At 36.3% G+C, this 270,491-nt stretch overlaps 1 protein-coding gene across 2 annotated transcripts; it reads left to right on the top strand.

Moving 5' to 3' along the window:
* The first annotated feature begins 97,383 nt into the window (after positions 1-97,383).
* LOC150075124 (uncharacterized) lies at positions 97,384-262,068 on the top strand. 2 transcript variants are annotated; one of them, XM_090389190.1, is made up of 11 exons: positions 97,384-97,717; positions 200,640-200,792; positions 205,983-206,065; positions 211,472-211,583; positions 214,871-214,990; positions 220,516-220,518; positions 231,601-231,709; positions 241,985-242,100; positions 252,844-252,987; positions 258,369-258,494; positions 261,297-262,068. In XM_090389190.1, exons 1-11 carry the CDS (start codon positions 97,696-97,698, stop codon positions 262,064-262,066), a joined length of 1,758 nt encoding a protein of 585 aa, XP_090245316.1. In that variant the 5' UTR covers positions 97,384-97,695; the 3' UTR covers positions 262,067-262,068. The 2 variants fall into 2 exon arrangements, with proteins under 2 accessions (XP_090245316.1, XP_090245315.1); XM_090389189.1 differs by lacking the exon at positions 220,516-220,518.
* The last annotated feature ends 8,423 nt before the right edge of the window (positions 262,069-270,491 follow it).

The raw sequence follows: 270,491 nt of genomic DNA, 5'->3' as shown, positions 1-270,491 counted from the left end.
TCCGTTGATTTTGCCGGGGCATTTGACTCACTTTGGTGGCCAAGTGTCCTGGTGAGGCTGAGGAAGGCCTGAGTGCCGATAAACTTGTATAAAGTCATCGAAAGTTATCTAACCCAAAAAAGAGTGGAGATAAACGTGCAGTACCAGAAACTTACGAGAGAGGTGCACAGAGGATGTCTGCAGGGGTCGGTCTGGGGCTACTCCTGTAGAACATGGTCCTCGATGAGTTCCTAGAAATGGACCTGGGACCTGTGAGAGCGCATGCGTTTGCAGATGACCTTACCTTGACAGTGGAGGCGGACTCCAGGGCCCAACTGGAGGTGTTGGCAAACCGGGCACTACAGTGGCTACAACAATGGGCTTCCAAAAACCAATTAAGAATTTCACCAGAAAAAACCTCATCAATCCTCCTCAGAGGGAAACTACAATTGCAGCGGCCCCCGCAAATAAAAATTGAAAATGTTATCATAAAATTCGCGAGTGAGCTAAAGTACTTAGGCATAATCCTGGATAATAACTTGTCTTTCCAGCAGCACCTGAAATACATCCGGAGAAAAATCAGGGAGATGGTAGCCAGGATCACAAAGAAAGACTGGGGTCTCAAAAAGAGAACCCTGTCAATATACTACAAAACAACTTTCCTACCAGCAATCACCTATGCAGCAGCGGTATGGTTTCCCAAAGCGGCACTGGTTGTGAACAGAAGAACACTTGAAACAATCCAAAGGACCATATTACTCACAACAACACGAGCTTGCAGCACAGTAAGCACCCCAGCACTGCAGGTGCTTGCCGGAGTGCTCCCCATGGATCTGGAGATTATCCAGGCAGGGTTGCTGTTCCTGCTGCCAGGAGAGTGGCTGCCACCCACCAGGGCTACACGATTGATCCGGCGAACAGCCTAAAGAATGAAAAAGTCAGGTTACAGACCCACCTCCTAAACCTTTGGCAGAGAAGGTGGACTGAGACCACCAAGGGAGAAGTGACAAAAAAATTCCTACTGGACATCTGCAGGATATATCCAAAACAATCGGTGTGGTACTTCCCAGGGTATCACACTACTGACAACGCTGTTAACAGGACATGGCCCCTACAATGAAAAGCTTTTCGGGCTGGGTCTCATCGACGATCCCAGCTGTACATGCGGGGAGAGCGAAAGCTGGAGCCACATAGCTTATGAATGTCCACAATATGAGGACCTCAGAGGGATTCTCATAACAAGAATCAGATACCTTCCGAAGGGATTGGAGTCCCACTTCCTGGACTCAGAGGAAGAATACAGTTCGCTCTCCCTCTTCGCGCAGGATCTATTCCCCAGCAAGAAAATGCTAATTGCAATCTACAGTAATCAACACAGAGACTGACAAGAAAAGCTACCAGATGAAACAGAAAATCGAAATTCGCGGGATACCAGACTCGACCAAATGGAACGCTGACAACTGGAAAAGACGTTAGGACAGAGATTACCCCATGAGTGACATTGAAAACAGAGAAGTGACAAAAAGCAGCATAACTGCCAACAGACTGATGGCTACCTGAAGAGGGCACTCTAGCCCCCTTCACCTTTTATTCCCACATCCTTGGGGAGGGGGGCGACCTTCATTCCCTCCCCTTCTCACCACCCTACATCTTCTACTCTGGTGGGGCATGGGCATGTTTCACTGAAAACTGGGGGCTACCTACTCTATTGGTCCCATATTTCTCTCTCTCTCTCACCCCCCAGTCTTCTGTCTCCCCCACTTCTATCTTTACGCTAACGAAAGCCCCACACAACAAAATTTTAACATGCCAAAAATCCTTTGAGCCCAATTCGGCATAACAACCTTAGCGATCATACCCCCACACCAATGTATACATTGGTGTGGGGGTATGTATACATACACGCATATGTGTATGTATACATAATTGTACATGTGTATATATATATATATATATATATATGTGTGTGTGTGCATTGTCACTACCCTAATGGATTTTTTTTTTTTTTTTTTTTTATAGGTCCTAGCCGCTGAAATCTCAGGAAAGTAAGCGGCAGGACCTGCCAGAGTAAAACTGAGTCTACTGGGTTCCTGGTCTGCCTCCACGGGGCGTAAGTGGGGCAACGTTGGGCCTCAGCAGGGGTCTAGCGGCTAACTGACCAGATGAACAATGGTACACGACACTACACATGAACAAGCCCTCACACTTTTAAATCTCTGGCATTTCCCAGCGAACTGGTTCACCCACAATGAAAGTAACACAAAGATGGGGGAAACCCCTGGTGCTGTATGACAATAACACACTTTACACTTTATTACTTTCTATATTACATAAGGAAAACTCTTCCAGTTAATTTGAGAGGTTTCACTGTTAATTTTGTCATGCAGGAAAAGGATGATATTAAAAGAATTAGGTCGGAGTTCTCCAGGGAGTGGCAAAATGATTGGGTGCATTCTGGACTAGGAAGAACAGCTTATAAATTTTTACCTGAAATCTCTGCCTATAAGAAACAAAATGCTTGGTTTATTCCTGGACTGTTCCCTACCTTTCTGATACTCCTTTGTCAGTGTGGTGCTCCTGAATCCGTTGAACATCTCATTTTCGATTGCCCATATTATGTAGATATAAGAAATGAATTGCAGCTGTTGACTCTGTGTTTATGTTGATACTGAATTGCCGGACTTTCTCATGAATAAGGAGAATTTCAATGCTTTCTCCTTGTTTGCTGAAAAATTATTCAAGCATAGGAAGAGTATTGTTAATGTTCAAGTTATATAATCCTGTTATGGTTCTAAGGTTAACACTATGAGTTGACTGTTTACTTGGATTTCCAGTTTCCTCAATCAATTTGTTAAGTTGTAACTGTGATTGAGATTTTTGAATTATTTTGTTTTGTATATAGAAATATCTAATGAAAGCAGTAAACTTGGTTGTTTCATTAAGGGTCAGATTTAGGATGTTTACTGTGTAAAATTGCAAGTTGAAGTATCATTATAAAATGTCTTGTGGAGACAGTAAATTAGTCTGTTTCTCTCAAGGCTTGATTATGGATGTATATATTTTGTAAGATATAAATGTTGCCTTTCTTTTAGTTTACTTTTGATCTTCTCTCTTCGTCTTCCAGGGAATGGGGGGGTTTTCTGAAATCCCCCCCAACGTGTCGCCTCCTATATTGTAGTCCCTGGTGAGCCTCCTCATGGCAGAATTTTCTGAAATCCTTCCCCTACACGTCATCTCCTAGATTGTAGTCCCTGGCATGCCTCCTTGCGGCAGAATTTTCTGAAATTCCCCTTACTTGTCACCTCCTGGACTATAGTCCTTGGCTGTGAAGCTGGCACTCAACATAACAACACACATACATACGCTTGCTGGCCTTGGATTTGCCTTTCAGATGCTACTGCAGCTTATAGGGGAAACCCTGGAGACCGCAATCAAAACAAACACACCTTGATCTTGTATGCTCCTTGTGGCATGCATGCCCTTGATTCACCAATTAGAGTTCCACATCACTGGAAGGGTACTCCTTTCAAAAAAGCACCTTGGGATTTTAAGAATGGTAAGTTAATATGGAGCTCAATTTAAAGTCACCAGCAGCACTAGCACTACAAATAATAGTTATTCTGTCTTTAGTTGCTTTAAAGCCTTCTTATCAAATTAAGAATTACTATGACTGCACATTATTTTCTCAAACAAGGGATAATGCAAAAATCCAAAAAAAAAAAAAAAAAATGGAAGCATAACAAGTGCTGCACTGTAATGGCATTGAACTACATACCTACTGTAATCAAAACTGGAAATGATAGGCAAGTTGGGCTGGATTGCTGTGGAAAATTGTCTTTTGTTGTTGACAGTCAGCAATTGCACTTTATATAGTTTCATTCGTAATCACTTACCAAAAAAGTAATTCATTACTGGCACATCTCTTTGAACTAGTGAAAAATGCCACCCAAATGTGTTCCACATTGGCCTCTGATGTTTTTGGATTACTGCCTCCTTGATTGGGATGATTACCATACACTCTGCATCCATGAACTTTTTTTACTATAAGTAAAAGAAGTTCATGGACTTAATTTTTGGAAAACAACAATTATAGACTTCATTTCATGAACCAAAATTATGATTGCTTTCTTGTGAAATGCAACATTTGGCCTGCATTGCCACCTTATAAGAAATTCAAGAGGTGCTGGTTCCCCTAAAATTTGAAGTGTTTTCTTAAGTGATTTCCTGTAGCTTCATAATATTTCATTAAAGTTGTCAATTAGTTTTGGTTCACGCTGCATTTTTTCACCTTGTATCAGAGTTCAAATAATGAAATATACTCGAGCAGAAAGAATTGTTGTTCTGAAGAAGGAATTGTATTCTGAACTGCGTTGACAAAGAGGCACTGACAATGAAATAGCTTCATCCTTATGTTTGTGAATGATAGCTAAGTAGTTTCATGTTTTTGAAACTTTTATTACAGAGAATCCTTGTTATGAGATGGGATAACCTATTTCCAACAATTTGCATATCTGAAAATTCGTAATTTGAGATCCAGAGATCCAGTTATACTGACTCACTTATAAGGTGCCAGATTCAATTATCTGACACTCTGACAATTTATACAGTATGGTACTATGTTATTGGAATTGAAATAGGTCATCTGATGATTTTTTAGCATAATGCCACATCAACATATTACTGCAGCATAGTAAAATCAAGATTTATGTGTTGGTATTTAGTGTGCTACAGTACTGTAATTTTTATTATTTTTTTTTTTTTTTTATTATTTTTTTTTTGTGGGCACCCTGATATAAATGTTTCTTGATATCAATTACAGTACATTTTAGTACATACCACATGAATTAAAAATTTAAATTCTTCCTCTGCTTAACTGCACAGAGGTGATTTATAGAATGGGAATGTGAAATTATTTATTTGATGTTTCAAATATTAATGTGAAAATGGCATCATTTTGATGTTATCATTGCTGCTTACAGAATAGATAGCGTTGTTCTCATGTGATCTGAACTTATGCAGTTGTAGCTTTTTGAAAGCATTGAAATAATCAGTGTTTCCTTATCAAGATGGAAAGGTACTGTTTATTTGAATGTGAAACACTCTCCACCTTCACAACATGGGTAACTGTTACGATAGGGAAGGGTGATTTGAAATAGTACAACACCAAGAAAACTCATTGTGCATGTGCAATAATCCATATGAGAGATATAAGCATGTCATAAACCAGGGTTTGTTTTCTAATACAAACTTTTTTGTTTTGTTCACTGAAATAACACAATACCAAGGAAAACTTGTATTTCCTTTGTAGATAATACTCTACAAGAGAGATTTGTGTTATTTAAAAAAAAAAAAAAAAACAACAACTTTATTTAACAGATATTTATTTAAAGTATACCCAGTAAAATAAAATAAAATAAAATATTTCCAGAAGCTTTCGGAACTCGTGTCCCTTTCTCAACTGACAGAATTTTTAAAAAAAAAAAAAAATCTTTTTTTTTTTTTTTTTTTTAAAATTCTGTCAGTTGAGAAAGGGACACGAGTTCCGAAAGCTTCTGGAAATATTTTATTTTATTTTATTTTACTGGGTATACTTTAAATAAATATCTGTTAAACTATGGACCCCAGTACTCCAGGCCCATTTGTCAACAACTTTATTATGTCCTAATATGAAAATAGAAAAAGGACATGTCTATATAACCATAATACTGTCAATAGCTTGACAACCATTAGGATCAAGTGGTAAAGAGGCAATATTCCCTGAAAGTGATTATTTGTTTACTTCTTCTTCCCATAATAACAGATAATTAATGATTTGTTGTATAGATGTACATATATACAAAAATCAAACTGCACCATGAAAAATCATATTGGGACACACTCACCTTTTAAAATCTGTGACTATTACACAAAATGCATGTTCAAAATAAGATGGCTATTAATAACTCGAAATTGCATGGTTTTCAATGTTTGTAAACTAATACCCATTTTTAACTGAGTTTTTTATGCTGATTTCAGAAAGGTTATTCATTTTTTTCTATCACGTACCTTTTTCCACAAATCACTTAAGTTGATGTCATGAGCTATATTATTGAATGTATTAAGTTAGGAGTAAATGCTGGGAATTTGTAAACTAAATCTTCACATGCTAGCAACACTGCTTTCAGTCATTTGTTTCTTGATTTTGAGAGCTCCATGCAGGAGTGTTTATCTGTGTGAGCTCAGTTTATTTTTGACGTTACCATGTCAAACTTGTGCTGAAAAGTGAGTAAAATGTCTTCACACAAGTGTTTGAAAAATTCAAACTTATTTTGTTATATTTGTGAAAGTTATGTTGTCCTCAAGCAAAGACAAAATATTAGAGAATTTGTAAAAAATGTGTACTGTGCTTATTTTGGAGTGTAACTTGGTGACCATGATAAATATTGGGCTCCACATAAAGTTTACCGAACCTCTGCTGAAGCACTGAGATTGTAGAAAAATGGTAAAAAGAAGGCTTTGCCATTTGCAATTCCCATGATTTGGCAGGAGCCAACAAACCACTGTGGTGATTGTTACTTTTGTTTAGGTAATATAAAGGGATATAATACAAAGAATAAGAAGAGCATTGTGTATCCCGTGGCGCCTCCATAGCCAGGTGGGCAGGAGCAGCAGTGCGTAGCACACGCTTCTTGATTAGACCGGGGTTTGAGCCCGTGACCACCAAATACGGAGGATGCGGAAAGGTCAGGTAATGACCACCACATATCCCTGGAGCAATATGGCCTTAGTTGCTAATGCTCCTAAAAACCAAATAACAACAACATTGTGTATCCTAATATTCCATCTGCCATCAGACCAGTCCCACATGGAGATAAACTGCTGATTTCATGCCCTCCACTTATACTGGAGAAAGTAGCATTGAAAGTGAAGCTTCTGAAGATGAAACTGAATCCTACATGCCTCACTGAGCCCAGCCCTCAACTGTTGTGGTCTGGTAAAATATTTAAAGAAATTTGCAGAACTCCTTGGTTCCAGACTTAAATCAAAAAAAATCTTCTAGCACATGGGATGTTTTTCTCATGGTACAAACACAGAGAATGAAAACTAGTCCTTACTGTTCTGAGGATGATTATGGACGTCAAGGATAATTCGATAAATAACTTAATGAACTATTTAGGAATTGGTTACAATCCTACAAAGTTGAAACTTTTTATTGACTCGTCAAAGAGGAGTCTCAAAGGTGTGTTGCTCCACAATGGAAATAAATACGGGTCAATTCCAGTAGCTTACTCTGTGCATTTGAAAGAAACATATGAGAACTTGAAGAAGTTGTTGACAATATTAAGCACAAAGGACATGCTTGGTTGGTCTGTGCTGACTTTAAAGTGATAGGCATGTTTACTTGGAGGGGCAATCTGGCTACACAAAAATGCCTTGTTTTTTGTTTGAATGGGACAGTCAGGCAAGGAGTAAGCACTGGGATGGCAAGGTATGGCAAAGAAGGGTAGTTTGTTGCCTGGATCAAAGAACATAATTCATAAACCACTGGTAGACCCCAAAGCTGCCCTCCTTCCACCCTTGCACAACAGGGTTTGATGAAACAGTTTGTGAAAGTTTTACCTCAGGAAGGTCCCTGCTTCAACTACCTTTGTACGAAATTCCCATTGATCACCCAAGAGAAGCTAAAACAAGGTATTTTTGTTGAACCTCAAATTCAAAAAACAGGCATGGATCAGCATCATGTTGAGAATGTCTTAGGAAACAACAAGAATCCAAAAAACAAGAATATAGTTTAGAATTAGCATTAGTAAAGGCACATGATGCAAGAAAGCAAGCTTATATAGCATCAGCCAAAAACAAACAAAAAAAAAACCCTTCTCATTTCACCCATCCACTTGCTTCAAATGTTTGTCTAGTTCTGCCTTGAATCTATTTTAAGCTATCAACTTCTATAACGACAGATGGAAGTTTGTTCCAGCAATCAACCACGCTGGCTAAAGGCAAATGTCTGCACATCTGTCCTACAACTGTCTTTCCTCAATTTGAAGTCATGCCTTCTCAGGTGATTATTCTGAGCAAGAGGAAGAATCCCATCAGCATTCAGCATGCTCAAACCATTCAAGGCTTTATACACCTCAATCAGATCACCTCGCAGGTGCTTAGTTTCCAAACACTGTAATTTGCAAAACTTAAGCCTTTCTTCGTAAGAGCAACCCTTTGTTCCATTCACTAATCTTGTTACCCTACTCTGTATTTGTTCCAGCAGCTCTACATCCTTCTTAAAATGAGAAGTGTACTTCTTGAGTACTGTATACAGTACTCAAGGTGTAGCCTGACCATTGCCTTATACAAGGGGATAATCACCTCCTTATCCCTGCTATAAAAATTCCTGTATATCATTGACAAGACACCATGAGCTACTCTTGCAGACTGTCTGCACTGCTCAGAAAACTTCATATCTGCCTGCACAATTACCCCAGGTCCTTTTTATTCTCTACCACTGTCAGTGTAGTACCATTGTAACATATGGAGCATCAGTGTGGTATCATAGAGTAATTATCGTGAAGATTAAACAGAAATTGTGGTAAGTTCAGAGGTCTATGCTTTATGCTATAATGAATGTACAGGCATACCTCGGTTAACGTTACCTCTGATAACGAAGCCTCGATATAACGAAGTCCGCAATTTCAAGCCCCATTTAACATAAAAAAATATTCTAATTTAAGGCCAACGCCCGACAATCATCCGATTGGTGACTGACGGCAACTCGTTACGTATTCCCGAGTGCTCCCGAGCTGCGGGCATGTCTGTTATAACAGTTTTGCGCGTCAATCGCGTAATTTAGTTGTTGTTTACATGATTGACGTTGTTTCAGTGTGGCGCATTGCAATAATCGACGTAGGTTCTTTATAGCATTACATAACGTAGATTTTGTAAATTTTAATAGAAATATTTTTGTTTTAGTTAATTAAAATGTCAGAATCAAAGAAAAGAAAAGCAATTTCTTTGGAAACTAAACTAAATATCGTATGACGTGTTAAAAGCGGCGAAAGAAAATCCGATGTGGCACATTCTTTAGGATTAGCGCAATCAACTTTAACAACCATACTAAGTCAATCAGAAAAAATAAAACAGTCTGCTCAGAATTGTACAGATGTTACAGCGGCAAAATTAACTCGCTTAAGGAATCCAATTTTAGAAAAAATGGAGAAAATGTTAAGTTTGTGGATAGATGATATGTCACAACGTCATATGCCTTTAAGTCAAATGGTGATTCAAGAAAAAGCATTATTTTTGTTTAATCATCTGAAATCTAAACAAACTGAAGAAATTACGGAAACCTTTGGGGCTTCTCGTGGTTGGTTCGAGAAATTTAAAAAACGGGCCAGGATTCATAGTGTAAAATTAACAGGAGAAGCTGCAAGTGCAGATGTTGAAGCTGCAAATAAGTTTCCAGAAAAACTAAAGGAAATAATTGAACGTGAAAATTTTCCACCAAATTTGGTGTTCAATGTTGACGAAAGCGGTTTGTTCTGGAAACGACTACCAACAAAAAGCTTCATTTCTATTGAAGAAAAATCAGCTGCTGGGTTTAAAGCAGCCAAAGACCGTTTAACGTTACTCTTTGGATCAAATGCCTCTGGTGATTATAAATTAAAATTGCTATTAGTTTACCATTCAGAAAATCCGAGGGCGTTAAAAGGTAACATAAAAATGAATTTACCTGTAATATGGAAAGCAAATAGAAAAGCGTGGGTTACCAAGGAGTTATTTACTGATTGGTTTGTTAACCACTTTTGTCCTGGAGTAAAACGGTATTGTCAAAAAAACAACTTTGAAGAAAAAGCTCTTTTGTTGTTAGACAATGCTCCGGGACATCCTACTGATCTTAACACGTTGGACGCATGCATTCCTGTCAAAGTTGTGTTTCTTCCAGCAAACACAACTTCCCTGATTCAACCATTGGATCAGGGAGTAATAGCATCATTTAAAGCTTATTATCTGCGTCGAACTTTAAGCAATTTAACTGAACTAGAGGATAAAGTGGAAATGACAGTTAAAACTTTTTGGAAAAACTACACCATTAAAAACGCAATTGAAAACATTGATAGTTCTTGGAAAGAAGTCACTAAGAAATGCTTAAATGGAGTTTGGTGCAAAATATGGCCAGAAGTTGTACTAGAAGAAGAAAATAACATCCAAGAAATTAGAAATGAAGTTATCCAGATGGCTCAATCAATAGGTTTCGAAAATGTCGATGAAGAGGATGTTAGAAATTTATTGAATGCAGAAGATGATGGTTTTTCAGTGCAAGATTTAGAAAACCTTGTTAGCAACGAAGACAAAGATAATGAAGGCGAAGTTAAAGAAGTTCCTGCCGAAAAAGTGTTAACAACCAAAGATTTAAAAAGGTGCTTAAATGACATTGAAAACGTTTTAAATTTTTTTAGTGAAAATGATCCCGATTTAGGAAGAAGTGTTATAGTTAAGCGATCAGTGTTAAATGCAATAACTCCGTATAGGCAATTGTTAAATGAAAGAGAAAAAAAGCATAAACAATCAACTTTAACCTCATATTTTAAAATGTGATTTCACTTTGTATGTAAGTTGACTGTTTATTTAATAAAACTTTTCTTTGTTCGAAAAAAAGCTTTTCATTTTCTTTACGTAGGAACGTATCCCTATTCTGGCCATAGTATTTTTACCTCTGAAAACGAAGTTTCGCTTAACGAAGTAATTTCGTGGAATGCATCCTATTCGTTAATCGAGGTATGCCTGTATATAGAACAGTTTCAACCAATGTTATGCAGGTGCTTGCTAGCCATTTGTATATAGTTTATTGACTTTGTATGAATTTGTATTTAGTTTATCAGGCTTATTGTTATTTTATTAAGAAAGGTGTGACTGTCTTGTTCATGAACATTACTTGTGATCTAACTAGTGATTTGGCCACGGCCAGGAAGGATATGTTACAGTAGTTGATACGTAAATGGCAAGAAAGGTGGCATTCTAGTGACACTGGGGAGGTAATTAGGTTATTTGTCCCCAGTATCACTTTTACTTTTTCTAACAAAATTAATAAATGGTTTTTTCCAGCAATGGAAACATCGTATGTCCTTACTGGCCATGGATCACCAAACTTTTAAGTTGTATTATTTTAATTTGGTAAGTTCTCCATTGTATATTTGTTGTTGTTGTTGTTATTTGTTTTTTGTATGTAAGTTGACTGTTTATTTAATAAAACTTTTCTTTGTTCGAAAAAAAGCTTTTCATTTTCTTTACGTAGGAACGTATCCCTATTCTGGCCATAGTATTTTTACCTCTGAAAACGAAGTTTCGCTTAACGAAGTAATTTCGTGGAATGCATCCTATTCGTTAATCGAGGTATGCCTGTATATAGAACAGTTTCAACCAATGTTATGCAGGTGCTTGCTAGCCATTTGTATATAGTTTATTGACTTTGTATGAATTTGTATTTAGTTTATCAGGCTTATTGTTATTTTATTAAGAAAGGTGTGACTGTCTTGTTCATGAACATTACTTGTGATCTAACTAGTGATTTGGCCACGGCCAGGAAGGATATGTTACAGTAGTTGATACGTAAATGGCAAGAAAGGTGGCATTCTAGTGACACTGGGGAGGTAATTAGGTTATTTGTCCCCAGTATCACTTTTACTTTTTCTAACAAAATTAATAAATGGTTTTTTCCAGCAATGGAAACATCGTATGTCCTTACTGGCCATGGATCACCAAACTTTTAAGTTGTATTATTTTAATTTGGTAAGTTCTCCATTGTATATTTGTTGTTGTTGTTGTTATTTGTTTTTTTAGGAGCATTAGCAACTAAGGCCATATTGCTCCGGGATATGCGGTGGTCATTCCCTGACCTTTCCACATCCTCCGTATTTGGTTGTGACGGGCTCGAACTCCGGTCTAATCAAGAAGCATGTGCTACGCACTGCTGCTCCTTCCCACCTGGCTACGGAGGCGCCTGTATATTTGTGGATTGCCTGAAACTTGGAGCCATGTTCTTTATGACTGTAATTTATATACTGTGCAAAGAGAAAGTTTGATGTCTCAAATTGAGAATTTTAACAATGGTAATGAAAGTAATTACTTGGCTAGTAAATTTAGATTCAAAGCATTACAACAATATTGTGTTGTCGTGTTCAAGAGGAGAAGACACTTGATTAACCTTGCAATTACACATTAAGGGTTAATACTGAAAGTTATTGTTTCTTACTATAGTTATGTTGATGGGGGGGGGGGGGTAAAAGTTTTTTTTTTCTTTTTGTTTTTTTTTGTTGCATTGTTTTGGTTGGGGTTGATTACTATATATATACATGAATATATATTTCTTTCTCTTTTTTTTGTTATATTGTAAGTGTATGCCTATCGTGTTTTTTTTTTTTTGCTATGTTTTTTCTTTTTTTGCTATGTTTGTTTTTTCTTTTTTTTCTGTTATGTTTGTATGTGTGTTTTTTTTTGTTTGAGGACGCCTGGGAGCAGGGGTACTGACACCCACCAGTCTTGCACTTCACTGGTGGGTGCGAGACCTCTCTACCCTGGTGGTAGAGAGGCCTAATATCCTTACAGACCAGGCCAATATGGTTGAGAATATTCTTTTGTTTTTGTATATAGTGAACACAAGTGGAGAGAGGCGTAAGCCTGGGTGCCACCAATGACAAGATTATACATATACACATATATATATGTCAATGTAGTACCACACAGCTGATGTTTCTCTGGAGTTACTGCTTCCCATATGCAGTACTTTGCATTTGTCAATATTAAACTTTAGTTGCCACATCTCAGCCCATCTGCTCAACTTTTCTAGATCCTGTTGCAGCAGTGTACTGTCATTAGTGTCATCAGGGGCATTCCTAGGGTAGTGGCACCCCCCCCCCTTTAAAATTTTCTTCATATGTATTATGTAAGTTTCAGGTTTTCAGGCGCCCCTTGAATGTTGGCGCCCTGGTGCAGTGCACCTCTTGCACCCTCGACACAGCTCGCCCCTGAGTGTCATTAACAACCCTGCCAACCTTCGTATTGTCTGCAAACCTGGACATTAAGTCTGATATACCATCATCAATATCATTAATAAATACAGAAAACAACAATGGACCAAACGCTAAACCCTGGAGGACTCCACTAATAACATTAGTCCATGAAGAGCACTGTCCATTGATTACCACTCTCTGTCTTAGTTGAAAGTTTGCCAACATATTTTTAACTATGTTGAAAATATGTTGGCAAACTTCAAGAACTGGGCAGCAACATGAGTGTTAAGGTACATTTTTTATATTCCCACATCGACTACTTCCCAGAAAATCTAGTAAGTGTTAGTGAAGAACAGGGTGAAAGGTTTCACCAGGAGGACATTAAAGACATGGAGATGAGGTACCAGTGAAGGTAGAATGTTAACATGATGACTGACAATTGCTGGATGCTGAAGAGGGACTGGAGTAAAAGAATCTGCAAGAAACTCAGAAACAAAACTCTGACCCATCATAGATCGGTTTTTAAAATGAGAAGTGACTGTTTAGTGGACTTTTTACCACACTGCCCTTTTTAATCATGTTTTAAACATATATTTAAATATAAAAGTCTGGTAAGAGTAGCATTTTGTTATAATTTCAGCGCACAAATTCTTCCAAAATTAATAAAAATTTGTGAAAAATCAAATTTTCTTTTCTGATTTTTGAAGAAACCTGATGTGATGAAAACAAATGGAAGTCATTATTGAAATCAGCATTAGAAAATGATTCAGAAACACCCTTTTCTGGGAAAACATCAGTGATTTTTTTGCAAAATGCAAAGTAGCATAATATAAATCCAGGCGGTGCAAAGTAGTGTAATATAAACCCAGGATGCTAATCAGGTTAATAGGAAATGAAAAGGAATAGTAGTACAATTTCATCTCCAAAACATCTGTAACCATACATTTTAAACAGCCATTAGTGAGGATTACATATCGATATCAGTAGTGGAAAATGATGCAAAAAAGTAAGCTTATACAATATCAGCAGCACAAAAAAAGAAAAAAAAAAAATACACCATCACTTTTCATATCATCAGTCCATCCCCTCAAATATTGTTCTTCCTTGAATTTATTCAAACTACCCACTTCCACAACACAACATGTAAGTTTCTCCAACAATCAACTACCTCCTGGCTGAAGGCAAATTTCAGGCACATCTTTCCTCCAACCATCCTTCTTCAATTTGAATTTATGCCCCCTCATTTGTGCATTGGCTGAAAAAAAAAAAAAAAAAAAAAAAAAGCATGTGAACCCTGTTCGCACAGAAGATGTTTTATTTTATGTGAAAACATCTATGGCGGCACTAGAGTAAAACCGCTTAAATTTTTGAGTGGTTTGTTCAAAACTAACTTACGCTACTTAGAAGGCCAATGTTCATCAAAATCTTGAGAAGCAGATTTTATTAAAGTCTGCGCATTTTTTTTGTTCTCTATGTTTTTGCAAAATGAATTCATTCCTTTTCGACATGAGAGGCTTCTTCAGTGGCTTTGAAGCTTCTATTCTCGCATAATATTACTACCTGTTGTTTACTCTACCCAATCAACATTAGTGACTGAGTTGGAATCACTTAGGAAGTGACGTCATTTCAATATCTTAGTATGAACTTACTCTACTGAATCAACTACAGTAAAAAGTCTGAAAATCCAGAAGCCAGAAATCTGGACCACCCGAGAATCCGGACTTTTCGAAAACTCATAAACTTTTTAAATTTAACAGTCTTTTGTGTGTATGCACGCATGTGTGAGTGCCACAGATGCCCAGTGACAACAAGCAAGCTCGCAGTCGGCATTTTGAAATGAGCAGTCAAATTGTGGCAACGCTATAATTTTTGTCCTACTCTTTCCATTTACCATATATAGCATATGTATTAACAAGCCCATAATAATGGCTCCTAAAGATAAACTTCATGGTGTGAAGCAAAATAACACATTGAAATTGAGTGACAAACTTGAAATAATTAAGAAACTAGAAAGTGGTGTGAGCAATACTGTTTTAATGGAAACATACAACATCGGAAAGTCTACAATTTACAATATAAAAAAGGCAAAGAATAAAATTCTAGAATTCACAGCCTCGTCTGAGCCTTACAATAAAATTGCTGAGAGAAAAAGTTTACATTGGCCAAAATTAGAGATTCTCGATAAAGTGTATGAATGTTTTTTGCCAAAACGATTGGAAGGTATGGCAATTTCTGGGCCAATGCTTATTGCCAAAGCAAGGTCTTTTAAGGAGCAAATGAACATTGAATCAGAGTGCACATTTAGTGATGGATGGGCTTAGAAATTTCAAGACTGTCATGGTATTAGACAGTTAGATATTTCTGGAGAAAGACAGTCAGCCAATACACAAGCAGCAACAGAATATAGTGCAACATTTGAAAAAATTGTATCTGACTATGACTTTACAGCCGATCAAATTTATAATGCTGATGAAACAGTGGTTTACTTGAAGTGTTTCCCCCACAAAAACTTTGGCTGGAAACAAAGAACGATATGCAACAGGGTTTAAGCTTAATAAGGAAAGAGTAACTGTTCTTATAAATGCTAATGCTCCAGGTCAGCATAAAATTAAGCTTTACGTGATTTGTAAATTTCAGCGCCCACGGGCCTTTAAAAGAATTGAGCACTTACCTGTGACCTATAAAGTCCAAAAGAATGCTTGGGCATTCTTTTGGACTTTATGAAATATAAGATATATTTCACAATTGGTTTGTTCGTGGTTTTGTTCCATCAGTTCGTCAGACCTTGAGAAAATTGGGAAAGCCTGCAAATATAAAGTGCCTGCTACTTCTCGACAACTGTAGGGCCCACCCGTATGAATCAAAATTAGTGTCTGACTGCGGAAATATTTTTGCATGTTACTTGCCACCAAACGTAACACCATTAATTCAACCCATGGATCAAGGAATCATTAGGAACTTTAAATTTCACTATAAAAATGATTTTATGATGAAAATGATGCATAAGAATGTCGACCCTTCAGGATTTCAATGCAGTTTTACAATTAAAGATGCAACATTTTCACTCGCGCCTGCATTCTATGCAGGCGCGAGTGAAAACATCAAACATCAAACTGCAAACATCATGAAACATGATGTTTGCAGATCTACAATCTGATCGAAGAAAAGATTTGAAGGATTTCATATAAAGCTGAAGGCATCTGAATTGAAAAAAACTGATGGAAACTGTTAAATTATGTACGGAAGACAATCCTCTGCGCAAACTTAATGCTGATGACATAGAAGAGTGGATATGCATTGGAGATGATGTTGAAGTTGCAGCAACTTTCACTGATCAAGAAATTATTCAAAGCATTATAACTCCTGATAAGATAGAAGAGAATTATTCAGAAGAATCTGGTGAAGAAAACGACAAAGTTGAAGAAGAAAAGATATCTTGGGCTACTGCAGAAAAGATATCTTGGGCTACTGCAGAAAAGTCCATTGAAAAAAGAATAGAAGCCGCAAGTGTTCCATCCACAAGCAGTGAAGCAGATAGAGCAGAAGCTGCAAGTGTTCCATCCACAAGCAGTGCAGCAGATAGAGTAGGAACTGCAAGTGTTCCATCCACAAGGAGTGCAACAGACACAACAGAAATCATGGAAAAGAACGAATAAATATTTGTTTGTTTTTCAAACTTTGTATTTTATATGAAAATGTTTCGTTAATGAACTAAAACAAATAATTAATTTATAAAAAATATGTATCTTCTGCTTTCATTTATATACTGTATTTTTCTTTTACATTGTTCATTTTTAAACACGATTTCAAGCATTACACGCTGTTTTTTTTTTTTTTTTTGTGGTGAAAATTTTTGTTTACATCTTTGTCAGGTGTTGACTTTATTTTTCTTCAAAACTGCTCGTTTCAATAAATGAAGCATGCTTTATTTGCTAACGAGTAAACTGTCAAAATTTACCCGGTCATCTCTTCTTTATTCCATCTTAAATTTGAATTTTAAAAGTACTGCCTGAGAATCCGAAAAAATCCGAAACTCCGGATCGACCCAGTCCCGAGCAGTCCGGATTTTCAGACTTTTACTGTACTTACTCTACCAAATCAATGTTAGTGACTGAGTTAGCCTCATTGGTACCATTTAGGAAGTGACATCATTTGCATCATTTAAAATCTAAGTCACCTAACAGGAAGTGAGGTCAATTGCACCATTTCTGTAAAAAATTTAATTACCAATCAACTGCATCATTTCTGTAAAACATTTTGTTAACAATCAATTGCATCATTTTCGTAAGGAAATTTTGTTACCAATAGGTTTTACTCCAGTGCCACCATAGATGTTTTCATATCAAGAAGGAAGGATGCCATCAGCACTGAGCTAATTTAATTCATTCAAAGCCATAAACACCTCAATCAGATCTCGGTAGGTGCCTGGCCTCCAAGCATTGTAGCTTTTAATAAGCATTCTTCTCTTCTCTGCACCCGTTCCAACAGATCCACATCCTAAAATGAAGTTATTGTTGTTGTTGTTATTTGGTTTTTAGGAGCATCAACAACCAAGGCCATATTGCTCCGGGATATGCGGTGGTCATTCCTTGACCCTTCTGCATCCTCCGTATTTGGTGGTGATGGGCTCGAACCCCGGTCTAATCAAGAAGCGTGTGCTATGCACTGCTGCTCCTTCCCACCTGGCTACGGAGGCACCTCTAAAATGAAGTCTTCAGATCTGTATGCATGCCCTTATACAATGAGATAATCACCTCATCCCTCCTGGCAAACACAGCTTTCAGTGAACAAAGGTTTGTTTTCTAAATTCTTGTATATCATTGATGAAACCCATTAGCTACCCTAACAGATTGTCTGCACTGCTCATTGAACTTCATATCTGCTGCACAATTATCCACAAATCCTTTTCATCCCATTTTATGGGATTACTGCTACCCATAAGCATACCATGATTACCATCATTAACCATCCTGCCAACCTTTGTATCATCTGCAAACCTAGACACTTATGCCTGATATGCCTTCATCAATATTATTAATAAATATAGAAAACATCACTGGGCCCAGCACTGAACCCTGGGGAACTCCACTAATAACATTAGCCCACAAAGAGTAGTGCCCATTGATACCTCTCTGTCTTCTTCCACTCGGCCATCCCTTTATCCATAGCAATAACTTGCCCTTAATGCCACACTGCTCCAATTTGTACAGCAGTCTTTTATGTGCAACAGTATCAAAAACCTTTGTGAAATTCAAGTAGAGTAAGCCCCCGAGTTACATAAATTTGGACTTATGTAATTTTATTTTTATTTTTTTATTTTAGGACTGTAAAATTTAAAACAGTAGAAAAAATAAGCAAGCAATAACAATGAACACGACATGCACAAATTGCACAAGTGAGTATGGAGTAACAAGTTTATGAAGCTTAAAAAATAGGGATGAAGAGATGATTCTGAAAATTCATATTTTTTATATAACTAAATATTTCAGTGAAGGGACACACATTTCATCATAATAACATAAAAAACCCACAGAATCCCAGCTACCAGTATTATTGCAAATGCAATAATATCGAGTTTACTTAACATTTATAATAGATTGCACTAACAGAAAGCCTAATAAACCGGAAACTGCAAATTGTTTTTATTCTTTTATGGCAGTGATGTCCAGAAATGTGCTTTAGTAAAATGTGAGCTCACGTGAGATGATAATAGTGTGTTTCTGACTTAATCCTGTGAAGCTCTTTACAGAAAATTTCATTTTGACCGTTATCATGGTGCTGCCTAAGAGAATAAGTGATAGCGGTACTAGTAAATCTACCAAGAAAAGGAAAGCGATAGATTTGTATCAGAAAATTAAAATAATAAGAATGTATGAAAATGGTCAAACATTAACAAGTACTGTGCAAAATTTAGATTTGTCAGTGTCAACAGTGAACACAATAATAAAAGGACAGAGACAGAATATGAGAAGCAGTGAAGGGATCGGCACCAGTACCAGCACCAATGAAATCAACTAATAATAACCAAGGCTATGAAATACATATCAGTTTTTACAGTACAATAACATGCATTCTTTCTTCCTTTTATGTTTTCTTTTCTTATATGTCACTCTGGCTACTTCACCACTGTTCCCAGATAGTTTTTAATTGAACTAATTAAAAATATATAACTAATATATAAAAAATATATAATTAATTAATTGAAAAATATAAAACTATTTTTCTTCATTCTTCTGAGTATATTACGTGGTTTTTATAATTTTGGCATATCAGGGATATAGTAGCAATATTTTATTAGTCATTCCCGAGTTACGTAAAACTCGGCTTACGCAACAAGTCCTGGAACGTATCTCTTATTGTTATGTCGGGGACTTACTGTATATGATATCAAAATTATTTTTTGCATCCGGTTCCTTCATTACATCGTACTGTCCACTTAGATTTGTCAGTTAAGATCGTCTGTTAACAAATCCACATTGTGACTACAGTATAATTGCATTTCTGTCCAGATGGGCCCGCACTACACCTTTAACTAGAGACTCTGTTATGTTCTCTGGAACAGCAGTCCAGCTAACAGCTCTGTCATTACTCTTATCACCCATCAATCCCATTTGATTGGAGATACAATCACACAATTCTAGTTCATAGGGACTTTCCCTGAATCCAAGGATAAAAGTTCGCTTATTCTTTTGCTGCCTCCCTTAATATAAGTGGAAAGATTCCATCCACCTCAGGTTCCTTTTTTTACATTTAGCTTCAACAATTTTTCTTCCACTTTCCTATAAATTATCACAAAATCATTTAGCTCCATTTTAGAATTTTAGACTTCTTTGAGATGCCAAAGACTTCTTGTAACCTGCCTTAGCTTGTCTAACCTCCTTTGCGACTTGATTGCAGACTAGTTTATATCTACCATAGGCTTCTATATCACCTGATCATTTATATGTATCCCATGCATTTTTCTTCTCTGCCACAAGTCTCATCAGTTCATGTGACATTTATTACTTCTAAGCCTTGCACAGTGTTTCTTAGTTGGTATGTAGTAGCTAGTAGAAGTAATTGTAGTAGCTAGTAGCTACTACAATTACTTCCCTGAATGCTTCATATTTAGAATTCACTGTTGGTAACATAATCAGTTAGTCCCACTGAATAAATTTTTAAAACCCTTTAAGATCAATGTAGCCACCGTTATAAAATCAAAAGCCTTTTCCTTTGACAATAGTTATATGTTTAAGTAACTCCCACATCAATAAACTGTGATCACTGCTACTTAGTGGTTCTTTATCTGCAGATTCCTAACGAATGAAGAGTCGCTGCTGATAATCAGATCAAGAGTACTGCTTCCTTTCATTGAATCTCTGATGTGCTGGTGTAGAAAACAGTCATCCAATAAATCTACAAAATTCCTGCTACTGTGTGATTGACCAATCCCCCAAGTTCCAGTTAATATCGGGTAAGTTAAAATACGTTATAAAGCATTGTGATTTACTGGCTCACTCTGTCTTTTTCAGTTGTTTGTTATACTCATCACAGTCATTAGGCCCATAAAACACTCCTACTCTCGTTTTTGTTTTCCAAGTACTTATTGTCACACCAAATGCTCAACAATGCACTGGCCATCCACGTCAAATGGATGCACTACCTCAGATTTTATGTTTCTTAATTAAGAGCAACCCCACCCCCCCACTGCCCCTCTCTCTATACACATTGTACTCTCCATATTCAAATTCTACATCACTTATGTCTAAGTGACACCATGTCTGTGATATCCCTACAATATGTATTTGATGACTTAACCAGCACTTGAAATTCATTAAATTTATTTACTATTCTCCTACATTAATGCGTATACATTAGTGTACACACAGGCATATATATGCACCTGTTTTTACTCTTAGTAGTAATCTTAACACAGCCCCCCATGTATTTGCTTGGTACATGAGGACCACCAGCAGGCCTTGAAATCCTTAACACCTTATTTTCCAATAAAAACAGTACAATCACTTATACCTCTGCCTGTGGCTGCTGTTAATCTATTAGTCCGTGACCCCCACCACCACAAGCTAGCAGTTTCTAATCTGCTTAACATGACCTTGTTAGCATCAGCAAATATTCTTGCACCCCTTTTATTTAAGTGTATCCCATCCCTGTAAAAATAGTCTCTCCTGTATTATGAAAAAAAAATCAAAAATCAATTTCATTCTTTTTTCATTTGATGTATTTTCTTTCCCTTTCCTCTTATGAAGGGTTACAGGATAGTATTTTCATAATGAGCACATTAAATATTCCATGATGACTTGATCTAAAATTTTTATACATACAAACACAAAATTTATTTAATAAAACTCAGATATGCACTTGAAGGTTGTGGCTCTCAAGCCTATGAAGATTATTTTGTGTAGCTCTCATACCTTCGAAGATTATACTGTGAAGCTCCCAGAGTTACTAAGCATGGCCATCCCTGCTATAATGTAAATAAAACTGAAAATTATTAGTATACTAAAAACCTTTTTTTGATTGCATTTAATTAAGATATAATATTTAAATTGAATTCAAAACCTGGATAGTGATAGCAGTAAGATTAATTACAATAAATGGTGCTAAATAAAGTGCTAAAAAAATAAATTTTTGGTCATTATTTTCATAAATTTATTACATACATGTATCAAGATTTCTCTCTAAATTAAAAATAAATTCTAAAAGAAGCTTACAGTAGTGCAGAACACATTTTAATTTCTATTTAAATTATTTATTATCATAATAAAATCCATTCTTTATATTTTTAAAGAACAACGTGATTTTAACAGAATGGAACTCAATAAACATCCATGCTGAGTTTTGAATTCACATCTTGTATATTAACGAATGTTCTTATGTTTTAAATTTCAATAAAAACAGAAAACAATTAAAACAATTAAAAATCAAATTAACGCAATTAAAAGAATCTAACAAAAATATTCAAAACGATTTTCCTTCCTGAAGCTGACAACGCTTTTCAACGGTATGTCGTGATTACAGGAATGAAAATTACCGAATCAGGTTAAACCTGATACTTAAATAGAGATAATTTGTCTTCGTGCATGCACGTAAAGGTCCACACATCGGAGATCAAATATGGCCGCCAAACATTAACAGAATTCTCATGTAATTTAATTTCACCAGTTTCTGCAATTAATAGTCGCGTATAATTATGTTGAACGTTAAGTATTTTGGCCTCGTTAAATAAAAAAGTATGTTTTTCGTTAATGGCATGAAAGGCTAATTCTGACGCTGCTGAACGAGAAGCACGAACTGAGGCTTCGTGTTGATTTACACGAATATTAAGAGAAAATCGGGTCGAACCTTGGTAAGATGAGTCGCAATCACCGCAAGAAATGTTGTATACCAGATCATTTATTTGTGTTGCGAACGTTGAAAGAACTGAGCGATTGTTCAGTATAGTGTGTAACTTTCGTATTAGCCTAGCTACAATTTTAAATTTGGTATCTTTAAAGAATCTGTTAAGCTGTTTGTGCCACTGTTCAACATATGGGACAGAAATAAAGTATTTTTTGATATTACTATTGTTGATTGGTGTAGTATTTTGTATCCTATCCTTAGCTTGTACCCTAATTTGGTTTATTGTGGTAATGGAATAACCCCTGTTTAAGAATCTGCTAGTTAATATTTGTATTTCTGAGTCCAAAGCAGATTCCGTCGTTGAATATTTATAGGCATTAAGAAATTGATTAAAGATAATCGATCTTTTGTAGGTGAACGGGTGATAGCTATTATAATGTAGAAGCATACCGGTCTTTGTAGGTTTTCAATAGATGCTAAATTGTATTTTATTCAAGTCCCGGGTAAGCGTGAAATTTAGAAAGTTTAATGACTTTGTATCCGTATCCTCCCTTTCTAATGTAAATTTGAGTCTGATTCATACTATTTAAAAATATAGCATACCAATTATGTAACACCATCAAAAATGAAATCATCATTATCACTGTTCATTTGCTTTTCAGCAAATTAAAGTAGGAAAATTAAAAAATTAAAGTAGGTATTAAAGTAGGAACTTCAGTAGGTTCCTGAAGTTCCTACTTTAATACCACTTTCGTACACATCTGATGTGTGATTTTCTGTAAAACATTCGCAGGCAACTCATAATTTGTGATGACATTTTCCATGTCATCACAACCCACATTTGATGCCCAAAACTGAGTTCAAAGGTTTGACTTTATTATTATTGTTGTTGTTGCTCTTCTATTATTTCTCCCTGATTGGGGGATTCCACTCCGTGACGAGTACTACTACTAAGTACACAGGGTGGTTGTAATGTCTGGTGTTACTGACAGTCGAGGAAATCTCTGACTATCCTACAGGCGTTCAGGATTGCGACTTTCTGGAGTTCCTTGTAGGTGTTCTCTGGGAAACCTATTGCTGCTAGGCTGCTATGTAGAGTCTTTGGTACCAAACCGGTTGTTGACACGATGATTGGGATGGTTGATACTTCTTGCATATGCCACATCTCCTTGATCTCATGTCTCAGGTTCGTGTACTTCCTAATTTTTTCCTCATGGGTTTTCTGGACATTGCTAGTGTTCGGCACCGCTATGTCAATCAGGTAGGTAGCCTTTTCCATCTTGTCTACAAGGGTTATGTTCGGTCTGTTGTGTGGGATGGTCTTATCCGTTATAATGGCATGGTCTCAGTACAGCTTGTGGGTTCGGGTCTCTAGTACTGCTTGGGGTTCGTACTTATAGCATGGTACACTTTCTTTGGTCAACTTGTATTTCGTTGCTAGCTTCTGATGTATTATCCTGGCTACCTGGTCATGTCTATGAGTGTACTCAGTGTGGGTGATCACCTTGCACCCCGCGGTGATGTGTTGAATCGTTTCTGAGGCCAGGTGGCATCATCGACATGTGTCATCTGACATTCAGAGCTCCTTTGCGATGTATTTTCTATAGTTTCTGGTGTTGATTACCTTGGATGGCCAGCATGAATCCTTCAGTCTCGGGGAAGAGCATCCCACTTGTGAGCCATGCATTGGAAGCAGTGTTATCGATGTGATCTTGATGGAGGTAATTGTAGTGTCTTCTTTGCCCATCTTTCTATCTTCGTTTCTTGTACCATTTGGGCGGGGGGGTTTCCTCACTTAGGTTGAGTGGGGTATCTATCTTCCTTATGGCCTGGTGGAGTGGTGCTGTGTTGCTCTCCAAGTAATCCTTCAGGTTAATTATTGCTGTTTTCTGTTGTTCTGTCCGGTCTATCAGGCCCCTTCCTCCCTCTTTCCAAGGTATTGTTATTCTCTCTACTGCTGACTTCAGGTGGTGCTGGAGACTCTTGGTCATCATTATCCTTGTCTTTCACATGATATCTTCTAGCTTGGTGTTAGTCCAATCTATGACCTCGAATATATATGTTATTACTGGAGCTGCATAGGTGTTTATGTCTTTAACTATGTTCCCTCCATTCAATTTTGCTTTCAGCAGGCTTCTGAGTCTCTGATGATATTTTTCGGTCAGGCACTTCTTGATTTCCTTGTATTCCAACTGCTCAGCCTGCATTATCCCTAGGTATTTGTAGGTCTCTCCTTCTGCCATAGCTTCGATCTCTTTACGGGTCAGCAGCTGGTAGTTTCGGCCAACTAATTTTCCCTGGTGCAGTGTGTGGATCTTGCATTTTTCTAGACCAAATTCTATCCTGATGTCCTTGCTGAATTCTTCAGTGATCCGGAGTAGTTGCTGGAGTTGCTTCTCAGTTGCCACGTAGAGCTTGATGTCATCCATGTACATCAGGTGGGTGAGGGTGTACAGGTTCTTCCTTCCTTTTTTGAGGTTATATCCATACTTGCTGCCTTTGAGCATGGCAGATAGTGGGTTGAGTGCTAGACAGAACATAGTGGGCTCAGAGCACATCTCCCTGAAAGATTCCTCTTGTAATGGGGATTGGCCTGGTTATAATGTTCTCGACCTTAATGGTGGTACTCCATTTCGCCATTGTTGCTCCTAGGAAGTTTGTCACTATCGGATTGACCTTGTAGATCTTCTCTGTTAGCCAGCTATGAGGTATGGAGTTGAAGGCCTTGCGGTAATCGATGTAGGCTGTGTATAGGTTGCGGTGCTTCTTGAAGGCTTGCTCCATAACTGCGGCATCTATGGTTAATTGCTGTTTGCATCCTTTGCTCCTCCGCTTGCATCCTTCCTGCTGTTTGGCCATTATGTTCTGACTCTCTAAGTGATCTGATATCTTCTTAGTTATGCAGCTGGTCAGGATCTTGTACATCATTGGGAGGCATGTGATTGGCCTGTATTTTGCCGGGTTTCTTGTATCTTCATCTTTAGGCTTCAGATGTGTGCCTCCTTCAGTGAGAAACTTCGGGATTGTCTCTGGGTGCCTTATCATTCGAGTGAACTGCTCTGCTAGGTGCTTGTGTGTGCAGGTGAACTTCTTGTACCAGTAGTTGTGGATGTTATCAATTCCCGGGGTTCGCCAGTTGTGGGTATTCCTGATCGACTGTTTTACTTCTCGAATCTCCCACTCTCTCATCTCTTGTATGTCCTTTGTTTTCTTCCATTCTACTTCTATCCAGGGTGCTTTGCTGTTGTCTTACTTCACTGCTCCAGATATTTCCCCAGAACTCTTCGATCATCTTCTTCTCAGGTGGTCCATTTCCTGCTTTCTCATCTTCACCTAGTTTCCTGTAGAAGGCTCTCTGGTCCTCATTGAAGATTCAGTTGTTTATTTTCCTCCGGGAGCTCTCTTTGTATCAGTGTAGTCTCTTGCTGAGTGCAAGGAGGTTCTGCTTCAGTGTGTCTAAGTATTCTCCTATTCTCTGATTTCCAGTCTCATGTTTGCTGTGGGTGCTGTTTCTCTTCAGGATGCTCTTCACCTTTCCAATCAATTTCTTACTTCTATTACCCTGTTGGTACTGGGTCAACTGACCTATCTTGGAGACCGGCAGAATTACTTAACAAGTACAGGTCACTGTTGAACAAAAGCCGAGAATTAGGGTTGAATTTGAAAGTGTCTGCAATTCTGCCCAGACACGATAGGAGGGAGTATATGATGAGAGCCTTGTCGATCAATTCGGCCCTGGAAAGATTGTGCAAGGCTCAAGGGGTAGAATTTTTTTCAGCCTGGACTGTACTTGTTAACAGGAGAGATTGCTTCTACAGGGATGGGATACACTTAAATAGAAAGGGTGCAAGAATATTTGCTGATGCTATCGAGGCAGTGTTAGGTGGGTCGGAAAACTGCTAGCTTGGGGGGAGACAAAGACCAATAGATTGACAGTAGCCACTGGCAGAGGTGAAAGAGATTCTTGCACTGCTTCTATTAGAATGAGCAGAAGCCTGAAAAACAAGATGCATGGTATTTCAGAGACTGCTTGGAGCCATTGCGGTACAAGTAAACACATGGGTTGTGTTAGGGTAGCTAAGAATAGAAACAGGTGCAGGTATACTTGCGTGTACACCAATGCTAGGAGTTTAGTAAATAAATTTGATGAATTTGAGGTATTGCTCAAAACATCAAAGGCAGATATTGTTGGGATATCAGAGACGTGGTGTCACACAGATATAAGGGATGCAGAACTGCAATTTGGGGAGTACAACGTCTACAGAAAGGATAGACAGGATAGGAAGGGGGGAGGGGTTATGCTATTAGTTAAGAAACACATAAAAACCAAGGAAGTGAAGCCAGTCGACATCGCTGGACAGTGCAGTGTTGAGTCAGTTTGGTGTGATATAAGCATTGGGAGATCAAAATTGAGAGTAGGAGTGTGCTATAGGCCTAATGACTCTGATGAGTATAATAAGGAACTGTACAGGGAAATAGAGTGGGCCAGTAAATCAGAGAGTCTTATAATGGGAGATTTTAATTTCCCAGATATTGACTGGAATTTGGGGGCTGGTTACTCACGCACTAGCAGAGCTTTTGTGGATTTATTGGATGATTGTTTTCTACATCAGCATGTTCGGGAGGCAACTAGAGGGAGTAATACTCTTGATTTGATTATCAGTAGTGATTCTTCATGCATTAAGAATCTGCAGATACAGGAACCACTAGGTGGCAGTGATCACAGTGTGCTGAAGTGGGATTTACTCAAAGAGGTAACTACCATTAGGGGTAAAGGGAAGGGTTATTGCTTCCGTAAAGGCGACTACGATGGACTGAGACAGTATTTAAATTCTATACAGTGGGACCAACTGATGATGTTACCAACAGCAAATTCCAAATGGGAAGCATTCAAAGAACTTATCTTGGAAGCTACTAGGCTTTACATACCAACTAAGAAATATTGTTCAAGGTTTAGGACAAAATGGATGTCAGATGAACTAATGAGGCATATGGCAGAGAAGAAAAATGCATGGGATACTTACAAATTAACACATGACACAGAAGCCTATGATAGATACAAGTTGATATGCAACCAAGTTACAAAGGAGGTTAGGCAGGCGAAGGCAGATTACGAGAAATCCTTGGCAAGGGATGCAAAGAAAAACAGCAAAGAGTTCTTTACTTATGTAAACTCTAGAAGGAAGGGGATGAATCAGATTGGTCCACTTGATATTGATGGGTCAACTGTTGATGATCCTGCTCAGGTAGCTAACAAACTAAATGAATATTTTCCATCGACATTCACACATGAGGAGTTATTCAGCAAAGGGAATGCCAGAGGTGTATTCAACTCTAGCAGTAAGCTACAGAATCTTGAAATAACTGGGAGTAAAGTGGAGGAGAAACTGTTGAAGATAAACACAAGAAAGGCACCCGGGGTGGATGGGATCTATCCAGTTATATTAAAGGAGGCAGCAAAGGAAGTAAGCAAACCCTTAGCCATAATTATGAGAGCTTCCTTGGACTCAGGGGAGGTACCCATAGACTGGAAATGTGCAAATGTGACCCCAATTCACAAAGGAGGATCAAAGGCTGACACAAGTAATTATAGACCTGTGAGCTTAACTTCTGTTCCAGGAAAATTAATGGAGGCGCTGGTTAAAGAAGCACTACAGGATCATTTAGACAAGACTTCAGTTATAGCTCAGACACAGCATGGTTTTGTTAAGGGGAAGTCTTGCCTGACCAACTTGATTGGATACTATGATGCAGTCACAAAAGAACTGGATGCAGGGAATAACTTTGATATTATATACTTGGATCTTAGAAAGGCTTTTGATACTGTTGCACATGGAAGACTGCTACACAAATTGGAGCAGTGTGACATTGGAGGCAAATTGCTGCTATGGATAAAGGGGTGGTTGAGGGGGAGAAGACAGAGAGTGGTAATCAATGGACACTGCTCATCGTGGACTAATGTTATTAGTGGAGTCCCTCAGGGCTCAGTGTTGGGTCCATTGTTGTTTTCTGTATTTATAAATGATATTGATGATGGTATATCAAGCTTAATGTCCAAGTTTGCAGATGATACAAAGGTTGGCAGGGTTGTCAAGGACACTGCTGACACTATGCTGCTGCAACAGGATCTGGAAAGGTTGAGCAGATGGGCTGAGAGGTGGCAAATGAAGTTTAACATTGACAAATGTAAAGTACTACACATGGGAAACAGCAACCCCAGAGCAACGTATCAACTCTGTGGTACTACACTGACAGTGGTAGAGAATGAAAGGGACTTGGGGGTGATTGTGCAGGCAGATATGAAGTTCTCTGAGCAGTGCAGACGGGCTGCAAGAGTAGCTCATGGAGTATTGTCAATGATATACAGGAATTTTTCCAGCAGGGATAAGGAGGTGATTATTCCATTGTATAAGGCAATGGTCAGGCCACACCTAGAGTACTGTATACAGGTCTGGAGGCCTCATTTCAAGAAGGATGTAGAGCTGCTGGAACGAGTACAGAGTAGGGCAACAAGATTAGTGAATGGAACAAAGGGGTGCTCTTACGAAGAAAGGCTTAAGTTTTGCAAATTACAGTGTCTGGAGACTAGGCACCAGCGAGGTGATCTGATAGAGGTGTATAAAGCCTTGAATGGTTTAAGCAAGCTCAATGCTGATGGGATTCTTCCTCTAGCTCAGAAAAATCACCTGAGAGGGCATAAATTCAAATTGAGGAAAGACAGATGTAGGATAGACGTGCGGAAATTTGCTTTTAGCCAGCGGGTGGTTGGTTGGTGGAACAGACTGCCATCCCTTGTGGTGGAGGTTGATAGCCTAAATAAGTTTAAGGCTCAGCTGGACAGGTATTTTGAATGAACAGAGGGGTGAAGTGGAAGTGGGTTTTTTTTTTTTTTTGGCTGATGCTGCATAAGCTTGCTTTCTTGCATCAAATGCCTCTACTAATGCTAATGCTAATGCTAATGCTATTCTCTGATTTCCAGTCTCATGTTTGCTGTGGGTGCTGTTTCTCTTCAGGATGCTCTTCACCTTTCCAATCAATTTCTTACTTCTATTACCCTGTTGGTACTGGGTCAACTGACCTATCTTGACTCTTAATTCTTCTATCTTCTGCTGAAGTCTTCTTTCCCAAGCTGGCGGTTCATTCTGTTTTTGGTTCTTCTGCTGCTGGTCTCTCGTTTCTTTTCCATTAACCCCAGTGGCTGCTATGGCAGGCCAGTATATGGCTGTGTGGATAGCCTCCAGCGTTTCACCATCGTTGTCAAGGTAATGTAGCATTATTTGCCGATTGAGGTAGTCTGTCAAACCAGAGGTCCATTCCTTCAAATTCTGTTAGGGCCTTCTTCCACTAGTCTTCTATTGTGGATAGCATGACTTCGTCTCTTTCCACTTCAGCTACTCTGGGTTGTATTTCTTCTTGCTGTTCCTTCTCCGGTTTCATGGTATGCTGTTCCTCCTCTGGTTCCATATTGACCATATTCTTTGTGCTTTGTAGCAGATTGCTGACATCCTGCTTGATTTTTTCCAAGATGGCAGGAGCTATTAGGTTTTTCGTGACGATGGTCCTTCTCTGGTCTGCTAATCACTGTTCGGTGACCTGAATATCCGGATATCGTTCTAACCACTTGGTATGTAGTCGTGATCTGTATATTACCATATCAGTCTCTAGCCTGGTTATTTCATAGTATGCTCGCATGATGTATGTATTCATTTCAATGCACCACTTCATGCGTTGGCGTTTTCTTAATTCCTAGGTGGTCACTAGTGCAGTTGCGCAGGAAACACTTCCAGTTGGTGAGGCTGGATGGTCTTGCCCTTCTCTTGTGGTAGCCTTACGGGGGACAGCACCACTTGCTTCACTATCTTTCTCAGGAGACTGTCTTCAACTTTTCGAACCGACCCCTCTGCCTAAGGCCTGAACGCGAGTGACCTTATTCTACGCCACACTCGATGCAGTTTGAATAATATTTATCTGCGACATCATCCATCTATGGAGGTGGACTTGTTTAGCTTTGGCTTATGTTGTTTATTTATTTAGTTAGTTAGTTCTCGCGAGTGACACCAGATAGTGCCACTATCTATTTCAGCCATCACTCGGACCTTGGGGAAGGTAAGTCCAATGGGGTAACTTTCGCAATGTTTTTTTCTTTTCTTTTTTTTATCATTTAATATTATATCAGTTAGTAGCAGCAGCTGCTGCTATATTATGCAAGGAAGGCAAATCGAACAAGATCTTCAAATGGGTATTCACCTATAGCAGCTCTGTAATTTGTGATTTATGACCAAAGCCATGTTTCAGTGGCTTCAATCCATTTAACATCATGCAATTTTCTCCACTGAAAATCAGTTCATATAAGCTTTTCCACATTACCGAAGAGAACATTTTTGCTAGGACCAGAATATCTTGCTTTACAGGATGTAGGCATCCACGTGCACTTAAACACAACATAGACTGTAAGACAATAAGATTTTCTGGCAAATGTTGGCAAAGTTGTTTTATGAATTCAACCAGGAACTTCACACAACTAGTGTGAATATTTTTTTAATCTTCATCTGAAAGTTTGCAATCACATATTACCTTTTCAAATTCATAGACCAAGTATTTGTTGTTATTTGTTGTTATTTGGTTTTTAGGAGCATTAGCAACTAAGGCCATATTGCTCCGGGATATGCGGTGGTCATTCCCTGACCTTTCCGCATCCTCCGTATTTGGTGGTGACGGGCTCGAACCACGGTCTAATCAAGAAGCGTGTGCTACGCACTGCTGCTCCTTCCCACCTGGCTACGGAGGCGCCATAGTATATACATAGACCAAGTAGATAAACTTCTTAGATAAATTATTTTCAATTACAGTATCAGTGGATTTTTGTGCCTGGAATAACAACTTTTGAGCACATAGAATCAATTAAATGTATCAAGTCAGTAAGCAACTTTGAAGGATCATTTACTTCAGCTTAAAATTTCTCATTGGCTATTTACACTTCCTCAAGAATTGGTTTCAAAAATAAAAAAATAATAATAAATTTCTCTTATCGCTAAACATTAAATATAATATTAGCATTAGCAGTGGCATATGATGCAAGAGAGCAAACTTACAGAACATCAGCCAAAAAAAAAAAAAAAAAAAAACATTTCACCCATCCATTCACTCTAAATGTTTGTCTAGTTCTGCCTTGAACTTATTTTAGTTGTTGGCCTCCAATACAACAGATGGAAGTTTGTTCCAACTATCAACCACTCTCTACTAAAGACAAATTTCTGCAATTGTCTTTCCTCAATTTGAATTTATGTGAGCTTTCTCAAACCATTCAAGGCCTTATACACCTCAATTAGATAACCCCGCAAGTGCCTAGTTTCCAGATGCTGTAATTTGCAAAACTTTAGCTTTCTTGGTAACAACAACCCATTGTTCCACTCACCAATCTTGTTGCCCTTCTCTGTATTCATTCCAGTGGCATATGATGCCTGTAGACCTGTACACAGTACTCAAGGTGTGGACTGACCATTGCCTTATACAAGGGAGCAATCACCTCCTTATCTCTGCTAGCAAAATTCCTGTATATTCTTGACAAGACACCATAAGCTACTCTTGCAGTCTGTCTGCACTGCTCAGAAAACTTCATATCTGACTGCATAAATACGCCCAGGTCCTTTTCATTCTTAACCACCCTGAGTGAAGTACCACACAGTTAATACATTACTCTGGGGTTACTGCTACCCATATACACTACTTTACATTTGTTAATGTTAAACTTCAGTTACCACCTCTCAGCACATCTGCTCAACTTTTCCAGATTCTGTTTCAGTAGTATACTATCATTACTGTCATTAACAACCCTGCCAACCTTTGTATCATCTGCAAACTTAAACATTAACCGTGATATACCTTCATCAATATTATTTATGAAGGTATATCAGGGTTAATGTCTAACTCTCTGTCTTCTTCCACTCAACCATCCTTTTATCCATTGTAGCAACTTGCCCTTAATGCCATACTGCTACAGTTTGTGTTCCTTTCCTTTGTGACCACATCATAGTATTCAATCAAATTTTTCAGATAAGACTTTTCCTTAACAAACCCGTACTGTGTCTGAACTATAACAGCAGTTTTGTCTAGATGATCCTGCATTGCTTCTTTAACCAGTGACCCCATTATTTTCCTGGGAACAGAAGTTAAACTAACAGATCTGTAATTACTCGTGTCATCACATACTATATGGGTTTTCTATATACACTCGTTTTTACTCTGGGGCCATCTCTATAAACCAACACATCAAGGAAAGGGAGGGTACCATCCATTTCCACCACCAAGGTAAACTGAATAAAAGGGGAGAATCTATTAAGAAAACTGAGAACCTCATCCTCTCTCTCTCTCTCTCTCCACCCCTTGGTACAATGGCAAATGTATCGTCGACGTATCGTTTCCATACATGCATGGGGGAAACAGACCCATCAAAAATCTTAGACTCGAGTTTCTCTGTGGCTAGGTTGGAGAAGCTCGAGTCTAAGATTTTTGACAGGTCTGGTTCCCCCATGCGTGCATGGAAATGATATGTCGGCGATACATTTGCCATTGTATGGAGGATGAGAGAGGATGAAGTTCTCAGTTTTCTTAAAAGCTTCTCCCCTTTTATCCGGTTTACCTCGGAGGTGGAAATGGATGGCCCCAGAGTAAAAACGAGTGTATATAGAAAACCCATATGCCGGGAAAAATATAGCATTATAACATGGCCAACAAACACAAGAATAGTGTTATTAGGGCCTTATTGGATAGGGCTGGGTCCCACCGTAGCGGTTCTGAGGATAGAAAGGAGGAGATTAAATGCTTCACAGCAATTCTCAGGAAATGCAGGTACCCAAAGAAAATCTTGGATAAATATGTTCAGGAAGTGGAACACGGACGAAGAGAGCTGTTCACACCCATTGCCACCGCATATATTCCCTACCATCCAGGCTTAACTGAGCAAATCACTAGAGTATTATGTGCTTGCCACACACACTGTGTGAAACTGCCAGGGGGCGAAGATTGCACACAGTCGTGTCAAAGGTTAAAGGTCCCGTACCAATGGAAGGTACAAGTGGGGTAATATAAGAGATTAAATGCCCGGATTGTGGGGAATGCCATGTTGGTGAGACAAAACGCCGTTTCAAAGATCGTATGGGGGAGCATATTAACATGATAAAGGCCACAGATTATGGGAAATCTCTGCTGTGGCCAAACATTTTTGGGAGGAGAACGACCAAATTTCACCTGGTGATGCCGTTATAGTCGATGGTTCGCATGGATTTTGAAACCACAAATGGCTCGAGAGTTTGCAGATTTGTCCTTCTGAGCATAACACTATTAATAGAGACAGGGGAATTCGTATTCATCCCCTCTTTGAAACAGTAATTCTTGGATGGGATGAACAGTTCCACCTGGCACACCCCAACCATTTCTGGTTTCAGTGCACGTGTGGAGGATACTGCCCATGCTCCTATGGTAACACGTGCTGCGAGCCGTGATCCTGCAGTTATTTAAAGATGTGCCATAATAAGTTAAGTTTTACTGTTGATAAAAGAGGGGGGTCGCCTCTGAAAGCTGTGATTGTTTTTATCGCTTTTATTCCGTATAGTGTAATTGCTATTCTTTATATTTTATTTTATTGTATAATCAGTGTATTTTATTTATTTTATTTTATAGTTTTAATTTGATCCAGTCTTATACTATATTATTCTAATAAAGTTCAGTTATACAGTTGGTGTATTACATTGCAGTTATTATGAATCAGAACATTCCCAACCTCAGAGGCCTATTTGAAGAACAAGAATATTACTCCCTCTGGTTACCTCTTGAACATGCTGCTGTAGAAAACAATCATCCAATAAATCCACAAAAGTCTTGCTAGTGTGTAAGTGACGAACCCACAATCTCCAGTCTACATCTGGGAAATATTTCAGTTATATAACAGCATTCATTTCTTCTGACAGTTTCAAAATGGTTCTTAAGTTCACACCATTGCTGCAGAACTCTCACTATTCTGATTCATTTCAATTCAATTTCAATTTCAATTGAAATCCCTCTTTAGCATTAGCATTAGCATTAGCATTAGTAGAGGCATATGATGCAAGAAAGCAAGCGTATTCAGCATCAGCCAAAAAAAAAAAAAAAACACACACCACTCCCATTTCACCCCTCCGTTCGTTCGAAATACCTGTCCAGTTGAACCTTAAATTTGTTTAGGCTATCAACTTCAACAACAAATGATGGAAGTCAGTTCCACCAACCAACCACCCGCTGGCCAAAGGCAAATTTCCGCACATCTATCCGACATCCGTCCTTCCTCAATTTGAATTTATGCCCTCTGAGGTGATTATTCTGAGCAAGAGGAAGAATCCCATTGGCATTGAGCACGCTCAAACCATTCAAAGCCTTATACACCTCTATCAGATCACCTCCCCGGTGCCTAGTCTCCAGACTCTGTAATTTGCAAAACTTAAGCCTTTCTTCGTAAGAGCAACCCTTTGTTCCATTCACTAATCTTGTTGCCCTTCTCTGTACCCGTTCCAGCACATCCTTCTTGAAATGAGGCTTCCAGACTTGTATACAGTACTTAAGATGTGGCCTAACCATTGCCTTATACAAGGGAATAATCACCTCCTTATCCCTGCTGGAAAAATTCCTGTATATCATTGACAAGACACCATGAGCTACTCTTGCAGCTTGTCTGCACTGCTCAGAGAACTTCATATCTGCCTGCACAATTACCCCCAGGTCCTTTTCATTCTCCACCACTGTCAGTGTAGTACCACAGAGTTGATACGTTGCTCTGGGGTTACTGTTTCCCATATGTAGTACTTTACATTTGTCAATGTTAAACTTCATTTGCCATCTCTCAGCCCATCTGTTCAACCTTTCCAGATCCTGTTGCAGCAGCATAGCGTCAGTAGTGTCCTTAACAACCCTGCCAACCTTTGTATCATCTGCAAACTTGGACATTAAACTTGATATACCATCATCAATATCATTCATAAACACCGAAAACAACAACGGACCCAACACTGAACCCTGAGGAACTCCACTAATAACATTAGTCCACGTTGAGCAGTGTCCATTGATTACCACTCTCTGTCTTCTGCCACTCAATCATCCCCTTATCCATAGCAGCAATTTGCCTCCAATGCCACACTGCTCCAATTTGTGCAGCAGTCTTCCATGTGCAACAGTATCAAAAGCCTTTCTAAGATCCAAATATATAATATCAAAGTTATTCCCTGCATCCAGTTCTTTTGTGACTACATCATAGTATGCAATCAAATTGGTCAGGCAAGACCTGCCCTTAACAAAACCATGCTGAGTCTGAGCTATAACTGAATTCTTGTCTAGATGATCCTGCAGTGCTTCTTTAACCAGTGCCTCCATTAATTTTCCTGGAACAGAAGTTAAACTAACAGGTCTATAATTACTTGTGTCAGCCTTTGATCCTCCTTTGTGAATTGGGGTTATATTTGCACATCTCCAGTCTATGGGTAGCCCTCCGAGTCCAAAGAAGCTCTCATAATTATGGCTAGGGGTTTGCTTACTTCCTTTGCTGCCTACTTTAATATAACTGGATAGATCCCATCCACCCCAGGTGCCTTTTTTATGTTTATCCTCAACAATCTCTCCTCCACTTTCCTCTCAGTTATTACAAAATCATCTAGCTCACTGCCAATGTCTACTTTACCTACGTCATTCTCCTTCCTGAATAACTCCTCATGCGTGAATGTAGATGCAAAATACTCGTTTAGATTGTTAGCCACCTGAGCAGGATCCTCAACTGTTGAACCATCAATATCCAGTGGACCAATCTGATTCATCCCTTTCCTTCTTGAGTTTAAATAGGTAAAGAACTCTTTTCTGTTTTTCTTTGCATCCTTTGCCAAGGATTTTTCGTAGTCTGCCTTTGCCTGCCTAATCTCCTTTGTGACTTGGTTACAGACCAACTTATATCTATCATAGGCTTCCATGTCGCCCATTAATTTGTATGTATTCCATGCATTTTTCTTCTCTGCCACATGTCTCATTAGTTCATCTGACAACCATTTAGGCCTAAACCTTGAACAATATTTCTTAGTTGGTATGTAAAGCCTGGTAGCTTCCAAGATTAGCTCCTTGAATGCTTCCCATTTTGAGTTTGCTGTTGGTAACATCATCAGTTGGTCCCACTGTATAGAATTTAAATACTGTCTCAGACCATCATAGTCGCCTTTACGAAAACAAAAACCCTTCCCTTTACCTCTGATGGTAGTTACCTCCTTGAGTAAATCCCACTTCAACACACTGTGATCACTGCCACCTAGTGGTTCATTTATCTTGTTTGACTATACTGAATTAACTTCAAAGGAAGAACTTCATCATTCGTTAAACTATAAAAAAAAACACTGCTACTTGGAATGAATGACATACACACTTGATAGGAAGCAGATGAAGAAACCTCAGCCTTTAATTTCTTATACACACTATTGTTAATAACAACCATCATGAATGCATTATTAACACCAAGTGAAATAAGTCTGTACAATTTCACAGAGGAGTAAAATTACACACTGTTGTTTAATATTAAAATTCAGAAGCAAATAAAAAATAGCTACATACTCAAAGTAACTGAATAGTCACAAACGATTCAGTTACTTTGAGTACATGACTATTTTAAACTTATACAGAGCAATGGATGGCATGCAGAAATGATTTCAGTTACCACATCTATGTCTTGGGTAGGATACTCCAGTAATTTGAAACGTGAAACCTGCATTAAGCCTCTATTAAGCACCACCTTCTGCTAGTTTACCTTTTTTATCATAACAAATAATGATACCATCAAACAACAAATAAATGGTAATACTGTATACACAAAAAATAAATCCCTGAATTTCAAAAGAAATTTACAGAAGAGGAATGAACATGCAACACCATTTCAGTTGAGGCACTGTTTACAAAACAAATTTACAGTGCAATGCCATTATACTATTTGGGAATACGAAATGTCTGTATATGCCATAAATTAGAACATGGTTACTCGGTTTTCTGTAAAGTTTTAATTTTGTTATGTTTCTTAATTAAATTACTGTAATTACATGATGCTTGGCAGTTTAGTACTTGGCAGTGTTAAAAACTGTTGCAGCAGAAAGTTTCAGATTAAAAAAGGGCATTTTAAACTTAAAGCAGAGCAAAGAATGAGAAAAAGGAATTTTTCACGTATGTGAATACAATGAAGAAGAAAGCTAATCACATCAGGCCCTTTTGCACTGGGTGTGGGAAAGCCTTGGATAACCCAGCTGATGTTGCAGATGAATTGAATAGATACTTTGCATTGGTCTTTACTGACGAAAGATCCTTAATCCTGAGAAGGGGCTTTGCGAGTGAGGCTGAGCCATATGAAATTAGTGATTTCATAATTACAGATGACTATTTATTAGAAAAACTTTTGAGCATAAAGGCAAGTAAGGAGTCCAGAGTTGATGTCACATACCAGGTAATTTAGAGGGAGACTGTCAGGGAGTGTATTGAAACATTGAGGTTAATTATGAGGGCATCTTTGGATGGGGGGGGGGAATTCCTTTGGATTGTAAAAGTGCCAACATATTGCCAATACATAAAGGTGAATTCTAAGACTGAAGTTGGTAACTACTGACCTGTTAGTCTGACTTCAGTGGTAAGGAAAATCTTAGAGGCAATGATTAAGAGTGCAGTCCAGGGATATTTAGATAGAAATGGCATTTTGAAGGACACACAACATGGTTTTGTTAAGGAAAAATCATGTTTAGTAGGCTATTTTGACACAGTTACTCCATGAGCTGGATGTAGGAAACAATTTTGACACAGTTTATTTGGATTTTAGCAAAGCATTTGATTTGGTACCTCATGAGAGGTTACTGTATAAGCTGGAACATGTTGGGATTACTGGAAAGATTTTAATATGGATTGCTGGGTGGCTGTAGAACAGAAGGCAGAGGGTTGTGATTCATGGATATTCTTCAGATTGGTGTAAAGTTGGGCATGGAGTCACCCAAGGATTGGTTCTTGGACCACCTCTGTTTTTCATTTTCATAACTGTTTTTCATTTTCATAGGTGTGATGTCAAAACTTGCAGATGACATAAAAAGATTGGTGGAGTCATTAATGATTAGTGCCAAGCAGCACTCCTTCAGGATGACTTGAACAGACTTCAGAGATGGTTAGAGAAGAGGCAATTATGTTCTAATGCAGCTAAATGCAAGGTCTTACACTTGGGAAATAGCAATCCCAAAATAAATTATATACTTGGTGGAGCTGAATTAATAACATATGAGGAAGAAAGGGATCTTTCTTCCTCCAATGAATACAAGGTCTTACACTTAGGGAATAGCAACCCATAAATAAATTATACACTTGGTGGGGTTGAATTAAAAACAGTGGAGGAGGGAAAGGATCTGGGAGTTATGATATGGGCAGATATGAAGTTTTCTGAACAGTGTAAATAGGCAGCCAGGAAAGCCCATTTTGTCTTATTGATAATTTATTGAGCACCATCCTGTAGAAACAGGGAGATCATAATCCCACTGTATAAGACAATTGTAAAACCACATTGCAATACTGTGTTCAAGATTGGAGACCTCACCTGAAAAAAGACAGAGCTTCTTGAAAGGGTCCAAAGACAGGCAACTCAAATGGTGAGATTAGCAAAAGGAAGACTGATGAGGAAAGACTCCGATTATGTGGGCTACAGAGCTTGGCTACCAGGCACCTCGGAGGTGACTTGATTGAAGTTTATAAGGCTCTGAGAGGAATTAGCAAGAATGAAGGTGGAATTTTCACTGTTATTAGGAATTCCAAAACTAGGAGCCATAAATTCAAATTACAGGGATTTGAATTATATTGTAGGAAGTTTTCTTTTAGCCAGAGTGTCATTGATTGCTGGAACAAGTTGCCTTTTCAAGTAGGCAACTTATTCCAGGCTAACAGTTTGAATAAATTCAAAGGCAACTGGATAGTTACCTATATGAGGAGGGAACCATATAATTTGTATTTTCATATCTACTTGGTGTTTTTTTTTTTTTTTTTTTGCCAGTGCATCAAAAACCTGTAGCTTCCTTGCACTATATGGCGAATACTATTACTTATTTATTTTTCGAGAAAAATAAAGATGTGATCAAATATGGCACTAGAAATTCTGAAAAGGTGACAAAATAGCACATAATACAATGAGGAGACACTATATAAACAAAAAAAAGTGGCAAATCTAGCACAAAAAGCACAAATTGCTGCTATAGATAAAGGGATGGTTGAGTAGGAGGGGGAGACAGAGAGGGGGAGGGGGAGATATGCTTGGCCCATTGTTGTTTTCTGTATTTATTAATGAAGTTATATTAGGCTTAATGTCTAAGTTTGCAGATGATTAAAAAAAAAAAAAAAAGGCTGGCAGGGTGGTTAATGACAGTAATCAGGGTGATTTCTCAGCCCATCTCAGACAGATGGGCTGAGAAATGGCAGTTGAAGTTTAACATTGACAAATGCAAGGTACTGCATATGGGTAGTATTAATCCCAGATCAACATAGCAACTGTGAGGTACTATAGTCAGGGTAATGTGAAATGAAAAAAGACCTTGGGGTAATTGTATAGTCAGATATGAAGTTCTCTGAGCAGTGCAGACAGGCTGCCCAGGACAGCTCAAGGGGCTTTGTCAATGATATACAGAAACTTTGCTAGCAGAGATAAGGATGTGATTATCCCTTTATACAAGGCCATGGTAAGGCCGCATCTTGAGTACTATATACAAGAGGCCTCACTTTAGGAAAGATGCAGATCTACTGAAATGGGTGCAGAGAAGAGCAACTAGATTGGTAAAGAAAACAAAAGGGTGTCCTTACCAAAAAGACTTCAGTTCTGCAAATTGCAGTGTCTGGAGACTAAGCACCTGCGGGGAGATTTGATTGAGGTGTTTAAGGTTTTGAATGGATTGACTAAGCTAAATGTTGATGACATTCTTCTCCTTGCTGAGACTACACACATGAGGGAGCATAAATTGAAGTTGAGGAAGGATGGTTGCAGAATAGATGTGCAGAAGTTTGCCTTCAGCCAGAGGGTGGTTGATTGTTGGAACAAACTTCCATCTGTTATTGTGGAAGTGGATGGTTTGAATAAATTTAAGGAAGAACTCAACAAATTCTTGGAAGGTATGGATGAGTGAAGTGTGTAGGGTTTTTTTTTTTTTTTTTGGCCAATGCTTTATAAGCTTGCTTTCCTGCATCATTTGTCACTACTAATACTAAAATAAAATTGTGCTAAAAAGTTATTGATCTTAATGGTGTGAGAAGGGAGGACAGGATGTTCTCAAAGAAATTGGCAAGGGGAAAAAAAACTTGGAGAACCTCTGAAACAGACTATAAAATGGAAATTTAATGGGAGGTTAAGAAGAAAATGTAACTTAACAATAAAAATAACAATATTTAGTGCTCAATATAATCATGTTTCTACCTTTTCCAAAAGGTTCTGGAGTACGAGAAGATGCTTTCATGTCTTTGTTTCTTTTTAAGTTTTCCATTTCTTGTTTGGAAAGAGCTTTCTTAACTTCCATCTTTTTCTCTTTTAGTAAATGATGCCTTTTTACTAAACAAAAAATAAAACATTAAAACAACAAAATGTAACAGAAAACTATAAACTTGAATTTTTTCTATAAGAGTATTTGATGATAAAGGAATTACTGTAATTTTTGTGTATATTTTATTCCAATAAGCAAGGGTAAGCTAACAGTTCTGTTTATCCTTAACATATATTTAACCCACCAACATGCAAGCAGAAGTGCACTGGTTAAATTGTATCCAAAATTAGAAACAAATTCATAACAGCCACACTTACAGTGTGGCTGTTATGAATAAAGTCAAACCTGTTTATAATATACCATTTATAATGGGGGGAGGGAGTGAATGAAAATTTCATTATATATCTATAAATCTGTTAAAGAAGTAACTTCAACAAAACATACAAAATGCAGTGCAGTAATATATACAAAAAAAAAAAAAAAAACTAAAACCTGTTAAACAATGTTTTACAGTTCTAATGAGGATGCTGTTACCCGACTGGCAGTATGCACGAATCGAAATGAAAAATTTTATGAAAATGGAATGCTCATTAATAAAATATTTTTAATAATTAATTACATACATAAGATTACTAATGGATGACATGAACGAGAACAGCATTCCAAGACACTAGCAGTATGAGACACTTAAGAACTTCTGCAATATAAAAGTTTTTAAGAACACACTTGGGAAACAGCAATCCCAAAATAACTTATACACTTGGTAGGGGTGAATTAAAAACAGTAGAGGAAGAAAAGGATCTGGAACTTATGATACAGGTAGACATGAAATTCTCTGAGCAGCATAAACAGGCAGCCAAGTGTGTCCAATTATGGAAGCCTCATCTGAAAAAAGACATCAAGCTTCTTGAAAGGGTCCTAAGATGAGCAACTCACATAGTAAGATTGGCAAAAGGGGCAACTGTACAAGGAAAGACTCATTATGTGGGCTGCAGAGTTTAGTAACCAGGCACCTTAGAGGAGGCCTGACTGAGGTTTATAAGTCTCTCAGAGGGGTTAGTAAAATGAATAAAGGTGGAATTTATACTGTTATAAAGAATTCCAGAACTAGGAGCCATATATTCAAATTAAAGGGCAAAAGGTTTAATTTAGTCTAGAATGTAGGAAGTTCTGTTTTACCCAGCTAGATGTTGATTACTAGAACTAGTTGCCTCCTCAGATAGTTGAGGCTGACAGTTTGGAGAAATTCAAGGTCAACTAGAGATTCTATGTGAGGAAGGAAGCACATAATTTGTATTTTCTTATCTGTTTTTTACTTTTTTTTTTTTTTTTTTTTTTTTGGTTGGTGCAGCAAAAGCATGTAGATTCCTTGCACTATATGGCTAATACTAATCTAACTAACACACTGATCTCTGACAGGTTAAAACATCATTTTTCTGTAGTGTGATATAAGGATCATTTCTAGTCCAGTAAACACAGTTACGTTGATTGAAATGACCATTTAATTTGCACATTACTTTGTCTGGCCATATAATTACCTCCTGAAAATCACCAGCTTCACTATGCTTCTGACAGTAACACTTAAAAGTAATTCTGCTCACCAATCAGGATCGCCTTTCTGAATTGCATACAATAGCTGAGGTATGAAAGGTTTGAACTTTATAACCTTTAAGATTGTCATAAAACTTACTGATATAGTCCTTAGGGATACTGCCTTGCTAACTGATCATGGACACTTCAAACGGCTTGAATGTTTTCAGCAATTCAAACAGCTTGCATGTTTTCAGCACTTCAAATGGCTTGCATATTTTCAGCACTTCAAATGCACTGGATGTTTTTGGCACTTCTTGATGTTCTTTTCCTCACACAGCTTTTCTTATGCTGTGAAATTTTCCATGTCCTTCAAACTTATTATGCAGGAGGATAATTGTTAGATGTGCTGACAGTTTTCTCCAATATAGACTTTCCATACACTTTGAAACTCTAACATTGTCATACACTGAAATGTGTTAAGGGCTTTAGCCGCAGGCTGCAAGAGATTTAGACAACGTACAAGTTAGTGCAAACACATCATATTAGTATGCAGCTAAACTCTGAATTAGCACAAATATACAAAGGCGGCATTGTTTAAGTTATATCTCATATTGTGAATGCCTTCACAATGAGTTGCCATGATGTTGCACTACTTCGAATAAGTAACGCTTCACCAAAGGAGAAGACTGTTGTTACTTATTCTCAGCGGATACCACCACCCAGACGGCACCGTTTCAGGGCTATTTGGCCCTTCTTCGGTGGGTAGGTACTCTAGTGATGCAATGATGACAAAACTGTTATGAAGTATAACTCCACAATATGAGAGATGCCTGATGGTGTATAATATAAATTAAGACTGAAATATGTTAAAGGCTTTAGCCTCAGGCTGCGAGAGATTTAGACAACTTACAAGTTAGTGCAAACGCATCATATTAGTATGCAGCTAAACTCTGAATTAGCACAAATATGCAAAGGCGGCATCGTTTAAGATTGATAATTAGCAATAGCATTTATACTTCATAACAGTTTTGTCATCATTGAATCACTAAGGTAAACCCACCAAAGAAGGGCCAAATAGTCCTGAAACTTGGGTACCTACCCACCCACCAAAGAAGGGCCAAATAGCCCTGAAACGACACCGGGGGAGCCTGATGATGTCCGGAGTTTCCAAGAATAGGTAACAACAGTCCTTCTCCACTGGGGAAGCGCTGTCTATTCGAGGAGTTTGAGTTTTTGAGTGGTGTGAGTTGAAGGAGTTACCGTCCCTTTCATTCTTCTACACCGTTTCTTTTCCTCTTCCACTCCTACTATTACTTTCCCTCTACTTTTTTGCTTTTCTAAGTCTAATAGGGATAAGTGGATAGTCGAGCTATTATCTCACACATATACAAAATAGCCCTGAAACGGTGCCATCTGGGTGGTGGTATCCATTGAGAATAAGTAATAACAGTCTTCTCCTTTGGTGAAGCGTTGCTTATTCGAAGTAGTGCAATATCATGGCAACTCGTTGTGAAGGTATTCACAATATGAGGTATAACTTAAACGATGCTGCCTTTGCGTATTTGTGCTAATTCAGAGTTTAGCTGAGTACTAATATGAGGCGTTTGCACTAACTCGTATGTTGTTGTTTTCATACAGTATAACAGGATGCATACTATCCACTTGTTGCAATTTGTGTGCAAAATCAGTAACTGACTGATAATTAGCAATGGCAAACTCACAACAATTTCTCAGTCCTGTGTTTCTTATGTGAAACATTACACTGGCATGACGCATTTTATTTGTGTTTATAAACTCCACTGCTACCGTAACCTTTGATCATTGTATTTAATTAGGGAAAAAATAAATATAATTGCCTTAATTGAAGATTAAGTATCCATGACAGCATTATACTACATATACTTAGAGCTTCATTCACAGGTAGGATGTTTGCAGACAGGTGCAGATCGGCTGGGGTGGTGAGTGCTAAAGCTGTTATTTTTGCATTTCTTTGGGTTTCCTGAAATCTCCCTAAATTGCTGAGTATCAGTTTTGATGTTGGACTTAACTGATAATTTTAAACACAATTAAGAACAAGAAAGCTTAAAATCTGAATTTCTATTAATAGATAATTGCAACTAATCACCATACACCCTTTACAAACCTCCCTTAAAAATGTTTACCCATTCTTCTTTGAAAGTTTGAAATGCTCCTGTAACTTGCCATCTATTTTATTTTTTTTTTTATTTTTTTTGTTTTTTCAATTTTGATATGCCAGAAATTATTTACTTATCATTAATTTAGTATATAGAATCAAAAATTAATCACGTGAAAAAATTTAAAAGCTCTAATTTTCACAATTTAACAACAGACCCCAATTAAATCTTATCTTGGTGTGGGTTTCCTTGGCATCGGAAAAGATGCTGCTTTGGGAAAGTTCACCAAAGTTTCAATGGGGCTAAAGTTCTGTATAAAATTTCCAAAAATCAATGTTATGATAAATCAATTTAATACTAGCTCTTCCACTACACAGAGCAAAAAAATAACAATTAAAACAGCTGAAAGCTGTTTTATTCTTAATTTTGCCTCCATATTTTACAGTTATGTATTTTCATTATATTACTGGTTGGTGTGGTGCATGAAGGCAACTAAGGCCATGAGGAACCATAAACATCTATTCTGCAACCACCCTTCCTCAATTTGAATTTATGTCCCCTCATGTGTAGTCTGAGCAAAAGCAAAAATTTCATCAGCACTGAGCTTGCTCAATCCATTCAAAAATCTAAACACATTAATCAGCTCATCTTGCAGGTGTCTAGTCTCCAGACATTGCACTAGTGCTTCAGTTCTGCAAATTGCAATTTGCAGAACTGAAGCGCACTGGTGTTCTGCTCACCAATCTCACTGCTCCTCTCTGCATCCATTCCTGCAAATATACATCCTTCCTAAAATGAGGCATCCAGATATTCAGTACTCAAGATGTGGCCTAACCATTGTCTTATACAGTGGAATAACTACCTCTTTATCCTTGTTAGCAAAATTTCTGTATATAATATTGATAAAACCCCATGGACTGTCCTAGCATCCTGCTATACTCTCATAAAACTTCATATCTGACTGCACAAATTAACCCAGGTCTTTTTCATTGTCCATCACCCTAAATGTAGTATCACACAGTTAGTACTTGCATTTGTCAATGTTAAACTTCAGTTACCATTTCTCTGCCCATCTGCCCAATTGTTCTAGATCTCGTTGCCATAGCATACCTTGATTATTGTCATTAACCACACTACCAACTTTTGTTCCATCTGAAAACTTAGACATTAAGCCTGATATATCCTCATCAATAGTATAGAAAGCAACAATGGTCCCAGTACTGAATGCTAATGGCCTTGGGCCCATGCAAAGGTACTTGTGGGCCCAGATGCAAAACGGGTTAAGGGGCCTCATTCATTTATGTTGAAACAAAAAATGCTTCCTCGACTGGGAGACCTGGTGCAGCACATCCACTGCACCCCCCCCCCATTTGCATGGCTCTGGGTGGACTCCACTAATAACATTAGACCACAAAGAGCAATGTCCATTGATAACTGCTCTCTGTCTTCTGAACCATCCACTGAACCATCTCTTCATCCATAGCAGCAAATTGCCCTTAATGCCACACTGCCAGGGCCGAATTAAGGATTAAATAGGTCCCCGGCCATATTTAAATTTGAGGCCCCTTTTATATACAAGGGCTGTTCCAAAAATACGCAGACTGAGATCATTGCTCTTGAGTTTGAGTCACTTGGGAGGTTGGTATGGGTCTCCTTTTTGAAATAGCATCCTTCACATTCTATACAGCTTTTACGGTGGTTCACTAGCTTCTGAAACACGTGCTGTAGCCAATTTTCTGAAAAGCATTGCAGGATAGATGTGGCAGATTTACTTCTTCATTTGTGTTAAATTTTTTTCCTGTCAACTCTTTTTTGAAGCTCAGGAAAGCCCAGAAATCCCATGGTGCACAGTTTGGGCTGTATGGAGGGTGGTCCAGTGGTTGACCACCAATTTTAGCTAAAGCTTGCATTGCTGGTTGTGCGACATGTGGCCTAGCATTATCTTGAAGAAGAAACCATTCTTGATTAAGCAGTTCTGGTCTTTTTTTTGCGAAATGCTCCTCTGAGGTGAACTCACAACATATTCTCATAATATTCTCTATTTACAGTTTGTTTCTCTGGAATCCAGTGCTGCAGTATTATTCCACGGGCATCAAAAAACAAAATCAACATCAATTTGTTTGATGAACCAAAAACTCTAAATTTTTTTTGAGGTGGTGAATCGTGGTGTTTCCATATGCTTGACTACTGTTCAGACTCGGGATCAGAATGTTTAATCCAGGACTCGTCACGTGATTATTTTATTCAAAAAGTCAGGCTCTTCTTCCACCTTGTCAATAAAGCCTTGACAAAGTTAAACGCGGCATTCTTTTTGTTCTGCAGTAAGATCGCACAGTACCCATCTTGCGCAAACACGTGATATATTAAGATGCGTCTTTACAATTTCAATATTTCTTGATACACCAACTTCCAACTGAACTGCCAGATCACACATTGATAAAGGTCTATTTTCTTTCAATGACGTTGCGGCTTCCTCGATGTTTTCATTGTTCACTGAGATTGACGGATGCCCACTTCTTTGTTCATCTCATACGCTTTATTTTTTTTTGTCCTTAAAATGCTTTCATCATCTCAAATGTATTTTTAGACAAAATTTTATCGGAATTCTGTCTAATAATTAACAAAATATCTTTCTCATCCCTCATCATAAAACATACTTCACAAAAAAAACTGTTATAATGAACACAAAAATGAATACTACATGATATGCTTGCATAAACTAACTAAGAAAAGGTAGGGGAACATTCCTAGACCAAACACTCATCACTCGTTTCCATAACAGTGAAGCAGTATTGCCAGTCCGCATATTTTCGGAACAGCCCTTGTGTGTATATATATACACACACACAAAGGGTTTCCAAAAAGTAAGGTAACACATTTTTTCTCTCTATGCTGTTTAATAATACAAAGTTGAAATTACACACCAAGAAACAAGTGAACATGCACTACTTTTCCATAAAGTCTCCAGTTTTATTGATACACTTGTCCCAATGACAGATCAGTTTGTCAATACCAGTACTGAAGAAGTCCATGCCCACACGCAGCAACCAACATCACACCGCCTAATGAACTTCCTCATCTGTGATAAAATGGTTTCCTGAAAGGTCTTTTTTCAGAGGGACGAACAAAGGGAATTCTGAAGGCACTAAGTCTGGGCTGTAGGGGGATGTGACAGAGTTTCTCAACGATTACAGCGCAACCACTCATGAGTGGTGTGGGCAGTGTGTGGAGTTGCGTTGTCATGCAACAAAATCATGCCATGTGTCAGGAGTCCTGGTCATTTGCGTTGAATGTTGGCTTTCAGTTTTTCCAACGTTGCACAGTATAGCTGTGGATTGATTGTTCCTCCCTTCAGCAAGAAATCTACCAAGAGTGCCTTAACGATCCCAGAACATTGTGGCCATGACTTTTCGGACACTGGGAACAGTTTCGAATTTTTTGAGCACAGGAGATTGTGGATGTTTCCGGGTCATGGAGTCTTGTTTGCTCTCCCGGGTAAAATGATGAACCCACGTTTTGTCTGCTGTGACTATGCAAGCAAGAAAATCCTCTCTCCTTCATCGCTGTATCGCAATAGGTTCTCCAGACACATCCCCATGCATTTTGCTTTGTCCTCCTCTGACAATTGTCGGAGCACCCAGCAGCGGCACACCTTTCGAAAGCCAAGGACATTGTGAACAGTCAAAAGTTTATATTAAAATTGTTTTTATTATTACTTTATTTTTCAAATCAAAAACACAAAACACAAGTCGACTTACTCACATTCACTATTTGTGCAATTTCACTCGCCTGTTTTCAAGAACGATGCCCTTAATGCACGAAATGTCTTCTGTTTTGCTCGATGAAGGCCTGCCCGCCCGATGTTGATCTTCAATGTCAACACGGCCCACTTTAAATTCATTGCACCAAAAACACACCTACTTCTTTGTCATCACCTTTTCACCATACACAGCAACCAGTTCACGGTGAATGTCACCTGATGAAGACCCTTTTGCTTGCAAAAAGCGAATAACTTCACGAACACCTGTTTTGGACATGGTAACCGCCATTTTACAACTTGAATCTGCTGTGAGATGCAACACTGCATTGGCAGTCTTTTGGAACACTATTAACAGGTTGATCTGTCCACCGCGTTTCATCTCATTCCGTTTCACCATTATTAAGAAAAGAAATGTGTTACCTTACTTTTGACAGTGTCCGCCAGTCACATTATGTTTGAATGTCATATTTATTTTGCTCTGTGTATTATTCTGTGCCTTGATTGTGCACAAACAAGGCATAAAATGGTGCCCCTCTGTCACAAATGGTGCTCCTCCTGTCATTTGTTTTCTGGATCCGCCACTGCTTACCAGTGTTCAACAAGGCAGGCGAATAATTCATTTGAAATAAATACATTACATGAAACTGCAGACACGTTAATTCACTTATCTGTATCTGTGTTTCATATTTATATTTTGCAGTTACAAAATCTTCTTTTTCTTCAAGCTTATTTATATTTATATTAGTATTTATATTAGTTATAAACAAAACTAATGGTTTTGTTTATATTTTATGTTCATAATATATATATATATAGGCCGACCGGGCTAGCCGAGTGGGTAAAGTACCTGCCCGGCAACCCAAAGGTCGCGGGTTCGATTCCCGCCTCGGGCTTGGATCAAAGTACTGCAAAAACCTTGGGAGGTGCAATATGGCCACAGAAGCCGATGCGCCAACAACTACCAAATCAAAAAAAATATATATATATATATATTTTTGTTTTCGACAGAATTAAAAAAAGTTTTGTTTCATTGAAAAAATAAGTTATAAACAATATACAGGGTGTTTCAAAAGTGATGGTCAATAATTTAAAGGTGAACTGTACAGACTACAATATGCAAAAAAAAGCCCAGTAAACATGGGTCCTTAAGTGAATTGTTTTCGAGATATTGCACATTTCTAGTTGGGATCCACCCCTGACAAGGTGAACTGTACAGAGTTGGGATCCGCCACTGTCTTGTTTGTTTAGATTAGGTTATGTTCATTTTCTCCCTTTCCCCCTCTCTCAATGCTCTGAGGCGAGGCAGGCATACTAGTACTTGTCAAAGGATAGTCAACATGGAAAGAGGTTACAGCAATGAAGAGTATGTGGACATGCACTTCATGTATGGTAAAGCCAACGGCAGTGCACTCAAGACTGCACGTTTGTACCAAGAAGCATTTCCCTGCTGAAGGCAGCCCAACAAGTCAGGTTGCCCCCTCCACTTCGGGAGGGTTTCAATCTCCCATGGGATTCAATTTCTACTCCTGACCGATAACACCCACCGTCTGTTTACCAAGCGAGCAACAATACAAATGCTGTTATGGCAAAGTACTTTTACCAGTAAATTTCATCGAACTTTTGCGTGCTTCTCGTGCAGGCTTTCTTTACCTTCGTCGTATTATCTTATGTTTAATAAAACCACCCTTAGCAAAGGATGGATTCACAGCTTTTTGCTAAACCAGTGCTCCCATAGTCAGTGGCGGATCTTAACAGAAAATGTGCATTATCTCAAAAACGGTTCATTTGCGGCCTGATGGTCGCTGGGACTTTTTTGCTTATTTTAGTTTGTACTTTTCACCTTTAAATTATTGACCATCATTTTTCATCATTTTGAAAACAGTTCATTTGCGGCACAATGGTCACTGGGACTTTTTTGCTTATTTTAGTATGTACTTTTCACCTTTAAATTATTGACCATCATTTTTGAAACACCCTATATATTTTTAAATTTCCAGATATTTCATTAAAAAAATAAAAATTACATTTTATAAATATCACAATCATTTAGTAAAAGGTCAAGCATTGGTATCCTGGAATATTTGTGCAATATCTGACAAGTGTGAGGTATTGCAAGACTATTCCAGTATACCAGTGTTGGAATAGTCTATATTGTGAGACTACTTTTGCTATGATTGTGGGGAATGTGACTACTGCTGGATTACCAGATTAATGATTTTATTAGTAAGCTGCTACTTTATCTACTAATTTTTCCACATCTATCCATTATATAACAGTTCTGATAACAAAACAATTAAAAATTACTTACATACAATTTTATCTACAGGATCATAGTCATCAAATTCAATAAAAGCAAATCCTCTTTTCTTTCCTGTATCTTTATCAGTGATAATGTTGACATTTACTATATTTCCAAAATGACCAAAATAGTTCCTCAAATCTTCCTCTTCGATGCTATCCTTTAACCCGCCTATAAAAACTTTTTTTACTGTAGCTTGTGCTTCAGGATTTCCTGAATCCTACCAGAGAGTTAATAATAAATTGTAAACAATACTAAGGCCTCACTCACATTATTAAAAAAAGCAATATAGTAAAAATGCTTTTCCACAACAACTTTTTCAAAATTTCCTAATTTTCAAATGATTGCTAGGGAATTATCATGACATTATTTAGGGATTAAGTTAGGGAATTTTCATGACATTATCAAAAGAATATTTTTATTGCAAATTTACACCTTTATTATCACTGAATCATATGCTTTTATATTTTAAATGAAGGAAACTTATATTCTTCCTGATTGACTGGCAAGCATTTCAACAAATAAGTGTATCAAACAATGGAATTATATACATGAAAGTGATTAACAGGTTAGTTAGTCCAGTAAATGCACAGCAGAAAAGCTATCAATGAAAGTGTTTTCATGTTTAAAATGGAACTTCGCCAAATCCACTAGCTCCCCATTATTTTATATATGCCATTCACTCTTTCAATGCCTACTTTGAATCAGAGCTAGCCTGAGACCCCTCAATACCTACTGCAGCTATGTTTCAGAGGTCCTACAACTCAATGTCCCTTGCTAATTGCCACTCGGTAAGGGGCATAAATGCACTACAGTCTGTAACATCTGGAAGCAGTAATGATAAAGGGCAAATAACTTTCAAGGTGATCACTTACAATATTATATACTTGGATCTTAGAAAGTCTTTTGATACTGTTGCACATTGAAGACTGCTGCACAAATTGGAGCAGTGTGGCATTGGAGGCAAATTGCTGCTATGGATAAAGGGGTGGTTGAGGGGGAGAAGACAGAGAGTGGTAATCAATGGACACTGCTCATCGTGGACTAATGTTATTAGTGGAGTCCCTCAGGGTTCAGTGTTGGGTCCATTATTGTTTTCTGTATTTATAAATAATACTGATGATGGTATATCAAGCTAAAGCTAAATGCCCAAGTTTGCAGACGATACAAAGGTTGGCAGGGTTGTTAAGGACACTACTGACGCTATGCTGCTGCAACAGGATCTGGAAAGGTTGAGCAGATGGGCTGAGAGGTGGCAAATGAAGTTTAACATTGACAAATGTAAAGTACTACATATGGGAAACAGCAACCCCAGAGCAACGTATCAACTCTGTGGTACTACACTGACAGTGGTAGAGAATGAAAAGGACCTGGGGGTAATTGTGCAGGCAGATATGAAGTTCTCTGACAGTGCAGACGGGCTGCAAGAGTAGCTCATGGTGTCTTGTCAATGATATACAGGAATTTTTCTAGCAGGGATAAGGAGGTGATTATTCCCTGGTATAAGGCAGCAATGGTCAGGTCTGGAGGGCTCATTTCAAGAAGGATGTAGAGCTGCTGGAACTAGTACAGAGAAGGGCAACAAGATTAGTGAATGAAACAAAGGGTTGCTTTTACGAAGAAAGGCTTAAGTTTTGCAAATTACAGTGTCTGGAGACTAGGCACCAGTGAGGTGATATGATAGAGGTGTATAAAGCCTTGAATGGTTTGAGCATGCTCAATGCCGATGGGATTCTTCCTCTTGCTCAGAATAATCACCTGAGACGGCATAAATTCAAATTGAGGAAAGACAGATGTAGGATAGATGTTCGGAAATTTGCCTTTAGCCAGCGGGTAGTTGGTTGGTGAAATAGACTTCCAACCCTTGTTGTGGAAGTTGATAGCCTAAATAAATTTAAGGCTCAGCTGGACAGGTATTTCAAACGAACATGAAGTGGAAGTTTTTTTTTTTGGCTGTGCTGCATAAGCTTGCTTTCTTGCATCATATGCTTCTCTACTAATGCTAATGCTAATATACAGTGTATAGTTACAATATGCAGTTGTAATTGATGTGTAGATATCAAATACAATACTTATATAAGAGTATATACAAAAATACACAGAAAGTTGCTGGTCCTGATCATTTTATTTATTTATTAAAAATTGAATACTGTAATCTATATGAACCTGTATCTATTTCTATAATCCACATGAATTGTGAATTTCTATTATTTCTTTCCCCCCCCCCAGTGTGCTATGCTGTAAAATAGAAAAATCTTGTATTTTTTGCTGCTTGCTCAGCAGAATAAAACACAAGATTTTTCTGACAGCATTAGCATTACTAGAGGCATACAATGCAAGAAAGCAAGCTTGTGTAGCATCAGCAAAAAAAACCCTCCCATTTCACTCCTCCATTCATTCTAAATGCCTGTCCAGTCAGCCTTAAATTTATTTAGGCTATCAACTTCCACAACAAAAGATGGAAGTCTCTTCCACCAATCAACCACGTGCTGGCTAAAGCAAACTTCTGCACATCCATTCTACAACTGTCTTTCCTCAATTTGAATCTATGTCCACTCAGGTTCTTAATCTGAGCAAAAGGAAGAATCCCATCAGCATTCAGCTTGCTCAACCATTCAAGGCCTTATACATCTCAATCAGATCACCTGGCAGGTGCCTAATCTCCAGGCACTGCAATTTGCAGAACTTAAGACTTTCTTGGTAAGAGCACCCCTTTGTTCCCCCTCTCCAATCTTGTTGCCGTTCTTTGTACTCATTCTAGCAACTTGACATCCTTCCTAAAATGAGGCCTTCAGACCTGTACACAGTACTCTAGGTATGGCCTGATCATTGCCTTGTACAACGGGATAATCACCTCATTGTCCCTGCTAGCAAAATTATTATATATCATTGACAAGACTCCATGACCTGCCCTGGCAGTCTGTCTGCACTGCTCAGCAAACTTCATATTTGACTGCACAATTACCCCCAGGTCTTTTTCACTTTCCGCTTCCATGAATGTAGTACCACACACAGTTGGTACATTCCTCTTGGGTTATTACTACCCATAACACACACTAGCATAACACACTAGGGAGGAGAAAGGTATTAAACTGATTCTTTAACAGCGTCATTCCTTTATCAGTGCATACAAAACTACAAAAACAAATTTGTTTTTTGTTCGTTAAATGTTTGTGCATCATATATACATAAGTGAGTTGTGTTTTTGGCTTTTTAAAATAAATGTGGGATCCATCAGAAACAGTTGACATATTTCAATATTGTTTTTTTCCTACACTTGCACAGAAAGGATTTCTGTGCAACAGGATAGGGAGATCGTTCATTAAGGAGCATTCAGTATCATGTTTCATGTATACAGAAATTTTTTTTGAAAGCACATCTATTGTTAGAAGGCAGCATAATTTTCAGCAACATTTTTATGTTCATAATATGTCCTCCATCAATAATCAAATCTTGGGAAGCCAATTTTAACCCTCTGAGAGAAGCACCCTGGGATAAAGCATGCTAGAGCTGTTTTTTCCAATTTAACACAAAATCTGTAGGCGTCTCCGTAGCCAGGTGGGAAGGAGCAGCAGTGCATAGCACACGCTTCTTGATTGGACCAGGTTTTGAGCCCGTCACCACCAAATACGGAGGATGCGGAGAGGTCAGGGAATGACCACCACATATCCCGGAGCAATATAGCCTTAGTTGCTAATGCTCCTGGCGCCTCCGTAGCCAGGTGGGAAGGAGCAGCAGTGCGTAGCACACGCTTCTTGATTAGACCGGGGTTCTAGCCCGTCACCACCAAATACGGAGGATGCGGAAAGGTCAGGGAATGACCACCGCATATCCCGGAGCAATATGGCCTTAGTTGCTAATGCTCCTAAAAACCAAATAACAAACAATATCAATTATTGTGTTTTCGATTTATCTACATAATTAATTGTTTTATTACTGAAGAAGTTTGGTCATAAAAAAAATAAAAACCAAGTGTTTTTCCTTAAGCCTATTCATGCATATGAATTATCTCATGTTGAAAAACAAGAATTTAAAATTAGTTGCACCTTCCCTTGCATTACCATCACATTTGATCCATGCATCTCCCAGTGGAAGCTAGCTTGCTTCAGATGTTACCATCTCTTGGTGGCAGATTATTCATTGCAGCATGTTAGATATTCAATTTTAGTTTTTTTCAAGTTTCCCTTGCCAACAGTAAAGATAATGCTTAAACGTGACTGTTTTTTAACATGTGTGAAAAACATACTTAAAGTGTGGTGTGAAGGGGGATTATTTAAAAAAATAATTAAAATATATGCTTTTAATATAAAAAATGGATTATTCATTAACATGTGTGAAAAACATACTTAAAGTGTGGTGTGAAGGGGGATTATTTAAAAAAATAATTAAAATATATGCTTTTAATATAAAAAATGGATTATTCACAATTGCATTCATAATAGATTGAAAATAAAAGGTGGCATCAAAAAGTGAACAATTTTATATATTTTTTTTATGCCAACTGTAAGATTATAAAATGGCATACCTGATCACAAGGTGCATCTGTCATTTAGAAGGAAATTTGCAATTCCATCAAAGGGTTAAAACCACCAGTAGCTATAACATATAAAGCTACTAGGAACTGTAAACACAGCTGAGGATGCAAAGTGAGTTCACTTGTCTGTTGAACAGACTCTGAGATGATCCATTTCATCTCACAGCCAATATGGCACTTTCATCGGAGACTACCATAAGTCATATTCCTCATGCAGAAAAGTTTCACCATACAAAATGGCTGTTTTTCAATGATGCAATACAATGAAAAATGAATTAACTAAATTTCTGTATGTGTTTCATGAAGTTAAAACAGACACCTGAATTTGAAAATAAAAATAAACTGTTTATGGATGAACATATTTCCATTTCATGGCATTGTCAATAAACAGAATAATCTCCTCTGAATATAAGATTATTGATCCTTTCTTTTCAAAGCTTGTAATGGACAAGAATGCACTGGAATACCGTTCCAATTCTTCATATGCATTGGTAATGCTATTGAATGCTTCTGTAACAGAACAGAACATATACCACATGAGCGTTGCATTTCATAAAATTTTCCATTTTGAGCCATTTCTTTTTCGGAAACGAAAATAATCAAGTAGTTTCAGTCAATGCAGAATGCTATTGTGACACGATTTGAGAATTCCAATCGCAGTATAAAGAAACTGACAGCAGAGACGAGATGTGGCATCAATGTTGATGGTGCTATGTTTCATTTGGCAAGAGCAAATATGAATTCTTTAGGTGAAATCTTTCCAGACCGGAAATTTCTGGTCTGGAAAAAACACTGGAGACAAATAAGTTGAACTAAGCTGAATCAAGCAGTCAAAGTGTATTCATGAAGAAACTGCTGGGATAAAAGCAAAACTGCTATATAAAGTTATATCAAATTTCACTCGCTGCATTCAGGAGTATATGACACTAGAATGAAAACATTTATTGCATTCAATATTTTCACGATAAAATTCCCAAATGAGTAAAACATGCATAAATGAATTTGTTCTGCACTTTTTAAATAAAAATTGTTTACTATTAAAATATGTCAGTTGCTTCTGATGGGAATTAAAATATGTACAAGAAAATCCTGTTACAACAGATACCATGTTAAATACGATTTTACTGTAATGAAAATATTTCTAAGATCTGGATGACCATCCTAATTATTAATTCTTTGTAAGTCCCATTTGAACAAAATAATTTTTATGAAAATTCAGTAACACAAATTATTTTCAAGGTCCATCTATATTTAAAATGTACCAATTTGAAATGAACAAAAAACTTTGTGCAATCTATGTTGTAAGTATGACTGTGGAAGGTGTTACTTGAACAAAGGTAAGTTTTAAAATAGCATTTAGCATAAGCATTAGAATTAGTAGAGGCATATGATGCAAGAAAGAAAGCTTATACATCATCAGCCAAAAAAAACCTTCCCATTTACCATCCATTCACTCCAAAAGTTTGTCTAGATGGGCTGAGAAGTGGCAACTGAAGTTTAACATACACAAATGTAAAGTACTGCATATGGGTAGCAGTAATATACCAACTGTGCAGTACTACACTCAGGATAGTGAAAAAATAAAAAGACCTGTGCAGTCAGATATCAATTTTTCGAGCAGTGCAGAGAGAGGCCTTGAATTTATTTAAGCTGTCTACTACCACAACAACAGATGGAAGTTTGTTCCAGAAATCAACCACCCGCTGCTGGCTAAAAGCAAATTTACACACGTCTATTCTACAACTGCCTTTCCTCGATTTGTATTTATGTTCTCTCAGTTGCATAATCTGAACAAGAGGAAGAATCCCATCAGCATTAAGCTTGCTAAACCCATTCAAGTCCTTATACACCTCAATCAGATCACTTCACAGGTGCCTAGTCACCAGACACTGTAATTTGCAAATCTTAAGCCTTTCTTTGTAAGACCAACCCTTCATTCCATTCACTAATCTTGTTGCCCTTCTCTGTACTCGTTCCAGCAGCTCTGCATCTTTCCTAAAATGAGGCTTCCAGACCTGTATACGGTACTCAAGGTGTGACCTGACCATTACCTTATACAACAGGATAATCACCTCCTTATCCCTGCTAGCAAAATTCTTGTATATTGGTGACAAGTCTCTATGAGCTACTCTTGCAGCCTCTTTTTCATTCTCCACTACTCTGAATATAGTACTGCACAGTTGGTACATTACTCTGGGATTACTGCTACCCATATGCAGTACTTTACACTTGTCGTTAAACTTCAGTTGCCACTTCTCAGCCCATCTGCTCAACTTTTCTAGATCCTGTTGCAGTAGCATACTGCCATTACTGTCATTAACAACCCTGCCAACCTTTGTATCATCTGCAAACCTGGACATTAAGACTGATATACCTTCATCAATATCATTAATAAATGCAGAAAACAACAATGGGCCCAACACCAAACCCTGGGGGGGGACTCCACTAATAACATTAGTCCATGAAGCACAGTGTCCACAAATTACCACTCTCTGTCTTCTCCCACTCAGCCATCCCTTTGGCCATAGCAGTGCCTTGTCCTTAATGCCATACTGCTCCAATTTGTACAGTTTTCCATGTGCAATAGTATCAAAATCTTTCCAAAAATCCAAGTATATGATATCAAAATTATTTTTTGAATCCGTTTCCTTTGTGATTACATCACAGTATCCAATAAAATTAGTCAGACAACACTTCCCCTTAATAAACCCAAGCTGTGTCTGAACTATAACTGTGGTCATCTCTAGATGATCCTGCAGTGCTTCTTTAACCAGTGACTCCATTATTTATCTTGGAATGGAAGTTAAAATAACAGGTCTGTAATTACTCATTACCATTAGCATTAGCTGAGGCATATGATGCAAGAAAGCAAGCTTATATAGCATCCACCAAAAAAACCTTTCCATTTCACCTATCCGGTCACTCCAAACGTTTGTCTAGTTCAGCCTCAAATTTATTTAAGCTATCAACTTCTATAACAATAGATGGAAGTCTGTTCCAGCAATCAACTACCCGCTGGCTAAACGAAAATTTCTGCACATCTATTCTACAACTGTCTTTTCTCAATCTGAATCTATGCCCCCTCAAGTTCTTAATCTGAGCCAGTGGAAGTATCCCATCAGCATTGAGCCTGCTCAAACCATTCAACGCCTTATACCTGTCAATCAGATCACCTCGCAGGTGATCTGATTGAGATGCTGCCTAGTCTCCAGATGCTGCCAACTTACAGAACTTAAGCCTCTTTTGGTAAGAGCATCCCTTTGTTCCTCTCACCAATCTTGTTGCCCTTCTCTGTACTCGTTCTAGCAACTCTACATCCTTCCTAAAATTAGGCCTCCAGAGCTGTACGCAGTACTCAAGGTGTGGCCTGACCAGTGCCTTATACAAGGGGATAATCACCTCCTTGTCTCTTCTAACAAAGTTCCTATATATCATTGACAAAACTGCATGACCTGCTCTGGCATCCCATCTGCACTACTCAGAGCACTTCGTATCTGCACAACTCAGAGAACTTCATATCTGACTACACAATTACTGCCAGGTCTTTTTCATTCTCCACCTCTCTGAGTGTAATACCACACAGTGGGTATATTTCTCTTGGGTTACTGCTACCCATATACAGTACTTTGCATTTGTCAATGTTAAACGTTAGTTGTCACTTCTCAGCCCATCTGCCTAACTTTGTTAGATCCTGTTACAGTAACATACTGTCTTTACTGTCATTAACAACACTGCCAACGTTTATATCATCTGCAAACTTGGGCATTAAGCCTGATATACCTTCATCAATATCATTGATAAATATACAAAACAACAATAGGCCTAGCACCGAACCCTGAGGGACTCCACTAATAACATCAGTCCACGTAGAGCAGCGTCCATTTATTACCACTCTCTGCCATCTCCCATTCAACCATCTCTTTATCCATTGCATGTCAACTAACATCAATTTGGCCCTGGAGAGATTGTGCAAGGCTCAAGGGGTAGAATTTTTTTCAGCCTGATCTGTGCTTGTTGTCAGGAGAGACTGCTTCTACAGGGATGGGGTACACTTAAATAGAAAAGGTGCAGAAATATTTGCTAATGCTATCGAGGCAGTGTTAGGTGGGTCAGAAAACTGCTAGCTTGGGGGGGGGGATACACAGACTAAAAGGTTAATAATGGCCGCAGGTAAAGGCAAAAGTGATTATTGCACTGCTTCTATTAGAATGAGCAGCAGCCTGGAAAGCAAGGTAATGGATATTTCCAGGACTGCTGGGAGTCACAGTGGAACAAGTAAATACATGGGCTGTGTTAGGGTAACTAAGAGTAGGAACAGGTGCATGTATACTTGCATGTACATCAATGCTAGGAGTATAATAAATAAATTTGATAGCTTAAAGTGCTAGTCAAGACATCAAAGGCAGATATTGTTGGGAAATCAGAGACGTGGTGTCATAAGCAGTGCAGAATTGGAATTTGGGGAGTACAATGTGTACAGAAAGGATAGACAGAACAAGAAGGGAGGAGGAGTTATGCTGTTAATTAAGAAACACATAAAATCTAAGGAAGTGCATCCAATTGATGTTGGTGGACAATGCAATGTTGAGTCTGTTTGGTGTTACATAAGCACTGGGTAAGAAACTTAGAGAGTAGGTGTGTTTATAGGTCTAATGAATCTGATGAGTATAATGAGCAATTGTGCAGAGAAATAGAGTGGGCCGGTAAATCAGAATGTCATACGATTGGAGATTTTAACTTTCCAGATTCGACTGGAACTTGTGGGTTGGTCACTCGCACACTAGCAAGACTTTTGTGGATTCATTGGATGACTGTTTTCTACAGCAACATGTTTGAGAGGCAACCAAAGGGAGTAATAATCTTGATCTGATTATCAGCAGTGATTATTCATACATTAAGAATTTGCAGATAAAGGAACTACTGGGTGACAGTGATCACAATGTACTGAATTTGGAATTTTAATTTTAATTTTGGAATTTGGGGAGTACAATGTGTACAGAAAGGATAGACAGAACAAGAAGGGAGGAGGGGTTATTCACACATGAGGAGTTATTTAAAGATGTAACTACCATCGAGGCTAAACTGAAGGGCTTTTGCTTTCGTAAATGTGACTACAGGGGGGTCTCAGACAGTTTTTAAATTCTGTACAGTGGGATCAACTGATGATGTTACCAATGTTGAATTCTAAATGGGAAGCCTTCAGGAATTTAATTTTGGAGGTTACTAGGCTTTTCATTCCAACTAAGTTCACGGTTTAGGCCTAAATGGATGTCAGATGAATTAATGAGGCTCATAGCAGAGAAGAAAATGTATGTGAGGCATATAAAGTATCAGGTGACACAGAAGCCTATGGCAGATATGAACTAGTCTGTAATAAAGTCACAAAGGAGGTTAGGTAGGCAAAGGCAGATTACGAGAAATCTTTGGCAAAGGATGCAAAGAAAAACAGCAAAGAGTTCTTTACTTATGTAAACTCTAGAAGGAAAGGGATAAATCAGATGGGTCCACTTAACATAGATGGGTTGACTATTGATAATCATGCTCAGGTAGCTGATAAACTGAATGAGTATTTTGCATCTACATTCACACATGAGGAGTTATTCAATGAGGGGAGTGCCAGAGGTTTATCAAACTCTAACAGGGAGCTAAGTGATTTTATAATAACTGAGAGCAATGTGGAGGAGAAATTCCAGAAGTTAAACATAAAAAAGGCACCTGGGGGTGGATGGGATCTATCCAGTTATATTAAAGGAGGCAGCAAAGGAAGTAAGCAAACCTTTAGCCATAATTATGAGAGCTTCCTTGTACTCAGAGAAGGTAGCCATGGACTGAAGGTGTGCAAATGTATCAACAAAATTTACAAAGGAGGTTCAAAAGGTGACACAAGTAACTATAGACCTGTTAGTTTAACTTGTGTACCAGGGAAAATAATGGAGTCACTGGTTAAAGAACCATTGCAGGATCATCTAGACAAAACTGCATTAATAGTTAAGACACACACTATGGGTTTGTTAAAGGGAGGTCTCGTCTGACCAATTTGATTGGATACTATAATGTGGTCACAAAGGAACTGAATGCCAAAAATAATTGTGATATCATATACTTGGATTTCAGGAAAGCTTTTGATGCTGTTGCACATGCAATACTGCTGTACAAATTGGAGAGGTATGGCATTAAGGGTAAGTTTCTACTATGGATAAAGGGATGGTTGAATGGGAGACGACAGAGAGTGGCAATCAATGGACACTGCTCTTCGTAGACAAATGTTATTAGTGGAGTTCCCCAGGGTTCGGTGTTGGGCCCATTGTTCTTTTGTATATTTATCAATGATATTGATGAAGGTTTATCAGGTTTAATGTCCAAGTTTGCAGATGATATTTCGGGGTTGTTAACGACAGTAAACACAGTAAGCTACTCCAACTGGATCTAGATAAGTTGGGCAAATGGGCTGAGAGGCAACTGAAGTTTAACATTGACAAATGCAAAGTACCGCATATGGGTAGCAATAACCAAAGAGAAACATACTAACCGTGTGGTGCTACGCTCAGGGAAATGCAAAGTGAAAAACACCTGAGGGTAATTGTGCAGTCAAATATGAAGTTTGCTGAGCAGCAGACGGAATGTCAGGGCAGGTCATGGAGTCTTGTCAATGATATATAGCAATTTTGCTAGCAGGAACAGGGAGGTGATTATCCCATTATACAAGGCAATGGTTAGGCCACACCTAGAGTACTGTGTACTGGTCTGGAGGCCTCATTTTAGGAAGGATGTAGAGTTGCTAGGAGTACAAAGAAGGGCAACAAGATTGGTGAGGGAAACAAAGGGGCACTCTTACCAAGAAAGGCTTAAGTTCTGCAAATTGCAGTGCCTGGAGATTAGGCACCTGCAAGGTGATCTGATTGAGGTATAAGGCCTTGAATGGATTGAGCAGCTGAATGCTGATGGGATTCTTCCTCTTACTCGGATTAAGAACCTGAGGGGGGGCATAGATTCAAACTGAGGAAAGACAGTTGTAGGATGGATGTGCAGAAGTTTGCCTTTAGCTAGCGGGTGGTTGATTGGTGGAAGAGACTTCCATCTTTTGTTGTGGAAGTGATAGCCTAGATAAATTTAAGGCTGACTGGACAAGCATTTAGAATGAATGATGGGGTGAAATGGGAGGGGTTTTTTGTTTTTTTTTTTTTTTTGCTGATGCTGCATAAGCTTGCTTTCTTGCATCTTATGCCTCTACTAATTCTAATGCTAATACTAACATTGCATTATCCATCTCATGTCAACCTTCGATTTCCTTTTGTGAATTGGGGATACATTTGCATATCTCCAGTCCGTGGGGACCTCCCCAGAGTCCAAGGATGCTCTCATAATCGTGGCTAAGAGTTTGCTTACTTCCTTTGCTGCCTCCTTTATTATAACTGGATAGATTCCATCCTCCCTGGTGCCTTTCTTATGTTTAATTTCAACAATTTCTCCTCCATTTTGCTCTCAGTCGTTACAAAATCATTTGGCTCCCTGTTAGTTTGATAAGCTTCTGGCCTGCACGTCCCTAAAGAATTCCTTATGTGTGAACGTAGATGCAAAATTCTCATTCAGTTTGTCAGCTACCTGAGCAGAATCGTCGACAGTCAAACCATTAATATCAAGTGGACCAAGCTGATTCATCCCCTTCCTTCTAGAGTTTACATAAGTAAAGAAGGCTTTGCTGTTTTTCGTTGCATCCTTTGCCAAAGATTTCTCATAATCTGCCTTCACTTGCCTAACCTCCTTTGTAACCTGGTTACAGACTAGCTTACATAAGGAAAACAAGCATACTCTATATTAGGGTTTCCACATCTTTGATTTTAGTGCTCAAATCCAGTTCTCCCCACTGCAATATGCAATGGTATAGCACCTATAAAAAAAAAAATTAAAAAAAAAAAAGTATGTGATTTAGTAATCTAATTCAACTTGTGAACCCTGAATCCACATATTTATTATTAATATATGAAAAGTAAAAATAAGTTGCATTTACTGTCCCATATTTCTGGATATGTGATTTATTATAATATTATATGATTCTGTTTTTTCATAAATAAAATATGCTTTAAAATTGATAATATCTGAACATGTGCCTTTTATTTATTTATTATTAATTTTAAAGTGGATATTTAAGTAAAAGAAAGTGGAAATTGCTATCTCGATATATCAAAAAAGTGCAGCAGAATTTATCTGAACAAATAATTGCCTTATAAAATAATATTCAATGCTATTCATTAGAGCATAATTTTGGTACAACAAAATATTATGTGATGCCCCACCCTCAGAATTTCACTCTAACAAGATTTAGGGTATTAGTATTGATATTAATAAGGCCAAATGATGCAAAGAAATGGATGTTTTCTTCCCCCACCCACAAAAAAAAAAACAGAATATACATACTATTCCCATTTCCACAACTATCCAATTCTGTTTTGAATTTAGCTAAACTCATTGCATCTGTCACATTAGGAAGCAACTTATTCCAGCCTTCAAAAATCTGCTACTCATAAGTGGATTACATGAGATCCAGTCTTCTGTTATTCCCTAAGATTTTATGCATGTGTCTCCATGTGTGGTTTGTTTGTTTGTTAATTGGTTTTCAGGAGCATTAGCAACTGAGGCCATATTGCTCCGGGGATATGCGGTGGTCATTCCTTGACCTTTCCGCATCCTCCATATTTGGTGGTCACGGGCTCGAACCCCGGTCTAATCAAGAAGCATGTGCTATGCACTGCTGCTCCTGCCCACCTAGCTACGGAGGTGCCCCCCCCCATGTGTGGTTCTTGTCTAACCTATGAGAGAGAACAACCCTACCTCATTCATTTTACTCAGTGATTTTTAAACCTCAATCAGATCATGTCTAGTTGTCAAGCTTTGCAGTCTACACCTTCTAAACCATTCTTCATATATGCATGGATGCACTCATCACTAATTTGATCACCATTCTCTGAAACATCTCCAAAAATTCTGTCTTTTATTTTAGGTGCTTTCTCTAGACCCGAATGCAATACTCCAAATTCGGTCTAGCTAAATGTCTTATATAGAAGAATGGTGATATCCTTCTCCCTACTAGCAAAGGCCCTATAAGTCACACACAGAATACCATATGCCTTCCTGGCTACCTGTTAGCATTACATGGAAATTTTGTGAGAGTGAATCGTAATACCCAAGTCTTTTTATCCTGAATCACTTTCAGCCCCCCAATGACTCCATGATTTCTGTTCCCCAAATGCTTAATCTCACATTCAGAAGTGTTTCTCAATCTTTTTTTGATTATCGTTCCCTAAAGGGCTTTTTTAGAATTTTTTTTTTTCCTAATAGCCCCCCATGAAATTTTAAACAAGAAAATACTTTATACTTACTCTTTTTATTCAATGGGATCCCTGAGCCTGATGCTTCTTAGCTAAAAGTTCAATGTTTGGTATGATGTTAGTAAGTTTAATTCTAGTGTTTCCTCTTGAATATATATGTCAATTCTGTTTCTTTCCTTTGTTAATATTTTATTTACTGAACTAAAACCACTTTCAACCATATGACATTGGAAAACAAAAAAGTACTTTGACCATTTCAGACCACACTGTTGGATAAAAAAGTTTAGTTGTTTTTTATCCCTACAACTCAGCCATTCCAACTTTTTTAAATTTACATTTGCATCCTTTGTTACATTTTAATTCAATGAGTTCTTCTTGAATTTCTTCACTAGCAGACTCGGCATCACATCCAATTGGATCTAACATCCATGGCTTCACTTCAAAAGAAAATAAATCTGAAAACCTATTTTTCATTTCGCCTTTTAAAGAACACGTGATCTGAATAATTCTTAAGATCATTCTCAGTGTGAGATTCATTGATTTCAGCTAACTCTTGCATACAATGAAATTGTTTTCTCATTAAATTGCTTTCAAATATTTCCTTTTAATACACGTTTTAATACGGCTTTTAATACACGTTTGTCTATTACCGTAATTAATTTCCCTTGAAGTTGAAGTGATACTTCATTAAGTTTTAGAAAAATCCAAGTCGTATAATATATGTTGTTTTTGTGTTTGCTGATCTTCTTTGCTAAATCTGTGTCTCGTTTGTTTTCTAAAAAACTAATTATCGTATCAAAAAGGTGTACAAATCTTGTTAGACAGTAGTTTCCTTTAGAAAGACATCTGACTTCTGTACGTAAAAGAAGCCTTGCATACTGCTCTTCATTATCAACACAAAATTTTCTAAAAAAAGCAATCATATTTGCTATGTGACTTTATTTTATTCATTATTTTAATAACTATACTGAGCAATTAATGAAGAATTAGACTAATACTTTCTGCAACCAGATGATGTTCGTGCACAATGCAGTGTATTGCAAGAACTTCAGGGCATACTTCCTTTAGATGGGCTATAAAACCTTTATGTCTTTCTGACCATGGAGGTAGCACCATCAGCGGCACAGAATACCAAATTTTCCAATGGTACTTGTTTTTCATTAAACCATGTTTTTACAGCAACAAAAATGGATGCTCCAGTACAGTCAGTTTCTATAGATTTTCAATATCAATGCTTTTAAAATACTGGATGGATTTTGATGCATCACTGTTGAAATTACAGTCTCTAATTGCAGGTTGTATAACAGTCTCAGCAACTGTATGAGCACTACCAGTTTTTGCAATGATTTCTGCAAAAGGAAGTAATAAGGAAGTAACAGTGTTATGTTGCTCAAAATTCTGTTTTAAATTTTTAAAATATTTGATATGTTTACCAACTTTATCAGGATGTTTTCTTTTTAAGTGATCTAAAATTCTTGATGGTTTCATAGTCTCATTTGAAAAAGAACTATTACACATAAGACATAGGCTGTCTTGAGTCGAATGGGCTTTCGATAAAACCATAATTAGATATTCATACAGAAACTGCCAACACTTTTTCTTTTCAGTACTTGACATGATTGATGATGGGATGAATAACTACAAAGAATTAAATAATAAAATATAAACTATTTTTATTTAACTCTCACAACCCCTCACAAAAACACTGTGGATCAAAAATAAACAACTTCCACAAGGAAACAATAAATCAATACTAATTGTTGCTTAGAAAGTATAAACAATAGACTGAAACAAAAGAATAAATAATTAAGCCACACCCACTATGCTCCCACCAAGGTTGCAGCAATGTGGAGGCATTACCTCTAAAAACACCTAGGCATTTAATGCCTATGAAAAGCAAAGGTGACTGAATTAAATCATGTCCACTATCTTCCTTTTATCAAAATTTCTCACTCACTCCTTATATAATTGGTAACCATACTTGGACCCAGCATGGGTCCAGGTATGGTTACCTGGCCAGTGTGGTAAAGTACTACGATGACTACATCATCACAGTAATTTACCAGACTGGTCAGGCATGACATCCCCTTAATAAGCCATACTGGGATCTATTCAGAATACCATTCTTGTTGAGATGGTTCTCAATTGCACAACTACATCCTTAATCAAAGACTGCATGATCTTCCCTGCCACAGAAGTCAAGCTCACTGCATTATACTTACCCAACTTCTCTTTGGATTGGAGAGACATTAGCACTTTACCAGTCCAAGGGAATCTTTCCAGAGTCTAAACTTTCTTATTAACATTTCCAATGGTTTTATATGCTCACACAAAGCCCTTTAAATTACTAAATGTATATCATCCTCTCACCCAGAGCCTTTCCCTCTTTTAGTTTCAGTAAGTCATCTAACAAACACTTCTCTGAGATCATTATATCACTTATTTTATAGCAATCTTAACATTCTCCAGAGAATTGAGTTTGCTTTCAACTACAAGTATCATTAAGAAATATCTGTTCCACTCGCCATTTCTGCTAGGCTTTCCATGGACCCTTCATTACAGCCCATTAAGGGACTTGCTTGATTTACTCTCTTCTTATTTATTTTATTATTTTATTTTTTTTGTACTTATATGTGAGAAAATTCCTTGACCTCATTCTTAGCTCTTTGTTATTTCTTTCTCATAATCAGCTTTTGGCTTTTGCCCATCTTATCCAATCAGTGGTTTTGTTACATATCCTCTTATAATGCTCATATAAATTGGAATCACATGATTGTTTGTAACTGTCCCATGCTTGTTTCTTTTTCTCAATTAAGCTCACATGTCAATCTAAATGGGAGAAGCCACGATGATCAAGAATGTGATTCAGAACCATCTCCACATGAATGGGATTCTAAATAGATTCCAGCATGGGTCCATTAATTTTGCATTGTACATTTATGGAACTTGGCCACTGGTAGAATATTATTGTGCCTTTGAGGATAAATTCCCTGGAATATTCTCCATAGTCTCTCCAATTAACTGAGCCCAAGAAATAATCATTCCATTATAGTTCCCTCTCTTGCAACTGATGCTCTTACCTTTACTTTTGATCATGAGGGTTTCTTTAGATACAACTCATTTTATAGTATTGTGTATTACCTGCTATTGGTTTTCCCCACTTTCAAATTTTTGATGCAGTTAGGCCTCTTAGTAAGCACCAGATCTAGGATATCTGAGCTCATTATAATCTCTTGGATATGCTTGGGTAAGTAGGAATTATCCAGTTTGTTCAAAAAATTCTTACTATATAGGGTATTTCCCATCCATGTATTCTAGTCTTTTAGAGGTAGGTTGAAGTTGCCCATAATGAAACAATTATATTTGCTAGTATATTCAATCTGTCTCAAGAGATTTTTATAATACACCACAAAGTCGTTTAGCCTGTACCATACCTCCACTATCATCTTTTTACTGAAAGTCATTTCACACCATACTTACTCAACATCCACATTACTATATATACGATACAAAGGTAGGCAGGGTTGTCAAGGATACTACTGACACTATGCTGCTGCAACAGGATCTGGAAAGGTTGAGCAGATGGGCTGAGAGGTGGCAAATGAAGTTTAACATTGACAAATGTAAAGTACTACACATGGGAAACAGCAACCCCAGAGCAACGTATCAAATCTGTGGTACTACACTGACAGTGGTAGAGAATGAAAGGGACCTGGGGGTGGTTGTGCAGGCAGATATGAAGTTCTCTGGGCAGTGCAGACGGGCTGCAAGAGTAGCTCATGGTGTATTGTCAATGATATATAGGAATTTTTCTAGCAGGGATAAGGAGGTGATTATTCCCTTGTATAAGGCAATGGTCAGGCCACACCTAGAGTACTGTATACAGGTCTGGAGGCCTCATTTCAAGAAGGATGTAGAGCTGCTGGAACGAGTACAGAGAAGGGCAACAAGATTAGTGAATGGAACAAAGGGGTGCTCTTACGAAGAAAGGCTTAAATTTTGCAAATTACAGAGTCTGGAGACTAGGCACCAGCGAGGTGATCTGATAGAGGTGTATAAGGCCTTGAATGGTTTGAGCATGCTCAATGCTGATGGGATTCTTCCTCTCGCTCAGAATAATCACCTGAGAGGGCATAAATTCAAATTGAGGAAAGACAGATGTAGGATAGACGTGCGGAAATTTGCCTTTAGCCAGCGGGTGGTTGGTTGGTGGAACAGACTTCCATCCCTTTGTCGTGGAAGTTGATAGCCTAAATAAGTTTAAGGCTCAGCTGGACAGGTATTTGGAACGAACAAAGGGGTGAAGTGGAAGTGGGTTTTTTTTTTTTTTTTTGGCTGATGCTGCATAAGCTTGCTTTCTTGTATCAAATGCCTCTACTAATGCTAATGCTAATGATCTGACACAGGGAACTTCCTTGCTTCTGGCATATATCTTTATATCTTCTGGCAATTTTTGATCAGAAGCATCACCTTTCTCAGTCCTCCCTCTATATCTCTGCTGAATACAATATTCACTGAAATTAAATTCTTTATCTTGCATTTCTGAGTGGCATCATGTCTCAACAAGCCCAACTACATCAGCATTAATTAACTTATAAAATGCTCAAATTCATTTAATTTGTTTATAATACCCCCAGCATTACTGTATAGAAAAATTAAATTTTGTGCTTTATTTCATTTGGCATTGCTGATACACCACGTATAGTTGCTTAAAAGTATTTTTTCATGTGATCTTAGATTGCTGGTGGATTTTAGTATTAGTATTAATAATGGCAAATAATATAAGAAAGCAAGCTTATACAGCATCAGCAAAAAAAAACACCTCCCATTTCACCGACTCATTCCCTCCAATAGTTTGTCTAGTTCTTCCTTGAATCTATTTAAACTAAACTACTTCCACAATAACATCTGTTGTTGCAGAATATCACAACCTACAGCTGGTTTGGTTGTAAGCTGTGGTATCGCAACCATGATAAATACAAGTTGTGCCTTCTGAAATCCCTCTTTCGCTACCACTATTGTATTGGATTGTTATTTGACTGACTGCATCCTTACCCTGCACAAATCTTATCAGCATCCTTTGGCCTCTTTTGCATCAACAAGTTGTTGCCAACCACAGGATTACCAATGACTAAAATATTATTAGGTTATTGGACCAATCTCGATATCCCCCAGGACTTAATCATATATGAAAACTTCAGCAGAGTCGCAGTTTCTAAGATGCTTATACTGGTGTGCTGGTACAGATTACCATGCCACATTCAAAGTCACTTACATATTTTGTTTTGCTTATTCTTGTACTAAATTGCACATATACAGCATCCCTATGTATCTGCCCACCTACTTTATATCATATGGTACGGGGTTCGAGCCCGTCACCACCAAATACGGAGGATGCGGAAAGGTCAGGGAATGACCACCACATATCCTGGAGCAATATGGCCTTAGTTGCTAATGCTCCTAAAAACCAAATAATAAACATATCATATGGTACAAACGTGTTGCTATTACTGAAGGAGTGCTCCATTTTGTGAAAAGGGTAAGTGTACCTAAAAGAGTGGCCACTCAGTTTATTTAATCTTTTTTTTTATTGCCAAATATCAGTGTTCTGGTGGTAAATATTTTTCAATTTAATCACTTATCTGCAAGACTGGATTTACTGAGCTTCAGTGGAATAGTTGCTCCAGTCTCCAAATGGTGGGGACCTAAATCAGATTTACTGTTGCTCTAAGGGGCCCCCTGCAACCGTATTTAGTGTCTTCGTAAATATATGACTATGCTGCCAGACTACCTGAATCTGGCACTGCTCATCTTTTACATATCGAATATGTTTTATCTGAAGCTTTTCGATGGTTGCCATAACTTTACTACTTCTTGAAAACTATACTAAAATATGTTTTTGTCTGAAGCTATAATTGGACTTTATAGCATTTATCTGAATATAGTACATACTGCAGTATAATTTTTTTTGAGCAGAACTAATAAATAAAATACTTACTTCCCTTGGTACTGCTCGTTTAGTTTCCACTTCTCTCCCATCAACTTTATGAGGCCTTGCACCTTGTGTAGCATCTACCATAGCAGAATATTGATATGTCACAAAACCAAAACCTCTTGATCTTTTAGTAAATGGGTCTCTCATAACTACACAATCTATAATTTCACCCCACTGTTGAAAATGGCTCTTTAAAGATTCTTCAGTTGTTTTATAATCGAGACCACCAATAAAAAGTTTGCGATTCTGCTCTGATTCAGCGTCATGCTATGAAATTTCAAATATTATCTTAATTAATTCAATATTATATAACTTGAAATTACTTAAATAAAACTGAATTAAAGATCATACCAAGATATGCAACACAATAATAATTACCATTGATGAAATGGTATTCTTTGACACTAACTGTGGCTCCCAGAGAAAAATAGACTTGGAAAAATTCATGAAAATCAACATTTTGATTAACAGTAATGAAAAAAAAAAATTTTTAATTTGCAAATAGCAACAAAATATCTAGTTGTTTTAATACCAGTTAGCATTTTTCAAAAAACTGGTGCACTGTTCCTAAATTTTCTTTCATTAGAAATATACATACAAACAGCTAGGTCCTACCTTAGGAAAATACCAGAAATAATTAGTGCCACTATTCATGTCATTTTATTATTGGAAAAGCATAGTTTCTGCCTCAAAACATCTGTTATCCTATTTTTCAAACAGACTCAAAGTTTAAACAGCCTTTAAAGAGAATTATTTGGTTATTTCATCCAAATACAGAGCCAAAACTAGGTATTCCTGCTTCTTGTGCAAAATAAATTTCTTTTATTTTGCACAAATAAATAAATAAATCATCATAAATAAACATTAAATACAAAAATAATGAAATATTGCAAAATGCATAATGCACTCACCCATTATGCTACATTTCAAAGTTAAAAAAGTAACAACAAATACATAAATAAGAATGTGTATGTATATATATTTATTGTTACTTTATTATACATACACACATGCATTACTTTTATCTTATGTTTTTTCTTCCCCTGTTTTGATGCACCAGGGACAAGTGCCCTGCTTGTCCCACCCACATTACAGTACTACATATATATATATATGAAAATGACCACAAAAATGCAACAGCATTTTTTTTTTCATTTATATTATTATCCCCTATAATTTTACAATAGGTTATATGATAATATTTTCATATTATGATATCCTATTTATTAATGAGCATATCAAATATTAAAAAGAAACTGTTAATTGTGATTTATTTGAAATGACTTGATATGTTGATTATATTAATATATTAATAAAATTCACTTATGCACTTTATAGGCTATTGGCTCTCAAGCCTAGGCTGTACTTTAGTGTGCCTGTGTGCCTTGGAAGGGGGGGGGGGGAAATGGATTGAAATATTTTGCCTCATTTGCCATTTTTAATTTATCTGGTAACTCTATCTGGGCCTTAACATATTTTTAAAGGTCCTAAGAAGGTCCTAACATCAAAGGCAGATATTGTTGGGATATCAGAGACGTGGTGTCACACAGATATAAGTAATGCGGAACTGGAATTTGGGGAATACAATGTGTATAGAAAGGATAGACAGGACAGGAGGGGAGGAGGGGTTATGCTATTAATTAAGAAACACATAAAGTCCAAGGAAGTGAAGCCAGTCGACATCGATGGACAGGGCAGTGCCGAATCAGTTTGGTGTGACATAAGCATAGGGAAATCAAAATTGAGAGTAGGAGTGTGCTATAGGCCTAATGACTCTGATGAGTATAATAAGATATTGTACAGGGAAATAGAGTGGGCCAGTAAATCAGAGAGTCTTATAATGGGGGATTTTAATTTCCCAGATATTGACTGGAATTTGTGGGTTGGTCACTCGCACACTAGCAAGGCTTTTGTGGATTTATTGGATGATTGTTTTCTACACCAGCATGTTCGTGAGGCAACAAGAGGGAGCAATACTCTTGATCTGATTATCAGTAGTGACTCTTCATGCATTAAGAACCTGCAGATAAATGAACCACTAGGTGGCAGTGATCACAGTGTGTTGAAGTGGGATTTACTCAAGGAGGTAACTACCATCAGAGGTAAAGGGAAGGGTTTTTGTTTTCGTAAAGGCGACTATGATGGTCTGAGACAGTATTTAAATTCTATACAGTGGGACCAACTGATGATGTTACCAACAGCAAACTCAAAATGGGAAGCATTCAAGGAACTAATCTTGGAGGCTACCAGGCTTTACATACCAACTAAGAAATATTGTTCAAGGTTTAGGCCTAAATGGTTGTCAGATGAACTAATGAGACATGTGGCAGAGAAGAAAAATGCATGGGATACATATAAATTAATGGGTGACATGGAAGCCTATGATAGATATAAGTTGGTCTGTAACCAAGTCACAAAGGAGATTAGGCAGGCAAAGGCAGACTACGAAAAATCCTTGGCAAAGGATGCAAAGAAAAACAGAAAAGAGTTCTTTACATACTTGAACTCGAGAAGGAAAGGGATGAATCAGATTGGTCCACTGGATATTGATGGTTCAACAGTTGAGGATCCTGCTCAGGTGGCTAACAATCTAAACGAGTATTTTGCATCTACATTCACGCATGAGGAGTTATTCAGGAAGGAGAATGATGTAGGTAAAGTAAACATTGGCAGTGAGCTGGATGATTTTGTAATAACTGAGAGGAAAGTGGAGGAGAGATTGTTGAGGATAAACATAAAAAAGGCACCTGGGGTGGATGGGATCTATCCAGTTATATTAAAGGAGGCAGCAAAGGAAGTATGCAAACCCCTAGCCATAATTATGAGAGCTTCTTTGGACTCAGGGGAGGTACCCATAGACTGGAGATGTGCAAATGTAACCCCAATTCACAAAGGAGGATCAAAGGCTGACACAAGTAATTATAGACCTGTTAGTTTAACTTCTGTTCCAGGTAAATTAATGGAGGCACTGGTTAAAGAAGCACTGCAGGATCATCTAGACAAGAATTCAGTTATAGCTCAGACGCAGCATGGTTTTGTTAAGGGCAGGTCTTGCCTGACCAATTTGATTGGATACTATGATGTAGTCACAAAAGAACTGGATGCAGGGAATAACTTTGATATTATATATTTGGATCTTAGAAAGGCTTTTGATACTGTTGCACATGGAAGACTGCTGCACAAATTGGAGCAGTGTGGCATTGGAGGCAAATTGCTGCTATGGATAAGGGGATGGTTGAGTGGCAGAAGACAGAGAGTGGTAATCAATGGACACTGCTCAACGTGGACTAATGTTATTAGTGGAGTTCCTCAAGGTTCAGTATTGGGTCCGTTGTTGTTTTCGGTGTTTATGAATGATATTGATGATGGGATATCAAGTTTAATGTCCAAGTTTGCAGATGATACAAAGGTTGGCAGGGTCGTCAAGGACACTACTGACGCTATGCTGCTGCAACAGGATCTGGAAAGGTTGAACAGATGGGCTGAGAGGTGGCAAATGAAGTTTAACATTGACAAATGTAAAGTACTGCATATGGGAAACAGTAACCCCAGAGCAACGTATCAACTCTGCGGTACCACACTGACAGTGGTGGAGAATGAAAAGGACCTGGGGGTAATTGTGCAAGCAGATATGAAGTTCTCTGAGCAGTGCAGACGAGCTGCAAGAGTAGCTCATGGTGTCTTGTCAATGATAAACAGGAATTTTTCTAGCAGGGATAAGGAGGTGATTATTCCCTTGTATAAGGCAATGGTTAGGCCACATCTTGAGTACTGTATACAGGTCTGGAGGCCTCATTTCAAGAAGGATGTAGAGCTGCTGGAACGGGTACAGAGAAGGGCAACAAGATTAGTAAATGGAACAAAGGGTTGCTCTTACGAAGAAAGGCTTAAGTTTTGCAAATTACAGAGTCTGGAGACTAGGCACCGGCGAGGTGATCTGATAGAGGTGTATAAGGCCTTGAATGGTTTGAGCATGCTCAATGCCAATGGGATTCTTCATCTTTCTCAGAATAATCACCTCAGAGGGCATAAATTCAAATTGAGGAAGGACGGATGTCGGATAGATGTGCGGAAATTTGCCTTTGGCCAGCGGGTGGTTGGTTGGTGGAACCGACTTCCATCACTTGTTGTTGAAGTTGATAGCCTAAACAAATTTAAAGCTCAACTGGACAGGTATTTCGAACGAACGGAGGGGTGAAATGGGAGAGGGTTTTTTTTTTTTTTTTTTTGGGCTGATGCTGAATAAGCTTGCTTTCTTGCATCGTATGCCTCTACTAATGCTAATGCTAATGCTAATGCTAAGAAGGAGAAGCAACTCCTTCTTAGTAACAATGATGCTTATATCAAGATGGTAACAAGAAATGGGCTGTTATTACCTACTAGTTATTGTCATTAGCTGCTCTTTTGTCATTTGTGTAATTTATTGGTAGTTCCCAAACTACTGCATACAGGCAGTCCACAAATTATATTGTTTCAAATTATGTAAATTTTAATTTTACAGTTTTAAATTCTATATATGAAATTTTTACTTTTTCCCCTTTGTTAAAAAATATGGTAAGGAACAAAATTTCAACAACAGGGTCTTGTTTGTTTTTGATAATGTGCTTAGCCATCCTGTCAACGCTGAAGATATGGATGATAATATGCAAGTCATTTTCATGACAACAAACATAGCCTCTTTGTTGCAGTTGATAGACCAAGGAACAGTTAGTGCCTGTTATGTCCAGTGGACAATGCAACAACTGATCATGACAGATGATAAGGACTAGCCATCAGTTCAGGAGGGGATGCAATATTAAGAAATCTAAGACAAAACTGTAACATCATTGGAGAAAGTCACTCAGGTTATGATGAATAGTGTGCAGTGGAATATATGGCCAGATTGTGCTCAAGGTATCCAGGAACTTTCAATATCCCCAAAATCCAATTACAGATCATGGAATTGGCATATTACTTGGTCTTCGATGAAGTGTTAAGATGCTAAAAATCACATGATATTCAACTGACAAATGAGAATCTGAATGAACTGGAGCAATGAAGGGTAAGAGAAAGCAGGAGGAAGGGGAGAAATGCAGCCAACACTACAAGTAAAATGGCTCACAACAAAAAGGATGTCTGAAACCTTCGGTTTATTCAAGAAAGGGATGGTGGTCATTCTTGTTAAAGATGATTCGAACATAGACCAGAACACAAGTTCAGTTGAGAACTGAGAGAAGATGAAGCAGCAGAAAATTTCTGTTCTGAATTCTCTCCTTGGCATTGTAAACATGAATAATTTGGTATGACTAATACAGTAATAAATAATAAATGGATGAAATACTTTGTGTCACTTAGCACCTATTAAAGATTGTGAAACAATGCAGCAACTCTCTCTCTCTCTCTCTCTCTCTGTGAGTGAGTGCATGCGTGCGCACGCGCACTGGGTGAGCTACCACAGAAAACACAGACTCATAAGTTAATGTTGCTGAAACACAAGGATTTTAAACTCTCTGTTAAGAGTGGTTCTAGAATTCGGGGGGCCCCCATGTGTGAATATTATGTCAGAGAAAAGGACGGCAAGAAGTTCTAATTCATCTGGATTGAGCCCCCCCCCCCTTTTTGTTGAGATATGGGGTATTTTTCAATTCAGGTCATGGATGCATCTACCCCCCCCCAAAGAGCCAGTTTCAAACTCAGGTCTTTTTCACCAAAGTACAGTTGATATAATCATCAACTTCACTACTTCATGTGAAAAAGACTAGAATTCAAATCCTGACAAATCACATGATAATTTTTGTAGGCCTTTTTCACAATATAGCTGAATTAGTCAGTTTTAGGTGAGAGCTGCATGGTTCCCCTGTTTCAGAAAATTGGGTTTTTCATCCAGCAAACGGATAAACTGTCCACAGAATACATGCAATCTACAGACAGAATATACTCATGCTTCACAGCCATAGTGCTTTGGCACCTAACACATGCTATATACATTAAGATCTGGAAAATATGCTTGGGAAAATTTAGATCAATTGGTGAAACTGCTAGAAATTCAACAAGCATGGACACAGCAGTGTATCATTAAGGGCTTGGGCCCTGATGCACTGTTTCTTTATTTATATTCAAGGTAATTTTCTTACCAGCTCCAGGTTCTGGGTGCAAGAGTTAATGATTTGGAGCCCACATCAATTTGGGGTGATGATGCATTGCACCAACTGCACTTCTTAGGATTGGTCCTGACTTGCACCTATAGCACAATGTACCACCGCACTGAAATACAGTTGAAGCAAAATGAGCTATCCATTTACTGCAGAGTATGTGCATATTCAGTTTCCTTTTGAATTTTTGGAGCATCATTTTATTCAAAATTAACCACATGCAGAAATGCTCACAGGATTCTAGGATGAACTTGAGAGAAGCTGCTGTTGATCTGGATTCTCTGCAATTAAATCTTACATAAAAGCAACAGCAACCTTGTGATGCAGATAAATGGAACGTGAAACACGGAATTTGGAAATTGAAAGAAGAATTACATGATGAAAACAGAAGCCAAAAGAGAAAAACTACATTGCTTTTATGGCTGAGGAACAACTGTCACATTCAGCACTTCAAAGATGTATATTTAGCAATTATCAAGGTAAAAACAAAAATAAACTGCATCAGAAGATTCTGTCTGAGTAACAGCAGGGTTGAGACTTTAAAGAGCAGATACAAATATTTGTATCTGGTATCCAGTTGTACCCCCCCCCACCATAAGAAAAGGCCCCAGTAACATTGCATTAATTTCATCCTACCCCAATTATATAAAACGATCCCATCAGTGGCATATCATCCTGCAGTGCAGCTTTACCAGTGCCCTGAGCATGGGGGGGAATGAAACGTTATATTTAAAAATAACTAAATTACATTGCACCAGGGTTCAAGCTCATGATGATAAGACACTGTATCGCAGTTTTTGCATTCCTGAGAACTGACATCTCGGCCTTCCACAACAGTCTGGTAGTTTTTCTTGTCAAATTTGGAGAAATCTGAGTTCGAATCTCATCAATAACTGAATAAATTCAATTATACACAGTTCGAATTAATTGAATATTGATTCAATTAATTCAAACTGCAAACTAACATGACACTATGCACTAACTTGTTCGATTAGTGAATTTTCCATAGTTTGAGGCTTTCAGCCCTAAAACCTTTTTAAGTCTAAAGAAATTTCTAAAGTTCTCTTCAACAGCGGCTCTAGTTAGCCAATCTCAAGCAGAAGTAGGTCCCCCCCCCATGATTCCATGAGTTATTCCTGGTTTTTCAGCCCATACAACATTCAATTTGGCCTGTGAGCACACATCTGCACACAATGGAACAATGTCTCCACTGCTGATGCCCTAAAAACCAATAACAACAACTGATGCCTGGATGTAATTATTTATTGCAATCAGATCGCAATAAATATTATAAAAATTATATTAGTATCAAACGCCTCCTTTGACAAGTTTTTTATTATTTGTTTATGTATACTAAATACGATTAGTTTATTTGTGTTGCTGTTACGTCAAATACAATTCATAAAACTATCATAACTGTTCATCATTATATGCTATTCTTCAAATAATACTCCCCAGTTATAAAGTACAAAAAAACATTAAACAAATTTTAAATTATAAGCTGTAGTTATGTACTTCACAGAGTGAGTGGTGCATGTATTTTGTTATTTATTTTCCCCCACTTAAAAAATAATATTAAGATATGCTTTTATTACAAGGTGAAAAAACAAAGGAACTATTACCAAATTACATAAAACAAGGAGTGGAGAAGAATATTTACAGCAAATGTTATCTAATTAATAGGTTTTTACATTAAAAAAATGGTTAAATAATGTGATTTAAACTAAATATTTCTTAATCTGGGTGGGTGGGTAAAGCTGTTGTTAAGGAGGGAGGTGTTCAAAAGGTAAAAAAAAAAGTGTGTTATATAATACATGAGTAGCACCCCCCCCCCCCAAATATAACATTTAAGACAAGTTTGTGACACTCAAAATGAAAGTCTGCCAAAAAGTAAGGCAAGGGAAACTTGCAGGCCCAGACCAAGGTATTTCCATGCCTTGGGCAGAAAGCTTTTTCGGCACCCCTTTACTAAAGATGTATATATATTTTTTCATGATTTGTAAAATATGGCACCCCTTAAAGAATGGTGCCCCAGACAAGGGCCCTGCTAGCTTGTGCCTTACTCCGGCACTGCGGGGAAGGGTTGTAGAAATTAGCTCCTTCCACTAAGTCTGCAATAGTACTTGTACATTATCTTTGAAGATAATGTGGAGAGTATTCCCTGAAACCTCCAATCAAAACCAGAACGCCAAAGCCACAACCAAGAAAATATTGTCACTAAATAAATGTCAGTTTATACTCTGGATGGCCGAGGCCAGAAGAGTTTGCAACTATTTTTATTACAGCCGACACAATACCACAGCAGCTAAAAATGGACTGCACCCTTTTTGTAGCAGCGTAGAGGCTCGTTCTCTCAACGTGTGAATTTGTGTCCGTGCACATTACCACAGCCATTCCCCACATAGAAGATTAGCTATATTTATTTAATATCACCATCAGTTGTGCACCCAGGAGGGAAAGGATTGTTGCTGAGCTTGAACTGCTCTCATTGAGTCTCAGTTAAAATGAAAAAACAAAACAAAATAATGGGTCTCTAGGTCAAGGCAGCACCTTTGATCCTCTGTCCCCACCAGTGGCAGCTTGTGACTCAGATGTATGGGGTGCTGCTTCTTAAAGTTACATTAAATTGCATTGGTTATAAGACATGTAGACATAGATGGTAATAATAAACAAGTTAAAAATACTATAAAACATTAACTGGACACTTACCATTAACAGGTGTGGGTAATCTCAAAATTTTATTTAAAAATAAAATCCATTCTTTGGATTTTATATAAAACAGATTAATAACTTTTTCATTCAAGTTTGGTGCACTGTTCAAATTGGCACTGCTCACTCTGCAGGTCCTTTGACTCGTTTATCACCTCTGAAAAATGCGTATTGGCAGCCTGCCAACTAGGCATTGACTCAACCACTAGGGCCAAAATGTGAAACTATGTAGTGCACAGTTCCACCTATGGTTAAACTTCAAAGTTGAAAACGATTTTGTGTTTCGTGTTTTTATTCGTTTATTATTGAAATGATTAGTGGAAATAGAGGATGAGTATACTACAGTGGTTTTCGACCTTTTTTTAATAACGGCACCCCTAAGTAATTTATTTTATTTTGTGGCACCTCTACTCAATTTTCTGCCTGTTAGATCCGATTCTCTCTCTGAACATATATATATGCAGAAAAATATGCATATATATATATATATATATATATATATATATATATATATATATATATATATATGCATATTTTATATGTATATATATATACATACATATAAAAAATGTTATATGATAGTTTTCCCCCCACCAAAAGAAAAGTCCAGGGAATGGCTACTGATCGCTATATTTATATTTATATATATATATATATATATATATATATATGCATATTTTATATGTATATATATATATATACATACATATAAAAAATGTTATATGATAGTTATTACAATAATATAACTATAAACAAAATTGCAATTCGTAATACAAATTATATATACATATAATAATTTTATTCTTTATATAAAGGTACTAAATAAACATCAATAACATTATAATTAATACAATATTCAAAAACTTCTTAATATATAAAAATTGGTCATGAACCAAAGATCAAATTACACTTCTGTGGTAGTAAATACACGCACAGGAATTAACAAAAATTTTAGTGACAAGTTTTTACAAATTTTAGTAAAAAGATACCATACACCTTTTTATAATGAAATAAATACATAAATTTTTAGAAAATAACAAGTTTAAGTAACGTAAAACCAAATTACGTGGCACCCCTGGAATGTTGTTGCAGCACCCTGGTTGCAAACCCCTGGTGTACTATGTGCGGGACCTGTTAATAAAAATATTCATTGTGTTGCATTGTTGTTCACAAAATTTCATATAACTCCGTTGACTGTATATTTAGATTTAAAAAGCTGGGGTGCTGCAGTTCCGCAGTGCCTACCAATGAGCCGTTCCTGGTTCCCCCCACCAAAAGAAAAGTCCAGGGAATGGCTACTGATCGCTATATTTATATTTAGAAACTAATGACACCCGTTTTGGGGATTACTCGTAAGCTGTTTAGTTCGTAACAATAACGACGAAAAATTTCTTCAACCTCTGAGCAGATTAAACGTTTAAAATATAGTACAACTGCTATAAAGCATAATCCCAAGCAATGGCATGCACAGAAATTTTGTGTGTAAGGGAGAAGGAAAGCCTCCTACGTACCACGTTGGTAGTTATTACATGCGCCAACACAAGAGTACAATTATATAAAACAAAAAAAAAAAAAAAAGTCATTGGGGGATTTATCTTCTGGCCCTATGTGGCCGCTCTGGAGTATAAAACAAAATTCACTCATTTGTTAATCATCTTTTGGTTCCCTTCCGCTCTTCTATTTCAGTATATCATCACAATAATTTCAAATAAACTTTCTTCCCCCCCCCCCAAAAAAACTGTAAGTCTTTAACTTTAACGATTATTTTAAATTCTAACACTTTTGCTTTCTTTTTGTAACTTTTGCTGTAATTATGTTCCTTATTATACATATTTTGTGCGCGCTCTTCTCTTCTATCTCATCTGAAAGTTTCAGAAGAAACTAGGATTACTAACAAATGCTCAAAAACAGTGGCGTAGCTACCATGTAGGCAGGCAAGGCAATTGCCTCCGGGCCCTTTAGGAGCCCGGCGTCTTTGGCTGTCTCCTGTTTTTGCAATTTTCATTAAGTAGGGGCCCGATATGTTCTTTGCCTCCGGGCCCGAAAAAGGGTAGCTACGCTCGTGCTCAAAAACATAGGCACCCGCTTTATTTTATCTTATATATATATATATTTTTTTTTTTTTTTTTTTTTTCTAGAAATATGTGTACAGTCTGAAAAATGTTTTTAAAAACAGCAGTGAGGAAGAAATAATACAACTCCCCTCCCTTATTAGGCAGTAAAGACGACTATCTCCGCGCAGTCAGCCCCTGTTCTCAGAAGCATCTTTATAAAGTGTAAATCTAGTGCGAAGAAAATCGCTTCACCAATAATAATTATGCTGAATAGATTCATCACCGAATAACGAACATAACATTATAATTAATACAATATTCAAAAACTTCTTAATATATAAAAATTGGTCATGAACCAAAGATCAAATTACACTTCTGTGGTAGTAAATACACGCACAGGAATTAACAAAAATTTTAGTGACAAGTATTGAATAAGAAAGTAACATGCAATACTAATACTCATTTTAACGGATATATCTATATACTTAGAGGGAATAAACTTACATCTCTTGCCCCCATTATTCTGTACTTTAATAGCCTTAAATTAATAAAATAAATCAATATTTCACAACAAAACGTCTATTCCAAATAACCGCAAAAAATTTAGAATTACAGCAGAGAAACTCTCGAAACCCATCTGTCCAAAAATTATACACGGGTATAAAGAGAACATTCCCTATTTTCATAGGCTAACTGTTTGTGAAATTATTATTAATTTAAAAAATAAATAAAAAGAAATAAACCATCACAAGTAAAGGTTTTGATGGTAAAGTAATTTTTATAAAGAATTGAGGGAATCAAAATACAAGTGACTTTTTTTTTTGCTCGATAATCATTAATTACAGTGATTACTCCAGAATATCTGAGTTGCTATATTTGAAAATATAGAGTGGTAATAACAACAACAACAAAAAAAAAAAAAAGAAAAAAGAAAACAGTTATCCAAATTACGTTATCTCAGGTTGATTAATCACCTTTATGCAGAAAGGCCAAGTGGATTCCTGTCTGTTGTCAACAAAAATTATATAATTGGTCCAAGGACTATAAAGGAGAATGGGGACCATTTGGCAGTCCTAAAACAGTTTTTCATATATTTTTTATCATAGTATTTAGTAAATTTGCACAGAAAAAGGGTAGAAAAACTTTTCTATAACTTTTCTATATATATATATATATATATATACTGTATATCATTTTATATCTCACTTCTTTGTGCCCTATTTTGTTTCCATTTCCCCACCTTTAGTATGACTAAGAACCTCAAAAGTTGGAAGTGGTTGGTGTCATCACTGGACCTATGCGGGTGTCTGAATGGACCCTTATCCTAACACAACTAAACATATTAGGGGCCATTCTTAAATCAAGTAGCAGAATGAGGAGAACGACGGTAGATAAAATTTTATGATGCGTTATGGAGGGAGGACGAGTGGGTGCACAAATGCCACATAACGATTTTTTTCATTAAAAAATAATGGTGGGGGATTCGAAGCTGTTATTATTAAATATTATGGCATGTTCAAAATGTTAAAATATTCCCGTAACGCAATTTGTGAATCACCTATTACCGACTAGCCATCGGAGCTGATGCACTGTAAAACCTCTGGGAAAAACAAACAACCCTTCTGTCAGAGAATTCCTGCTAAGGGATGGAGGGATTACTGTTTTTCCAAAAATAAATCTCTCACCAACCTTACTTATCAATATAATAATAATAATAATTTATTATTATTATTATTATTATATTTACCTTGACGAACTGTCCCGAATTTTTCGGGACGATTGATTCCGAAAAATTCCGATTCAAGAAAATTGTCCGTTGTCGATGAAAACCATTGAAATGTTGAAAAGTTCCACTATTTTGGTCAATAATAACTGAATAAAATAAAACTTTTATGTCTCTAAGATGAAATGAAAAAAAAAATGACCTGCGCATAATTTGTTGTCCTTTAAGTTATAAATTGATTTCTGGATGCAGGACTCGTAATAATGACACAGCCATTTAAGAAGTATGAAAAACTTTTACAAAAATATGTTGTTACCCTTATTACAACTCTTAACTGCGCTGTAGTAAAATAATATAATAATAAAAATAATAATTTAAGAATAATGGCTCTTTCTATTCATCATTCCGACACTTTGGTCCACTTCCTCCCTCCTCCTTGGCACTGCCCCGTTGAATGTATCTATAACCAAAGATATGGTTTATTTCACCTTAATATAAATATTCTTAATATTTCATTACATTACAAACATTAATAGTCTTAATATTTCATTACATTAATATTCTTAATATTTCAAATATACAGAAAATTGTTATTATTATTATTATTAGCCATATGGTACAAGGAAGCCAGAGTTATCCTGAGAGAGAGAGAGAGAGAGAGAGAGAGAGAGAGAGAGAGAGAGAGAGAGAGAGAGAGAGAGAGAGAGAGAGAGAGAGAGAGAGAGAGAGAGGAATCACCAAGAAAGAGAAGAATGATGATATACAGCTCAGGATCCTGTATGTGCTGAGCCCATACTCACCAGATGTGAGCCCCTGGAATGTGCGAATTCATCCTCTCTCTCGCGTAAGAACGCTGCAATTGAGAGAAAATTTTCATTTATTAGCAGTTTTTGTGAATCTGGAAAATCATCAGTTACTATTGAAATAAAATCTCTATTGAAAATACAAATGAATTACTCTGAATTTTTCAAGAGATGTTTAAAAAACATGAAGATGAACAAAGAATCATTACGCAATCTGAGCTCCTCCAACAAATTACAAATGGAAAAACTCGCTTCATCTTCATCACTAGGTGATTGACGAAAATAAAAATGTAAATATTGTATTAATTGATAATAAATTAAATTTTTGAGAGGTTTTTTTGCCACATTTTGGTATTTTTTTAGGTAGGTTTTTTTATTATTTTAAATCAAAATTATTCGTTAGATGTGATTTCTCGTTTGTATACTTTTCTGGAACTTTTCAATTATAAAATAATGAAAATATGATCGTGGTAATCATATCTATATAATATATATATCATATATATCATAACAAACGTATATATCATTTCCATTTATCAAACAAGAAGCGTCTACCACGGGGCTCGGTCTGTCTTGCTTAAATCTATTATTAGATTTGGGAAGGTAATTTGTTATGTACGATAAACAGTTAGCCTCAGTTAGCAAGGGTTATTAACATCCTTTATACAACCCAATGTAGCGAGAACACTATTGATTAATTGTCAGCATGCCGCTGTATCAAAGGGACAAATATTGGAATATCGGAAATAAAAATTTGTGGGATTATTAAATATCCGATAGGGGATTTATCACTCTTGGCCAACTGGTATGAAAATAATACACACGATTATATTTCATAATCGCAAGAACTTGAATTGGAACATATATTTTATATTTAAAATTTTATATAAGCTACAAATTCTACCCCCCCACCCCACAGTCAAGATTTTCGAACGAGCCTTCCTGCGCTTTTAAAAACTCTCAAGAGTCAAGGGAGACGCAGCTCTTCCTTCTTATCTCTTTCCACCCCCATGGAGGTGGCGCTAACTACAGTAGTTTCGCCGCTGTTAACCATAACGAACTATTTTTTTTTTTAATGAATTAACTTTAAAGTATGTTGCAAGCAGTGGTGAAAGCAGTGGTGAAATTCTTCACCACCCCTTGTTCTTAACTAAAGTTAAGAACAAGGGGTGGTGAAGAATTTATAGTTTTAGAAGAATTTAGAAGTAAGTTAGAAGAATTTAACTTTAGTTAAGAAACAGGCCCTCGTATCCCTTAACAACACCGTGCCACATCAGCTTTTGGGCCTTTCACATTTGTTAATATTGATATGAGAGTTTCTCCATAAATTGCAAGCGAATGCCTCAATGTCATGAATCCTTGACATCAGTGGCGGATTTAGCACTTGAGAGGCCCCAGGCGCAATTCAATTTTGAGGCCCCCTCTCTAAATATTTTCGGTACCACTACAGTGTGCATTCTACGCGCACGTTTTTACTATAGCACGCGCTCTAGATTTAGTGTTACGGTTTTAATCATTTTGGTTGTGCAAATCTTTCATACATATTTTAACTAATGTTTAAATGAAAAATGGCATAACTATGCATTAATGATAATACGTATTCTACTTCAGATTCACTTAGTTCGCATAGATATTTCATATAATATGTAGGGATATTCGCATAAGAGTTTACTAACTTCTCATATTAAATTATAATTTTATTCAGTAATGGTAATAATGATGAGTGTAAAAATTAAAGATGAAACAATTTTTTTTTTTTTTTTGAGACCTGAGATTTGAGGCCCCCTCTATTTAAGAGGCCCCAGGCGCTCGCCTCGTGCGCCTGTGCGGAAATTCGCCACTGCTTGACATTATGTCACAGTCTCACAGATATAGTAATTTAATCCATTACATGAGATACCACTGAAATTTATCCTGCATCAGTGGCGCGTTTACTTATATGCATATATATGCATTAGGCGCGAATATAAGCCCTCGATATTTAGGGTTCCCAAAAGTTGAAAAGTGCATTCAAATACAAATAAATAAATATTGCAGCAGTAGGGGGCCCAACTGATTTAAACCTGCTGCTGTCCAGGGTTCTATCGGTCGCGTAGCTACCATGTAGGCAGGCAAGGAAATTGCCTCCGGGCCCGGGACATTTAGGGGCCGGGCGTCTTTGGCTGTCTCCTGTTTTTGCAATTTTCATTAATTAAGTAGGGGCCCGAACATATTCTTTGCCTCCGGGCCCGAAAAAGGGTAGCTACGCTAGGTTCTATAAATTTAAGATCAGCATATATGGGGCACGTAACTTACGAAGGCGAATTCAGTCATCCTGCTAAACTTATGGTTACCTTCAGGGTTCGGAATGAACCGAAGAGCATCGTAAAGTCGTTTTGATTCACCCACATTGATACTGTCATTTTCATACTTGATAAATAAAAATAATTTGTTTTGTTAAAGAGCGTTAAGTTTCGTAAAATTTTGGTTCAGGTCAATCCCAGATTCCTGGCTAGTTGCTTAAAACTATCTCAGCAAAAGTCTCAGATTTTATTATACAATTTTATTATGATGCTTCATTGAGTGGAGGAACTAACGTTTTCCTCCCATTTCTTAAGGTTAAACTCTAATATCCTGCAATGGTAATAAACTGGCGCTGCAGTTCCGCGAATTAAATGATCAGCACCTGTAGCTGAGAGTCGTGTCAATGTTTACAAACTCGACAGTCTATAAGTTGCTTGAAGCGCTCACTGAGAAACTGAGTTTGCTTTGTAATCAGTGAGTTGTTCACCAAGATTAGAAACTCACTTACCTCTCTTCAGGGGTATGCTGTAAGGAATCGGGGGCCTCGCGCGAGCCCCTTGTTAAAGTTTTGGCGACTGTCCGAGCACCTTCTTAAAAAAAAACAAAAAAAACTTGATAAAATTTAACAGGCTGTTTTAACAATGAATAACCCGTAGCTGAAATTCTTCTCGGGCGAGTCCTTGTCAACAAATTGGCAGCACAATCCTGTTCCCCCTCGTGTTATAAATCGATAAAAACAGCAAAAAAAATGTATCCGTATCTCTACTCCGAGTAACCAGTAAAGAGTAAATTGAGTAAATATTCTTTTTTTTTTTCTTCTTTTTTTTTGTAGTAATAGCATAGTTCTAAATGGGAGGATATAGCTAAAGTGATATGCGAAGTTGAGGACAGAGAAAGGATGGCTGCTATTTGCCATCAATTTCTTTTGGTCAGATCAGTGAAAAAACAGGTAGAAATTTACTTCACCGAAGACAATGCGATGCAAGAACAGATAACTGATTCCTTTGTATAAATAATTATTGTGAGTTATAGGATTTTTTTTATATAAAATTTAATTTTTATAATAAAGTTTCTGTTTGTCGCATAGTCGCAAAATTTGTATTTTTCCTTCTGTAGATTATGATAATTCTCACATTGTTTGTTTGGGAAAATACGTTCGCAACTCGATGTAATTTTATATCTGCACAATTTAAGAAAATGTCCTCTGGGTTTACAACCTCATTTAAAAGGTCAATAAGTTACAAAGTATGGGGAGAAAGAAAAAAAAGCAGGAAAACAGCATTTATTTTTCAACATATATCAAAAAATTGTATACACTTTCCTGTCGCTTTTATCAAATTCTGGAAACCCGCAAAAAGTTATTGATTGATATCGTCTCTAATGATGTATATCAATTTCGACCACCACATCTTCAAAAAAACGTTATTGCTGTTTAAGTAGACCAAACAAATAGAAATCACTAGAGGCAGTATTAGGTCGTAGGAAAGACGATCAAGAAGTTCCCACCAGGAGCATTAATAGTCTCTTCGATTACATATACTGTATCAGAAATCAAAATGGAAACTTTTACGAAACGGAATGGTCATTAATAAAATGTTTTATTTTTAATAATCATGTATGTAACATTATCGATCTGTTTGATGAACCGGAACGGCGTTCAGTTGCACTCGGTCGATTCCGAGCGATATAAAATTGTCATGCAGTTGTTTTTGTTGTCATGCAATAGTAGTACTTCACGTCTCGATAGCCGAAGTCATTTAGAATTAATTTTCTGAGTTTCTTTCAAAAATATGCTACATGGGGCAACGTTCACAGTATCTGCAGGCTTCTATAGAAAATGAACAAGCAGAACGCCATGACAGTTCCAGAAAACAATTTTACCTTAACCATTACCAGAAAAAAAGTCATCAAGACTAACCAACCATAAAATTACGCGAGAAAAAAAAAATACTTTACACTACTGTAGAATTTTCTCTAATTATCAGAATCGTTCATTTAATATTTAATGCAGCTTGTTTGTTTGTAACCTAATTACTGACTTACCTTCGTAGATACTAAATTAAGTGAATCCTTACCTCAAAAGTAATGAAACCCCAGGGGCTCACGTCTGGTGAGTATGGGATTGGCACACCCAGGGTCCTGAGCTGTATATCATCATTCTTCTCTTTCTTGGTGGTTCTCTCTCTCTCTCTCAGGGTAACTCGGGAATTTTTTTTTTTTTTTTTTTTTCGGCTTGTGCAGCATAAGCCTCAGGCTTCCTTGCTCCATATGGCCAATAATAATAATAATAATAATAATAATAATAATAATCTCCCTCACTCCAAAAATCTAACTGATGAGCTTCTACCTACAAGGAAATCCTTAATCCTCAGTAGGACAGTATCAATCAATCCATAATGTCTGGATTTCCCAGTTGTTGTTGTTATTGGGTTTTATGAGCATCTGCGTCTATGGGCATGTTGCTCCGTGTATATTGTCTGTAAATTGCGCACGTGTGTGTGTGTGTGTGTCTGTATGTGACGAAAAACCCGAATTTCCAGGAGAGAAAACCATGCTACCATCGCCTGAGACCGACTAACTGAGCCACGTTTGTGAAAAAGACCCAAAAAAAATTCCTTCCGTCATCGACGGAATTCGAATTCGGGTCTTTTCCATCCGGTGTGGAGAGGACGGCGATCCTACCAGCTATGCTACGCAAGAGGACAGCTTTCCCTGTAATATATATATATATATATATATATACACTAGAACTGAATCAAATGCCTTAAAGATGCTAAAATACCATACTAAGCACTTACCACTCAGCCTGAACCGCATCCAACAGTTTAGGGCTGGCCAAACGAATAGTATCAATAGAACTTTTCATGTAGTGGGGCGGCGACAAAAGGAATACAGTATAATATAATTGGGACTTTTTCAGGAGTGTGGAGGGGCACAATTTTCTCGTTTGCATCTGGGTGCCTAGAAAACTAGACTTAGAAGATTACAGTTAATCTGCCACTTTTATATACATGTATACCCATGACAGCATCATTTAAAGATACACTAGAAATAAATTTTTAATTGCATACTAACTGTATACTGTATACAATTTCTCACCAAATGTCTGCCAAGAACGGTATAGCGGTTTCCTCCCCTGCCACTCGTTTGGAGAGGTCTGGATTCGATTCCGTCGGCGAATGGAGGAATTTCTAAGTCCTAAATCGGGGATATACTTAGCCGGACTCAGGCGGAGATTTGTTTTGTTTTGTTATTTGGTTTTTAGGAGCATTAGCAACTAAGGCCATATTGCTCCGGGATATGCGGTGGTCATTCCCTGACCTTTCCGCATCCTCCGTATTTGGTGGTGACGGGCTCGAACCCCGGTCTAATCAAGAAGCGTGTGCTATGCACTGCTGCTCCTTCCCGCCTGGCTACGGAGGTGCCTCAGGCGGAGAGAATAGGGTTTACTTCAGTGAGTTATTCCTAGATTTTTAACCCACACAACATGCAAATCGATCCTTGAACGCTTTTAAGAATTCTTGCATTCTCCAACCGGATTTGAATCCAGGCTTTTCTAAACAAGCAACAAGTGAAGTAATCGTTATACTTAACAGAGGACTGGTACGTCATTTTCTGTCACCAGGGACGTACGCAAAAAGTTGATTTGGGGAGGATAATATCAGTGGCGTAGCTACCATGTAGGCAGGCAGGCAGGCAAGGCAATTGCCTCCGGGCCCTTTAGGGGGCCAGCGTCTTTGGCTTCTCCTGTTTTTGCAATTTTCGTTAATTAAGTAGGGGCCCGAACATGTTCTTTGCCTCCGGGCCCGAAAAAGGGTAGCTACGCCAGTGGATAATATATATGAATACATACACTGAGCAAATCGTGCGAGAAGAAATGTGTCATCTATGAATATTAGTAATCGATGTATCAACATTTCCCCACCAACAACGTGAAAATTTTCTCTTAAAATTGTAAGTACTTTTTATGAGTAAAGTTAAAAGTACCAAAAATTGGACGAGATTTAACCTCCTGATTTTCTCCTATCTCCATACCTTGGTTTCGTCATTAATAGATTTGTTTTTGTAACAACCTGAGGTTCTTTATCCAGTCTATTTAAAAATAATTTTGGTGCACCTTAACGCATCCTGTTAGGACCTCTATTATTTATATCGTAGATCAATAATGTTTTAATGTTTGATACTTCTGCAAAATATTCCAAAATATTCCTATTCAATTGACGATAAGAGAGATGAAAGAACTTTGACACTTGTACTAAAGGTGGCGCCAGAGACGCGTCCCAAATGGCATTAAAAGTCGATAATACTTAATCATCCCAACAAGACAGACAAGCATGTTAATATTCGAATTTAATTTCAAAGCGAAATGCCCTAAATGAATTTCAAAAATCGCCACTCATGTGCACCTATTTTTGCAAATTAATAACAGGATGATCAGGATTGTACACAAAACTGTCATATTAGGGCCACCCAAGAACTACCGGCAACTTATATGCCCATATGTATTATGTCCACAAATTGCGTATGTTTTCTCTGGTCGATTTTCCTGTTTTGGTGGACGAAAAACTCGAGGTTCTTGTGGGGGGAGATACTTGCTATTCACGCCTGAGACTAACGAACTGAGCCACGGAGTGAATAAAGCCCATAAAAGTTCCTTGGGATATTGATGGAATTCGAACTGGGCTACCGCGCAGACAACACAGGATCGTGCACAAATCAAATTATTATATTAGGATCACCCGTAAATGATTACATATACCCATATATGTATTTTGTCTGTAAATTGCGTGTGTTCTCTGGTTGATTTGCCTGTTTTTCTGAACGAAAAAACCTTCTTATCTACACCTGAGACCGACTAACTCAGCCACGGAGTGAAAAAAGTTCCTCGCGATGGGATTCAAACCCGTGTCTTTTCCAGCCGGTGACACTACTGTGCTACTGCACAGACTCAGGATCGTACACAGACGTTCTAATTTTAAAGTTCACTACTAGCACTGTAGACTCTGGATCGTAGTGAATCTATTATCAGTGACGAAACTGCCATACCGCCAGTTCTGCAACCGCGTGAGGCCCGAGGATTCAGGGATCCCAACGAATGGTTTGGTATGTTCCTTAAGTTCAGGTGAGGGCCATTCGAATTCTCGCGGAGGAGCCAACAATTTATAGTTTCGTCTCTGTCTGTCACCCATGTCCTATTTGCACATAAAAATTAACCCAGAGCAGCACTCCTGAAAGGTTGCCGACCCGTGAATGATAGATGCTTGTTATAAATATCGTTAATGTTTGGTACTCGTCAATGTTAGAGTGAAGGAAAGCCTACCCGTTTATAAATTGGGACACTTTTTTGATACTTTTATCTTTGCTCATAAAAAGCCTACAGTTCTAAGGGGAAATTTTCCTCTTTTTTTTTTTTTAATTCAGTTTTTCCTCATTGTACTACAACAAAATTTTGTTATATATACAGGATAGGTGTTAAGAACTGAATATTTTATTTTGGTTTCATTGTTCGTTTCATTATTATTTTCACTATAAGTGATACCATTTATAAAGCGCTCAGGTAAGATCAAATGGTTCATTTGACCATACATTACAAAAATCTTTATTTAGATTTAGGACAGAGCTAATCCCTAGGATTCAGGAGACCCAATTGCAAACAATGGTCCTGGGGACACCCCACTGTAATTTTGACGAAATTATATACCTTTCTATATACTCTCCCCCTTAAATAGTGGACTCGAGGGCCTCATATCAAATGCAACCCCACCAAGGATTTTCACCACGCCCATCTAAATGTCGCCTTCAACAATCATAGGTGAAACAAATGGTCATTATAGCCTATGATGATAAAAGCTTTATTGGTGCTGATCATGTGCCACTTGGAATATAAGTAAAGTGACAAGACGTCCCGGATTATGCGGAACAATCCTGGATTTCAGTCATTTGCCCCCCATGGCAAACTGTCCCGGATTGGACACGTAGGCTCCATACTTAATGGAAAGCCTAATGCAAATCGTTTGCATTATGTTTGCCGGGAACAAATGGTACAACGGAAAGAGTTTTTTCGGTATTAAATAAGTTGTGGCATCAACAAAAACACAACTGACCATAGAAATGCTGAAAGCAATACTAAGTTAAGTGCAATTTTGCTAATTCTTGTTAAGAAATTTACGACGAAATAGCAAATAATGAAGAATTATTAAGAAAAATTCACTCAGCGGAAAAATATATTTAATTTCTCTTGTTTTTATTGTTAAAAGAAGTATGTATTTTTATTATTATTTCACAGAAAAAACCTAACCTTTTTTCACTAAACAAAAATGAAAGTCCATTAAAAACACGATCCCTTTAATTACAACTATTTTTCTGAGTTCATGTCCTTCACGCAATCTTCTGTTCGTCACGTAGCGTAACACGAGGGGTACCGTATGCTGAATTATAGCCTTTCTGTAAAAAAAAATAATAATAATAAAATAAAATAAATATAGGCTTTATTTGTTTTTTTTTTATAAGTTTAGTTCAAAGAAGTGCATGTATCAATATTCACATACAAAATATTTAATTTATATTTTAGCATTAGCATTAGCATTAGCATTAGTAGAGGCATATGATGCAAGAAAGCAAGCTTATTCAGCATCAGCCAAAAAAAAAAAAAAAAAAAAACCCTTTCCCATTTCACCCCTCCGTTCGTTCGAAATACCTGTCCAGTTGAGCTTTAAATTTGTTTAGGCTATCAACTTCAACAACAAGTGATGGAAGTCGGTTCCACCAACCAACCATCCGCTGGCCAAAGGCAAATTTCCGCACATCTATCCGACATCCGTCCTTCCTCAATTTGAATTTATGCCCTCTGAGGTGATTATTCTGAGAAAGATGAAGAATCCCATTGGCATTGAGCATGCTCAAACCATTCAAAGCCTTATACACCTCTATCAGATCACTATCAGATCGCCGGTGCCTAGTCTCCAGACTCTGTAATTTGCAAAACTTAAGCCTTTCTTCGTAAGAGCAACCCTTTGTTCCATTTACTAATCTTGTTGCCCTTCTCTGTACCCGTTCCAGCAGCTCTACATCCTTCTTGAAATGAGGCCTCCAGACCTGTATACAGTACTCAAGATGTGGCCTAACCATTGCCTTATACAAGGGAATAATCACCTCCTTATCCCTGCTAGAAAAATTCCTGTTTATCATTGACAAGACACCATGAGCTACTCTTGCAGCTCGTCTGCACTGCTCAGAGAACTTCATATCTGCTTGCACAATTACCCCCAGGTCCTTTTCATTCTCCACCACTGTCAGTGTAGTACCGCAGAGTTGATACATTGCTCTGGGGTTACTGTTACCCATATGTAGTACTTTACATTTGTCAATGTTAAACTTCATTTGCCACCTCTCAGCCCATCTGTTCAACCTTTCCAGATCCTGTTGCAGCAGCATAGCGTCAGTAGTGTCCTTAACGACCCTGCCAACCTTTGTATCATCTGCAAACTTAGACATTAAACTTGATATCCCATCATCAATATCATTCATAAACACCGAAAACAACAATGGACCCAACACTGAACCTTGAGGAACTCCACTAATAACATTAGTCCACGTTGAGCAGTGTCCATTGATTACCACTCTCTGTCTTCTGCCACTCAACCATCCCCTTATCCATAGCAGCAATTTGCCTCCAATGCCACACTGCTCCAATTTGTGCAGCAGTCTTCCATGTGCAACAGTATCAAAAGCCTTTCTAAGATCCAAATATATAATATCAAAGTTATTCCCTGCATCCAGTTCTTTTGTGACTACATCATAGTATCCAATCAAATTGGTCAGGCAAGACCTGCCCTTAACAAAACCATGCTGCGTCTGAGCTATAACTGAATTCTTGTCTAGATGATCCTGCAGTGCTTCTTTAACCAGTGCCTCCATTAATTTACCTGGAACAGAAGTTAAACTAACAGGTCTATAATTACTTGTATAATTTTGTATGTGAATATTATTTTTATAAATAAAAAATTGAATTTAAAAAATACGTATATGTGTATATTGTTTCTAGGGGGTTGTAAAATCTCCCCCCCCCCCCAGATTTCCGGCATTGGATTACTAAGCATCTGGTCACTTCAAATACAGTATAAGTGGAGATTACTATGCAACATTTCTTCTTCGGAAATTAAGACCGAAAATTCGTCAGAAACGCCACAGATGTTGAAAGCTGTTGTGCTCATAATCTATGACAATAATCCTCGTAATATAGTGAACATTATGTGGCCGAGTAAGTGCAATATCAAAGTTCTCTGTCCAATGCGCGATTTAAATAGTCCGATTTGGGATTTCTTGTTTGTACAAGGGCAAGGGTGGTTCTCCATCCTCAGCTGCCAGAACGAAGCTGCGTAACAGTCCATGTTAAGGTTCCCTGACATAAATATTAACAACCAAAAATATTTTACTCCTTAGAGCAGTGTTTCCCAAACTGGGGTCCGCAAACCCCTGGGAGTCCGTAGACCAGTTCCAAGGGGTTCGCGAAACGCTGGTCGACTATATATACAGGGTGATTCACTACCAGTGCGACAAACTTGCAGGAGGTATAGGGGGCACAAAGACGAATCGGAATCACATAGCATTGCAGGGTCCGAAATGCCTTCGTCATGCGGCAGAGGACGTTGAACGGGAGGTCGCGTGAACAGCGATCCCGCTGGAAGTCAGCATTTGTGAACCGGTTCCCGAGGCAGTAGGATGGACAAGTATTCAAACGTTGAACTGGCCGACATGCACCTCGCGTATGGAGCTGCGGACTGTAACGGGCGCGCCGCTCTGCGCTTGTACCAGGAACGTTTCCCGCACAGGCGTGTTCCTCATCATACGATTTTCGCACTTGTGCACAGAAGGTTACGTGAGACTGGTTGTTTCACGAGAGGTACCATGAATCGAGAGCGAACGACGAGGACGCCAGACAATGAGGAGAATGTCCTACGTCTTGCAGAAGGCAATCCGAGTACGAGTACTCGAGCGATAGGCCAACGATTGGGTATTTCCCAATCCACTGTATGGAGGATACTGTCAACAAACCAAACGAGTTTATACCATCTGCAACGCGTCCAATCATTGAAGCCTGCGGATTATCCACTCCGGAGGACTTTTGCTACTTGGTTTCTTCAACAGAAACGGTTCGCAAATGCTGACTTCCAGAGGGATCGCTGTTCACGCGACCTCCCGTTTAACGTCCTCTACCGCATGACGAAGGCATTTCGGACCCTGCAATGCTATGTGATTCCGATTCGTCTTTGTGTCCCTTACACCTCCTGCACGTTTGTCGCACTGGTAGTGAATCATCCTGTATATATTTAAAATTTTATATATATATTGCTAATACGTTAAAAACAGTGGAAATACAGGGAAAATAAAAAGACTAAATATGTCAAATGTTTCCGTGTAACTCATACTTACATCTTTATATTTATTATAATATGTATATATATATTTATAGGGGTCCGCAAACTGTTTTTGATATTTGAAGGGGTCCGTGATCTTGCTTTGATTTTTGAAAGGGTCCGTAGATCTCAGTAGTTTGGGAACCACTGCCTTAGAGTAATTCATTGGTTTGAGGCTCCTCGCGACCTTGAAGCAGATCGATAGAATCACTGTGCCCTAGTAAATTCCCCCCTTTTTTCTGTTCCTCTCATTATTATTTAAATTTTTTTCATTGTACTGTTATTTCATATATGCAGTGTTCGAATTGGAAAATACTCTTTTAACAACAGAACGCTAATAATCATGCAAACATTACATACCAGTTGTCATGATTAATTACAGGTATGTTCGAATCCGAGTTCAGTGGGAAGGATACAGTAGCACACCCGTTTGAGTTGACCATGGTTCGAGCTCATATGCCAGCTAGATAAAATAATGATTATATTCTCGGCAAATATTAGTTATAAACTCCTCTGACGTATGCAGTCGTGCCAGAGTTATAAATAACATTTTAGGAAACTTTTTTTTTGGAAGTTTGGTTTTAATTCAACTGGAACACTTTGATCGTAATTCAACAATGTGAACTTTGAACAGGACAACGTTGGGCCCAATCTGAGCACTGCATAGAATTTAATTTGCTTTAATTTATTAATGGATTTAATTTAATTTACTTTTCAGTATTCCTAGTTTTCCAGCCCGCATACCATGCAAAGCACACACACACACACACACACACACACACACACACACACACACACACACACACACACACACACACACACACACACACACACACACACGTCTACAGACATACGGTTATAAGTTCTTAGGATCTGTTAATGATAAAATAATATTTATTATATTTTTTCTTGTAGAATGATTTTGGTCATAGTTTGCATTTGTTGCGATCTGAAAAACCGCAGAATAACTCAAGAGGAAAACACTCCCTCCTTCCTCTAACTGAGATCAACTAACTACAACTTCGATTGCAAAGGCGTTTAAGAATTCCTCCATCTCCTACGGAATTTGAACCAGACCTCTCCAAAATTGTCCTCCCGTCACAGTATAGCAAGCCTGCTATACTGCCCTCACCAATTTGTAGTCCTCATTATATTGAATCTTCCAAAGTTAACGGTGAAGTCCGTTAAAATGCTCTCCCATAGCACAAACATCAGATATTGTTAGTTCCAAAAAGTCCTTACTTGGATTTATTCGTTCCATATACTTTTTCTGTGATATAAAATATACACGTAATTAACTTTTCCAAGTTTATTCCTTTGTATTTTGTATATATAATAACAAATAAAAACCTTTGCATGTGTGTTTATAATAAATAAAGTTACTTTATTTATTAGAGAATTGGATTAGTACGTTTAGAGTCAAAATTGTCCAGAGTAGAAATTGAAACATAGTATATTTGATCGGGTATAATAATACAATTTTAATACGATGACATACTTTATTACAATTTACATTTTTAATTAATGCCATTTGCGCACGACTCAGGTGATGTCATAGTTTAAATAAACTGACCCAAATAACATGGCAAGAATAATTAGCTTAATTTTTGCATCAACTTTATATATAAATATTATGCTTTAATCTCGCCACCCACTCTTGCTAGACCTGGAACAAGCCTCTTTTACAGCCTGTGAGCATACCTTTATTTTATGCCTGTTCATTGAAGAGCGCCGGCGGTCAGGTAAAGGAAACGTCACTTGTAGCGGAAGTGATGTAACCAGTCGTTCCTCATATGGTAAAAGATGGTCGGCGTGGCGTGTACAGATTAGAGTTACATCATGGTAGTTTCGTAGTTTACCGTCAGTCGTTGGGAGAAGTGGTTGAGCGTTAGTGCCTCTATTGCAAGTGATCGTGGTAGATCCATGTTTTATCTCCAATTGAAATTTGTGATATATAAAGGAAAGATTTCTTCATAGTATCGAAGCCATCTACTGTTGAATTTAACGTGTTCTTCCTGAACGGGAAGATTCGTTGTTCCTCAGTTTGAAATCGGCGGCGGTTGAGGTTGAGGACACCCGGTTTCGAGGAGAGACGGACGCGTGCGAAGATTAATCTACTGGATAGTTTACAGTACTATTGGCTTAAAAAGTTTCACAATAATGGATTCTGTTACTGGTGAAGGTAAGTTTTCACTTTGATTTTATGTTCTGTGTTAATTTTAGGAGATTTAATCAGTTTTTATGGAAGTGAGTTTGTATTTGTGAGTAGCACTTTCTTTTCTTTAACTAATCCGTGCTAAACGCATTTAGTTCTTCGCAAGTTTTCGTAGCGCTTGTAACTTGAAATATAGAACGTTCCTCTGAAAGTTTGACCACCACTTTTATCTTCGTTATTTGGTGGAAATAAGTTTGAATAAAACTTCTCCGTGTTAAAATATTAACATTAGACGTTTTTAGCATGGAAGTAAAAAGTAAAAGCACGTGCGTAAATTGTAAAGGCAAACAGTAAGCTGTAGAATTTTATTTACATGTACAGTGCAATATAGTTTTATTTGATAAGTAGAATTATATATATGTTATTTATATATCTTAATTTCCAAGTTATTTCAGTTTTGTATACAGGTAAAAAGTGGAGATGAATTGGGAAAAATATTGGTGCATATAGGGTAATTTTTGTTGCGTATTGATTTTAAATTGATTATTAATAATCAGGACGCTCCTCTGCTGCCCATTAAGGTTATTTTATTAAGTTTTGATACAGATAGTTGTTTAGTTCAATGGTAAATACGTAATTATTTTTTACGAGCCAGAATGTGAATCCATTGAATTTTTTTATATATTCCATATATAACCAGGGCACTGCCAAGAATTTTTCTGAGAGGTGAGCTAGAAAGTCTAAATAGCAAAACTAATTATATTTGAGATAATAACAGTAACAATTTACCGGAAGTCTGTTGGCGCTCCACTCCTGAGATACCTATGCATGTAAACAGGGTCGGATGAAGGATGAAATACATCCCCGGACATATTTAAATTTGAGGTCCTTAGAAAATTTTATCACTACTTCAGAAAGTATTTAAACTGAAAATGAGGCCCTCGGCTATGGCCAGTTTGGTCGTAGTGTTAACGTGGCCCTCCAGTACTGTAAACATAAACTCCAATTGAAATGGAACAGCCTTAGGATGTTTTTGTCGGCTCGTCTTATTATTTTTTTGTTTTGTTTGTAATATTATTATTGTTATTTTATTTTTTTTTATAATTTTAGCTTGGAAAAATACTTAAATTTTAGATGACAGATCCCCTGATAATCGCGAATGCATTGTGTATGTAAATTCTCTTGAACTTGATAAAATGCTGTCAATAGAGACTACAGAAAGTTTCCCAATTTTTTATAGTAAAATGGTACAAAAATTACTCTTATTATTCTTATGCAATTACTGATTAATTATACAAAAATTAAATAAATCAATGAAAAATAGCGCTGTTGGTTGGACAGTCACTGTTTTCCCAACTAGCATTACATCACAAGAAATGAATAAGAAAATGTAGCCATCAGTTAATAAGTCCCTTTTATTTTTAATATATGCTGAACGTGTAATTGATTGATATCCTTTATTTATATTATGTACATGCCATTAAATCCTTGTGGAAAATTAAATGTTGCTTATCAGAATCAGAGTCATTCTTTAGGGGGATGGTGTAGCGGGTGCAACGCATCTGGGTCCATCAGCGAAAAGGGCCCTAAATTTCAACGAAGGCCTCCCTTGCCGTGGCAAGGAAGACCAGATGGAACAAACTCGGGAACCGGCTCTGATCAGAAGTCGTTGTTTTAGAAACATTTGGATTCCTGAATTTATTCAAATCAGTTGAAATAAATGCGACTGTGCAAGCCAGAATACTGTATAAGCTAATTATTTTTACATTTAAGGGAATACGTGTAGTAACTGTAAGTATCTTTCGGTTTTTGTTTTAAACAAAATTTGCAGTATTATATTATAAAGTTTCGAGATATACATAAAAAAGTGATTCATAAATTTGTTTCTTTTGAAAAAAGTTGAGAATACGAGTATTTGTTGTTGAAAGCAAATCATGCCTGTTTAATATAATTTTCCGAAGTATATTCATGAGGTTTTTATTTTATGTATTTATTATTTATTTATTTATTTTTGCCGATTATTTAAAACCAGCAAATGAGAGGAAGAGAAAAAAAAAAAAAAAAAACTTTTCCAAATTTAGTTATCTCATTACAAAGTCGTTAACCCTGCTCTGCAGTTGGACTATCTCTTCCGCAATACCATCGGAATGACTAGGTGTTTGACCTTCCTAAAAACATTTTCCCCCCCTTAAATTTTTATTTTTTTTTACACCGCGTGCAATCAGTTTGGATAATCTCGAATCACCTGCTTGTGTGGGCGTCTAATTGCTGAAGAAAAAGATTATACTTGCGTTCTTTCCACTATTTAATTTTAGTTTCTTATACTCAAATATATGTTAGAATACTGTATATTCTATTTTTCCATTTTTGTAATTAATTAATCGAAATTGTGAATGATACTCTAATTTGGAGTGTAGTTACATCCTGTATTTTCATTATTTCATGCATTTTTTTCCCCAAGGGGTAGGGTTCGTTTTATTATTATTATTACTAGCCATATAGTGCAAGGAAGCTTGAGGCTTATGATGCACCAGCTAAAAAAAATTTCCGTGTTGCCCCGAGAGAGAGAAGTAAAAGGGAATCACCAAAAAAGAGAATGATGATATCCAGCTCAGGACCTTGGGTATGTCAAGCCCATACTCACCAGATGTGAGCCCCCTCCTCCCAAGAAAAAGTTAAAAGAATTTTGGAAAAGGTCATTCAGATAAACTTTAACCAGTAATGTTACCATTTTTAATTGTTCAGCTTTTTCTTTATTTAATTTTATATAATTTTTGACAGATTTCTTTCTGGATATCGACTTTCCTTTTATCATTATAGTCTGTGTCTAAAATGGAAATATCGATGGTTTTTATTCTTCGATCTGTTGTAAAATTCTGGATACCGAATATCATGCTTATTAACAAACGTTTTTTGGGTCAGTGAATTGGCCGTGTTATCAGTGCCACGTGCCAATCGTCTCTGGAACATTTTTGCCTTTCCGAGAATTTAATTATGGAACAAAATGCCTGTCGCAGTTCTCCCGTCTTGTTAATACGAAAGTCTCCTTACGCTAAAGCTTTTTGACTAATGTAGTTATGTGGTGAGTTACTACAATTGCAACTGGAAACGTAACTAGAGCTTTTGTATATCGGGGAAATAGTCTTCCTTCATGATCGGAAAAATGGCCAAACTTCTTAATGTACAATACTCCTAAAAATTAAGGAACGGTATTCCTTTCGAATGTATGCAACTCAACACAACAAAATTATCAGCTTATTGCTTGTGTATCCGCACACTTTGCAAAACTTATTTTTAATTAATGGAGGCATCGTTGCCGTTACATGTGCCCTCGTGGGTAGCACAGTTGGTAGGATCATCGTCCTCCCCACACACGGTGGAAGAGATCAGAGGTCGACAACAGGAAATGGGCCTTTTTCACAGCGTGACTGAGTTAGTCGGTCTCAGGCGAGGTAGCATGGTTTTTTCGTCCAGCAAAGAAAAAATCGACCTCAGAACACACGCAATTTACAGACAATATACACGGACAATATGGCCTTAGTTGCTGATGCTCCTAAAACCCTACAACTACAGCGTCAGCATTTACACCCTACTGGCCCACTAGCTGTACAGGGGGCGAACTTTGTGTTAATAAACTGATGATATTGATATAAAAAAGCACTTACGTACGAAGCAATTTTAAAGTTTTTATTACATTTTAATATGTTAGATACAATTATTTAATTTTAATTTAACAATTAAATTAAATGTCTATTAAACAAAATACAGTACAATACTGTGTCAAATGTATGTACTACACATTAATATTTAGTCTTGTTTATGGAGCCCGAAAATCCCACAATTCCCCGGCGACCAAACTGATTATTATTATTATTAGCCATATGGTGCAAGGAAGCCTGAGGCTTATGCTGCACCAGCCAAAAAAAAATTTGAGTACCCAGAGAGAGAGAAAGAAGTAGGAGGGAATCATGATCTGAACAGAACAGCGTGTCTCATCATTAGACATATATACACAATTATTGTACTTTTATTATATCGAAAATATATATTAACAGGTCTGTTACGAAGGAATATTAATTTCCTTTAAAAAATTATTCCATCGTTAGTAAGAGTAATATATGCGAGAATCTCCGCAATTAATGGTTTCCGACATATAATTTATTTTTTATATTTCTCTTAAACAATAATTTGATATGTGATGTAATTTTGCAAATTTAAATATTTAATTACACCTAAATTATATTTAAATAACTATATTTCAATAAATTATATTTCAATTAAACTTAAAATCATATTTATTTAAATAAATTGAATTATATTTAAATTAGTGGTTTTTAATTTAAATTTGTAACGTTTTTGATGTTTATAATAAGTAATTATACATCTGTTGTATCAAATTTATTTTTACGCTCACATACGTATTTTATAACTTAGTTGTCATCTTAAATCATATGCGTTAACAAGTGTTTTTATTTTATTTTTGTTATTCTTCTCTTATTAGATATTTACGAAAATTAATGAAGAGATAATGGTGTAAAATCAGCTGCTTATACATAACGTTAGTTTCGGAGAAACGATATTCGTTTGTTTTATTTCTTAGATTTTTATTTTTCCTAATTTAAAACTGCGAGAGAATTCACAATAATTTAACATCTTAATACATTTCCTTCTCTTATTAAATAAATCGTCATAATATGGAATAAATTTGTAAAGATTAGGTTCCGACTTATAAAGTTCGTAACGTTTTATTTTGAGTTTTATTTTGACTCAGATTTTGAGAAGAATTTTCATCTGTCATGTCCATTTGCAGTCTGGTTGAATTCGTAGACCAGTTATAGGGAATGTACGTGAATAACAAATACCATCAGTCTCAGGCCGGTCTTCCCTCATGCTGTTCGTGAGGTTCGCTCCTGAAATAATTGAATATATTTTCAACTCCCTGTGGAGCTGGGGATTTTGTAAGTCTCCACCTTCCGGAGTAGCAGGACCACTGGGGATCCATCTGCAAGAAGAATGTTAATGGGCCTTTTTTCCTTAGTGGGAAATTTCTGGGAGGCTTAGCGTACAGAATTCACGCTTCCTTGTAAAAGAGACCCTCACTCACACATACTCCCGGTCTTACGCACTGGGGGTGGCAGAGGTACGTCGATTTATTTGTATCGTGTTTACTTTTTCATGTTTGCTACATGCGTTCAAAACTTAAAAGTTACTATTTTCTAATAGTCATGTGAACTTCACAAAAAAAAAGTATTTATTTGAAAATTGTCTGCCCGTTTATATATATATATATATATTTATTATTATTATTATTTTGTTTCATTTATACGTGATTAATTTATTTGTTGGTTCGTTTGAATTAGCGCCAAGGTAACTGAGGCCATGATGCGTTGGAATATAGTGTCTGTAAATTGCATGTATTCTTAGTTTGGGCTATGGTACTTGGAGTGCAAAAGCATGTCCCTCGTGGATAAAAGAATGGTTACGATCACTGTTCTTCTGCAACAGAGGCCAGCAAATGGTCGATCACAGAGCATATTTTGGATGATTGCCCTGCATAGATATATAATTTTTCTAAAGAACACTGATTCCAGAATTTTTATTAATTACTTGCCTAATTTAGTTTTTAAGTTTATTTTAATTTTTTATATATCTAATTATGTGTTTTAATTATTAATAAATTAATTTAATCCATTATAATTAAACAGTAACGTTTCAAAGAGGCACTATTTACAGGCACTCCCGTAGCTTTGGTTCTGCCCAAATTCCAAAAACAACCAGCCAAAAAAAAAAAAAAAAAAAAAGCATAATTTTTAGTACGTAGATGAGAGGTAAACTGGGGTTTGTTTACTTTCTGATGAAGGGACAAAAATCTTTGAAGTGGCCGTCTGGGTAGTGACACTCATAAATAAATAGGAATAAGTGTCGTAGGAAGTGCTGTTTATTTGGAGTACGTGACCCAGGCAATTTGTGGTAATTTTTATTCACATTATGAGATTTCGTGCATTTATAGCAAACTTAGACTGCTCTTCAAGTACATGTATAAAACGCTGCTTTTGCACTACAAGTGAATAAATCTTGTATTGCAATCTGAAAATTATTATATTTTTTATTTTTGTACACGCTTTTATCAGTATCAAATTGCCAAATAGTGTGCTACATATAAAATTTTATGTAGCTTATTATGGGTAATAAACATTTTTCCCCTTTCCCTCTAGTTTTCCTATTATAACAAATAGGAAACTTTTTTATAGCCAATTATAAAGAAGAAGAGCTGTCATTATTAATGAGTTAGTCTTTCGCTCAGTGTTACCTCTGAGAGACGGTTATATACGAGGATCTGTTCTCTACTATTGGTGTCCCAAGGCAGTCAGATGAGATTGGCCATCATTATGAACGTCATTATCGAGATACAGCAACGTAGAATAATTTGAACCCCCCCAGTCCCCTCCAGTGAGAAGAGAATCAGTCTTTGGATATTTTCCTCTTGGCTAGATTTATGGCCTTGCTACTTTTCAAGCCTTCCTTTCCAAGGCTGGCCTTTCTCGGATCGACTTTATTTGATGAGAAATAGTGAGTGGTTCTCGAACTATAATTGCGGATAAACAAATCTTTATGTTAGCTAAAACATTTCTGCAAATAATTCAATGTAGCAATGCTGTTTTACGAAGCAATTTTTCATTGCTTTTCTTGAAGCACTTTTAAAAGTTAGTTTATCAGATTTTTTTCTTCTATCAGGTTGAAACTTATATATTCAGAAATCTTCCAATAATATTGTAGTTTCTTTCCCTTATTGGCTTTAATTTAAAATAGTTCTTATTTATTAACACAGATTTTTTTAGTAAATTTATGCAGTCTTGGAAAAATAACATTACAAATTTCGTTTTATCTTGTTTTTCATATTTATTTATTAAAGTAGTGAATAAGTGAAATCGATTTTTAAATAAATTCCTGAAATTGTTGAAATAAAAATAATAAACCTAATTAATAGGTTTAATGTGATTATACAGAGGAACGTGTTTCGTATTTCTTAATTACACTCGACATCCACCCGAACGTGGTTGATGTCGAGTAGGAGTTATTGTTGTAATATTAAAAATACAGTACAGATAAAATATATTTGTATTTAATTATTAAAATAAACTAATACAAATAAATTTATGTCGCTATAACTTATTCATTTACGAGGATTGTTTAAAAAGATTTGTTTATAAGTATTTGACGTTACTTTCCCTAATCTCTGGCACCCCATTACAACTCGATCCAAAGTGTGGGAGGTGTCTGATGTCGTGTCCTTTGTTGTTCGCGTTGACCTCTGAGTAGCTCCTTTAATAAGATAAAGGAACAAATTGAAGTCACCAGGATAGATGCCCAAAGGATGGGAAGGGTCCAGGAATTTTTCCATTGTCAGCGCTGTAGCAAATGCAGTCTTCCCAGCATGTAACTAATTCCGAGGAAATGGAGGCGCTTTTCTCGTATTTCTGGGCATAAATGCCAGGAACGAATGATGGTACGTCGCATAAGTACATTTTCAAAACTCCTGCTGTACAACTGACGTTACCTTTTATGAGTAGCCTATGCACCTAATTCCCACCCGCGAGCACCTACAGACCGCAAGTTTGCCACTACTTTTTGAACAGCCCTCGTATTACATGAAGCACTATTGAACCAAAATTCTTACATTCCGAAAATTCTGTCATAATAAGAATTTTTCGCTGCACATTCTATCACATTGTCCGTACAGCAATTGAAAATAATACTTCTTCAGATTTTTTTATTTCACAAATAGACACAACGATTGGCAATCTCTTTCTCTCAGCTGGTTACCCAACCCGGTTAGGATGGTGCATTCTTTGTTCGAACAAAAAACTTTCCTTTTGACAATCAGTAACCATAATAATTTATTTTCAATGCGTTGAATTATCCTCTTTATTTTTTAGTTCACTTATTTACAAACCGTCTCTTTTCTGCTTTTTATGTAGAGTAGTTTTCCTTGAGCCTAATGACTTTAGGGAAATTTTGTCTGTAGAAGGAAGAACGGCTTAAGAAATATAATTATACATATTGTTTTCATCCAGCATTTCAGCACCACTGAAAGAGAATTAAAGTGCTTATCGAGCATTCTGATAAATGAATAAGATGTCGTGGGATGCCAAAAGGTAAGGGAGGAAAAAAGTTGAAAGGGTAAACTACAGTCCTTCCGACCTTTACTTAAGCTTTGCCAAGGTCATGAAGGAAAACCGGATCATCTGGACCATGTGTTTGACAATGAAGGCGACCTTCAGTGAAAAGCTGTAAACACTGTGACAGTAGTTATGGCCCACAAAGACGACAGGAAATTTATTATTTCATATTTGTTTTGCTTTCGACTGCACATCATAAATGAGAGAATTTAACATTCTTTAGTGATGGATTTTGTGGTACAAAGAGAATCATCAAACGAATTTTGCTGGATATGAACAACTCTATTACCAGTTGTTCTACTTCCGCTTTCGTGCGGTACTAGCAGTTAAATTCATGCTTTTGTGCAATATACTCCCCCCCCCCCTCCTTATTTCTTCTTTTTTTTTTTTGTTTCGATGTCACGCCGACATTGTGAAATATTACAAATAAAATAGTGCAGAAATATCTACCATACGTGGTACAAGCTAGTTGGTGTTGCTCACGTCCTTGTAACTTGAGAAACGCGAGGTAGTTTGGATTTTATTTCTATCAAATTGTACACGTTTTAGTTATTGGCAGAAGCGAAATATCAGAAATACGTTCATAAAGTATAACATTTAAAATAATTAATGTTAATTGTTTTTCATAATATAGTATTTTTATATAAACGCGACAAGCTTTTATAATAACTGATTTAGATAAACAATTTTCACTTTTTGAAAAAATAAATTATAAATTCCGTTATTCTAAAGACTAATTTCATTCAGCGCCTACAATGAATGTGGCTGGGGCAACATTCACCATATGCTTCTGCTTGCCAGCAACCAGAGTTGCTGATAAGCAGAAGCATGAATTCGAAACTTTTTCAAACTGAAACATCCAGCGAATAAATCACATTTCTAATAATAAACTAGATTTTTTCTACTCATGAAGTCTTTTTAAGCTTGTAGGGATTGTTTAAATATAGCAGGACGTATCATGCTATTTTTAAATATCCTGCTATTAATAATAGGACCATACGTCCTTTTGCTATAGGCTTGAATACCATAGTGTGCGTTAGAGAGAGGGGCGGTCAGGTTCTTCCGTAATAGCATTGACTTATAAGACATGAATACTATGATATACATTGACAAGTAAAAATGTTAGAAACCCTACCCTATGTGCACTGACATGATTGATAATTTTTGGTTTATCGACTCCTTTGGTTAGAGTGCGCCAGTTCACGTGATCCTGTTGCTGACATGATTCTTTTAAACGATTACTTCCCCTACAGCAGAGTGCATTACCCAACGCAGTGACCGGTTGAAGAAATTATAACACGTGGCACGATGTCCTCAATATCGTCAACATAGTTATCAACCAAAAGTACATCAGGATGGGCTTCCAAGACTTCCAAGAGAACTTGTTGTTAGTTCGCGAGAATTTGAAGATACAGTAAAAAGAACTACGGATATAACAGGACTTTCTGGGCCTCAATATCCAGAATTTAATTCAACATACATAATTCAGAAGCAAACATAATTAATTATAAACAGAAACTCAACATAATTCAGAAGCAAATTGTTTAGGGTATTGCTATGAAAGACCAAACCAAGAAAAAAAGTGTTTTTAAGCATTTTATTTATTCATAAAAAAAACTTCTTTACTCCAATTTGATTTCAACCCCTCTCACCTCGCCTCATATTAATTTAGTACTGATACATACGGAAGTTCTTCCTCCAGTTTAGTAATTAGTGCTGTAATAAATTGATAAGCAGCTTTTCTCTGTTATTGCATTAGCTTTGGGAGACATAGGGTATGAAATTTTGATGTGCTTGGGTTAATAGGACTTTCAGTTTTTATTATCAGACCTGAAGAGATTCAGGAGAGATTACCCAACGTGATTAGGAGAGCGTTGAGAATAGATTTAGACGCCATCCCTTAGTATGCTCGAAATAGAAGAGGGTGGGTCTGCATGAGATGTATAATTGTTACAACACAGCTGCAACCATAGGTTTGTGGATTTGGTGTAATTCTGTCCTTGACCTTCTTTCAAGAAAAACTATCAAATCTTATTAGAAAGCAGTAACCTTTTACGTACCAAAATTGCTCTATCCATTGTTCTAATAATAATTATTATTACTTTAATGGTTAATACTGAAAGGCTATTGAAATATGTCCCTCTCCACAATGGTGGAGAATTGCTGGTGATATTCATTGATGAGCAGCATTTGTGAATCGATAATTGTACCATGCATGGAAAAACGTCGTGATTTATCGGATTTCGAAGAGGATTGGTTACCTGTGGTAGAGTTAAGCAAGCGTCCCTATGGATCCTGAAATTATTATATCTAAAACACCATAAATTGATGATATACGAGGGTGTTCCGAAAAGTAAGGTAACACATTTTTTTCCTTAATAATGGTGAAAGGGAATGAGATGAAACGCAGTGGACAGATAGATCCGTTAATAACGTTCAAAAAAAACCGCCAGTGCAATGATGCGGTACTGTCGCCTCACAGCAGATTCCAGTTACAAAATGACGGCTACCGTTCGAGTGTGGTCCAAAACAGGTGTTCGTGAAGTTATTCGCTTTTTGCAGGCAAAAGGGTTTTTTCCGAGTGACATTCACCGTGAATTGGTTGCTGTGTATGGCGAAAAGGTGATGGCAAAGAAGCAGGTGTGTTTTTGGTGTAATGTATTTAAAGCGGGCCGTGTTGACATTGAAGATCGACATCGGACAGGCAGGCCTATATCGAGCAAGACAGAAGACAACATTTCGCGCATTAAGGGCATCGTTCTCGAAAACAGGCGAGTGAAATTGCACAAATAGTGAACGTGAGTAAGTTGACTGTTCACGATGTCCTTGGCTTTCGAAAGGTGTGTTGCCGCTGGCTGCCCCGAAAATTGTCAGAGGAGGACAAAGCAAAACGTATAGGGATGTGTCTGGAGAGCCTGTTGCGATACAGCGACGAAGGAGAGGATTTTCTCGCTCGCATAGTCACAGCAGACGAAACGTGGGTTCATCACTTTACCCCGGAGAGCAAACAAGACTCCATGACCTGTAAACATCCACAGTCTCCTGCGTGCAAAAAATTCAAAACTGTTCCCAGTGTCTGAAAAGTCATGGCCATGGTGTTTTGGGATCGCCAAGGCACTCTTGGTGGATTTCTTGCCAAAGGGAGGAACAATCAACGTTGGACTTCCATCTGTTTGGCCCCCTGAAAAAACACCTTTCAGGAAAGCATTTAACCACGGATGAGGAAGTTCATCAGGCGATGCGATGTTGGTTACTGCGTGTGGGCACGGACTTCTTCGGTACTGGTGTTGATAAACTGATCTATCGTTGGGACAGGTGCATCAATAAAACTGGAGACTTTGTGGAGAAGTAGTGCATGTTCACTTATTTCTTGGTGTGTAATTTCAACTTCGTATTATTAAACATCATCGGGAGAAAAAATGTGTTACCTTACTTTTCGGAACCCCTTGTAATAGGACGATGTGACACATTTAATTTTCTTTTCAGATTTGTAAACATTTTGCTTATTTAAATTCTTAAAGTATTTTATTTATGGGATTATCATGATAGCCGAGTGGTCAAGCGAGCTGGTGCATAAGTACACGTGCCTTGAGTGACCCGGGTTCAACCCCATGACTGAAGTGCCATCTACTTCGGGTATTGCAGTGAAATCTCGATGGTTTTACTGCATCACCCGAAGATAGTCCATAACATGTAGAAGAGGATGGAACCGAGAAAAAAATAGTGCAAAATTATCACTGGAACAAAAGTGGTGCTGTTTGGTGAGAAATCCAGAAATTATTCAATAGGAATTCCACTGTTCAGTACGCTATACCCAACTATATTAAATAGTCTTTTTCACCAAATTTGATGTTCTTCACATAGTATGTGATGCTCTCTTTCAAGTCTAAGGGTAGTAAGCTCTCCCATCAAATATATTATCTTTTAGATAACCTCAGAGCCAAAAGTCACTGGGGTGATACCAGGAGAATGGTGACCATCCTGCTGGATAAGAGCGATTGCTTACCGTAATTTGTATTCAGTAAAACGTTAGTAGCAATAGTTCTTGCACTAGGCGTTCGATGTGTATAGACACGACACCATGCATGAGAATTGTCATATAAGGCGTCTTCTTGTCGAAGCTGTGGAATGATTTTGCTGTCCAGCATGTCCCAATTCCTCCGAACAGGTTTTTATTTATTTACTCTGAAGTATACAACTTCATGCTGGTACGGCAGTATATGCTAGTGAGGCAGATAAAAATAAGTAATAATATGTGAATAAAAACTACACAGCGGAGTGGAATATGTACAATAAATTAAATATAGTACAATATATGCAAAAAATGTCCATCCCATCTACCAAATTTGGCAGTTGTGGGTGTTGACATTTCCATTCAGGTGGAAATGGGCCACATCTCTCCAAGGATGTTTCGTGGCCAGTGGTCATCTACCTGTATTCACGTTCATTCTCATTTCCTGATAGTGAACGTCAGTCTAGCTAGTGGCAATTTCTTTAATCTGCGTTTATTGGATAGATTTCTGCCTTCTTCTTGACTTAATAGAGATAACCGTAGCTAGTGTGCCGTTCTAGAGTTGTTATTGTGAAGTTATTTATGGGCCAAAAAATTGAGGGGAGGCCAATCAGCCATTATCGCAGGTCTGAGCCATTTTCCGTTGGCCCACTAACTTCCCAGATCTTAATTAACTCATGTTAATGTAGTTGAATAGGCTGTATGATCTTTCACCAGCTACTTTAGTGCAAACATTGCATCACATAATCGTTACCACGGCGCAGAACTTCTTCAAGACTTTTCAGTGCCCGGATGCAAACAAGAAAATATCGCCCATCTACACGAAAAGGTTCCAGTATCCGTGTATTCATTTTTCCTTCCCCATCATCAAAAGTGGGGTTGGCAAAATTGATTATTGAATTATTAATTTTGCTGCTTTTAGATTTGGCGTCTAGATGCTGTCTCTGCCATATTAACACTGCCCTGTTAGGGCATGTTAGCCCCTTATCTTCGCATGAGGAGACTCATCATGCTATTAGATAGGTGGTCACCGAGACTGATTATTAGCAGTGAGTACTTTTTAATTATACTCATTATTATTTCAAAGTAGAAAGCTCTGTCACTCTGTAATATTTTTCATACCGGTGACAAGGGTGGTAGGGTGTTTTCCATTCTGCAAACCGACCACAAAATGCACACAGTTTATTAATACAGTATAATACATCGCATGGCCTTCAGATGCATTGATCCTAACACCAGGTTAACGACGTTTAAGAGCATTAAATTTAATGACGTTTAAGAGCATTAAATTGGTATTTTGTTATTCTGATGAATTCGTTTACAATGGGCTCTTTTGACTTATAAGGACAGCTATAGATTCACATGAATGTTTCTTTTGTGGGAAAGTCAAACGACTAGTCTCTTGTTGTGCAAACTACTTTAGTATAAAGTACTTGCGCCTTGAAAAAGACGAAAGAAGTATGCTTTTTGACATTTCTTGGCTATAAAAGTAAGGTTACTGACTTACATTGAGGCAAATTTCTAAATAAAACAAAAAAAAAAAAAAAAAAACAGAGACCTACGTAGAAAGAAAAGTATTAAAATGAAACTGAAGAATAAGTGAGTGTTCTTGAGGCGCCTGTCAATCGTCTGTGTTTTACCAATTTTAACCGGCTTAGTAGAGGGAGGAAAATTGATAAAATTTCGCTCTAAATCTAGGATTTTTTGTTATCCTAATATAGAGAGTGCCTTTTGCACGGCCAATGCAGTGCAGCCAATACATTTGGATTTACTTTCCGTTTCTCTCAAGACTGTGGTTTCAGAATTTTTACCATCGGTTTCTACCTTTAGAAGGGGGTCTTAATCTAGTGTGGAAAGTTGCCCTATAAGTGAAGAAAAATTTGCTACATCAGCAATCATAGAGAGAGAGAGTGTGTGTTGGGTAGAGAGATGGGGAAGAATTCCTTGGGCTCTACGCCTAAAGGTGTAGAGCCCGAGGAATTCTACAATGAAAATACCTAATTAAATAAATGGGAAGGAGAAATTCCACCTGCACTTCTATGCAGGGTCCTGGTGAACATCTATCTTTTCAAGTCAGAAACGCCTGGCGAATAAGAAGGGTGTGAAAACAACAGTTTGTTTATGTGCGAGAGCCTGTCATTCATAGCTACCAAGAATTCCTGCCTGAAGATTGAAAATGCAGAAATCAAAGATGAATTCTTACTTAAAGATCTCGCTTATGTTACGACGAATTTATTCAATCTGAATGAGCTCCCAGACATCCGTACGATATTTTGAGCTCAGAAGTCGTGATCAAGATATACAAGGAAAAATGTAACGTACAGAGGAGAAACCAGTGAGGATTTAAGCCGGGGGAGCGTGTGTGGGGAGAGTTTTTCTTATGTAACGCTATATCTGGCAAGGCATGTTTATCTCATGATAAACACCAGACGGACACAGGAAATAAATAACAAGACATTTATTATGCTATTTAAACATATATACCAAATTAGTAATCATTACAATTAAAATTTCAATGATGTCTTCACTTTTTCCTTCACAAAAAAAAAAAAAAAAAACCACCTTAATTCGACTACAGGTCTACTCAGTTATCACTCAATTACTAATCTAAATCAATCATAATTCATCCTCAAGGCCATCAATTACCCATCTAAATTCTCTAATGAACATCTATTATTCCCAACAAATTAATATTTTTTTCACAGACTACAAATAAGTTCCAATTTAACTTCGTGACCCAAACTTCTTATAAACTTTCTAATCATTCTATCCAAGTACAATTATTTCTTGTCCCTTTTAATTCCTTGTATTACTACACTACTTCGTTGTTATTGCTCAGTGTTACTCTTGTTTTATTTCACTTAATTTCGACATCCATTATTCACTCTTCAGTACATGTACTTTTAAATTAAATATAAATTAGCCAGTTTTATTTTATTTATTTATTTTTTAGTGCTCGAACTAACCTTTTAGATTAGTTCTAGCACAATAATGTTTTTAAAATGCCCGATCTGGACGCTTACATTTCGGAATCTTCCATCCGCGGATCCCTTTTTCCTTCTGGTACAAGAAATCTTTATATCGGGATCTTCTAATTACGGAAATGGTTCGCCGGAGCAGAGTTGCCTTCGCTCAAAAGACAATTTTCTCCTCAATCCTGAAATCTTAGCAGACACTCTGTCATTCCCGGATGCAACTTAGCCCTGAAGGAACCTGATCAGTGCACTTGATTTGGAACCCGGAATTGACACCTCTACTACCTGGACAGGACTTGACCAACAGTGACAAACCACCGGACTTAACATTTATCAACACCGGACTTCACTGACTTGACTGAACTAGAGGACCTGGTCCCATGAGTGATATCCCAAATGGGAACACCAATACGACTGAAGATCAACTGCAGCTTGCTGCTGGCCATCTTGGCTCTCAAACCACGCTCCCTTGCCTGGTCCTATCTTTTCCCCTCCCCCCGGCGGGGGACGGTCTTTTCCGTTCCCTCCCCGCTGATCCTCTCTTCGCCTGGTGGGGCATGAGCCTGCCCCACTGATTATCTGGGGTCGCCTTCTCTATCATCCTTATATTTCTATCTTTTCCCCCCAGACTTCCGTCTCCCCCACTCTACCTAATACGCTAGCGTACACCCCACATAAGTTGCAAAATTTAATAACGACTAAATTAATAACGACTAAATTTAATTGCGTTCACACTAACCCCATTTGGCTTTTCTACTTCAATTGTCTTAACCCCCCACCGAGCGAGATTTTTTTTTAAGTCATAACCACTGAAATCTCAGGAAATTTGGTGGCAGGACCTGCTAGAGTAAAACTGATGGGTCTGCCTCCACGGGGCTAAGTGTGGGCAACATTGGACCCCAGCAGAGTCCAACGTTGCCCACTCTGTTGGACCCAGCAGGGGTCCAACAGCTAAATGGCCAGATAAACAACGATACACAACACTACACATATACAATATCCATACACTTTTAAACCTCTGGCCTTTGCAGTGAACTGTACTACACCCACAATGAAAGCAACACGGAGATGGGGAAACCCCTAGTGCCGTTTGATACGAACACACTTTACACTTTACTGAACTAAGAGTGTCACAGACTATTCTCAGACCTGCAATTGAACTAACATCAAAGACAGGAATTCTGTACTTTCTTTCATTTATTACAATAGCATGGATGGCTAAAAAAGGGTTAGTATCTTAAATTATACTATTTTCATACTTATCAACTACTCTTTTCTATCAAGACTGCGCTTATCAGATACATCTTCCAGACTCCTAACCACATTTCACTCTGTCCTCCCGCACCTCCCTACACTACTCTTCAACTTCACCGCACTCCTCCCACTCACGCTTTTCCCGCGCGAAAATTTACTTATATATTTTCCTTCTCATTTTGCCTTATTCACTCAAATCAGCCTCTCTTTCTCTGCTACAATGTGTTCCGTTTTGAATATTTTATCAAAACTGTTTCAGAGAAGAAGTAAAGATTAATATCGAAGTAATTACAAAAACCTCCCCCTCAGCTTCCTTCGCTGCTAGCTAAGGTGTCAGTGGGACGGACTCAGGTAATAAAATATATTTTAAAAAATTACTAAAATTGCAATTAGATAATTTCTTACGTGTATGATTATATCGTTCTTTAAAAAAAATTATAACTGTTGCACAGACAAAATTACATAATTGCAATTATTCTAGTGTACCCGTTGCGAATATTTCGCCAAAACTCTAACGGAAAATTTGAAAATCGGCCGAAAAATTTTACTGCAAATTCCCCCCTCCCCACCCTTTCAATTTTACTGTTAAATAAAATCTGTTGCAAAAGGAATTAGGTCAAAATCTTGTTTAGTCTTTGAGTTATTCAAGCTCAAAGAGCGTTCCGGACAGAGGGACATAAGAAAATAATTGTACAGATTGTATACCCTTCACTCACTGACACCACAGCCTTTCTTCAACCCTGGAAACTGTTTCATAAAGTGCTCCATAGAGCATAAACTGTTAGATCTGGTGACTCGCTCCACTTGACCACGGAGAGCTCTGGATCTTGATGCTGATATCCCCCTTGGCCATCCTTCGTTTTCTTATGAAGTGAGTGGATAGATTCATTCTTTTAGCTGTTCTCTTCCTACTGTATTCATACACAGCGTGTTAATTTTAACCCGTTCTTCATTTAAACGTTATATCGATGGTAACCTTACTTTTTAAAGATTTATTGTTTAGTCTATGATTTATTCTTTTCTTCAGAATAACCTGTGTAATCCCTATTTATAATCCCGTGGCAACAATCAGTTTGTAACTATCAATATGGCCCCTTAATGTTCATTGAGATACAATAATGCACATTCAATATATTGCAGTTCCTGCGCAGATGATTTCAAGGTGATACAGTTTGTTCATTTGGTCCATTAACGAGATTCATCGCTCTGATGAACACTCCAAAAAGCACTGTAGCGTGTTCTGTTTTACTTTCGATCTTTCCGCCCGCCCAAGTGCAAAGCAAGTCGGGTGAAAAGTGATGTAATCACAACGCGCGCACACATCAATTCTGTAGGTGGCACATTGCAGTTGGACTTCGCTGTTCTTGTATTACAAAATATGCTTCCATACTCTTATTATTTTATGCATATTGACTAGTATTCACTAATATTCACACATCAATTCTGTAGGTGGCACATTGCAGTTGGACTTCGCTGTTCTTGTATTACAAAATATGCTTCCATACTCTTATTATTTTATGCATATTGACTAGTATTCACTAATATTCTCACATATACACCGAATAGAAATATACAGGTCATCTAGAGCTGGTTTGGATATCCTTAAGAGTATTTTAATTACATTATATTTTATGTGTTATTAGGATATCGATTTGTATCTTTGAGAATGGTTATTTATATTATTGTGTAATTTTCAATAACCTTCAACGAAAGGCGCTTGCATACGTACTCTTTATTGAACAAAAGGAAGACTACAACCGTCCAAACGACTCTAATCTCACAGATTTGGATGGTTGCAGTGTCATTTTCAAATAGGGGCAAGCATGCAACAATTTCTAAACTACCAGTTGCGTATCTATTCTTCAGAGGCGATTTCCATAACATTATGGTGTGCGTGATCGGTATATATCAATTAATTTCTGCTTGTTCAATTTTTGGTGCTCCGAATCTTTGATCATAGTGGGTCTGATTGTTCACCGGCCGATTTACATACTGGTGGAAGAAACATGAAATATTCCTACTCCCTCCGCCTGAGATTTGCTTAGTACGAACCCGATTGAAGGGTCCCAAAAGAAAGGATTCCAGTTTTGATGGGATTTGAATCCTGAATTCTCTAAACAAGTAACAAGTGCCGAATCCATGTCCTCGAGCTTGGAGGAAAGCAAGGTTAGTTTCGGCGATGACTCAACTCCTGACCCGCAGAGGTTAAGGTATGTAGTTCCAAAAATTTCAGAATATTCATAAACCGTTTATGAATATTTCTCATTATTTATACCCAACTATTAGTATTAGCTAGTAAACTGTTTAAATTGGGAGTCTTCTACTGCACGTTGCGTGGGACTGAAGAGAACATGGATCATATCGTACTGATTGGCACTATTTGGACTATAGACAAGAACTTCAGCTTATTGCAGGACTCTTTACTAGTGAAAATAAATCCTTGTTCAATCTCAGGTTGCATTTAATGCTCTTAATACATTTGCTACACGTGTCTTCAAAAGGAGAGATAAACTTTGATCAGTTAACTCAAGATAGACTGCTGTTCCTGTGACTCTTTGTACTTCAGGGATGGTGTACTGAAAAGTTACTTCTAACTACGACTTCTCACAGTGACTACTTCTGTTAGATGGTAACAATGCTTTGTTATATATTAGAACTACTTTCGGTTTTCTAGTGCCTCTGAAGTTTCTTCTATTTGATCCTTGGGAAATCTACTCCAGTGGATTTTCCTTTTGGATTTGTATTGTATGGTGAACTGTTGAAGCCAACTGGGACTTGCTATTGGTTGTACATAGTGTATATATTTGTTAATACTCAATCTTTCTCTATTAATGGAGTGTGTGGGGTGAAATTTGGCCCATGATCTCTGGACTCTTTCCTCAAAGAAGACAGGAATGTCCTTGACGAGCTTTCTTTGTTTGCTGACCTTGATACCAGGATAGAATTTTTGGTAAGATGCCTGGCGTCTGTCACACAAAATAACAACAGAACAGAGCGCAACATTTATATTCAAAACACTACACGCACATGACCGGATTTGGTGCAAGCTTCACCACAAGAAGTATAAAAGCGGCTAATAGGGGGGAACCGTGGGGCAACAACTACACCTAAATACTTAATTAGTATTAGCCATATAGTGCAAGGAAGCCACAGGCATTTTCTGCACCGCTCCAATACGCGGCGATGTTCAGGTGATCTGGCATTCACGATATCCTCCAGTGGGATCAAGAATATGCCACGAAAACATGTTCCGCACCTTTATATCTCCTTCAGTAGCCTTCACATGTTTTCTTCACATGTACACCCTTTCCTCGATGTTGAAAAGCATAAATTGGGACTCACCGGACCACATGATTTTCCTCTAATCCTCTTTCATCCATCCTTTGCGTTCATTCCACCAACGGATCCGTATTTTCCGGTTGCTGTTCGAGATTTGTGGCTTCTGTGAAGCCTTAGTGCATTCTTTATAGTGTTATTCACATGGAATGAGTACTGATGCCTTGTCTTTTCCGGCATTAAATACAGAGGTTAATTTTTCCTTCTCTTGGTGACGATTACTTTTGATAATCCGCTCCGAACATCGCTCCATGACCTTACGTTTTCGGCAGCAGTTACCTGCTCACAGATGTTTACCGGGTTTTCCATTTGTTAAAAACTTGAATGACACTAGGGTTTGAACACTAGACAAGTGCAGTCGTCTTCTCTGCTGCACCAACGTTCATACCTCCTTGGAAGTCCCTGAAAGGTCCATCCTGTCTGTGTTCCATTGCCGACGAACTGATTTGAACACTCATCTCATCTCACTGCTTTTTGGTGCTTTCCTGCGCATTAAACACCATGTGACTTCTTTGATTTACATATTTTTGTATAGATTGTTGCATCTAGTCCAGACCTCCATGGTCTTAACAAAGTGGCCAAGCAGTGATAGGTTTTTTGGGAAACGAATTATGAGCAGTAAGTTTCGCTGATAAAAATTGAAGTCTGTGTTTAACAAATTTTATCAGTTTAAATTATTATTATTATTTTTCATTGAAGATGATAATGTGATGTTATTTCTCTTCAGATTTATTTTTACAGGAACTTCTTAATGGGAAGAGAAACATTTCAATGGCTTCGTTGAGAATGTTGTCACGTCATGTAGGACAAAAATGTTTTCTGTTATTTGATGTTGCTGTGACATTCGTGCAAACCATTGGCATTTTCTAATTATATTAAACAAAATGTGCCTGTTTCAATTATTAATACACGCAAAAACCGCCAACGCACACTATTTTTCATTGTCTAACGGTGTCGTGTTCGTCTGACATATATTCATCAGTCGGTCAAATTCATGAGGTCGTCTGCTCTCTTCTTTTTATGTGTATACTTTACAACCGATGTGTTGCAACGTGGTTTAGTGCGGTGTTACGTATTTCTGGGGTCGCGTGTATTTTTGTTATTAATATGAATACAATTTAGAAGTCAAACCAAGTTAATGGGAACATATAACAATGTGGGTAATTATCTACCAAAGATTATTCAAGAAGCACGTTCTTGCATATTTTGTTTTTGTGTTATTTGGATACAGCACAATTTTTGGCAAAACTGATCTACGGTACTCCAGCAGCGTCATGGAAAACTTTCTAAAGCAGCATGTTTGTCGATGGCAATCAAACACGCTTTCACATGATTGGACAATGGTATGTCCCTCTCATTGGTTGCTGCTAATCGCAATTAACTGCTGTTGTCGATCAAAATAGCCAAATACATTTTTATAGGATGAAAAACAGTGAAAAAGATAGATATATATATATATTTTTTTCAATTTTTAAAGACTTGAGCAAGAACTGTTCTTCCTCAAGAGGAGTGTTTCCATTTACAATGGGTTTCCTCAGCCTACAAGTTATTTTGTGGTAGGTATTTTTTCCCAAGGTGTATTGGTCAGTTAAAACCTCGGGCCGTCATGCACTCCCGTACTCCATCCATCCATGTCCTCCTAGGACTTCCTCTCCTTCTTCCTGGAGATATTCATTCCAGAATAGCCTTTGGATATCTGGTTTCTTGCATCCGTTTTACATGTCCATAACGTGGTAAACGCTTTTCTTCGATAGTAGCGATAATATTTCTCCCTTATGTCTTCATTCCGTTTTCTGAGAACTATTACAATTGCAAATTATAAAAATGAAACTTCAAATAATTTAGTACAAGTTAACGTACCCGGCGTAGGCTTTCTATGATGGAGGGCTGAGGCTTGTGATGATTTAATTTGGTATTGATCTATTGACCCATTGATCTATCCCAATAAAGGGATCAATGGGTCAATAGATCAATACCAAATTAAATCATCACAAGCCTCAGCCCTCTATCTCCATTGATCTATCCCAATAAAGGGATAGATCAATGGGACAACCAATTGATCTATCTCAAGAAATGAAATTTTGGTGTAACAGGATCTGTGGAAATCTATTTTCCTTTTGAAATCACTTCTTACTTGTCATCACAGTGACTATTTTTATTCTGTATTATGTGCGCTTTATAATGCCCCCATTGTACTTGATCCACTTCGGTCTCATTAAGCCAATTCTGTTTACTAGCTTCCACGAATAGCTTACAAGAATAAATGATTCATTTGTTTGTAATGTGAATCAACTGCATACTTTGGGAATTAAATTGTCAATGTAAAGTTTAGCCGGATTTCCAAGTATGGCATTCTTTACCTTCATAAAGGCATTTATTGAAACCATGAATATAAGTAGTGTCACTTATCCCTCCCCTCTTATGTTCTCATCCTTGTTTTTAATGCTGGCTGGTCAGAGCACGGAAGTAACCTCTTGACAGGAGACTTTATGTCGAGATTAAAGAACATGTGAAATAGTTCAGTAACGTTTTTTGACCGGACCGGATTGCAACGCTTAATTTACTGCAAATGAACGCTATAAGAAATGAGGGTGGGGGATGGGGAAAACACCAGCTGGATTTATGAACACGACACCTAAATTTCTCGTTCAAATTATCTTTTGAGAAGCCTTCTGTTTCGAGTAAGCCTTTTATAGATACAGAGGGTAGTCATAAGGACATCGCGCAGGTCAAGATGTGGCTTGCAATCATTTTACAAACGGCTAGTTAAATTAGATGCTGAAAGAATTCAAATTAGGGAACTGTACAACGGATATATATACAGTATATATTTCCCTTTTCTACTCCTGAATTTGGAGGCAGAAGCAGATAATTAATATTTATACTTCCTATCTGCATTTTTATCAAGTGTCATACGTCAGTTCCTACATTCTAGGCTCCATCTGTTTTTTGCCAACTGTTCTTCATTGGTCACTCAAATTCCTCAGCCCTTCTAGATCATTGACAAAATGACATACATAAGCAGTTTCTTTCTGTGTCACCATTTTAAAATTACTATAAATCAAATTATCTGAGAGGAGAGAAGTGGATCAATAAGACCACAATCGGTGTTTACTTATATCTGTAACTGTGTGTGTTTAAGGGTCGGTTTGTTTGTTGTGCGGACTTTGAGTAGCTGTGGTTCAAACTCGTGTGACTTTTAAATATGATATCTTGTGAACTCCTCTGACTGTGTGGATCGCCCCGGGATATAAACAAAATTTATTCTTATTTTAAATCACTGGGTGAGGGAAGGTCTTTTTCCATCTCCTGAGATCGCCTATGTACGGTCCTGATTGAAGAAGCATTTAAGAATTTCTACAATTTACGACAGGATTCGAACCTAGATCTCTCTTCAAAAGAGAAACCACAACTGACGTTGTGAAACCACTATACTATCGCGGAGAACCAGACCCTTTCAAAAGGTAGGTTAATACGGGTATGATGTATATCTCAGATCTGATCATTTGCCAATATTAATTGGGTATTTCGCGTAAGGTTGCCGAACCCCTGCATAACTATTTTAAAAGAAAACCGAAATTTTTATTCGGGATAAAAAAAATTCCACAATGGCGTAGAATGTAGTTTAATTGCGAGGAATTGCCTCGGTATTGTATTACAAATAAACAGTATCTCCTCCTTACAGAAAACGATCATCATCAAAGAAAGCCTTTTTTCCTCAAATATGGCTTGCTTATTCTCACGATATTATTTCCGAAACTTCGATGTTTGTTTACCATTCCTCGAAAACAGACGCATTTTCTATATTCTCAGTTTTACTTGTGGTATCGATTTATTAACGTTTCGTCCACCCAAGCTTGAGATCCATTTCCCACTATCAAATTTGAGCATTTGCGAGTTTCTTAAAAAATGTTCTGACTTTTTTTTACTTGGGCTTACCAAATGGGAAAGATATTTGGCACATTTCCTGATCCCTTTCTCTCCCCAAGCTAACGCCGCTATAACCTTCCATGCAGGACTTTTGTATCGATGACTTTATTAACTTTACCTCGAAATAACCTCGTGTGTCATTGGCTTTACATGTTTCTGGAAAAGAGCGTGCCAGTAATGGAAACATTTACGATTTGTTATGATTATTTTGTGATTACTGTCTGCATAAGAGATGCATTAGCATAACTGTTGTTGGTGGTCTTATGATTCTGAACTTAATGTGGTTCTTCGAAAAATCTCGCTGACGATAACCGATTATTTTATCGGTAATGCCACGTTCCAGCACATCGCTAATGGTATTCCCGTAGTCCACGTGAAGTGCTTTTTATGACACTGCTGTGCACTCTTCGTGATTCACCTACTTTCGTATGCACCTCGGATCAGTGAGATATTGATAATCATAAAGAATTACGTCATCGTTGATGTATTAAATTGCTCTCTTTCAGTTAGCTCCATGGCCAATACTGCTTGCTTACCTCAAGGGTATGAATTCTCAGTAAAAGAAACTACTTCAGAGACGTATGAGGTTAGAGCTAGCTACATCTAATAAAATGCTTAACACCTACCTTTCTTGTTCCTCTCTCATTCATATATGAAATCGTTTTGATTTGTTTTTTCTTAGAATTTGTGCCTGATCTCGTGCTTGCTTTTGTTTATTTATTTACTTATCCATCTTTGGCGATTGGTTCCGAAATTTCTGAAGAAAAATCCTACATCATGCGTAATTTATAAAGGCAAACGCTAAGACCATAACGCGTGGACCTTAGTCCCTTTTTTTACGCAAACTAATATTACAAGTGTCCTTTCCAAATTGTATTCATTTTTTGTAGTATCATATCTTACTGGTTCTGTTTTTTTCCCGTCTTCTTTTTTTGTTTTGTCGCCAATTCAACAAAAACCATAATGCGCCATTGTATTCTGTAGTTGGTTTGCCTGTTTTGCTGGATGAAAAACGAGTTTCCGCATACAAGATTTAATCTGCTTGTAACGCAATGAACTGAGATCTTCTGAGCAGTTCAAAAAGATCACAAAATGATATTTACGCTCCTCTATTAGCCTTAAAAATTTCAAAGCCCATTCGAAGAATGTTTGTGGATTATTTTGTGACCATTTATTTCGTTAAAAATTCAGGTCGTTATTTGATAAGCCTAAGGAAGCAGAATCAAGAGAACCCTTAAAAAAAACTTCACAGGAGATCGCGGGACCTCGTGCCCTGCTCCTGTTAATAACACGTAGGAAGCAAGCACTCCCTTAATTTTATTTTACTGCTTGAATTTTCATGCTTCATGAAACGCCCCCACAGCTGTTGAAAGTGTTTCGTCAAAGATCTGAGACTTGGCCTATTAAACCACCCACAGCAGTGAGTGCTTAGTAGGCCAAGTTGAATTGATCTTATCTTCTCGTTGAGTCACGTGCAGTAATATTCTACATTTGAATAAGCTAGCACAGCACAATGTGTGTATGTGTGTGTGTGTTCAGGGTTAATTATAAGAACAATTTCTGGCATAAAAACCGGTTTTCGCATTATTGTTTCTCAAAGATAAATAATAGTTTCGTGGGGACACCTACACAATGGGTAGTTTATCATTTCTTTTGAATATGTATTTTCAGTTTGTTAATGGAAAATGCGTAAAAAGTCTTGAATAACACAAATTTGGTTGGAATAACACAAATGTGGAAACTTAAGCGAGTCAGTTTAGGTAGCCGAGGATTTACCACAAAGAACTTTTATAACAAAAGAAAAAAAAAAAAAAAATGTAGAATACATCTTCCAGAAATTATGCATTAAAATATATACTCTAAAGTTCTTAGAATTTGTGCCTGATCTCATGCTCGCTTTTGTTTATTTATTTACTTTTCCATATTTGGCGATTGGTCTGATAAAAATCAATGATAAAAATATTGAACTTATATGCACATCAAGAAAAACTTGCACTGAGAATAACTGAAGGCAAATATTACTCCAAGAAACAATGGTCCAGAACCGTGGGGGACTCCACTAATAACATTGGTTCACAAAGAACAGTGTACGGTACCATTTTCTGTCTTCTGCCCCTCAACCATCCCTTTATCCATAGCGATAACTTGCCCTTAATGCCATACTGCTACAATTTGTACAAGCAGTCTTTTATGTGCAACGTTATTAATAGCTTTCCTGAAATCCAAGTTATGATATCAAAATTATTTTTTTGCATCCAGCTCCTTTGTTACTGCATCATAGTATCCAATAAGACTGATCAGGCAAGATCGCCCATTAACAAATATATGCTGTAACTGCAATATAATTGCGTTCCTGTCTAGATGGTCCTACAATACCCCTTTAGCCAGTGATTCCATTATGTTTCCTGGAACTGAATTTAAGCTAATAGGTTTGCAATTACTTACGCCACCTTTTGATCTCCTTTGTGAATTGGGGGATGCATTTGCGCATTTCCAGTCCGTAGGAACTTCCCCTGAATCCAGAGTTGCTCTATAATTATGTCTGAGGGTTTGCTTACCTCCTTTGCTGCCTCCCATAATAGAATTGGATAGATCCCATCCATACCAGGTGTTTTTTATTTTAAGTTTCGCTTCAACAATTTCCCTTTCGCTTTTCTCTTGGTTGTCACAAAATCATTTGGCTCCCTGTTAGAGTTTGATAAACTTCTGACATCCCCTTCCCTAAAGAATTCCTCATGTGTAAATGTAAATGCAAAATAGCTATTCATTTTGTCAGAAACATGGGCAGAATCATCAACAGTTAAACCATCAACATCACGTGGACCGATGATTCATCCTCTTCCTTCTCGTGTTTACACGTGTTAAGAAGTCTTTGCTATTCTTCTTTGCATCCTTTGCCAAGCACTTTTCATAATCTTCCTTAGCTTGCCTAACCTCCTTTGTGACTTTATTGCAGACTACTTTATTTATCTTAGGCTTCTGTGTCACCTGATAACTTATATGCATCCCGTGCACTCTTTTCTTCTCTGCCACGAGTCGTATTAGTTTATCCATTTAGGCCCAAAGCCTTGAACAATATTTCTTAGCTGTTATGAAAAACTCAGTAGCTTCTGTGATTATTTTCCTGAAGTCTTCCCAGTTAGAATTTGCTGTTGGTAACATTACCAGTTGATGCGACTGTATAGAACTTAAAAATGGTGGTACAGTTATCTGACTCGTATCTAAATACGTCAAATGATTTTATATATATACTCACAACTTTAAGAAAAATATGTTTGTTACATGAATAATGACGCTTTTGTTCTTTATTCTTGTACCGTTTGACGATGTCTGGATGAAAAATATCCTGGAGAGTGGATGGGCTGTGGAAGTCATGAAATGGCAGTTGAGGCCGTAGGTTTAATCCACATAGATTTTTTTCTGTGAGATTATCTGAAAGGTTACCTAAATGAGAAAGTAGCTTGTATGTGTAGAGATGCCTAGGAGATTCATTGACGCTTAACACGAGTTAATGGATCACAAGCCAATCAACAAGGCTTGTCGAATGGTTCCAGGGGACAATAAATTTATATTTTGTATTTTAATTTCTCTGAGTTGGCTCAATTTGAGAGGGCTACTACGTTTCAGATAAAATGAAATTTACCGTATTTCCCCATGTATAAGACACTCCCATGTATAAGACGCACCTTAATTTTGTGGCCCGAAATTTGAAAAAAAAAAAAAAAAAAAAATGTATTACATAAAGTTATTGAACTCAAGTTTTATTCATCATAAAATCCATACAACTCATCACTGTCAAAACTCCCATCCATTAGCTTGCCCTCGTCTGTGTCTGATGACGAATCACTGTCTTCATATATTGCCTCGTCCTCAGTTCCATCTATGGCATTTGAAATGCCACACTTCTTAAATGACTTGACAACGATCTCAATCTTGATATTATCCCAGGATCTTTTCACCCAGGTACAAACTTCTCCTATAGTTGGTTTCTTCACTCTTCCTGCTGGTATCAAATTGTCCCCAGAAGACTTCATCCATTGGTTCCATTCGTCTCTCATGGCAGCTTTGAAGGGTTTGTTAATCAAGGGGTTTGTTAATCAAGCTGACATCAAGTGGTTGGAGCTGGGATGTCAAGCCTCCAGGTATGACGGCAAGTTTTGTTTTTTGCTCTGCAGCAATCTTCTTTGTATTTTTTGTTATGTGTGCCCTAAACTGATCAAGCACCAATAGGGCAGGTTTACGTAAGAGCCCACCTGGTCTCCTGCTACAAACTTTCTCAAACCAGATCTTCATCCCATCCTGATCCATCCAACCCTTGTCATGAACGTGGACAATCACTCCTCGAGGAATGTCTTCTTTTGGCATTGTTTTGCGTTTGAAAATCAGCATAAGAGGCAGCTTGGTTCCGTCGGCACAACAAGCTAGAACTACTGTATAATGGCTCTTTTCATGTCCACTTGTCTTCACAGTTACAGTTTTCACCCCCTTCTTATCAACAGTTCTGTTACTTGGGACATCAAATTGAAGGGGAACTTTGTCCATATTTGCAATCTGTCCCAACTGAAACTGATGTGTCGTCCGACATTCAATGACTAAACAATGAAATTCAAGACCTTCTGCTCATAGCTTTCAAGCATCTTTTGGGCAAGTCTGGTGCGCTTAGTCCATTCCGTTTCATGAACCTGAAGCACCAGTTGTGTCCTCCTTTGAAATCAGTAACTTCTTTTTCATCAGCAATTCTTCTTGCCTCATGCTGAACCACCTTTGTGGACACAGGAATTCCAATTGCCCTTTGCTCTTCAATCCATATCTTCAATTCCCTCTCTAAATCAGGCCATTTTGCTGACTTGCCTCTAATGGCCTTCTGCCTTGGCGTTTTCAGTAGGGTTTCTTCTTACCGTAGCCAGTCTCGGATTGGTTTCTCAGTTGGAGGAGGACCAAACTTACGTTCAGCAGCACGATTTCCATTCACTTTTGCAAACTGGATCACTTTTAACTTGAATTCAGGGCTGTACGAAAATCTTTTCTGAGCCATTTCTGGGCAGAACGTTGCAAAACGTAACCTAATATACCGGTAACAAGTGCGAAACAATGAACGCAAAGACAACAAGCACGAAATGCAAGTAAAAAAATCTACAACCACTGTATAAGACGCACCCAGTTTTTAGACCCCGAATTTTTCGAAATAAGGTTCGTCTTATACATGGGGAAATACGGTAGGTTTCAGCAAATGATGTTCTGAATTTTACAAGACTTTCGATCCAACATGAGTACGTTACTAATAGCAACAAAATATCGCGTATCGACTACAGCCCTGCTTTCTATGGTGTGTCATGGTCGACAGTCTTATCTTTTAGATAAAGTTCACCTCTACCTTAACGGTGTCATAAGACCAGCTGGTGGAAATGTAGGAAAACACATGTGAAGAAATATTGTCTCCTAAATTATGGCGTCTCTCTGGTTTTAGGTGGCTGATAACAAAGGGTATTTTAGTTCATATCAGTTCGCAATTTGAAGTCGTCAAACTTCCATGAATAACTTGTTCGAGAGGTTATCACACGAATATAGAGGTTATCGTATAGGCGTAGCTGAATAACCAGTAAAACTGCTGATAACATTATTATAAAATTTGTTAAGGGCAAATACAATCTGAATTTTAAGTCTGGCTATTTAGTAAATCATCTGCCAGAGTATGTCGTTTGGTTTTTGAAGCCTATTGTTCGAACAATCACTTCCTGTCTTTTGCTGACCTCTGCCAGTTAGTCGTCTGATGTCTCCTTAATTATCGGAAATAATGGAAGATCCTTTGTAACATATACGGAAATAAATTTTGGTGAATTGTTCCTCCTCTGCAGCCCCTTATAGCTGGGTTCTGGGGCTGCAGGGACCGTAGCTGCACTTGGCTAAAAATACTACACATTTGTAATGAAAAATACTAAAAATCAATATTGGAATTATCAAAACAAAGTTAAAATGAAAAACGATTTGCGCCATTATATTCAAATTCTCTAATATTTTGGCAAGGCAGTGCATTATAGAGAAGAAAGTTACAAATATCGGCCCTTAAGTACAACAAAACTGGGAATGTCAGCAATTTTAGAGTTGGTATTGTAAAGTGTGCAGTAGTCTATGTCCTTTTAATAAATTTTTCGTAATTATCAGGATATAAGAAGGAAGGGAGGAAGCAAAAAGGCCTTGGGTATCGTTGGTGGCTGCCTCAACTCTGTTCCAAGACAATGGGAGTCAGTTGGCTATTAAACAATGGGCATTTGTTAGCAGTAAAAGAATGGTCAAATTATAAGAGAATTATTATTACTGTGTGTGGAAGAGCTGTGCGATTTATGTTTTTTCTTTTTTCTTTTCTTCTTTTTTTTTTTTTGTCGATTTAGGTTGCTAGTGACTTAAAATAAAACCAGACTGCTATTCAACTGCAGCCTTAAAAGTAAAATGTTTTCTATTTTTGTCCAAACGAAAGGTAAATGGTGAAGATTTTTAAAGAAAACGCATCAGAAGACCGTATTTGAATGTTCTGGTGACTACAATTGAGAATATTACTATATTATGTAAAATAATGCTGTCCATCTTTAAGCATTCTTCTTTTGATGTCTTGAAACGACTTTTAACTTTTTTCTTTGTCGTGATATTTTCATCTTGATGTATGGTGTTTTATTTCTCGATGAGACAGAGAAATAAAACATGAATACATACACCAGCGTGTCATTTAAGTAACCGTATAATGTAAATTATCATTGCTTGAAATTTTTTGAAAAAAAAAATATTTATCTTAATTTTAATGTTTTTCTTCTGCTAAAAATGTTAAGACAGTTATATAAGCTTTTATTTACATATATAAAAAAGGGAGGGGGAAGGGATACCCAGGAACGTTGGCCAGGGATTCCTGTAATTCATTTTGTCAGTCCTTTTAATTTTGTATCTGCAATGACGAGGAGTGACTTCGAAGAGAATAAATGAGAGAATAATTCGCCAAAATACTGTGCAGTGGTCATGGCATGCGTTCCATTTGAGTTCCTGGTACTGACAGGATAAAATAGCACGTGAAATTTTGAGTCAGCGAGAACAGGATACAGGAATGAAAAGAGTTTGGTCTGATTATCATTTTACTAGAATATTACTTAAATATTTTAAATTAAAATCTTAACTGATAACTACAATAGTCAAAGACAGTGTTGGATCTAAAATTCTGGCAATATGTGAATAGCCTACAAAGGTAGGATATTGATTTTCTCATGGCACCCCAGCTTGTTAAACATAAAATATATAAATATAAAATTACAAATAAACAATAATCACAGAAAAGAATTTTAAAAATATTTTTAACGATATACTAGGGGATTCGCCCCCTGCTTTTGATAAAGTAAAATAATACAGAAGCTTTCGACACTGTGTGTGTCTCTTCCTCTGTTATGAATACATAAATACGTTACATATGGAAACCAAGAATGGACCGCGTGGTCATGTTAGATAAACATAGCGCGTGACCACGCTTAAACAGAAGCTTGTTTTACCACAGTAAAACAAACTTCTGTTTAATGTGTTTCGCTGCTTTTGATAAAGTAAAATAATACAGAAGCTTTCGACACCGTGTGTGTCTCTTCCTCTTCTATGAAAACATAAATACGTTACATATGGAAATCAAGAATGGACCGCTTGGTCATGTTAGATAAACGTAGCGCGTGACCACGCTTAAACAGAAGCTTGTTTTACCACAGTAAAACAAGCTTCTGTTTAATGTGTTTTCTGTTTTAATACGTGTTACGTATTACCACGTAACACGCATCTCTCTTCTCCCATCGGCTGAATAAATATCACCAGGAGTAAAATTATTTTAAATAGGATTACTTCGTGTTACAATGCTACTACCACATCGAATTTCTTTAGCCTAAATACTTTTATTTTTGTTGCCTTTCTCTGGCTGACCATCTTTTCTGTGCAGCTGTTTCGTCTTGTACGATTTAATGAATCGCGTCAGTAATGCGTTGCTTACATACGTAAACAGTGGGTAGATCTATAAATGCCACAGACAGCCGGTCGTGTACATCAACATAAACAGCTTATTGTTTGGTAAACAGATTAGAAAACCAACAATAATTACGTCACATATACAGCTGCAAATTATATAATGTGTATAGATTATTCAATAGCAGTGCCTTCTCTATTATGCAGACTTCTGTTTTAGATCCCACGTCTGATTACAGCCACCAATTTCCTGTTGTGAAAAAACTGAGATGTATGTGAACCATATGTTTGAGCCTTTAGAAAAAAATATATCCTGTTTCTTCCATTCATAAATCTTTTCTTTGTAAACTGCGCCTTCCTGTTTAAAATTCGCAATAAATACACTTCGTGGCCAAAATTTTAGAAACTGAATCTCATTAGCTTGTACTACCCCGAAGCGTATAAATTTCAGCTTGAGTGGCATGGAGTTAGCTTTATCTGGGGAAGGTGGCATAACTAGGGATGCCGAATGTGGCCCAGCCATGTCCTTCTGACCGGGGGGAAACTGCTTATACGTCTTAGCAACGCGATCAGCCATTATTCAGTTTTAAACCTTTTAAAATTGAATAATGGGCTCACATAACAGAGACTGAGCCCTTGGCCGCACATCCGGGTTTGGTCTTCAGTTGCCAGATATTTTAACAGAATGTACGAGTATATTTTGTTTATTCTCGTATATTTTTAGAATTTCCATAATTCTGCTAAATATTGCTCATTAAGCGCCTCTGTGGTTGAGCTAATTTGTTATTTGCTATCTATCTGGAAATGTATGGACTGACATCCCGAAGAAAGGAAGAACTTAGTATAGGATTTTTCAAGTGGAATGAGTTGTTTAAGCCTGCTTATTTGCAGTGTTATTAAAACCAGTTGCTAGTTATTGACACCGCCATTTTTTTTTATATTCACATCTATCATTTTGCGCTTAACGCGTAGGAACTGTGACTAGATGTCGTTTGTGTCCGATTTAAAACAGATTTGTCATCTTGTCTTTATGGACAAGGATTTTTGCGAAATTTATCTTCAGCTGTGATTTTGTTGACTTCACATCTGCGTGTGAAATATGATCTCCCTCTCTCCTTTTTTCACTTTTTCTTTCTTTTTTGCGCGTGCCACTGACTAAATTTAGCTCATGCGACATGCGATAGCACATTTCGAAGCGATACTTCTTCGAGACTACTCAAGTGACACAGTGACCAGTGAATTGAAGGGAGTTACTCAATGTTAAGAGAGCAAGCAAAGACGGATGTGCTGTATCATATCAAGAGGATATAAAACGTCCTTTTCATTGCAAAATAAATGACTGCATTATTTATTTAGTTAGTCATATATATATGGGCAATAATATAAAACACACCTTTAGAATATAAACAATTTTTAATTAATAAATAAATGGCTTTTTGTATCAAGCGAAAATCAATGTAATTGTTATATTACGTTTAAATTGCTCAATTCAGTAAATAAGACCTTTCCTGTTTGTTCTTATTCTATTTATCTACGAAGTTTTCAGCTAAGGTCATGTGGTACAAATACTCTATGCCCACAGGCAATGAAAGTAGACAGAGTGGCTGCATTTCCAAGTGACATGATAACAGCCATACGTCATGCACACCATATGGGCTAAAAATTTGATAACACGATTTTCTTTTTTAATGCATTCAGGAAATTGAGATTGGTTTTAGTTTCTACATACTGTTTTTACTTAAACAATTTAACATCTCGACTTCCCTAAATTGATAAATGAATTTGTGCTGCTTCCTCATAAATAAAACTAATGATTTAATTTGGATTACAGTTAGACGAGAACAATATTTATCACTTATTTTTGATAATTAAATTTTAATCTCTATATTAAGTAAAACAATGATTGAACTTTACAACTTAATAAAATAAAACCATGCATTTGGAAATAAAAAAAAAAAAAATTACATTTTAACCAGAGGGAAAGTTTAAATACAGTTTATGATCCCTCAGGGTTTTTATGGTCAGTAGGATGTTTGGTTAGAATGCTTCTCAAAGTTTTATGATAATATAATGCTAATATATAAAGTTTAATCACTTTTCTTTAAAGCAGCGTGCAGTTATTTGGATACATTACCATAAAATCCCAGTCATATTTCTTGCTTTGTGTTAATATTTTATTATAAGTCACTACAGGCATTAGCGAAAAGAGTGAGATTGATCGTTGGAATAAACTCCTGCTACTTATGTGGATGATTATATTTAAAGAAGGATTGGACAAGTTCTAAAAATATATAAGAAAACGAAATTGAGGAGAGGTGGCTCTTTTTTTTTCTCTGCTGCTGCAAAGCGTGCTTCTTTGCATCATTTTGCCAATACTATAAAAAGCCTTTAATTTTTTAACCATTTTAATTTTTATAATGTTTTTATTTAATTTTTTTATCATTTACTTACTCTATAAGAATTTATTCCGACCTGGCTGAAACATTTATTTGTAGGAACGAAAGTTTCGAATTTCTTTCTATTTAATAATAAGGAAAATGCCGATACGTATATAATTAGGGGTTGCAACCTTTCAAAATTTGAATATGATTAAACCACAAGCTTGTTTGTTTATTAAGATTCACGTACCAATATCTTTATCAGGATAATTATATGATATAATCTCTTATGCAAACTTTGGCATTTCCTGTTATAGGTTTTTGACCTTTTAAGCGACAGGGTTGAAAACGTATAATTTCCAGTTTGACAGAATAACGCTAGGAGGACAATTCTTCCCCCAGCCGCTTTGATATTCTACCTAGATTTTCACATTTTAAAAAGAAAAGAAGATTTGACTCGAGAAAAGAAATAAAGTCGTCGTACGTAAATAGTCCCTAAAACCTTTCGAATTGCGATATCGATTAAGCGTCATATTGAGCTGAGAACACCGGTTCTAATCCGAGCAGTGAGACTAAGCAGCTTTTGGCCGGCTTAGTGTACGATAGGGAGGACCATCTTGAATTGAGCTTTGGATGCATTTTTTTTTTTACAATTCTGATTTCAATTTTATTTCTCTCTCCGATTTTGTTTTTTTATTACTCGTGGGCCAACGTAGTAAAATTCATCGAAGTTAAAGTTGGCTAATATATGAATAAAATTATAAGAGTGAATTTATAAGTCTGATTTCGAGATAAATACGTCTTGCTTAACTGTAAAATTACCACCAAAGACCTGTTTTCAACTTTCATTTGTCTGCAGGCATAGAGGACTGTAACGTGGAAATTTTTCTTAAAAAAATATAAAAAGTAAGATGCGTATCCAGGCCATTTTATTAAACTGTTGAAAGATGAATAAGTAGTGGAAAAATGAGATTAAGCGGGCCACAGTTGATTAACCAAACTGGCTATTTGATTTCTACAACAGTCAAAAAAGCAGTTCCGAACTTCATAAAAGATTATAGGAGGGGGAGGGGAAATGGAAGTCATTGTTCAACGGATGGATAAATTCAGGAAAGATAAAACAGAAAGAAAGAAAATCGTAAACTGAAACGAAGAGGAAAGAAAGGCGTGTACAATCCAAGCAAACAAAGTCATCTAAAAAAAAATGAGTATTTCTTTTAAAATGAACTCATCTAATGCCCTTATATCTTTCCTCTTTGAGTTCTACATCCTCCATTAGTGTGAATGAACTGAATGTCCGTTCTTGTTTCGCTCATGACAATGACAATTGTTTGGTTTATTTAGATTATGGCAGTAGATGGCTCATTGTTTTCGTCTTTCTTCACCATCCCTTCCCCCTTGTAAGCTTACGTTCAACGAAGCTATTTTAATCCGGACTTTCAATTTAAAAAGTGATCAGCGTGGGACTGATCTCAAATAGCCTGAAAAGGCACGTTAAAGATTATTATTATTTTACTATTCGAAATCCTTTTTTTTTTATTATGAGAACGAATTGAAAGAATATTTAAGAAACGTTGCACTATTTCTGTCTTTGCTACCAGGGCAAAACTAGGCCAGCGATATCATTTAAAATAGGCCAGCGATAGGACACTTGAGTTTTAAATTTCAAAATCAAAGCAACTGGACTATCTGCTGCCTCTTTCAAATACAGTAGGTTACAAAACCTTTTATGAAATAGGAACCATTTTTGATATTTGGAAACACGCCAAAAAGGAACTTAAGACTCTGTATCGATGTTTTCCATGTTACAAAAGAAACATTTGTTGGAATAGAAATTCTCGTAAAAGCTGAGAATACTGAATTGGTACGTAATCCCATTCTTGCATAATATGATCGAAACCATTCGGAATTAATACCTCTTATTATTTCACCGAATTATATGCTTTCTGATTCGGGCGTAATTGCTTTTTGTAGACTATGGGTCTGAAACCGAGGATTTACGATAAGAAACAAGCAGTTTGTGAGCTTTGCAACTCAATTTCCAGCTCTTCTTTCTTTGTTCCATCTCTTTTCCGCCTTTATTTTACTACTCTCTTCTGCCCTAATCTTTTTCTGCATCTGCTGCTTTTTTCTTCTATTCCCCCTCTTCGAAGAAGACAGAAAGAAAGCAAAAATCGATATACTTTAGGATTGCGCGAGATACTTTGCTGGCCGTTGTCATTCATCGTGATTTTGCAATATCACAAGTCTTTTACCGTTCGTATATACATTTTTCTTTTCTAGAATCGAAATGGAAGTTTACTGTGTTTCGTTTCATTTTATTTCGCTGTGCCAGCGGTTTTTTTATTTATTTATTTTTTTTTTATACCCGCTTCTCAGTTCAGGTATTCACTTTAAGTCTACTTACTCCCAGCCTTCTCCTCGCAAAGCAGTTTATTTTTGGGAGCAGTCGAAGGAAGTTTTATCTTCATCTTTTTCCTTTAAATATATATTACATTAGAGTAAATGAATGTTGTACTTCATAGCTGTAGAACTGCTTTAACTAATGAGGTTTTCTGCGGTTTTACATTAATGATATCTGCCACAAATTTCGTCGATGACGCAGTGAGAGCAACTGAATAAAACATGCAATACTGAAATATTCGAGTCTTTATAGTACGAGTGGTGTTTACATAATTAAGTGGGTTTCAATATGACTGACTTACTGAAAAAACTGGTAGGAGTACTGAGGTTGTAATTACATTATCTCGATTCCTGTATTTTATTAGGCAAATGGAAGCCCGTGAAGTGTCAGGTCACTTGGCACGACGGACTTATAAGAAGAGCTGGAGCTGCTTGTTTGAGCTATTAAGGGAATACCATTGGAAAGGCAGGCGACAGTGTCCTCAAGACAGGGATTATTATGAGTGTTCATACAGTGTTCGTACAGTCGGTAGCACAGTTTTGCCATCTATTAACGCAATGGCTTTCAAGCCATGGTTGCGGTGGGACAAAACCAGCAACATGAAGAATTCTTGGTCTGCAAATGTCTGCTTCGGAATGTACAAACATTGGAAGATAATTACAGATAATTACCAAAACCTTTAGTACCAAAGGCAAGAACTAATTTCCACTAGCCCATCATGCAAAGTACTTAGGACAATGAGTAGCACGGCAATCGGCAAGCATCTCGTGTACAAAGTGACCAGTTGTTTTTTTCTACAGCGTATGACCATCTTAGGCCATACAGAAAACTCCGAAATAACTCATAGGGGAACCCTACTTAATTCACCTAAGATTAGCTGACTACAAACCCGATCGAAAAGGTCTTTAAGAATTCCTCCAGTCTCCGTTGCGATTCGAACTCAAACCCTTCCAAACCAGCCCTGAATTGAACAGACGAGTCTAGTGGCAATGGTCGTTGGAACGTTAGAAGCATGCTCTGTGGTCAGAATAATTGCATTTCATGTTGTTTATCCTTGCCTTCTGGATGGTTGGACACATTCGGGATCTGAAAGGGTTATTCTGGAGAGTACTGCCACTTGCAGGATGTACCCGAACATGTTGGCTGATTAGGTTTATCCTTTAATGCTGGCGATGATGAACTGTTCCAGCACAAAGATGCCACAAACCATAGGGCAAAAATTGTTCAGCAAAGGTATTCGGAGCATACCACTGGCATGCTCTGAATACCTGTGCAGTGCTATGATCCGCACAGCCGTCGGATATGAAGTCCACTGCTATTGGACTTCAACAGCGAGCCTAACAGATTTAAGCGTCATTCTGCAACAGGAATCTAATATCACTAGGCACGCGTAGCTAGATCCATTGCATATAGGAGAGTTCTGCTTTAATCTCCGCTAATGGTGAACACACGTGTTAAGTACATTCTTTAATATTTTAGCAGAGCAATGCAGGGCTGTGGCAAAGAATGCAAGGAAGCAAGCTTATACAGCATCCCCTCCACAAAAACATCTCTCATCTGTACATTCCCTTTAACAATTTGTCTAGATATAGACTAGAAATAGTTTAGTCTTTTTTAAAGCATTTTAATTAGTAGCAAACTCTAGGGGCTAAGAATTGGACTGATTTAGGGTGTCACGCGGAAATTTTAGTTCTTTTTAAAATTGTGTGGACAATGTGGTATATCAAGTTCGATCGCTTTACTGAACAGCTTTCTTCAAATGATTTCTTCAAACTTCTTTCATTGTACAGTAGGCCAACACTTTCCAAACTTCTTGATGTTGGTGGAACAACACTTTTCTTGGCCATCGAGAATTGATCCGGTTGTCATCAACTTCGTATCAGTTCGTAATTGGTTTTGGATCAAGGTTCATTCTTTTTCCTTTCTTTCCTTTTCTACCGTCTTTGCGCCGTAATAACTTATCCCCAAATTTCGCACTTCGTCGTAGTTTTTTCTTTCACTTATACCAAGTTTGTATCGGTTGTTTTAGCCTTAAACAAATAATAAAAAAAGAAGAAAATCTCCTTGAAATATACACTGCCCTACCATTAATATCCGGACACCCCTCTATGGATGGGGAAACAGGTTCTATGCATGAAACACGTCACAGAACCTGCTATGAATATGCACATTGGGCTTCGAACAGACAATTGCAAAAGTGGGCATGCAAGATGACACGTTCAACAGAATTAACAGATTTTCAACGTGGAATGATAGTGGGATGCCACATAAGCAAGCGTTCTGTACGAGACATCGCAGCCACTCTGGGATCCCTAGGGCAACGGTTAGTGACGTCATATGCAAATGGGAGAGGAATGGTACTGAATATGCCAAAAAAAAAAAAAAAAAAACTGCCTGGTAAACTTCGAAAACTAACAGAACGGGACAAGAGAATTCTGCGAAGAACTGTGCGCGAAAATCGTAATTTGCAATTGTCTCAAGTCACACAAACCCTCTGTGAGAGTATTGGGACTAATGTCAGCACTAGTACAATGCGAAGGGCACTCCATGATATGGGTTACAATGGTCGTGCAGCTGTTCACAAGCCATTGATGACCTCAACAAATGCCAGACGCCGATGGTGTAAGAAGCGCGAATTGTGGGCTGTAGAGCAGTGGAAAACAGTCTTGTGGACAGACGAGTCGAGGTTCGCACTCTACCAGTATGATGTCCGTTCCTGGGTGTGGCGAATGCCAGGTGAACAGTTCCGTCCTGATTGTATTCTTCCAACAATGAAGTTTGGTGGAGGAAGTGTCATGGTATGGGCTGCTTTTCATGGTTTGGCTTGGGCCCATTAGTCGTTATCGACAAAACCATGAATGCTGTGCAATACCAGGACAATTATGCACTTCCAACATTATGGCAATACTTCGGGGACGGCCCATACATGGATAAAGAAGACAATGCGCCATGCCATACTACTCGGGTCGTAACAGAGTGGTTTGAGGACATGGGTGGGTGTGGAAAAGTTGGATTGGCCAGCCCAGAGTGGTGTTGTGGCTGCATTAAAGGCCGAGTGGAGGAACATATCACGTGACATTTATAAAAAAGCTGGTTGAGAGTATGCCGTGATAATTGAAGGCCGTCATAAAAGCAAAAGGTTTTAGCGCAGAACACTAAATAACACAATAAAAGCTCTTCTTTTTTTTTTTTTTTTTCTGTTCGGATATTAATGGTAGGGTAGTGCATATAACTTATCAGAATAAAGCGAATGGTCAAACACGAAGATATAGTAGTGCATGCGTTGGGTCGACCCTGGTTCTGGTACACGTGACTATTAAAAACGTTTATGTTCTTGTATTGTTCCTATCTTTAAAAAATTCTTCTGATCCTATGTAGCCATTCCGGAGTATAAACAGAAAAACTTGTGTATTTAAAGTTAATATATTTTAAAAGCGCTACTAAATGTCCTCCAAAATGAAGTTGCACAGAACCAATTCTCTTACGCTACGTATTTTGCAGTTGAGAGTTAAAATAGGTCAGTCTAGCTGTCTAATGGAAATAAACAGAGAACGGGGCACCCTGTTGAGAACACAACTGGTGACTACACATCGATAATTTTTACAGTAGGTGAGAGAATGTTTTTAACCCTTTGGATATTTAGAGAAGATGTATCAGTTTTGTGTCATCTTTTGAAGGAAAAAAATCATATTTTATAAACTCCAGTGTAAACAGATTTTAACCTCAGACATGTTTATGGGATTAAACATACATAGGTGGTGAAGCGAACTGCATCCTGAGTGCGTAAGCTTTACCATTTTTTCTTATTTGGTTGTAAACATGTCTGAGATTAGTCACTGCTGTCATTGTGCAACGAGTTGCCTTAGAATTTACGCAGCAATCCTAAAGGAAAGTGCGAAAACAATTTATAACGTATTGTATACTCTGCACGAGGTGTTATTACGACACGCATTGATTGTGGTGATAGTTCTTGGTACACCTGTACTTCCCGGGCACGTGTTGGTATGTCTGGTGTTTTCTCGATCCTAATTAGGCTTTAGAAAAAGGTAGTGAAAAGACTAGTAATGAAAAGACTTTCTTCCAGGCTTAGAATAGTAAAAAAGGAACGGAATAGTTTCGTTATTTAGGAATTTGTATCCTAATTAGGCTGTTTTGTTAGCTAGAAATTCCATGTTTATTTTCTCTTCGGAATATCTTTAAATTGGTCTATTTTATTTAATTTTAATATGTTGTACTGTATTAATTTGAAATGCATTTAATAATTTCAAAGGGTAGCGTAATTTAAGATGAAAACTCGTTGTGGGGAACAGATAAATCTGTTTTTATTTGTTTATTATTATTATTTTTTTTAGATTCCTTCTTTTGATAAATTGTTTGATAATATAACCAGTCCGCTAGGCGTCTCTGAAAACCATCATGTTTTTAAGGGAGGCTATTATGTATGCACTCACTCCCTTTCTCACGCTCTTTTCCAGAATTTCGTGTTACGTTCTGGCTCATTTAGCTCCGCTTTTTGTTGAACACCCTCATCTTATTCCTCTAAAAGGGAAGGGGAGGTGAATGGATGAAGACATGGAAAGCTGAGAAAATAAATGGTAGATGTCACTATTGATCTAGATACCGATAGATAGAAACAGAAAGATGTAGTGGGACGTTATGTGAAACGCCTTTGTTTTCCTTGTTCTTTCAGTGACGAATTTTGCATTCCTTGTCAGGCTATCGTCAGTATTTTGAAGTTAAACAGTACTAATTTGAGAGGATAATTTCTCCTCAGCTTCCCTGTTACCATTCTAAACAAGTTTCAAGTGTTCAAGTCTGATTACATTTCTCATTTCAAGTGTCTCAGAAATGCAGATATTATGCAGGCTCTATTGCCCCTTTCTCCTCCTAAATATTCTTCGAAGAAAATAAATAGTCATTCGAGCGTCAAGCTGATCAGAATAAATTGAAAAGTTTAAAGCTTTCAATAAACCACTTTCACGTTTTGCTGATTGAGAAAAGTTTATTGGAGAAAACAAACAATGCAGCTCTTTCCGGAAACCGATTAACTTGGCCATATTGTGAAATAAAACTCTTAAAAATTTCTGTCGTTCCAACGGAATTTCAACCCAATCCTTTTTCCACGTGGTGTGGAAATAAGACCCGTGAACTTGGACCTGAACAAAGCAGATGTCCTGAAAATATTTATCAAAAAATGTCCGAAATGAATTTAGTATAGCTCACCCATTAGGCACTCTTAAGGCAAATGTATGTACCTTTTTACCGATTGTGGAAAGATTATCTTCGACGTGATAATGGGCTGTGCGAATAGAACGACAAATTGAGCCTTAAGTAAAAGTACACTACTAAAAATGCCATTTCCTAAACTACAAAAATAATAATAAAAGAAACTGCTTATGGCACCACTTCAAGTTGCCGTGTTTTCGTTAATATTTTATTTTTTGCTCCATTCTCATACTTTTATGAGAACATTCATACACGCACATTGCAATAGTAATGGACTCTTAAAACATCTTTTGTTCGGAAACTTGTTTAATGTTATTTTTTTTTATCTCTTTTTAATGGTGCACCTCTATAACAAAATCAGCTGCCTTAAATGCATTTCTTTACTCTGAAGGAGGAGGAAAAGTGTTTAAATAGATTGATTCCTTTAGTGAATGGTCGAAACCCTTTTTTGGAGGGTGTTTTGTCATTTTTCACCAATATTTAAACTTGTGCATTTAATGTATTATTACGCTTCCTTTTTTTTTGGCACCTTCGACACCTTCGAAAAGACCTGAGTTCGAATTACATCAATGACGCGAGGAATTTTTATGGGCCATTTTCACAATGTGACGTTCAGGCGAGGTTAGCATGGTTTCAATCCTGGAAACTCGGGTTCGCAATATGGCCTACTGATGTGCCTAAAGCCCTACAACGACCAACTAACCAACCGTGTCATTATTATTATTAAAACTTTTTCTCCTCTATGGGATTTTTTTTCTGTTTCGTGACTGGTACCAAGTGCACGGGGTGGTTGGTTGTGTCCGGTTACTATTATTATAGTTATTGCTGTTAGTCAGGGAACTCTCTTACTGTCCTACAAATGTTCATGATCGCGGCTCTCTGGAGTTCCATGTAAGTGTTCTCTGGGATCCTATTGTTACTAGGTTCTTATGGAAGCTTTTTGGCACCATGCCGGTGGTTGACACGATGATTGGGATAGCCAGTAAATGTTCCATATGGCACATATCTTTGATTTCCTGTGTCAGGTCTGAATACTTCCTGATGCTTGCTGGAGTCTTGCTGTAGTATAAATACACACACTGACCAAAAAAAAAAAAAAAACAAAAAAAAACGGACCTTTATTCAGTATCGAATCGGGCCGCCTTTGTTTCGAATAACAGCAAGTGTCCAGCTCGGCGTAAATTCTATGAGGTGCTTTAGTGAGTTTTGGTCTAATTGTAACCATTCTTCAGGAAAATATCGCGTAGCTGCGACAAAGTTGAAAGAAGAGAACTTCGTTGCCGAATAGCTCTCTCTCCAGCATATCCCACATATTCTCAATAGGCTAGATGGATAGACCAGGGAAGATGGTGGAAATCCTTGTCATGTTCTCTGAACTATTCTTGCACTATTCTAGCGTGACGCGCTGTTGAATTGTCATTCATAAAATGGCCATCGCCTTCGGGATAAAATTGTAACATTGCAAGGTGCAGTAGATCTGATGTAAAATTCACGCACTCCCTTCCGCGGTATCAATGAATCCAGTCAGTGCCAAAACATTCCCCATATCATGATACCACCTCCAGATGCTTTGGTTGCCTTAACAAGGCGAGCAGGTTGAGGTTATGGCTTCGTGAGGTTCTCGCCACATTCTTTGTCTACGTCAGTGCAAAACAAAGTATCATGATTCGTCTGACCACACGACGTTCTCGGCACCACTGCAAGCTGATTTTTCTATTTTTCTCTGAAACAAGTGGCTTCCGAATAGGCAGGTGACTGCCATTGCCCAATTTCTTCAATTCCCTGCGCATGGTACGGAAATGAAATAGGCTTGTTCTGGACTTGGTTCAATTCAGATGTTATTAGATGCACACCGGATGTCCTATTTTTCCGCACAATCCTCCTTTGAGTAAAACAGCTTCCCTCTTGAAGTGTTGTTTTTCTGCCACATTAACGCCTTTGAGATGTGGAAGAACCACTTGCTTTCCGGTCATTAAGAAGTTTTGAGATGGATGCCTGAGAGAAACCAGTTATGTCTTTCGTTTCTTGAATCGTGACTCCTGCTAAACGTGCAACCACAAAAGAACTTTTTCAAAGTTGATAGATCACGCGTTTCCTCATTCTGGCTTCAGATTACCACTGTCGAACAACCTGCGTAGTCTTTCAGTGCCTTATTATCTCAACGAGGCAAAACGTCATCAACCCACGTCACAGTTTTCTTTGCATCTATTCGCGTTTATTTGCATTTTTTCTGTCTATGATTGTCTTAATACAAAGGTTCGTTTTTTTGGGGGGGGGGAGGGAGGGGGCTTTAGTCCCTTAGCCTCGTGGAATGAAAGAACTATAGAAACAGCCAGAAAATCCCATCATGTCTGAAATCGAAAATGTCTTCAAGATGGGCAATGTACTCGAGGAAAAGTGTTTTGTTCGAAGATATTAAAGCACGCAAACGTACGTTGGCATAATTATGTTTATCTCCGAATTGGAAATGTGTACATAACATAAATAAAAATATTACAAAAAGGCCTTGAGCGTCGGGAATAAGCATAAACAAACATAATTATACCAACGTAGGTTTCAGTGCTATATTATCTTTAAACAACACAGTTTACTCACGCACCATGCTGCTCAAGGAATACCTTAGAAAAGCGTTTTGATTGTCCTGCATCACGAAGATGTGGAGACATCCTTTTTCCATCTTTTCAGAGATGTCAATATGGAAACGTTCAACAAAAATGATCTCTACCTCCTTCAACATTACAAAAATTAGGAAGGACGTGGTGTTAAGCCCAGACATGTCAATCAATTTAAATTATCGAGGTCTGTGTGTTCATGTACCATTTCCTCCTGTTATCAAGCTTAGGAAGCTGTTTCTTAGAATTATAACGAATGTTTATTTCTGATGCAGAACGTACCAAAAAATGTATCAATTAAGAGCCCTTGACTGATACATTTTGGTTTGTTGAAGGAACTGTTGATTACATAGCATAACTCAGAATTTTTCAGTTTGTTCTACAATTTTGAGAACTATGGTAATCTCTTTCAGTATGCTGGTCATTTATAGTATATTGAATCAGCAGTTCAACTGACAGATGGGGGTGAAGAGCCGATCGATTGGCGTCTCCCGACAGTGTGATAATTTCCTTTGGGGAACAAGAATTATTGTAGGCCAGTCGTCACGAATCCTCTTCTTGTTTTCCTCTAAAAACTCCAAGCACATCCATCTTTCCTTTCCAGTTTGTACGCTCTAAATGGACTTTCACGTACTAGTATTGGGATTTGTCCCACCCTCTCCGACACTGGGAGTTGCCTGCTACTTTTGTGATGATACACTCATCACATGGGAATTTAATATACCACTGAGGGAGCTCGAGTTCTCCGAGATTTTCCCCTCTACGACAGCAACTGACTTCAGCGAAATGCTAACAAAGTGTGTCTGATTTGATGTGTAGGCGGGGAAGATTCTAGAACTACTACACGGGAATCCATTCAGATCAGACACACACATACGTATTAATTACTTTCCATTGAATTAATGGAAAGAGAAGTCAAGGAGAGTATTGTCAAGTAGTTTACGCAGTTCTTCTTTTAAAAAAGGTCCGCACCGTTGAAGAATATTTGGTTTCCATTATGTTTAATTCATCTTATATTGAACGAAATTCTTTAAATCACATTTAAATTAGAAATAAGCGCCAGGCTGTTCGCTTTCTATTGGATTCTGATTTAAAGTGTTTTCATATTTCATTTAATAAAGAACAAAAAATTGTGTATCATTACGATTTTGAGAGTTCGTATTATTGAATCCTGTTTTACAGGATTCAGTAGCAATATCGCAATGTGTACGTGGTGGTTTGTGGCTTAAAGTCTCGCCGGATCTCTGTCATAATGGATTATTTCATTTGTTGTTTAGGGGTCTGATTTTCCATTTGACAAACTTGTTGTGTTAAGGTAATACGTATTGTAGCCACGAGTAGTAATCGTTGTAAGACGAGCGTATAATGAAAAGGACCAGCTAAGAGGGAATACACAGTGAAGTCCCGAGCTATTGTTAGCTAGAAACGAACCGTGTCCAGTTTGGAGGGCAGTGATCGTTAAAGTACCGTCTTCATAGCTAATGACTAAAATTTAAAGTCTCTGAACAAATTCGTGGCAGGTGCATAATAGGTATTCGTGAGTTTACACTGGTAACCTCGTACATCTTCACTTGGCACAATGACCTTGGAGTTACCGCTCAGAGTTGTCCAACATCGCTTTTTCGTGGAGTTTGTAAGTATGGGGAAGCGAAATACATTTTGTTTGCTTCTTCAATGACAGTCCTTATCCGTCAGCATTTTTATAATTACAGGAAGCGCAATTTCATTCAAATTTAACCTTGAATGGAATTTAATGATAGTTCTTGCGTACAATCATACAACAACACTGTAGTTATTCCTTGATGTAACCACTCAGAAATGTGAGAATTGTGTTTACCTCTGTTAAAATGTCTAGGACCGAGGTAGTAAGAGGAAGCCAGCAAGGAGGGAAGGGATATTTTCGTTTCCTTTATTCAGGTTTTGCCTCCGTTAAACCTTAACTACCGATCGGAAGGAAGTTGGCCAACCTAGTTAGAAATAATCGCTATTTTCCATTCTTATCGGCAGAGCTAAGAATTGGTGAAGAGCCGCAGACCACAAAATGCCGGTATTGTGTCGCGAGATGTGAAGGTCTATGGAAACCATTACCCAGGCTTGTCTTGGCAATCGAAATAGATGGTTTGATCAGCCACTCGTATCCATATTATAATATGGATACCGGCTGAAAGCGCGGCCAGCGTGTTTTGAAGAGTAATATAGGCAGAAATCAAGGTCCCAAAAACTATTCTCGCATTCTGACTACTAGCGTGTTGGGAGATCAATAATAAAGAAAAGATTTCTTAATGAACATGGATCTGAAAATGTCTTTCTGCTGAGCTCAAGCTTTTTGAACTTTTGCTAAATAAGAAACACTCGGTTGTTGGGGCAGATTTTGAATCAATACTACTTGACTAAAATCCACCATTAAATTTCGTTACTTGGCGATTTGCTACTTTGCCTGTCAGTCAAATCTTGACAGTTTGGTATCATTAGTTGCGGGATGCCACATGCGATGTGTAGATAGCCAAATGGAGGAGTCGTGGGTAGGTGAACCAAATAGGTGGTGCTAAGGGTTTCAATAGCAGAATAACTATAAATATACCAGTAGAAACAAGGGTATTTGAAAATTACGATTGAATAAAAGATCTCTTAGTAAAATAAGAATGTTCTCAAAAAGATATGCAAAAACAAAAGTGTAATAAATTATTTCAGGACATCATAAGGCTGGACTCCAGAGTATATTGTTTTTTCTGCCATGTACCATATAAATTAGTCTAATCGTCTTATCATCTATAAAAAAATCCTCTATCGGGATAATGCCCGACCGAGAGGTTGAAACATAATAATAATGAAATTAAATATTTGTTTATTAATTTTAAAATTAATTAAATTTTATTAATTAATTTAAATTTTTTAATTAAATAATAAAATTAAAATGAAACATAATAATAATAATAGAATAAAATAGTAATAATAAATAAATACATTTAATAAAATTTATTTTATTAAATCACAGAAAATCAGTGAGTACATTGCATTAATTTTTTTAAATCTAAAAGGAACAAAGTAAAGTACATTACAAAAAGTTTAGCAAATATTATGTTGACGTGTGTGCAGTAAAGTTTGTGTGTTAAGTGGTACAGCAACTAAGGCCACGAGGCGTTAGTAGTTTATTTCTGTTAGTTGCGTGTTTTCTGTGGTCAGTTTGCCTATTTACTGGATGAAAAACCATGCAGGAGTAGCCGACCAACTAGCCACTTCGCGAAAAAGCCCACAAAAATTTCTTTTGTAAATGATGAGATCCGAACCCAGGTCCCCTCTATCCAATGTGGAGAGGACGGCGATCACAACCATGGTGCCACCCAAAAGTGCAGCGGAGTGGAAGAAACAATTACTGTATATTATTAGTTAATTAGTGACTAATTAGCACAAGTTAATTATGTATTTGTTTTTCATAGAAAATGAAAATTCAGTTTAAAAAAATTGAACGCTCCTGAAATGCAGCGTACTGCTAACATTACTTAACTTGTTTTCTTTATATAAGTTTATTTATTCGTTTCATTTGTAAAGTGGTGTTGCTCAGATTAGATGTAGAGGAAGTTGGAGCAAGGTGGATCATGGGACAAAGTGAATAATCCAGCATGTGCAAAAATTATATAGACAGCAGATTTATTTTTGTGGCAATAACCTTATTGCCACAAACGGACACAGTACATTAATATTATTACAGATATTTTCTAACCTAATCATAAAATATCACATAAAGCCATTTCTTAACCACTGTGTTCGTTTTGTCCCCAGCACCTAAGGTAGAGTTTAATATTGTACCAGTCACCATCTCACAACCAACAAAATCATTTCCAGAGTTTGATTGACAGACAAGGTAACCAACCAACTAGAAACAAAGGACTGGGCCCACTGCTATTATATTTTTTTATACAAAAAATGTACTTCCTGGAAATGTCTGTCTTCAGTACTATGCCAAACACCTTAGTCTATTTTGAGTTGACACTATAGTCATATGTATTAGTTTTAGGTGTCTTTACAAGAAAATGTCTAACAAATTTAGGTCAATAGAGCAGAAAGGCCACGGGACTAAGTATTAACTGGTATTTTGTTAAAATAGCAAACTTTCAAGAGACGTAACGGCTGCAAGAAGGCATTTCGCACCCATGTTCGTAAGTTCTTTATCATTGATTCCCAACATACTTCGGCTGGAAGAACTCTTAAAGTATCCGACATCTGAAAAATTGGTGTGATTTCTATATGTGTACAGGTGAAAATGCATCAGCGAATGCATATTCAGGTGAAGGTTTTTGGAACCCATTGTTATCAGCTATAACATGTACACTGCATTACAATGTCACTGATCTTTGGCACAAATTTGAACTCTGTTACAACAGACTACGAAACGTTTCATACAGCACGGTATCAATAAGATGGCTGCAGGAGGTAAAAGAATAAAACACGTTACACAATGCGCAAATTTAGAACAGTTCCTAATCTGTTTGCTCATTTTCCGGGTTCTTATGCAGTCGTAGGCGAAAGTGACGCATTGACTTGACGTGGAAGTTTCGTTCTACCTGTTCGACTGGAACGGAGGCGGTTTCGCACTGATAGTCGATTCGTCCGACGTTCTTTGGCCGGTGTACTCAATTTAGATTTTAAATAAAATAATAATAAAATTCTGTTTATACACCGGGACGACTACATAGGAGATTGCAAGATAGAGAAAATGCAAGAACAACACAGTCACGTGGGCTGGAACCACGGTCAGCTCAACACCTGGACTGCTGTAACCTCGCGTTTGTTTATTATAGTTTTTACTAATGATTTCTAAATACAAATTACTTCTCAATGCATAAAGCCCGAACGAGACAAGTACTGTAAAAACTAGAAATGATATCTGAACGTTGTGATTGGACAGAATCGGTTGTGTCTCATGCAAAAATGATCGATTGTATTGATATGAACTATGACACTTTTTAGTCAGGGCTCAATGTATAATTTTGAGAGGACCAGATGGGAAATATTAAATATTGCTACTCGTAGCTAATTTGAATCAGTTTAAGAGACATATCAGCACATTTACAGACAGATAATGGGTTAAATAAAATAATAGAAAAGATAAACACGCTGTTCGAAAAATAAATAAATTCCAGGTTGTTGAACACTTATTTTTTTAACCGTGCAAAATAAAAAAAAAACATTACTTTTTTTTGTCTTTAACGATAATTCCTTAGAGTAAATGGGGGGATCTAATGACAATTAAATGAAGAGATACTGTTGTTCGTATTCATCCTACCATGTCAGGGCTATTCAGTACTGGTGTTTCGGTCGTTATCTTTTTGGATAATGAGATCGTGTTTAAGCATCAGCGAACAGCGATCGTAGCATACTGTATTTTGACTAGCAATGCGTGATGCTACATTAAAAAAAAACCTAAACTAAATGATCTGTTTTCAGAAAACAGGTTGACTTATTGTGGCTCATTTGGTTGTCCGTTCTCACTATTAATACCCGCGACTTCCTGATTTATTTATTAGAATGGAGTCCATTAGAAAGTGAGGCCATATTTCTCCGTGTATTTTGTCTGTAAATTGAGTGCGTTCTGAGGTCGATTTCTGTTGCTGAATGAAAAACCCGAATTTACAGAAGGAAAAACCATGCTACCTTCTCCTGAGACCGACTAACTCGGCCACACTTGGAAAAAAGGCCCATAAAAATTCATTCCATCATCGACGGGACTCGAACTCAGGTATTTTCCGTCTGGTGTTGGGAGGACGGCGATCCTACCAACTGTGCTACCCACGAGGGAATGTGGCCCCCAGGAAGTGCAGTAGGAAAACATTTCTAACAAAAACAGCATAGCTACAATATGCTGTATAGTGCACATAAGCGTAGATGTTAATAAAAAGTACGATTAGTTAAAAAAAAATAAATACATTTATGGCATTTTTCTAAATTGTTCATATAATTATTTGGTGACTAAAAATATCTACTATACATTTAACTAGTTAACAAATCTTAAGGAGTTCTATTAGTGGATTATGATCGGATGGTATACGCATGGATGTCTTGGGTTTCGCATGTTATATGAGAATACATGTGGTGTGTTTGAAGTATTGTGCATCTATTTTTGGCGTGGAAGCCAGAGTACCTGGAAAAAAATTTCCCTTGGGTTGAAATTCTGAAATGGATTAATTTGATATTGCCGGGTACAAAAATTCCGGAAATATTTTCCCAAGGTTCTTTGCTGGTTTAGGAAAATATTTCTTGCTCTTTCGTCCTCCGACCATACACCAAGGTCCATGTGACCGTTCAGCATTTTACATCCTCCATTGCATGTGCCTAATAGAATATGCAGGTGAATGGATGTAAGCATGATGTAAATTAAGTTGAGTTGGAAGCGCCTGCAGAAAGACAGATAAATATCTCATACAAAGACCATTGGAAGAAATATTATCTTTTGTAAAGTCAATTTTATCTTGGAGTACAGAGTAAGTTAAAATTTAAGAAAATATCTTTGTTACATTTTTTGTTAAAGGTATTTCATGAAAGTCAAATAGAATAATTTAAAATCAGGGACTGTACTGTACGATTTCGATAAAATTTTTCTATTTTAATTAGATCTGTTTTCTAAAAAAAGGGTGATGGGAACGGCGACGCCAAGTGCAAGATTGCATGATCCCACTGCTACTGGCAGACTACTTCAGGACGATCTTACACATGAAGGAAAGATGAACAAATGCCCTAGTGAAGAAGAATTGGGTTACCCCGAACATTTGATTCACAATCGCTTTCAATAAAGCAACCATGTGAAGCCAAGTGACCAGTGATCTCAACACTTCGGAATCCATATTCAATGATTCCAGTTTATCATAATGCCTAAGATTTGATGAAAAAGTCATTCGAACCAACAGGAGGGAAACAGACAAGTTGACTGCAATTAGTGATGTATGGAATTCTTTCATTGACAACTGCAAAACATTTATAGTCCGGATGAGTACTGCACCATTGATGAACAGTTAGTTGGTTTTCGTGGTGAACGTTAGCTCATCATCCGTGAGCTTATAGATGGTATATAGTGGTTTGTATAGTGGTTTGGCCACTTAGTCACTCGTTTTGAGAGGCATGGGTTCAATTCTCGTCAAAGACTGGAGGAATTTCTGAAGTTCTCTTCAATAGATACTTTTTTTTCCTTTTTATTTATTAAACTTCCAACCAGCCTTACGGCAACCCGCTACCTATTTACAACACCGTACAATACAGTAAAGTCACGTTAGCTGTACTTGTCTTCCATGAACCTGGACTGCACATTTCCTCCACAATTTACCACAGAACAGCTCGAAAAACTCCAATCAGTCACATGTGTAACTACAACTTGAAGTCACATGTAATACTATACATGTGACTTCAAGTTGTAGTAATACTCGTCTCCTATGAAAGACCCGTATTTTATTAGAGTTTCCTCACAACCACCCACTAATTCCAAGTTCATTCAGTTTTGTGAAAAAATGATATGACCTATAATAAGAAAAAGTTATTCGTAGGTTTGGATTGAATCAATTGGTTGTCTTCTGCCCTTGTGGTCTACTGTTGGAAAGAATTTTTTTTATCTTTCCTTTAGTACTGCAGTTCCATTTTCCATGCCAATAGCTCACCAACTAACACCAGATGCGTTTCTTTTCTTCCTTATAACTTGCATCCACCTGTGTTATTATATTCATCTTTTCATACTGCACTCCCCTCCGCACATAGTAGCACACCACTTTGGAAATTAAGAATAAATCTAGCGGTAGACGTCCCGCTATCACCTGTAGAGCATCTTTAGACACTGTTCTAAAAACCATTTCCGTTTTAACACTGAACGTTGAATTGCAAACAACTTTCTCGTATTTCCTTTTTGTAGCGCATAGTCAGTCCACAGATGAACTCCATAACTCACTATTCGGCAAAAACACACAATCATAAACTAGGTCTAACACTATTTTATGATTGTGTGTACGCCATCACTGGGTTTCGATTACCGATAAGTATCCCTTCAAAAGGATAATTTTGTTTTTTTTTTTGCGGGATACAGTTAGTCTATGTATACATGACCACCGACTTAGCTCTGCTAGCAACTGATTCGATGTATCCTTTAGTTGCAATAGAGAATTTCCCTTGCACCAGCAAGGCTAGATCATCCACATAGGCAATCATTGACATATCTTCAAATTCTCGCAACAACCAATAATTTAATGCCAAAGTCAATATAAGTGGACCAAAGACTGATCCTATGGATACTCACGTACAACTTCAATAGAGTCTGCAGGAAGCCGATCTCTGGCAGAGGAAATAAGGCCCCCCTTGAGTTAATGCAGGTTTTTAACCCCACAAGATGCAAATCAGCCTATGAACACACACACACACACATTTACAGACATAATGTACGATGGTGCAATATGCTCTCATCTCCGATGCATCTAAAACCCAACAACAATAACAGAATCTGTTGAAAGTGTGCATGCCACAAAACCCTATAAATATGGTATTAAAATTGTAATGGTGTATGATGCTAAGGCATTTTATATGTTGAATGCAGAAGTCTACACTGGAATTGTTCCTAAAGACAAAGATGGACCAATTCCAAAATACTACATAAGAAAATTGTTAAAACCAATGCATGGAACTAGTAGAAACTTGACAGTGGATAAATTGTTCACTTCCATGCGAATTTCAGATCGAATGTTGACTTAATTTATACTTAACTATCCTGGACATCTTCGGAGAAATAAAAGGGAGGTAACTACCCAGCTCAAAAAAAAAAAAAAAAAAAAAACAGGGACATCAACTTTTGCATTTAATTGAAGCAAGAATTCGGTTTCATACACAATCAGAAAGAATAAAGTTGTACTCCTGCTCTGCCATGCACAGAGATGATGATGATATTACACGTGTAGGAGAGGAATAGTACGGTAGTGGACTAAGCAGGAATAAACGCAATGATCTTGTTCATCCTGACCATTTGTCACTGGAAAGAAAACGCATTCAGCGCCTGTTTCTGCCGATCTTTTTAATATGCTGTGTAAACCACTCATGGAGAAGCGGTTTAAGTATCCCTGGTTTCCGCCCTCCAACCATACAGAAACGTAACCTGAAAAGTCGAATCTGCGATACCCTTGGGAAAGCTTTATCGCGTCAATAGCCTTTTCAATCCTTTACAGACTTACAAACGAAATGATTCTCCCGTTATTCTTATTCAAGAGACCGTAAGACATTTTTTCTGTGCAGTCAGTGTAAGCTGTGCTATCTGAAGATGGTGGAAATAACAGGGGCACAGTTCTATGGAAAAAAATCATATGTAACTCAGTGTGACATCTTCTGTTGCGTGTGTTTTGAAATTCTGAATTGAATTTTATAAGTATTATCGCAGTGCTTGGTAAATTGCTATCAGTATTTAGGTATGTATTTCCAGCATTGTCTAATATTTCCATAGAAATAAAACAAAAAAGAAAATCCTTGTGAAGAATACAAAGGAAGCGTCTGTGGTGTATACAAAGGAAGAGTTGAAGGACAATGGGTCACATTAGGTCGCTCGGCATTTTGCAAGCGGGCATTAAGAAGATAAAAATGAAATAAGGGAAATGGTAGTGATAAATGAACAGGTAAATAACCCATTTATCTTTAATGTTTCTAATTTCCACTAGTGACGTTGTTCTTGAGAAGAGCCACCAGTTTTTTTCTTCTTAGAAAGCATTGGAAACAGCCTTTCTGTTGGTGGAGAAGCAAAGGTATAATGGCAAGCGACGACCATGGCAGGACTATTTTCCATTAGGCACTTTAGTCACTGCGCTTAGAGCCTACGGAAAAACAAGAATCCCAAAAAATATAATTCAAATTTAATCCAACAATAAAATTCTACAAACTAATTTCTAAACACAGATTTCTGAGATAAATTCTTTCTTCGGCTTTTTCTGTTATCAGAATCATTAACAACGTCTAAGTTCGTATTGGGAGTGTTGTGGAAATAACTTCAAAACAAAATTTATAGAAACTCTTTCGAATCTCTTTAAAAACCAAAAAAATTAGATTTAATGCAAGGGCATTTTAATATATTTGATATTATATAGTGAAACCTCGAAGTGAAGAGTGTCATGAGTCTACGAACATCAAAAGATGGCCTGGACCATGGGTATATTTGTACGTGGCAATCGGGGCTTTCTCTGTTGAATTAGGGGAAGCCATGCACAGTTTTGTGATATACAAATAAATATTGCGCCGTTTATTTAGAGTCCTATTGTTCTAATAGAATGAAATTGCAATTTGGGCAGATTGATTGCCTGGGGGAAAAAAAAAACATGCATAGTGCAGCTTTGGGCTTTCTTTTTAGGTGAAGCATTAAATATTTTTCATGTTTCTTTTGGGGCATTTCACATGAACTCATTCATCGCTTTGAATCTCGGGACATCTTCAATCTAATAATATGAGAGTCCTGTAATTCGCATCGCTTAGGTCTTGAAGCTCCTACTCTCCTGTATGATTTTACCACAAACACAGCAGCTTCAACTTCCCTTTCTCCAGTTTTTGTCTGCAATATTTTCCATATTTCACTTATATTTGCAATATTTCACTGCGTGTGTTCATTCCAGTGTTTGTATTGCAATATTTCAGTGCGTTATGTAGTACTTCCAAAAAACTTGAACCAGGAAATTCCTCAATAACTCTGTTTTCAAAGAAATATTTATATTCATATTGTTTCGGGACATGTAATAAAGCACACATGGCTACATCACTTGGTGCAAGATGTTCAGTTTTAATTGCGCAAACTAGACAAAAAAATTGAGTATCTCGTCCCGGTTGTAAATCACAGTTCATATTCGACTGATCATAACTGATTTCAAAACCTTTGGTAAGGATAACGTATTTATAGTCATAAAAATAAATATGTTGTCAAATGAGTAGCGAAAGACTATATTCCTAGAAAAAATGTTATTGTTCGCTCGCTAAATTCAAAGAATTCACAAAGCAAGATGATTTATTCATTGAGTCATTATCTTTTATTGATTAGTATGTTTTTAATAAAGAATCCAGCCGTTTAGCAGTAACGGGTGAATGGCATTCTGTTCTCCTAATCACTTGCACAATAAGACTTCCTGGATTACAGGATCAATATCACATTAATCTTCGAAGCTTTAATAAAATTTATACCCTGAGTTTAGTTACCCATCCGGGAACATGAGAAAAACAATAGCACATAACAAAAATGCTAGCAATCAGAACCGTAGTCATCCGGTTAAGTCATTAATTTATTTGTTAGTGGCGACTTCTAGTCTTAGCTGTCTTTCTCAGACTTTCTTTACTGCGCCCGTTTATGAAACATAGAGCAACTTTCAAGAACGCGGAACTTGAGTAAGTAGATATTTGATGAGTCTGGTAACAGGTAACACGAGGCTACTGACAGTGCAATTGACGTCATAGATGAATTCGAGATGTAGTTATTTACATAGGTATTTGGTTAGGAAGTTATACAAGGGTTATAGAGATAACCATTACGTCATGTTTAATGAGATTCTAATGGGCACTAGGAAACTTTCTTGTAGTAGGTTGTAAATTTAATGTAGACTAATTTTTTAGTAGTTGGAAAGCCAACCAAGTAAAAAAAATTACAATTTTTTTAAAAACTGTGAACGTGAACATATTTGGACTACAGTCAAACAGCAAAATGAAATCCTGGACATTTAAAGCATGAAAAATCCAAAATTAATGAATTAAAGAAGAAACTTTTCCAGGTTAATATTAAAAGACCAAAATTCCTGGTTTTATTTCTACCTTCTGAAAGGATCTTCCCATTATTACGATACAGTACCACCAGAGTGAATTAGTGCTGCCATTCTCTTTTCTGTTTATGTGTCACAAAGGGGAAATCCATTTTTTTCTTCTCTCCCTTTATGACTCGTATATCCAGACCACCACACCCAAAGGTTCCGCCAACCAGTGAAATATACGTTAATCGATGTCCCCTAAGATACAGTCACTTCAGATGCTTTATTGATGCGCTGGATTTAGTTTGAAGTGAATAATAGCAAAGCAGATATTCTGCCATGGTTTTGCTTCTCGGTGTTTTTCTTTGTCTGTTTTTTTACTCTTTAAAGAGTATTTTAAATTATTCTTTAAATTACTTTCGCACATTGCTTTATAGACTTTATGATGCTATACAAGTTTGCTTTCTTGCATCATTAATTGCCATTACTATTACTACTTCTATAAATGGATATTAATCAGTTGAGGTTCGTGTTCGAACTGATTTAGGAGAGAAAGGTGGAATTACAGATTATAATTCGGAAAAACACTGCCTGTGGTGGGAATATGACATGCAGCAGAAATGGAACGTCTATGTGATAGAGAGTGGAGAGAGTTTGTAAGAAACTGGTCATTAATTAATTTGATTGTCCTCTTTTGGATAAAATCTAGGAGAGGACACAGTCCCAGATGTGGGAACCATATTTCGTGGTAGGGCGGATTTGAGATTTGTGTAGAGTGAGTAATTGATTTGGAGAAAAGTAACCCGTGAGCGAAAAAGAAAAACAATTTATTTGATGCAGAGGAAGCAGTATTTGTTGGTGGCAAGACAGAGTAAACGTCAGGGTAATCCCTAATAATGATCTTGTCTGGAAATCCGAGTTATCGAAGATGAGCATGGGAACAACAGACTTTTTGCGAGAAATAAGACAGATTGAGTTTTCATTGGATTGAAATAACTGAGGTTCCCCCCCCCCACTGAAGAATAACCTGGTGCACAACAGACTATATGAAAAATTTGCAAACCTCCTTCAGCGACGAGCTACAGATTTTAATGGTTGCCAGCCATGGATCTGAGGTAATGAATGGTATACTTCTGTGACTTCCAGATGGTTATAAAGAGATGGAATGTGACAGTCAGTGACGAAGCTGTGTTTCTCACTTACAGCGAAGATCCACAGAAAAATCAAATGCTGTGCATGTTAAACATGTCAGGGCCACTGAAAGATAAAGGCTATATGTGCTATTTTTGTTGAACAGTCACGGATGGACGTTTCTGATGTGCATCCAATAAGCAAGAGAGCAATCGTGCTACAATCCAGAGGATGTGGCATTTCTTTGATCAAAGATTGGAGAAATGAATTGAAATAAAAGGACAGTTACCTTGTGGAAATGAAAATTTCCACAAGGTAATTCTCCAATTTTGCTTTGAACTTAGCCAGATTTGCCGCCTCCATCCTTCAGGGTAGCAAGGCAAGTAATTCCAGTGATCGATAATCCGCTGTCCTTAAGTGAACCTTAACGAGATTCAGTCTTCTGTTATTCACTGATTTTATATTTGTGATGTAACTAGGAGTAGAAGGGTTTGTAACAAATTTAACCTCCCCTCCCCCAATCAATGAAGTTAAATTCCAGGGCTTCGGGATTTCTTGACATTTTGTTACCTTTTATGCCATTGATCAGCAATGAAACTATTCCGGTTGTTGATCATATTGTAGCACAGTTTTGTAGTTAAATATGAAAGTCACTCTGGATATTGTTTCTGTGAAAAACTTTTCATCCACCCTGCTCTCTGTCGTTTTTTTTTTTTTTTTTTTGATTTGGTAGTTGTTGGCGCATCGGCTTCTATGGCCATATTGCACCTCCCAAGGTTTTTGCAGTACTTTGATCCAAGCCCGAGGCGGGAATCGAACCCGCGACCTTGGGTTGCCGGGCAGGTACTTTACCCACTCTCTGTCGTGTTTTGCTATCTGTTTATGAACCATTATATGTTTTTTTTTTTTTAACTCCTGTCAGTTGTCGGAAGCCCACGAATTACAAACCGTTTTGTCAATAGGAAGTGAAGCATCTGTCTTGTTGAAAGTTTCTGTATTTATTTAGATAAAATTTCTTATCCAAGTTAAGTACCAATTCTGCTGACGTTTAGTGAAATTTCAGTCGAGTAACCAAATTTAGACGCTTTTCCCCTCCATACCAGACCTTTTACTGAAAGAAACCTTAAGTGCAGATCTTTGGTTTCAGAGAGATGGAACGAGAGGTTGAAAGTTTCAATCGCTCCAATTTTCGGTGCGTGTATAAATAGGTAAATGACTTCTGGGCCTTCCCCCCACGTTCGCCTACATTCCTCCAGGCAAGTCATGACAACACGCCATTCTGCTAAGACGACAGATGTTCGCTTGCCGCTGGAGGTCATCCACTGACGGACAGTAGTTCGAGGCAGGGGAGTAAAAGACCGGAGTGAGGGGGGATGGAGTCGGGGGTTTTAGGATAGAGAGCGAGGTTTGGGGAGACATTTCAAGCACTTTGAGCAGGAAGTCACTAGGGTCTACTCGAAGAGAGCGTATAACTACATCTAGACAGTCGGGTCCATTGCCAGATGATAGGGGTGATAAGTGAGGGAGGAGGATATCTGTAGTAATTGTAGGGGTGATTCACATCAAGATCATTAACTGAGACAAACGCATTTGTTCCCGGAAGTCGGTGAAAAAGATAATGAAACACTCTTACTTAAACAAAGGGGTTAAATGTTAATTAAATGAAGGTTCATGGTATGTTGTGTAATTCAGTAAAAAAAATGGAGAAAGAGCGGAGATAATGCTGGTCATTACAAACTAGATAACGGAGAGAGATGCAGGAAGTCTTAGAAAGGTCATTGTAACTGTAGCAGAGATTCTGTTTCGGCACTCGAGACTGGATTTTGTTTTAGTAAACAAAGCCTGGTTCCCTACTATGTTTTCTTTTATCGTAAAAGCATGGGTTGTAACTGCTCCACACGCTTTTATTTTTTCCACATTTTAAAATCAATTTTAAAGCGACACATGTTTCTTGTATGGCGACAGTGAGCTTTGTGAACTACTAATTTCATAGCCGGTACTGATTCATAGAAGCTTAAGCAAGGCTTTGACCTCCAGTACGTTTTATAAGAGGACACTTATGATTCACTTTTTCGATGAATGTGGTGATTGGAGGAAGATAAGCGTAAATTGCGAGTTATTGGATAATAATTACCTAAAATAGCTGGAATGACGTCATTGCTTCCTATCTTGTCCTAATGGGCGGAAGGAGCGCCTATGATTATGGTGGGCTTTTCTATAGCCGGCCCTTCTCCTTTATTTGCATGTAACAATGGGAGGTCAAGCATGATGAATTCATCATCATCCCCCGCTGATATTTGGGTTTAGAGGTGAATTCTTTGAACAGCCTGACATGCAGTATTAAGATTTGTTTTTGGGGATTGGGGGTCTCTTAAGTACTGTCCTTATCCCTACTCGAAGATAAATACACATCGACACGCACGATTCCCAGTTGTATAACGAGATTGAAGGGGAAATTTTTTTTTGTTTGTGTTTAAGGTTAAATGCTATAAACTTTTCAGATACAAAAATCTGTCATAGAAAGCGCAGGGCCATTGAGCCTAAAATTGAGTAACTGGAAAAGAAATGAAAATGCATCATCTAGGTCACGCTAAACAAATATGGAGAAAGCTTCTGCAATCTGCTTTGCAGCGGATTAAGATGAAAGTTGTTTGATTTTTCAAATGGCTTTTGTTCCATTGTCACAATTTTGTTTTTGCCTGTTTTCCTTTCTCCATTTCTTAAACGCTCATGTCTTTAGTGGAAACCGTTTCAGCCCAAATAAAAAACCTTTTTATGAAATGCGTTTAAATTTATATATATCGCTATACTCCAAACGGTGACCTTTTGGAGTATAGCGATTGTAACCGTACAGATGAAAATGAAATGGAAGTTCATATACAGTACTATATATTGCACTCTCTCTCTGTGTCTGTAGCACAGAGTAGTCTCGGTAGAACCATAGTAATTTTCATCCAGGCAAGCTGTTAACAAAGTCCGGATTTAACCGGGCGCAGTGGTTTCAAAAGAATGCAATTACTGTTGGTCCAGGAGCTCTTGCAACTTTTTCTCTGGTCTCTGAAATGTATACGCAAGGTTCCCAGACTACTTAAATCCGACATTGTTATAAACCATAATAACACTTTATTCCTTCTTTCTTGTTTGATTCTTGGGCGATTGAGCTCATTGGAATTGTGCCTAAAATAAATGTGGAATTGTAAACAACTGAATGTGAATTGTGTTATGACACGTGGACTTTAACTACTATGTAAAGTAACTAGTTTTTGATTGTTGTTACTTTTTCCCTAACGTAGTAGGTTATTATTTATTTATTTTTTTATTTACAAAAACACTTGCAGTATGGAGCAGTAGTTGTTAAGCTGAGGTCCCTGGATCCCTTATGGTCCACAAAATTTATTATTTTCGAAGTTGTTTTTTAGTGATTAAGGTAGAAAATACAGTATATGTATTTTACTTCCAGGAACTACTATATTTACGACCTCTGCCCGATAATCGTGGCTTGTACAGGCAGCTCTCGACTTACGTCGTTCACGATGTAAGTCGAGAGCGTGTATAATAATACCCAGTCAATGTGATTTCTCAAAATAATGCAGCAGTAATTGCACTATTTTGAGAGTCAGTGACAAGCTCAACTGCTAAGCGCGTGGATATTTTTGGACTTTTTTTTGTTTCATCCTTAAAAATGGCTGTTAAAAGAAAGGTTACTACGTAAGCGATAGTGTTGTGAAGAAACGTAGTAGAAAGGCAATTATATTAGAAGGGAAGAGAAAAGTGATAAGACATAATGAGAGTGGATTGTCCAAATATGCAGCTGAGAGGCAATTGGATCTGTAATGTATATATTTAAAGCCTTTAATATCCATATCCATAAAAAGTTACAAATCAGATCCTTGGTCAGTAGTGCAACCTGCTATTATATCATTGTTTCTGTTGGAAAACCGGTTTCGACTTGTATCACTTTTTCTAGGAATGTAACCTGCTTCAGTCTAAGGACAGCACTTATATTATATAATAGAAGTGTGTGTCAGTCAATGCCATGGCTCCAAGACCATGAAACCTGTAATTGAAACCTATAGATTTCTGAAACTTGCAGGCGTAAGGAAACCTTAGGGCAACGTATATAATAAATGCACTTTAATTTGCTAAGAAAATGTTACAGTATGGGCAAAAATAATATGCACCTGTGTGTTTTAACGCATTAATTAAGATATAAATTATATATGAGGTAATTAATGAGTGATTATTAATTACAATTAATCAATAATCATTTTAAAAGTTTCTCATGCGAAGCCTGGTACCTTAACTAGTAAAGAAACAAAATAACAACCAAATTAATTTTCAATTTTATTAAGTGTTTCTTGTTGCTTATCTTTAAAAATAAAGATAGCTTTAAAGAAGAAGCTAGTGAATTGCTCGTAATGCAGTGGTAAATCTTAGCTCGCAATATCTGGAATGCTATAAATACCATAAAATATAATCCAAGATCCTTTGAGAGCTTTTGTTGTGGTTCAAATTAATTATGCTTTTTACCGTAATGTGATTTTAAAATAATACTTTTTAATTAATGTGCTAGTCATCCCACATGGGAGATCTCCGTTCTCAAGTAATCCGAACCCCTTGCGCAACTTGTGTTCATTCCATGGTTCGTTCGTTATAATCGTACCATGGTTGGCATCATTAATCTATTCTAATTCCCTTATTACCGCGTCACACGTTGATTAAAGAGACTTTCTCCAGTAGCTTCAGGGTATTTAGTTGTTGCCGCATTTCCGACAGAGGTTGAAATAATCATGTCTCTGAATAATAACTCTGTGACCTTCACTCGCCCCTGACTTACACGCGTGGTACCTCGTTCTGTCCAATTGAATAAATTGGCTTCCGGAAGTGTTCCTCTAATAATTTAGCCGTCGTGCGTGTGCCCGTTCTCTTGAAATTGGAGAATAAATAACTCGACCAGGCGCCCTCTGCATAATGCGTTTCTATGTTTAATAATTCATTTTAAAGATCACTGAGCGATGCAACAACACGGGAGTATCGTCTCTTTGAGGATCTTAAAAGTGCTTGGCTGCAGCTTATAACCTGTCAAGAATGCGCAACTGTTACGCACCTTCCAGTTCGCCATAAATCACACGTAATCAAGCCATATGATTAACATTTTGCAATTAATTGGCATTAACTCGTCGACGAAGGGCATGAAAGAGATAGGAAAGATAATGCAGTTCAGCAAAGAGTAATTTACTCTACTGCTGTTACTTGGGAATTCTTGAGAATGCAGCGCAACGTGCACGTGTGGATTGGGTGGTGTATGTGAGAGGGGGATTTTGTATCGTTGCTGGAATTTAACTGCTCGTTTTTTTATTTCTTTCAAAATTTCAAACACTGCCTATGTTGTCTTGTCCTTCAAATTTCTCTAGATACAAGAAAAGGTTCATATCTTTTGTGAAGCAAAGGTGAACTACTTGAGGAAATTCTTTATTTCTCTATTCCTTATCGAGGAAGTTCTTTGCGACTATCAGAAAAGTTCTGATATTCGCAAAAGAATTAGGTATTGATTCAATAATAGATAGAATCTACAAATACAGAGGGAAATGGATTAATCATTTGGACAGGATGCACCCAGCAATATTACCAAAGAAGATTATGAAAGATCGGCCAGTTGGAAGAAGAGACTGAGATCGGAACAGGCCTCTGGCCTAAGTAAAGTCTCACACACACAAAAAAAAGCAATCCAATGGCACAAAGACAAAAAAAAAAAAAATAATAATAATAAAATAAAATAAATAAAAATAGAAATTAAAAAAATTATAAAATAAAAAATAATCGATCATTGGTAGTTTCATCTCATCAGGAAGCCTCATCAGACTTAATGACCGATGAAATATGGCATTTCGATAACCAGACAGTTTTACACCACGTGTAACGAAATTGAGTAGCTGTAGCTTCCATGCAATGCAATCTAAGGACAGCATGAATAACCCTATCTTTCTCTGTAACAGATAAATTGTGGCCCCCTTGGATTTCAACAAAAATATGGTTTCTGCAAATCTTTGCGAATTCATCTGGGCAGGCTTTTTGTTAACCATCTCAAAAATCTGCAGAGATGACATTTATTGTTCAAATCCACAGTGCCAAGATGAAAGTCTAATTTCCATAAGGTATAACGGCCTGTTTAAAACCAGAGGAGAAAATCTTCGTGGCGAGGTTTAGCCTCGAATTTCAGTGATACTGACGAATTACAAGTTGCTGCAACGCTGAAGTCTGACGCAAAATGACTTCCTGGACTATTGGAGGAGGGCATGCACATTCAGTCGTTTCCAAAAAAGAAAAAGAAAAAAATCATTCCAGGAATTTGTTTTAATGTATAAAGTAATTGGACCTTGGCAACATAGTTGCCTCGTCGCTTTTTGGCTCGTGCTGAGCGTCTTGGGTTCCAGACCCTGTGTTCGAATCCAATCGAAGACCAAAAAAATTCCTAAAGGCATTCTTTGAATGGAGTCTATAGTTAGCCAACCTCAGACGGAGGATGCAGGATTTTGTTCCGTGAATTATTCCGGATATTTTCAGCAAATGCATCATATTTAAATGCCCAATGAACACTCTTGTACAGACATAATGTATATCATAAAGTGCAAGTCTATTACTTGGAAGAGAAGAGAAAGAGATGGCGCTTGATGCTCTTGCGTTTTAGACATTGCCCTTTTAAAAGCTCCCTTCCTTTACGAGACTCTTGAACGCGCTAGACAGATATTTTATATCTATTTTCCAAAGATGGTTAAGATGATAAAATATGGATTATTGACATTGCCTATTTCATAAGACATTAAATTTAGTTCCTGTCGTTTTTTGCAAAGTTAGACAAAAGAAGATGAGGCTATTAAACAATTGAGATTTAATTAAAACCATAAGTGCTTTTTTATTATTTTTTTACAGATTACGTATCTTTCATCGCTATTTAACTAGTGGCATGCATACAGGCAATAGTGCGTTGTTTTAAATTTACAGCTTCCTTTGTATACTCACTCCCTAGAAACGAATAAGCACAACCACACCCTTAATAAGGACTGATAGCAGCGTATTAGATATGTGAGCGACTAGAGGAAAGGAGGGTGGAAGGGAACGATCAATGCAATGAACCATGGGACACGTTCCTACTTTTGCTGCCTTAGATCCAGTAAATCTTAGCACTTGTCACGGAGAATAAAAGAAGCATATTTCACTCTCGGCTTCCATAAATTCGAAGAAGGTTTTGTGTCAGAGAACAGTAGCCGAATCTCGTATAAGAAGTGGTGCGAGCTTTCTTTCTTTTGAAATTGCGGATTTTAATGTGATGTTTTATGTGCCAATGTTTTTTTTTTTAAAGAGGATGCTTTTGTTGGTAGAGAGCTCTTAAAACATATAATGGAACTTTCTCTTTTTAGAGCGGAAGATACGGGTTAAATTGCATTACAGCAATTTCTTAAATAAAGCACTAAATTCCAAGACCAGATAAGAAGATATAAAACATATACACATATGAAATCTAATAGAAAATATAATGAGAAGTTTATTGTGTTCCATCACAATTCGTTAATTTTTGAAGTTCTTGGGCACGGATGAATCTTTGTGGTTATTGTGTATTTTCAACAGCTCAATATCCTGCCACGAGCTGATTTGGTTTAAAGTTCATCTCTTACTCAAAAAAAAAAAAGAAAACAAAAGAAGAAGAAGATCGTATCATTTGTTTGTCTCCTATTTATTCAATGCTTGAAACTCCTACACAAAGTGCGAACTAACCGTCATCCAGGTTCAATTGGTTGCAGAACTGGTTCGATTTGGGTTGCGAGACAAGTATTTCTCTATCTATTTGGATGATCAAGTGGTAGATGTCTGACCCACACTTATTTTTTTGTGTTAGCTTTAGTATCGTGACAATGCGTTGATAAATTAAGTTGAAACAGAATTTAATGAACTGAACAGTGTCATTATCATCACCTGGCTTGACTGCCAAAGCTTCATATTTGTCCATTTAAAATTTATCTTACGTTGTGGTGGTTCGCGGCAGGTCAAAGCTTAGAAAATGCTAAAATCAGTCTCGAGCAATGTTGAATTCAAATTTGCTTCACTAGAGGGATTTATAATTTTTTTTTTTTTGGCCGGGGGATGGGAGAGTAGAAAGGCACGCCATTTTTTTTGACTAATATGTAGAATTCCTTCATAAGACATTAAATTTAGTTGAAAACCGTAATTGCTCTCGTGGTTGGGGGTAATATTAACTACATGGTAACACGCCCCTGATGCTTCTAGATTCAACATGAGTCCCAAACAATACGAATGGTCCGGCATGTTGGAGGAAAAGGGGAATGATGGATCTTTTCTTTCGTGTTAGGGGGTCGAGGACATTGGCTGAGCAAGAAAAATAGCAGTTTAATTTTAGAAAATGAAGAAGGTTATATGATCCCGTGGGTGGTGGATGGTGGGGGGAAGACTGCTGCTGATATCGTTGTGTCATCTGCAGTACAAACAGTCACTGTGTAGTTGTTTTGACTTCCGTTGCTTCTGGGTTAGAAAAAATGTGTGCACGTGTGTGTAGTTCTAGTAGGACTAGATCTGCCTCGTGTTATTCTGGTATTTTTTTTTTTTAATGAGATTTAAAAAATCAGACCGAATAACAAAAATCTAAAGCACAAGTTACATTAACTGTTTATTTTCTAACGTTTTTCTGAACTTAAAATGTTAGCAAACATGTAATGTATAGTACGATTAAATTGTATGCATTGAGATATGAATTTCCATCCTAAAAAAAAAAAAAAAAGATTGCGTCATGTTTTAGACTTGGAGGTGGTGGAGATAAATTCTGTTGGATTTGTGTTATGGTTCTGCTGAGGGAAATAAGACACGATGTAACTTAATAACACTTATGCAACGTTCTGTGAACTTTAGAGGTTACAGAGGTTATTAACATGGGTGCAGCCCAATTTTAAAAAGTGCCACGTTATTCTGTACTTCAAAATAGAAGCTCTTAGGAATCTCTCTGGTCCGACTGCAACTGTGACTAAATTTTTAGACTGCATCTCCATCTAACTAAAGCATACGTTACATTAACTTTTTTTTTAAAATTCTGCTTTGCCTTAATTTATATTGTGTATGGTATATTGGTTCCCTGTGTTATCTCTTGACGATCATACTTTTTATTTCAGTTCTCTATATTACAAGGTATTCGTAGTGACATACAAAACTACGGAGTTGTCTCATTCTATATTCTGTTACACTGATATGTAGTTGATTTTGTTTGTGTCACAGGTGCTGTAAAAAGTATTAGGATTCAAAAGAAAATCCTAAAAGTATTAAGATTTCCTTTTGAAAAAAAAATAACAAAAACCCCTCGCAAAATTGATTAAATTGCATAGACCAAGAAGAGCAGCGTGTTGGCTGTACTCTGATTTGGTGTTCCATTTCATCCCAAAGATGTTTCACAAGATTTCACACTGTGAGTTCATGTTAGCCAGGCCAGTTCTGCAACGTTATATTCTTCTAAGCAGGGTGTCTTCTAGATGGGTTTTGTGGTACATGTAAAGTCCGTTTACTTTACATTTGCGACGAACAACGAATTACCTCAGAGAATACATTGAGGTATGTTGGATTTCTCAACTTCAACTGTGCTATGGAAACCAAGATGTATAATGTTCTATCGATATCGGAAACCAAGATGTATAATGTTCTATCGATTCTTTTTCATATTTAGGTTTATATCTTCGCTTTTTACAGAGACGATTGTCTCTGTAAAAGACAAAGATAAGAGATGATTGATAGTGAATTACAAATAGTCGTGTCTGTAATCATATTGAATAATCTTCTTTGTATTTATAGTTACAAATTTTACAGATTTGAAACAGTTTTAAGTTAAAATGATGTATATGAGTTGTATATCCTGGAAATATCATTGCGAAAGGGTTTAAGAATGCATGAATGTCTCTGTAATCATCTTCAGCAACAACAACAAACATTCCATTGCAATCTTCCTAAAGAAGGCTTGAACGGATCACAGCAGTATCCAGAGACAAAACACCAGCATCTGATGATAAAATATTTTCAGAACTCCTTAAGCTTCATATTACAACCCATATTGGCTGCTGACAGTATTGTAATAAAAGAAACTAAAACAAGTATAAAAGTGTCCCTGACACTTTTATGACTACTTCTAGTTTCCTTATGGCCGACCAGATCCGCTTGACTAGTTTCGAAGGGGGTGGAACAGTCGGAATACTTCTTAGAGGAGAAATATAGTGTATATTTTAGCAGATTGTTTATTAGTATTGCGATTATTAGATTTTCCTTGATGTATTGTATGTGGAATAATAAATAAAGGATTAAGTGGTTTCTAGTAAGGTGAAACTGCACACAAACAATTCATAACTGTTATCAGGTGAAAAGAACGCGAAATAGTGAAAAGAGATGTTGAGTCTGTGTATAGTCAAGAACTGTTTATTCGTGTAATCAGTTAAAAACTGAAATGAGAGGAATTGAAATACTGTAATCTGAGACACCAACCCATTAGGCATCATCCAGGAACAGCCTCTTGCGATCCGGAGGTCATTGTGTGTGTGGTGGTGGGGGGGGGGGTTAGGTTACACAAGTGACCTTTAACAGGTCCATATTTGGTGCAGCTCTGGCAGCAGAGTCGTTCTCTGCTGCTGCTATAGCTGGTATTGACACCGTTGATAATATTACTTACATAACAGGAGAGTGACACTGGATTAGACTACTTATGACTGATGTTCCTCTGGAAATCCGGAAGCAGATGCAACCATTCTTCTTCAGAAGTTCGGAGAACTATTATCACCAAGCCTTTTCCACAGTAACGGTCAGCCAATTACTTGAAGTTAATCCTGGACTATTGATTATGGGATTACCTGAAGTCCCAGGTTTTCCACAAGTATCCAGTGACCTGCTTCATATGAATAACATCAAAACTGGCAGCATTTCTGTGTACTGTGTACTTATAATGTTGGAGTTGTACGGGTGGTTAGATTCTTTTTGAACTACCTTTGCTGTTTAACAAATTGACACTCACCATGGACGTGGCCAGAAAATTTTTCTGCGGTGGAAAAATGCGAATTTAAAATGTTAGTGTTTTTTAGGGGACTGTAACTGCTCTATGAAAGCGAATCTCTATCTTCGATAGTTTAGTTTAAAAAAGTGCTTTTATATGAAGCAGCATGTCTAATGCAGGGGGGAGAAAATTTCTCCATCCTGCCTCTGCCTTCTGTCGTGTAAAGACCTTAGTGATTTAAGGATTCTTTTTTTATATCGTTGTCTTGTTTTTGCTAGCATCCCCCCACCCACCAAATTGTACTTGCTGAAACTTAACATTTGTTATTGACCAAATATTCCATCTCCGGAAGTTACTTCTCTTTAAAAGCACAAATTACTTTTTGAGAAGCCATTACATAAATTATCATTCTAGCAATAAGCAAGGTGGGAGTATCAGGACCATCTAGGAGAAACATTCCACTTAGACTGTTTAATTTTAGCATTTATTTTGGAGTATGCTAAAAGAGCCAAGAAAGCGAATCAAGGATTGACGAAGACAGTTAATTCGCCTTGCTAATTTTTAAACTGCAGTTCCAAAAAGTAATGGATGACAAGGTGAATGTATGAGTAATTTCCGTTTTATTTCGATGGCTTCGAGTAATGTTTAGTCCAAAATATATCCACAAAGACTTAATTATATCGTAAATGTGCTACGTGGACTTCAAGTTCCTTAGTAAGCACCACTTTGGCAAGAGCTTTTACTAATTGTGCTGACTTCGCTTTCAGCAAATGTGATTTTTCCTCTGTTGGTAGTATTTATAATGTTTGCTTTAAACATCCGTTCGGGAAATAATTTGAGCTCTTTTCGGAATTTACGACATTATTTGCTGTGTTCTTAACGCAGATGGCACTTTTCTATTACCTTCCCTAACTCACACATTTGGCTCGCTGCCCTGAGAGATTCTCCAGTACCTCGTTGTTAACATAACCATAAAGACTGATATAAACCTTTTGTTCCGAAGTGGAGGAACTTTTTTTGCTGACTAGCTCTTCTGAGAATTTACGAAACAAAGAATCTTGTTAAGGCGATTTTATGTTTGTTTCCTTTCGTCTTATAACCAGTAAAGGTGGCTTGAGTGTTGTTTTACGTTTATTATAGAAAAAATTGCGTTTGGCAGCAGGATCTAAGGTTATATATATACAGTCTACATGTTTACCTTAAACTTTTAACGATGACATTCTTCCTAGAACTTGACTTATCGATTTCCGATGTGATCAGTGTACACCAGCATAATTTCGCTTTCTTTCTTTAAACTTGGTTCAAGTTTCTTAATGGTTTATTAAATAAGCTGAGTAAAGTATGCAGTGTGTTTTGCTTTTTTGATATCTTACGGTTGTGATACCTGTTTCCGAGAAAGAAAAATACACATTTAGAGGAAAATTTTAGAAAAAAATACACACTGATTTAGAAAGAAAACTAAACACTGGTGTTTTCATTTCCAGTCCTTTATCTGTCAGAGTACCACTCCGGATTTGGGTTCCCTTCAGAACCGTTTTGTTTGTAATATAAGCCGCCTTTCGTATTGCTCCTTATTTGTGAATGTTTGGTCCAAAGAAATCTCTGTAAAAGAGCACGAATGCCTTTGGAATATGGAATAATTCAATTGAGTAGGAGTCCCTTGAATTTTTCCCATAGCATACTTGTATCCGACAGCGTACAGTAGTCCTTCGGTTAAGGGGGCTAGGAAATATCTTATTCCATTATAGTTTCATCTGTTGAAGTGCTCGCCTTTACCTTCGACTACATTGGTTTCTTTACATAAAACAGCCCATTTATGGTGTTGTGGTCACTGCGTGCCTCCACTGTCAAGTTTTTGATACAGTTAGGCTGCCTATTAAGGTTGAATAACTAGCAATCATCCTGTTTATCAAAAGAAAAAGAGTTATCATATAGTGTATTTTCTGTTCGCGTATTTCAGTCTATAAGACGTAGGCTGAAGTCGCCCATAAGACAATCATGCTTACTACCCCATTGTCTTAAAGAGACTTTGTCATACTCCTCCGAGTCATTTGGCCTGTAACGTACTCCAACTGTCAACTTCCTCAGGGAAAATTCTTGTCACTCTCAGAGAGTTATTGATCAGAAGCATCATTCCCGTAACCCTCCGTCCCTCCTCAGCTCTCCTGAACATAATATGCGCCAAAATGAAATTCTTGATCTCATATCTTTGAGTGGCTCCATGTCTCAGTAATCCCGATTCATTCATTTACAGTCCTGGCATTACTGCATAAACAAATTAAGTTTTGTACTTTATTACGTTTGACAACCCCGATGCACCACTTGTAGTTACTTAAGTATTTTTCCTTGTGGTATTTGATTGCGAATGGGTTTGCTTCTATTGCGCTTTCCATTTCTGTGCTTAACGTAATTAATGGTTGCACTAAAGCGGCCTCACAGAGAGGGTGCAAGTATAATTTTGTCACATGCCATTGACATAAGTTGATCACATGCCGACTTCACCAATCTCCCTTCTACCTCCAAACTGCACTGCTCGATAAAATTAACAGACCACGTAGAAGACGTGGTTTAACTCTTGCAGCTTGCGATTACGCTGGTCAAATTTTGGTATGGTGGTGCACCATAGAATAACGATGAAATCAGGAGACAGCAAGAAACTTCGGGCAGGTATAAGGGACATTTATATGGGTTGTATAAGAATTACCAAAAAGGTCACATTACAGAAGACGAGATGATATGCTCAAAAATATGGTCACATGACATCAGTACGGCGTATGATCCCCTCCAACGGCTAACAATGCTCGATATAAGGGTGTCTATAAGATTTTGTGGAAACAAATCCCATTTTTCCACCAGCGCAGACCTTAGCCCACCAAGTGACCGAGAAGTTCGCTGTCGGCGTGCTGTGCAACGCCCAAGGGCGTCCCACACATGTTCGATCGGATTCAAGTCTGATGATTGTGCTGGTCACGACAGTCGGATATCTTCAGTTTCAAGCTATTCCTCCACCACTTGAGCTCTATGTGCAGTGGCGTTGTCGTGCATGAAAAGAAAATCTGGACCAACCGCACTCATAAAAAGTCGCACATAGGGTTCGAAGATCCGTTCTCGGTACCTCTGCGCAGTTATTGTACTCCTGTCAAAAACGTGAAGAGGGGTGCGGCCGTTGATCATTATTCAGCCCACACGAGACGACCACCTCCACCTTAAGTTTTCCTTTCTCTGATATTGGAGGAATTGTTCCGCATTTCTCGTTGTCTCGTTGTTTCCAGACTCGTTGTCTTAAGCCAACGTGCCGCCTTCTCCGGCGACTGCCCAGCTTCAAGTCGTCCAATGGTCCACTATCTCAAAGAATCATCTAAACGACGATGACTTGCATCTCGAGTACTACAGATGTGGCTATCCCACTGAGCAAGCCAAAACCTGGAATGAAGTGATGTGGTCGCAACCTGTTTTTTTATAGACATAAATAATTTGCATAATGTGCGGCTCTGCAAGGTGGTATATCGAATTCTATTGGTTGCTCGGAATTTGCATGACAGGATGTCCATCAAGATCAAATATTCGCCTTTTGGGATAACTATTCACAATAAAATATTCATGAAAAGCATTTTGTTCTGTTAATTTTGTCGAGCAGTGTAGAAATTTCCTTGAATTATTCTTCTTCAGTGGCATTAGCAAAACCTCCTGTATTTAAATGAATATAGCCTTTGCAAAATAAATACAGTCTACCAAACAAGGCCAGCCATGCTGAGAAAATTTCTATCCCATAAGTCTTTGCCGAGTCCCTCAGGCCTGGAGTTAATTTACAAGGCTTTCACATGTCATGTATTCCTCCTGTCATGTCAGAACAGAATTGCAGACACAAGAACATTTTGTCATACCTCTCGACACTCTTTAAACATACTTTACATTTCATAACCAATTCATTATGATTATTGCATGTTCTATGAGAGTACTGCAGTTCAAATATTCCAGCAGTATCTTCGGTGTTTTTATTAGTATTATCTGGATTGGAGGTGACGAGACATTGAGTTATACATTATTGCTTTACTTTGAATACCTCCAAATTAAAATTTTCTATTTTTTCTTTTTTGTAAACTCAAACTGGGATATTTTATATGTAAGAAAGTGTAAATCTTTAGACTTAAGTTTTCGCAAGTTGTTACAATGTAGAAGACATTAAGTTTATTCCGGTTTCAGTGAAAAACTTGTGTTGATAACTTGACAAACCTGTTTGCTGAACGTCTCTTGGACTAATTAAGAAGCTGTCTGTAATTTTTTGAAGCTGTTTTTTTGAAAAAGATCTTAACGAAAAGGGAACACAACCTGACCCACCAGACACCATACGTTATCTCGGTTTGCTGAAGATGTAACTGACCTGTTGTATGCACTGCCAAAGGAACGTTTATGATGCGATGGCTAACTTTTTCAGGTATACGAGCAACGCATGAGAAGATGCCGAGGAAGTAAAATGTTGAACCTCAGATGATGACTTTCAGAAACTCAGCTAGAGAACATGGAGAATGGAAGAGAATTCTCGAGTAAATACTCTATTTTTTTGAGCCCACGAACTGTTTCGATCTTCGAAAAAGATTTGTCCCTCTCCAATATTTTGTAACAAAAGTTACAAAATAAGCTCTGTCAAGTTGCTTTTTGCAAAAAAAGTTGCAAAAAGCCCTTTGTTGGTACTTGAATTTAATTAAAAATAATTTACCGGAAGTATAGTAGGATACATGTTTCTGTTGACCTTTGTTAGAATCTCCTTGATAGAAAATACGGTTGACGATAATATTTTTTCAAAATGACTCTTTGTAAACTCTGATCTGTGTGTTTGTGCCGAAATATAAGGATCAATCCTTTTGGGCAACAGATTTTTTTTTGCAATTGAGTTAGCATCATAAATTTTTATACATTCCTAGTCTAGATATTGACATAAGAAAGACCGGAACTTAAAAGACACTGATTTAAAAAACAAAACACTTATGCAGTGATGCAAGCATTAAGGTTTTCAAAGAGAAGTGCATTAACAATTTTAGATACATTGAATTGATCATGAGAAATTATGCTGCAAAGCTCAAGCTAACAAGAGAAATGAAATTCTCCTGGCAGGAGATCTACCAAGACTTGTTACAAGAATGCAGTAAATGCTTTTAAAGGCCTGATAACAGAGAATGAGACCTGGATCTTCCATTACGACCCATATTATAAATTATTTTGGGTCTATAGACACATCCAGTTATCTCCCGTGAAGAAAAAACCTCTAATTATCAGATCATCATAAAAAAATGATGGCCACGATATTTTGGGACAGAGAATGTCCAAATTTGTTTGATTTTTTAGAGAAAGGTAATACTATAAAGGAAACATTGCCAGACACTTGACAAGTTTATTTAGGACTGTAAAAAAAAAGGTGAGGGGAGAAATAAAAAGAAAAAAGAAGGCACAGGACACTAAACCCGGCTAATGCCAGTCCATACACTGCCCTCATGACTCTGATGAATATTGCAAACTTAGGGTGGACAGTTTTTCGTGCGTGTAGGCCGGACTTGACCCCATCTGAATTTTTTCTATATGGACATATGAAGAAATATCTTCGTAGAAAACATTTTTGAGTGATGCCCAACTGCAAAAGTCAATTACAGGCTGGCTTCAATAGCCTGTTATTGAATACATAGATCTATTCACGTATATATGAGAAGCATGTATACGTAGAAAAATGCATACATGCTTCTCAGTATTTGTTTAATAAATGATACCAATTTCAACTCTATGTTTGTTGTCTTTTGTTCTTTTATGGCCCACAGAGGCATTTACTTATGGACCAACCCTTATACAAACAGAAACTTTATTTTCTCTTTAATATGTATTTGGTGTAGCCTGTGAAGTCCAGGATGAACAAATTTCATCTGGCTTCTCGACCGTCTAACCATTTTCGGTACTACTAAAACAGCCTTTCGCGTTCGGAGTTCACCACAAAAGAAAAAAAAAAAAAGGCTGGTGATTGATGTGAGCAAACAAAGGCAATGTCTGCGAACATTTTAAGCTATTAAATTCATTAGCCGCTTGTTAGCTTGTTGCATCCATTTCCTGAGCTTTGTTCTTTACACACTGACAAGAGTGGTTCGCTTAGATCTTCCATGGCAACACTAATTTCAAAAACGTCACGTGATTCGAATTGGGACAACCTTTAGTGTTACCTTTACAAAACGCGGAAACGTTAGTTTTCGCATGCGCTGCGAAACGCTGTAATAATCGCTGGGAAAGATTAATGATGTCTAAGCATTCAGAATTTATTATGAATAATGGCCACGCAGTGAACCGCATGAGATGTAGGAAAGGAACAACAACAACAGAGACATGTGGTTTTTGCTAACGAAGTGTAACCACATCAATTTATGACATGTCTTAACAATGGGGTATTAATACTGTTCTTCACCCGTTTGGAATGCAAAACTACCCCACTTAACCTTTCGATCGCAACTCATCATTAGTTAGAGTACTATTACATCCGGGAAATAAGTATGTCCTTGGGAGTGGAGAAGAAGATGTCTTGGTCCAGAAAGCAGACTGGATCTTTCTATGCATATATGTACAGAAGGAAGTCAAAGTTTTCAATTATCTCTTGGGATTTGGGGAAGAGGGGAGGGAGAGGAATTTAAAAACCCTTTTACTTAGAGAAGAGGTCGGCATCTGCCATCAGCTTGGCTATATGCCGAAAAAAAAAAAGATTAATTACAAATTACATTTAAAAAAATAATAAATACCAGACTACTCAGAATTTCCAGTTATGAGTGTTATTTTATTGGTACCAGAGCTTATTGATAATTGATTGTATTTTCAATGCTCCGTTAATCTTAAAATAGCTAAGGCCAAGAGGCATTCGTATTGATTTTTGTAAATTACATGTTTTTTATGATCTGTTATGATGAAAAACTCGAGTTTCCATGAGGAAATGCCATGTAATTTTAGGCCTTGAGGCCTTCTAACTTGACTACGGTCTGTCTGTCTGTATAGACTGACAGCTCCCCGGATGCCAAGTGTTTTCGTGGCCAAGTGATTTCTGAGGGTTCTCCAAAGCGATCTTATTCCACTGACCGGAAATCCTATGATAGCACAACACAATCCACCCTACAGTTTGAGAAATATTGCAGAAACAGCTTGGAATATCCACTACCAATTCCTCAATTGCCAACTCCAGCTAGTTCTCCATTAGGTGAGTTAATCTTAGCGAGGGTTATTATTAATGGTCACTCTTCAGATTGATTTAACGTTAGAAGTGGCGTCTTTCAAGGATCGGCTTTAGAACCACTGTTGTTTCTGATTTTCAGAAACGACATCGACGAAGGGATAGAGGGGGGGGGGGTCTCAAAATTTGAAAGAGTAAAATGACTGGCTGAAAAAGGATACCCGTAAGAGAAAAAACTTCAAATATGTGGGCTACGGAGTTCGGCAACCATGCACCTTAGTGGGTGACCTAACCGTAGTCTATAAGGCTCTGATAGGGGATAGTGAGAAGAATGAAAGCGAAATTTTCATTGTTATAAATCATTCCAGGACTAGAGGCCGTAAATTCAAATTAAAAGGAAAAAGATTTAGACTGGATTGTAGGAAGTTTTCTTTTATCCAACGAGTTGCTGATTACTGGAATAAGTTTCCTCTGTGGGTAGCTGGAACTAAGTTCTAACTAATAAGCAAGTATAACGTGTTTCCATTCTCGCCTACCTGAGGATAGAAACACTCTATACTTGCATATTAAATACTCAAAGCCGGATTTACTGGGGCGTATTAGGGCAGTTACTCCGGGACCCCAAGGTCTTGGGAAGCCAACACAATTATCTTGAAGAGTAAAGTTTTTAGCCTTTCATATTTATATGTGCACTAGGGCCCCAGACTACCCGAATTCGGCATGTCAGAAAAGCTCCTTTACGGACATCAAGTGTACTGCACACTAACCAGAAGATTTTAAGGCCAAAGTAATGATACAAATGGAAAAGAAAAGCCGTGCAGTGAAATTTAAAGCTTTTAGGATTATAGGTTTAGTACCGCGTGCATCAAAGAGGAGGAAAGGGGAACAAGAAATGCAATAGGTATGATAAGAATGTTGATAGAAGGACATTTGAAAGTGAACAACGATGTATGTATATATTGTATACACTCACTGGCCGAAAAAGTAGAAACCTTTTGTAATTGACGTCAACAGATAAACGTACGTTGTGCAAATATAAGTTTACACATGGTATGATTACGAGTACAAGTTCCTTGGTATCAGATAAATATTGTACACTTTTATGAGGCTTCTTAGTCGATGTTATTGCATTTTTTTGAGGCTAACAACTAATAGGTTGTAGCCCCTAGGTTTATTTTTCAATTTGAAATACCTGTGAATATTTTTCCTGAATTTAGAGCTCTGTGACTTTATGGTATTTTTGTCACACACTTTGGAAAGGCTTGGTTTCAAATCCCAAGCCTTTCCAAATGAGTCAATGTTTGGAGGAATTTATTAAAGGGCTTCACTGGAGGCTCCAGGTAGTTTGTTTCAACCCGAGACACAGGGTTTTTAATCCCGCAAAACGTGCAAACCATCCCATTAGCCAACGTACTACGTTTTTGTGTAATATGCACCGACCTGCATACAGGAACTTATACCGCCCTGTTTGGGTCTCTAATAATATGAAATTTCTGTTCCCTATATACTGTATATAAACACTGTTTTGTTACCACAATATTCATCTGGTTCCATGAATCAGCGGTACTGTAATATGAAGCTCCACGATGAGAATCTGGTAGCGTTCAGACTGAGTACACTTTCTACAATTCTGAACTAACAGCGCCACCTGTTGTAAGAAACTGATGGGAATATCTTTCCTTCTTCGAAATTTATGTGCAATTTATTATCATGAGAAATACATAAAAATAAATGTGCATACAATTATTAGATCTTAACCTCAAGTACACATTATTTATTGACTGCGGTTGATAGCTTTCAGTCTGAGAGACCTTCCAGATAATGCGAAATGCCCTCCAGGTTTTTTACTGTTGTAATTCGCAGTCGTCACAGAAGGAAGGAACCCATGTGAGCAAGACTGCGGCAACGGCAGTGATTGCGTCTTACTCTCTTTGTTTTTCTTTTCTTTCTTTTTTTGTTGTTGCTGTGTAAAATGATGCTCACTATCATAAGTTATCGTTGAAATCAGTGCCCCTGGGGTTTCTTTTCTCTTAGTCAGTCCACTTAAGGGAGCAATTCCATCTCCTTTTCTTGTTATAGCATGCAAGCAACCGAAACATAGCTGAACTAAGAATACACTATCCAGAACGACATGCTCCTGAAATAGCGAATCTTGTGAATTGCAAAACATATGTACTATACAGTACTTCACCTTTTAGACGTACAGAAGTTTCAGCGTCTCTTTCCGTGAAGAATATAGCTAATTTTATTGATTTTAATTATTAACTCGGGGAAAGGGGAAGTTAACCCATGGTTCGGGTTAAACCGAAGGTTAATAAATAAACCCTTACATTTTTAGGCATTTACCTCAAGTCAAATTCAAATTGCTGAAGGATGGTTGCAGAGGTTTCCCTTTAGCCAGCAGGTGATTGATTGTTGAAACAAACTTCCATGTGTTGTTGTAGAAGTGGGCAGTGAAGACCTAAACGAATTTTTGCAGGGGATGGACAGATGATGTGGGAGATTTTTTTTTTTTTTTTTTCTGATGCTTTATAAGCTTGCTTCCTCTCTTGTTAATTTAATTCCATATGAGCTACAGGCAGCAGGTCAATTAGTCCTGGGTTACATATAACCTTAATTCAGCTCTGGTTAAATTTCCCACATTGAAGGAAGTTCGATGGCCTACATTAGCACATGGTAGAAGAGTAATAATAATATTTAAATCACGGTTATTTTCTGCAACACCATCTGTTGCGTTGCAGAAAATAACCAGAATGAACTGTTCCGTTATTCGTTGTATGTTTCTTTTATACATTTAATGCATTATAAAGACCACAGAACCTCAAGGAAACAAGCCTCACAACTGAACTTGAAAGCCTAACATAGGACTCAGCAGAGTAATTTGGCCGTAGCCACTTGTTTAATGCCGCCTACGGTGGTGCTAAATTCTTGAATTTTAGACTTTTAAAAACTTTGAGCTTCCAGCAATGTACACTGATATGGAGAAATTGCAGTGCATGCGACCAGAGCAGGCCGCCACGCTAGCTCAATGGGATTAGTCCTTCTTCACTACAGCACATTTATTTTTATTTTTATTTTTATTTTATTAATAGCAAGATACACAACAGGTAACCATTAACAGTGTATCTGAGATCAGATCAATAAACATAATAACAATAATATGAAATCCAACAGGACGATAAACATTGATATTGATTCAAACAATAAAAGCATATGTACAAAAGAGGATTGTATTAAGTTAAGGTACCGGTAAAACAAGTAATAATTAATCCGTTAGAGAATAGAAAAATAATATAACAAATAATAACCTACAATAATTAGATGTGAGCTAGTCACTTTGCAGTTTAAGAGAAGAGGCAAACTTGTGGATGGAGTTCATCAGTGATTGGGAGTTGTCAAAGAAGTCAAATGAGAGAGTCATTTGCTGATTCTGTTTAGTAGACTGAACTTCATAAAGTCCGTGTTGGCAGAGTCAAGGCGAAACGGTGTAAGGTTCCTGACTTGTCTACAGGGAGCATTGAAGTTTATTTTACTCAGGATATCAGATGCTTCATAAATTGCAGTGATTACTTTGGCTAGAAGGGCGATGTCAGCAGTAACTCTTCTAGTGCACAGAGGCCTCAGATGAAAGTAATCACACAGCGATTCATAATACACTGAGTGATAGAATAGAGGATTGCGGTACGGTAAGGTAACGGACAAAATTTTTTTGGACTGCTTCAATTTTGTTAGTTAAAGTCTTTGTGTGAGGATTCCAGATGGGTGAACTGAATTCAAGGATTGGCAAAACAATAGTTTTATAAAGGATAACTGCATATCTGTAGTTTTTGAACTTGTATGTGTTCCGTTTGATGAATCCCAGTGTTTTGAATGCTTTGCTGGTGATTTTAAGGACATGGGTATCGAATTTAGCACTGCTGGAAAAGAGAATCCCCAAGTCGTTAACTTGGTCACACCTTTCGATGATCACAGAGTTAACAGTGTACTCCGTATTCATTAGTTGTGGAGAGCTGCAAGATGAGAAAGAGATTACTTTGCACTTCGAGGGGTTAGCAGACAAGCCATTCAGAGATAGCCACAGAGAGAATTTATTGAGAGCACATTGAAGCTGTTGAGAATCGGTAATCTCCTTCACTGCTGAGTAGATCTTAAGATCATCTGCATAGAGAGCAACTTGAACATTGGAGGTGTAGATGAAAGAAGGAAGATCATTTACGAAATACATGATCACGTATATAACAAATTCAGTTAAGACTGTAATGTGGAATTTGATAAGAGGTGTTGGGGCATCTCCTTGACTGACCTGACACACACCACCCTGCGATTTCCACGTCTTCTAACTTCTAAACAAAATTCTTGGTGGTTTTCCGATTCTGATTGTACACTGAAATGCAGCAGGCTGTCTATAGTTACTCTCATTTAGCCGCCAAATGTATTTTTTGAGGAACGTATTCAGTTCTTGGTGAAACAATGGGATGCCTATTTTTTAATGCTGAGGGTGATTTTGTGTGATTGGCTTGGCAGATCACAGGCAAATGCTGTCGAAGGGACTTCCATTGAACCTGTTTTATAGAATTCCCTGCCTTAGTGATGCATACATTTGCAAAAGGCAAAGATCTTTTTACCTGACCTGTTTCGTGAATTGAATTGAATTGAATTGAATGTTTTGGTAGAAACTATTAAGTTCTTGCTCTACAAATAACTCCAACCCCATTTTTTATGATCAAAAGAAAAACACGCACCATTTTTCACTCCCAGTAGCTTGCAGTACATTAATCTAATTCTTGCATGAATATTGCTAGTACACGAGGAGGAAATAAGCTAGAATATGTCTCGACAAGAAACATACCCACCTCATTGCAGAAGCTGCATTTTAAAATTAAATATACATTTTGCTTTTAACTCTCAGATTTCAGCATTTCTTCGCAATGCGAACACTTTTCTGGGAAATGCAAATACGAGTATATCTCTCAAAAACTTCGATTCTCTCCTTTTTCAGAATTTCTGCGATTGAATAAATATTTAATGAGAATTAGATGCTTGTATCCGTCCCCTTTTTGAAGTGTTTTCTGCAATGGAGAACACGTAGACTGGAGTATTTACACATGCGTCGCAGTTAAATGTTTACCTTTTCTTTCTCTCGATTGTCCACCTATCACTGTTGATAATCTTTTTTTTTGTTTTTTTGAGCTATCGTTCACTCTAAGCGGTCGGTCACCCAGCTGTTTGCAACTTCATTTTTATAGATGAAGGATGGTTTCATCAGTAGTTTGGCAGGTGCACCAGTCTTCATTAAAATTCGTGCGGCAACCACCATTATCCTGATAAAATTTTGTGCTATCCGCATTATGAAACTTAAGAATTTACGATAATTGGGTTTATTAACTTGTAGCATAAGGTGGTTACGTCACGCCATATTAATGCTTTATAATAATTATACGCTAATGATAACTGACACAGTTTTCGTAATTATCTAATGCGACAGCTTGCTTATTCTGGCCAGTCTATTTATTTTAATAAAGCCAACAAATTTTGTTGTAAATAGGTGGCGCTAATTTCCTCTGATCTGATCGTTTGCTTTCGTCTTAACACGTGTTAGGAAAAATAAAGAGATTAAAAATACTAAAAAATAAAAATATACTGTATTATCTATTAAAAGAGATTAAACGCATTCGTATTGACAGGGGTGTGTTCGAGCCAGTTAGGCCGGTTTTTGTTAACGCTCTTCCTTTTTAACACGATTAAATAGTTTTCTGATGACGTACGTGTATGTGTTTTGTAAAGAAAATGCATGAGAATTATTTTATTTTGGTGATTTAGCGAGGATAGCTGTTCGGATATGTGGTTTCCGATATTTATTTAAGAAGTAATTTCTTTGATTTTTAAAAACCAAAACTTGGCATTTGTTTCCATGGTTATCTGAGCGAAAAGAAATGCTGAAGCAAGGAGAAAGTCATTTTACATGGGATGGGTTTTGGATCTCAAACCACAGCGGGGTCTTTATTTATTCATTGGTTTCAGGTTTCAAACCATAGCTGTATATTTTTATTTATTCAGTAATAACATCCATTACAATAATTAAGTCACTCAGCCGAACACGAAGAACTCAGCCGAATTTTTTCGGCTGAGTTCGTCGTGTCAAGCGAGGACAGCATGGTTTTTTCTCCCGGAAACTCTGGTGTTTCGTCCAGCGAACAGAAAAGCGACCACACAAACACAAACACAAGCAGTTTACAGACTATACACCAGTGCTTCTCAAAGCGGGTGATATCTCCCCCTGAAGGGCGTTTTAATTATCCATGAGGGCGTTAGGCATGAAAGGGTGCGAATGGAGCACCATCAATGATTGGCCATTACAAAGGTTTTATAGCTTATTTAAAAAATGCTGTGCCAAATATTATTACTGTTCATTGTCATTCACCGTCAGCATTTAGTTGCGAAAAAACTTGGTGATCAACTGCACAATTCTCTACAAACTGTTATTACTGCTATAAACAAAATTAAAGCACATTTTTTAAATGATCGTATATTTCGAAAGCTTTGTGATCAAAACAGTGAAGATTTTGAACGATTGCTACTTCACTCCGAGGTTCGGTGGCTGTCAAAAGGCAACTGTCTCAACAGATTTTATGAACTCTTTGATACTGTTGTCGAGTTTTTTGAAGATAGGAACAACGACCTTAGTAATGACCTCAAGAAAATGAAAACTGATATTGCTTATCTTGCAGATTTATTTACTAGATTCAACTCAATGAACTTACATTTACAAGGACAAGATGTAACTCTTATTAAGGCGAAACCTCAAATTTCAGCATTTATTTCAAAATTAAAGCTTTCTATGCGCAACGTAGAACGACGTGAATTGTATCAATTTCCAAATCTATTGGAAATAGAGAAAAAAGGAAAAATAGCTGATGAAACTCTACTAACTTTTTGTAATCATCTAGAAATGTTGTACAGAGATATGCAGGAAAGGTTCGAAGATCTCCTTAATTTGAAAATTCCAGATTGGGTTATAAATCCTTTTTAAATAATGACGATGGTGAACGTTCTGTAGAAGAAGAATTGATTGAGTTACAAAATGAAGTTGAACTGAAGCCAAAATTTCAAAATTCATATCAGGAATTTTGATTACAAAAGAAAATCCCTGACCATTATCCTGCATTGTGGGGAATTGTAAAAAAATTACTTATTTCTTTCCAACATCATATCTAGTCGAAACCGGTTTCAGTGCTGTATCTCAATTGCTGACAAAACAAAGAAATTGTCTGGAGGTTGTTAAACGTGGCGATTTACGACTTCTACTTACAGATATTAAACCTACTTACAAAACTAATATAAATGCAGTGGGTCTTGTGTGATCACCAAGTTAAGCAGCGTGACTATTTGGGAGGTTGACCACCTGCGAATACAAGGTATAGTTGCGTTTTTTTTCTTTTGTTAACCTGTGAAAAATATTCTTCCGATTTTCACGTATCATTTAATTTTGTTAATTGTAAGGTAATAAAGTGTAAAGATAGCCAGTGGCGCTTACTGCATATCATATAGTGAACGGTATTATGAAGTAAAACTTCTTTGGCAGTTTTCAGATGGGTGTAATTTGCGTTCGTGGATTGACAAAAAACGCAACAAAAATGCGACACAGCAAACTAAGCCATAAGTAAACGCATTAGAGGCGCTCTGAACAGCCAACTATCGTAGTAAGTAGGCTGTAGGCTGAATGCACCATTTAGTAGGATTATTACGATGCCAAATGAGAATAATGTTTGGCAAATTGAAATTTCAATGTACTGTTGAAAAATATTTACAAAAAAAAAAAAAAAAAAAACACAACAACAAACAGATTAAAACACAAATATGATAAAGAGAAAAATAACTAAAATAAGGTGATATTTAAAGTGTAAAACAAGAATAACCTGTGCAGGACTATAACAATAAACAAAGGTAATTGCTGTCTGTATGTTCCAGAAAAGTTATTATATACGAGCAAAACAAAGGAAAGGACTGTAGCTAATCAGGAAAATTGAATACTCAAAAAAATAAAAATAAATAAAAAAATAAAATAAAATAAATAATAAAATAATAATTAAATAAAATAAATAAATTCAAACCACCATTATAAAACATCCCAAGAGAAGAAAAAGCATGCAAGATAAGACAGTAAAAACTATGTAAGGAAGTTGTATGAAACTAATATTAATAGTGAAAATGAAAATAAGAAAACCTAAATGTAAAATGATTAATGTATGATTTGTAAATACTCAGTAATAAAATAAGATTATGTTAACTGTAAATACGTGTATCTAGAAATAAATAAAATAGTACTAGGCTGAGTGCATCGTTTTAAGCAGCTTTAGGCCTGGTTAGTAATTGGCCGCGTGACCACCAGGGAATACTGGTGTAGTTGTCGTCTTCCTTTCTTTTTAATTGGTAAAGTGTAAATCTGCGCTTTATATCTTTACTTTTATAGCCTGTGGATTCCTCCTATTTTCACTGATTACAATCGCCGTTAATAGAATTAAAATTCAATTCGCAAACGTGATCACAATGACCGGCGATATATCGTATAGTGAAAACTATTTTGTTATGGAGTGTCCATCGTAAAGTGATTTGATCGTACAGTGAACCAATCATAAAGCGTGGGGGTTCACTTTTTTTTCTATCGTATGATGTGAGCAATACACGAAGGAACCAGTTTTTTCCTGCTTCCTTCGTGTATCGTGGCCGTGAGATCCAACCGGATAGTGCAGCACCATCGTGATATCCAAGCCCGAGGCGGGATTCGAACCCGCGATCTTTGGGTTGCCGGGCAGGCACTTTACCCACCCGGCTAGCCCGGTCAACGCTCACTACAGTGAGCGTTGTAAAGCGTATAGAGCACGTGCAATGCAACCACTGAAACCACCTCCATTGAGTATAAAAGAGATATCTAAGCTGTTTCGACAGCGGAAGAAATTACAGCGTGCGATGGAGTTTAATTAAGAAGCTGGAGAAGGTCCATCCGCATCTTCAGAGCCTTACATCTTCCCAGAAATGTTAGAAGTGAATTTGGAAGTTGATACTGAAAATGAAAACGATTAAGTGTCATCGAAAACGAAAAGCGAAGAAGCCAAAACTGATTGCCAGACTCCATCAAATCGTTCAACATGTAATACGCAGCAGGAGCAGCAACAGGATTTTCAGAAACACCAAAGCATCCACCTACATTTTAAATGTACATTCCTGGATAATGATTTCGGTTCAATCTGTTTCGTGTTTGATCGGCTTCGGTTCAAGAACGAGGTGGAGATCGTTGTAACAGATCAAGATCACGCTCTTCTTCAAACAGCATTTCCAAATGAGGATGTAAGTCAAATGTCGGCCTGTAACAGCTGTCGTGGCTCTCTCAAGAACAAAGTTATTCCGGTTCTATCGAAGTCAAATGGTTTTAAATATCGTCCGATGCCACAGCACTTGCCGAAATTAGATTTGGTAACGGAACGTCTCATACCTCCGAAGCTCCCATTCATACAGATTCGTCGCTTGCGGCATCCATACAGTCGATATGGGACCATCGATCAAATGATAAATGTTCGCCTAAAGAAGTTTCATTTAACTTTCGCTATTCGTTAAATTTATTTATTGTATTAGGTGGTCCCCGCCAAAGTTTGGCAACATCTGTGTCTAATATGCGGATAAGTTACATAATTATATTCTAATATCCCCTTCCCCGTTTTTTTTTTTTTCCAATTATAGGGCAGAAAAAACGTTCTAAGACGACAGAAAAGTAGAGATATATATAGAAAAACATGCCCAAAGTCCAGGATAGAAATAATTGTTAGCCCATTTCTTATCTGATGTATTTGAGTCTGCCATTTCTTTGGCAGACTGAAATACAGCAGATAAGTCATTGAGGTAAATAATGAATAACAGAAGTCCCGATGGAGAACCATGAGGGACACGACAGTAAATGTAAAGGACGAGATGTACCTTTAATGACTGCTTTGGCAGACCGATCGGATAGATTTACAATGCAATTTAACAAAGGTGGAGACGCTCCAGTAAGTAAAAGTTTATTATTTAAAATCGCTGGTGGACATAAACAAAAGCATGAGCAATATCTAAAAATATAGAGTCAATCTGAGGACCCAACTCAACATTTATACGAATAAAATGTGAGAACAGAGCTAACTTTGAGCCTATAGAGATATCAAGGCATGAAATTCTTGGATAAAAGGCAGTAAAAATAAAGTTAACATTTTCGAAATAGCAGACTTGAAATTTCGGTCCATAATATTAATATAAGAGTCAGATTTTATGATTCAGATTATTACACCTTTCTTAAAAATCGAGACGATATTGGTGCTCTTAAAAGCAGAAAGATTAAAACCACAATGACAGGAGTGGTTAAGACGGTAGGTAAGTATCGGAACCAAGGATGTTCGACACTTTTAAGAGTTGGTAGAAGAATTCTCTAACTATCCTACAGGTGTTCAGGATTGCTACTTTCTGAATTTCCTTGAAGATGTTCTCTGGGAGGTCTATTGTTGCTAGGCTCTTGTGTAGGGTATTTGGAATTGTACTGGTGGTTGACACGGTGATCCAGATGGTCGTAACTTTTTACATATTATTTTTATTATTTATTTTTTAGAAATCTAGCCATTATTGTTATTTTCACGCATAGTGCATAGGCTGTCCATATACCGATCCATCCCATATTTCGGAAAAATAAGAATCCAGCAATTATTTCTTTGTTTCACACATAAGCTATCCATGTACCATAGATTGTAGTTGAAGCAATGGATATTATGTTTGTTACCGTGCGCTGATTGAAGGAATGAATGGGCAATATGGCTAATGCTCAGAAACGAAATGTTCTCGGTTCACGCATAAAAGTAGTTCGGTTTGAGAAAGTAATGTTTTTGTAATCAGTCTACTAAATAAATAAATCATGAATCTATTTGCTTATTACATTAATCACAGCAGAAAATTAAATACGTGTTATATTTCAATTCTTATCAAAACTAAAGAACTAAAATGGTCTTGGGCAGGACACATAGCTCGAAGACATGATGACAGATGGACAAAGAAAATAACAGAATGGTACCCAAGAGGAGCTAGAAGAAAACCTGGAAGACAAAGGCGGAGATGGATAGATGAAATTCACGAGTTTTTGGGTAGTAAATGGATGGCCAGTGCTCAAAACAGAAGGAACTGGAAAGTTGCTGGAGAGGCCTTCATCCTGCAGTGGATCGAAAATGGCTGATTATGATGATTATGATGATGATGATATTTCAATTGTTATTAAAATCCAAGAAGAAATAAATAAATTGCATTACGAAAGCATGCTCAGTGTACTACGATTGCTTAATTTATTAAATTGCAGCTAGGATATCTACAATATTACAATGTTCTCAATGAATAATGGTTGACGTTTTCTCACTCCGACTGCGACAGATTATTGATAAACACGAAGAACACATTGAACATGTTGTTACATGAATTTCCCAACACTGATAAATATAGTTGAAGTGATTTTAAACAATATTTTATCTTCTTCAGATTAATAAAATGATATGGTACATAAAAAATCGTCCTGTATATGTTTGTGTACGTGGTCTTCTACCCCAATGAAAATACTTTGGCATCAGGATAATGGTGTTTGTATTAATGGTTTTCATTTGCTTGATCAACTTAGTGGGAAAGGTGGCTTTAAGTACGAACGAAGAAACTAATCTCGTGCTTTCCCTCTTGCTCTAGAACAGAGTAGTTTGAATTGACATGGAATATCAGTGGTGTAACAAAATTGCACTGAAAATCACCACAGTGGACGAAATTAAATAATTGGGAGACCCTTTTCGATTTTTGTGGGAAGTCCTAAAAAAAATGAATTTAATGCAGAGCTTCGAAAATGACAATTTCATATTTTGACCATTTGTGTTATATTGTCCCAATTGAACATTACGCTATTATACTCTACCGATGGTTCTTCTTTCCCTCTCTGATTTGTAAGAAAGAAACCAGACAATTCCCCACCCCCACCCCCGGTATATTGCTTTGCTTGAACGGTAAAGGTCACCTCATTGTGATTTTCTCATTCCTTGTGCCCTGTTATGAAAGCAACCGGATAGGAACTCGCCAGCATTAGTTATTACTCTGCCAAGGATGGCTTTAGCATGTGGGAAAGGGGTGAGCTTATCAGCGTGCAGTTCGAAAAAACAGAGCAGATAAGAACAAATCACAATAGTGAGAACGGACACTTTGGTGGAGTTACTCCGGGTTAGAGATAAGATAGGAATCACCATCGTTTTTCGATGTTTTCTTTTCGAATGTGGAAGCAACTGTGGCCTACTTGCTCTGAAATTTTTATCTCTGTTTTGACCTGGAACGAGCAACCGTGACTTCCCACTATTGCTCTCTTCGTGTCTGATATAAGCACGAATGTATGTAGGGAGAAGTGATTATGGAGACACGCATTATGTATGTTAGCCCCTCTCTCCTTCCGTTTTAGGATAGAGAATCACTTGCGGATTTCTTTTTCGGTGCGCACTTTATCGGAGTATCTCGAAAAACTTTGTAAACGTGGCTCCACTGTTAAAAAAAAGAATCGATTTTTTATTTTGAATTCCACTGCAATGTTTTCACTTTCAGACAGACACAATATCGATTTTTCGCGCAGCCCAGCATAAATATAAAAGGGCCCATTTGAGAACCGTTTTAAGAGGCATCAATTCAGGGGAACATCATACTAAGCTATTACACTGCTATCAGTCTGCGGTGATATATACAGAATGATTAAAACTTCGGGAAGAAAACTTTCCCAAAAACATCTTGCTGTGGTAAAGCGTCATGAAGATTTGCCAGTCAAATAAGCACTCAACCTTTCATTTTTTTATTTATTTCTTTTGCATAAAAAAATTTACAAAAATGATCGAAATGTTTATCTTTAGCGTACCTCACATGAGTGAAAATAGCGCAGTGCCATAGCAAGAGTTGGTTTGGGTTGTTAAGATTCACCTTCGAAGCAGCTAAGGCCATGAGGCTTCAGTGCACTATATATGTAAATTGCTAGTATTCTGTGGTCAGTTTGACTGTTTGGCAGACTATAAACTTGAGTTATCGGGGGAAGAAACCATATGATCCTCGCTTAAGACCAAAATCAGCCTTGATATAAAAATATGCCAATGAAATTTTCTCCTGCCCAGACGAAAACTGTCACAGCAACGTATCTCCTTTTCTTCGCTGCCCATTCCCCTGCTTTGCTACTCTGCTCTTGTTGTTGTTGTAGTAAGATTTTAGGAGCATCAGCAACTAAGGCCATATTGCCCCTTATATACTGACTGTAAATTGCGTGTATTCTGCGGTCGATTTTCTGTTTGCTGGACAAAAAACCAAAGTTTCCGGGAGAAAAAACCCATGCTACCGACTAACCAGCCACTTTGTGAAAAAGGCCCATAAAAATTCCTCACTCATCGACGGGACTCGAACTCGGGTGTCTTATCCACCTAATGTATGCAGAACGGCGATTCTACCAACTGTGCTACCTCTGTTCTTGAAAGTGATTTTGCGTACAATCCTGTGGGACCTGAAGAATGCAAATGGGACTGACAACCTGTGGAACTTGACTTTTCAGCAGCATGCCAAACACACTAAAATTGTTTCCCAAAGTGTGATCTAAAATAACTTATTTTGAGTCTTCATCTCAATTCTGTATGACGATTTCTTTAGGTGTGTATCTGTAATGTAATAAATGCAAATTGTTCTTTAATATTAATCTTTCACACGTTGCCGAAGTTTGGTAAAAGAATTCGATATCCTGTGTATTACAACTACGAAAAGGACAGAGGTTGTTCAGAGTGGGTTGTAGAGTGAATTTAAGACGCTCGCCTTTTCTCAGTTGTCACAAAGCAAGACAGTTAAATCTGAACTTAAAAAGTTCAGATTTAACTGTCTTGCTTTATGACAACTGAAAGGAATGCAGATTCAAAGAATATACTTGCACACATCGTGGAAGAATTCAAAGAATAGAATGTGTGTGGTCAGTGCAAATTTATAGAGGGAGGGGAGGGTCTGAGTAACAGTGTTGACTTGTTTACTTAACCGGATCACTGCGCTAAAAATAGAAAATGATACACTGAACAAATATTAAAACATCCCTAGCCAAAACTATCACTTCATTACCTTTCAAGGAAAGAGGAAAGCCTCTCTGCATGGAATTATACTGAAATTCCACACCGAGTGGCCATTTTATTGGGTACATTTTCGCCTTTCATGAAGTGGAGTGCATCTTCACTGGCGTATTCGTACCATGTGATATAAAGCAGGTGGACAAATACGTAGAATGCTGCATGTTTGCAGTTCAGTGCGAGAATACTCAAAATGAGAATGACTTTGAATGCGGCATGTAGTCGGCACTAAACGCTCCTGTATAAAGTACCTCGGAAATTGCAACCTTGCTAGGGTTTTCACGCCCGACTGTCTCTAAGGTATCGAGATTGGTCCAATAACCAAATAGTAATCCCACTCACGGCTTTATACACTATAATAAAATTTTCCAGATCCACTAAGATGGCTAATGCTAAGCTCAGTACACCGCACCTTCTAAACCGATCCTCATAGGGATGTGGTCGCCCTTTTTTTTTTACCTTCTATAGAAGTTATATAAGGTGTCGCTGTTTCCGAGCATTCAAACGAGAGAGTACTTTAGTGCACGAATTTGAGCTTACCGTGGTTCAAGCTCTCTTGACCGCTAAATACGGCGATGTTCTTGTAGTCTATCTCGTGTATTTCTCTGACCCTATGCAGCGGTACCGGAGTATTTATTTAAATTTATTTATAACATCCAGCCAGTGGCGATCCTGTGATTGGAAATAGCTCATTGTCTTTGCTAGAGGCAAACAGAGTCTGCCAAGACTTGTGAAGGATAGCAGAAAGGCTAGAGTCATTTATTATTATTATTATTATTATTATTATTTATTAGATGGTCCCAGCCAGCTTTCCTGGCAACCCCGTCATCTATTTCAATACTGTACATGTAATATCTAGCATAACTTATACTACCACTAGTTGGTTAGAATTCCATTCATGGAGACGGCCAGGAATTGTCTGCCAGCGTACGGATTATATCAAATACAGCATCAGTCGTCTACCAGCATAGTGATAACATTATATGCAGCATCAAATATAATACAGTACCTCCAATTTGGAGGTATGTCGGTTCGTTAGTTCATATTTCAATGAAACAGCTATTTCGCACTAAAGCTGATCAGGAGAGTCTGCTAGTCTTGATTAGAGGATAAGTCTTTTTCACGAAAAAATATTTAACTGTTTCACCTTTACACAGAAAGTCGACGTTGTAACCACAACAACGTATGCAGCTGATGCACCCATCAAAGCAATTTTGAAGCTGTAATCAAGAATAGCACTGCTTAGGAAATGGAACGCAATTCATATACAAGTCCATAAAGGCTGCAGTCAGTAAAATCGTAACTCAGTACAACAGAAGAGGCAATTCAGAGCGCACAACTCATCGTACTTTGTCATCACGGATAGGGATATCGCAGCTGACTACCAGGTTGGCTTCCAATCCTGTCAGCAAAAAAAAAAAAAAGAAAAGAAAAAGAAAAAAAGAAGATATGGTTATAGTGGGCTCAGAAACACCAACACTGGACAGTGAAGAATTGGAAAAACATTAGCTGATCTGACAAATCCCAGTTCCTGCTGTTTCTTGATGATGGGAGGACCAGAATATTCGTATGGCAAAAATAGCTCGAGTCGAGGAACTCACCTGCCAGGTGTCAATGATGTAGAGTGATGGCGGTGGCAGTTTAATGGTATTGGGATTATTTTTTATGATGCACATTGGCCCCCTTGATACCGTGCAACATTTGATGTTACAGGTTGTCTGGAAATTGTTTCTGATCAGACACACGCATTTTAACATATAGGATTAAGTAGAGAACAAACAGGAATTTCTAGAGGCACTTAAATAGCTATTAACGCAGCAAAGGACGTCCCTAATGTATAGCTGGGGCAGCTTAGTTTCAGGCGATCAAGCAGGTTTGGCGTGGAAGATCAGATCATTTAGAGTGGAAAGACACCAAAAATGTGGACATGAAAAAAAACCAAACCTATTTCTTACATATGCCCATGATGTGCATTTATTGTGTTTGTAAATTGCGTGTGTCCTCTGGTCGATTTGCCTGTTTTTTCTGGACGAAAAAAACTCCAATTTCTGGGGAAAAAACCTTGCTATCTCGCCTGAGACCGACTAACTCAGCCACGGAGTGAAAGAAGGCCATTAAAGTTCCTTGCGTCGTCGACGGAATTCGAACCACGGTCTTTTCCACCCGGTGTGGGGAGGACGATGACGATACCACTGTGCTACCGCGCAGACTGTGGACATGAAAAGAGACGTTCAATAAACAAAAGGCGCAGTAAACAAAACATTTGAATACTGTACTTATAAAATTGAACGTTTAGAGTTAGACGAATAGGAAAAAGGAGCCACTCAGTTGTAAGTTTTCATTAGACCATGTAAGGAGAAGTTATTAAATTCGAGAAATATATGCAAATTCTCTCGTTGAAATAGATGTGTGAAACCAGTTGGTGAGTGGAATAGAGTTCGCAGTGTGATTTTGAAGAATGAAGATGTAGTTTTTATATCTTGCTTAGGAAAAGCTCGTTCGGTTTTGCTTTAAGTAAAAATAGAACAATTTCAAAGTCAGAGATGCAGTGTTAAGGTGTGCTCGTCCTGCTTCGGGGCCGCGCTGGAACTGAAGTTATTAGTAAAGAGAATAGCTAACATTGAATTACTGTTGAACAGTGAATCATCGCGTTTGATGTATGGGACAAGAAAGATGGAGGGGAAAATGCAGCTGAGAAAAAAATGGCAAGAGGCAATCGATGGCAAGAATCGAATATAGGCAGCCTGCGGCCTAATGATAATTATATTCATTAAGAATTTAAGCATCGTGAGCTGGCAGGCTATGAAAGCTTGAGAGATAGGCATTAATGTTATAGGTTTGGTTGAATTCAGCATCTTTTACTAAGAAGTAGAGATATATTTTGAGGTTAGTTTTGAGTAGTTGAAGTTGCATTGTTAGTATCGATTAAGCGAATTTTAACTGAATGAATGAAAGTGAAAATATATCAGATTAGAAATTAAAAGACGAAGAAGGAAGTGATCATTTGTTAGGAATGGCTTCTCTTTGTATGCATATATACTGTATGTCTGCGTGTAAATAGCCTTATATATTAAATGTTTTGTTATTCAGGTTTGTTTGTCAGCCTCAATTGCTCATTCCTGATGCTCTTTTTGCTTCTCTATAAAATATGATAAAAATTAACGAGGGAGAACGAAAATGGATACTGTTAAAAGTTTGTTAAGCTCAATGCTCTGTTCTTGGGTTTATCGATATTCCAAATTTCAACTCATAATCCTAGAGTGATTAAGAGGTGTCTTTCTGAATTCGCTACTGGGATATCTGTACAACCACTGTTTGTTACAGAGAGGGGTAAATTAAGACGAAATTATTGTTGCGCGATCGACCCGTTGGCCACCCCTGGACTATTAGAACACTGAATGAACGTAAAATACAAGGTCGCGGAAGGAAAGGCTGCACACCACGGAATTACATGCAAATCTGTAATTTCGAGGCAGCTGTACACGAATTACAACTTGTGCATAATTTATGACGCGGATCATATTAAGTTGCGCCGTGCACGATTTGATAAAATTGAGACTAGTTATACCTGTGAACAGCCACGTGTAGGGCGACTCCGCTACGCCCACACAAGTTTCTTGATCTTTTCCTTATGGATGGCCACCATTCTTTGTCAGACGTGACACCTGCTGACCTTTGATTATGAGGATAGGGCTATTCAAAAGTGCCTTGAAGAGAAGCACCTGGATCCCTGACACAGAACGAAGCCCTAAGCATTTCTTAAATGATTACAATATAATTATAACAAAACGTTCGGTGGGGAAAGGTGTCCCAGAATCAACTATTTGCACTCAGGTCCAGAGATACCGTTGCACGGTTCTGTATGGAGATAACCCGAGAAGTCATGGGTATATCATGGGTGCCTGGTGAAACACCTGGATCTGAAGTTGACTATCATTCCAGAGATAGCAGATATCCTAGCTAAGATGCAGGCAGCTGCTGTTTTGAAAACCAACGGCCGTTTATTGTAGAGGACATTGGCAGTTTTTACACTGCTATCCAAATGTGTTGGGACATAAGAGACCAACAATGAAACGAGTATTATTATTTTTTGGAATAATTTTCGTATTCCATGAAGATGACAACACGCCAGAATTTATTTTGCTAATTTTAAAATTTAGTTTTTCTTCTTGAATTTTTTTTTGTCTTGTTTTGACATAGTTACCATGTAAAGGTTGCTTACGGGAAATATCATGAAATAGCAGATAATGAAAGCATTAATGAATGTATGCACACACAGGTAAAAACTTTATTACTTTATTAGAAAAGAGGTTAGTTGATTAGTTTTCTGTTTAATGGCATATTGGCATTAGAAAGAAGGTAACCGAATTTATCTGAGCGCTTCTTATGCTTCCGAATTTATCTGAGTGCTTCTTATGGCAGATCAATTCCGGAAACCCCCTCGAGTTGTATTTTGTCATCCTGACCAGAAAGAGGCATCCAATCGGTGGAAATAGCCATTTCACAAGCGAGAGGCTACTCTTTGTAGTTCGCAATGCGAGATTGAACGTTTTTGTGAATATTGCTGGCTCAAACCAATAATGTGAACATCGTTCCACGCTTATTGACAGTGAGACCAGTACATTAGTCTCGTAGGTAAACCTGTTTCATATTTGGAGGTGTGGGATAATTTTCACCGTTGTCAAAACTGATATAAGGTATCAACAGTGTTTAACATTTCTTGATCAGATGTTGCGTAACATATTACTACCCACAGCCATGTATAGTCATGACATTAATCAATTTCCCACGCACACAGGAAAATTCTGCAGTGTACAGGTTCTATTCACAAACGTGGTCTGATAAAGGCGTACGCTGCTGCATGCGATCTCATAGTGAAGTATGGTGTTTTCATTGCTGGCAGGAAGTTGAGAATTCGATTTTATTTCAAAGGCACGAAATATAAGCACTTTTCCACACGCACACTTTTAAATGAGGATAAGCAGATATAAAGTGTTTCGTATTATATGGAATTTTTTTGGTTGTTAGAAAAAGAAATTTGTGCTTATTTGACAGAATCAGCCTTAAGCTTCATAGAGCGTGGTTTATCTTGGACCACTTTTTCAAAACGTAAGATGCAAATATCGTCTTTATAAATGTCTTCGCTCAGCAGTTCGCAAGTAGAGATGTTAGAGTTGTGCTTCCCACAGGGTGTGCCCCAAGCGGTTTGAAAGTGTGTCGCCATAAACGAAAGCTTTTCTCCTCCTTTCTCGTGGTTTTTCTTTTATAAGATGTGATAGTTCTGGCAGATATCACTATCGTAGTTAATTATAGATTGAATAGTTCGCTTATTTTTGTTATGATTATTTTGCATTCTTGTTGTATCTTAAAGAACCACTTTTCCTTCAGGAAAAATCCTACTAATAAGCTTTGTATCCCTACCAGATTGCAAGTGTGAACGTTTCAATTGAAACGTCCATACAACCCCAGGGGCTCACATCTGTGTGAGTATGGGCTTGGCACACCCAGGGTCCTGAGCTGGATATCATTATTCTTCTCTTTCTTGGTGATTTCCTTCTACTTATCTCTGTCTCTCTCTCTCTCTCTCTCTCAGGGTAACTCGGGAATTTTTTATTTGCTGGTGCAGCATAAGCCACAGACTTCCTTGCATCATATAGCTAATAATAATACTTGTAAATTGACGTTTACTGAAATGTTAGTAAATACAGTAATCAAAATTAAAGAGAGCAATATGACACTATGGTAAAATGCCTTTTTGTTCGATCGATGTGCTCTATTCTGATAGGTGTTTATTTATTATTATTAATTAATTATTTATTTATATAATAACTTGTAAAATGTAGCTGGGCGAAAATCCTCTGCCTTATTTTCTGAAAGTAAACTGGCTCGTTTATTTAAAACTAAAGTTGTGATTCTCGGCCAATTTGTTTTTGAGAAAACGTTTACTTATTATACAGGGTGTCCCAAAAAGGTGTAACCAATTTTAAATGTTTGTAACAAATGTAATTTTAATGATAGAAACACAAAACCTGCGCTAAATGTGAGAAAAACAGTTGAAGTTTTTACTGACATTCAACATGTGCACCACTTGTCACACGAACAATTCTAATCGGTAATAAAGTTCATCCCATGTTTTTTCAAGGATATCACGCTTAATCATGGTATTTGCATTTGTTACAGAATAGTTATGCTGCTATTCTCATTGAGCTTTAAACGTCATGTAGAATTTAAAAAAAAAAAACTTTCTTTTTGTCATGGAGGTGGGGGATTATAGGTTCTTTAGAACACGTTATGAAAGTCTTGTCACAGGATGAGCAATATAGTGTGGTGTGCGCCCTTCTTACATGAAGACAGTTGCGTGCAGACATCTTCATTCTTGAAGAGCAAGAATAAAAGAGTCGGTGAACAGTTGAGAATATAACATGCACACAAGACCATCATGATATATGAAACAATGATTCCGGTCTGCTGCTTACAGATTTTATCTCTATTGATCTTACCTTTCTGACCGGAAGTAATGTCTTCTACTTTGGATTGTGACTATAATTTGTCATAAAAATTGTTTTTCTTGTTGATGTGTATGTGTGGTTCAAGATTACTGTGCTGTTTTCTTTCTTTCTTTTTTTTTTTTTTTTTTTACACACACAAAAGTGTCTTTTGTGTGTGTGTGTGGGTGCAGAATTGTTAATTGTCTATTGCAAAGTCATAAACCAGGAGCAGTCAGAATTTTCCGAGCTTCTTGTTGGGTTTTTTTCTCTCCCAGAACTAGTTTCTGGGGGAGAAAAAACCATGCTACTCTCGCCTGAGACCAACTAATTCAGCCATGTTGTGAAAAAGACCCATCGAATCTCGCGTTATTGACGGGATTCGAAATCAGGTCTTTTCCATTCGGGGTAGGGGGTACAGTGATTATACTAACTGTGCTACACGCGAGGATGTTTTGCGTAGTAAAAGCTGCTTTCATTTTTTTCAGAACTCCGCAGTTGAATTATTTAATTCAGGTGGAGATTAGGTTGTAGCTCTCGGCAGACTTTTTAAAAATTTGGTGTTCCTCCGAAATTTAGTATTTGTATTGTGTTGCCGAGTGTACATTATGATTAGTAGTCTTTAATAGCTAGTAAAATTCAATGACGCAGTGATAGCACTCATAGGACTTGCACTTTTACCTATAGGTGCAGAGTTTAGTCCACTAAAGACAATACGAGTGTAGTTGTAGCCCACTTCCTTTTGGCGTGGACGGGTACCTAATTAAGAAGCCGCGTTCCTAGTAGTAAAGTGGCAGGAGCAACGAAACCACATAGCGACACACACAAACGTATCCCTATACACATTTCTGTCATTTTACAGAGTTCTGTACCATCACAGTATATTCCGAGGAGTGTAAGTAACATTCAGGGGCAGCTTTACATAAGACAGAATACATGTCCACAATAGCCGTAATGATTACTTTTTACCCGTTTCTAGAACCTAATGACATACCTAATCCTCCCCCTCCTCATTCCTTGGACCTCCTCTGTGGAGAACCTGACTGTATGGTAGTTTAGCCACTGTGCAAATCGCACCTTCTATGAAAAATACATTCTTATTCATTTGTTCTTACAGCGTACTATTAATGTGTTGCCCAGATACACTCCCACCTAAAACTTTGGAATCAGCGTATGAAAACAGTTTCGTTCATTTTTTTTTGAAATTAGCTATGACAATTACAACATTTAATATCAAAAACAACACACTACAAAGTATTTTAAGATTTTTTCTATTAAGCATTGAAAAATTTACAGTAAAAAATATTGATATGATTAATATTAACAACTATATTGATTTTTCATCAAAATATCCTTCACAAGATTTTATTACTGCCTTACACAGACGTAGCATTCTGGCGATTAATTTATAATAGTGTCTTGACTAACGTTATTCCAAGCGATATACAAGGTTTCCCATAAAATTTGTTAAGATGGGCAGACTTCACTGAGTTGAAGGTCTAGGACTCTAGATGATCCCATAAAAGCTCTATTGGATTTAATTCAGGCGATTGGGGTGGTCAGACCATAATTTGCAATATCCCTCCTGTTGTTTAGTTGCTAGAAAGTTCCTACACAGCTTAGAGCTGTGCTCCGGGTCATTGTCTTGTTGTACTATAAAATTTATTCCACAAAGTCGAAGTCTACAGGATTTTGCATTATGTTCAAGAATGTTTTTATAGTTTTATTTTCTTAAAATTCCTTTAATTCTGGCCGACTCCAGAAAAACAGAAGCAACCCGAGATCACGATGGAACCACCACTGCGCTTTACTGTACGCACCAAACACTGTGACAGTGGTTAGTTTTTTCTTCAGTTGAACTTCTCACATAAACTCTACTTTTGGATCCAAAAATTTCAAATTTGGATTCATCTGTCCACAGTACGTTTTTCCACTCTTCAATTGCCCAACATTGATGGCTCTTAGCCAAAACCAACAGTTTCTTTCGATTTTCCGGATTAAGGGTTTTCGGACAGCTTCACGACCATGAAGTCCTGCTTCTTTAGGACTAAGTTTCACATCGGATGTAGACACGGGAATTTCTCCTAATGGACTCAGCTTGGATTTTAGGTGCAGCAAGTCATCGATTGCGTTTAGAAATCAGTGTTATGGGCTTATCTTGTGCTTCCGTTGTTACGCTCGGTCATCTTGATCGTGGTTTGTTCGTTAAACTGCCGATCTCCTTGAATTATCGAATGGTAGTAGTTTGTACTCCTTTAAGGGAAACACCTAGTTTATGCCAGTATTTCTCATGGAATAACTTCCTTTATACATAGTTATAATAGCACTTCTTTTTTCAACACACAGAGTTCCTTATTTCTTGCGATGTTCATGTTTATTACGAAACACAGAAAACTCTATTACATTCATGAAACTTCTACACCTTTCTGGAAAAGTCTGGAATATTCTAGAAATTTCTTAAATACTTAAATGTCTTTTGATTTTTATACATAATACAAAATATTTTAATAAAAATTAGTAAACAAGTTAGGCTTATTTTAATAAAAACTTTGAAAATTAAGGAAAATGAAACGTGATTCCAAACTTTTAGGAGGGAGTGTACGTATTGCAGTAACATTCAGTAGACTTTTTATTTAATAATGTCTTCTAAATGATTCAAGAATTTTGAGAATGTCTAGGACTAATGCAGCAATACATGTTACGTTTAGTGTCTCCTTCATTACCTTCCTTATCATGCTGATAGTACTATAATTGCTTCCTAACTTTTTTGTATATACTGTACATATATAAAAAAAAGAAGGAAAAAAAAAAAAGAAAAATTGTATTTTCGATAGAATGGATTGGTGCCAATCCTCCGATTAAACGACATTTTAGAGAATCGCTTTTTGAATGATTCATTTGTTATACCTTTCTCCTTGGCAGAGACCCAGTTTACATATTCTTGAGATGTTCACTTTTATTACTTTATGAAGATTATTAATTGAAAGAGTTCTGTAACGTTTGCCCTTGAAAAAAAAAAAAAAATTCAAGGTAGAGTTAATATTCTTAAATTTGAAATGGTGTTCTTAGGCGTAAACTTTGAAAGTAATAATTCTTCAAAAGATGTTACTTAAATTGTCTAGAAAGTTAGTCGTATCAGGAAGTATGTAATAGCTTTTCTTGTTGGCAGAGGAAAGGTAAGGAAAAAAAGTTCCCTTTAAGGTCAACGAGAAATCGGTATTTGAATTAGGTCAGAAGAGTAATTCTTATATCTTTCACAAGGCGTGTACCTAAGGGGTAGATGCTTAAGAAGAGCCGTCGAAGGGACCTCCCATATTCATTCAAGAGATTCTCATTAGGCCAAAGTCCACATGAACATGGTATAATCAATTATTGTTCTCGGTAATAAGTATACAAGACGAATAATAATACGAACATTCGCAATGCGTCTGTTGATATGGCATTTAATGAATGTTGAATTACAATTTATAGTGCTTTCGGTGAGTGAGGGTTATGCTCGAAAGAATATCGCGCTTAACACAATAAAACAGTACGCGTTCTCATTCCCCAGTAATGATTTTAAATAATGACGTCAGTAGCCTTTGATAATTCTGATTAAAAAAATCACGTGGGCTAGCATTTGAACTTCTTGGTGGTTACATTCCTTTTGAAATAAGCTTTCCATGAAACACAGACCCCAAATAAGTAAGCAAAGGAGGTGAGATAGGTGCACGCATTTTATTTTTATTATTATATAAGTAGAAGGAAATCACCAAGAAAGAGAAGAATGACGATATCCAGCTCAGGACCCTGGGTGTGCGAAGCCCATACTCACCAGATGTGAGCCCCTGGGGATATTTTATGTTGTCTTGTTGAAACTAGTGATGGGCATAATCTAGAGGTTATAATCGATTATGGATTTTTGATAATCGAATGGAATGGTATAAATATATACCGGACTTTTTTTTTTTTTTTTTTTGTAAAATATAAACTTCTGGAATACTGTGGAAGGCCCCTAGGACAGAGTGAGGGTCGCCAGGTTTTTTTTTTTCACAAAGTGCAAACACTTTGACATTTCAGATTACAAAAGTATGGCATATTGGACAAAAGTAAAAGTAATTAATAAAACTAATTTAACAGTATTATTCAAAACATTTTTATAAAGATTTTCACAGTAAAAGCACATTATATTATCATCATATTCTTATTACGATTTATTTTTTATGTCTATGGCTGCATGATGGCCTGAATCGTTGAATAGCAGTAGGTACTCCTAATGAAATACTATACCTAGTTTTTTTGCCAATACTTGTAAAAGCCATGTTTTTACGTATTCACTTGCAATAAAAAGTCTTAGAGGAGGCCCTACCATTTTTATAAACAATAATGGCGACAAATTTTAAATTTTTATTTCTTTTTAACTTCTGTAACATCGTTTCGGTAAAAACAAAAGCTCTAATTCTATGTATATATTTGTATATTTTAAAAATCTGTCTACATATGTATGTGTCTATAAATATACATATTCGTGGTACGGTTTTTTATCTTCATCGTCGGGTATTTTTACCATGTGAAAATTCCACGCGGCCATTTTTATTTTGTTTCTTAGTTTCTGTCATTATTTCCGTGTACGTGAAATGACAGCAACCAGGATGGTGTGTTATGAGGGTGGAGATATAATTAATCCCACTGTGTGTTGCGGGAGTGGCTACGTTGGACATGATAATAAAGAGCACGACTAGAAGGCGTTTATTTAGAGAGTTTGAGTGGACTGTTCTTATTCGTGCAAACTGTAATTTTATTTTTTTAGTTTGTAACTTGGGGTCATTGAATTTATTCTTTGCCACTTTTAAAATAATGTAGCATCATAAAGATTATTCTATATAGGAAAAACAGATATAAAATAAATTCAGTTTACACTACCTGAGGATTGCATAGGATTAGAGGAGTGTTAGTGCGTTAATAAATTGCTAGTTGATGTTAATTTTTTTGTTGTTACAAACTTGATGTACTGTATATTAGTAATATAATTATAGAAAAAAGTAATCGCTTGGGTGAAGAAATCTAATTTAATAATTAAAATTCATTTAAAACACTAACTATTAGAACATTTAATGTTCTAATATTTATAACATTCTAATTTTAAAGTGTCAATAAATTATACAGATGGATATTAAGCATAGATTAAGACCACTCATTGTTCATCAGAAAATCACTGCTGATTGCAGTGGTGGGCCTAAGAGATAGGAGATTACAAAATGGCATTTTCCCTGTTGAGTAGGGATATATCCAGGAAGAAAAAAAAATATATGCATCTCTTCCTCAATACTGATTGACTTGATCATGCAAATTATTTTATTGCATCAGGTCAGGTGTTTAGCACCCAGTGCTGTATCAAGTTGGCTTTCCTTCCGAGGCAATTACTTGGAAATGTGTTTCCCCTTCTCTCAAAACTATAGTACAGAAAACGATGCATGTGTAATATCAAAAAATTCAACCAGAATCAATGAAAAACTTAAAAGTTATTATTTGTATTATTGTCTAGTACAGTGGTTCTCAAAGTACTGAGATGGACTCTTTGGACTCTTTCAAAAGTCAAAAAAAGTTTGTGGATTCCTATAAACATATTATTATTAGTCATATGGTGCAAGGAAGCCTGAGGCTTATGCTGAGGCCGGAGAGAGAGAGAGAGAACAAGTGGACAAGGCTCCCGCTGAGTATCAGTTTCAGCATTCAGCAACCTCAAAGGCCTGAGACACATGTTCCCATGAAACATGGCTGATTTGATAAACAGTCTAACCATCGACCTCGATAAATTCTGCCGGCTGCACACTTACAGATGCCAGAAGCTAATGGAATCATAAATAAATCTACCATTATGATTCACGGGACACCACCAGAAGGAAAATATTGACTGCTTTAACCAAGGAAATACCTTCTTGTACATATGCTTCACATTTTATCCACCACTTTTGATCAAATATTATCTTACTTAGTTTGGGATACTACGGTATTCCACAATTTTAAAGTATGTAATTAAATAATTCTGTAAATAGTGTTCCTTTCAGGTTAAGCACACATGTGGCTCCGTGTAACTCTCTACACATGTCTCTGCCTTAACCTGTGAATGTAATAATCACTTCCTTAGTTTACTGCTGGCTAGGGGATGGCTCTAGAGCAGAACAATAAACAGATATTAATAATAATAAATTTGAAAAAGGATGGTAATAGAATAGATGGACAAAAATCTTCCTTCACCCAGAGAATAATTAATTGTTGGAATAAACTTCCATCTAGTGTGATGGAAGTGGCAATTTGAATGCATTTAAAGCACTAGATGTGAAGAATGAATGCATTTAAAGAACTAGATATGTAAAAACATTTTTTTTTTTTTTTAGTTGTTTCTGTATAGACTTTGCTTTGTTGCCTCATTTTTCCAGAGATGACATATATCCCAGAGATGATATATAGCTTATACTGAGCTATATATAGCTCAGTATAAGCTATATATCATCTCGTTTCCTTGCTTTTAATTCTCCTTTTCTCTTACAAATACCAAACAGTTATACATATGAAATTGTAGTGCTTTACTTCAGTTTGCCCTTTAAAATTATTATGTATCTTATAGGCCAAAAAGTGTAGTATACTATTTTTTTATTGTACTTTTTGCATCTGTGCTGTGCATATTAAGCTGAATTTTGTTTCAAAAAGAGTTAAAATTGATTTTCTTTCAAAGTAGGACAGGCTTTAAATTTTATCCCTGGGACAAAATTTATTGTGAAATTTTTCTCCCTTGGATTTCTGAATTATCAAAAAATAGAATCGAATAATATAAAATTTCATAGGATTGATATATGTTGGCATTTAATTTTTACTTTTAGATTAGATATCTGTTAACTAGCCAATGTGTGTACATTTGTCTTTGTTTTTAATTTAAATTTATTTATTTTTTTTTTTTCAGAGCAAATTGTGATGACACCCACCAAGAAAGGGCATGGTCATACAACAATTAGAATGGAGCGATTAAGGAAAAGGGAAATGGATAGTAGCAGTATAATGCATGTAGCTGGTGGTGATCACAAAGGAATTATCATTAATAAAGAAGCTAGTAAAGGTAATACTTCTTTGTATATCATTAATTCCAAAATTTATGTATTATTATTAATATATTAAACTGTTTTGGTAGTTTATTGTTTAGTGACATGTGCAACTATTAGTAATTATTAGAAAAAGGTATTTTAAATTTAGTCAGTAAAATAAGAACAAGTGAACGAACAAATAAGAACAAGTGAACAACAGTTATGTCTTTTATGTTGCTTTGCAAAAAAAATTAGAGAACAGGTATTCCTTGATTTATGTCACTAATTGGTCCTGTGGAGGCTAGCTGTTAAGCAAAAAGATGTGTATCAAGAGTTATTTTTGCATACACACAATGCAATAAATAGGTAATTTGTTCCTGAGCATCAACAATTAGAAAAAAATCTGATTATTTAAGAATTTCTACCATAAATACAATACTATCTATACTCTTCTCAAACCCTTTAAAATACATTTAGATCGGTAGAAGAATATTAAAAATATTCATCAAGACAATTAAAATTCAAGGCTGAGGTTTGTGCTTTGTTTGTATGCTTTAAAAATTATTCAAACGAACTCTTATCTCCATCTATTCAGTCTTCTGGAGGATTCACTTGTGGAGTTTTCTGTCTTTACAGGGCTCCTTCATTTTTTTGAAGGTGAAAAATTTGTTCAATGGTAGTTAAGTGGAATCATTTGTTTTTTCAGCTTAAGGCTTCCTGTATTAACTTATAGAATTTTTCAAACTTCTACTTGCTTTACCCACTTGTCTTGAAAACCACTTAAAACTGATTCAAGGTCCTTTGCTTTAAGTGATCACAGTATTAATAATGTCAAAATGGTGTAGCATCAGCCAAAAAAACCTACCCATTTAATTTGTATATCACTTCTAATAATTTCTTTAATTCTTGTTCAGATTTATTCAAACTATCCACTTTCATAACACCAGATGGAAGTCTGTTCCAGTAATCAGTTATTAACTAGCTGAAAACATTTGCACATGTATCCTGCAACTGTCATTACCATATTAAATGATGTCCTCCTTTGTGCAAAGGGATCGTTGCCTCTTTGTCCTTGCTGGTAAAATTTTGGTATATCATTGACTAAATCCCCTGCACTGCTCAGACAACTTCATGTTGAATGTACAATTACCCTTAGTCTTTTCATTCTCCCCTACCTTCAGTATGGCTCACCCAATTGGTATGTTTTTCTGGGATTACTACTACCCAAATGCAATACCTTGCATTTATCAATTTTAAATCTCAATTCCTACTTTTCTATCCATCTGCCTAATTTAAGCAGGTCTTTGTGGAATAGTACACCCCAATTATTTTCATTAAATCCACTGTAAACCTTTGTATCATAATCAAACTTAGAAGGAAAATCAATATTGTTAATGAATATTGAAAGAATAAAGAGCCCAGCACTTGAGACCTGAGGAACTCCACTAATAACATTAGGCGATGAAGATTAGTAGTCATTAAAAACCACTCTCTGTCTCCTGCCGACCGGACTAGCCAGGTGGGTTAGTTAGTTAGTTATTTATTTGGAGCATTAGCAACTAAGGCCATATTGCTGCGGGATATGCGGTGGTCATTCCCTGACCTTTCCGTATTTGGTGGTGACGGGCTCGAACCCCGGTCTAATCAAGAAGCATGTGCTATAGCCACTGCTGCTCCTTCCCACCTGGGTAAAGTGCCTGCCTGGCAACCCAGAGGTCGTGGATTTGAATCCTGCCTCTGGCTTGGATCAGAGTACTGCAAAAACCTTGGGAGGTGCATTATGGCCACAGAAACCAATGCGCCAACAACTACAAAAAAAAAAAAAAAAACAACCTCTGTCTCCTGCCACAACATTTTTTTATCAATAGCAGTAACTTGTCCCTAATGCCCCACTACTTCAGTTTCTACAGCAGTCATTCATGTGGAACAGTATCAAAAGTTTTGCTGAAATCTAAAAATATGATAATATTAGTAAAATAATAATATTATTATTATTATTACTAGCCATATAGTGCAAGGAAGCCTCGGGCTTATGCTGCACCAGCTAAAAAAAAATTCCGAGTTACCCTGAGAGAGAGAGAGAGAGAGAGAGAGAGAGAGAGAGAGAGAGAGAGAAACAGAAGGGAATCACCAAGAAAGAGAAGAATGATGATATCCAGCTCAAGGACCCTGGGTGTGCCAAGCCCATACTCACCAGATGTGAGCCCCTGGGGTGAAATAAGAGGAGTTTACCTCAACATAGTGTGGTAAATCGACAAATCGAAAAAAAATCGACAACTTACCGGTACATTGTACCGGTAAGTTGTTGATTTTTTTCGTTTTTTCCGTTTTAATTTCTGGAGGGTATCATACGGAAGTGTTCTGCGCACTATGTTGAGGTAAACTCCTCTTATTATTTTACTAATATTATTATCAACGTAGAACATATTGAATAGTACAGCTCTGATTCATACTATCTAAAAATATGATAAATATATGTAAAAATAATTTTTTGCTACAGTTCCTTTGTTAATGCATTATAGTAGATAATCAGATTGGTCTGATCAGATCCCTTAACAAATCTGTGCTGTGATAACCATAACTCATTTCTGTCATGATGATCCTGACTTACTTTTTAAGGAGAGACATCACTTTCAATTGGAAAGATATTTGCACATATCCAGTCTGTAGGGACCTCTCCTAATTCTAAGAATGCTCTCATAATTATAGCTAAAGGTTTGCTTATCTCTTTTGCTGCTGCTTTTAATATAGTTGGATAGATTTATTGAGCTACAAGTGCCTTATTTACTTTTAGCTCTAACAATTTCTTTTCCGTTTTCCTCTGAGTTTTCTAAAATCATTCAGCTCCTTGTATCATCATATAGAATTCTGAAAACCTTTATTCATTTTACTGTTTTTTCTAGGACTATTATTTGTTTGAATAATTTCTCTTATTGCTTCTAAATTCTTAAACTGATCCAACACTCCTTGCTTTAAGAAACATTAACAAAGGAGTTTTCACTTCATCTACATCCCCATTCTTTTGGCCCCAATTTATCCAACCTATTGAACTCTACATTTATAAATGTAGATTTGAAAAATTGACTTCATCTTGTGAGGGAGTCAATTCTTCAACATCTTTCTTCATTTTCCAAAAGCTTAACTGTTTGCCTAGTTACCCAGTCATAGCTTGGGTCTGCCCTGAAGTTTCTTCAAATCTGCTGAAGTTAATACAGTACAGTCCAGGCTTCATCAGTGATATTTATGAGTTTAGGGATGTTGAATTCCTTCCAACTTTTTTTTTTTTTTTTTTTTTTTAAGAGTTGAAGCCTCTTCACTCTTAGTTTCACCAGTTGCTTTAGAAAATGTTTGTTTATGGTAACAGTGCTTGAAATTTGTGGTGGCATCCTGATTTATAGATTGTAACAGTGCACTTGTATTTGGTTGTATTAAACAAATGTAACTTTGCTTTGCCTTCAGACAAATTTTTGAAACTTGCAAATGCTCTAGGACATTATCCAAGAAAATTTCCTTCCAGGCTAGCAACACTTTTTTTCCCGCAAGGTTATTTTCAATGCAATCTTTACCAACAGCTGGACAAAAATTATCCATACTCCATTTTGAAAAACTGTCCGTGTAAACCAGGTTTTCTCATTTACTTTCCAAAGAGCCAGCAGTTTTAACCTAAGGTTTCCCTTTAATTTGGAGTGGTAAACTACCATAGTAAGTTTAAAATCTCTTGGCAGCATTAACTCCTAGGAAACAATTTAAGTAATTTTTAGCTTTCTGAAATCCTGAAATAGAGTTTTCCCTCCTTGCCAGTGATCGTTTCCCCCCCCCCTTTCCCTTTCTTTTCTTCCTTTTTTTTGAAAATAAATCTCATCCAAAGTTAAAAATTTGTTTTACACTATACATCTTATTTACTTTTTCAGGTGACCACAGTACAATAAAATCAGCATGTTTTTTTTTTTTGTGATGTATAAGCAAAATAAAGCATAAGTGAAGTGAGGGGAGGGGGAGGTTATAATTATTTATGGATGTATAAGTGAAAAGATGGAAATTGGGGCAATATAAATTAAGAAATGCATGCATTTTAAATAATTATAAATTATAATAATGAAATTTGCAGATTGTCTAAAGGCTGAGAGGGTGGTTGATGATGAAAGTCAGGCTTTGTGGCCAGAGAAATGCAGTTGCATTTTAATACTGCAGTGTGAAAGGTCCACATTTAATTGTTAACAACCCAGAATAATTATGCATTATTAGGGGATGAGTAGAGTTGAAGGCATAAATGAGAAGTGGAAGAGAGAGACTTTTTGTGTTACATGGTGTCTTTTTGTATCTAGGGAGAAGGGCACTATACTTCCATTATACAAGTCAATGGTGAAAGTTCATTGAACTGTGGTGCAATTTTCCTATTGAAATGACACAGAAAAACCAGGGGACATGAATGCAAACTGTTGTGGGGGAACTATTAGACTGGAACTCAGCAGGGGCAGTCCCAGGATTTTTGGGTGGGGTGGGCTAAAGCATTGTTCTGAGGAATCATTAAACTTTAATTATCATGTAGCAATAAAATAATTACATTATTTTGATCATGAGGAGCTATAATTTCCTTAGCCTGTACCTAAGACCATCCCTGTACTTCAGGAAGTTTATATTTAGTAGCATGACATCAACCATTGGAATAAGCTGTCTCTCTGGATTGTCAAGGTTGACATTTTGGTGAATAAGAGGAAGTTCGATTGGTACTTTTTGTTGATTGAAGAATATGGCAAATGGATATAAATTGTATTAACAGAATTTAAATTTATCTTTCTTCCTTTCTTTTTGTCAATGCAGTAAAACCATGTTTCTTCCCATCTTTTGGCCTATACTAAGATTAATTATGGTATAATCTTTCTAATTATAATTCAAGTAGTGTAACTTAATCTAATATGTAGGCTTGGTAAAGTTATTATAAGTTAGGTTTTGTTTATAATTTACATAAATAATATATTAATTTTTTTTTTTTTTTATGAAAACCCCAAACACAAAAGGTATCAAAACCTATAGTACTTAGTACCGTGCATGGGTTGAAGGAGAAGTATGGGGGGAGGGGGATGCCGATGAAGTTATTTTGTCATGAACATGGCCATTAACTCTGCTAAATGTTATTTGAAAATACAGTTTTATCTTGGGCAATAATAATATTAATCTAAAATATTTTTCTGATCACTATTTAATATTCTTATGATACTTTTCAGATGACGATGGTATGCTTCCCCCTCAGTTGTCTTTGGAATTTAAAGTATTCTTGACTAATGCATCCAATAATGTTCATACACAAGTAAGTATAAGGTGTAGTACTATATTAATTTTATGAAGCCTCTACTGATTTTAAGTATATGAATCTAATGGAGTTTTTCACTTATAATTTACAAGTTTTCAATATGTATAGCTGTTTTTATTAGTACGAACAGCAGAAAATCATTATTTTTGGTATTTTTTATCATAACTCTGAAAGAAGTCTGCTAAAATGTTTTGATGCTTATTCAGCTATTTTTGGGAAAATTTTGGCTTAGCAGCAATAAAGGAAAAATTTCGTAAAGGTAAATATTTTTTTATTTAGTGGTTTACTTTTACTATTAGAAGAGATAATACTTAGTTCTTTAAATTAATTTGAAATCTTATGGGATCTTCATTTAGTCAAGATCCCATATTTATCTACATGTTTTTCCTCATTTAATAATATTCCCACTTAACTTCTAGTGGCACGCCAAAGAAAATCACACGAGCATGCTACTACATTGCTGTCAGCACTTAGTGTTTTAGAGAAAATAGGCAAGAAATAGTGCATTTTATGATCTGTTCTTTAGTAATGGCAGTCTAAAAATTTTAAACATTTTAAACTCTTTTGCCATTTGAAACATATGGTGAGAGACATTGAAGCTAAAACCAAAACAGTATGGAAAAATAATACACGAGTGAGCATGCAGGGTATTTTGCACACTAACATCTGATAATTAAATTTTTAATGACTGTACTAATTTTGTAATGGCTGTACTTCTCCAATTAAAACATAATTAGTGATGCAGATTGAAATTGAAGACAATGCTGGAAACGTTAAAATTTATACTGACATAATTCTAATAGATATTTCAATATTAAATTTAATTTTTTGTTGCATAGGATTAACCAGCACGCCAACTAATGAGTCAATGTCTTCCCCATTGTTAAGGAGAAAATTAAGTTAAAATGTATAGTATTTTTTTGATGTTGTTTGTCTTATTGCATAATTATCCCATAAGCATGTATATAGAGGCAATATAAAAAATGCAGAAAATGAGCAAAGAAACAAATAAATAACAAAGACGGAAGGAGAGTGGAAGGAATATGTATCTAAAAATTTTGTAAAATATTAAGTATGGGACAAATACAGCCAAAGTTATAAGCCAATAAATAATAAATTCAGACTGATGCCACCTGACCATGCTGAGGTCACTTGACCATGTGTGTGTGTGTCTACATGAATGTGTAAACACACACACACACACACACACACACACACACACACACACACACATATATATATATATATATATATATTAAACTCTGAACCCTTTCATGAACCCTTTTCTATTTTTTTATATCATTCCTAGACATATAACTAATATTATAAGTTGTTTTATAAATGTAATATAATACACATAAATCACTATAATAAATGTGCATAATGTGGTATTATTGTTACACTTAAATATGACATGGTATTTTTATAGTGTTGAGGTATACTGCTGTAGTTTTGATTTATTTTTTAAAACAAAATTATACCTTAACTAGAGCAGCAAAGTTTATGGCTCAGAGCAGGGAGTTAGTGGCACTAATGACCTAAAAGGAATTAAATTAGGGGCTTACCAAGCACTCAGCTTTCCAACTCACTAACTGGCACCTACCTTCATGCATATAGCTACAGTGGAATCACCAAGAACTGAAGATGTTGGTCCCACAGGAGGTAGTTATCCTTGGTGACTGTTTTCAGGGAATTGAGGGTGTCCAAATGCTTCCTTTACAAAAGTAAAATTATATTGGCAATAGAGAATATCATGAAGTTTTTATTTGCCAACTGTAAAATGTGCACACTGCAGTAGATGGCAATATAATTATAATTGTAATCATAGTGAAATTTACCAACCAAGAAGGTGCACTTTGGTTCGATGAGCTGCAGTATACCATTGCTGTTATGCGTAAATTTGAACATGGTTTAAAAAGAAGCTGCTGAGTAGGCCTACAGTTCTGTAATGGTATGGAAAATTCATAAAGGATCCCTGTTTGTACAATTATCTCATCTGAGGTGGTAGCTAAACAGAATTCAGTGAGGCCACATTGACACCTGTTCAAGGAAGTTTTACATGAAGCCCAGGGAAATCCATACAGTATGCCAGCAGTAAGCTTAACATGTCAAGGTCAACAGTGTATAATGCTGTCAGAGGACGAAACCATACAGCTCACAGCTAGTTTTTGTACCGAAGCTGTTGATTGATGACAGAACCAAGAGGATGAAATGTTATTGGTAAATTCTTCTGTGATTACAGTTTTGCAATTATGTTGCCAATCTTCTGTAGTACACACATTTTTCATCTGGGAATAAAAACTGGAAGATATCCTCTATCACCTGGAAGTGGTTTCAGATTTGTATCATGTATCCTATTCACGTAATATTCTGTTTTTGTAAAGGAAGTTTGTGGAAACACTGTGTTATGAGTATGAATAGGGCATAATATATTGTTATACTTGTAAGTACTAATGATATTAAGCATAGCAAAGCTGAGGCTCCACTTTATAGCTATGAGGTGATGAGAAAAAGCCATGAGTCAGGAATTTGCAAATGTCTGGAAGACTGCACAACTCATGAAGTAGGATATCTTTCAGCATGGCTTGCACTTGCTACCAAAAGAGACTGTTTTTATAGAAATGGCATACACATAAACTAAACAGGTGCAAAATTATTTGCTGATTCTTTCAATGTAGTATTATGAGTGTCTATATATCCCCAGGACTGCTAGTTTGGGGGATGTATATCATTAGCATTAGTAGATGCATATGATGCAAGAAAGCAAGCTCATATAGCATCAGCCAAAAAAAACCCTTCCCATTTCACCCCCTCCATTCCCTCCAAAGGTTTGTCTAGTTCAGCCTTGAATTATTTAAGCTGTCAGCTTCCACAATGACAGATAGAAGTTTGTTCCAGCAGTCAACCACCCAACCACAAGACAACTGCAAGCAGAGGTGGAATTGATTAATGATATCCATAACAGGTGGAATGGATTAATGGTAGCCAACAGTGATGGAATTGATTTTTCATTGCTTCTATTGGGATATGCAGTAACCTGGAAAGCAGAAGTGGAGAGAAATACCAAGTCTGTCAGAGGGGTTCCACGAGCCATTCATTTATATTGGACAGACATAACAGGAGGTGAGGTGGAGTTATGGATTTTGGTTAAGAAGTACACCTAGTAGATATGAGTTGTCAGTCAACATTGAGTCAGTCTAGTTCCATGTGTGACATAAACACTGGGAAAACAGAAATGAGTAGGAGTGTGTTTATACAGAGATGGAACTACTAAATTGACCTTTTCAGGTAAAGAGTAGAATGATGGACACACACACACACACACACACACACACACACACACACACACACACACACACACACACACACACACACACACACACACACACACACACACACACACACACTATATATATATATATATATATATATATAAATTTAGATTTAAAAAGAAAATGTTGTGTGGATATTTTGCCTTCAGCCAAAGTGCATGAATAATGCACTTTTGCTGAAGGCAAAATTTCAATTTTGATAGCATTAAAATTATTTAATGCCCTCTATTCTCATCGTCAAATTATTTCCATACTGCCCATGAGTAAATTTTATAAATTGAAGTATACCATTACTTCCTAAAATTTTATATTTCTATCTTCAGGTTCTTGTTTCACTTACGAATGGGAATTTTCCTCTTGTTTGTTTTATTAATCCTCTTGCAGAGCCTTATACACCTCAATGAAATCTTCCACATCTTTTTAGTTACTTCTCATAGGGACAATGCTTGATGTTCTTTACCAGTCTAGTCACCTTCTTTGCACTTTCTACTTTCTCCAGAAGTTCTGCATCTTTCTTTAGATGCGGCCTCTAAAACTGGATACAATATTCTCTCTCTACTTTCAGAATTCCAATAAATCATAGACAGAAAACACATGTCCTTTTTTTTGCCATCTGCTTTTACTGAATGTTGAATTTCATGTCTTTCTCATCGTGAACATCCTTTAATTCTCTCCTGGGATTCTGTTCCCCAAATGCTGTAATTTGCATTTACTAGCATATAAACTGTAGCTGCCATTTTTCAGATCATATTGCAGTCAGTCCAAATCCTTTTGAACAGGGCCAGCTTTAGGGTAAGGCAGAGTAAGCACTGGTAGGGGCACCAACGCCACCCCCTCCTCCCAAAAACAAAGCTCACAATAAAGCTTTTGTGTATTTCATGTGTTAACATGTTAAAAACAAACAGTATTAAATTCATAATTTACTAATTTATAATTACTAATTTACATAATTATATTGCATGTAATTTACTTTTTTGTAAGTAAATAAAATGTAAAATTAACCATTCTAAAAAATGAAAACCTTCACATTGGTGGGAGAGGGGCTACCATATATCCTTGAGCTGTCTCTGCTTTTGAAGCATAATGTCTTGGTTCTCATTGTTAACTGCCCTCCTAACTTTGACAGCTTTTTCTGTATTCTTTCATCGTCGGTATTATTTAGAAAGATAAGAAACAAAAGAGGCCTGAGCACTGATTGTTGAGGGACACCACTTGCTATTTCAGTCCACTCTGTAGAATACTCATTTATAACCACTCTCTGTCTCCTGCCTTACAACCAACTTCAAATCCACTGGTTGGGCTTCCCTGTTATCACAACTTGCTTTAATTCATACAATAATCTCTTGAGGAATCATGTTAGAAACCTTATTAATGTCAAAGTTGTGTTTTGTATCCCAACTGCTTTAACCTCATCGTAGTAATTAATCAGATTTTTCCAGCAAGATCCCCCTTCATTAAACCATGCTGAGAGCCATTTAGGATTCTGTTCTTGTTGAGATGGTCCTGAATTGTGTATTTAACCATAGATTCCATAATCTTACCAATCATAGAAGTCAAACTCTCCAGTCTATAATAGGTACCTCTTCTGCTTAGAGCTCTTCACATTATGATGGTTCAGTGCATCTTCAGTTGGCACTAATGTGGTTCAGTAGTAAAGACAGCTGCAAAGTACTTGGTCAACTCAGCTGCATCTTTGGCTGGAATGTTGATTATACCACTACTTTGATCTTGAGAACCCCTGTCGAATTTATTTTTTGCTTCTTTGCATTCACAGAAGAGTAGACCTTTTCCCCATTTGAATTGTCTCCACTAGCAGTTTTTCATAGTCAATTTTTGCAAATCTTATCCCATTGTTTGTTTTATTATATCTTTATTTAAAGTTACATCCATATAAAGCAGTGTCACATTATAGTTTTATGTATCCTATGCTTTTTTCCCTTTGTTTAGTTAGATCTGTTTAAATTTGTTTAGTTTAGTTAAATCTCTAACAATATCATTTAAATTGTGTGGATTATCTCTGATAATAATTGAAATACAAGTAATATCAATCTGATGCCATGAATTATTGTAGGAAAGTAGAGAGTTGAGGTTTTGGTTTAGAGATGACGTGGATGAAAGAATGAAGATGCATAGCGCTCAAGATTTCTTTAAAGAGCTAATTAGTCCATGTGAATTTCCAAGAGGTGAGGAAAATTTGATTCTAGCATTTTGAATGTAAATTACAGTGTAGGGAACAATATGAATAAGCAGAAATAAAGTTAGCGTTTGTGGAATTCCTTTTTAAGTTTGCACATTTAGTTAATTATTGTTTGCTTACCTTTAACATGCTGAATTAATGTTAAAGGTAAATAAGCTCTTTTTAATATTCACAGTGAATATATAATGATGAAATTATGGAATTATTTAATAAAATTAGGGCTGAAATTATAGAATTATATGATTATTCAATCTTTTTAATACTCATTCACATTGACTGTATTAAACAGCTCTATTCCTTTCAGAATATTCTTGAATTGTAACTGCAATATGTGGTGGTCATACTTTTTTTTTTTTTTTTTCACTGGACATATTGAACAAATCATGTTTTCCAATCTGGAGTGCTCAAGATAGGCTAAGGCTGTTCAGTATTCAAATTTTCTACTGTGGCTGTCTAGAAATAACTATTGGCTTATCATCTGGAGTTTGGTCCATGATGCATCTGATTTTTTATGTAATATTCTGTTTATCAAATAAGTGCACCTGGTTGCAAAAAAATAAACTTTTTTATTTTGGAAATTGCTTATATCTAGTTCACATCATATATGGTATACCAAATATTATCCAAATCACATAACTGCTTTCTTCTCTGCATGTGTTTGAATATGGAAAATTTAAATTGAGCCAATGCAGAGCATTAAAAAAAATTAATACTGTGTGCAGAAAGGAGTAAAAATTTGTATAAACCAAGAGGTGGGGTTGGGGGGGGGGGGCTCAGTTGTAACCCAGTTGAAAAAAAAAATGAAGGAATAAGTGGTGTGATGAATTACACCATACTATAGATATTATTTATTATCTTAGTTTTGCATATTGTGCATTATATGTATTCCATTAATATTTTTATTAAAGGAATACACATAATACTATTATTACATTTTGTGAAAGTATTAGTATAGGCAAGTGGCACAAGAAAGCAAGCTTATACAGCATCAGCCAAAAATAAAAAAATTAAATATAATAATAATAAAAAAATAAATCAAATAAATAAAAAAAGTAAACAAAAAACACTCACATCCACTCTAATATCACTTCTAATAATTTGTGTAATTCCTCCTTAAATTTATTCAAACTACTGTAGAGTCTTGATTATCCAAGGTAATGTGGACTGAGGGAACCTCAGATAATCAAAAACTCAAATAACACAGAAGGTTTGGTAAATTATTATTGAAATAAACTGGATTTGAATACATTAACACGATGATGTATACTCTATTTTCAGGTTAGACCTACTTATGAACATAATGGCTTTTAAATTATACAATAAAACACTTTTAATTTTATTTACAACTGTTTTATTACAAAAATTACAAAAAAAATAGTACATGTATAAAAATTACAAGTTATAGACAAGAAAAATGTACCCTTACAGTTGTTAACACTACACCTTCATATCATATAAAAAATTCCTTAATGGGTTTCTGTTTCATAGAAGCTCCTCACTTTTTAGCTGCTATATTTTGTAGGCACCTAAGTAACAAAACATTGGCAGGCGTGGTATCCTCCTGCTGTACAATATAACATAAAGCTGGCTCAATAGCATTCAGACCTTCCGTGTGTGTCATTTTTTTGTAGTTTCTGTGCACTCTTCATCTTCACTTTCATCTTTTTGTTCTTCAACAAGCTTTACGATCATGTCATCAGTCATTTTCAGCTGTTCATCAGAATTCATATACTCTTTAATATCCTCTGTAGTAAGAATATTCGAAACAGGAAAGTCATTGGCTAGTTCTAAAAGGGTTTCCTCACCTCTTTCATCTTCATTTGCTGTCTGCAAATGATCCATCTACATATGCCAAGAGATTAGAAGATTAACACTGCTAGAGCATGGGCAAGTGTTCTCTCACCCATTTTAGTTAAGTGAATCTCATCCCTGTGTATTTTAGGTTAACTCTGGTGATATGTTATTTATAAGTGTTCATTTTCCTGATAAGGGAGGAAGTCATAGAAACATTCATCTAAAAATGCAAGACTTTAAAAATATGAAAACATTCTTGAAATTGTTAGTCCAAGTTAATATGGTTAGTATTCCTGTATTAAATATTATTATAATAGCATTAATAACATTTTAAAAAATATTGATTCATGACAAAACATTTAATCCAGTTTAGCTATTAAGCCTCATAGCAACATTTAGGGCAGTTAAATCTGATGTTTAATAGCTCTAAATCTTGTTTGTTTTTTGGTTTTTAGGAGCATTAGCAACTAAGGCCATATTGCTCCGGGGATATGCAGTTGCCATTCCCTGACCTTTCGGCATCCTCCTTATTTGGTAGTCATGGGCTCAAACCCAGGTCTAATCAAGAAGCGTGTGCTACACACTGCTGCTCCTGCCCACCTTGCTGTGGAGGCGCCTTCTAAATCTTATACAGATTGTAAATTCCCACACTTTATAACATCTTTCATGTGCAGATTAAGTCACACTTGATTGTCAGCTCTTGGACTTATGGTACCCAGACACATACTCGTGAGGAGACAGAAATCTCCTGAACAACAGTGCCTGGCTGATGGCAATCTACTGAGAATAGGTAGCAAAATACTTTTTAGAGGAAGCATTACTTACTTGAGATTTAAGAGTAAGGCGATTCATAAACACTGAATATTGTGAATCACTTCACAGAGCACACAATTCTCTGGCACACAATTTTAAGGGCTCTAAAATAAGGCTGTGGGGTCTTTCTGGATCTAGTAATTGCATTTGTCTGAGACCTACCATGACCTTATAGCCCTGGAGCAAGTGTACCACCACACCTCAGTAAATCCAGCCCTGGATGTGATATATATGATGATATATTTCTATGATGATGCCTTTTGTGCAAAATTTGGTTTAACTCTGTTTTGACTTTGGTCTGGCTCTGTTTACATAGCTATATATGTCAATAATATTACTACTTGTATAATCCAGAATAGCTTAACTTTGTGCACCACTTGATAAAAAAATTAAACTGTAATTTTTTTAAACAGAATTTTATATAATTATTAACTTTATAAATTGTAGGTAGAATGATTAAAATAAAACTAGTTTGGGTTTCAGCTTATGTTTTTTATTTATTTATTTTTTTAAATTTCTTTGACAGACGAGATTTGTAATATTTTTTGTTGAAATGTTATTGTGAATATTATCATGTAATATTTTGTTTTGTTTTTGTTGAAATGTTATTGTGGTGTTATCATGTAATATTTTTTAATAATAATGAGGATGCATTTTTATTTATAGACTATGTGGGATTCATCAAGAAGATAATGAAACTGATGCAGCAAAGCTATTCTAATATAAAGAGAATAGAAGTTGAGATGAAACAGTTAGAAGACATTACAGAGCCACCTGCAGCACCAAGTAAGTTACTTTTTGTGGACATTTGATATATGCAACCTGGAAATTGTTAGTATTAATATTAATAGTGGTAAATGATGCAGGAAAGCAAGCTTGTGTAGCATCAGCCAAAAGAAAAAAAAAAACAAAAAAAAACTTACCCACATCATCTGTCCAACCTCTCAAATAGTTTGCCTGGTTCTTCCTTGAATTTATTTAGACTATCCACATCCATAACACCAGATGGGAGCCTGTTCCAGCAATCAGTTATTCACTAGCTGAAGATACATTTCCATGCATCTATCCTGCAACCTTTCTTCCTCAATTTAAATTTATGCCCTGTCATTGTGTTGGCTGAGAAAGAGGAAGAATACCATCAACATTGTGCTCACTGTTATTACATTGAGTTATTATTATTATTATTATTTTTTTTTTTATGAAATCTCTAATCACAAAAGGTATTAGAACCTATAGTACTTAGTGCTGAGCATGGGTTGAAGGTGTATACATAAGATACTTGTTAACATTAGACTTTAATTAATTTAGATTGTAATTTTTGGGAAATACATGTAAAGGAAGGTAATTCCAGAAGACAGCAGGAGGAGGAAAAGTTGGGTCTATGAATTTTGAGTTGGACAGTGAATAGATTGCAGACTGGTTGCAACATGTATTTGGGCTGGTTTGGAAGAGAGTGGGGGAATTCTAGATGCGAATTCAGAGGAGCAGGTCCTGTGGAAGTATTTATAGATAAGGCATGGCGCAGAAACTGAATATCTTTGAGACAGCATGGAGAGACTGTGTAAGAGATGGGTCATTAATTAGCCTGTATCCCCTCTTTGAATAGTGTAGAACAGAGGTTCTGTACTATTCAGAAATTTTTGATATTTAAGAAATTAGCGATGGATATTCAAGAAGTTGAAATTTTTTTGGTGCAAGGCAAAGTTTCTTAAACTGGAAAGTGGAATGCACTGTGTTATGATCAGAAAAACTATACAGTTTTTCTGATGATAACACAATGTTATTAATTTCTTAGGCGCCTCCATAGCCAGGTGGGAAGGAGCAGCAGTGCGTAGCACACACTTCTTGATTAGACCGGGGTTCGAGCCCGTCACCACCAAATACAGAGGATGTGGAAAGGTTAGAGAATGACCACCGCATATCTCGGAGAAATATGGCCTTAGTTGCTAATGCTCCTAAAAACCAAATAACTAACTAACTAACTGTTAATTTCTTTCATTTTTCTGCATTGTTTGATTGAATATTGATTGTTTTTGCTCTCTGTAGTAGAAAGTAATTTAATAACCACTAAGATAATAAGAACAGCCCATGAATTCTCTTTGGAGATGAGATCTTGTGACTGTGGAGACTTGCTAAACCTTGCTGTCATGCTCATTTAACCATGCTGATGACTTAGAAATACCAGTATCCTTTCCTTCATACATAACTTATAGAGAAGTTGAAAGTTGTCAGCAGACTTGCTAACCATCACAGGTTTGTTGTATCTCCCAGACTAGGTCTCCTTGTTCCCAGACTAAGTTACTTTTCTCCTGCTTTTGGTTTAACTCTCAAAGCAATAAAAATAAATACATGCCTATGTAAACAAATTCATACAAAAATTATAACTGAAGAATGTTAACAAACATTAATATATTAGTTTCTTTTCCATCAGTGCATAAGGTTGACAATTAAACATATTTCACTGAACACATTTTGTCCACTATGTGTTTAGCAAGTATTTCTTTACATTGTCTCTGCCTTTATTAAGTTTTTTAACCTTGGTTTCTCAGAGAAAGAGGAGTGGAGAGGTGTGTGATTTAGAAAAGTATAAAATATCTCTGAGAGAAAGTGAAGTTACTACATGAATTTGTAGATGGCTAAAGTGTAGTGTCAGTAGACAGGCCTTTCAGTATGAATGAATTGAGTAAGCATATGCTACAAAAAAAAAAAAAAGGTGAAAGTAGACTAAGAGAGAGAGCAAGTCTTTAATGCTGATGAAATTGGCATGTTCCAGATGGGGAGCTAACTATAATCAACACCTGGTTTTCAAGCACCTAAGGATTTTGTAACTCTTTTGTCTTAGTGCTCAGGGCACAATTTCTGGTCAAGCCTACTCCTTTTATCCTTGTGCACTGAAAATAAAAAATAAGCAATATTTGCAAAGTGTTTGGAGAGCTAACAAAATTTGTTGGGCCCTTTCTCAACTGTTTATGGACCAGTTCAGTAACATGCTTTATACTTACAGTAGAGATGTATGCAAAGAGAGAAATATGGATTTCAAGATCCTCCTCCTAATGTTCATTAATATACCATGACATTCAATCACTTCAAACTTTTGACTTTCATATGTCTAAAGTTGGCAGCTATGTAAGTATATAAACATAGCTAGTGATACTATTCAGTTTTAATATTTAACAATTATAACACTAACCCCTGCAGCCTCTTTTTTTTTTTTTTTTTTTTTTGATAAGAAGTACAGGAGCTACCTTCAGAATAGCTTGTACAAATTGCACATTTTTGGCTATACCATTGATGATAATGTATAATGCTGCATCGCATTAGCTATACATCATTAGTACTGTCATGTTTCCTATTTACCTTCCATATTATATGTATGTTTGTATTCTGCATTGTAAAACGTTTGTCAGATGTAAAGTGTCAAATTTATAGCCTATATTGGCTCTTAACAGCATTGTATTCTTGTTTATCAATACAATAAAATAAATATGTGAAGTGGTGAAAATTATGGAATCAAGCAAAGTGCTTGCATTCAAATGAATAATATAAATATTCATTATATAGGCATGTTCATTATTATATAAAAATAATATATAGGTAAATTTTTCAGACTATGTAAAATGCATTTCATAACAAATGTTAAATGTGCCTTTTGCCTATACATTCAGATATGCTAGCTGTAAAGACATATAAAATCTTGTTTTTAAAAGAGTTTCATTAGGCATATTTCTGAACATATTCCCCTCAGTTTCTCCATAAGAAAGTTTGGAAGAGTTAAATCCAGTGATCTTGTCAGTTAAAGTTGTTTGCAGGTTTTATCAAGAATATGGTGCATTGTGCCCAGGTATGTCTGGATATTGATGGAGGATACTTTCAGATCTCTTATGAGTTGTATCTATTTCATATAGTCAGAGGTAGGGATGAGTAACTTTCTGGTGTTGTGTGCTAGAATTCACTCAGTATGTGTGTGTATTTGTGTGCTGGATTCATTCTGGTCTGGGGTTTCTAGAGCCAGTGGCACCATCACTATCCACGAAAGCAGGAACCTTGCTTCAAAGTTAAATCAGAAGATTGACATGATTGCCTGTGTGTAGATTTTTATGGAATGCCTTGCCTTGTACTGATTAAATGGAATCATCTTAGGATGCCATTTTTACCAGTCTCAGGTATCACCTCCTGGTCAAAGGATCTTCAGGTTCCTATGAATCTGAAGATCCTTTATAAAGAGGAAGGAATTTTTTTATATGGACTTACTGTTATTTCTCTGCATTCAAATTGTACATGTATTTCAAAAGTTAGTGTTAGCCACAAGATGGCAGCACTTTTCCACACTTCAGAAACGTGTAAATTTTAAAACTATACCCTTTAAGCTAATTGTTAGAAGATTAAGGCAACTATTTTGCATATATTGTGAGAACATTTTTCTAGCATTCTTTGGTATCTCTTATTATTATGCGTATAGCTAGATAAAAGCAGATCTTAGTGCCCAGTTTAATTAAATTTTTATTTGTTGCTTGGATGGAAGTTATATGTGAATATACACAATCTTGTGTATTATCAAGTTGTGAGCTAAAACAATTGCAAGTACATATTTTTAAATATTTACTGCAGCTACTACTGTTTTATTAAAGTTCACAGTAATTTGTAAATTTATATATTTATTTATTTATTTGTAAATTTGATGGGAAGAATCCCATCTGCATTGAGTTTGCTCAAGCCATTCAAAGCCTTAAACACCTCAGTCAGATCACGTTGCAGGTGCCTAGTCTCCAGATGCTGCAATTTACAGAAATAAAGCCATTCTTTGTAAGTGCACTCCTTTGTTCCACTCACCAATCACGTTGCCTTTCTGTACTCATTCTAGCAGCTATACATACGACCTTCCTAAAATGAGACCTCCAGAACTGTATGCAGTTTTTAAGATGTGTGGCCTGACCATTGCCTTATACAATGGGATAATTACTTCCTTACCCCTGCTAGAAAAATTCTTGTATATCATTGACAAAACCTCATGAGCTGTTCTGGCAGTCTGTCTGCACTGCTCAGAGAAGTTCATATCAGTGCACAATTAACCCCAGATTCTTTACATTTTCCTACCCTATGTGTACCACACGTTTGATATATTATTCTGGGATTACTGCTACCCATATGTAGTACCTTGTATTTGTCAATCCATTTCTCAGCCTACCTGCCTAATATTTCTAGATCTTATTGCAGCAGCGTACTTTCATTACTGTCATTAACCACCTTGCTAACCTTTGTATTGTCTGCAAACTTAGACATTAAGCCTTATATACCCTCATTAATAAATATGGAAAACAACAATAAGTCAAACACCAAACCAAGTGGGACTCCACTAATAACATTAGTCCACAAAGAGCAGTGTTCATTGATAACCACTCTGTTTTCTCCCTCTCAACCATCCCTTTAGCTGTAGCCATAACTTTCTCTTAATGCCACATTGCTCCAATTTGTGCAGCAGGCTTTATATGCAACAGTATCAAAAGCTTTCCTGAAATACAAGTATATGATATCAAAATTTTTTGCATCTAGTTGCTTTATGACTGCATCATAGTATCCCATCAAATTTGTCAAACAAGATCTTCCCTTAACAAATTCATGACAGAATTATAACTGCTCTCCTATCTTTTTAGCTCTGCATTACTTCTTTAACCAGTGATTCCATTATTTTCCTTGGAACAGAAGTTAAGCTAACAGGTCTGTAATTACTCATGTTACTCTCTTATCCCCGTTTATGAATTGGGGATACACGCACACATCTCCAGTCCACAGGAACCTTTCCTGAATCAAAAGATGCTCTCTTCATTATGGCTAGGAGTTTTCTCTGCTGCCTGCCTTAATATAATTGGATAGATCCCATCTATCCTAGGTAATTTTTTATGTTTAGCTTCAAAAATTTCTCTTCCACTTTCCTCTCAGTTATCACAAAATTATTTACTTTCCTGTTAGAGTTTGATTAAACTTCTGGCATTCCCCTCCCTAAAGAATTCCTCATTTGTGAATGTAGATGCAAAATACATACCTATTCAGCCTGTCAGCAACTTGAGCAGGATCATGAACAGTTAAACCACAACATCAAGTGGACCAATGTGATTCAACCCCTTCCTTCTACTGTTAATGTAAGTAAAAAAAGTCCTTGCTGCTTTTTTTTTGGTATTCTTTTCCCGAGACTTCTCGTAATCAGCCTTGGCTTGCTTCCTTTGTGACTTGATTGCAGGCTACTTTATATCTACTATAGGCTGATGATTCACCTGATACTTCATATGTGTCCCATGTATTCTTCTTCTTTGCAGTGAGTCTCCTTAGTTCACCTGACACCCAATTAGGTTTAAGCCTTGAACTGTATTTCTTAGTATGAAAAGCCTAGTAACTTCTATGATTATTTCCCATTTATAATTTGTTGTTGGTAACAATGTTAGTTGGTCCTACTGTATAAAATTTAAAAACTGTCTGAGATCACTGTAGTATCCTTTACGAAAACAAAAACCCAACCCTTTACTCTTAATGGTAGTTACCCCCAGAAACATCTTTAAATAATCTCACAGCAATACACTTTAAGTAATCTCACTTAAAACATCTTTAAGTAATCTCACATCAGTACACTCTGATCACTGCCACCTGGTGTTTCTTTTATCTGCAGATTTTTAATGTATGAAAAATCACTGCTGATTATCAGATCATTACTTTAAACAAAGTAATGAACCATTTTCTACAACATGCTATTGTAGAAAATGGTCATCCAATAAATTCACAAAAGTCATGCTAGTGTCAGTGACCAGCTCACAAGTACCAGTCAATATCTGTCAAGTTAAACTCCCCCATTATAAGACATTCTGATTACTGGCCCACTCTATTTCTCTGTACAGGGGTTCATTGTACTCATCACATTCATTTAGCTTATAACACACTCTGACTCTCATTTTTGTTTTCCCAGTGCTTATGTCACACCAAGCTGACTCAACATTGCACTGGCCACCCATGTCAAGTGAATGCACTTCCTTAGATTTTATTTGCTTTTTAACTAAGAGCATAACTCCTCTCCCCCTTCTGTCCTGTCTGACCTTTCTGTATGCATTGTATTCCCCATATTCAAATTCTGCATCCCTTATATCTTAGTGACACCACATCTCTGATATCCCTACAGTGTTTGCATTTGATGACTTGACTAGCACTTGAAATTCATTATATTTATTTACTATGCTCATAGTACTGGTATATATGGAAGTATACACAGCATCTTCATGGACTAATGTTATTAGTGGAGTTCCACAGGATTCAGTGTTGGGCCCAGTTTTGTTTTGTATATTTATCAATGATATTGATAAAGGTATATCAGGCTTAGTCGAAGTTTGCAGATGATACAAAGGTTGGCAGGGTTGTTAATGACAGTAATGGCAGTGTGCTACTGCAACAGGATTTAGAAAATTTGGGCAGATGGGCTGAGAAGTGGCAACTGAAGTTTAACATTGACAAATGCAAAGTACTACATATAGGTAGAAGTAACCCCAGAGGAATGTACCAACTGTGTGGTACTACACTTAGGGTGGTAGAAAATGAAAAAGACCTAGGAGTAATTGTGCAGTCATATATGAAGTTTTCTGAGCAATGCAGACAGGCTGCAAGAGTAGGTCATGGGGTTTTGTCAATGATATACAGGAATTTTGCTAGCAGGGAAAAGGAGGTGATTATCCCTGTGTATAAAGCAATGGTCAGGCCACGCCTTGAGTACTGCATACAGGTCTGGAGGCCTAATTTTAGGAAGGATGTAGATTTGCTTGAGCGTATACAGAGAAGGGCAACAAGATTGGTGAGGGGGATGAAGGGATCCTCTTACCAAGAGAGGCTTAAGTTCCGCAAATTGCAGCGGCTGGAGACTAGGCACCTGCGAGGTGATCTGATTGAGGTGCATAAGGCCTTGAATGGGTTGAGCACACTGAATTCTGATGGGATTCTTCCATTTGCTCAGGTTATGAACCTAAGGGGGCATAAATTCAAATTGAGGAAAGACAGTTGTAGAATAATTGTGCAGAAATTTACCTTTTGCCAACAGGTGGTTAATTGCTGGAACAAACTCCCATCTGTCATGGAAGTTGATAGCTTAAATAAATTCAAGGAGGAACTGGACAAACACTTAGAGGGAAATGGTTGTGAATTTTTTTTTTTTTTTGGCTGATGCAACATAAGCTCATATGCTTGCTTTCTTGCATCACATGCCTCTAATGCTATCTGTTCTTACTCTTAGTTACCCTGACACAGCCAATGTATTTCCTTGATCCATGATAACCCCCAGCAGGTTTCGAAATCTCTGCTACCTTGCTTTCCATGCTGCTGCATGTTCCAGTAGAAGCAGGGAAGAATTACTTTCGTTTCTGCCTGCAGCTGTTGTTAATCTGTTAGTCTGTACATTCCCCCCAAGCTGGCATTTATTTTTAACCCACCTAGCATTGCCCTGATAGCATCAGCAAATATTCGTGCACCCTTTCTATTTAAGTGTATCCCATTCCTGTAGAAGCCGTCTCTCCTTTTAAAAAGCACAAAAGTAAGTCCTTAAATCTCCTACTCTTAATGTCATTAGTGCCAATGTGTACAACAGTATCACCTTTTGTGCCCTTAAAAGATGATTAACTTTTGTCCCCGGCATACATAGCCTGGTCCTATTCCACCTATCCTTTTTGCACAATATATTTCCCATTTCTCCAATAATAGAATCACTGATAATAGTTATCTCCTGTGGGACCAGCACATTCTGCCTTGGTGGTTGCCACTGTGTTGCCTGATGTGCAAGTATATACTCTGATGTTGAGGTAGGCAGCTGAGAGTTTGCTGAGCCCCAACTTAATTCCTTTGAGGGCATTCACCCTGTTCTTCTAGCTCTCATAAACACCCATCAGAACACTTAGCTGATTCCTAATATCCTCACACTCCTTATATGAAACACACACAAAGACATCTCCCTCAGCTGTATCATGTCCTGTTCTACATAGATACACAAACATCAAACAAGTAGTACATTTTGTGAGGCTGTGATTTGGAGAACACCCATCAAGTCTCCTCTGAACTGCAGCACTCCTGCTACTTTGAGTCCTTTACTCTGCTTCTCTGGACTGAGGCATGATTTTCATTCAAATTCATTTTAATTGAGAATACTACATTAAAGTAGCATACTTTAATAATGCCATGCACCGGTTATGCAGAAATAATATGTATTACATTGTCAAGTTTACGTTATTAAATATATATTATGATATCGAGTTTATATTATATGTGTTACGTTTTCGATCTTATGTTGTATAAGTTACATTATCGAGTTTACATTATGTTATCCTTGTAAAGTTATAAGTTAATTATAATAGCTAAAAAAATTATCTATTAATGCAAACTTGCTTGATTTGAGCTTTCAAGATACCTATTTCCCACAATTAAGACACTAGAATTCTTCTACTATGCACTACACTGCAAAGTTATGAGATGTGATATTCGTGTCAAATCACTGATACAAAGGTTCTGTATGTATTAAGTAGCAACTTATAAAATCTCTAGCTAAATTTAAAAATAAACTAATAAATGCGACTAGAACTGTAGAGCTTTTATAGAATATGATTTAATATGCTAATTACGTCAATAAAACAGCAGAATTTTTCAAAAACTTATCATTCCCAGCAGCTCAAATTTCTTTGACTAATACATAGATACTTTCAAACCAGCCGTTAGCCAACTGAGTAATTTGTTGCAATAAATTTCCACCTACTGTTGTGGAAGTGAGTAGATTGAATAAATTTAAAGAAAGTTTAGACAAATTATTGGCAGGAATGGGCAAATGAAGCATTGTATTAGCTTTTCTCCCGCATATCATATTGCTGATAGTAAAAGTTAAAACCACATTGAAGGAATACTAAAATTCAAACTGATGTAATTTTAATTGATATTTTAATTTTTTTTTTTTTTATTGTATTGAAATCAATGGTACACCTATTTCTGGATTAATTAAAAGGTTATTAGTAGACTTTTTAAAAGATTTCATTCATAATGTAGGAAAATACTAATACATTGTAATCTTTAAGAATAATTTTGTACTATATTTAATTTAAACAAAATATTAACAAAAATTTAAGAAAGTTCATTGAAATAACTTGGCTTAACTTATTTAAAAAAAAGATTCTTGAATATTTTTTTTTGTTTGAAACTAGCTGCTAAAGTCATAATTCAGATAATGATAATGCCTTTTGATGACCACCCATGGCCAAAATTAATTATTCTTATCTTAATTATAATTCAGGTAAGAAATAAGTTACTAGTAGAGTGTTTTAGCCATTTCTTAGTACCTTAGCACTAACATATTATTTCCTATATCAGATGAGCTCATTTAGATTGCATCATAATTAATGAATCATGTGCTTTTGTTATTGCCTGGTGTACTGTATTCTTCTTTCTGAGGTTTGTTACTCCCACTTTTAGTATATGTATACTGTGTAATTTGAATAAATATGAAATTTTAATGATTATGAAATTTTAATAAATATATTCCTTAGATAATTGAAAATATAAACAACTCTTAGCATAGCATTTAACATATGAGGATCTTTTTATGTAATGTAAATTTAAATTAGATTTATTGCAATAATTTTTCTACAGCTATGCCAAATGGAATCTTGATAAATATACAAATTCCTCCACCTGAAGTCTCCACTGAAGTGCAGCTAAACTTTCAAGGAAATAAAAGAGTTTTCTGGGCAGCAGAACATGAAGGTTACAGTTTAAGTCTTTGACTGAGAAAACTAACCTTCATATAAATCTTTTGTAATGTGGCATCTTGATTGCATGGCATTTAACATATTTTATTTATTTTTTAATTCCCTTACTAATGCATCAGTTTTCCGCCTTTAGACTTAATATACATTATATAGAATATTTATAAGATGCACAACAGCCAGAATTTGAAGATCTCTGAGATAACTGTTGTTAAAGATAGATTCCCATTCTAACTACTTGCATGAAGCTCTCTTTGACTTTTATGAGAGAGTAAGCTTTATGGAAATGATTTTTCATGGTGAATGTGCCTTTATGAGTGAAGTGAAGTGTATAGATAAAGTAATATGTAATCTATAAAAATCTGTTGCAGGTTGTTTCTTTACACATTACATGAAATATTATTAATTAGAAAAGATCTGCTTTCAGAAGCCAGGCATATAGTAATAATTGCTATTATCAAATTAATTAAATTCTGATAATTACAAAGGTAAAGAAAATATATACAGTGATATAACTTAAAAATATGAATACAGAAGTACCGTACCCTTAAGTGTGCAGAAATAATGATGTCAAGATATTTGCACATGTTGGATACATTCTATCTTATTTATTATTACTTAAATCTCTTGGTTGTAGAAATGTTGCTTATTTGATGACCCCAGTGCTAATTGTTACTCTGTTGTCTAGTTTAGCTTGTCTCCTTTTCTTCTTTCTTTTTTTTTTTAATTGTCATCAGGACAAGAATTCTATAATAGAACTTGCATATTGCATTGTATGGTGGCAAAATCAAATGGATTTTGCCACTATACGATTTCTCTCTTTACTGTACGGTATTTGAATGAAGTAATGTACACTCTTTATTAAATATTAACTGTTTTAATACAGTTTGGATTCTTATTTTATTACTTACTCATCTATATTTTTACAACAGTAAATGCTAATAAAAAGTGAAAAGTTGTAGTTTGAATGTCAGATTGTGGTTTAAATGAAAGTAACAAATGATTACTTATTTTTTGAGGTGAAGAGCTGTATGTCTTTATTTGATTAGAATCAGTTTCAGTCATGAAAGTTCAACCCCGATTATCACTAAAATTTATAAACAATACCATGTTGCTACAGTAACAGATACTGTTAGACAAGGTTGCAGTTTCATTGCTCTTTGTGAATTTCAAAGCCAGCTAAAGGAAAAATAAAATAAAATAAATACTTAAAAGAACTCAACTTCATAGTACAAGAAAGCTACATTTTTTATGAATGCAGTATTATTTTTTATTTGAAATTAAACAAATTACAAGTATTAATTAAATTAAATCATTATTAAAATTACATGGTTAGAAGAAATCAGTTAATATATAGTGTGATTAATAAGTTATTAAATGTGGCCTACAACTAGTTTTAGAAGGTCTGTGATATACTGTGTTTTTCCTATTATCCCTGGTACAGTATAATTTTAACTGAAGTTAAGTGAAATAAGTTTTTTCATCATTATCAGTTAGCAGCCCATCTCAAGGCCAGATTAAGGGGCTGTAGTGCATACAGAATATTTTACAGCCCCACTCCCATCTTGTCTGCTTTTTAATTTTTTAATGTCATTCTTATTTGGTTCTCTTCACCACAAAAAAAAAAATAAATAAATAAAAATAACACACACACACACACACACACACACACACACACACACTACATGTGTATTTGTTATACTGATTCAAGCTTATTTCACTTGCAGATGATTTTGGCAAAAGAGGCTGCATTACATTTTGTAGTCAGAGCCATCAAGAACTGATGCCTAATGAGTGGCATTTAGCATGTGCAACAGGTGCAGCTCACTGGACCCCATGCTTAAATGAAGGGGCCTTTCAAAATCAAATTTATCTCCGACAATATTGTTACAAATGACTTCATAAAATACTATTTTATTACAGTACTGCTTTTGATTTTTTACTGGTCAAATGCAAATGGATGAAAGCTGTATCAATGTTTACAAACATGACAATAAAATATGTGCATTGAACTTCAGGGCTGAGAAACTTTTCATTGCTAATTATTGATAACTCACTAATTTTACTTACCAATGAACAATGCCATGCCTGAAAACCTTTTTCCTGTGCTGTATTATCAATTTATAAATTCTAAAATAACATTATTGCACTTTATACTCTCTTCAAAATCGTTGGAACATGCTAAATAATTTTATGGCTCCGAGGTGAAAATTTCCACAACTAGTAAAGGGTAACACAGCAGAATATTCTTTGTTATCTTAATGTGGAAATTTAAGGTGACATGTAAAATTGGGAAGAGAAAAAAAGAATGTTGCTGTTTATGATGATTTTTGTTTAATCTCTTCAGAGGTCCATACAGTTTTGGAAAATAGATGCAGACCTCACTGGGAGGATATGATCCAAATAACAGGAGATTACCGATTTCCCTGATTGAATAATCAGTGTAAATTGTAATGTTCATTTTGTTTCTATGAAAAAATGTGTCCCAAGTTTTGAAGAGCTGATTTATGAACAAACTTTGGGAACAACCCCTTTGTAAGTTGGACTTCTGTTATATGATAGGACCTTGGTTATCCCAGGTCTTGTTTAACTGAGCCAGCTGGAAAGAGCAAAAAGAAAAGGCTGGTACAGTACAAAGTTTTGAATTGTTCATGTGATGAACCATTGCTTTTTAACTGGAAACTAGGAACTCTGACATTCACTTACCGTGATTATAGATAATTTATCTGAGACTATGTATCTCTGTATCAATGTATCTCACTCAGACTTGCTCAGACTATGATGAACCGTTGCTTTTTAACCGGAAACTAGGAACTCTGACATTCAATTACCATGATTATAGATGACAATGTATCTTGCTCAGCCTCACAATTCACTTAGCCTTAGATGCTAATGTGCTATTTAAATAATAACAATGGCAGCATTATTTAAAAATAAGTTATTTTAATAAATTCTTTTCAGGCTTTAAATACCATAAGAGTAAATAAAATTACCAAATTTATTTATTTAGTGCATAACATATCAAATACACATTTTACACCCTACTGTACTGTATTTTGTTTAAAACTTTTTGAGACTACTTTGTAGATTTTTTATTGCAATTTATGTATGTAATAAATACTGTATAAATGGATTACAAATACCTATAAAAAATATATAGGCATTTGTTAGATTTATTTAGTTTTTTATTATTATTTTTTTATTTTCTTTCCAAAGCAACTGAGGTTATGGGGTGTCAATGTATTCTTCTTTTAGTAGATTACATATATTCTGTGGTTAATTTGCTGGTTTTTTTTTTTTTTTTTTTTTTTTTGAAAACCAAGTTTCCAAGGATCAAACTATGCAATACTTACCTGAGACTGATTGACTTGGCTGTGGTAAGGAAAAAACCCATAATAATTCTTTCTGGCTTGACAGTATTTGAACCCAGGTCTTTTCCGGTGTGAAAAGACAGTAGTCGTAATCATTGCGCTGCTCACAAGAGTTTAGTCATACAAGCTGAAACCTTAAAAATGATCATATATAATAAATGGCTAATGGAGAGACAATAATGACTATATACCAAGTGGATAGTTTATTAGGCATTCCTCATCATTCAAGGAATCAACTGCACAATTAGAAACAGTATCACATGTCCATACTAAGTTATATCAAGTCGATAGTCACATTAACACTGTCAAGGGATAGTGTTAATGTGTGCAGTTCAGCAAGAGAATGAGCCAACAGCACAACCTAAGTGACTTCAAGCATAGTATGATAATACTATGCTTGAGGTCACTTATTGATAATACTATATTTGAAGTCATCTTGTTCACCAGATGTGCCAATGCAAGTACCACAGACATTGACAACAGTGTGTAGACTGTACCATGAATGGTCCAACAACCAGCAGACATTCAGCCAGTGGTTGTCTTGTGTCCAGAGACAGCCCATTGATATTAGCATTAGCATTAGCATTAGTAGAGGCATTTGATGCAAGAAAGCAAGCTTATGCAGCATCAGCCAAAAAAAAAAAAAAAAAAACCCACTTCCACTTCACCCCTCTGTTCGTTCAAAATACCTGTCCAGCTGAGCCTTAAACTTATTTAGGCTATCAACCTCCACCACAAAGGATGGCAGTCTGTTCCACCAACCAACCACCCGCTGGCTAAAGGCAAATTTCCGCACGTCTATCCTACATCTGTCTTTCCTCAATTTGAATTTATGCCCTCTCAGGTGATTTTTCTGAGCTAGAGGAAGAATCCCATCAGCATTGAGCATGCTTAAACCATTCAAGGCTTTATACACCTCTATCAGATCACCTCGCTGGTGCCTAGTCTCCAGACACTGTAATTTGCAAAACCTAAGCCTTTCCTCGTAAGAGCACCCCCCTGTTCCACTCACTAATCTTGTTGCCCTTCTCTGTACTCGTTCCAGCAGCTCTACATCCTTCTTGAAATGAGGCCTCCAGACCTGTATACAGTACTCTAGGTGTGGCCTGACCATTGCCTTATACAATGGAATAATCACCTCCTTATCCCTGCTGGAAAAAGTCCTGTATATCATTGACAATACTCCATGAGCTACTCTTGCAGCCCGTCTGCACTGCTCAGAGAACTTCATATCTGCCTGCACAATCACCCCCAAGTCCCTTTCATTCTCTACCACTGTCAGTGTAGTACCACAGAGTTGATACGTTGCCCTGGGGTTGCTGTTTCCCATGTGTAGTACTTTACATTTGTCAATGTTAAACTTCATTTGCCACCTCTCAGCCCATCTGCTCAACCTTTCCAGATCCTGTTGCAGCAGTGTAGTGTCAGTAGTGTCCTTGACAACCCTGCCAACCCTTGTATCATCTGCAAACTTGGACATTAAGCTTGATATACCATCATCAATATCATTTATAAATACAGAGAACAATAATGGACCCAACACTGAGCCCTGAGGGACTCCACTAATAACATTAGTCCACGATGAGCAGTGTCCATTGATTACCACTCTCTGTCTTCTCCCACTCAACCACCCCTTTATCCATAGCAGCAATTTGCCTCCAATGTCACACTGCTCCAATTTGTGTAGCAGTCTTCCATGTGCAACAGTATCAAAAGCCTTTCTAAGATCCAAGTATATAATATCAAAGTTATTCCCTGCATCCAGTTCTTTTGTGACTGCATCATAGTATCCAATCAAGTTGGTCAGGCAAGACTTCCCCTTAACAAAACCATGCTGTGTCAGAGCTATAACTGAAGTCTTGTCTAAATGATCCTGCAGTGCTTCTTTAACCAGTGCCTCCATTAATTTTCCTGGAACAGAAGTTAAGCTCACAAGTCTATAGTTACTTGTGTCAGGGGCAATATGAGAGGCAAGAGAGTGAAAAGAATTTGTAGTCTATCAAATGGGCCACCATTCAAGTGATACAATATAACATTGGTGTGCAAAGGATATCTCAGAATGCATGCATTGCGCCATGTCACAGATGAGATATAGCAGAAATAGCATCAGATGATTTCACTTTTTTGCACTCTTGTAAGCTAAAAACATATATGCAGTGGTGTGCTGGAGTCAGCTTGCAAGAGACGATTGTTACATTTTCAAGAATCGTGTGAGCTGGTTGTTAAACTGGCAATGGCTATAATCTGTATAGTGCCATGCACCTCAATCCACAATGGCTAGTGGCATTTGGGTGATAAGTTTGTATATGGTGACATGGAAAATCCAGCTGAGGCATGCTTGTTTCGGCACCTTCTGTGCTTCCTTTCTCCTGCCTCCCTTCCCTACACAGAAGCCTGTGTAGGGATTATCTCAGCTAGCAGTTTTACAGGAATATTATTTTTGATAAAAATCTGCTTAATTTTGCCTGGGCTGCTTCATTCCTATGCTCAACGTTTGTCAATGATTTCTCGTTTCTATAACTGTTGTGATATCATTAGCATTAGTAGAGGTATATGACACAAGAAAGCAAGCTTATACAGCATCAGCCAAAAAAAAAAAAAAAAAGACTTCCCATTTCACCCATCAATCCGCTCCAGAAGTTTATCGTCACATGTCGGATTTAATGACAATAAATTTATTGGGAAAAGAGTTAGCAGGTTAGGATTCAACTCCATTTGTCAAATCATGGTTGAAGCACAACCATAGATTAGCTACGGATACAAGAGCTTTGCAAAAATCAACAAAAACATTTTGTGACAATTAGTTGGCTATATGGAAATTATAATAAAAAAAAATTATTATTTTATTATTGTTTGAAATTTTTGTATTCCAAATTGTTGTAAATCAGTAAAACTTACAACAAATAACAACACATGCATTCTGGCTTTTTTTTTTTTTTTTTTTTTTAGCAAATCGGTTGTTAAAAATTTGCCAGCACACCACTGCATATATGCATTGTGTATTTACCTATATACATTATAATTATTATTGCTATTGTTATTATTAATACTTTGTCCTACATTCATTTACTCTGTAAAATTGTACATGCTGTACTTCTTCAATTTAATCACTGATCACAGACTGAATAATTTCATGTGAAAGTAATACCTGCATAGATAACGTGTGCCCAGTACATAGCATTGAGTAAGTTTTTTTGTAAATGTGAGGTAATTTCTATATTGATAAATGAGTTCTCAGCAATTAATTATTTGTTCCTAGGCTTGGATGATACCTTATTAGGAGCTAAAGTGGAACTTACCAAGGAGAAACTTTTGGAGTTAATAGAATCATCTTATCCCAATCCTTTATCTGTTGATGATATGGCAGCGTAAGATATTTTTAAATAATTAATGATTATAATAACTCATAACTATTGCATGCATAATTAGAAGTCCAATTAAAATCACAGAAACCATAATTGTAATGTAGTGAAAACTCCATTATCTGTTTGTGAGTTAACTATTTTGAAGATTGCCCATGCTTTTTCAAAATTATCAACATTAATCATCTACTTTTAACTTTATTTATTACGAAACATTTTTTTGATGTATTACACATAAACTTTTGATATTTTATGTCTAATTATCATATCAGTCCAAATAATTGCAATAAGAGCATATGTGTAAAGTATTTTTGGGTCAAACGGTGCCAGGGATTCCCCCATCTCTGCATAGTATACATTGTGGTGTGATACAGTACACTGTAAAGGCCAGAGATTTAAAAGTGTATGGATATTGAGGTCTGTAATGTTTTGTACAATGTTCATCTGGCCTCTTAGCCATTGAGTTCCTAATGGGACCTACCGTTGCCCACACTAAGCCCCATGGAGGCAGACCAACTTTACTTTGGCAGGTCCTGCCACCACCTAATTTCCCGAGATTTCAGTGGCTAAGACAAAAAAAACAAAAACAAAAAGTTACAATAATTTATGCTGAAAGGGGGTAGGCCAAATGGTAATAGGGTTGTTGCTGCATAGTTGACTTAAGTTTTTGAGTGTGGGTTTGGAATAATTTTGGTTTCATTTGACGTGGTCTCCCAGAAGTGAGGCATGCCCATGCCCCATCAGGAAGTAGGACGAAAGTATCAAAGTACCATGCAAGAATGCGCTGGTATGGAGAGACTAATGGCCTTGGCAGCAAGCTGCAGCAATAGTCATGTCCGGTGTGTTTGTCTGTCTCAGAGGTCATAGCCGCTGGTGTCAAGCTCAAGAGAAGAAGGTCCTAAGTGTGGTTAACTCAATTGTTCCATTTGAATGTTTCTGTCCAGTTCGGTTGAGTGTTTCATTCAGTTACTGGCTTTAGTTTTGATGAATAGCAATAAGTGTCCTCTGCCTAGAAAACAACAAATAATGCTTGCACAAACTTGGTGAAAGCCAGGAACTCCTCCCTTGAGTCTAGAAGATGATGCTCCAGTCCTGGTGGTAAACATGTGAGTTTCGTCATAAGTCAATAGCAGAGATCCTCATAATGGTCGCAGCTGTACATAATGTGGTACCATGATAAAAGCATAGTGATACTTTTCTAAAATTTTGAAGGGTGACACTTTATCTATGTTAAATAAATTTTTAGTTTGTTGATAGTTACATGCGAGGTGCATATACTACTGCTCTATATTTTCAGTTACCAAAACTTTTAGGTTGTGTTTCAAGTTCTCTGTAGGACGCTTTAAAAAAAAATAATAATAATAAATATAGTTTATAAATGACAAAATATAATAAAATTATTTACATACATCTCATGCTTTACATCCATATTTACATTATTAGTTATAAGTTTTTGATTATTATTTCATTATTATATTATTGATTATTTCCAGTTATTTGTTATTAACTGGAAATATACCTGAGTACTTTGAGCAGAATTCAATATGCATGACTTAGAGCAAATCCCTAACAAAGTGCATGCACCCACTAATGTATCGTACATTGGGTTGTCAGGGGAGGGGGGGATCAGTTTGCCCAGGCCTGGAATTGCCATAAGTTATAGCAAAGAGGAATTGGAGAGAAAGGTGGGCCAAGTTAGATTGTTTATGCCGAGGTGTGTGTGTGCTGGCTTCTGATGTTCCTGATCACACTGAACTGAGCGGGAGTGCTATATGGCTGATTTTAGAGCTAATCTGAAAGAGATCATGACTGCCCTCAAGAGGGAAAGTTCAAAGTTGTTAATCTTAAACAGCTTATTTATATTAAGCAGAAAAATTAAAATATGTGAAATTACATACTGTGATACAGCAGACCCTCGTTATAACATGGTTCGATTTAGGCTGATTCGCTGTAACGCTGTTCTTATATTATTAGCATTGGCATTAGCATTAGTAGAGGCATTTGATGCAAGAAAGCAAGCTTATGCAGCATCAGCCAAAAAAAATAAATAAATAAATAAAAAAATAATAAAAAAATAAAAAAAAAATAATAATAATAAATAAAAAATAACCACTTCCACTTCACCCCTCTGTTCGTTTAACTCGTATCTCACTATAATGCTGTCATAGCTCACTATAATGCTCTTTTACCAGCATACAAATTGAATTTTTGGCATGCTTAACGAAAACATTTCATCTGATGTAGTCGATAGCTTGATAACATTAAAATGTTATCATTAAAATGTTAACATTAAAATGTAAGTCGATAGCATTAAAATGTTTCCCATGCCACTCGAGAAATTTTCCCACGCTCAGTGAAATTTTTTCCCACACTAATTTAATTGCAGTAAGGTGACTTGTTATGTAGTGCTGAGATCAACATTTTAAAAAATGATCAAGTATATTGCTTGTAATATTTGACCTATAGGTATTTATCTGGAGTCTAGTCATCATTCAGTACAGTGTTAGTAAAGGACAGTGTTAGACATCATCTGTAATGGACAGTTTACTCAAACATTGTATCATAATTAATGCAATGCAGTTACATTTTCGGAGAGTTAATAATGGCAGATAAGAATGAAAAAGCAACAACGTCTGGATGCGGTATGAAGACTACAAAGGGAAGAAAAAGACTGAATTTGAAAATTAAATTAGACGTTTTGAAGCAAATCGATTCCGGTCGATGACAAGTGGGTGTGTGCAATAATTTAGGACTGGCAGGTTTAACTGTAAGAACAATCATAAAAAATAAAGAATTAATTTTAGCAATGGGAAAGACAGCTATAAACTGGCTATTATGATTGAAATGGAGAGACCTAAATAATTTTATTGAAGATAAGATCCAACACAGAATTCTGTTAAATTAAATATTAAAAAAGAAAAAGCGATTAGCCTATCTGAAGAAAGCTCACCTCAAAAAAAAAAAACACAATGGAACCATTTAAAGCTAGTAATGGCAGGTTTGAAAGATTTAAATCCAGTGATAAGCTAAACAAGTGCAGATCAAGAAGGAGCGGAAACTTTCAAAAAAGAACTTGTTAAAATTATTGAAAAGGGTGTTATACTTCTCAAATTTTTAACATGGATGAAACAGGACTTTTTTGGAAACTAATGCTTAAAAGCAGTTTTATATTGAAAGAATAAAAAAAAACATGCCAGGCTTCAAAGCAGCGAAAGATCGGTTGACTTTAATGTTTGGTGGTAACACTGTGCTGGGGGGGGGGTTAATTAAAACTCCTTTTAGTTTATCAGGAAGAGAGCCAAACTACAACCCAAAATCGACCAAAGATAGAAAACTTGACAGTCCAGGGCCATTGGATTAATAAATTTATGATTTTAATTTGCATTTTAAGTTTAATTTTGATACGTAATGTAGTTACTTACCACATAATTATATATGTATGTAATGCAGAATATTTTATATGTACAAATTTTTGAATATTAAATATTTTGACCGACATTTGTGCGTCTTTTCACTACCATTTATTATTGATTAGGAAATATCCTATGGCATAGACTGCAACTCACAAATGCAGTACATATGTTACCTTATAGGAATATGGCACTCGCTTAGGGCTGATTCACTTAGCACTCTGTTTTTCCGGAATGAATTATCAGCATTAAGTGGGAGTCACCTGTATTACTTTATGTATAAAGAATGATATAGCTAACTGTTATGTTTAAGAGAAATTTACTTTAATGCAATTTATATGCAAGGTTGGTTTGGAAAGTTCCAATAATGGATTTATTGTAGGCACAGGCAGGGAAATTGGGAACTTGTGATGGTTTTTTCTTGTTACCAAGAAAAGGAAAGCAATCGATTTGGATCAGAAAATTAAAATAATAAGGATGTATGAAAATGGTCAAACATTAACAAGTATCACGCTGAATTCAGATTTGTCAATAATTATATAGTAGCAATATTTTATTGGTACTATATAATTATTAGTAGTCATATTAGTCATTCCCGAGTTACTTAAAACTCGACTTACGTAAGAAGTCCTGGGACATATCTTTTACATATGTCAGGGACTTCTGTATTTTTGGATTAACCGAAAAATCAATTATCCGGGATTTTTTTTACCCTCTATCCCGGAAAATCGAGAGTCTACTGTATTTGGAAATCTAGCTTTAGCTCTCTATCCAACTTGCAGTAACCATTAACTGCTTATCACAGATTCTTGGCAATGATGCAAATTTTGAAGAACTGTTTCAATATTTAAAATGCAAAAATTTATATAATCATCTCTGAATAATCAAAATATGGCAGTACATATTTAGCATACAGTTTTTTCCTTGAAATCATGAACAGACTTGATATGGAGGCCCTTGTGCCAAAAATTCCCCAAACAACAACAATAGATACTTGTGGACATTAGACTTGAATTCCTGCTGTAGTTTGTAATTTTCGGGCAGTACATGTGTAGGAAGACTGCTCTTCAGAGAACAGAAGTAAAAGGAATAAATGTGATAGAGGAAAACTTAGTTCAGTGAGTCCAGAATTAAACTGTGGATGGATTAGCATTAGCATTAGTAGAGGCATTTGATGCAAGAAAGCAAGCTTATGTAGCATCAGCCAAAAAAAAAAAAAAAAAAAAACCACTTCCACTTCACCCCCCTGTTCGTTCAAAATACCTGTCCAGCTGAGCCTTAAACTTATTTAGGCTATCAACCTCCACCACAAGGGATGGAAGTCTGTTCCACCAACCAACCACCCGCTGGCTAAAGGCAAATTTCCGCACGTCTATCCTACATCTGTCTTTCCTCAATTTTAATTTATGCCCTCTCAGGTGATTTTTCTGAGCTAGAGGAAGAATCCCATCAGCATTGAGCATGCTTAAACCATTCAAGGCTTTATACACCTCTATCAGATCACCTCGCTGGTGCCTAGTCTCCAGACACTGTAATTTGCAAAACTTAAGCCTTTCTTCGTAAGAGCACCCCTTTGTTCCATTCACTAATCTTGTTGCCCTTCTCTGTACTCGTTCCAGCAGCTCTACATCCTTCTTGAAATGAGGCCTCCAGACCTGTATACAGTACTCAAGGTGTGGCCTGACCATCGCCTTATACAATGGAATAATCACCTCCTTATCCCTGCTGGAAAAATTCCTGTATATCATTGACAATACTCCATGAGCTACTCTTGCAGCCCGTCTGCACTGCTCAGAGAACTTCATATCTGCCTGCATAACCACCCCCAAGTCCCTTTCATTCTCTACCACTGTCAGGATGTCAACTAGTTGAGGAACATGTTTCAACTAGTTTGGAAATAAGAAGTGGCATTACAGATTCTAATTTAAAACAAGTGTTTGTGGAAATATCTATAGAAAAGGCATGCAGCAGAAACTGAATAGATGGTGAAGTGAGTACCTAGTTTTTTTTAGTGCAGTATTTGTGATATGCTCATGGCAGGAAGGGTTTGAAATGAGAGCTATCCCCAGTAAATATGTAATTCTGAATAAGGCAGAATAAGATAGGCTAGGTATAGACTAAAGTCAGTTTATCTTTTTACACTGGGGAATTATCTGGAGATCATTTAAGGAACTGGTGATGGATATTTGAGAAGTTATTGTGAAATAGCTAGCTGTTAGTTGCAGAGCAGGGTTTATTAAACTGGAAGGCCAAATGTAGTGTGCTTCAGAACTGTCATCTTCAGAACTGTAGACAAGATTTCTAGTCAATTGAATAAGGGCATTAATATACAACTGGAAAAGTGTTGGTGAAAGGAAAGAATCTTGGGGAAGCCTGACATTAGGTGAGAAGTTAGAAAACAGAGAGCTATCTATCATCATATGTAAGTGAATGGTCAGTGATAAAAAAAAAAAAAAAATAAAATAATAATAAAATACAAACAGAAGGCAAACCATAAGATGGAAACATATTTAGAATCTCATACATATATAAGCGATCAGTTATGAGTGTGTTAAGCCAGAAAATTGGAAAGTTATATTAAAGTAGCATATAGTTATAATTTGTAATTATGATTTAGTTATAGTTATATAATTGTAAATAACAAATATGGTTTATATTTGTTAGTTACAGTTTCAGTTTACAGGGTTTTGGTGGGAGATAGATGGGTTCAGTAAAGAGACTGCACCAGCATCACTGTAAAGAACCATGGAATAATTATTGGAAATTATTCAATTTTGCAAATTGAAAAATTCCATAATTATTGCAAAAGCCTTGGTGGGTGTCAGATTTTCATTGGAGAATGCCAAAATTAATTGCAAATGTAAGCCATAGTAAATTTTGGAAGGAAAGTAAATGGCTAAAAAAAGTGTTCTGACCAGTTCTGATAATGCTCTGACAATCATTAAGCAGCAATAGTTGAGAGGGGTATGGATGTATGTGCCTGTAATTATCCATTTATATATAGACTAAAATAAACTAAAATGAAATAAACATAAAACGAACATAAACCATACTGTCTCAAGCAATCACAGCATGGCAATGGTTTGTGGAAGCACAAAATATTTTGATGGAAGAAAATTCATCATGTTAGCTGAAATAGTTTTGTGTTAGTTAATTAATTAATTAATTATGGTGGCTGATTTTATTTTTCTCTTCTGCCATTTGATACTTTCTATGTAATTGATATTTGATACTGTCTATGCAATTGCCATTCACCTCAGTTGCACAGAAAATATCAAACATGGGCAAAATAGAAAAGTAAAATCAGTCACCATGATTAACAAATTAATACAAAATCAGAATTTGGCTAATGTACTGAATTGTGTGACCATCAAAACACTTTTTGCTTCTATGAACCTTTATCATGCTATGGATTCTTGAAAAGATACTATGTGCAGTAGTGGTTTATGTTCTTTTTGTTTTAGTTTATCTTAATCTGTATAAATGGATATCATATCCACTTAAGCTTTATTTAAGGTGCTGTATTAAAGGTTGCAATAGATTGTAAAGGAATAAAATATGAAATGCATTGCTGACATTGAATTGTTTTGTGTGCAAGCAATAGAGACAAATATTGCTAGAGTATAAATATATCATAAGGCAAGGAATAATAGTGGAAAAGGTAGAAATCACATGAAAATGGAACAGCACAGGCAATGGGAAAGTATAAATATTTGGAAATATACTGTATTTACTAGCCCAAAGCTGCCCAAATTATTATAAAACTTAAATAGATAAAATTTAGAAGCCACTGAAGAGACTGGCTAAAATATCAAAAAGAGAGCAAAATATCACAGTATTTGATGAGAAGCCAAGCTATATAATATTAAGAAAGAATTCAAGGAAATGTGGGAAATAATACAAATGTTATACCAGAACAAAAATGGGGAGGAGAGGGAAAGAAGAAAATGAAGACGCATCAGTATAAATTGACATAGAATGTAGATGAGACCATGGATATTAAAATTGAGAAATTTAAAATGGATAAAACATAAAATAAAGGGTCCACTGTAACCACAGATAAAAATGCAAATGAAATTATAAATTTTGTTGGTTACTGAAGCTACTAGCCATAACCTAAACTGTGAAATATCACTTAAAACAAATCACAGATTTATTTTGAATTTCTAATGTGGTTTGTACCACATCAGAAATCCAAAATAAAGTATAGAACAAAAAATAAAAAAGAGGAAGATGTTGATTATTATTATAGAAATAGAAAACTGCTTGTATGTTCAAGCAGTTCCTATTCCAAAGTATCTGGGCCTTTACTTTTCTAACATCCCCTCCACAGGGTTTAGGTTTCCTCTTTTAAAAAGAAATTATGAATGAACCTAGAAATTAAAAGAAATCATATAGAATGCTATAGTTGGAAAGGGTGGTGTTGCAGTGGCTGTGCATTATACTTTTTTTGTGGGACTGCCATTTATAATAAATGTGATTTACATATTACAAGAGATATCTAGAAAAGAAAGGCAACATATAAAAGTGAAGTATTAGCATTAGTAGAGGCATATTGATGCAAGAAAGCAAGCTTATGCAGCATCAACCAAAAGAAGGGGGGGAAAATCCGCTCCCATTTCATCCCTCCATTCGTCCCAGATACCTGTCCAGCTCAGCCTTTGTTTAATTTATTTATTTATTAATTTATTAATTTATTTTTTTAGTAGTTGTTGTTTTGGTTTTTAGGAGCATTAGCAACTAAGGCCATATTGCTCCGGGGATATGCAGTGGTCATTCCCTGACCTTTCCGCATCCTCCGTATTTGGTGGTCACAGGTTTTAATCCCAGTCTAATCAAGAAGCGTGTGCTACGCACTGTTGCTCCTGGCTACGGAGGCGCTAAAAAAAAAAAAAAAAAAAAAATTTAGGCTATCAACTTCCACAACAAAAGATGGAAGTCTGTCCCACCAATCAACTATCCACTGGCTAAAGGCAAACCTCCACACATCTATCCTACAACTGTCTTTCCTCAATTTGAATTTATGCCCTCTCAGGTGATTATTCTGAGCAGGAGGAAGAATCCCATTGGCATTGAGCATGCTCAAACCATTCAAGGCTTTATACACCTCAATCAGATCACCTCACAGGTGCCTAGTCTCCAAACACTGTAATCTGCAAAAAAATGTAAGCCTTTCTTCTTACGAAGAAAGGCTTAAGTTTTTTTTAAGCATTAAAAGATATCATTTCACATCTTTCAAAACTTTAGGAAGATGACAATCATTCAGTTGTGATGTATTTCATTTAAATACAAGTATTTAATGAAATAATTTTATTATCAGTATAAAAATTTAAGACACTCTTTAACATTCTTCCTACCTAATGGATACAATTTTTATTGTAAAAACGCAGTCCAATAAATTTTCAATGTGTTTAATAAACATATTTAAAAATATTACATATTTGATTAAAGAGGCCTGTGCACTCTGGATTCATTATTATCAAAACTAAAATTACTGTAACACAGAGCGAAAACGGATACAAAAATAGATTGTGACAAGTTTAATAATAGGAAATATACATATATTAGATTTGATACATACAAACAAAAACCTTTCGGTTGTTTTCTCAACATTCCTCAGTTAAACTGACAGTTAAGAATGGAGCATGAAGGTGTGTACTGCCAATCTTGTACATGAAGTGTGTGATGAATTGTTGGATGTTGAAGCCTGTGGCTGTGATGCATGCGGATATTGCCAGCATTTGTCAGTAGTCAGGATTGCTGTTTCGATGATAGGGTGGACTTGACATCCACCGTTCCTGTTGACTGAGGTATTGGAGAATTTGATGTTCAATGACTCCAACCTGGTGCGTCGTCGATAGTGGTGGGACTTATCCACAATCACGACATCGCGGTGTGGGTTGCCCAAACATGTTCGGCAATAGCTGAGTGCTCCACATCCGCTAAGCGGATTGCTCTTTTGTGTTTGGAAAGGCGTTTTTCGAGCCGTCTCCCAGTTTCCCCAATGTAGCAGCTAGTGCAGTCACTGGAAGAGATGCGGTAGACCAATCCGCTTTGTAGTAAGGTGGGGACTGGTGTTTTTACTTTAGAGATGAGGGATTGTAATTTTCTACCTGGGAGTTTTACGCATTTTATCCCATGTGATTTTAAGACTCTACAAACCTGTTGTGATAGGTTTGGGTATTATGGGATAAAGGTGCTCGCGGCTGAGTCATTACCTTGGATGTTTCTGTTGGTCACTATGTGACCTACATGTGTCTGTAGGTCACACCTGTCAAGGGTATTGATGGCTGAGTCATTACCTTGGATGTTTCTGTTGATTGCTATGTGGCCATGTGTCTGTAGGTCACACCTGTCAAAGGTATTGATGGGATAGCCACACCTCGTAAGATCCGCCTTGACTTTAGCAATTTCGGTGCGTCTCTCATTTACAGAGCTAGAGTGTGTCCAGGCACAACTAAACAATTAATCACGCACTTCACGTACAAGATTGGCAGTACACGCCTTCCTGCTCCATTCTTAACTGTCAGTTTAACTGAGGAAGGTTGACAAAACAACCGAAAGCTTTTTGTTTTTATGTATCTAATCTAATATATGTATATTTCCTATTATTAAACTTGTCACAATCTATTTTTGTATCCGTTTTCGCTCTGTGTTACAGTAATTTTAGTTTTGATAATATTACATATTTAAAAATAATTAAAAGATATCATTTAAAAATTACTCTTATGGAAAACTGAAATTAGCTATAATTTTAAATTCTTTCTTATGTTAAAATTAAGTTCTAATTTAGTGAGGTATTTTATGTTGACATTGATTATTAGCCTCTAAGTTAAATAAAATATATCTGTTTTTTTTTTTTTTTTTTTAGCTCTTGTGAAGCAACCCAGGAAGAAGTTGAAGAACACTTGCAAGAGCTGCTTTCTAAAGGTTTGATTAAGTGTATGGAATCTGGAACATACACCAGAGTCACTGAAAATGACACAGGTAAAACAATGCTTGATTGTCATATATATTAAAATTACATTACAATGACTAACTGTTCTTATGACAATTTCACTATAATGAAAATATTTTTAGATCCTGCACAACTTTTGTTATTATTTATTGCTCTGTAAGCCTCATTTGAATGAAATATTTCTGATGAAAAATTTATTATCACTGAATTATTTTCAAAGTCTGTAAAAGAATACCTTTCATGCAAAATGAAAGGTATTCTTTTACAGAAAAACAAACACAGTGTAGAAAAATCATGAAAATCAGAATGATTAGGAATGAATAAACAGTGGTTTGGCATCACAAGTTATGTCCAAAATTCATTATGTGAATCAGTGTTGAACACACTCCACATTGTAAATATGGCTATTGAGGAAATATAGAAACACAAACAGCATTTGCATGAATAAAAATATAGAAGTATTCCACAAAAACAGAGAGTATAAATTTGAGCATACTTATTCCTGAATAAATATCAAATCTTCTCAAATTCAGTGCTTTATTTTTTAATTCTAAAAGAGAAAAAAAAAAAAAATTGAAGAAAATATAAGAAAAATATAAGATTATATAATGCAACCCAACGCACAATGCCTATTTTCTAATAAGAAAAACAGATATGAGATATGGATCATAACTAAAGGTGCCTTGTTGTTTTAAATCTTTTATTCTAAAAACATTTCCATGAGCGGTCCACTTGTTCGGCACAAAAATCATTTAAATTAGTAATCTTGTCCAAGTTTAGTGCAAGCTTAACTCACTTTTAGATTTCACTAAAGTTGAATTTTCTTATTAATGCATGATATAAGGAGGTCAACAATAAAAATAAATTAATATATTAATACACACAATTAATACTTGTAATATCTACTTAATATTTGTAATATGATTTATGTCCACTACATACTTGTAAATAGTTTCTAAATATGTAGGCCATGAGAGCTACTGATTGTTATTGTAAAGGAAAAAGCATGGCTTCATATTGTAAGTAGCAGTGAGAAAACTATGTCTGCTGCTGATATCTCATCACTGGGTTGGTCAGGTTTTACTAATGCCTACTTACCAACTAATGAGGCCCCAGGAAAGGCTGAAACCTGAGCATGGGTAATGGCATATACTTTAAATAAATAGAAGTCTTTATATATATGGCGCCTCCGTAGCCAGGTGGGAAGGAGCAGCAGTGCGTAGCACACGCTTCTTGATTAGACCGGGGTTCGAGCCCGTCACCACCAAATACGGAGGATGCGGAAAGGTCATTCAGGGAATGACCACCGCATATCCCGGAGCAATATGGCCTTAGTTGCTAATGCTCCTAAAAACCAAATAATAACAAAGAAGTCTTTATTATATTGTATACTAAATAAGAATATGTAAATATAATTTCCTTTTGTGGCAGACAAATGCCAGAGGATTTATGTATATTCTACTTACAAAACTGCTGACATTGATAACCCTGAACCTTGAGATTTTGAGTTTCATACTATCAGAGTAGGATGTTATAAGTATATAAAATAACTAGAGTTATTTTATATATTTTAATTCTAGCTATTTATTTAGTTATTAATTTTGATTATAGTTATACGTATATATATATATTAGGTAAATGAGAGCTTACATATGCTTAATTTTTCCTACATTCTATTAATATTTTGGAAATAAACAAGGAGTTACCTTTTATTCAGTGCGTAGGATTTCTTCTTTTCCAAATCTCCTTATACGAATAAATTACTAAATGATACTTAAAACAAATTTACATAATTTAAAATAGTTTAAAACTCATAATGTATTCCTCACTATTGACACATGGACAGTCCACCACCCGAGGATCACAGCGGAGAGCCCCACCCCGACCCCAGAAATATTAAAACCCCCATGCAACCTTTAATGAAGGAAGACATTTTGTCATAAACGCAAAATTACAATACGAATAAAATGCTATTAAAATAAGATGAAAGTACCATAAACCCATGCAATTAAAAATTCCTCACTGGAATATCCATAAATTACTATTAAAATACTATGAGACAAAATAGCTAAAAGATTTCACCCTTAAGCAGGCCAAGACTTTTTGACTATTGTCATGTTCACAGGGTAGAATGAAATTAACGAAACAAGGGTATGTTGGGAATCTTGTAAATAGGAGATTAGTTTTTGGTACGCATGCATTCGAAAGTCCACGAATCAGATATGAGAAAGGTCGACGAACGTTGATAGAGACTTTAGATATGAAAATACAAAAAAACTCTATCAATGTTCGTCGACCATTTCTCATACAAATCTTATTTTAATAGCATTTTATTCGTATTGTAATTTTGCGTTTATGGCAAAATGTCTTTCTTCACTAAAGGTTGCATAGGGGGTTTAATATTTCTGGGGTCGGGGTGGGGTTCTCCACTGTGATCCTCGGGTGGTGGACTGTCCGTGTGTCAATAGTGAGGAATACGTTATGAGTTTTAAACTATTTTAAATTATGTAATTTGTTTTAAGTATCATTTCATAATTTATTCGTATAAGGAGATTTGGGAAAGAAGAAATCCTACGCACTGAATAAAAGGTAACTCCTTGTTTATTTCCAAAAGTATATATATAACTATAAGAAATAGAAACAGTACTGACCAATAAGCAATCCAGATATACACAAAACGTGGTGCAGATTGCCTGTAAACATAACAAAAGTCAATTTTCCATTAGTAGATTACCAACTGACATGGAAAGAAAGCCTGGTTGATATATTTGTACATTACAAATGATGAGCACATCATCTCATAAATTAATGGAACTACACATACATGCATGTACTTGCACACATGCACACCAAGAAGAGATACTGAGTAAGTTGAATATTGTCAAAAATTTTCATCCTCACTGTTAGAACCATTGCTTGGGAACGAGAGTAGCCTTGTGCAGGCGAAGTTTTTATGGCTCCGGAAAATAGAAAAGTTTTTTTTGTTTTATTAACTTAAATGGGCATATTAATTTATTTTCTAGAGTAGCTTTATATTCCAAGTTACGATACTTAGTTTAAATTTTAACTTAGATAGAGATTTTGTAGGTTATTACTTAGTATCGGTAAGAGTATCCAATCCACGTGTTTTACAAGTTTTGCAGCTCTGGCAAATGGGAAGTTTTTTTAGCTATATTAACCGCTTTATTGACTAATTGTTATATTAAATTATTTTCTATAAGTAGCTTATAGACCTAGTCAGGATTCTTGATTTATTCTGAATTGAGACAGCGAGGTTTTGGAAGTTAATTAATACTTACGTGTCCATAGATTTACCATTCGTAACTTGCCGCCATTGTTATACGATACAACGTTATATCCTGAACTAGATAGTGTTAGCTTAGTATAGTATAGTATATAATATTATCAATTAATCAGTAAAATTTATTAATCTTGTAAATTTCATTGTCAATTAAATTGTACTTTTAACTAAATACATATAACGACTTAGATTTTACAAAAGTAACATGATCAATTAATACATAACTTGATACAGAAGTTATATAACAGAAATCGAAGATAATACTCGATAGTGAAAAAAAAAAAAAAATAGATATATAGTGTTATAACTGCGTTGGGATACAAGTTTAGGGTTATAATTTTGTACTGAAATTGAAATTTTATTGAAATTGAATCAAAATCATGACTCAGACCAGAACAGCAAAGCAAAAGGCTTAAGCTAAATGGACCGCTGTGGCTCACGGGAGAACTGAGGGGGGCAGTTGCCCTCCAAATCATAGCCTTTTAAAATGCACTGCTTGCTTGATGTGTGTGTGCGTGTGTGTGCGTGCATGTGTGTGCGTGTGTGTGCGTGCGCGTGTGTGTGCGCATGCGCGTGCGCGCGCAATGTAAGGAATGTGAGGAAATCAGGCGACAACTCAGCATTGTTATGGGCCTATATGAGAGCTTGGAGGATAGGGTGGATGCCTTCGAAGGATCTAAATTGAGGGGCCCATCAAGCTCCCAGTTGCCCACATTAAGGCCACAGCTTGCACTTGATCATCACACAACACAGCGGCAACCCTCAAGGCAGAATGTGCTGGTCCCACAGGAACTAGTAGTTGTTGGTGACTCTATTGTCAGAGAAACGGGGAACATGGTATGTAAAAAGGATAGGTGGAATAGGATCAGGGTATGTCTGCCAGGGGCAAAGGATGATGACATTGTAGAGCGGATATCATCTTTTAAGGGCACAAAAGGTGATATTGTTGTGCACGTTGGCACTAATTGATATTAAGAGTAGGAGACCGGTGGAATTACTTAACAAGTACAGATCACTGTTGAAAAAAAGCTGTGAATTAGGGTTGAATTTGAAAGTGTCTGCAATCTGCCCACACACGATAGGAGGGGGTATATGATGAGAGCCTTGTTGATCAATTCGGCCCTGGAAAGATTGTGCAAGGCTCAAGGGGTAGAATTTTTTTTCAGCCTGGTCTGTACTTGTTAACAGGAGAGACTGCTTCTACAGGGATGGGATACACTTAAATAGAAATGGCGCAAGAATATTTGCTGATGCTATCAAGGCAGTGTTAGGTGTGCCGGAAAACTGCTTTTGGGGATACAAGGACTAATAGATTAACAGTAGCCACTGGAAGAGGTGAAAGTGATTCTTGCACTGCTTCTATTGGAATGAGTAGCAGCCTGGAAAACAGGATGCAGGGTATTTCAGAGACTGCTGGGAGTCATTGCAGTACAAGTAAACACATGGGTTGTGTTAGGGTAGCTAAGAAAAAGAACAGGTGCATGTATACTTGCGTGTACACCAATGCTAGGAGTTTAGTAAATAAATTTGATGAATTTGAGATATTGCTCAAAATATCAGGCAGATATTGTTGGGATATCAGAGATGTGGTGTCACACAGATGTAAGGAATGCAGAACTAGAATTTGGGGAGTACAATGTGTACAGAAAGGATAGACAGGATAGGAAGGGAGGAGGGGTTATGCTATTAGTTAAGAAACACATAAAATCCAAGGAAGTGAAGCCAGTCGACATCGCTGGACAGTGCAGTGTTGAGTCAGTTTGGTGTGACATAAGCATTGGGAGATCAAAATTGAGAGTAGGCGTGTGCTATAGGCCTAATGACTCTGATGAGTATAATAAGAAACTGTACAGGGAAATAGAGTGGGCCAGTCTTATAATGGGGGATTTTAATTTTAATTTTTGTGGATTTATTGGATGATTGTTTTCTACATCAGCATGTTCGGGAGGCAACTAGAGGGAGTAATACTCTTGATCTGATTATCAGTAGTGATTCTTCATGCATTAAGAATCTGCAAATAAAAGAACCATTAGGTAGCAGTGATCACAGTGTGCTGAAGTGGGATTTACTCAGAGTGGTAACTACCATCAGGGGTAAAGGGAAGGGTTTTTGCTTTCGTAAAAGCGACTACAATGCTCCGAGACAATATTTAAATTCTATACAGTGGTTGTTGTTGTTGTTTGGTTTTTAGGAGCATTAGCAACTAAGGCCATATTGCTCCGGGATATGCGGTAGTCATTCCTTGACCTTTCTGAATCCTCCGTATTTGGTGGTGACTGGCTCGAACCCCGGTCTAATCAAGAAGCGTGTGCTATGCAGTGCTGCTCCTTCCCACCTGGCTACGGAGGCGCCCTATACAGTGGGACCAAGAACAAATTCAAAATGGGAAGCATTCAAAGAACTTATCTTGGAAGCTACTAGGCTTTACATACCAACTAAAAAATATTGTTCAAGGTTTAGGCCTAAATGGATGTCAGATGAACTAATGAGACATATTGCAGAGAAGAAAAATGCATGGGATACATATAAATTAATGGATGACATGGAAGCCTATGATAGATATAAGCTGGTCTGTAACCAAGTCACAAAGGAGGTTAGGCAGGTGAAGGCAGATTACGAGAAATCTTTGGCAAAGGATGCAAAGAAAAACAGCAAAGAGTTCTTTAATTATGTAAACTCTAGAAGGAAGGGGATGAATCAGATTGGTCCACTTGATATCGATGGTTCACCTGTTAATGATCCTGCTCAGGTAGCTAACAAACTAAATGAATATTTTGCATCAACATTCACACATGAGGAGTTATTCAGCGAGGGGAATGCCAGAGGTGTATTCAACTGTGGCAGTAAGCTAGATAATCTTGTAATAACTCAGAGTAAAGTGGAGGAGAAATTGTTGAAGATAAACACAAGAAAGGCACCAGGGGTGGATGGGATCTATCCAGTTATATTAAAGGAGGCAGCAAAGGAAGTAAGCAAACCCTTGGCCATAATTATGAGAGCTTCCTTGGACTCAGAGGGAGGTACCCATAGACTGGAGATGTGCAAATGTGACCCCAATTCACAAAGGAGGATCAAAGGCTGACACAAGTAATTATAGACCTGTGAGTTTAACTTCTGTTCCAGGAAAATTAATGGAGGCACTGATTAAAGAAGAAGCACTGCAGGATCATCTAGACAAGACTTCGGTTATAGCTCGGACACAGCATGGTTTTGTTAAGGGAAAGTCTTGCCTGACCAATTTGATTGGATACTATGATGCAGTCACAAAAGAACTGGATGCAGGGAATAACTTTGATATTATATATTTGGATCTTAGAAAGGCTTTTGATACTGTTGCACATGGAAGACTGCTGCACAGATTGGAGCAGTGTGGCATTGGAGGCAAATTGCTGCTATGGATAAAGGGATGGTTGAGGGGGAGAAGACAGAGAGTGGTAATCAATGGACACTGCTCATCGTGGACTAATGTTATTAGTGGAGTCCCTCAGGGTTCAGTGTTGGGGCCATTATTGTTTTCTGTATTTATAAATGATATTGATGATGGTATATCAAGCTTAATGTCGAAGTTTGCAGACGATACAAAGGTAGGCAGGGTTGTTAAGGACACTACTGATGCTATGCTGCTGCAACAGGATTTGGAAAGGTTGAGCAGATGGGCTGAGAGGTGGCAAATGAAATTTAACATTGACAAATGTAAAGTACTACATATGGGAAACAGGTGTAGAGCAATGTATCAACTCTGTGGTACTACACTGACAGTGGTAGAGAATGAAAAGGACCTGGGGATAATTGTGCAGGCAGATATGAAGTTCTCTGAGCAGTGCAGACGGGCTGCAAGAGTAGCTCATGGTGTCTTGTCAATGATATACAGGAATTTTTCTAGCAGGGATAAGGAGCTGATTATTCCCTTATATAAGGCAATGGTCAGGCCACATCTTGAGTACTGTATACAGGTCTGGAGGCCTCATTTCAAGAAGGATGTAGAGCTGCTGGAACGAGTACAGAGAAGGGCAACAAGATTAGTGAATGGAACAAAGGGTTGTTCTTACGAAGAAAGGCTTAAGTTTTGCAAATTACAGTGTCTGGAGACTAGGCACCAGCGAGGTGATCTGATAGAGGTGTATAAAGCCTTGAATGGTTTGAGCATGCTCAATGCCGATGGGATTCTTCCTCTTGCTCAGAATAATCACCTGAGAGGGCATAAATTCAGATTGAGGAAAGACAGATGTAGGATAGATGTGCAGAAATTTGCCTTTAGCCAGCGGGTAGTTGGTTGGTGGAACAGACTTCCATCCCTTGTTGTGGAAGTTGATAGCCTAAATAAATTTAAGGCTCAGTTGGACAGATATTTGAATGAACGGAGGGGTGAAATGGAAGTGTTTTTTTTTATTATTTTTTTTTTATTTTGGCTGATTTATTTTGGATATGATGCAAGAAAGCAAGATAAGCTTGCTTTCTTGCATCATATGCCTCTACTAATGCTAATGCTAATGACTGTATGCTGCTGCAACAGGATCTAGAAAAGTTGAGCAGATGGGCTGAGAGGTGGCAAATGAAGTTTAACATTGGCAAATGTCAAGTACTGCATATGGGAAGCAGTAACCCCAGAGTAACGTATCAACTATGTGGTACTACACTGACAGTGGTAGAGAAGAAAAAGGACCTGGGGGTAATTGTGCAGGCAGATATGAAGTTTTATGAGCAGTGCAGATGGTCTGCAAGAGTAGCCCTGCGTGTTTTGTCAATGATATACAAGAATTTTTCTAGCAGGGATAAGGAGATTATTATTCCCTTGTATAAGGCTATGGTGAGCCCACACCTTTGAATACTGTATATAGGTCTGGAGGCCTCATTTTAAGAAGGATGTAGAGCTGTTGGAATGAGTACAGAGAAGGGCAACAAGATTAGTGAATGGAACAAAGGGTTGCCCTTATGAAGAAAGGCTTAAGTTTTGCAAATTACTGTGTCTGGAAACTAGGCACCTGCGAGGTGATCTGATTGAGGTGTATAAAGCCTTGAATGGTGTGAGCATGCTCAGTGCTGATGGGATTCTTCTTCTTGCTCAGAATAATCACCTGAGAGGGTATAAATTCAAATTGAGGAAAGACAGATGTAGGATAGATGCGTGGAAGTTTGCCTTTAGTTAGCGGTTAGTTGGTTGGTGGAACAGACTTCCATCCTTTGTTGCGGAAGTTTATAGCCTAAATAAATTTAAGGCTGAGCTGGACAGGTATTTGGAATGAATGGAGGGGTGAAATGGGAGCATTTTTTTTTTTTTTTTTTTGGCTGATGATGCATAAGCTTGCTTTCTTGCGTCATATGCCTCTACTAATGCTACTGATTCAATGTCATTTCAAAGTGAGTGTGGAGGGAAAAGTTGAGAATTTTGCATACAGAAGTACGTGTTACTTCTGTATGCAAAGATCCATTCTAGCAACTGACACCACCACCACCACTACTACAGAGGGGTGAAGTTGATAGAAGGGACATCCCTAACCAACTTGTACATATAGGCAAAAAGGCCTTGAGCAGTGAAAAATACATGTAGAATGAAATAAACATAAAAATAAATACATCCATGAAATATAAATAAAAGTGACAAAAATATGCATATAAATTAAGAATATAAAAATAAAATAAAATCAATAAAATATACACAAATGAACATATAAAAGAGTGGAGTCACTAACAGTAGCTCATGGATGATCCTAAAAGGCAGAAATTCAAGCTGTGTGGCCCAACATGACAGCAACACATGTGATGGCACATGCACTCAATATCAAAAAAGGGATGGGGGAAGAAAAGGAACAAAAACAACTGGATTACCCTGACTGGGTCCTTGATCTCCTACAGTTACAAGCACTATGTGATGTTGTATGCCTGTGTGTCTTCTTAGCCCTTCCAGATTTGCTACAACAACCTATCATTCCCAGTAATTAGGTGCCTCTTTTGAGTGGTTTTTTATTGTGCATCTCTGGAATTTGTTGTGCTCAGCTTCCTGGTAGGAGGCTCTGGGCAATCATCACACAGATTAAGATCATTATCCTGCTGTTTATGCAGAGTGAAGTTGCCTGTCACATGCAGTGTCCTGATTGTTATACCAGAGACCCTCTTAAGAAGCTTGAAGACTAGAGCATGAGGTAGCTATTTGAATAGCCCCTCAAATTTGAATAAAATAAAGGGATTTGCATACATTCTGTTATGAAATCCATTATCTTATGCAGTGATGACCACTGACAGAGAAACTGAGAGGCATTAATTACTCATTCGTATTCAGAGCATGACTGTCTTCTCTTCTTTCATCTTCATTTTTCTTTTGTTCCCTTTCTTCTCTCCCACCCTCCCTTTCTTGTTTCTTTTATCATGTTGGGGGTGATGTGCTGTTCTACTGTTTTGCTGCCATGTAGTGTCCCATGGTATGAATTTCTGCTTTTTTAAGACTGTTCATGCACCACCATTACTGAGTTGACAAAGGAGCAAAGAGCTCCGAAAGCACCTCTCTTTTATGTGCACATTTAGCATATTTATTTTTATTTTATTCATATTCTTAATTTATATGTATATTTTTTTAAATTTTATTATATTTTTATGAATAGATTTATTTTTTCTTTAAATGTTATTTCATTTTTATTATTAAAATCAGTTTTATTTTGTTTAGTCAATCTAACGTGAATTTTATTATATATAACTTAATGATGCTTCTCCAGTAATTTTTGTTTGTGGCAAATTGAAGAAAATCAGCATCCATTTGTGGCACTGCTATCAGTTGTTCGAATGGAAGAAACCTCTCTACCATGACATTAAGCTTGTTAAGTGCAGCCACATAGTGGAAAATTGCAGTATATTTCTTCTTTGGAACAGATTTTTATTTAGAGTAATGCAGTAATGAGGAAACTTAATATTAGTATTAATAGTGACAAAGTGATGCAAGAGGGCAATGTTATACAGATTGACAAAAAAAACAAAACAAAACTAACCACTTCATTTATCCATCCCTTCTAATATTTAAAAAAAAAATTTTAATTAAAATTTTTTTAAAAACCTATTAAAATTTCCCACTTCCACAACACTAGATAGAAGTTTTTTCCAACAATGTCACACTGTAACACTTTTGGTTATTGATCGTTATCATCTCTATATGTTAAAGGAGAAAAATATGCGGGAAATGTGGGAAAATTGGATACTGTGCATCTTAACATAAAATTATGTTTTTATCATAAAAACATTACTTTTTGCAGCATTATGTCATGTTTAAATATAAGATCTTTGTTATTGTATATTTTCAGGTTCAAAGTAAAACTATTTTTGAATAGTATTATTAATATTAATGAGTATTATTAATATTTTATCAAATTTGAAAATATTAATATTTGCTATTTTAAAAATTGTTAATTTATTATATATATGGCTTTAAATTATAAATTATATCAATATTACATAATGAAAATGTCTTTAATATTCTCCAATACAGAGGTAAAAATGGTGAAACAGATGCCAACTGTTGCTAGTTCTCAACAGCCAACCATTGCTATTATCACAGCTCAGTATTGTGAAAAGCTTGCTGTAGATGCTATGATCGAAAATAAGGATACTTATGTCAGGTATAAAACTGAAGGTAAGTGCCAGAATTGTAATTCAGTAGTGAAGATAAAATCCCTTTGCCTATTTTATTTGCTTAAATACAAGTCAATTTTCCGTAGAGTTTTGTCATCTTGCACTGAAAATTGTTTGCTGAAGAAACACCATACGGAAATTATATTATCACAATGATTTAATAATCATTGTGATAATATAATTTCAGTATGGTAATAATCATAATATCATAATCATAATAATCATAACATGGAATTGAAATATTTTAATTGTAATAGCATTTATTGGAAAAAAAAATACAGCGATATATATGTCAAAGTATGCTGAAAGTTTATTTGTATTTTTATTAATTACATAAAAATTACTACATGGAAACAGTACATTTTATTTAACTTTCTTTATTGATGCACAATATATTCCAAGTGTCCTCCATTTCTAAATCGAGTTCTAATCTTGTAACCAATTTTGAGTGACAACATTCAATCTTACAGCGCCTCCGTAGCCAGGTGCAGCAGTGCGTAGTACACGCTTCTTGATTAGACCGGGGTTCGAGCCCGTGACCACCAAATACGGAGGATGCGGAAAGGTCAGGGAATGACCACCGCATATCCCGGAGCAATATGGCCTTAGTTGCTAATGCTCCTAAAAACCAAATAACAAACAAACAAACAACAATTCAATCTTACTGCCTGAATGCTTTGCTTGTTATATGTATTGCAGTTCAGATAAGTTGTAGAATAGTTTTTTATTTTTTTGACAGACTTTTGGGAAAGCTCACTTAATATTTTCATTTCTTGTTTTTAATGTATTTAATTTCTGTAATTTCCTTATGAATGAAAATGATGTTCAATAGTGAGCACTTTTTCTTCTGAGGTGAGGGTTATTATAATAACTGTGTCAAAATACTATTGTATTTATGACAGTTGGCATAAGTTTTATGATGAATAACTGAATTAGATAGCAAGGATTTATTTATGGTGAGGCTCATCTCATTATCTGTGTGGTTTGATTTTATTTGAAGTTATTAAAATTAAAAGGAGAATAATTTAAAGTTATTAAAATATTTACATTCTCTTTGAGAAAAACATTTTGTACATTTTGTGCTGTTCATCAAAGTACATTTTGTGCTGTTCATCAAAGTTAATTAAAACAAACTGTAAAAGGCTGTAAAATTAGCAGATGTCATAAGGCTTTCAAAAATGGCTGGCCTAAAAGGCTGACAGTGAGGTGTGAGATCATATGTGTGTGAGAGAACTGTTTGGTACTCATAATTTTTGTGTTTATTTTGACTGGGAATTATGGAAGAACTTGATATAGTTTCAGATTTGTTAGAATTCAACTAGTAAGTGACATTGAGAATATTAAATGAAGAATTTTGTCAGAGAACACATTCTAAATAAGCAGTTTATTTGGAATGTGCCTGTTAACTTGTGGAGAATTTGAAATGGAAAGTACTTAGTTCTGTGATAATTATATTTAAAATTATCATTAAAAAAATATACTCTTCTAATTGTAAGTTTATGCCTTTGTGGAAAAGAATTCTTGGACATAATCCTGGATATAAGCTAGGAGGAGAGGAGCTAAAAGTGGTTGGAGACAAAAAGACTTGGGTATTACAATTCAATCTGATGTGAAATTTTCCATGCAATATAAACAAGTAAATAGGAAGCTACATAGTGTCCTGTCAATAAGACATGGTTAATGCCCTTTGTATAAGACATGGTTAGACTGCATTTGGAATATTGTATTCAAGTCTGGAGACCACACCTAAAAAAAAGACAGTTCTGGAGAGAGTTCAAAAAAGAGTGATCACATTAGTGATCATTGCAAATCAATACACATACAAAGAACTGCTTAGAAGGTGTGGGCTACAAAGTTTTACAACTAGATCTCTGAGGAAATCTGATTGAGGCATATAAAGTGCTGAAGAGGTTGAGTAAAACAAATGAGGAAAGTTTGTTCTTCCTCATAGGGAAGACAAGCACCAGTGGGTGGGGTGCAAATATAAAATCTTAGGGAAAAATAGAAGACAATATATCATGAAGTTTACTTATAGGAATTGGGCTGTCAAACACTGAATCATGCCTCCCAATGAGGCAATGACATTGAGTATGGCTAAATTCAAAGGAGAATTGGATGGTTACCTTGTGAGAATGGGAATAACATGAATATTATGTTTATTTAATTATTTTATTTTATATTAGTAATGTTTTTATTTTTATTTTTAGCTGATACAAAAGTCTGATTCCTTGCATCATTTGGCCTTAGTAATGTTAAAATTAAGATAAGCTGCTCTTGCAGCCTGTCTTCATATCTGACCGCACAATTATGCCCAGGTCTTTTTCATTCTCTACTACACTGAGTGTAGTACCGTACAGTTGGTATGGGGTTACTGCTATCCGTATGCAGTACTTTGCATTTGTCAATGTTAAACTTCAGTTGCCACCATTCAGCCGACCTGCCCAACTTTTCTTGATCCTGTTGCAGTAGCGTATTGCCATTAATAACCCTGCCAACCTTCATATTGCCTGCAACATGGACATTAAGCCTGATATACCTTCATCAATATTATTTATAAATACAGAAAACAACAATGGGCCCAACACTGAACTCTGGGAGACTTCACTAATAACATTAGTCCACAAAGAGCAGCGTCCATTGACTACCATTTTGTCTTCTGCCACTCAACCATCACTTTATCCATAGCCGCAACTTGCCCTTAATTGCCCCAACTTGCCCATACTGCTCCAATTTGTACAGTAGTGTTCCATGTGCAATATCAAAAGCTTTTCTGAAATTCAAGTATATGATATCAAAATTATTTTTGCATCCAGTTCCTTTGTGACTACATCATAGTATCCAATCAAATTGGTCAGAGAAGACTTCCCCCTATCAAACCCATGCTGTGTCTGAACTATAACTGCAGTCTTTTCTAGATGATCCTTCAATGCTCCTTTAACCAGTGACTCCATTATTTTCCCTGGAACAGAAGTTAAGCTAACAGGTCTGTAATTACTCGTGTCCCCCTTTGATCCCTATTTATGAATTGTACATACATTTGCACATCTCCAGTTCGTGGGGACCTCCTTTGAGTCTGAGGATGCTCTCATAACTGGAGTCCAAGGATGCTCTTTTAAACAGCATAAATTCAGTTCTCAGTTCAGTGTACAGGATATCATTGTTTACCCAATCTCATGTCAGTAGGGTTGCAGTGCTTTCTACGTTTAAAGCCCTTCAACTTGGTTTGGTTCTACTGCATTATCAGGAATTCATCATCTTAGTTTTATTAGTAATTGGTCAAAGTGGAGATTAGTTAATATGTACTTTCCACTTTGCTTTCTCCACAGGTTAACCAGGTACCACTGTACTGACAATTTATAATGTAATGACAATGGTCAATCTGACCATTGATTGACACTGAAAAAAATCCTTCATTTAATATTCTTAATGCTCAGTTACTGTCTGATTTCTCATGAATCTGGAAACTAAATTATGAAGTTTCTTCCAGTTCCTGGATAAATTTTCCAAACATCATGGGTACTAAACACCTCTCTTACATATATGATATAACATCACTGTCTACAAACAGCTCCTACTAATGATAAACTCTGATGAACTGATATGAAAAGTGTGTCCCTTTTTCTTCATATATGAAGACAAGAAAAAAATGTTGGTTTATATAATTGAATATTTTAAATTCTCCATAGAAAGAACTATTGGTTTCTGGGATGCAAAATAACTCCAAGAAGACTGAAAGTGTTTGTAATGCTTGTGTAGATGGGGTAATTTTAATGTTGGCAGCCATTAACTCTTTCAATAGTGATTCCCTAACATTCAGGAGCTAACCCAGCCTTTTTTCTAATATACAATTTGACATGATCTGTATATACTTATAATATGTCATTAATAGCATTGGCATAGTAAGAGACATTCATATAAGTGACTTTAGAACACAATTTTAATATGGTATAAACCTACTTTTAATTTTCAATACAGCATACAGGCAATGTGGCTTGCCCTCCAGTTGGTCTGCAAACCATCAATTGGAGAACTGTGGTCTAAATAACATGGTAGAATAATCTGTTCATTGTACCATCTATAAAAATCAGGTCTAGTTTTATACCATGGAAATCATCCCCACTCCATCACACTTTCATCACTGTACTTCACAATTAGGAAAATGCATGCCATATGGAAAGCATTTACCTGCCTGTCACCAGACCTAGATTCTTCCATCAGATTAAAATGGCATATATGTGATTCATCACTCCAGAGAGCACATTTTCACTGTTCTAATGCCCAGTTTCTTTGAGCACAACACCATTGCAACTGATACTGAGCATTAACTTTTGTGATCAGGCATTTGTGCACCACAGCTAATGTGCAATTCTCTGTATATGGTAATTATGCTGATTGGCTCTTTCCTGGACCTCCTGAGATTTTCTACAGTTATAGTGGCAATTTGTGGCATTTATGTTTGGCAACATGTTTGACCATTCTATGGTTTATTTTATGTCCAAATAAATGGTTGGCCACTTTTAAATTCAACCTTTACATCTCCTTTTGTCTTTATTTTTGTATATTTGTTACAGTGGTCTGAGAGAACTTCAGAATCTAGCTAACACAAATGTGGTACTTGTTTATGCTTCAGCTTGCTAAGTTCTTTTTGCTCTGCCCTGCCTGGCATTTTTTGCCCATCATGTGTATATCATATAGTGGCTCAACATTTTGTAGCCATAGAACAGAAAAACAGTTATAGCACTTTTTTGGTCCAAGACATAAAAGTTTCTTTTGAAATTATATAGAAAGCATGTGTTTTTTTTTTTTTTTTTAATTGTTAAAAAAAAAAAATTTTTTTTTGTTAATTGTTCCACCCAAACTGTCACTGTGTGAGCATGTTAAATCACAGTATAGGGTATCCCTTTTATCTTGAAAGGGATGAGGCAAGTGGGAACTATAATTTAAGTTACATACTATCATGCATTGCAAAGATATTCAAGTGGTAGTGATTAGATGTAGCTAAAGAGAATATAAGAAACAGTTATAATTAGAAAAAATGCCTCACCAGTGAGAATGATGAGAGGAGAGAAAACTTTAGGCTCATCTTGATTGATGGTAGTAGAAAGATGTCCGTGTCTGAGAAGCAGAAAATAAATATAGGTACCTGCTACTCTCTAGCTGCCTGTCTAATCATCACTATATGTATATCTTTACAGTATTGGTTAGTGTATAACTTAAATCTGAATTTAATGTGGAAAAGGTTTCTGTGCAGATTATAATGTACAGTTGCTGTATTACCAAGAACTGTATATTTTAATTGGTGGTTTATATGTAGTAATGAATTAAATGAACTGGGAATTTTAATTAATACATAATTAATGTTTTTTATTAACATGTTTTTAGGTGAATCTAATGTATATACCCTTGGCAACATTGGTGCACACAGAGTTGTTTCTACTAAACTGCCTGCTGTTGGCCATTCTAGAAGTGCTATGATTTCTGCTGGAAACACTACTACTCGTTTACTTGGTGAGTGGATATTTTTTGTCAAGTGCAGATTCTGTATAAATTAATTGTTTAGCATTTGGCAAGGGGAGATGTTACAAGCTAGTTGCTTTCAGAAACTTGCTTCTTCATCCCTGTATGGTGATCAGTGATATACTCTAAAAAACATGCTCTAGTTTGAATTGTTTGTTGAATTGCTTAGTGAAGTATTTCTCTTGGAAGTATTTCACTTCCAACATTTGTTACTGATATCAAAGTACTCTTGAATCAATAATGACCCAATAACCACTTGGATTTAAATTGAACAAGTACAGTGGCCAGGACCAGACGTCTCCAAAACATCTGGGATATCAATTCAAGATAATCTTATTTTGAAAATGTTCATTAATGATCTTAAAACTTGTATTTTCTGTATGTGATTTTGTGCCTTCTTGTATGTTAACTTTTGTGCCTTGAAGATTTGGAATAAAGTGGTCTTGAAAGACTTGAAGGCATATGTTACGTTGTTGTTGTTGTCATGAAAAATTGGCTTAGCATTTCCACCTGATTAAAAGATGAATCACACTGCATTTTTGGAAGTAAAATAACCTTTATTACCATATAGTGATTATTCATAACCTGACAAGATATTCTCTCTACTGATCATTGGCATCATTGCATCATTGGCAGATGTGAGTAATAACTGCTGGACACTCTTCCATAAATTGCTAAAATGAACCACAAAAGAGTTTTCATCTGCCTTAATCAACATCAGGTTTTATAGTATCTAAGTTTTTCGGGGAAACATTTTATACTGTTTTTAGTAGTAGTCAAAATGGATGTTTATTTTAAACCAGGATGCCATGAGAGCTGTTTCACAGGTTCCTTGTGCAGTTGCACTTCTCAAATCCAACAGTACTGGAAGCTGATCTTTTCTGGACCTTGGAATTTACTAGTTTCTGGTTGTCATGTAGTCATACATTAAAAACAAAAATTGACAAAGTTTGTAGTAATACATTAAAAAACAAGAAAAGGGAAAAAAAAGTATATTTCTATATTACTTCTTACTGTACATAGTTTTTGACATTGAGAGAAAAGTAACATACACTACATTAACTAAAACCTCATAAATCCAGAACAAAAAGTAAAATAAAATAATGATAATAAAAATACACAAATTATTTCATGTCTCATGCTTCATCAGAATTATATATGACCATGGAAAACTTGGCCATATCCTTGTAAAGTAGTGTGTTTCCACACTGTACATCACATAAACGTGAAACATGAGCAGTTTTTTACGTTATTATTTTATTAAAGGAGGTGGGGTTAATAAATTTCACAGCATTGAGAAACTTGGCTGTATCTTTAAAAAGCAGTGTGGTTTTCCTTGAAAGCAAATCAAACTGTTCAATCATACCATAGCATAAGTTTGATTTGCTTTCAAAGGAAAACCACACTGCTTTTTAAAGATACAGCCAAATTTCTCAATGGTGTGAAATTTATTAATTATTTTTTTTGTTTTTTAAATTTAAGGATTAGAATGTGATGTTCAAGAAATGTTCTAAATGTGAGTGTTATGCTATAGTTGTGGTAATGGAAACATTACTTTGAAGCTAAATCAAAATGCATAATCCTACAGTCATAGATCTATGCATTTACTGCTAATGGAACTGGTATTAGTTTCAAAATTCCAGCAAGGATTCAGTTCCAGTGTTGCCAGATTTATGAAGTTATTCTTTATTATATTGCACAGTACATAAAAATTAAAATAATTTGTTTACCCTTACAAAATATGCCATGCATGCATAGTTGATAAATTAACACCAAAAGTTTCACACAGAAACTTTCCCAAGGTCCCATTGTTGAGTTTTTTTAATAGTGTAACCATTTCCATAATAGTGATTTTTGCTTGCATTTTGAACCACCATAGTGCTCTGCACCATTGGCAGATGTTATTATTTTATTATAGGATAATATTGAAATAATGAAGATAAATGAACAGCCTTGAAATATAAGTGTAAACTTATGGCTTTTGCAAAATTTCAGTAACCTTCTACCATTATTGTTAGATTTGCCTCTCTCTTAAAACTCTCCTGAAATATTCCTGTAGCTGTAACTGTTATTTCCTATCCTGCTATTTAAATCTTCAACCAGTACTGTTCCTTTAATATTTGGTTGTACTGTTCTTTTTAAGATTTTGAAGAAGTGTTTTATTTATTTATTTATTTTTTTTTTTTTTTGAGCCTTCAACTGGGCCATATGCAGAGACAAATCAGTATTTCAATGCTAAACATTCCATCTTAAATTGTGTCTACATAACTCTACTGGGTAATGCTTCTTGGCAAATTAAACTTTCGTCAAGAACTAGTTCTAAAACCTATTGTTACACCATCCTTGCAGCGCTACATCTGACTTTGAGAATAAAGTTAATTTATAATTATTATTTAGCTGTGGCTTCCTTACACTCATTTACTGTTTAAGCTTCTAATACTTCTAATATTGATCTGATTTTACTTATTCAGCAGGTAAATTTTTTGTTTTTTGACTGTGTATTTTAAGTGTCTCTTTCTAAAAGTTATCAGTTTAGAAGAACAAGTTGTAGTGTTATATCCATAACTATATTTATTTTGTCACATATTAATAGCTGCTGGTAATTTTCAACAAGTTGCATGAATTATCTGTATTTTAGTGTTTGTGTGATTTTTTATTGCTATTTTGTTAGTCTGTTTATTTGGTTTTTTAAAATGTGTATTTAATTCCAGAAAGTTACAGTAATTTGTCTGTTATTCAAACTGGTAATCATAGCTTATGAAAATAACGTATTGTTTTATTTATCAATTACAGGTACCTTCCAGAAAGTTGAGTATGTTTTCTTGTTGGGAGTAGGTGGAGGTGTTCCTCATTATACAGATTTCTCAAAACATGTGCGATTAGGTGATGTTGTTGTATCAGTACCACCGGAAGGTCAGGAGAAGGAATATATTTATGTGTATAGAGAAAGAATAAAAGGTTCACCAATAGTTAGAACTGGAACTAATTCCATTGATCACGATACATTCCACATTAAAGCTTGGTGCCCTCCAAATCAAGTACTTCAAGAAATATCTCGTCAACTGTGGAACCAGGGGACATCTGTAGCAAACATGTGTCCATGGGAAGATTATTTAAAAACAGGACTTGAAACTCTAAAAGGTCAAGAAGCAGACTTTTCCCGTCCACCAGCAGAAACAGATAAGTTACACATGTCTATTGGTGGCAAAGACTTAATTGAAGTTGGACATCCCCAGCCACCAGAAAATATTAAAGACCCAAGAAGTTATGGTATGCCAGTAATACATTTTGGAGCAATTGGTTCAGGTCGAATGCTCATGCGAGATGATACATCAAGAATGGAGTTTGCCAATCAACATGGATTGTGTGCTTTTGATACAGAATATGATGCTGTAATTGAATCCATTTTTGGTAATAGAAAAGATAACTATGTCTTAATCCGTGGAATTGCTGATTATAGAGATGGTACTACAAAGAAAGAATGGCAACCTTATGCAGCTTTAGCAGCAGCAGCTTTTATGAAAAGTGTTATTTGTGCTTTGGATCCTTGTGATGATGATTAAGTATAAGAGAACTGATTTTTGTTTACCAAATGATTTCCTTTTTAAGAGAAAGAAAAAGTCAGCATTTATGTTAATTTTTAATTTTGAAGAATTTCTTGTTTAAGCGTATTAGCATATTTTTAAGATAATGTTCACGAAAAATTAACTTAAGCTCTAGGTTTACTGCCATATAGGATTGCACATTTTGTTTATTGGCACCTTGTTAGATGATAAATTTCAGTAAATTTAGATTATATTTACAGTGAATATGCAGTTAACTATTCTGCATAGGGAACCATAATATTGCACATGTACAAAACAAAATTAGAAATATCAGAAATCACATCGTAATTATAAAGACTTGAGTTTGCCTTTCTTTCTGATACTCTTAGATGATACTTTTATGTATATATGATAAACATAGTTGTAATTAGATATTTTATAAATGAGTGATATGCACTGGGGGGTTTATAAGATACTTTGATGTTTATTGCATTCACAAAGTTCTAACTCATAAAATAGTAATTTATTTTTTGTGTAGTGAATGCTGAAATATGTATCCTTTATGTATTTGTAGAAATACTGCAGCTTTCAAGATACTATCCGACTATTTATTAGAATTATAGTGGATACTATTTTGCTTCTTAGAGACCAATATTTATTAGGTCCTTAGGAACTAATTATCCATATTTTTTTATGTAAGTTTAACTAAAGGGTTAAACTTTGTATATCTTGTTATTATTTTGTATCAAGCTTTATTACATTTGTTTTTCATTACTTTCTTGACAGATCATTTAAGTTGAAATAGTAAGTACGTATGTATTTTTTCTTGACATATTTAAGTTGGATAAGCTGGAAACAGAATTTCCTATGGGCATCAATTTCTTTAATTCATGACAATAAAACTTTGTTTTCTGATATGGTGTCTGAAGGGTACCTTAAATGCAGGTTTGAAAACTCTGAATAATAATGACATTTCATGGTGTTCCAGGTGATAAGAATTTATTTGGAATTTAGGAAACTAGTAAATCACAAAGCCTGGCATTTGAAAGTTTACTTCATTTTTCTTCAATAGCAAAACATCTGTTATGCCAGTTATATTTTAGATAAATACTTTTTCACTGGAAAAGGAATCAATGTAGGTCCTGGGATATCTGACTCAATGATTTAATAATTTTACTAAATTCCAAATAAATTCTTATCACCAAGAATGCACAGAAATGCTATACACTTTCATAGTTTTGTGCCCCATTTTCACCTAAAGTCTAAAGTGGTAGGACTGTTATATCCAGAGGTTTGTGTGAGCATTTCATTTTTAAAATGTGAAGCTGTCTTAACTATAAATGACTTATTTCCTTAATATGATAAAATCTGGTTTTTATGTTTTATTCCACACAAAAAATAAAAACTGCATCTTCTAGTTTTATATTGACAATTCTTGGTACAAACAAAGGCAAAAAAAAAAAAGAAGCTTTTTTCCCTCAATAATACGCACCGGCTGATTCATGTTTTGTGAGTGAGCTAGTGTGTATTATTGAAAATTTTCCTACATTAAGATTAAGAATTAAGATGTAAAAATTAGAATTAAAAGTAAGAAGCAAATTCCAAACACTAATACAGTATAGTATTTTTTATAATTTGAAAATGTATATGGAAAAAAATATTTCAGTGATTTATGTGTTTTTCTCACTCTGTTTTATATTCATTATCTGTAATGCAGTGTCTTATGTCACATTAATTGTTTTGTGCTTTACTCAGATAACTGCTTCAGTTATTTCAGCTGAAGATAAAGTTGATATTTAGACCAATAATTTTTTTCAGTAAATTGTCATTTGATTCAATGAGGAGAAATAGATTGAACCACTTAACGTGATCTAATATTTGATAAGAATAAGCCTTAAAAGAAAATAAGAGAACGTTATAATGTATATTCCTTCTAGCCTTTATTATTGTTAAATAATATTATGAGTAGCAAATTCATTTTAAAAATATACACTATATAAGGTTTCTCTTTCACGAAGTAATTAAAACTGAAAAATAATACAATAGAAAAACTATAGAGGAATGTGTTATAATAAACATAGATAGATCTTTCTCTTTCTGTCATATTTTGAAAATAGTTAGGCAAAATAAATTTAAATCATAGTTGGAATAAGAGAATAATTTTTTATTTGTATTTCATGCTATTATAGAGTAATTTAACTATCAGGCATCAAGATATTTATTACTTAAAAGTATAATGGATATTTCCAGGTTTGCTGTATTTAAGATGTTTATCGACAGGAAGAAATGAAATTACCCCCCGGTAATTTCATTTCTTCCTTAGTTGTAATGAACTTTCAGTAAATGATATTGACCAGTACCTGAATATCAAGACTTAACAATTTACATATAAATATACTGTATGATAGTTTTAGAAAGATGTATAATATATGCCATTCATTAATCTTAACTTTTCTGTAGGATTAGTTGAAACTAAATATGAAACAAAAGCAACTTTCCATAGTTAAAATATACCTCTGTGGGAAAGAAAACCGTGAAGAAATAGTGAGATGGCATACTGCATAATTTTCACTCTTGTGGATAACTGTCAAACTGTGATTAAAAAATGAAAGCTATTTTTAAGTTAAAACATGTAAATCTTAAGATATTCCTTTAAACCATTTGAATTAATTTTTCAACTGTAGATAGCATGCATGAATAAGTAATTTTCTGATTATATTCTAAAATATATGGCAGAATCAGAGTATGCAGATAGCAATTCGTTTACTCTCTGTAGTGAATACTAACTGTTTTCCAATGGGTATACCTGGCTTTCACCATATGGTAGCCTATTAAATGGAGACCAAGATAACTGCCAGTAATATTATACTAGTAGTATAAGTTCAATATTATTAAGATTATTGCCTAAAACTAAATGTAGTATTGCATAAAATATTAATTGATAATTTTTTATAAACATGATATATTTTGTGTTATATGTATAGTGAAGCTTGACATTCTTATTGATTATAATTGTGAATGGCATTTTGATATAAAATTGGTCATCTGGGTATACCTGACCATTGTTTTTACTTACACAGAATGCAAGGAATTTCTACGTTCTACACCTGCACTTCCTCATCTCGGAAGAAACATTGTATTATTTATACTTTATAAGGTCTTCGAAATAGCTGTGAATTGTTACTATGAAAAAATAAATAAATAAAAAGAATATAAATTAATTTAGAAACTTTTGAGTTCACTGGCTCTGAAGGATGTGGGAGGGGAGAGGGCATTCCAGTCAGGTGTTTAATTAGCGTGAAGTGTTGGACATTCCTATTACTAAAATTATTGAATTTTATATATATATATATATATATATATAAAATTGACTTTACTGACAAACTCCCCCCCCCCAAATTGCAGCACTTTTATATAAATCAAATTTTGCTTTTTTTCCCCTCAGTGATCACTGAAAGAAATTAGAACTATGCAGAACTATGTTTCTGTTAAGGACATTGCATGTAGTACTTATCTCCTTTCTGATTTTTTAAAATCTCCTCTCGTTTATTTTTTGTATGTATGCTATGTATTTATTGGCTTGTTCTTTCTTGCTTCTCTAAATCCTAACTTTAATGTTTTGTGTGCAGCAGGTACCTTTTTGATTTATATTTATCAAATTTATATACAAACACATGTTCATGATGGTATGGGACTGGAATTCTGTTTAGTTAAGCATATATTAGTAACCACCAGGAAAAGTTATTTCTATGATTGTATGATGTGTTCACATAAAAGAAAATTGTTAAATAAAAACTACAACTATTTATAGAAATACTTGCTGTCAACAGAGAGAGTAGCAAACATTGTTATAAACAAAATTCTTTTAAAAATGGAATGTATATCTTTATTTTGTTTTTAAAACTCTAAATGATGTCTGTGACCAGATATTAATTTAATACAACCTTTTTATGGAGTATTGCCTGTCTGTTTACTTCAATATCTTATTCATGTATCATATTATTACTTATTTAAATTATTGAGTAGATAAATTAAATAAATAGCTATGATCATTTTATCAATATTTGATATATCTTTTGTAATTTTAAAAATTAATTTTAGGGCAAACATTTTCTTACAGAAAAATTTATAACTATGTTTCCAGAGTGATTAGTTGTTATAAAATAAATCTTCCTGCTGCTGGCAAACTGTAGAAACACACTTTATTATAAAATTAAAATATACAAATAATATATATGTACAATTAAAATATATATTGAAAGTGATAAAACAAACGAGAATAGATTAAGAGTGATAAAATAATACAGCATACTAGTAACTTTGGAGCAATGTGCCCCTTTATCAATTATTCACTATAGTATAGTTGATAAAGGGTGTCTCACTAAAGGCCACTAGTGTGGTGTATTATTTTGTTGGGTTTAATGTGTTCTCTTTTGTTTTATTGCTTTTAATCTTTATTTTAATTCCTTTCATTTAGCTCTGTGCATGTATATTTTTGTATATTTTAATTTTGTAATAATGTTCATATTTCTACAGTTTGTCGGTAGTGGCAAGCTTTTTTTTTTTACGAATTTTCTCACAAATTCTCTGTTTAGTAATTATTTATACTTAAAGTAAAGTAATGTTAACAATATTAAAAAAATCCATTCTATTTAACTATCACTTTTTTAATATTAAAATTAAAGCTGATCAATCTTTGGAAGCTACCTATTTTTTTTTTTTTTAATATGCTATTTTAATTCCAATGTAATGCTATCTTACACTATCACTGTTATAATATTGATATTTATTTAGAATTTATTTAGAATTATTATTAAATGATCTGACGTGAATAAAGTATCATTCTATTTCTTTAGAATTAGTTAACCTTAAATTCAAACATATATCTTCCTACTATAGAAATTGTCTGAGTTTATTTAAAATTTGAAGATAATAAAAGTGAATGATTGAAATTAATTAAAATTATTTAATAATCGATGAGCAAGATAACCCCTAGTATTTTCTTGTATCTTTATCAAATTGCTTCATCTAAAAGGACAGCTAAAATATTACAGGTGAATGCTTTTGTCAAAAAATATAAACAAAATATTAATTTAATTTAATACAGCCAACTTTGAAGCCTCATTTACAGATAAATTGTTAAATTCACACGTATAAATTTCTTATATTTAATATAACAGTTACATAACTTGATAATAATTAAATTTTTTAAGCATAAATGATCATCATTTGGAGTGAAACTACTAAAATTAGAAGATTGTCACCACTTTTCTATCTTCAGCTGTGTGCTCTCATATGTATCCTGTTTACTGTTTTGCAAAATAGCTGCCCCCTCTTTTATACTCACTCAGAGAAATACTAGTTCCGTTTTAGCTCAAAAGGAAATTCTAGTGGTATTGTGGACTACAGCTGCTCTTTATGTAAAACCTGGTCAAATGAAGTAGAAATCCAGAATTTAAAATTTTTAATAATACAGTTAATAATCATTTTTAATAATACAATTACTTTAAACTAAACTCAGAATAGTCGAAAACAAAAAATTCATGGTGTTGTATTTTATCTTCATCTTTAAAATATAAGAAATATGTCTTGTTTTAAAATACTAGTGAAATTCATTTTCCTCTCATAATAATGCATCTTATTTTAAGGAATTAGTTGTATCTGTTTCCTTTACTTTGAGTAATTATAGACAGATACTATAAAGCCTAGTTTTGAAAAAAAGACTCAGCTATCATCAGAGTATGTAATTTCTAGGTTTTTCCAAATAGACTTAAGTGTTGCAAAATTATTTCTGGAAAGATACTTTAGATGCTTCCGTTGTTGCTAAATTACTAAATTTAAAAACTACAAGTGTGATTCACGTTAGTGGCGAATGGGTTGATTTCACAATGAATTTTCTTCTTACTTTCTCAAACTGTGTTAATGTATTCTGTTCAAACCATCCCTTGTCATTTCCTGTTTATATTTCTTGTGTATGCTCTTTTTTTCCCCTCTTTATATGAATATTGCCGGATATATTATATTATATACGAATATATTGCCGGAGTTATTGGAAACACAGTGAGAGCTGATTTATTTTAAAATAGCATTCCTCATTAAGTATCTTAATTATTAAGTCTCTAATGCCAAGGTATGTTTTCTTTTTTTAAACCATATTTAGAAGAGAATGGAATGGAATAAATTGTGCCATACAATACTAATTTACTTTCACTGTGAAAACTACTGTACATTATGTTAAATTTCAAATTAATAGCTTATTTACACAAAAATTGCAGAAATTCTGCAGTGATAGCAGGGCCAGATTTAGACTCATTGAAGCCCTAAGAAAAGTATGCAAAGAGATACCAAAATATGTAATTAGATATTTTTATCCTCCCTCACAAAAGGAAACAGAGCTCCTGAGCCATGGTTTATTTGGCTTGTGCATAAATCTGAAACTGGATACAGTATTTATTCATATAGCATTTATCCATTTAAAATGGTAACACTGTCACCATTTTAAATGATCATTACTAATGAGAATCCTTTTTAATAACACATAACTGATGCATACTGATATTAAAACAAAAACAATCAGGCATTTCCCCTGGATATGGCATCATGACCCAAACAGTGACTGGTAATACGTCCAGTTCATTGTTTTGTATTTAATCATTTTGAGATTGGTAATTAATCTGTTATGCATCTTTAAAAAGTATTTAATATGCATCTATATAATTCTGCCTGTAGTAATTTTGCTATAGAACCTGTAGCAGTTAATTGTCCAGATTTGTTAGATGTTCTGGTGAATAAAATATCACCAGTATTTTTGCAGATATAAATTATGTCTGTAGTTAAATAATTGAAACATTGCTAGTAGAGTAAAGGAATTTTTTGAATGCCAAGATTGGAATAACTTCCTATTATATTTTCTGTGTGTTTTTTTAACTCCTTCAGGTTGTGTATTTTTATATATAAATTTGTGAAGTGGAACAGTACTTTCTTCTTGCATGTATATTCACACACATGGGTGGAAGAAAGACTTTAAAGAATGTTGAAAAAATTTCTATTCTGCATTCTATTTAAAAGTGCTAATAGATACTCTAAGATTCCTTAAAATTTGTTATTTTAGTAAACTGTCATTTAAGCACCCTTGAATTTATTTTTGAGATACTGGAATTTTTATAATTTTTTAAAGAAAATATGTATATATGTATGTATATGTATTATGTACAAGGCAAATATTGTATATATATGTGATTTGTTTGGTGTTGTTTGTGGTATTAAGTGGTATTTATTGATGGAGACCTGTTATAATAACAGTAAAAGTGCCTGATATGGAATAGTTAGGCTGCTCTATGTCATTGAAATGGTTTTGTTGTTTTTGTAATACTGAATGAATAGATGATATGTACAGATTTTATACAATGCTGAAATGAATGTTGGTAGCTAATTTTATAATTTTTCACCTTTGCAAACCAAAAAATTGTTAAATGCCTTTTTCTATAAGTTTACTGGACCTTAAGAATGCTGCTATTAATGTCAAATATTATTACAGACTTGTCAACTTTTAGAAATCCAAAACCAGAAAGCACAAAAAGTTTTGCTATTTTTAATGAAATTGCAACATATGCTTTAATATAAATTAGGTTGCATTAATTATAAAATTGATTAATATTATTACAGCTTATCTGAACACTAATGGTGGGTATACACATACTGCTTCAGTTTGATAATGGTACATCTCAAAAGTGAGATTCATAAGTTAAATATTTTTTGACTCTCTTTCTCGGGAAAAATAAGACAATCACATTTGTGTACAAATCTACTTCTATAAGTATCTAATGTTTGTAGGCCTAAAACAAATGAAAGTGCCATTTGAAAATTCACGATTTAATGAACAGTTTATAAGGGGATTAAGTGGAAAATAACACTATTGAAAGAAAAGCAATTAACACAAAAATTTCTCCACATCTGAATTGGAAGAATTTTCCTCACAGTAGTGTCTAACATCTGATACAATTGTGAAAAGACTATTTGCAGGAAGGAAACCAACCCTCAAGCAAGCTGTAAATTTCCAAAAATATTTCTAAAGCGCACATAATTAGAAGAATTAACCATTTACAAGTGATTAAATAACCTAACTCTCCCAGTGCTACTATTGTTAAAAAAAGAAAAGGAAAAAAATGAACTGAAATGTATACTGAGCACATGATTGAAAGAAAACTGGGTTTAAAGAAACACTATTTTATTCCAAAAAGTCTGATCTGATCTTTAACATTTTTGGTTTACTTAACTCGTGTTTTCTCCCAGAAACTTGGTTTTTCATCAATAAAATAGGCAAACTGACCATATAATACATAAAATTTATAGACATAATAAACTGGCTCTTTATGACCCTTGTTGCCTTGTGCAAAATTAATAAAGCCAACTAACAAACCAATCCATTATAAACATAGGCAGA

The sequence above is a fragment of the Mastigoproctus giganteus genome, chromosome 14 (genome assembly GCF_048544385.1).
Source record: "Mastigoproctus giganteus isolate SK-2022 chromosome 14, ASM4854438v1, whole genome shotgun sequence".
Taxonomy (NCBI): domain Eukaryota; kingdom Metazoa; phylum Arthropoda; class Arachnida; order Uropygi; family Thelyphonidae; genus Mastigoproctus; species Mastigoproctus giganteus.
This window is presented reverse-complemented; position numbering and strand designations above follow the sequence as displayed.

Coding starts and splice junctions, on each gene's coding strand:
- LOC150075124 (XM_090389190.1), top strand. CDS start 97,696: ATGGATTCTGTTACTGGTGAAG. Junction 231,710..241,984: donor TCTGTTGATGATATGGCAGC/GTAAGATATTTT, acceptor TTTTTTTTTTAG/CTCTTGTGAAGCAACCCAGG. Junction 242,101..252,843: donor AGTCACTGAAAATGACACAG/GTAAAACAATGC, acceptor TCTCCAATACAG/AGGTAAAAATGGTGAAACAG.